Raw genomic sequence first — 288,358 nt, 5'->3', positions numbered from 1 at the left:
ACATTATAATCGTAACGTTACGCCGTCATGCCTGAGTGTTTTGAGCCAGAATACACACATACGAGCAACGGATCTTGTGACGTACATAGTGCGAGACGAGAGATGTAGTTCATTGAGCGATTTTCACATAAAACTAAACGTTACTCTTCTGTTTTATGACAAACTGCGACTTTCTTGACTTTCATAATTACCTTTTAAATTGACAAACATCATATGTGTAGTTCAGGGCACAGTTCAGACGGAATAAAAAGATAAGTTATCTCTCGCCATTGACTTCCATACATATTTTTTCCGAAGTAAGGTCCCATGAGCCAGAAGCGGAGGGGCGGGACTTAGGCTCTCTATAAGCGGACGTGCAGTGCACGGACAGTCTGTGGCGTGCACATAACAGAGACGCGCACATACATAACAGACGCATGATGGATGAGCGCCAAATTCGAACAGCACGGCACCTTCTTCGTTAAAAGCTAACGTATGTAAAATTGGCAATTTCATTGTTACCTATTTAGTGTTTTTGTATGAGAGCTGCTTTCTGTATTGTTTAGTTTTCACATCAGTACACTGTGTAAACCGATCTGTTATACTTACGTTATACTGCAATATGTGCAATTTCAGTCACAAAAAGTTACATTTTGACTGTGCTCTCGGCAGGCGTCATTCACTTTTTATAAGCTGTTTTTGATTGTAGTATACAGCAAACATTTCAAGTCATAACTCTTTATTATTTTATTATTTAGTTGTGTATAAGAGTGGCTTTGTATGTTACTAATTGAAGCTAGTAAGTTGTTAAAAAAATTTCATTTTGTCTTCTTAATGATTAAATTGGACAATTTTCTTCTAGAAAGACAAGGTGTTCAGGTGGAGAAAAAACTTTTTCTTTACCTTGACATGTTTCGACTGCAACCTGCAGTCTTCTTCCACCTGAACACCTTGTCTTTCTAGAAGAAAATTGTCCAAATTCTACAGTATGTTGGTTCTGATCTACTTCCTAAAGGAAATAAGCCTTTCATTTATTTGTTATTGTTTAGTTCAACTTGATGAGTCACAACACAATGTGATGTATTCATTTCTGTGTTCTACAGAACATAAGCTACATACAAATAATTCTGAAGTTATAACTACTACACGACACAGAAAGTGCTTTGAGTTGTTGTTACTCAATAAAAGAGTTAAGTAATTCAGCAGCTGACTTTTTTTAATACTGCAATCACTTTGTAGTGTATTTTCGTTTACTGTTGTGAAATGGAAAATCAATAATCGAGAATCGTTAATAATCGAAAATCGACTGTAATCGAATCGGGACTTCAATAATCGTAATCGAATCGAATCGGGAAATCAGACAGATTAACCACCCCTACCGTTTGGGAAGAGTGAGGATCGACGGCACTCTGCCCCCTGGTCCAAAAAAACCTTGCGGAATTATTGTTCACAATGCGTCATTTTCGGGATGCTCTCTGGAAAGCCGCAAAGAACTCTCCTTATCTTGCTACGCACCACTTGCGTTTCGCAGAAGACTTGTCCCCCGAGGATCGCGTGCAGCGTAATAAACTTTGGCCACTTGTTGAGAGAGCCCGGCAGCAAGGGAAACGCGCTTACTTCGTTGGTCCAAAGGCGTACGTTGATGGCAAAGAACTTCATTTGCAAGACATGGAGGTCGTTGAATGATTTGATTTAGCTGCTAGTTGGTGTTACTAGCGGTATGGTTCTCTCTTTTTGTCATGGTTTTTGACTTAAGCAACAGTTCTCAATTTTCTAAATGCTTACTGAAAAGATAACAGACTGCATCTCTCTCTCTCTCTCTCTCTCTCTCTCTCTCTCTCTCTCTCTCTCTCTCTCTCTCTCTCTCTCTCTCTCTCTCTCTCTCTCTCTCTCTCTCTCTCTCTCTCTCTCTCTCTCTCTCTCTCTCTCTCTCTCTCGTATGACCCCAACCGTTTATTTACAAGTAATTGTTTATTTACAGAATGCCGTGGACTGACTCACTTGTTACATTTTTTTCGTGTTAGGCTATTGTTCTAATGTTTCCTAAATTTTCTGTTTGCTCAATTAACGCACGAGGGTTACGTAACGATGTCAAACGTAAAGCTATTTTTCTGTATGCTAAATCTCTTAGCTCTGATTTTTGTTTTATACAGGAGTCTCATGCAAACTCAAGCGATTTTAAGTTTTGGAAATCACAATGGGGTGATGAGTTGTTTTCTTCATATGGTTCTAATCTTTCAGCAGGAGTCATAACGTTAAAGCACAAGTTTAAGGGCAAAATAATAGAGTCAATTTCTGATCCTGAAGGTCACTTTCTTTTTTTATTAGTTACCTTAAATGATTGTATCTTTGTCCTCGGTAACATTTATGGATTTAACACGGCAAAAAATAATCTTGAAACTGTTTAATTTGATAGAAACACACTTAGACTATTTTAAATCTAAATATTCTAATTTGCTTATTATTTTGGGTGGAGACTTTAACCAAACTATGAACAGCTCTTTAGATAGATCACCACCTAGAATTTTCTAATGGTTCATCAGATCTCTGTAAATTGATTTCCCGTTTTGGTCTGACTGACATTTGGAGGGAAAAACATCCGCATGCTTCACAATTTACCTGGTCTAACAGCTCTGGTTCATTGAGGTCTAGGATTGACTACTGGTTAATATCTGACTCTTTATCTGATTATGTCAATAAGGTTGAAATTTTGCCTTCTCCACTATCCGATCATCAATCTATTATTCTGTCTTTTGATAACCCATCTTACTCAAGAACATATAGTTCATATTGGAAACTAAACTCTGCTTTATTAGAGGATGAGGACACTTGTCAATCTGTAATTTCTAAAATTAATTTATTTTTTAATAAAGCTCAAGCTGAAAACAATTTTAGTTCTAATTGGGAACTATTAAAATACAACATTAGATTATTGTTATTCAAAGTTGGATCTCAAAAAGCCAAGCAATACAAATTAGAGGAACTTAACATTGTTAGAAGAATTGTCTGTCTCTCCTGTATCCCTTTTGAAAATGTATCAGTTGTCCAGAAAATAGAATTGGCTGAACTTCAGAACTCATTAGATAACTTATATATATGTAAAGCAAAGGGTGCTTTTGTTCGTTCAAGAAGGAGATGGATGGAAGAGGGAGAAAGAAATTCCAATTATTTCTTTAGGTTAGAGAAACAGCGTAATCATCTCAATGCTATCAATAGTCTTAACTTAAACGGAGTAGTCTTAAAAGATCATAAAGACATTTCTAAGTATTGTGAAGAATTTTATAAAAATCTTTATCGTTCTAGACACTCACAACAAAATTTTGACTTATTTTTTAATTCTCTTGACTCAGACCGTATTTCCAAAATTGATGATATTGGGAAAAATCTGTGTGAATCTCCTATTCAGTTGAAAGATATTTCTGAGGCAATCGACAAGCTGAAACTTAATAAGTCTCCTGGAAATGATGGTCTGACCACAGAGTTCTATAAGAAATTTTCAAATATTCTTTCTCCATTTCTTCTCCAAGTGTATTTAGAAAGCCTACATAAGGGAACTCTCCCATGTTCTATGACTCAGGGTGTTATAAATTTGATCCCTAAGCCACAAAAGGATCCTTCTCAACTTGAAAATTGGCGACCTATAAGCTTATTAAATAATGATTACAAAATACTAGCCTCGATTTTTGCTAAAAGAATTAAATGTGTTTTAGATAATATAATTGATGACTTTCAGTCGGGTTTCATGAAAGACAGACTTATCTCAAATAATATTAGACTTGTTCTTGATACTTTAGATTATTCGGATCTGATCTCTGATGACGGTTTCTTGCTTTTTCTTGATTTTTATAAAGCTTTTGATTCTGTTGAGTTTCCTTTTATTCTTAAATCTTTGAATATTTTTGGTTTTGGCCCAAACTTTATCAATGCAATTCAAACTTTGTATAATAACGCCAATGCTTCAATTAAATTACAGCAAGGTACTACTAATAGATTTAATATAGATAGAGGCATCCGTCAAGGCTGCCCAATATCACCGTATCTTTTTCTGCTTCCTATGCAATTATTAGCCATCCATATTCAAAATAGTAATCTGAAAGGTATCTCTGTTGCAAACCAATCAATTTTAATAAGCCAATTGGCTGATGACACCACTCTATTTCTAAAAAATAAAGAACAAGTTTCTGTAGCCTTAAATATAATTGATCTCTTTTCATCCGCTTCTGGTTTAATACTTAATATTCACAAATGTGAACTTTTACCTATTAAAGATTCCACTGATGATAAAGTATGTGACATTCCAGTCAAATCCGAAGTGAAATACTTAGGTATAATTATTTGTAAAGATCAAAAAAGAAGATCAATGCTAAATTTTGAACCTCTTATTCTTTCTATTCAACGCAAATTTAATTCTTGGTTACATAGTAGGGAGGTTAAGTGACTTTTGACTTCAAGTCATGATGCAAAGGTCCCCTTTGGTATGGAAGTACCTTAGGGCCATAGAAATAAATTTATCCTAAGACACAAGTAAGATCACATTTTGTATCTTATTTACGCACATTTTTAAAAAATGGCCGCCAACCATACTTGAGAGGCCCATATCTTTGCTTCTGTTATATCTATAATGAAAAAATTGGTATCAATGTGTACATTTTTGGGGTCAAGGAGTCCAAAAAAATAGGTTCCAAGACTAAAAAACAATAATGTTGTCCTTACCATGACAACTGGAGGTGAAGTATGCAATTTTTTTTTATCAAAAAACGCATGCCAAACACAACATGTATGATTTGGATGGGGGAGGTGAAGTAGCCTCTGTGATGCTGGCATAATATGCAGCCCATGAGATCCATTCTCCGGCTTCAAGGTTCTCTTTCACAAGAATGTTTCTGACTCTCTCTAACCACTGGTAGCCTTCTTCAATTACATTGATGAGAGGACGGGAGGCTGGATGAGGATGACTGTTGGTATTCAGGGCAGGAACATACAAGACCTCATCTAGGCCAGGAGCCAGGTCCACTCCTCAGGATGGTTTTTGCTACCTTTTTTTTCACTATTATTTCCTATTATCTTATACCTTGGGCCATCACAAGTTGATAACGATCACCCCCAACTCTGCCCCGTTTGGTCTCAGGGGCCAAAAAACACCCTTTTTGGGAAAAGCTTTTGGCGGAATGATGTAATTGTGAATATTAAGGTACTGCAGCTACATAAATGGCCATATAACCCTACAATTTTGCAGGGTGTATCCTGACACATAGCGGAAACTAGCAGAAAAAGATTCCGGGGATTGCTGCCTTTTTGCTGTCAAATATCACCCTCAACATACCCCAAAAGACAAAAAAAAAAAACATCTGTCCGCCTGACAAACTGTCATCAAAAGTGATAATTTTCAAGCATTTAATATATATATATCACTGCCTCAAATGTACATGAAAAACTTCCCAAGTTTATAAGCTTCAATTTAAGTCCAAGATGACCTTTCTATCTAGAGGATTATAGCTGGTATAACCAAATTTATCCACTGTACCTCAAATCAGAGAAATCAAGCATTACCATTCCATATTGGATTAAGCATATTTTTTGCATATGCACAATGTCTTAAACAAGAGTTGAGACTTGATTTATGTACTGCTATACTATATGAAGTGAATTAAATAAAGTGAAATAAATTAAAAAGTGAGTAATGTTATGCCCCAAGGTCAGAGCTATTCAATTAGCTTCATTCGAGGGCCGGATTATTCAATAGGAATGTTGAGGAGGGCCGGTGGTTAGCTTATTCATTGAAACATTATTTATTACCTATTGGATAATAACAGTATCAATAAATAAGCTAAAGTAAACCTAAAAAAGTATTGTATTTACTTGGAAATGTGGTACCCAACAGTATGCAGATGTATGAGTCTTTCATAAATAACTTATTTACAGCTATGTACAAAAATATGAATTATACAAGATCATAGGTATTGGTAAGAATTATTTTATTTATAATTATTATAGGCTTAAATGAAAATATTCTGACAGTGAGACGTGATAACCACAGGTAAAACCATGCATGGCTGCTCACTCACTACCACTGTATAACAAAATCCCTAAACACAGGTAAAAACTATACACAAAATGAATTGTATATTCCTCTACCCACCTAATTAATCTACTGCAATATAAATGACTATAAGATAGTATTCAGTATAAATATTCCATATTTCTGCCCAAACCATAGTAAATTACAACAGTACATTCATGGTAAATGTTTGTAAAGGTGGTGATTAGGCGATTTAAAGTCTTTTAACTTTGTTCATGGCACAGTGTTTCTGCTGTTTACCTCATCAGTCGTTTTGGGAATGTTGAGGCTGCTTCATCTGATTTAAAACTAGTTAAATCATCAAGTGATTTGTGGTCTGTAACAGAGGTGTGACGAATTGAACAACTTCTCGCTGGATGTCGCAATGCTGTTTAATAATAGTGTCCAGAACTGGGAGTAAACGCAACTCCTTTAAGCCTGCGTTTTGTTATCAACTGGGCGGTGCTGCACAGTTCAAAGTAAACTAAACTGCGAGTTGAACTGAAAGTAAACTGAAAACAGCGCTATTTGTTCTATATTTGTTGTTACTGACTGAGAAACAGCTTCAGATGATTCAGTGACAGAGCGGTACGAACAAATCTGAATCGTTTCAGACCATTATGCAAGCGCATTTGGCCAATTCATGGAAAGGAAATAACTGAACCAAAGATAGAACAAAAGATTTGCACCATTCACAAATGATTGGTATCGCTGGTTCAGTCGACAGAAATACGGGACACACATAATAACTGCTGAAATATTCGGACTGAAAACGTTTCTCAGGTTAGTCGGAGCGCTCATGGTACGCACAGTGCGTATAGACGTACAGCTGCACACGCCACTACGGCCAGGAAAATGTAGCCACACCACCAGGAAAAGAGGCGGAGGGAGGTTGGGGTGCCTTTGGGCCAGATGGAGATGATTGAATTGAATAACCCTGCCCTAGGTGGACTGTGGTCATGGTGCAACATAGGGTACATTCACACAAAATCAATGAACCAAATGGGAGATTTATTGTTCACAAAGTCCTCACAACACAAGGAATAAAGATGACCCTAGTGTGCAGTCTGTTATCAAAAAGCCAACCTTCAATAGAGTAAACGTTAGTAACCTTCTGTACAGGTAAACATTCTTAACAGCCAAATGGCGAAACGTCTCAGTTACATATGGTAACCCTCGTTCCCTGAGGGAGGGAACGGAGACGTACGTCGGAACCGACTGATAGGAATCTCGCGAGAGAGGCCAATCTACTTCGAGTAAAACTAAAATGAGCCAAAACACATTGGCATGCAGTCATTTGCATCAGCTGTTAAGCCTCGCAGCGCAGGTATATAATGAGCAGCAGGTGCGAGGTGAGCTCCTTTTTTTCTGAGGAGCCAAGCCTGGTAAGCTGGCCGCCCCGACGGGCAGCAGCAGATGTGACGATGGGATGTACGTCTCCATTCCCTGCCTCAGGGAACGAGGGTTACCATATGTAATTGAGACGTTCCCTTATCGGTCGGTCACTCTCGACGTATGTCGTGACCGACTGATAGGAATCCCTACCATAGAGCCACAGCTGCTGCACCCCATCCAGTGCCCGGTGTAAGCCTGTACCCTTTCTTGCCTGGATGGACGATAGGAAAGGGCTTACACAGAGCGTATCGGTCACTGTTGTTCCGTGATAACCCATACAGCGAGATTATTGGATAACACTGGGAAACCAAGCCCTTTCTATGGAAGGGGAACGATGCGGAAGCCACTTTCTTCGAGGGAGTTAAGTGAAAAAATACATATGGACTAGCCCAAAGGTTGTACTGCAATATTGGGTAACTTAGCCCAAGGGAAAGACACAGGGCTTCGATTAGGAGCAGCCGTGGAAGCATACACATATGGAATCCCCATAGGGTCACACATATGGAACCCAGCCTAACACCTGATCTCTGAAGGGAGTGGTGGGAACCTTGGGCACATAGCCAGGCCGGGGTCTCAGTACAACATGGTTGTCACCCGGCCCGAACTATAGGCACGATTCGTCGACCGAAAATGCTTGCAGGCCCCCTACCCTCTTGATAGAGGCCAGTGCAATCAGCAGCAAAGTCTTCAAAGAGAGAAGCTTTAAGTCTACTGAGTGCAAAGGCTCAAAGGGAGCATCCTGAAGAGCTTGAAGCACCAGGGAAAGGTCCCAAGGGGGTATGGAGGGGGGTCGAAGATGGTTTATCCGTCTTGCCCCCTAAGGAACCTGACAACCAGGTCGTGCTTTCCAACTGATTTGCCATCTATGTGGCCGCTATAAGCTGAAATAGCGGCAGCATGTACTTTGAGGGTGGAGGGAGACAGCCTTCGCTTCAACTCTTGCTGCAAGAAGGAAAGCACGGACCCTATCGAACATCTTCGGGGGTTCTCTCGGCGAGAAGAAAACCACTCGACGAACAGGTTCCACTTCAAGGCACACATCTCGTGGACGGCGCCCATGCAGAAGTGATGGTGTTAAGTACCTCTGGGGGTAAGCCACCTAGAACCAGAGATGGAGTTTCCAGAGGTCCAGACGCGAGTGCCATAGGGTGCCCGTCTCTGAGTCAGAAGGTCCTCCCTCAGAGAAATGGGCCAGGGAGGGACTGTCACAAGGAGCATAAGTTCAGGGAACCAGGTCCGGGTGAGGCAATAGGGGGCCACCAGAAGGACCTGCTCCTCGTCCTCCCTGATTTTGCACAAGGTCTGTGCAAGTAGGCTCACAGGGGGGAACGCATATTTGAGGAGGCGCCGGGGCCAGCTGTGTGCCAGTGCATCCGTGCTGAGTGTTCCCTCAGTCAGGGAGTAAAACAGCTAGTAGTGGGAGGTCTCTGAGGAAGCAAACAGGTCTGAGCCTCCACCTGAGCCTCCCCGAACTCTCTCGAGATCAGCTGAACTGCCTGGGGGTGGAGTCACCATTCTCCCGGGAACACAGCTCATGATAGCTCGTTGTCCACACCGGGGACATACATGGCTCGAAGTGACCTCGGATGCTTCTGACTCCAGAGGAGGAGATGGTGAGCGAGTTGTGACATGCAACGGGAGCGTAGACCACCTTGTCGGTTGATGTACGCAACGGTTGCAGTGTTGTCCGTACGGACCAGCACATCTCTGCCCTGTAGCGGCCTCTTTAAATGGCTCAGAGCGAGACCTACTGCTAGCAACTCGAGGCAGTTGATGTGCCAATGCAGTTGAGGGCCCGTCCACACCCCTGACACTGCATGCCCATTGTACGTTGCACCCCAGCCGGTGGCAGAGGCGTCTGTGAACACCACAGCATGCCTGGAAACCTGTTCCAAGGGGACTCCTGCCCGCAGGAATGAGGGGTCTGACCACGGGCTGAAGGTCTGGCGGCACGCCGGTGTGATTGTCACCCGGTGAGTGCCGTGATGCCACACCCATCTCGGGACTCATCCATGAATCCAGTGCTGAAGCGACCTCATATGGAGCAGCCCGAGCGGAGTTACGGCTGCTGCCGCTGCCATATGCCCCAAGAGCCTCTGAAAGAATTTCAGTGGGACCGCCGTCCTGCCTTTGAAGGTGTTCAAAGGTGGTTTCTCACAGGTTCGCGTTTAAATTCTGTGTAGAGAGAACGGTGTCGTCTTAGCGGCCCCTAATTTAATAACAAATTATCGTTGCGACGGAAGCGAATCAATCAAAACTAACTTTAGATGGAAAATAACTTTATTAAAGAACCGCTATAAAGCCAAAACAATCTCTGTTACCTTAAATTATACGCTTATCTCTGTAAAGCTGCTTTGAAACAATCTACATTGTTAAAAGCGCTATATAAATGAAGATGACTTGACTTGACTTTCAGCTCCTGGATGTTATCTAAAGCTTCTTTGTAACATGATTTCAATCTTTCAGGATTGTTTCTCAGTTTGAATGATGAAGAGGGATCTAATGTTTTTTCAATCTTTAGGACGGACTGACATAGGAAGCTTAAACTCCAGTCACGGCATTCCATTATGGCTAATCTGAAAAAAGAAATGAAGTTGCTTTAACATCATAAGATAGATAATATGAGCATTAACAAGCATTCGCAAGAGTAATCAAATAATGAAGCTAACTAACTAGCTAGCAACATGTAGGCTATGTGCTTGCTTCAACAAAAATTACGCTAACTAGTCACTAGCTAGTTATGATGAAGCTAAGTAGTTACTAGCGACCTAGTTATAATGAAGCTAACTAGTTACTAGCTAGCTAGTTATTAGTTATCTAATTTTTCTATTTAATGATAAAGTCATACGAACCTCAAAATGTTAACCTGTCACCTCTGACCTTCAACAGCTGTCACAGCTCCTGGTGCAGATGGTGTTGTTGCAGGAACTGATTTGTTATAGGCTACTCCTGACTGGTCGAAATCTCATGCTACTTAGGACAAATGTAATGTACAGAAGTAGCTGCACTGCTTAAATACAAAATTAAAGTTTTTGAAGGAAAAAATTAGTAAAGTCACTCTGATGACAATTTTTATGTGAAATGTGCATATTTACCACCAATTGTCATGGTATGGGGAACATTTTTGTTTTTTTAAACTTGAAACCAATTTTATTGGATTCCTTGACCCCAAAAATGTACACTTTGACACCAAAATTGTCATTATAGCGATAACAGAAGCAAAGATATGGGCTCTAGAGTATTTTCGACGCATTGGCGGCCATTTTTGAAAAAACCTGTTTATTTCTGATACAAAGTGTGATCTCACTTGTGTCTTAGGATAAATTTATTTGTATGACCCTAAGGTACTTCCATACCAAAGGGGACCTTTGCATCATGAATTGAAGTCAAAGGCCTATTTTTTGGGCTTAACCTCCCTACTAACAGCGAGATCTGTCTATATCAGGTAGAGTGTTACTTTCCAAAGCAGATGGGTTATCTCGGGTCATCTATCCTGCAATGGCTCTGGATGTCCCTGTGGAGATTTCTAGAACGCTGGACAAAATGATAGTAAACTTTGTTTGGAAATCTAAAAAACATTTAATCAAAAAGAGTGTTATGATAGCTAATCGGACAATGGGTGGTTTTGACTTAGTGGACTTTTCCACTCTTAATAATTCTTTCAAGGTTAAGTGGATAAAATCTTTCTTGAACAATCCTACATCTTTTTGGAATATTATCCCAAATTATATTTTCAGTTCAGTTGGAGGTTTGCATTTTTTGTTACGCTGCAACTATGACATTTCTAAAACAACTTTAACTCTTTCTAGTTTTCATAAACAGGCTTTAATATGCTGGTCCCTGATATATAAGTATACATTTTCTCCGCATAATTATTTTATTTGGAACAACCAAAATATTAAATATAAAAATAAATCTCTTTTTTTAAACAATTGGTTTGATAAAAATATACTTTTAGTGAGTCAACTTTTAGATGAAAGGGGTGTCTTGCTCTCTTATGAACACTTTATGCGAGAATTCTCTTTTCCAGTCCCCCCAAGAGAATATGCCATTGTTTTTGGGGCAATTCCTGATTGTATAAAACCTTTAGTCAATCCTGGCCCTAAAGGTCCTTTATGCTCTCCACCTATATTTGACAACACTAATTTATTTGTTGATCAAACTCCTTTCAGCAGATTGTCAAACAAGAAAATTCGCTCAATTCTTAACAAGGATCAGATTTCTTTACCTGCTTGTGTAAGCTTTTGGAACAACAAATTTAATAATAATATAGTATGGGAAGATTTCTGGCTCCTTCAGAAAAAGTTATTTTTATCTAATAAAGTTGTTGAAGTATCTTTTAAAATTATTCATAATTGCTATCCAGTTAATTATAATTTTGCTAAATTTAATAATAGTATCTCCCCTTTGTGCACCTTTTGTCATCAGGTTGATGAGACAATTACTCATTTATTTTGGGAATGTATGTATTGCAAAATATTTTGGTTTGACTTTTCAAATTTTGTTAAAAGATATATGTCTGTAAACTTTTGTATAAGCCAAAAAATTGTGTTTTTTGGTGACTCTTTGAAAGTAGACCCTTATCATTTTAAATTTATTCTCAACTTATTACTTTTTCTTGCCAAATTTTATATTCACAAGTGTAAGTTTTCAAAGAAAACTCCTTCCTTTTTCATTTTTAAGAAAGATTTTGATATATATTTGAACTCCTTGAGGAATTCTAAAAACGCTGCTGCTTGTAAGACTCTACGTTGGTGTCATTCATTTAAGCTAGCTTAATATTCTTTATGTTTATGTAATGTAACCCTCTTTTTTCTGTGTATTGTTTATATGTTCATTTATGGTTGTTTTGTATTTGTTATTGCATAATAATAATAAAAAAAATAAAAATAAAAATAAAAAGAAGCGCAATAATTCTGACTAAAATATTAACACTAAATTCTAAATATATTTTGCTAAAATATTTGTTGCATATTTGTTGTTGTTGATGAACAAATGTGCTAAAGAATTTCAAACCTACAAGTGTATTTTTATGATCTCAGTTTTGTTTTATTTTTATTTTTTTATTTTTTAAGTTTAATATCGTGTATTAACAATATCGTGTATTGACTCGTGAGCTAAGGGTATCATCACACCCCTAATCATCACAAATATATTATAGTAAAGAGCACATTACATAATATTCTTATTCAAAAATGTAGTTTAGTAGAGAGTAAAAATTGCTAATATCTTTGATACTCAGTCAGACTAAAGTACGTAGCCACAAAGATACTTAAGTACATTGACTAATTAGCTACATTTACTCAAAAACTTTAGGCTACACCACTGCAAGAGGTTAGGTTCAGCCTAATGGTAAGCTTTATTACATGCCACCTTTTACACTGTAAAATCCAACAGTGATTCTTAGTTAACTTTACTTAATGTCTTAACTTAATTGTAAGAATATAGTAATCTGCACTATTCACATACTATGCTTTGTTTACTAAGAAAACCCAAGTTAAGATTAATTGATTGGTTTGAGTGTGGTTTTTGAGGCAGGGAAAATCTTAATGGACGTTTCACTCATTTCCTCCACTTCTGCAGTTATTTTTCTCTGTTTGCATTCACTCATTTCCCAAAGTCATCTTGAATGTTGAAATTTTAATACAACTGAAAAAATTGAGAGAACATCACATAAGCTGACTTCATAAATTGATGTTGATTTTCCTGAAATGTTTTTAGTCACCATTGCGATTAGTGATCCCTTTGGTTGGGCACTTGGAACTTAATTTATACTATTGTAATTCTCTTCCCATTGATGCAGCGATTGCAACAAGAAATCAGTTATTCGGTTTCAAAGGAAGAGAAGTAATATATGCATATAATATATGTATGTATGCATGTATGTATGTATGCATGCATGTATGTATGTATGTATGAATGAGTGACGTATAACATAACTATATTTCATGTCAATTAATGAACTTTTATCATTTTGTTGCTAACACTTATGTCCTAAACACCCTGTGAAACTTTTAATTGGGTTTATATAATCCTTCTATATTTGTGACAATCTTGCAATTGATCATACTTGAGTCTCACAGACTTCAACAATCAGCCTGCAAAACACATCAAGGGTAACAATTATATTTTATTTAAAGTAAATTATCAAGTACTCTCTACAGTTCTTTTTTAGTTACTAGAACTCTTGTGTAAGTGAACTATACCAACTAAGCATTTGTCAGTACCACATACTATTCCTATTTCACTTTACTTTTTTTTTTTAAGGCAATCGGTTTGCATGCTTTTTTTAAGTAAGTCCAACTAATTAGATTTTACAGTGTAGCAGCAACAGAAATGTTCTCAATGTGAATCCAAAAGATCCGTAGCCTGTCTTGAAACCGTATCAATTACAAATTTTATTTTTGTCCTGACAACTCAGTGTTTCGCATGGTGATGGATATGACAATGGTGACAAATTTGGTTTCAGCAGAAGAGATCTGCTACGCTCCTGCTGCTGACTTGCTACTGCCAATACATACACGACACGCTGCTGTGAGCAAGTAAGACATGCTGCTGCTATACAATATAGCGTACATAAATTACCCGTAGTAGATACAGGTGGAGCTATGGAAGGTGGAGGGTTTCTGAAAGTGCGCTGCACTGCTAAGGCAAATGCTACCAAGTATTTGAAGGTTGAGCATACGAGCTCATTGGCTACTCATTCAGCAGGAACCAATCAGCTGCACCCTATAGAGAATTATACGACTGCAATCAGTTTGAATTAAGGACCTATTAGCCTCCACCATCTTGAGTTTCATGACAGAACTTTGTATTTGTGCCTGACCTGTTTAACTTAAGCAGTGGGCAACTGATTAGAGGTCCGCAAGCCCCGCGGGTCCTGACGGGACCCAACACGCTGAGTCCATTTGGGCCAGGGCCATTTTTTTTTTTTTTTACTCGGGCTCATGTAGCTTCTCTCCTTTCATTGTGCCCGTAATATTTCCTGCAGAGCGCAGGCTACTGTATTAAATATTATATGGATAATATTATAAATAGCTATTATACATCGCCTGCGTAATGCGACACGCGTGCAATGGATTAGCATACAGGTGATAGTTGACCATGCAGAGCATCAGGGAGAAGTTGGAAGCGTGGGGATTTACTAAAAGTGCCCAATGCCTCAGGAAAAGCTGCATTTCGGAAGAGTTTTGATTTGATTACCACAACAAGCAATGAGCCTGAAGTCATGTTTGAGGCCTATTATAAAAGTTCACCTCTTAATAACGTGCGTGCGTGCGTGCGTGTTTTTGCATGTCTGCAGTAGATGTAAAGATGGTATGTATATAAGGCATGTAAATCAGGCCAAAAATATGTAAATAAAATCATGAAACAACATTAGAATTATTCCCCATATGTAATATATATATATAGAGAGAGAGAGAGAGTGTGTGTTTTTGTGAGCACTTGTCATTTCCATCAGCTTACAAGTCAACTCTGTCAGCACATAAAACTTGCAGTTGACAACTGGCAGATAGATAACAAAATTGAATATTGTGCTTGGCAGTTTCACATTGTGACCTTATGCTGATAACAGGTTAAATTGCACGTATTTTCCATGTATAAAGAACGTATATAAAATAATTGGCTACTAAAGAAATTATTTTAATATAAGCCAATGAATGCCCAGAATATACAGATTTCCTTCAAGTATTTTTATTTTCATGAATTTCTTAATTTAAACCTAAAGGGTGCTTCTGTGTGTAGCAGGACCTGTTTTGTCCCTTCACTCAAGAATCGTGGTTTTAGATTATAAAACCATGGTATTTTGGCGCCTTTCAACGTTTAACATTTACATCATCAATTTCATGGTATGGATCTTCAAAAGAATGCCACAGTAGGCTACTGCATGTACACGCATGTCCAAGCATGGTAGTGCCATGGTACACAAAGTGTGTGTATTGTTTTTTGTTGAAAAAAAGAACTTACCTCCTGTACTAGGTGTTCGCGTGCTGCACGTGTAGGCCATCTTCGTCGCAAACGACGGGATATCATTGCAGGTTTGGATTCCATTATAAAGATTCCGTTTCATTCAGTGCTCGTTTTGTTACCCGAATCCTGATCTTGTTGGCGGTTTAAACTGCTCCAAACAATGAGAGCTCTCTGAATTCTTTAAAATGAATGGCAAATACAAAACGAGTCAAGTCAGACCGTTATGATAGGACGTTATGAACTGATCTGATTCAAAAGAGTGATTCAATCACCAGCAGCCATTCGACGTTATCCACCGATAAATTAATAATTATAATTGATTTCAAATCATTAACAACGATGAACGAACAATAAGAATGTATTTAAACTTAACTGTTTCTGTACATTACTGATAATATATGAAGATAAGATAAGATAAGCATGTCACGTGGGCGCAAATGTAATCACGTGCTCATGAGGATTTTACATGTTTTGGTTAGGTAATCTTTGCCTTTGAAAAAAAAAGTTTCACATCAGTGAGTTAGTGACTTATCTGTCTGTCCAATGCCATGGCTTTCGGCTCATTCTCAATGCACACTAAGCATTCAACTGCTTTAAGCCATGATGTTCTTGATGTAGAAGTCCACTTTAATAATATAACAGACCTGACTGGGTATTGAACATGTTTTATTCATTGTCTTGATTTTTTTTATTATAAGGGCATTTCATGCCAGTTATGCAAGTGACATCACAGAGACATTTTTTCTGGACTGCTGTTAAGTGGCATTTCCTTGTTACTAGAGCAGTGCAGTGTACAATGCAGTGATGACCCTCCATGAGAGGAATGTGCTAGTAAGAGATCTTATATTGTACTTACACCTAGCCTGGGAAAACCCAGACAACTTCCGGCAAATTTAGATTTGCTCTGAAAGTAGTCTGGCAAAGAGCTCATTCAAGCCCATTTCTAATCCATCGAAATCGGTGCACCAATCAGAAACGTTGAGGCGGGCTTTACATGATGACGATCGCTCTGATTGGTTTTAGGTCTATCCAATTGCGCCCAGAGGCATTTGAGCGACGTCTGTTAAGCGCACCAATGTTTAAATGCATTATTATATTCAAATTGCAAACACACGAGGACAGTCTCCATGAAAGACCCACTGGCAGATGAACGTGCTACTACATTTATCTCCGAAACGGTAGGAAATTAAATTAGATTTAATAGAGGATTTTAACTGTGACAAGATGATTGACAGGGCAGTTTAAGTGACAGGATGCACGTGACAGATCCATCCGATAAAGATGACAAAGTTAGTATGTCCCAAAGCTTTGCCTACTTTTTTGCTACACATTCAAAAGTAAATACCTTTTCTTCACAAAAAGAGTACATACTTTTATGGCGTAGTGTAACTTAGGCGAATTGGGACGCAGCATATGGCTTTACATGATAACGATCGCTCTGATTGGTTTTAGGTCTATCCAATTGCGCCCAGAGGCATTTGAGCGACGTCCGTTGGTGACGCCCCTTTGGAAATGAGTTATTAATGAAGCTTTGCCAGACCATAACTCAGTTACTACTGAGAATGGTCTGGTTTTAACCAGGCTAACTTACACCACCTACGACTCACAAGTCGACAATGCCCTCGCTGAATGTGATTACATGCTAAATAAATAGATTACTACTTGACAGACTACTTCATCATACATGTTCAAACTAAAATGAAGGAATATTTGAGATGTTGCAAAGTAATTATGAAAGGAAACAATTAAATACAATTATGGTTTGGTGTGAGATGAAAGAGGCCTAATGTTTATTCTGCAGCTTTGTGAATTAGAAGTCAAAAACAAACATTTTATGGAGCTCTGGATTTTTTGAAAATGCTTCAAACAAAGCTTTTTTTTTTTTTTTTTGGATGACCATTTCAACCATTTATAAAAATAAAATAAAAACATTATTACCTAATTTACTGCATTGATTTGTTCTCCAACAGCTCCCATATAGTCCTCTGGGACAAAAGTTTGACTACTGTAGAAAAATTATTCCTTTATTGAATGTTTTAGTGCTCCTGGGATATGTTTTGGAAGGAATTTTCTTTAACCTTTGTAGAAGAAAAACCTTTGGATTTTACAAAGGGAATTATTCAATCCATTCTGAGTCTTACAAAGTGTGTTTGTACACGTATGTGAGAGGAAGAGGGAGAGAAGAGGAGAGGGGAGAGAAGGATGGGCCGACAACCAAAATAAATGGTATAAAATATACAGGAGAAAATGAAGCACCCTCTTTCATTTCCTTCCTGTTGTCTTTGGGGAGAAGGGGAAATAGGCTGCCTCAGTTTCATCTCAGGGTGGCCGGGTTGGCCTGTCAGGTCATCATCATCATGACAAATGCAGGGGAGAAACCAAACAGACAGAGTTAGATCAGTCCACTTTAAGGAAGGCAGGGACACAAGTTGGAACAGACTGTCCACCCATCAGGTTCATGATAGCTTTCTCTGCTGCCATTACTCTCTGTAAGCAGCCTTTCAATCCCACAATCCCTCATCTCATCCATGTTATTTAATGCTGCTGTCCTCATGGGCTGATTTCTTTGTGATTTCAACTACATACATTCTCTTACAGTAAACATGCCATGTTTTACCAATGATGTACAGCAGCAGCAGGGTCAATTTTATAACACACTTTTTTTTTCTTCTTTTTTTTTTATGTACCGGTGATGTACAGTAGCCGGGTCAATTTCGTGACACATATTTTTATAAAAAATCTATTAATTTATTTAACCATTCATAAAACAATGACTTTAATAGACCTCCTCTATGTATGTATGTATTTCAATTCTGTATTTCAATTAAATTAATTTTGAGATTTTTTCTTATTTTTTAAGACTTTACTTTGTTCCAGTTTTGATGATGTACAGCAGTGTCGATTTCGTAACACTTATTTTTAAAATCTAATAATTTATATCAATGACTTTAATAAACCTCTTCTATTGTAAACATTTAATTTATGTATTTAAATTCATTTATATATATATATATATTTTTTTTTAACTTAAAATTTCCAGCTTTTGATGATCATGATGTACAGTAGCAGATCTTTTTTTTTTTTAAACAAAATCTATTCATTTATTTAAACATTCACAAAAACAGTGACTTGAATAGACCTCTATGGTAAACATTTAATTTCTGTATTTAAATTCATTTTGATATTTTTTTTTTAATCAAATGTCACCTCTTTTAACATAGACGCTTATGTCTTTACGAAAGGAGGTTGTGATATTTATTTTAATAGCTGGCTGTTGTTTTTGTATTTCATCTTGTATATGCGAACAGATCATCAAGAACATCATTCCAACAAACGCCTCTCCAATCCAGGCAGCTAATCACTTACGGATTACATTCTGACATTAACCCAGGTCAAAACAAAGCTGTTAAATTATATATATTAAGTGCCCTTTGCACGCTACAATCCGAGATGCCTATACTAGGAGGAAAACAACTGCGCAATCATGTAACAAGTCAGTCAGCAACCAAGATTTTTTTTTTTTCTTGCCTTATTTGTGCATGTGTTTGAATGTGGTCTGGCTATGGCAAAGCCGTTTTAACATTTAATCCTTAAAACCTACTAGGATCTTTTTTCTCATGCTACTATAGTACTTATTTGTTAGATATTAGTATATATCCCATTAAGTACTAGTGCTTATTCTTTAGGTACTAGTACTTTTTTAACAGATACTAGTTATTCATTAAATACTAGTTCTTATTTTTTTAGAGACTGGTACTCATTCATTAGATACTAGTACCTATTAAATATACATTAGAACTTATTCATTAGATTCTAGAGCCTATTAAATTGGTACTGGTACTTATTCATTAGTTGCTAGTCCTTATTATTAGATACTAGTACTTATTCATTAGATACTAGTACCTATTAAACTAGGTGTTATTCAGTAGATACTAGTACTTATTTCTATAGTGACTAGTAACTATTCTTTTGTTACTAGTAACACATTTAAAAAAAATTGCCATTGATTTCTATGGGGATCTGTCATTCAGATATCAACTATTCAGTTCTTACTATGTATTCCAATTGTGACTAGTACGTATGTATTAGATACTAGTAGTTATTAATTAGGTACTTGTACTTATTTTTATAGTACCTATTACTAGATACTAGTACTTGTTCAGTAGATACTAGTACCTATTAAATAGATACTAGTACTTATTCATTAGATATAGGCTTATTCATTAGCTACTAGTACTTATTAAATAGATACTAGTTCCTATTAAATAGATACTAGTACTTATTAATTAGCTACTAGTACTTCAATAGATACTAGTACCTATTTATTAGATACTAGTATTTATTCTAAATGTTACTAGTAAGATTTTTTATTTTACTACTAAGATTTTTAAATTAACTCTACAGTGGTCGTTCTGACTAGTCATGACATAAGACGAGTAAAAAAAAAACAGCTGTGACTAGCAAGATAAGAAATGTTACTAGTTACAATTAAAAAAGATACTAGTGTCTAATAAATAAGTACTAGTACCTAACGAATAACTACTAGTATCTGTTAAATAGGTACTAGTATCGCATACAAAGTAATTGTATACAATAAATAAAAACTAGCATCTAATGAATACTTATTAGTAATATTTAAAATGATACTACTCAATATTGGAATAATTACTAGTCGTAAATTATTAGATGATATCAAAACAGAATAACTGCTAGTATCTATTAATTTGCAGATATCTTCAACCTCAGGAACTAGTAAGAAAATATGAAGAGATACATTCTTTTAACAGATCATTACATAAACATGATTATACTCTCAACCATCCAATCAGAGTTCATATGGTAATACAGGCTAAACTAAGGCTACAGAAGATTGATTTTTCGTAAGTAACTGGCTTTGTTGGTTTATCTAGCTAATTCCTAGCATGAACGCAAGGAAAGATATATGTTTAATATGACATTTATTGTTTTGAATGTACAGTAGGCTATAATAAAGACTTAACTGCCAATAATACAATTCAAACAACAGTTAAGTAGATCCAAAAACTGGTTCATACCCACCAGACAAACAACCACAATACCCAGAGATTGGGATTTTTGGTGAGCATCCATAATTCCTTACAATCAAAAATTTGGAAAATTAATCTGCATCTGAGAATGAGAGTCATGTCAAAATAAATGTATATATATGCACTATATTACATATGCCTATTCATTGTATTTTTTTACTCTAATACCATTAAAAAGGTAGGCTATTATTATATTGTTATTATAAAAACGGCCTTCTGCAATTCAGTCCGTTTACTGTGTCATCTCTCTTTGATATGTTGTTGGTTCATTAATATTTAACATATTATTTGCATACTGATTATTTAAATAGTACTAGTATCTAGGTAACGATATCACAGTTCTATTTTTTCTTAGCAAGTTAGGTATAATTAAATACTAGTCGCTTGGAATAAGAACTAGTACCTAAAAAAGAAGCACTAGTAGCTAATGAATAAGCACTAGTACTTAATGGAATAGATACTAGTATCTAAAAAATAAGTACTAGTAGCATGAAAATAGATTCTAGTAGGTTTTAACGATTAAATGTTAAAACAGCTTGCCATAGTCAGGCTGGGTGAAGGGGCACTCTGCAGGACAGTCTGGGTCTCTGCTACTGCAGCTGCTGCGGTGTGTGTGGACAGATTCAGAGAATGACCTCAGCTAACACACTTCCTCCAGCGCTCCTCAGCATCGTGTGTGTGTGTATGTCAGAACAGTGTCTCACTATTGAACCTGGCAGTTAACACAGAAGGAAAACAGGAAAAGGTTTTGAGCAGTGCAGCAGGAGTTTATGAACACAAACAAACACACAAAGATGCTTTGCAACTGGAGAAACAATTACTTTCAAGCACAGTGTGTGGCTCGTCTCCAGTGTGAGATGTCTTGTTTCATGTTCTAAAGATTTCTGTTGGTCAGATACAAAGCTGAACATAATGACATGGTTGGTCTTGGTTTGACATATACTGCATGAGGCTCTCTCTCTCTCTCTCTCTCTCTCTCTCTCTCTCTCTCTCTCTCTCTCTCTCTCTCTCTCTCTCTCTCCTCTCTCTCTCTCTCTCTCTCTCACCGACCCACCCACCCTGCACAGTCAGTTATTTGTAAAAGGCAGCAGGATGTTAGCAAAAGTGGAGAGGATCAATCACAGAATGATTATTTTCTGCTATGGGGGCTCTCTGCAAAAACCCTTCTCAACAAAAATATAACACACTCAAAATCACAAGTGTCATCATTCTCCCAATTCTTCCCTGAATGACCTTTTTCTGTTAAGCTCTTCACGTTTTGCAAAAGATCTGCTGACTTCTGAAATACCTATTTTTAAAAAACTGATATTCTATAAATCACAACCTGTCTACATTCTGGCTCATCTATTTTTCAGCAATTAGTTCTTGTTTACTGCCATTTAAAGGAAACGGTGGCACCTTCAGGATTCTCCACTACTGCTTTATGACAGACGTTCCAATTCAGTGTCCTAGTGTACATACCTACTGAGCAGTGCATATCTGTATAATGGCATCAACGACTGCATGTTTTTAAAGTAAGTTTGAAAAAGAGTCTAAATATAAAATACACACACGTATACAGTATATCTCATTCTCGACTGTTACTGTAGTAACACTTCATGTAGTACTTTTTAATTTTTGTTTTTCTAATTTATAATGAGTTATTATTTGTTATCTTTTTGTTGTTTTCACAATCAAGTATTCAGATTAAAATTCTGAAAGCAACACAGCATTGAGAAAATTAGAGAAAAAAATGTTGCCATGACTTCATTCAAATTTCTCACCTTGAATAATTACAATCTCCACTGTGAAAAAAACCCCATAAACCTGTAATTATCAGAACACTACCTCATAGTGTCATTTTGCCAATGTCTATTTGTGTTCTGACGAATAACCAATGATTAGACATAATAATTGGGTGGAGCTGTATGAGTCAGCAATACTGCATTCTTGATTCTGAAAAAATATGCATTTATTTATTCCCCTCATGAATACATATTTGCATTTCTTAGATTAATTAATGGTTACCATTGCAATATTTCAGAGAAAATATATATGTATATAAAATAAATAGACAAAGAAATAAATAAAGGAACCTGCATGAATTTCTAATATATGCTGTTTTTAAGGGCTTCTAATATGCTGCTTTTAAGGGCTGAAAAGTCTTGATAGCCATTTTCTCTTTCTTTCTTTCTTTCTTTCTTTCTTTCTTTCTTTTTAATATGCAAAAGTGCAGCGTGAACATTGTGCTACACTCCGTGTTCCGACTGCATTAAAAAAAGTCACACAGGTTTTTGAATGATATGAAGGTGAGTAAAATATCCAGCCTTTTCATTTTAAAAAGGAACTATTCCTTTAAAGGGGTCATTCACCGCTGGCAAAATGGACTTTCAATTAAACTTGACTGCCTATGTGGTAGAAAGGTGGGAAAAAAAACTGAAATTGGTGCCTGACTAGAGAAAACAGAGAATAAGGGCTGTTGTCTTCCCTGTTGCCAAAGAGGTATAGGAAAACTTCAACACCCATTATGCACTGGGCATGTTGCCATCCAAGGCCAATTTCAAGGGCTGTTTACACGTTTTCAACAAACTTTGTATGCGCTTTGGCCGTTCATTTACACGACAACGGCGTTTTGGGTGCCTGAAAACGCAAACTTTTAAAAATAGGTTTCAAAGTGCAAGTGTAAACAACACAAACGCCAATATCTGAAAATGATGACAGCATGCACGCGTATTATCAATCTATAGTGATTCATAGACATGCCTGGCAGCAGAATACAGCATTTTTTGTCGTTTTCGCGGATTCGTGTGAATGGGGATCGTTTTGAAAATGGTGTCGTCTATACGCGGAAAACTCAAAGGAAAAACTTCTCTGTTTTAAGCATGTGATGCGATCTGGGAAAACCCATCACATAGTGAAATTCTACCTATTACCGATACTGATACCATATTAAAGCTGGTTTCAAGTTTCCAAATCTGTTTTTATTTCTTTCATCGTTTGTCGGTAACAAAAGTTATGGTTATCTGAAGTCGGTTGATCGCAATGATTTTCAGGAACGGAATTTTGAGAAAAACAGGTTTAACTAACTGTCAGGACGACGTGGCGCTCTTTTTTTATTGTCTTTTTTTCATATCACATATTTTAGTAATCATCATAGATTAGGTATCATTCAAAAGTTTACAAATTCAACATTCATTGTGAAAACCGTTTTAAAAAAGGGGCGATTGAGAGGGGAACAAGATCTTTTAAGCGAGCTGCTACTTCAGACTCCGTTGTTCGCTTCTGCTCCGCTCCGCATCTCAAGATAACTTTAATGGATAAAAAATGAAAAAAAAATAAATAAATAAATAAACTTGCGTGCCATTGTAGTTTACACAGGACTGGCGGGAAATGCGCATTGATATACCTTTATTCTAGATGTCACATGGTTTATTTTGATAGGTGAACTGCCTTTGTAGTGTTAAGAGAAGGAGAGCTGTGGGCGATTTTCATTTCTCCGCCGTGCGTGTTCTTAAAGAGAAAGATCTTTTCAGCTTGCCACTATAAATCGCTATTTTTCTGAAATAAACTAGTGAATTCTCAATTCTGCCAAGATATATTCAGAGATGATAGACAAGATGTTATAGAATACTAATTTAATGAAAACCCAATTCTGACAACAACAAAAAACTGACATTCAACCTATTTTTAGACCTTAAGGCCCGTACACACCAGGACGAATATCGGCGCGCGTTATTCGCCAGCGTTTTTCAACGCGTTTTTTGTGTTCACACCCAAGCGATTTTCGCTGACGATGAGCCGAGTGAACATGCAAATTCATTCCCTGACATTAGATGGCGCTTAATACCACTCCATAACAGTTCTCTTTTATCAAGATTTTTGTAGTCGCTGTCGCGTTTGTCACAGTTCTTTATGTTCCGACACCAACGAGACCAGCAGCTCTACATTCATCTTGCCTTGCATCTTCCTCGTCTTATTTCTACCCGGCAGTGTTTAGACGCTACTCGGCATATATCTTCTTCGCCGTTACGTATGTGTGCTCGGCAAGACCGTTTTGTGTTTGAGCGCCCCCAAGTTGTGTTTTACTGTAACTTCAGAAGCTCCAGACATTTGAGCAAAAGCGCCAATCTCATTGGTCGGATAGTTTTTGACGCGGCGCGTCAAACCAAAAAAACGAACCCGAGGCGTTTTTTAAAAAATGACGCTTTTACGCGTGGCGTTTTCCGCGTCGGTGTGCACACTCACATTGGCGCCCTTTGTTTAGTTACGAGGCGTTAAACGTCGGCGAATATCGCGCGCGAAATTCGTCCCGGTGTGAACAGGCCTTTAGGCTACTGAAAACGTACCAGCGCGACATCTGGCGGTTTTTCCAGATCGCATCACATATTGTTGTCGTGTAAACGTAGGCTACCCTAAGTCTGCATAGGCTTGAACAGAGTCAAATGCTGCCTTGCCTGAGTAGGAATTGTACATAGAATTGGTATTTAATTGTTCCCAGGTGCAAGAATTTGAATAGTAAATTTTGAATTTAGCGGGAGTGGTTTCCAATGAAGAATCCAGCGCGTTGTAGGGACCCAGACACCAACATAGTATTGGGGGCCAGACCCGGCCCACATCTGGGCCGTGTAAAAACCATGTGTACCAGATGTGGGCCGACACTATGTTGTGGTCTGGGCAGCAGCTAAAGGCTGCAAAGAACTGCAAATATGGAGAGAACAGCGACGGAAAAGCTGAAAAACATCTGCGTTTGACACTTTTGTGTCATCCGGAGGAGTTTTGCTGACAAATAAATGGGAATCCGGTAACACGGAGAAAGGATAAACATTGCTAATTTACATATACTACCAAAATTGTAACAATACAAAGCAGGTTGAAAATTGGCCAAGTTGCACTTTAACAAATATTTAGTTGGATGTTATGCTAACGAATAATAAGGATAAAATATTTCCCAAGTCTACCCAGTTGCTAGAAGGCAAAATAAATAAATAATGTGACCATGATTGCCATAGCCATCTGTTTATTCTGAAGGGCCTGGCTGGCATAATCAGCCTCACAGTGGGAAGTGTGCCCACTTCCCACAAGACACTTCCAAGTGTCTGGTGCAGTGCAGTTACCACGACCAGCCCCCTTAACATTTTATCAGCAGTCATATCTGTTACTGCAATCAGCTCTAGGTTAACACACCTTTGCTGTTCTATATGCTCTCCGAACATTAAAAGAGAAAAGGTGGGGAAAGGAAGATTGTATCACATTCACAGCTTCATGTTCCTGGACTGAGCGAAAAGATCACAGCTGTTATGATTAGTCTCAACCTCAACTCAGAGCATAGCCAACGTAATGGGCTACCCTCCAGCCCAATCATTTGAAGAGCAGATAAAGAAGTTGTGCCGTGTTGAACATGCCAGCTCTACTCTCTCACCTCTCCAACGAGTTAAAACATGCTCTTAAAACATGATTTGATATATTTACATCTGCCCTTGCCATCAGCTGTTAAAATGTAAATTAAAGTGATGTGCATAATACATGCATCCTCAGGCCTCCCATGACCTTGGCATGAACTCCCAATAAAGCCAGCGAGTTAGATCTACTGTTGAAGATTAGGGGAGGCTCAAGTTTTGAAAGCATGCAGCTGCAGCTTTATAGTTTTACTTTTATGCCATCCATGAAAATGATAAATGCTCTACACTTAGGCTACTATTTACAGGTGTTAAAGAGCTACTCACCCTCATGATGTTCCAAACCCATGAGACTTTGGTTAATCTTCAATACACAAATAAAGATATTTTGAATTAAAACCGAGAGGTTTCTTTCCCTCCATTGCAAGTCCAGGTAACAAAAATGTCATAAAGGCATCATAAAATGAATCTATATTCCAAGTTCTGTCTAGAGATATGATTGCTTTATATGATGAACAGATTTGATTTGGGCTTTTACTCATATAAACACACATAAATCAAGCGCATCACTTATGGTAAACACGGAAGCTTGCGCATGACACACTAGAACAATATATAATTTGAATATATATATATATATATATATATATATATATATATATATATATTTAAAAAAAAAAAAATATATATATATATATATATATATATATATATATATATATATATATATATATACAACACGCACAACCTTGAGGCGGATGGGCCACAACAGCAGAAGACCCCACCGGGTACCACTCATCTCCACTACAAATGGAAAAAGAGGCTACAATTTGCACAAGCTCACCAAAATTGGACAGTTGAAGACTGGAAAAATGTTGCCTGGTCTGATGAGTCTCGATTTCTGTTGAGACATTCAGATAGTAGAGTCAGAATTTGGCGTAAACAGAATGAGAACATGGATCCATCATGCCTTGTTACCACTGTGCAGGCTGGTGGTGGTGGTGTAATGGTGTGTGGGATGTTTTCTTGGCACACTTTAGGCCCCTTAGTGCCAATTGGGCATCGTTTAAATGCCACGGCCTACCTGAGCATTGTTTCTGACCACGTCCATCCCTTTATGACCACCATGTACCCATCCTCTGATGGCTACTTTCAGCAGGATAATGCACCATGTCACAAAGCTCGAATCATTTCAAATTGGTTTCTTGAACATGACAATGAGTTCACTGTACTAAAATGGCCCCCACAGTCACCAGATCTCAACCCAATAGAGCATCTTTGGGATGTGGTGGAACGGGAGCTTCGTGCCCTGGATGTGCATCCCACAAATCTCCATCAACTGCAAGATGCTATCCAATCAATATGGGCCAACATTTCTAAAGAATGCTTGCAGCACCTTGTTGAATCAATGCCACGTAGAATTAAGGCAGTTCTGAAGGCGAAAGGGGTCAAACACAGTATTATTATGGTGTTCCTAATAATCCTTTAGGTGAGTGTATTTTATCTCTATTGTATGTTAGCATAAAATTTAACTAGATATTTGTTAAAGGAAAAGTTTCGGCCGAGAAATGGAAATTCTGTCATCATTTACTCATCCTCATGTTGATCCAAACCTGTATGACCTTCTTTTGTTTGCAGAACACAAAAGATGTTTTAAAGAACTGGTTTTGCACAAAGAAACATAAAATGAAAGTCTCTCTCACTCTCTCTCTCTCTCTCTCTCTCTCTCTCTCTCTCTCTCTCTCTCTCTCTCTCACACACACACACTTTTTCTGGAGAGCAGAGCCTGTGATTGCAGAGTATCAGTTCTAATAGAGTCACACATAATAAGGACGAGAAATGTGACCCATCTGCAGCCAAATTGAAGTGGCAATGCACATTTCAAAAGACAATGGTCTAGTATTATTTGCTTTTGCTTTGTTTTGCATCCAGAGCATTGAGTTCGAAGAGAGGTCTCGAAACAATATGTGTCAGGGTTCTGCCCTGACAGCCTTGTCTGTGTTGTCGTGGTTTCATGTTTCTATGTTTGTCTTGTGTTTGAGCACTCTGTCTTGGTCTGTGTTTGCCATGTGCTCCTCATGTCCCGCCTCCTTGTTTCCTGTTACCATGCCCCCTTGTTTAGTCAACTTGTCCTCCTTTCACTAATTGTGCTCACCTGATCCTCATGTGCTCTGGTCCCTTTATATTGTGCCTCTTTCCTTCATGTCTTTGCTGGTTTGTTTTGTGTATGTACTTTGTGGTGTTTTCTGGTTTGTGCTCTTGAACTTATCCTAGTATTTATGCTAATTTTTTTATTCTATTCCCAGTATCAGATTATCCTTGTTGCTATTTTGTTTTGCTTCACTTTAACTATTGTGCTTTATAATCTAGTTTGAGTTCTCTTTTTGTTTTAAAATTTTATTTTTAAATATTTTCTTAAGTTCTTATTTTCCCTGCCAAGTGGTAATCTTGCTTCTCTTTAGCAACTCCAGTTTTTTTTATCTTAGATCTTAGTTTTTTTACTCTTTTCATCAGTTTGCTTTTTATATATTCTCTACTTTTTGTTTCTCTAGTCATTGATCTTATCAGTTATCTTTATTGTTGCTTTATCTTGTCTGTCTTTTCTTGTATGTTCTTCTGTGTGTTCCTGCCCTGTATCCTGAGTTCCCTGGCCACTGATTGTTAACTGCCTAGCAGCCTGACTGGTGCAGCTATCTAACCCCTGTGTCAAGCTTCTGGTACTGTGAGCCTCTACCTGGTGGCAAGACTGGTGCTACATCTGAGATCTACATCAAGCTACATGTTCCTTGTGTTTCCATGTTCCCTCAGAGCTGCCTCTATTGCACTCACATTACCACCATCTTGCTGATGGTCTCAGTGTTCCCCCTGCCTGTCGTCATGCCCTACTGTTTAAACTGTGGTTCACGCTTCACTCTCCCTGCTGTCTCAAGTCTTCAGTCTTGTTAATAACCCTTGTCTGCTCATTTGCATCTGAGTCCTATCTCTTGCAGATCTGTGACAATATGTTAAAAGCATTTTGTTCCTGAAAGGCTATTCCTGGAAAAGCAAAGCTATCCTACAGAGTCTGAATGTTGTAACCTTTAAAGATATGAAGGCTGAGGGGTTATGAACTAATTTGTTGCCATCATATAAATTATCGTAGCTTTGTGACTTCTAATGAACACAATCAATGTGCAGAAAGGGCAGTCGATACGTTATTGGATTTGTTTGTGGTGCTTTTAATACCCTTTAGATGTTTTTTTTTTTCGTTTTTTTTTAGAATCTGCATCAGTTTTTTTTCTGACAATTACAACATTATTTCTCATGACTGCATTTTTGTATCTCACAATTACAACTTCATATCTCACAACTGCAAATGTAGGCCTACATATGAGACTCTTTCTTACAATTTGTATGTACAATTATTTTATTCAATAATACAATTCTTTGAGGAAGCATGCTTTTGTGATGTTCCTTCTTGAGCTTATTGACTACACTATATGATAAAGTAAATAATTCCTAAGAATTATGAACCATTGACAAAATAGAATGATTTCTGAAGGATCATGTAACACTGAAGATTGGAGTAATGACTGATAAAAATTCAGCTTTGCATCACAGAAATAAATTATATTTTAAATTATTTATGAATTTTTTTTCTGTATTTTTGATTAAATACATTAAGCATAAGACACTTCTTTAAAAATCATATCAAAATAGTAATTTTCCAAACATTTGTAAACAAGTTGCAGAATGTCAAAAGTGTAACATCAAAATAATGTAACCCTCACAAGTGTGCCTTTGTATCCCAAAGTTATGGTTTTCTCATGACTTATACTTCATATCTCTCAATTGCTATTATTTTTGACAATTTACAATATTTCTCATAATTGTGACTTTGTATCTCACAACTGCATTTTTCCTCATAATCGCGATTTTATATCTCACAATTGTTACTAGTTTTGACAATTGCAACTTCAGTATCACAATATTTAATTTTTCACAGCTGTTATGTAAAATTATTTTATTCAATAATACCACTTTTTATTGTGTTCCTTCTTGAGCATATAACTTAGATCACAATTTAGATTGGCGTCCAATTCTCACTATTAACTATTAACTACAACTTCCTCAAACTCTTAATTACTGCTTATTAATAGTTAGTAGGGTAGTTGTTAAATTTAGGTTTTGGTTAGGATTAAGGATGTAGAATACGGTCATGCAGAATAAGGCACTAATATGTGCTTTAGAAGTACTAATAAACAGCCAATATCCTAGTAATATGCATGCTAATAAGCAACTATAGTTAATAGACAGAATTGGACCCTAAAAGTATTATCGAAAAAATTTAATTGTTCAGCATCGTATTAAACGTACGCTGTTTTTCAGATTCAATACCAGGCTATTCAGTGCATCAACTTGCATTTTCTTCTAACACATCAGTCTCATCATACATTTTGCCTTTACACAAAGGTGCTCACTCACTGTGATTGAACCGAAGTCATTACATTACCGCGAAGCATTTGGGAAACGCAGACCTCTGCATGGAGCCCAAGAGCCTGTCAATTCAGTTGTATATGCTTATTTTTTATCTCAGTCAGCAGTTTACTGAATAAAGCTGCACCCAACTGTCAGAGTAAAGGACAGTTAAGAGAAGCTCTCAACACAAACTACAATGATAGATATGTTCTTTTTTCATTTGCTGTTTTTTCCCCCCTGGATCAGTCAGGAGGTTTTACCAGTTGAGTTCTGTCACACGAAAAGCTGTGTTTTTCCTTTTCTGTACTGGTCACTGATCAGCTTTAATGAAACCAACTCTATCATCCTGGGACCCAGGAACAGACTTTTGTCCACTGTAGTGGACATTATATTTTAGTGAATTTCTCTGACACCATACATGTCACATGTCACAACCCGAGTGTCCTGTAAAGAGCACATACAGGACTTTTCAGAGAAACCAAATGTTTGGAGGTTTCACCATGAAAACAACTTATCCTTGGTCTTATGTAGCACTCTTATGGAAATATGATAATATATTGTAATTATAATTTAAATCAGGCATTTTGGGAGACACAACAAGTGAATATGGAAATAAATGATACAGCAATATTCCTATGAAATATTAGATATTATTATTACTCCAATTATTAAACTTCTTTTTTCATTAAATGTTGCTCCAAGAACACATTAGTAAAAAAAAGTAAAATGGTGTATCAATTCATTCCGTTATATCTTTCATAACATAGTTGAGAATCATCTTTATACAAATTTTAGTTAAAATAAATTCTGAAACCCCAAAATGTATTGGTGATTGAAAAATAAATCCCATTGTTTTTGCCTATACATATAATTTCATGTCATTTTATTTTTTAAACAACTGAGTCCTGGTGTTCACTACAGAGGACATAACATATGAATAAAATATCATTTTTCAAAGTTTTTTTTTTTTTTGTTACCATTTGTTTCTTATGTTCTAAGAAAAAAACCTAAATTAAATTTGTTTAAAAAAAAATCTGGGTCTCAGAAGGATATGGCAATGTGAAAGGGTGGCATTTACCTGCATGTGGAGTGTATAGTTAGATCTGGAGTAGACTGACAGATCCACACTCCTCATCACCACTCCTTTTCATCTTCCTTGTCAGGTCACCATTTCTCAAAAGGGACTAGTATTTTGAAACCGCTCCCTGTCAACTTAGATGCGAAAAGGAGAAAAGAAATGAAAACACTCAACTGTCTTGCTTTCTGTCAGCCTGCCCAGACAACACTGGCCAAACAATGTGTAAAAAGCCGCCAAATTCCTGGTTTCTGTGCAATGTGTGTGCAGCAGCCGCGGGTACTTGCCCGGATGTGTTTTGAATAAGTCTGAGGAGATGAGAGATCCCAGCAGGAGCTTTGAGCACCACAGCCGCCTTCCCAATTAATGCATCAGCAGCCAGCACATTTGTCCACATTTCCTATCAGCACGTCAATACATTCTTTGCTGTCTTCAAAAAGGACATTTGTGGCTTCCTCAAAGTCTCCAATAACACTGTATGGACAAGTGAAAGCATAGAGTCATTGATATGTTTGATAGGTTCCTCTTGAATGTCTCCATTCATATTTTTTTTAAAGCACAGAACATTCAGTCAATGAGCAGACCATCATAAAACAGTGATTAATCTTTACATACTCGGCTGAATGAGATGAAAAGATAGACTATAACCGAAATGATGAGGCAAAACAGATGCTATTCCATAAAAAAGGACAGACCGGCCCTCAAAAAAGCCAATTTAGGTGAATTTTTATGTCTTTTTAAGGCTTAAACTATATATCTTAAAGACCTGTTCGTTCTCTTGCAATAAAAGCACATTTGGTCTCTTCTCCAAAATGTATGGCATCAAATTATGATCTGAAAAACTCAAATCTTTACGGGTATCTCACATTCTGCATGCACTGACTTTAACAGACCCAGAAGTATTCTCAGTGTACATAAGGTTTGGTACACAGTGAAGGAAAAAAAAGATTGCTTCTGAGTCTATAAGATATTATACCAGCACAAAATATAACTGGCAAGACACTTCCATTGTGGTGACCATGGTAACAACTGATCTGTAGTACATCACTGATGCTGCTAACAGGTACACATCATCAAGGGCTGAATGACACCGGTAATGACTGGTCACAGTGTCTCTTATGACAGAAAGGTGAGATGATCCGACAGTTCTTCTTGTTGGTGTTGTGAAAACCAGCTATTTGTGTTCCAGAAGTCTCTGTTTAGACAGTGATGTAGTTAATGGAATTTCATCTTTATCTATATCTGCTGATTGTTTAACAGGACAGGTAAAAGCAAATGTTGTGTTCCCACTGTCTCATTCAAACATAAATCTGTTAATTAAAACATCATTAGCATGTTTATATTAGAAGAAGTTGTTTTTGGACTTGTATTCTTTATGTGAAAGTATGTACTTTCAGTATTTATATTTATATAAGCCTTGGGTACTTTGAATATAAACTACAGTTTCACTATGGATACTGTACAAGAACTAAACATTCACGAGGGCAAATGCCTAGTAAAGGCTTTAAAGCTTATACCTCTATGAATTATGGATCAAGCTATCAGTCTTGGGACCTCTGGGGCTCCAATAAGGTCCTGCAGTGGGTCTGTGGACAGATATATAAAACATGATTTAAAAAATATAAACCTATTCTATTTAATATTTTAAAAGTCAGTGTGTGATACATTGTGTACTGTTAAGCAGTGTAGAAGTTGTTTGGGGTCTGTAAAGTTTGTCAGTACCAACACTCCCTATACACAGAGTATGCGTGATCGCAAATTCAAAAGCGAAAGTGAAAAGCGAGCAGGCATTCAAAAGTGATTTCAATACATTGCATATTGATAGAGGTTGCCTGCTAATTAAAGGGCATATACACAGAGTATGCATGATTGTGAAAGGTTTGGGTTCCTAAGTGACTGTATTGCTGGTCATAAAGTGTGTTCCTATAGGTGGAGATTTATATATTTTTTATATATTTTTAAATTATTTATAAGATGCCATTTTAATTTGACGAGTTGCTGCTAATATTAGCATTCTGAGAGGCAGAGTTTGAATATAAATTGCAGCAGTGTATAAGTCAAATCATAAACAAGAATGATTATCAATGCATGAATCAAACTTTAAACAGACAATTGAGACGGTTTATATGTGGCAAGATACACTGGCATTAACTACTTTCCCACACTTGACTACAGCATCTCACGGGAGATGGATCACGTGTGCTCCTATGTCTTTACTTCTGTTGGTAGTCGCAGAATTTTATCACAACTCATTTGCATAAAGTGTTCTCAACTGCGTTGCATCACTGAACATGCCCACAATGCAATGCCAAAAGTTGATATTTCTCATGTCGCTGGAAATTACTAACTCTCATTGAAAATTAATGACTTCTATTCTATTTGTCACTGGAAATCCCTGAACGGCCCTTAAGGCCCCAATTTACTTCAGCCAAAATCGACAGGCAAAGTCGAAGAACTGCTGTGACATCATTTTAAATAAAATCAGGCCAAAACTAAGTTCGAGTTGGTTTTGGGAGTTCGAAACAGCTTGCCAAAGTGAACTCTCCGGAAAAGTTTGCTACAGCTGGTAAACACCTGGTAAAAGTGCCTAGCTGCTAGCAGATGCAAACAATATGTGTTCTAAAGTCATTTCAAAATATCAGACATGTCTGATATTCTCCGACTATATAAAATCATAATCTGAAGCTAGCCTGTCCCCAAAAATTGGTGCAAAAGTCATAGGGTATTCCAGCTTTCAGATGTTTAAGAAACTCTGAACCAGACTGCAAATCCAGAGCATAAAATGTGTTTATATTCTGTTTTACATCCATAACCTTGATAGCAACAAATACAAATCGCAAGAGAAATGTCATACAGATTCTTGCCAATCAACTAGAATGAATGTTTCTAATAGCCCATAAATTGGAAATGATAAATAATAAATGCTGTGAAGAAATCTGATTCATCAATGCAAGGACTCAGCTGATCAACATTCTCATTATCAAGTAATTGGTTTCTCTATTAAGCCATGTGACCTTTTGGTCCTTTCATAAAACAAAGTGTGGATGTAATCCTTCAAAAGCTCTGAGCAAGAATCTACATTCAACTTTTACAAACTGGCTCGGAAAAGAAGAGTTTAACCTTTGTATCACGCCATCAGACTGTACGCCTTAAACGATCCCTTCATTCCAGGATGTCGGCTGTCATTTTGTAATAGTTTTAAAGGGTAAAATTAGCAACTGAATTCCAGAAGGACAACAGCAACATTATCCTCTTTAATAGGAGAGCACCAAGTCTCACTAAGATAATTACATCATTATCTGTCTATCAATCACCATTTGGTGTTGGGAAAATTACATAAATCCCAAAGCTCAGGAAATATGAAGTAAATCACCTTCCCTGACTTATTTACCAGCTTGAGCATTTGAATAACACTGAAGCTTGGTGCATGATGAAAAAGCCAGCCTCACTTCATCATGTTTACGGTTCCTATATATGAACTTCTCTGAAGAAAGACATGCACTGTATGAGGCTCTTGATAAAAAGGATCCATTTATTTTCTTTCTTTTTTTTTTTCAATGCTCACCTTTCTCACCTTCACAGCGAAAAAAAAAAAAAAAGGATTTACAGAGTGCAGTAAGCTTTTTTATGTGTGTGTGTGTGTGTGGTTTTAATGGGAATGGAGGTGGAGTACACAGGCTTACCTCATATTTTGAGTGTTTTACTGTAGCATATTTATCTCAAAGTTAATTTACATGAAATATTCAAACATAAAAAAAAATGAAATTTGAAAGAGAAAAGGCCCCATTGCAATAAGCAGATTTACTGACCTCAGTGTCTAAGTTCTGTATACGATTAATGAAAAAAGTTGTTATTGCGCACACAGAAAAATCGTTTTTTTTTTGTACTATTAGGACATGCTATTAATCTTCAAACATATTTAAAAATATATATTAAAATTGAATTTGAAATAGTTTATAAGTTTAGTGAAAAGCACAGATTTAAGGGATGTAAAATGTACTGGTTTTCAACTGACGAGTTATTTTATATATATAATATTTCACATTATGTTTTTTCCTGTATTTTTGATCAAATAAATGCAGCTTTGGTGATATATATTGAGTATATATGTGACCCTGGATCACAAAACCAGTCTTATGTTGCACGGGTATATTTGTGGCAATAGCCAACAAAACATTGTAGGCCTATGGGTCAAAATTATCGATTTTTCTTTTATGCCAAAAATCATTAGGATATTAATTAAAGATCATGTTCCATGAAGATATATTGTAAATTTTCCACCTTAAATATATAAAACATTTATTTTTGTGAATGGATGCAGCACTATCGCCAATAGAAATGGACAACTTTAAAGGCGATTTTCTCAATGTTTCGATTTTTCTGTACCCTCAGATTCCAGATTTTCAAATAGTTGTATCTCGGCCATATATTGTCCGATCCTGACAAACCATACATCAATGGAAAGATTATGTATTCAGCTTTCAGATGATGTATAAATCTCAATTTAAAAAAAATTACACATAAGACTGGTTTTGTGGTCCAGGGTCACATAAATATTTATATATATATATACACATATACTGTATATAGAAAACTATCTTCTGTATATACTGTATAATTGCATATTTAATCATTTTTAGATGGCTCACTGAAAGTTGAGCTTTAATAGTTATATAATAGTTTAATATAATAGTTTAAAGGGGCTATATGCTTTTTTCTGAAATTTAAACTCGCGACTGACACCTGTGGCCAAAAAACGGAACTGCTCTTCCTTTCTGCTCGCTCTCGTACGTGCACACTTCACAAGTCATCCGCTGCAAAGAAGTCAACATTATGTTTACAGAGGTAAGAACAGTCAAATACATATATTGTTTGAGAAACTAAGTTTGTTTGCTGACTAGCGGTGGTGGCAGAGTGATCTGAAACGTTTAACATGAACGCGCTTGACGTCACATCCGCAGACAGCGCACGAAAAATCCGACCCGACAGAAAATAGGAAAAATAGGATACTAGCTTATAGGTGCACCCACTGTGAGCTGACAAGGTGTCAGTATGCTCATCAGGAGATGTTTGAGTCATACATGGTCAAATAAAAAGGCTATTGTTACGTTTATTTTGGGGAAACAGTTGCATATAGCCCCTTTAATATAATAGTTTAATATAATATAATATAATATAATATAATATAATATAATATAATATAATATAATGTAATATAATATAATATAATATAATATAATATAATATAATATAATATAATATAATATAATTATCGGTTTATGGGTATTGGTCATAATTTTAATATCAGTGCATTCAAACAGATTCTCAGGCAATATATGTATTTTTCCTTCAACACTAGTTCCCTTTAGTTTGAGAAAACAGAAGTAGCATGTAACCTTGGACAGCAAGCTCAGTAAAAGGAGAAATAGTGAGTAAAATCACCAGATTCATTTCTTCATTCCCAAAGATGCATCATCATCATTCTAGGTCATATCCTGTGCAGCTCAGACACAACTAACATCATTCAGACAGGAACTGACCAGCAGGTTAAGGACAGCAGCTGGGAGAAGATATTACTGACACGAATTCGGATTGATCCCGAGACCTATCAGGGACAAGCGATACTCATACTCATGACACACACTGTGGGAAAGTGCACCAACACGTACAAACTTTTTTGGCCGTAAAAGGTCAAGTACAGCTATTGACCAAAGAATCTCAAGCACTAAGCCTTGTGAAGCCTTCAGCGGATTGAGGTGAGTGTGACAGACCTGTGAATTGAGAGACACGATGAATGACACCCTTTGTCTTACCTTCATCTTTTCATCTCACCGCTGGGATCCTGTGAGAATAAAGTGTGTCTTTTGCCGTCGACGGTGGCTGTCAAGCACCTCAATTCTGAGAATCAGTCAGCTGCAGGGAAAAAGGAAATAAAGACAACAATGGATCACGAGAAAAAAACGGAAAAGTGCCTATCACTTCGGGAAGAACCGGCAGCTTCCCACTGGTCGTTTTTGTGGAACAAGATCTCCTAGCACGTGAAAGAGATACTCCAAGTGCCGGTGTTGTGCAAAGCCATTTAAATAACAAACAGAGGAGTATTGGCCCTGACTTGGCTCATTGACCAAATCTCAATATGTGCCATGCACATGAATTCATATTTGTGTGCCTCCTCTTGTCAGAGTGTTTTCAACCTTATATCAAAGACTATTCCCAATTTGTTTCTGCAGATCGAGCAATCTGGCACGGCACTGATTGGAATGTTAATAAAAACGCCCCAGAGGGTGACGTTGTGTAATGAATACTGAGCGGCAGCAGGCAGGACACCGGCTAGGTGTCTAGCACACATTGACACGCGCTCGTACACACACAGACAGCCTCAGGAGACTCCTCCGGGACGCAGTCCATCAAACCACCTTACAGACTCCAGAAGGTGCATGCTTCAAATAAATAAGTAAACATCCCGGATACATCATAAAACACACACACCGACAAGCAGGAAGAACGTCAGACTCGCTCAGCTCCACACAAATAGCCCAATTAGCGATCGCATCAGGTCGCTACGGGAGAGGGATCATGAGGAGGGCGAGAGGTGGGCATTGATTATGGGTCCCTGCAGGACTGAGGCCTGGGATCTGAAGTAAATTGAGCCCTGGCCTGATTCCACCTAGCAGCCTCAAACTCTCAAGCACCCGAGGGAGATCAGAGCCTCCCACAGCGAAACTTGGATTGTGAGGAGAAAGGGAGCAGAAAACAGAGATAATGATCCAATTTCTTAAGGACCATCAAAGGAATTCTCTATCTGGTTTTTCCATGGCCTTTGTAATGTGGACGCTCTTTGAGGATACTGAATGTGCTAAAGCTGTAGATGATTAGAAAATTCTTTCCAAATTTCTCTGTTACCTTCTTTACGTTACACATTAATCGGCCGTTCACATAGAACACATTCTTGCATATATAGCCTATATGTAAAAAACGAGATACAGCTTGAAATATAAAAATAGCACCTCCTCTTATATGTGGACAAAAAATGACATTTTATACCTCCCTCTCCCAAGCTTCTTCTGATTGGCTTGACATAGTCATACACATTAAGAAATCTTATTAGAGAAATAAGAGTCATCTGAATGGTGTTGCACACATGAGATGAAGGCTGAATTCATAAGTTTTCTACAAAAAAAAATATATATATATACAGTATGGTGTGGGTCATCCTCAATGTATTTTGCCATGTTGAAATGACCAGGCCTGCAGTGTATCACTAAACGATAGAGAGAATCTACAGGCTCATTGGCTGCCATCTCTGTAGATACACTATGTAGTGTTAATTAGTGATTTAGACAATGGAACACAGTTGTCATCATGCTTTACAGAGACATTGGGTGAATCATTACCTGTACGGCCAAAAAATCAGAAAAGGTCTAAAGAAAGACTTAAGCATAAACATCAGTACAGTCACAGATGTCCATCTAGTGCATGTTTACCTGGAAAAGCTATTGAAAAGCAGTGGTGAAGGACAAAAATGCCACTAAAAGCAGCACAATGCAACTGCCAAAGAAAACAAAATGAGATTTTTTTGAAACAAAAACATCAGATGTTTGCCACCTATTACCTACATAAGGAAACAGAAGTTTTTGCACATGTAATTTGTGGTCAGGTTATAGCAAGTATACAGTCTTCTTTTACATGGTACAAGACCAGAAGAGGTGTGCAATTTGGGTGAAGAATGTGTTCCACCATCGTGGGAGTGTAGAGGTTTTGTGAAGGAGATTCCACACCGTGCTGTGATGTTGCCACCAGGTATCACACTTTTTGTCTGACTGAAGGGAATAAGGAGAATCATACATTTTTGTAGAGTGTTTAGGTAAGAGCGTGTAGAACGGTAGGTGGTTCTACATGCTACCTTCTGAGCCTAAAATATAATGCTGACAACCAAGAGGGACAACCAACCATGGCTTCTCTTAGGCTGATTGAAGACGTGCTGCTGCATTCTGGATCACCTGTAAAGGCTTGATAGTGCTAGCTGGAACGTAAGCTAGTAAAGCATTGCAGTAGTACATAAATCATGCATGTGACTGGATAAGAAAATTTTAAAAGATTTGCACCAAATCAAACTTTGTAGAGCAAATTCATCACTCACTCTATCATCTAGAATATAGTTTCCTAAAACGAGATTTGCAAACCTCTAGAGGTTCATTAGCTTATGAAAAGCTAATAATGAATTAAATCATAAAAATGTAAATGAAATCATTTTAAAATATATCTAAATAAAACACTTACTAAAAAAGATTAAATATTTTGTTTCCCTGCATGACATGTAACCATTAACTAACATCAGAGCTGTGAACATGAAAATGTGTTGTTAAATTATGAAATATTGAATTAAAATCCCAGAGAACTTAAAGTAAATATTTTAAATCAAAGGCGTTTGGCTGACAAAAAGTTTGGGAATCTCTGATCTATCCAAATAAGGCAACATGAACAGGTTGTGTGACAAACAAAACAATGCAAACAACAACAACAACCCAGACTACATTAAATATGGGCTCACTCTTACAGAGGGTAAACCTGAGCAGTGAATTACTGGCTGCCGAAAACAAAAAACCATAAAAATTCAAGCAGCATCAAACACTCAAACACAGACAAGTCTATATCATGATAATACCTTGAGGTTTGCTATTGGATCACTATGTGATGTTTAATATAACAGAGTTGAGAAACACCAGTGTGGAATCACCGGTCTATTTAGTGTACAGTCAGTGTGAAGCAATCCTGCCCTCATGTGGCAATCAAAAACTCAGCCAACCAGCTGGAGAAAAAAAAAAAATTCACCTGAGAGAAGATAACACTATACATATGTGCAATCTAAAAAAAAAGCTGGTAGGAGAGGGAAAGGTAGAAAACAAAATCCTGCAATAACAATGCAATGTTTTCTCTCAGAAGTTAAAAAGCTTCTAACTCCGTTTTATTTGACAGTTTTGCATCTCTTTTCACAGAAGAGCTGGATCTTAACACTTGAATCACTTGCGTCTGATTTGCAAATGAACAAAAGAAAGGCAGAAGCAGAGCCAAAATAATGATTTATTTTAGAAGCAGGAAACATTGATTGAACGCTGGTGGCAAAGAAACCAATACCACAGTGGCTGGCCTACTCATGCTCTGAAATAGATTGTTAGAATCTTTGACATTCTATCTTGTTGTTTTAGTGAGTGGCTCTGAGTGGATCGTGATTCACCAAGCACCAAGGCGAAATGCATTGAAAATGCAATGGAAGGATAATATCAGACGCTTTGCCTTGTTGGCATATCACTTGCCTGAGGAAATGTGTTATTATGCCACTGTCGTCGGTGGGCCAGCACACTACAGGTGGCATTATTGTGGCACAACTCACGAAATTGGAAGTGCCCTCGCTCTGCCGAGAATATGAAACTGTAATTGGAACAAAACAGACTCAAAAAACCATAAACAGCACTGCCTGTGGCACTCCATCTTGTGTGGCGGCCGATAAGAAGGTGCATTTGTCCAAGAGATGAGCCGAGTTGAGAATATCCAGGGAAAGACAGTGACGAACAGCCCTGCTTTGCTTTCCACTCTATTGACTGTGAGTGAAGGTGGTCGACGTTAACCCACCGCCACTCCCAATCCTTATTAATCTCCAACAAGAAGCAGGAAGAATCCTGTGTGCACCAGAAATGAGAAACTGCTACTCTGCTGAACAGAAATGCTATATGGGTCTAATCTATCATGTGGAGTAGTCATGACTCGTATATGCACATTCATTGCACATCCAGTAGCTGAAGATAAACAGACCCTTTGCACTTACAGATATTGGTGCTGATGCAAATGGAACATATGCAGAGAGAAACATTTCCTCCAAAACATTTAGGTTAGATGAGTTACATTGTACTTTGTAAGTTGTAATATCCCATAACTGCCTTTTGGAAATTAAAGTCCCATTTAACTGTTCACAAGCCAGTGAAGATGTTAGCACTGCAGACTCTAGGTCATAAAAGCTATTATAGTCTGCATTCAGAGTACACGAAAATTGGATTTCATACTATTCAGCTAAACAATCACTCCAAGGTGATCCCTTTTCAAGCTGCCATAATTCTGCTCATATAATTCCCTTCGGCACAAGCAAACACCTACTAGCCATAGTTTGTTATGCCATCCCTTAAACTGTAGAGGAAATACTGCCTTCAGGGACAGGGATGAAGCATGCAGCTCATCTCTTAAGCACATTTAACGGCTCGTTACCCCACCGCTCGTTTCAGGCAACACGACACTCCTTGGTCAGGTGCCATTCTCTAATGTGCTGGAAATGAGCCATGAGGCTCAACAGTCCTTAGACAGTGAGTATGGCGTGCTCAAGGGGCCATTTTGTCCGTTCCGAAAGGCACACAGTAGTGCCTTAAACAGGAAAAGAGCCAACACTTATATGGTTGCATTTGCAATTAACAACGCCCTGTTTAGTACTGCTAAAACATGTAAAGATAACATAAAGGGAATTAATTGTACATTAAACATGGGGCAAATGAAATACTAAATTAATAAATTCATTTTTGAGAATTTACTGCATTTCCGATTTACATTGAAAAGGCTTCTGCCAGCCAAGGTTATTTGCCATTAGGATTAAAGAAAAAAATAACTCAAAGAGCGTTCCAGGAAAAGTGAAACCTCTAGTGTAGAGGTACAGAAAGGTTTGGACCAAAGGTACTTGAGGAAAACTAGCTCTGATGGAGGTGAAGAAAAATGGTTTGGGTACATTAAGAAACATTTAATAGCAACGATTTACAATAAAAAAAGACAAATATAACTTTGAAAATCTGGAAAATTCAGGCTTGAAATTTATGAAATATCTGACCTGTAATAAATACCTCAATGAAGCCAACATTGCACTGAGTCAATATAACACAATTCTTTTGACATCTGTCCTCATGTGTACAAGGCAGAAGAACCTATACAGCAGAATCAAGGGGCTGCTGGTCATCATGTGACATCATCATAAGAAACAACCGTTTAGAAAGCTCTGGACCAACTCTGCGGGTTGTAGATGTCACACCCTCTCCGCGACGAATGAGTACATCTGACAGCAGACCAACTTTTTCATGCTCCGATTTGCACCGTGCATATGCCTAAAAATAACAAATATACATAAAAACTCAATCTCAAACATAAAATGATTTACAAAAAATGTGCCATTTGTTCATTTGTTTGCCAATAATGGGTTGGCTCTATGTTGTTAAGACACTTCAGAATTAAAAACAGATTTAACCTGAGCAAGGAGCCGAGGAGACGGGTAGGCACTGAGTATAGCACTGGCCATATCAGGGCTGACACGGTTCAACTGCTGTATTTGTCTCTTCCAAACTTGCAGAAGGCCGTTCCCTGTGCGGTCCACCTTCTGACCCCCTGCCCACTCACTCTCCAAACAAAATGTGAACCCAGTCTTCTCTCGCTCCCGCCTGGGAAGAATAAACATAATCAAAAGTAAGAAATAAACAGCAGTAGCTAAAGATACAGCTGGTTGGAAAGCAATACATTTGGAAACAGTGTCTTCCCACTCACTTGAACGGAGCCTCAGCTACTGCTTTGGTTGACATGGTAATATAGTCAGTGAAGTCCTTCCAGGTAGAGAGGAAGCGAACCTGCACACCAGTTTGCAGCTGCAAGTCTACCAAAGTCTGATAGACAGGTGAGAGAAGAAAGACTGATTTGAAGCAGAGGACCTCAAATACAGCCATGAATTTATTTTGACTGCCAAAGAGGTGGTCTAGCTTACCTCCTCAACCTGCACTCGCGAGACCTCTGGAAGCTGATTGATATCGCCTTTCTTTCTTCGCTTTTTCTGCCCTCCCTGAAGTCCCACATTCTTTTCCTCGCCTAGAACTGCCTCACGGAATTTCTTCTGACATTTTGAACTCTGGGATCTGCAAAAGAGCATTGTTAACGCTAAATTAAGCAATTATAAACATCATTAGTTTGTCAAAATAAATCATAACATGCTACTAATGTAAATTTTTGTTTTATGATTTGTTTATCTTTAAAGTCATTACTGGTTAATTCTTGGGTAAAAAGCACCATAAACATCTTAACATTGAATATTTAAAAAAAAATGTTCCAGGTTAAATACAACTGACACTCTCAGTTCACTCACCTGAAGTACTTCTCTATGTCAATCACGACCAGACTGAGGGTTCTGCCAGGGTTCCTGCTCATAAGTCCTTGGATCCAGGTGGTCAGAGATATGCCGCTTTCGGTCAATACACTGTTGCTTTGCCTCTACGTTAAAAATAGAAAAGCACCACAAAGGAGAGAGAGTGTTTACCATTAATTTCCTAGACTCTGGGGGCCTGCCATAGTCTACTCTGTGCTGCCACAGTTTCACAATGAACTAAAAATATTTTAAAACTTCTCTTAATAACATAAAAGGTATCTAACAGTGTTTTGCGCCAAATGAACTAAAGCTGCCAAACAAACTAAAATCAAAAGCGCAATATGGCTTTGTGCCCTAATCAAATCGCAAAAGACTGTGATTTAATTAAAAAAGTATATAGTCTGTTTGCGCTGTGTTTCAAAGCAAAGTACACACTTGATCCAGTGTTTTCTGCTTCTCAGTACTGTTCAGTTCACAAGGAATGGCCCTGTCCCAAATGGCACCCTAAACACTCACCGTCACTTTGTTGACGTAACACCGATTTGACTGTCGAGTAGAAGTCTGCCGCGGAGCTTGCTTCAGTGCGGGCTTGGCAAAAGTGAGCATTGAGGGAGGATATCGACCACAAAGGGATATCTAAGGGATATCTAATGCTCGCAAGCATGTTTCAAAGTTGCAATGACGTTGCTGCCTGGTTCAGAAACCTCTCGGAGTTTATCAAAAATTTGTGTTCCGAAGATCAACGAAGGTCTTACGGGTTTGGAATGACATGAGGGTGAGTAATTAATGACATAAATTTCCTTTTTGGGTTGAACTAAGCAGAATATTTTGCCATCCAGTGGTTTAAAAGAGAAAGTCAAATGCGTCTTTTACCCCCGTCCGCCTTTAGCCCCGTTGTACCCTACTATTTTAGTACTATTTAACAGTGCATTCGTTTTAAAATATATGGCTATTACTGTCAAAGGAATAATAATATAAAATGATTAGTATTATTACATTCTAATTGTTTGGCTTCCTAAAACACAGGTGTGAATGTAATGTAGACTGAGACACTATATCACAACTAAAAAGTTCAGGTACAAGTCAATTCACAGACTTTATTCTCATGTTCAGTTTGCACACTGAACATGAGTCGGAGACTCATGACTCATCTTCATTTTGAACTCTCCAGATTGTACACCAGATTGATGAATTTAACTTTAAAATGTACACAATTTTCTTCTGGTGGGACATGTCACCGGACCCAAGAGGAAATGAGATTCACCCCCCAGTCTCACAAAATCCTGTGGGAAAAACTATGCTGTCAAAATTCTGGGACACGCATGTCTCAAAGATTAAGAAACTGGACACTTTAAAGACCTTATGGATCATTTTTACATAACTGAGAGATGATCCCGTAATTGTATTCATTACTCTTAATTGCTCTGACTCTTCTCGAAAAGGTCATAACTGCTGGTTTTTCTGCTGCCCTTTCGGCCACAAAGCTCTTTTAATTTCATCTTCAGTTGCCACATCATACAAAAACGGCAAATCCAGCACATCAAATAATTATTCTATGATGGTTAATTAAGTAATCATAAAGGTCCAATAGGAAATCACACCATGCCATTACCGTGCCGCCGAGCATAATGTGCCTACCTTGCAGTAGTTGTTAATCATCGTCACAAAGTCATCCACTGGAACTTGAATTACAGTATGTGAGTCTGGAATGGACATAATCTCACCAGTCTGCAAACAAAACAAATGAACTATAAAACCAAGTGTAAAATTATTTAGATCAGTGGTCCTCAACCTTTTTGACTCCAATGCCCTTTGTTTGAGACACTCAAAATGCTTCCCATCTAAGCTAATATAACTCTGGGTTTCTGGCCCTTCTAATGTGATAAAACAAAATCTCAAAAATATGACGTCAGTTTAATTCTGTTTAACTAAGATTGCCATATGTTAATAAAACTTTTTATATACATTTAAATAACTTTAGAACTTATTGGTGCTCCCCTAGAAGTTTGCCACGGTCCCCTAGTGGGAACCGGCCCCCAGGTTGAGAACCAATGGTTTAGTTGTTCCTAATTTCTGCCCAGATTTGAGATGCCACATAGATGTTTAAGCATCTTCTTTATCTACAAACGTTAGATAAACATCTTATAATGCTATATTCATGTATTTGAAATGTTAAATGTCAGACATTCAGTATCTGTATTTATGACATTCAACAGGATATCCTTGGGTGACATATTGCAGATAAGTGATTATTCAGCAATTACATCATCCAAACAAAAATGTTTGCATTTAATTGTGAATACTCATTTCCCTTATGAGTTTTCAGCCCTGTTTACACCTGGTATTAAGATGAGTTTTGGTCGATCGGATCACATGTAGACGTTTACACCTGGTGTTTTAATCCGTCTCTGTTGTCCACTTTCAACCACCTCTGTCCTGATTTATTTTTAGGGGAGGGTCTATGGCAGGGGTCTCCAACACTTCGCTCGCGAGCTACCAGTGCCTGATTGGGGGTAGCTCGCCAAGGGGCCGTTCACATATCGCGTCTTTTGCGCACTCGAGTACGTTATTTCAAATGTAGGCGCGCGGTAAGCAACTCGCTCATTTTTACCAGGCGCAGCGAGATGAAAAAACCTCAACTTTTCAGAATGCCGCAAGCGGCTAAAACTGTCAATGTTTTAGCTACTAAAACTTTGTCATCGTGGAGAGCGCAGTGCATGGTTGCATAGCAACAACAGACGCTACGGGAAATTGGACCGAATTTTACTAAAAAGGATAAGCTAATGCGCATTGTAAATGTCAGTCATTTATCTTTTTTGACTCATTCTTTTTATAAAAATGATAAAAAAAATTGTCAAAACTTTATTTGAACTTGTACATGTTAGTAGATAACATGTTGCAAGACACTCCTTTAAAATCAGGCCATCATTTTTAATGTTATTATTTTAATGTTTATGTAAACAAAAAGAGCATATTGATGCTAATTTTATTTGTTAATTGCTGGTTTTCGACATAAAACTTGGTGAATTGATTTCATTGTGTAGTATTAGTACTTTTTGAACAGGATTCTGTGATAACCTTGATCATTTTGGTCTCTATAATCATAAAATGGAATTTTCATGTCATTTCATCTCTAGTTATGATCAACTATGATCAACTAAAATCAACTATATTTGTGTTTTTACAGTATAATATGCAAAGTACAATTTTCTATAAAAAATTAATCTCTGATTCTGTTCTTTTCTCTGACATTTAAGAGTGACATAGGCCTACAAAAACTCTTTTAGGTCTAAAACAGTTTGGATAGTTGTTAATATGAGAGTTATGAGACATTAATTAAGAGATTTAAGTATTGTATTACATGAGTAGCTCTCTGCCACTTTCATTTTTAAAAAGTAGCTCTCAAATGAAAACAGGTTGGAGAACCCTGGTCTATGGGCAGGTAAATGTATGGACTTTTTCAGATCTTGTGGACAAAATAAGCTCACGCAATTTACATGTGAACGTAACCGGTGAAAACAGAAAAACACACGGAGATCATCAGCATTCGTTTCTGCTCTAATAGTTGCAAGACCAGCCAAACGCTGCGAGTGCGTGTTAGAAATCAGGAATGGTGAGAGAACATTGTGATTGGTGCGTTTTTCATCTTCAAATCAAACTTGGGTCTTCGGCCGGCAAAATTTAAATCTCGTCTGTCTAGCGCGCTTCCCATAAGCATTCAGTCAGTAGGTGGAGAGTAGGTGGTCTTTTGGGGCTGTTCGAACACATTCGACCACATTACCACACACTACAAAAGCAATCCGGTCAAATGTGTTTTCAACTACCTCTGGATGTGGTCAAAAGTGGACAAGCTCAAAACGTTTTAGACCCCGTTTACATCTGTATTTAGCACCGTCCACTTGTGATCCGATCGACCAAAACGCATCTTAATACCAGGTGTAAACAGGGCCTTAGATTACCTTTGCCATTTTATGACACTAACTTACAGTTATTCTTTAAAAACACTAGAAGAAAACACTGTTAAATGCAATCTTTAAAAAATGTAATACCTGATGAAGTTGCCTGATGCCTGAAACATTGCTAATAAATATTTGTTGATACTTTTTGCAAGTATTGATATATTGTGCGGAATTTCCTTGTTTGTTTTTTTGGTCTTCTCTTCTATACACCTATCTATTACCTGCAGGTGTGCAATGGTAATTGTTAATTGATTAATTTTAATATTCAGCCATAACAGGAAAATAATTGATTTATTATAATTTTCAGCACTGTCTGCACCTCAAAGCCAATGACAAGGAATATGGGTAAAAGTTGCATTTGTATGTAAGAGGGGCTGTCGTGCCTGTGGGCAGGGTGAGCGTCTAGCCCAGGTGACACTACGAGGAAGAGACTGCTTCTCTATGGCACAGTTGCAGCCCATTGCATGCAGGGAAGTCAGGAGAGCACCGCCACCTTCCAGCTGCAGCAGGCCTATGGGGGAGAGACAGCTAATCAATACTAATCCATTCAGCAACTGCAGCTTAATACCTCATGCCAATGCTTTTTAACAACTCGGGTAAAGTACCAAAGCGCACCAAACACTGAAAGAAACTGTGACAGCAGAGATGAGCACTGCCACCTACCTGGGTCGACCGTCACCACCATGTGTTTGATGCACTCCTCTGGCCTCAGGGCTTTCACAGCATCAGTCAGAGCTTTCTTCTCCATTCTCAATCTCTCCTTCTCTTCCTGCTGATGCTCTCGCGTTGCTCGTTTCCTCAGGGCTTCCTGTCTGGCAGCCTCCACTTCTGCTGGGGTTTTCTTGCGTTTGGCCAGGTAAGTGCCATTCTCTGCTTCAGGTGAAGGTTCTTTTCTGAGATATGGTGCAGCGTTGTTTGAGCTACACTGCTTTGTTATATTTCTACAGATCTTGTTATGTTCAACTGGCTGGGCCTCGGGGTTGATATGATGTGCTGGAACATCTAAGAGGTGTGAATATCCATTAGGAGTCACATTGAAAGCTCGAGTCTCCTCTGCAGCGGTGGCTACTGTACCCAGACCACGTTGTTTCTGTTTCAGTCTCACAGCTAAGGGAATGATGGCCTCCTCCTCCTCGCTCTCACTACTGACCATCAACACGTCACTTCTAGCAGCTCCAGTGGAGGCGTGGACCTCTAGAGCTGAAATTGGATCAGCAACAGAAGCCATTTCTGAGTCTGAACTGTCTAAAACCACCAAGTTGACCTGTCTGGATTTTGACTGTGAGAAATCGAACACAGGCAGCTCTTCTGAATCACTGGAGTCGCTGTCGCTTAGGAGGAATCCAGGTCTACTGATGCAGGTCATGCTGAGCTGTTATCCAAAGATCTGCAGTCTGAAGGAAAGTTCAAATTAAAACACATGCAAGTGACGTCTCAACAATACAGATTTTCTGATATAGTTTAGATCTGTATTTGCCCTGCTGATATGTCTACCCTACACAAAATAATTAATAAATAAGTATGTGTGTGTAGTTTTATATTTATTTTATTTGTACTATTACAATATAAAAATATATTTTCTTTTTAGCAACATATTTCATTTGTAACATTTTTTATTTCACAAACTAAAATATTTATATTACTCAGCCAATAACCTTCAAGTTTTCTTATATACAGTATATATATATATATATATATATATATATATATATATATATATATATATATATATATATATATATATATATTAATTAATATTTTTATATGCAGCTGTATTTTATCTCCAAAACGGATTCACAAATGTACAGACAAAAATGACATATATACTGTGAATTGGTCACCAATTTTAACCCATTCTCACACCACAATCATTCTGAAAGTTTTTTTTTTTTTTTCATTTTTGAAATATTTTGTTAAAACAGGGCCACCCAACGTGCGGATTTCGCAATATTCAGTCACAACCACGAACAGAACCTACGCGTGTAACTATACATTCGCATACACGAACAGAAACACTGCAGCAAGTTTCCAACCTAATATAGCAGACCTCAAAAATATCAAGATACAAATGCTCATGTAACTCAGCATCCTCTCACACCCTTCTACTGTAGCAGTAAAAATGCAATATTTACAAACTTTACATTTTTCTCTCTACTCACGCCAGCCAAACTCTCCAGTTCGCAGCTTCGCGGGTTCTTCTGAAGGATCACGGGAGCGCGCCCGTTGCGTCATACTCACGTCATTCAAGATGGCGGCGCTCGCGTCCTTGATGCTACAATCCAGAGCCTGTAAGTAGACTAACAATGTTTCGTTTTTTTCCCCTTTCCGAATTATATCACGTATAATGTAAGTCATGTTTAAATAATAGTTGCTGATGTTGAATAATGTAGCACTTTATCTTTTAGCGTTTTGTAATGACTGTGCGAGTTGGTAGAAGCATGATAAGCCACCATTTCCTTTCCTAACAGCACAGTGAGCATGTCTGAAATGTTGACAGCAGCTTCAACAGAGCATAAACTGACTGATCTTACGTCTTATGTTTTGTTCATAGCAATGCAGAGCGTTAAGGATTAGGTCGATTTAATGCTGAGAACACAACAATTCATGGTTATGACGTGAAGAAAAGTTTCAACATCCATGTTGCAGGTAATGATGATTTCTGCTGATTTTTTTATGTGTCTTTGCAGGCATTCTGTTCAGTCAAACACCCACAGTTGTACTGACGAGATTTGCTTCAAAGAAGTCAGGAGGAAGCAGCAAAAACCTAGGAGGGAAGAGTGCTGGCCGCAGATACGGTTTCAAGAAACAAGATGGTACTTTTTGACTATTGAACTTGATATGATATTAGAAACACAGCGATTTTGTGTGTGGTTTTTACTGTAGCTAGGGTTTGTATAAATGTCTTTTTCTGTCCTCCATTATCTTGCATAATAGCACATGTTTTGTCTTTCCTTTTTTTAAGGGAACTTTGTACATGCAGGCAACATCCTCGCTACACAACGCAAGGGTCTAATGCGCTGGCAACCTGGAGCTCATGTAAAATATCTTCCTATGAATAGCTGTTATATAGCTATAGCTATAGCTATGTCTGATCATGCAAAGTTATCATGTGTAATTTGATTTGTTGTAATTTTATACAATTTATTAATGTCAGTTTCTGTTGACCAAAACAAATGTTTGATATTTCTGTACTTTTTTTATATTTCATTATTTTGTGCATCACAATTGTTTTACTTTTAACATTTTTCTCAAGTACCTAAAATGTACAAGCATACAATGACAGGGCAAAAGCAGCATATACAGTAGCATATTTTATCCATTTTTGAAAATTATTGTTTTTACAATTATTGTTTTGTTTTTATTAGTTTTATTATATTGTGTTTGTTATTTTAACATTTCTTGATACTGTAGGGTCCAAAAGTCTAAGATCACCAGTAAAACTATTTAGCTTTTTTTCTAATTAAATAAAAAGCACAATTTGTTCATTACAAATTATATTATCAGTGTGAACAATTTGATAATGATGTAATTATACATCATAATGCTGCTTTGTTTTAAAATTTCTTAAAATTCTAAAACTTTATTACCATACAATTATGTAAAATTGGAAATAGCCTTCATTTGCCTTATCTGAAATTATTCTCTCATTGTCTGTCCTCACAGGTTGGTATTGGAACCAACAAAACAATTTATGCCCTAGAGGACGGTATTGTCAGATTCACCAAGGAGGTGTACATTCCTCTACCACGAAGTGCCGAAGCCAGGGATGTGATCCCAAAACTTCCCAAGGGTGCCGTTCTGTACAAGACCTTTATCAATGTCATTCCTACAAAACAGGAGAATAAATTTACTCTAGTGGACATGGTATAAAAAAGACTTTCTTCAGCTTCAGTTTGGTCTGAATTTTTTTTTTTGACTGGTAATCCACCCTGGAATATTTTGATACTCTCCACTCAAATGTGTCTGAAAATTAAGATGGATAATATTTAATTTCTTTTTATTTGTACAGTCACTGTATGTTCTACACTAATAAACATGTTTACTTGTTTACACCATGTGACTTTATTATGTTCAATACCCTGCACTTTATATCATAAAATACAAATTAATTTATATTACAATCTAGAAATATTTGTTCTCTTTAATAAAATCAGCATTTGTGGAAAGCCACTGGAAACAATGTTAAATGTTATTGTGAATATAAATGTTATGTTCATAATCTGACATTTCTGAGTGAAGAAAGATATTGTACAATGAAATGAGAAGAAAGTACGACCGGACTTTATTTTATCCAACGTGAATTGATTGAATCATATGGTTGGAAAAAAGGGTTTGAAATTCAAGAATGAAAAACAAGGAATAAGTTATTACATTTTGATAAAAGATTAAAATTATTACTTGGAATGATGTGCACAGATAAATTGTTCACAATAAGACTAGGGTGATGTACTGTGAAAGTAAATACGGCCTGTTTCACATTCAAGTAGACTTTAAAAACACAGAGGACTGTATTAAACTAGATGGGATGGCTCAGTCTTTCAGCAGATCAATATAAAGTTACAAGCACTTGCGGCCTTTAAGTTCTGATTTAATGGAGCATTAAACACTGTCCAGTTGCTGAGGTGTTTTAATCTGCTTTATTGACTCTATCCATTCATGTTTCCTAAAAATCTGGGGCCGTATTCACAAAGCATTTTATCTTACCACTAGGAGTACTCCTAAATCGCACTAAAAGATTTTAGCTAGGAGTTTTCTCTTAAAAGTTATTCACAACGCCTTTCAGACCTACTCTTAGTAAAGAAAAATGACAACTCCTAAACTAAGAGTGAGTCTTCGTTGCTATGGATGACGTCATTACTCATGCACGAGCTTGACTGAAGTGACCACCTTGATTGGCTGATGATTGTAACGCGGGAATGATTCCAAACACCTCCACTACGATGATGAGTGACAGGTGACAGGTCTGAGAATGCGTGCGCTACACAAGTAGTGCGAATGACGGAAGATGATGAATAACTGAATAAATAGCCTAAATGAATAAAGAGTATGGCAAAACAAATAGCCTAGTAGCCTAATGAAACATATGGATTGATGCAATATCTTTGCAACATTATTGAATTAATCTGTCACTATATGCCTCTGCCTACGTTTGCAAAGAGAAGAACATTTTAATTTGATTCACAATGAAACGTTACAATTAGTTTACATGCAATGAGTAGCCTAGTTTTGCTTGTTGTTGGTGGCGTTATTGCATTATGCCTACAATGCAAAATTGTTCCCTCGCGATTGGAAGCTCCTGTAGCCGCCGCGTACGCATTTCAAAACATCGCAACGTGAAATGTCACAAAAAGCGGTTTGTGAATAGGTCTTAGTGAGTTAGGAGTCCTCTCGACTTCTTTTAAGCTGTCCCAGGCTTAGGTGCTACTTTTAGGGCTAAAATGCTTTGTGAATTACTCTTAGTCAAAAAATTTAGGAGTCGTAAAGTTACGAGTGACACGCCCATTATTTTTAGGAGTTGCTCCTAGATTCGCCAGTTAGGAGCTACTTTTAGCCTTAAAATTCTTTGTGAATACGGCCCCTGAACAGCTTTTGCCTTTAAGGATTTAGACTCTCTCTCTCCTCTATAAAACAGACAAGGATATCTTTGTAGCATTTCCCTTTGGGCTCAGGGTGTTGTTCAGGGGCCGTATTCACAAAGAATTTTAAGGCTAAAAGTAGCTCCTACCTGGCGAATTTAGGAGCAACTCCTAAAAATAATGGGCGTGTCACTCGTAACTTTAGGACTCCTAATGTTTTTGACTAAGAGTAATTCATGAAGCATTTTAGCCCTAAAAGTAGCACCTAAGCCTGGGACAGCTTAAAAGAAGTCGAGAGGACTCCTAACTCACTAAGACCTATTCACAAACCGCTTTTTGTGGCATTTCACATTGCGATGTTTTGAAATGCGTATGCGGCGGCTACAGGAGCTTCCAATCGCGAGGGAACAATTTTGCATTGTAGGCATAACTAGGTATGCGATAACGCCACCAACAACAACCAAAACTAGGCTACTCATTGCATGTAAACTAATTGTAACGTTTCATTGTGAATCAAATTAAAATGTTCTTCTCTTTGCAAACGTATAGACAGAGGCATATAGTGACAGATTAATTCAATAATGTTGCAAAGATATTGCATCAATCCATATGTTTCATTAGGCTACTAGGCTATTTGTTTAGCCTTACTCTTTATTCATTTAGGCTATTTATTCAGTTATTCATCATCTTCCGTCCTTCGCACTACTTGTGTAGCGCACGCATTCTCAGACCTGTCACCTGGCTGTCACTCATCATCATAGGGGAGGTGTTTGGAATCATTCCCGCGTTACAATCATCAGCCAATCAAGGTGGTCACTTCAGTCAAGCTCGTGCATTAGTAATGACGTCATCCATAGCAACGAAGACTCAAGGCTTGTTCGACTTCATGCAGCTCTGCGCAGACCGATCGGCGGCTGACTTGAAGCAGTGCATGCCGGTTAGAAATTTTGTCCGACTTGATACAGCGCCGACGCCACGTGACTGTGACGTATGCCATCAAAGTACCGCGAGAGCAATACGAGAGTAGCCGGAGAACTCAGCCAGCGCAGCTTCTCAAGAGCGGCTGCACTGGGCTGCACGAGGGCTGATGACGACACAGCTGTTCCACGATTGGCCGGATTCACCGCATGACAACGATCACGTGTGTTTCGTGTTTATTTCGAACACCTTTAGTTCCTCTAAAGCTCTCAAATCAGTTTATTATAACAGTGAACACTCTTTTCATGTCGTTGTCATGCTATATTGTGTCATGTTTATCAAATTAAAACTGCTTAAAAAACGTAGACTCCACTTCATTGATAGTTGCTTATGTTGAACTTTATTCTTGTTCAAACAGACGCTGTATGAAGCAGTACATAAAGTATTGAATGAAAATGTCTCTGAAACATCTGTGCATTATTAGGCAAATATTGCATTTATTTCACTGCAGCTGTGGTAAAGTATGCAAACACCACGTGAGCGGTCACTACGGGAACCAGAAAGTGTCCGACTTCACGTCTCCGTTTGCAGCTCCTCCCCGCCTGCACGCGGCTACTCTCGCAGATCGGGTGCATCCAGCCGCAGCCGATGTCGAACACACCTTCAGTCTTAGTTTAGGAGTTGTCATTTTTCTTTACTAAGAGTAGGTCTGAAAGGCGTTGTGAATAACTTTTAAGAGAAAACTCCTAGCTAAAATCTTTTAGTGTGATTTAGGAGTACTCCTAGTGGTAAGATAAAATGCTTTGTGAATACGGCCCCAGGTGTATTAGCAGGATTAGGGGAAGTGAAGCCTGAGAGTATCTCAGGTTGGTTGAAGCCAAGGAGAAATAAGGATTTTGGTACTGGGTAGGAATAAGCGCCAAATGAGTTTTTCAACTGTGTTGTTAAACCATGTAGCTTCACTCTCAAACATCAAGTAGTATGAGAGGATTAAACATGGAGTGTGCTGACACTTTCCAAGGACAACCACTCAAGCAGGTGCCACTTCATAAGCTTCAAGTTCAAAAATCTTTTTATGATGCAGATGTATAAAATGTTCAAGGAACCTTCATTGTTTGGGAACTCATTTCTGTACACTGAAGAATAATAAAGAGGCTCAATGCTAATGAAAAACGATGGGGAATTGATTCAGAAAGCAATCAGAGATTGTGAGCAATGCTCAGCATAATAATCTATCTGGCAGATAATTGTTATTCAGCCCTGAACAACAGCCTGCCACAACTATTTCAGCAGGGTTGAGACACAAATTTCATGTCAGAGCAATGTTTAGGATAAACAGTATAATCACATACATCATGAATCATTTTAAAATTCAACTCACAACTTAACATTTAACATCACTAAATCGTTGTCGATATAGAATTTGTAGGAGATGGAAAACGTGGTTCATTCTGACTGCATCTGAAGGTTTTATTGTCATATTTACATAACAATATTCCCTCTTTTCATTGGCATGCTTATCAGGATAAAGCTGTTTAATTGGGATTCATCATGATTTTGTTTCCTAACACAAGAGCCCTCTGGTAAATTTGATTTTAAAAAACCTTCCCGAACACCACCTTCAATGCACAGGTCAACCCAATGAGTCCACAGTGATGCTAAAACAGCTGCAAACAACAGATACAAATACAACATAGTAAAGTGATAGTTCACCCCAAAATCAAAATGATGTGATCTTCCCCTCCCCTTTTTCCATATAAAGAAAGTTAAAGGGATCTAAAGTGGTTTGGCCCCTAGCAATTTTCAAACATCTTCTTTTGTGTTCCCCAAATGAAAGAAAGTCCTACAGGCTTGGAACGTCATGAATTTGGCAATTCTCAATGTAATGTAACATCTAGATCCGGTAAGGTTTGTAGAAAGGTCATTGGAATCCAATCTGATTCTCAATGGCCTTTTTGCTGAAAACTATTAGGTGCTGTTCCATTGTTCACCCCCTGAAAGCTACGACCCGGTATTCAGCCGAGGGAGCCTTGCTACGTCTGTCTGCTTCGCTTTGAAAAGAATGACTGTCAACCCCTGCTCTATGTACTCAGTTGCTTAGCAACCGCTGGTGCGTCTCTGAGAAGAGCCCACTTTTTCCTGTTTTCTGCATTTCCTCGCTCTTGTTTTCCGTACATTTAAACTGGAGTGGAGAATGACGTATGTCCTGAAGGAGAAAAATAACCTTCCTTGCCCGAAGGTTAGACTGTATTTTCAAGGGTTTTGGGAAGAACTTAAGCAAAATTGCAGATGTTCAATTCCAATGGCAAACAGCACCACTGATGCCTTGAAAAAGAATGAATTGTTATCCTTTAATTTTATTAAATATATATATATATATATATATATATATATATATATATATATATATATATATATATATATATATATATATATATATATATATATATATTAATTAGTGTAATAAAGGAGGTGGTGACGCATTTAACCTGGATGAGCGGTTTTAACTGCCTATTCATCAGGTGGGATTATACAGCATGTTAATGAGAACACTGTCCAGTCTTTCCTTTCTGTTTTGTTGCTGTGAGACAAACCAAAAGTCATGCGAATGTTAAAGGGGGGTGGGGTGGATGTGGTGGTGAAACTATGTGTTGAAACGCACAATGCTAATAAGTCACCAAGCACTAAAAGGACAAGTACAAGAGAAATACAAAAGGAGGCCAGAGAGAGAGAGAGAGAGAGAGAGAGAGAGAGAGAGAGAGAGAGAGAGAGAGAGAGAGAGAGAGAGAGAGAGAGAGAGAGAGAGAGAGAGAGAGAGAGAGAGAGAGAGAGAGAGACTAAAAGGCAGAAGGAAAATTAAAGCAGGGTCTTCGTGGACGGACAGAGCATGAAATGGACCCTCTTGCAGTCTCTCTCATGTATGATTCATTATCACTCACATTTATTATGCTCTACCTGGGGAAGAGATAAAATGGCAAATATTGTGCACCTGACTCTCATTTGGATTCTCTGTGTTTTTACAAGCTGCTTCAGTGGTGAGATGTTTTATCTGCCTTGCTCAGTAATGGATATTATTCTTGCTAATTGTTTGCAATCATAGAGCATTACATTACGTGACTTGTGTTTGCTAGTTGTGGATGCATCTAAAATGAACAGTTTGTTTTTGGAATATTTCTTGCTTTCCACTAGAACATTATTGCCCAAAGGGGGCAAAAATTGACCGTGATGGTTTGCGCTGTTACTGGATGCCCATATTTACGTCAGCATGGCTAGAAGCAAAAGGCATCTGTCAAAGAGACGAGAGAGGAGACCTTGCTACAGTGGACAGTGTGAATGTTCAGACCTTCATACAAAATTCATTTCAACTGTAAGATATCACAAGATTTTATATGGTTTTGCAGGCCTGATTTTTCCAACAGAAATATTTAAAAGGGAATCTATAGTACAGTATAGATATATTATTTAGAGATTATAGTCTCAAACATAGAGCATTGCAACTTTTTTAATGGCTGATCTTGAAAATTAATCTAAATTCCAGAGAAGCTCCAGTTGGGGTCTGGTTGAGAAATGGAATGGAACAAGGTCGGTTTGATGATTTAGACACTGAAGACAGTGAGATGAAGGAATGCACCACAATGGCTCTGGCCTCTGGACAATGGACGAATGAACAATGTGATAAGGGAAATTTCATTATCTGTGAGAAAAAGATATCAGGTAAGGTTTTAACCCACTGATACACATCACATTATCCAAATCATCGTCATAAATACTGGGCCAATAATCATCTACACCTTCCCACAACAGTTTTGCACAATCACAGCAACAGTAAAATTTTCATTAGAAAAAAAATTGGTAACACTTTTAAGATCCAGTTCTCACTATTAATTAACTAGTTGCTTATTAGAATGCATATTATTAAGATATTGGCTGTTAATTTGGTACTTAAAAACACATATTAATGCATTATTCTGCATGACCATATTTTACATCCTTAATCTACCTAAACCTACCTTACTAACTATTAATAAGCCGTAATAAGGAGTTTATTAAGGCAGAGGTTGTAGTTAATAGTTAGTTAGTGAGAGTTGGACCCTAATCTAAAGTGTGGTCAAAAAAGTGTTTTGTTCTTATCACTAAAAACCTGTGGTTTAGCGTATTTATAATTACTGAAAACAGCATAATATGGCTGAAGATAACAGATTATTTTTGGAAATAAAATACTTTTAGTATTACTGTATAGTTTGCTTTTAGTTGCGGTAGTCTTTTCTTGTGACGTATAGGCTAATTCACACTGCACAGACAAACGCCAACAAAAGCACTTGTTGGATCAGTGTGTTTCCCGTCGGCATCTGTTGTCGTTGGTTGGGGTTTGTTTTCACCCGACTGAACATAAAATTCTAAATCCAACGGCCAACTTGTTTTTGGTCTTTGTCTGTGAGGTGTGAATTGGCCTTATATCAGAGTGAAATATTTTCTCAAACAAGAAGAAATGTAAGCTGGGACTTTATTTTTTCCATTGGGAATAGATTGGATCGTTGGATCATTGTGTTTGCTATTGATGTGATCTCATGAGAGTGAAAAGTTGTCCCGCACTTGCACCAGTAAACCATCATCATCAGAAAAGAGATGAGATGAGATGTCATTGCAACAGGGAGGGGAAGTCATTTTGATTAAAGAGGACAAAAAAATAAATAATGATGTGCACGGATAAATCATTTATAATAACACTACAATATTCCATACAAAAGCAAGAATTGTCAATTTTGATTTCATGTGGGTGACAAAGCACATGACAATATCAGCAGCATTTGTTTACAGAGTTATTTACAGCTCACGTTCAGTTAATCAAAGCCATGCTGCAAAACCTTTGTCAGAACTCATAACTGACAGCATTGTCATCCATTTTCTCTTTAAAGTGTCTTTGCCATCGCTGGGGAGCTACGTGACAGGTGTGCCACTAATGTCAGGAATATACACAGTGTCCCAGATACAACTGCTACCCTCTCCACCAGACCCAGGACCACACATGGTTGAGGTAAAAAAAAAAAAAAAAAAAAAAGAACAATTAGCTTATTAAATTGTTAATCAAGGACAGTTTAAGCCAATAAATTATGAAGTCAACATTTTTATGCTAATAAAAAATAAGACTGTTAAAGTTAAAGGTGACTTTTTTGCTCACCAAGGCTGCATTTATTTGACCAAAGATACAGTATAAATAGTAATATTGTTTAAAATTGTTTTTCTATTTTAATATATTTTAAAAATACAGTGAAAAAAGCAGCATTTATTTGAAATCTTTTGGAACAGTATATAAGTATTTACTGTCATTTTGATCAATTTAATGCAACCTTGCTGAATAAAAGTGATAATGGGTTTCTTAAAAAAGAACTTACAGCAAAATTTTTGACGTTAGCGTAAATGTAGGCTACAACTGTTCAGTTTTAAAGGGGCTAGAATTCAGAAACCCTTGTTATTAGCGACATCTGTGGCCGTTAAGTGCCGTTAAATGTCCCGAGTCCTTCACATAAAAATCTGTCTACAGGCTTTTATTGACAATAGGAAGTCGGGAAAGGTCTCTTTTTTTATATAAGTTTCATTACACGCTGTTCACACATTGGCAATAAAATTCGCCTAAAGGCACACTGGCAAAACCAGCAATGCAGGTTTGAGAGGTGGCGCCCCGCCGAATCACGACTTGCTTTACGGCACGACGTCACATACATCAACAACATATGAAGCAGCCTCTATGGAGGACACTAGCACGCATTTCAGATGTGAATCATGGCAGAGAAAATGAAGAAAGCGCGGTCGGAAGAGTCAAGGAAAAGAAAACAAGAAACGTATTTACGACAGTAACATTAAATACAAGTATTCCACAGCGACTCTAGGGGTCGCTGTTTGACAAACAGAAGTATGCCTTTAATACATGAACATTCATATTTATAGTCCCTTTAATGTTTTAGGTCACATAAAATGAATTTCCAAAAAAAAAAAAAAAAAAAAAAAAAAAAAAAACAACAACCCAAATGTTCATTTTATGAACCACACATGTTCATTTTAACATTTGGAAGTTAATACACACCTATTTTGAAATGAAAGGTCTGTGTGCACAGATTATGTTGTTCCCAGGTCTTTGGTTCACCCATGAGGGTCGAGTGGTATCTTTGGATTTGGTGATTCAGCCAAGTGATCAGCTGACCTTTGCTAGAGTGCAAATCTTACGACCGTTCTGCAGCCCGAATCATCACCTAGTACCACCAGGTGAGCAAACTAAGCACTAATGAGCAACACTTTGTTACCAGTTTGTAAAATTATCAGTTCAAAGAGGCACATTTTATGAAACATCTTCTCTCCCAGGCTGTAGTTCTCTCATAAACCCTTTCAGCTGCTGTTCACTGATGCCCATGTGTAACACCACTGGTGGCTGTGTCAGTGGGCAGTACTGGTGTCACCTGCTGGAGATCTGTCTGCCCGTCACCAGCCCGTGCAGTCCTTACCACTCCTTTACCGGGGGACATGTATTCCCTCTGCCCCCCCGATACCCTGCGACACCACCCTTCTTCCACTTGATGGCAGACATGTCACTGGCACTGCCAGCAAGCACTGACCTCACACACATCAGTGTAGGTGGCAATTCTTGAGTTGTTCATCATTTTAAAAATTATAATTTTTAATTTCCATTTTCCATTACACTGTACTGAACAGCTGGCCTAGCAACAAGACGAGCACTGCAACATTATAGTAATATTAGGCTGATGAGGTCATACTCATTATCGAACATGCTAGATTCTGTTTGAAATTCTTGTTACCGGATACGCCATGAAGGGTTTCCCAAACGGTGGCTCATGAGTTGATAAAAAGCTAATAAAACATTAAATCAAATGTAAAATATAAAGCAGGGGGTGCACAATTCATTGAAATACAACTGAAATTGCTAAATATTTAGTACAATTATCAAATCAAAGGCTTCAATTCAATTAAATTTGTTTATAGTCTCACTAAATAAGTATATAGTCTGTTGCGTATTTCAGAGTGAAGAGCAACACTGTGTTCATTTACACGTGAGTATCTCATGATCCGGTGATTTCAGCATCCTAATGCAGCGAACTCCACTTCTGCATATGCTGTGAGTTCCTAAATCACAAGTGTTAATCTACATCAGAGAACCGTGAACAATTTTAATCTCAGGGGGTTGTAAATATTTTACTTCTAAGGGGTTCGGCTCAAGTTTCAATATTTTAGGAAATATCTGTCCGCAGTTAACCAATCAGAATCAAGAATTACAGGGAAATATTGTGCAAAACAATTCATTGTAATTAATCAAAGATACCTATTTTGTTGTATTTGTGCAGGTTATAGTACAAGACAAACATATCACTGTCTATCCTGATGACATTCTGGCACTGCAACACACTAGAAGAGCAGGTGAATTTCTACATTGTGTTGCCGGTACCAGCTCGGCCTGGCGCCAGAGTTACCTCTCCATGCATGGGCCTGAGTGGGGGGGCTGGTTAGAGGGGACTCTATCTGCCCAACTGGGACAGGGCCAATGGCTAGATGGACTGGTCTGTGACCTACGGGTGATTTATGAGGACACAATGCCGCACTATGGAGTTTCACCAATACCCAACACCTCACAGAGCAACAATCCAATCAAAGCAGAAAGTCCTGTCACAGGGTTGCAAGTTTTGCATCCAAAGCTTGACAAGGACAACCAAATGCATGTTGCAGTCCATATCCCAACTCTCATTGTCATCCAGATCATTTCAGGTGAAAATGCAACCAGTTCCTGGTCAGACCCTGTGTCTAAGAATGGAGTTCCTTTTGAATCCTCTTGCCCTGCTGCGATGCCTGAGATTGAAGGAGGATGTGTTAGGGCTACTCTTGACACGTGGTTCTCTCATGTGTATGTGGAGCTTTCTAGTCGAGGGGAACATACACTAAACATCATGGCTTCAAACAGCTTGAACTCCCAGACTCTGAGTGTGAGAGTTGTGTCTCATATTCCTGTCACTGGGCTGAGCATCCAGCCTCAGGGCTTCAGCAGGGTTCTAGTGGACATACCACAGGTAGCAATTTCTTATGCGTGTCATTGTGAAAAGTTTGCCAGTAACCTTTTTAAAATTTGATGTGCTAATGGTATTTACATGATATTTGAAGAAAAGGTGTTTAGAATGTCATAACTAGACTTTAACTGATTTAGGGGGCTTACCGTTTCCTTTTCTTTCCCCCCCCCCCTACAGTTGTTTACAGCTTCAGTAGTCACTGGCACATCAGTGAAGTATACTTGGGTTATTGATGACCTGGTTCAGTTTACACACATAGGAGAGTCTTACAGTGTGTTTTTTAAAAAACCAGCAGAATACACACTAAAGGTAAACATGTTAATATTACAAACCCTTTTGTGAAACTGTGCCTAAAGCAACAATGATTTAGGTTTCAGATCCTTTAAGTAAGTGGTTCTAGTTTTGCTAGTTTCAAAAAATAAACAAAGGATTCTTCAAATCAAAATGTTTTACAAAATGTGTTAATATTACAATTAACTGCATGCAGAACTGAAAAATGTGTAAACAAATGCAACATTATTTGTCAAATTATCTACATTGACATTGGCTTGTCTTTATTGTTTGCCTATTTGGTAAATGTCTCTTGAATTACAAGGGGTTCATGCTTACTGCACTCCATTTTAGGTATTGTAATTGCACAATTCATATTTATCTTTGTTTCAAGTGGAAATAGTTCTAATAGGATGCACAGCCTTTGATGTCAACAACAAAAGTTGTGTTAAACGTTCTCCTCTCTTTTAAAAGTATATCAATCTTTTTTTTTTATCCAATTTATGCATGATTATGTGGTTGGTTGCATTTTATTATTTGCATCCAGCAATGTTGTTTTCCTGCAGTCAATGACTGAAACTGTGACCCATTTTGAAGTCACGGTCCACCAATTGATAGTCATTGCTTTAGCTTTTGTTATGAATGCATTCATTTTTCTAATTTCTTCAAATCTTTACTGCTTTCTCTGCTCTAGGTAATGGCAAATAACCCTGTGAGCTCTCAGTTAATTGAGGTGAAGCTCACAGCCGACGTAATGACCCCGTTAGCTGACCTAGCAGTAATTTCCCTGCCAGAGGCCATTGCTGTAAACACCTCAACTGTCTACACAATTCAAGTTAAAGCTGACATCTCTATAGGCGTTACAATCAGGTTAATGCCTCTGAATTATAATTGAGTTAGAATTATGAAATTAAGTTTGACCTCTTCTGAATGTATAATGCTATTATGAAATGATTTATCTCTCCAGATGGGATTTTGGTGATAATGCAGCATCTGTCAGTCACACAGTTTCTGCTCCTTTAGAGATGGATGACAACTATCTTCACCTAAGTGCCAAACATGTCTATCTGCAAGACTCTATCAATCATACATTTTCTTTTCCAGGTACTGTAAATATTTTTAACTGAGCATTGTGCAAGTGCACTTTTAAGTGGTTATGCCTTGGGGGGAAAATATTACATTGTAAATTTCAGGATATACAATTTTTCTTTTTAGGTGACTACACAATGAAAATAAAGGCTTACAACAAATATGACCGAATTGAAAAGACTGTAACCGTTAAAATAAGGACTCCAATATCAAGACTGCTGGTGTCATCATCTCCTACTGTCTGTCAAGTCAACCACACCATCCTCTTTGAGGTCTCACTATGGCCCTCTTCATACGGAATACTTTATTTATGGAATTTTGCCGATGACTCTGATAAAGTGAAGCAGTATTCCAGTGAAGTCAGGCATGTTTTTAAAAGGCCCGGCACATACAACGTCACCATCAGTGCCAACAACTCCTTGACAGTCTTGACTAACTATACAGCAGTGGAGGTAGTTGAGGCTGTATCGGATCTCCAGTTAAATTACAATGGCTCCATTGAACTGAACTGCACCTTTGAAATCAGTGGCAGAGTGTCTGCAGGCACTCATCTAAAATGGACCTTTGAGTTTGGAGATGGTTCGGTACTAAAAGATCTCACTGGAAGCTCAGCCTCTCACATTTACAAGTCTCCTGGAAATTACACCGTTGAGGTTTCTGCTTATAATCATGCAAGTAAAGAACACCGGTTAGTCAATGTGGAAGTCTATCGTTTGCTAATTAGTCAAATTATCCCAACAGGCTGCATTTTTAATCAAGCAGAGACTGGTTTTGAGGCGTTAGTCAAAGGCTTCGTTCCTTTTTTGACTTTTCACTGGGATTTTGGAGATGACACACCATTGTCTGTTGTTAAAGGAGCTACAACTATCACTCATACTTTTCTGACTTCAGGGACTTACACAGTTGGTGTAAATGCTCATAGCCATGTGGATTCGGTCCATTATGAAACCCGCATATGTGTTGAGGCCCAAATAACAGATGTTACTCTGCATTCAGCCAAGACTGCTGTAGCGGTGAGTGAGGAAATATGCTTTGATGTTTTTGTGCTTCCCAAAGTACCAGGTTATCTGTTTTGGTGGTATAGCAACATTTCTAGTGATATGGTTCCAGTCAGAGGCCAATCGCACCATTGCTTTGTTCTTCAAGAGGAGGGTTTGTATGAAATTTCAGTGCAGATACAAAACAAAGTCAGCAACAGAACAGCAAAATCGACCATTTTCGTTCAAAGGCCTGTATCTAATCTATTAATAAAATATGAAGGCAACCATGATGCAATGACTGTGAATCAGTCCTATTACTTTTGGGCTGAGCTTCCTGGTAAAACAGCTTCTTTTCAGTGGAATTTTGGAGATGGCTACAAAAAAGAGGGCCAAAATCAGTCACACATTTTTGGTTTTCCTGGGCGGTTTCGTGTGACGGCCACCGCATCTAATGCGATAAGTTCATGTTTGGTATCCATAGAGATTGAGGTGCAGTCACCTTTGTCATCCTTAATGGTTAATACCAATCAGCCAATTGTGGAGGCTGGAAAAGAGACACTGATAATAGCTCAGACTGATGTTCATGAAAATGTTGTGTTTTACTGGACTGTAGATTCTTCATCACCTCCAAAGCCTGGAATGTCCACGTTTATGTATGTGTTTCCTAAAGCAGGGGTGTTTCGGATTAAAGTTGCTGCACAAAATCTTGTCAGTCGATTAGAAACCATAACGCACATTGAGGTTGTAGAGAGAATACATGGAGTTCGAATTCATTGTCAGGAACTGCGGTCTACAAGATATGTCCTGACAAATCAGACCGTACTATTGACGGCATCAGTGACACGTGGTTCTAACTTGACATATGAGTGGACTGCAAACCAAAGTTGGATTAACAGAACTGCAAGTAATAGCAAACAGTTTCCACTTGTTGCAAACAGCCCTGGTGATATACACATCATCCTGGTGGTATCCAATGCTCTTGGATCAACAGATAGCGAACTTTCACTGAGAGCTGTAGAGCGAGTGTCTGGGTTGAGTATTTCATCACCAATGAATGCTGTAGCTAAAGGAAAGCCAGTGAGGATATCTGTGAGTGTAGCATCTGGAACGGACCTTCACTACTCATGGTTCTTAGACTCTGAGCGCAGTCCTGTAATATCAGATGTGCCTTTTGTTTTGCATGTTTTTAAAGTTATCGGTTTGGTCAAGATCAGAGTATCAGTCTCGAATGTGTTCGGGTCTGATAATGCAACCAAGCAACTAATAATTCAGGAAGACATCTCTAAAGTGGATATTCAGATAAATGGACAATTCAGACCATTTTTTGTAACTTCAAATAGCCATCTGTTATTCCACGGCTCTGCAGGAACAGGTAATGTCCTGCACTGGGAATGGGTTTTAACGTTTCACAACAACACTGTTACTGTTCTTGCTGACAATCAAACTGTTAGCTATTCTTTCGCGGAAGTTGCAGATCACCGGATCTCACTTAACGCTTCAAACGACATTAGCTGGCAAAATGTTTCATACCCTCTTGTGGTTCAGGACGCCATCCAGGGACTTTTACTTACGGCAAGCAGTGATGTTGTTTGTGAGGACGACATGGTTATTTTCTCACCCTCTATCTCCCAAGGAACTGAAGTTTCATTTTCTTTGGAGTTTGTTAATGCAAGTTATTCCGTGGATATTCGGCAGAATTTTACAACCTCTTCTCTTTCAGTTGGAGACCATCTGGTGAGAACAAAAGCAAAAAATAATGTCAGTTACCAAACTGCAACAGTGATTGTGAGAGTCGTGGAAAGAATTAAAGGTCTGCATTTGATCGGATGTTGCTCTGCTGTCCTAGAGGCATCCAAAAACATCAGTTTTCAAGCATCCAGTGACTCACGAGCCAATTACCACTGGACTTTCCTATTAAATGGAGTCCAGTCCTCTCGGGAATTCGGGCAAACTGTTCACTTCACACCTTTTACTAATGGATCCCTGTCTGTTAGAGTGAAAGCTGATAATGGCTTCTGCTCACAGTCCCTGACCAGTACAGCAACAATACAGAAGTATGTGAAGGAAGTGAAGATTTTTACCTCCCATAATGGAGCTTTTATTGATTATCCGATCACTTTTGTAGCCATGACAGATGGAGGCAGCAACCTTAAATTCATCTGGGATTTCAGTGATGCAAGTGATGGAGCCTTGGTTACAGAATCCAATAGACAAGTCCACAAATTTAATGCTACTGGTGAGTTTGTGGTGAAATTAACAGCTTTCAACAACATAAGTGAGATCTCCACTAAAAAGTCAATTAAAGTACAAGAGCTGGAGTGTTCCCAGCCAGTAATCTACATTGTAAAAGAACAATATAAAATATTAAAATCCAGACGGAGTTTCTTTGAAGCACGAGTTGACTTTAACGGTTGCTTAACATACAAAGCATCATATTTCTGGGAGATCTTCAGGGGACAAGTTTGCTCTGGAAAAGACAAGGTGCCCTTAAATGATTCAGTGGATGTTACAACACCACTTCTTTCTCTGCCAAAGCACACTCTAAAAGTGGGAAACTACTGTCTGGCATTTACCGCTAGACTTCAGGGAACTCCTCTAAAGCAGAGCAGGTCCATAAAGCTTACCGTGGTCCATAGTCAACTGGTGCCCGTGATTGAAGGTGGTTCTCACAGGCTCTGGTCAACTCAATATGATCTGATACTGGATGCAATGGAGTCTTTTGATCCAGATTCAGAGGAGAATAATATTGAGTTGTTTCAGTTCCAGTGGAGTTACACTATAGAGGTACAGTAAATTACAAATGCAGTAAATTCTTCATTTACTGCTGGTGAACACTCGATTAATAATGTATTATCTGCTTCCAGAACACAATAGCATTGTCTTCAGCCGTTTCCACCCTTCATTATCAAATTCCAGGAAATGGTAGTATGCTGCTTCTTCCCAGAAGTGCACTTCTGCCAGACAGAGTGTACCACTTTACTCTCAACCTTTACAAAAGTGGAAGACAACCTGTCTCTATATCACAGTCGGTGAATGTTAACTTATTTTACTTCACATTGCTTTGAGCATTTCACTAGGAATATATTTGTCATTAATATTCTGTCATCATTTACTCACCCACATGTCGTGCCAAACCAGCCATCACCAGCACTTTTGATCATTTTCAAAAAAATCCACAGAGCTTCTGCTTTTAGACCAAAAAAAAAAAAAAGTTTTATTCTAGTAATTATCTTTTTATCAACACTTGAATGTGGGTAGGTTTTTGCAACATTTTGATCACTCAGCCATCACTCTAATCACACCAACAAAACACGATGAAGTCTGATGGCATTTGTCGGTGCGGTGTGAATTGGCCTAAAAAGTACAAAAAATACATTAATTTTTCCATATTAATTGAGCGGTTTAATCCTAGTCTTCTGAAGAGACAAGATTGCTTTATATGACAGACCGATTTCATTTAGGCTTTTATTCATGTAGCCTATAAAAATTTATCAACACACTTACATAGTGCACATCAAATATGGTAAACACCAAATCTTTAAAGGAAGCCTGCTCGATTAATATGGATTAATTTTACAATGTCTTTTGAACTGTTTGATGCATCAACGTTTTAGTTGTGTGGACTTTTAGTGAATGGACAAAAATGATGAGAAAAACTATCTTTATTTGCATTTTGAAGATTAATTAAAGTCTTAATGGTGGAATGACCAATAGAATTTTCATTTTTGGGTGAACTATCTCTTTAAGCTATTCAATGAGCTTTTTGGCCATTTAAAAAATAATATGTCACCCATTAATTAAAAATATGTCAACACAGAACAGAAAACTATGTTTGTCAAATATAATTTTTTATTCTTTTAAGGTTAAAGTGTACAATGCTGCGTTGCTGCCAGTGACTGTAAAGTGTGTCTCCTGTAATTCACTGTTGTCATTCCACATGAGTCACAGACGCCATGTTGCCTTGACTGGCCATTGTTCTTCATGTCAAGGCACTGTACAGGTATTCAATTCCTAAAGTACCATAGAATAACTTCATATGCTTTCATAAGTCTTAAACACAACTTAGTAATGTTTTAAAACACTTTAACTACAGTACAGGTGGACTGCAGAGAATCAGAGAGGTGAAGCTTTAACACTGAATGAGGTCACTACCTCGAAAGGAAGTCTCTGGAGAGAAATAGTCATTAAACCAGGGGTGCTAATGGAGGGCCAAGAATACACCTTTACTGTCAACGTGTCTGAGCCAGCCTCTGGGCTTTGGGGGTCGGCAAGCATCACCTTAGTCCCCAACCATCCTCCCTACGGGGGTATTTGCACTCTGTCACCAGACGACTCGCTTCATTTCCTGGAAACTATGGTCTCTTACAGTTGCTCAGGTAGTGTCATTTCTCTTTTGCTCTTATTTCTCACCCAAGTAATGGCTCTGCGGATTGACAAATTCTTTGCTATTTTATTCTCAATGGCAGGGTGGATGGCTGAAGACGGTGACTCAGCTCAGCTGATATTTTCACTGCAGGTGTCACAGTGTGAAGATTTCGGACCATTATGTCCCTTGATTACCCTTTACAGAGGCACTCAGAGTACGTTCGGCTCCCTGGTGCCACTGGGTAGTCCGAATACAGTGGAAAACATATCTGTTGTTCACATGCTGGTGCTGGTAGAGGACAGTATGGGGGCTTCAGTTATTGCAGCGAGGAAGTTAGTCAGACATTGGCAATTATATATTCAGATAAAATTTGACAACACATCACAGCAACAAAATAATACTGGCTATCTTCTGCAGGAACCTGACAGTACTGATGTGTGACCACTGCACAACGGAGTGGTTGAGGAATAAGAGTCAATCAGAGTTTTGGGCCTTGCTTCAACAAGGAAACCCTCAGGACATTATCCAATATTCTATTGCCCTGACCAGCCAACTCAACCAGGTAACTGAGATGGCCCTGCCAAACCAGCTGTCTGCATGTTTATTAAAAGGTGCACTCAGTGTTTTCCTAATTAAAAAACAGATGGATAAAATGGATAATTCATGCACACTTACATGAAATGAAGATCAGCAACATGTTAAAGTCGACCTGAAATCAAAATTGACCCTATTTACTTTGTTAGCGCATATTACTAGTCTTGTGGTGAACAATTAATCCGTGCAAGTTAATACACAGAAAAAAATTGTTTGCCGTGGTAATCATTAATCAAAATCTGAAAAGTTACTTCTAGTCTGGAATGGCATTCCTCCTTTAATGACGTCAGTTTGACGACTTGTGTTGAAAACGCTTAACTCCCCTCAAACCGTTAGTCTGCTATGAGCGAGAGATGGAGAGGAGGAGCGCTAAATTAAAACCCTGCCCTCTATTCAATATTCCGTTTCACTTGGAAATACGTCACAACACTAGAGAAAAGTCGCTTGCAACTTCCTGTTCACGTGGACTTTACTCAGTTTATCTTGTTAATTCACCTTTTGGACACTTTTGCTATGCCTGGCCGCAAATGGCACATTTGTTGTGTGCCATTCATCACCAACTATCACCTTTCAAATTCCAAATTAGTTATTAATGAATTGATGCTGTTATTTGTGGTAGCAAAGCTGATGCATAAATTGAACTTAGAATGATTGTAATTAATTAAAATAAAATCCAGATAAACTAATATAACTATAACTGTTTTATAAAAGTTTGAAGGTTTTACTGACTTTACAGAGAGTCAGACAGATACAAATTGAAATGTAACGTGTCACAATGTCTCAGTTACTGATAATATTAGCTTTGTGTGTTGTTGCATCCACACCACTAGATGTCAGTCCAACACAACTGCCATAAAAATGACTGAGTGCACCTTCAGTTTCTGTGATGGTGTGTTAGGCTATTAGACATGTGTTTTTAAATCAAAATTATCCACTTCCACAGCTATCATCCGTAAGTGCTCAAGAGTTGGAGGACAAGATTCAGATCCGTGGAAATGTGATTCAGGCTCTGGCGTCTCTGCCGGTCTCCTCATTGCAGGATGCGGCTCTGATCAGCTCAGCTTTGGCCCAGTCTACAGTAAGGCTTTCAACTATTAAAGCTTATGGAACGTATAGCATTAATCATAGCTTGACACAAAGCATGTCAGCAACTTTTTGTAGGTCCAACACCGTGACACATGTGGCAAAGGCTCATCACTGAATTGCCTGCTGTGCGTAATGAGGAGTGCTGGGAATACAGAAAGTATTCATGCTGTCTAAGAACAAAGCCTTGTCACAGGTGATGTTACAAATGCAAATGATTTACTAGAAAATGTACTTTCCTGTCTGCAGGTGTTTCCCTCCGAATGGCAGTGCAACGGCTGTCATGCAAAGGTTCTGAAGGTCACGGAGAAGATGATCAAAGTGATAAGAGAACAAACAGGACAGGGTGACATCAACCCCACAGACACTGGCAGGAACATTCTGGCTGTTTTAAGTAAAGCAGAATTTATATTCAGCGTGATAATAGAGGTTCACTGTGAAGTTGTAAATGAACCTTGGCTTAACCATTCTTACATTTTCCCTGCAGGCAGCACACTGACTGCTGATCAGAGGCAGAGGAGCAATTCAGGCCTCAAGCATGTGGATACATCAGAGACAGCTGTATCAGCACTGGAGCAGATTTTAGAGCTCATGCGCTCATTAATGTTGTCGCGGATGAGTGGGGAAGAAGCTCTTTCCCTCGCCGTTCCAAAGATCAGTGTGGTGGGCGTACGGGGTGATCCTACTAAAGACCTTCTGTGCACAGATCCTCTAAGCCACTGCCAGTTTCACATCCCATCAGCACTGAGCTCTCAACTGAAGGAGGAAAAGCAAGAGGTCCTGCAAATCCTTCTGCAAATGGAGGGGGAAGAAACCCCATTCATTCCAGCTGCAGAACCTCCTATTACGACCTCGCTTGCAGCAATGGAGTTCGCTACGCCACAGGGGAAGCCCATTTCGATCGCCAACCTGACACTAGACACTGCGATACAATTTACTTTACACAAAAAAGTGACAGAAGATGAGAGGTTACTATGGAAAAATGTTACTCTGCCGCCCAAGGGAAGTGTAAATTTCACAGTCAAAGCAATGGACACAGATCCTCAGACTGGACTCTATGTTGCCCTAAACTTCAGTCTCATCCCAGGTAGTGTACGCCAGCCAATGCATCTTATAAGACTATAATATAATATAATATAATATAATATAATATAATATAATATAATATAATATAATATAATATAATATAATATAATATAAGGATGCAAAAGTCTGAGACTTAAAAAAAAGGAAATAATACTTAATACATTTATTTAGCAAGGATGCATTGATAAAAACTGACAGTAAGTAGGCTACATTTATAATGTTACAAAGGATTTTTATTTCTAATTAACGCTGTTCTTTTGAACATTATATTCATCAAAGTATTCTGAAAAATCATGGTTTAATACAAAATATTTAGCAGCAGCACAACTGGTTTCAACATTGATAATAATAAGATTTTAGCACTAAAACAGAATATTAAAATGATTTCTAGAGGATCATGCTTTTTACTATAATTTTGATCAAGGAAATGCAGCCTTAGTGAGTATAAGAGACTTCTTTCAAAAACAAAAGTTTTTGAACTGTAGTGTATATTATATTGTATTGTCTTTAATTTATTTTAAGAAATTAATGTAATGGCTAATGGGTCTCAGTATTAGCAAATGAGGAAGAAAAATAACCTCAAGTAAAACGCAAAAGAGGTATATAATATGTTTGCAATATAAAAATGTTTTAGCAGTATAGAATCTAGAAAGCCTGTGCTTTGTATTGTCGAGCAGGAGCTGCTGAGAAAGTCTCTGGACTAGTATGGATCTATGTAGATGACCAACCAGTTCATCCACTGTCTGAACAAACTCATTCCCAAGAGCTCACCCTCTCTCTCTCAACTGAAAGCCCATCACTGGAGCACACCATCTTCCTTACACCACTGTAAGTTCTTCCTGTTTTTTTCACTGAAAATAGGGAATAGGATTATTGTGTTAGTGTAAGCGAAAGTAAATGTGTCTGTAAATTTTACAGCTTGAATGGCTCTGCCAAAGACCTGTTTGTGAGGCTGAACAGTAGCACCAGCAGTGTGGACGTGGACGTGTCCGTCTCAGTGTGTGTGTTCAGCATGCTGTGCCGGTTCTTCAGTGTCGATGAGAAGCGCTGGAGCAGTGATGGCTTGAGTCCTCTGAACGGCAGCAGCCCCCACACTGCTCACTGCCTCACCCATCACCTCACGATGTTTGGAGCCAGCCTCTTCATCCACCCCGAGGCACTTTTACTGCTGCCACCTGTATGCCATTTCTACTTAAAGATAAAACGTCATTTCACCATTAAGCGTGGGGTCAGTAAGATAGCAAGCAAGGATACATTCAATAAATCAAAAGTGGCAAGACTTGTAACTTTTGATGGTCCCTTTTGAACATTCTGTTGACTATAAGTAACTTTGCAACTAAATGTCAACTAATTCTCATTAGTGTACTGGTAGACTGTCTGCTTAATATTTTATAACTCTTTATTGTGATGATCCTCCAACAGACATTCTACTGACTATAAGTAAATTTGCAACTAAATGTCAGCTAATTCTAACCCTAACCCTACCAGTCTACTAATACTCTACTAACACTCTAATGAGAGTTAGTAGACATGTAGGTGCAACGTAACTTATAGTCAACAGAATGTGTTAAAGGGGCTATCAAAATAAAGTGAAAACGACTTTTACATTGTTACAAAAAAAATTATATTTAAAATAAATTCTGTTCTTTTTAAACTTTCTATTTGATCAAAAATTTTGGAAAACATTAATGTATCACGGTTTCCACAGCACAACTGTTTTCAACATTGATAATAATAAGAAATGTTTCACATCATAATTTTTTATCATATTATTTTATTGTCTTTGATCAAATAAATGCAGACTGCTTTCAAAAACATAAGAAAATCTTACAGACTCCAAACTTTTTAACCGCAGTCCATATTATATAGTTATTTTAAATGAATTTGTTTACTGAAATTATTGTAATTGTCAGTGGGTGTCAGTGTTTGCAATAGAAGTGTAGCCTTAAGCAAAACACTAAAAAGTACATTTTACAGTATATTAAAATAGAAAAAAAAGTTATTTTAAATTGTAACAATGTTTCACAATTTTGTTTTTACTGTATTTTTCATCCAATAAATACAGCCTTTCAAAAACATTAAATAGTCTTACCGACCCCACACTTTTAAAGAATGATTAATTTATGTAAAAACTGTAACATAACACATCAGTGATGAACATTATTGGTGTCACCAGTCAGAAGAGCCGGTGAAAAACGTTGTGGCGGGAATAGTTTGTGGAGTCTTGCTGTTAATTCATCTACTGGTTGGTCTTATCGCTCACAAACTGGATCACCTGGAAAGTCTGCGTCTGTGTTGGGTTCCTCTGTGTGGTCAGAAAGGTCGCTACCAGTACCGGGTTCTTGTCAAAACAGGCTGGAAAAGAGGGTCTGGTCAGTAGAACCTTTCATTTACTTGTCTTATTGACCTCATAAAAGTCATCAAACAAGATTTTACCAAGTTATAAAATATCTGAATTCATCAGGTACCACTGCACATGTTGGCATTAGCCTGTATGGTCTGAATAAAAGTGGCTCACGTCACCTTCAAAGTGAAGGAGCTTTCCAGAGGAACAGCTTGGATGACTTCCAGATTGAAACGGATGCCAATCTCGGAGAGATCTGGAAAATACGCATCTGGCATGACAACACAGGTCAGTGGTTGTGAACAGCTTCTTTCTTTCTTCTTAAAATACTCACAAACAAACAACTGCTGTGTTTTCCAGGTCTAGACCCATCCTGGTACTTACAACATGTGATAGTCTGGGACATACAGACAGACAACATGTTCTTCTTCCTGGTAGAAGACTGGCTATCTGTGGAGAACGAGAAGAACTCTGGAAGGGTGGAGAAAGTTATTTTAGCATCTTGTAAGTATACACATGCAGCAAAGCATATTTCATATTTGCATTTCATAACCTTTAATCTTTTTAGGTCCTCAGGAGCTGCAAGAGTTTAGGAGGATCCTACATTCCCAGTTACTTTTTGGCTTTCGAGAGCACCATCTGTGGATTTCATTATGGGAACGGCCGGCCCACAGCCGCTTTAGCCGAGCCCAGAGGGTCACCTGCTGCGCCCTCTTATTACATCTCTATCTGGCAGCTGGGGCAGTGTGGTATGGAGCAGTGGGCAGAAAGGGCAGCAGGTAATAGACTTGACCTTCAAAGGGCATGGATAACAGATTGAGCTCTGATATAGCTTACACTGTAGGTGTAGGTATTACATCTTGCAAAACAAAGCAATTTCTGTTTTTCTCTAAGCTACAGTCTTTGTTATTGATTTTGATGTCAATGGAGAATAATATTCATCACTAAACTCAGACAAATTAATACATTTTCTCTCATTCCTCTCAAAACAAATGGGTTATTCGCGTTTGTTACTGTTACGACTGCAGCGTTCCAGTTTCTACCCAGATGGTGATGAATGGAGAGACCATTTTGGTTGGAATGACAGTTGCAGCTTTGACCTTCCCCCTCCAAACCGTTCTCAGATTTCTGTTCCAAAAAACCCAGAGCAAGGTATATATGCCAGTCTACATACACTGTAATCCCTTGTGAAATCATACTGTTCTGACTTTTAATCTACATACCACGCAAAAGATTTTTGAAATATCTTTTGAAATAAGTGCTCACCAAGGACTTGAGTCCAAGGACAAGTGCATTTATGTGTTCAAAAATGTAGTAAAAACAATAATATTGTGAAATAATATTACAGTTTATTAACAGTTAAAAAACTGGTTTCTATTTGAATATATTTTAAAAATGTAATTTATTCCTGTGATGGCAAAGCTGAATTTTTAGCATCATTGCTCCAGTCTTCAGTGTCACATGATCCTTCAGAAATGATTCTAATATGCTGATTTGGTGCTCAAGAAACATGTATTATCATTATCGCAGTTAAACGCTGTTGTGTTGCTGGAAACCATGATACATATTTTTTTTCATATATGAATAGAAATCTTTTTTAGCATTATAACTGTTTTTACTATCAGTTTTGATCATTTCAATGCATCCTTGCAGAATGAAAGTATTCATTTCTTTTAAAAAGAAATGTCTTACTGACCTCAAACTTTTGAACTGTATACATTTGTGATGATTCTCACTCATTGTGAAATTGGTGATGGATTGTGTTGTAGGTGACATTGGATGTATCTCTGCCTCCCTCTCCTGTGTGTCATACCGTGGAGATGGATGTTTTCCTCAGTCACCCAGATCTCTCCTGCTCATCTTTTCTGTCGTTGCCAACAGGCCCTGACTCTTCCATATATGGACCGTCTCCTTTCACTGTGAGAGAAAATCAATCCCCATGATTAAAAGATATCAGAGAGTCATCAAGCAAATTTCCTAAATGAATTAATTTGCAGCATATTCTCTTTGTATCTCCCTTTAAGAACTCACTTCAGAACAAGAAACTAGATTCAGAGTTTTGGAATACTCCCGATCCTGGGAATGACCGGTACCAAGTCTATTCTACATGAATTCTACATGCAGTATTACATTCCTTTGAAAAGTTAACATAAACATACAGTGTTATTTTAAACATTTCACAGAGTGGATCAGTGGACATCATGTGACAGTATCTTTGGCCTGCCTGAACTGACAGGAACTACTCACCTTTTTAAGAGAAAAAAAGCCTTTCTACATCTACATTTGTCGACTCCAACATCTGACCACGACATTTTAGAACCAACCAAGTCTTCAGGTTTGAAGAAACAACATCACTCTCTTGAAAATGTCTCACGAGAAAAATCCGGGTCTGTCAAACTTCAAAAGGCCAAAAAAAAAGAAGAAGAAGAAAAACATACATACTGTACAATTTGTGCACAAGTCTTCAAGAAAGAAAGACATAGAGATTTGAAACAACATGAGAATGAGTAAATGATCACAGAAGTGTATAATTCTAAGGTGATTTATTCCATTATTTTAGAGGAAGATCTTATGACTATATCTGCAGACCTGGATCCCACAAACACGCTTTCCTCAGGGCCAGAAGCATCTGACAGTGGTCATTTGACACCCAACGAGACCACCCTGTCTGACATGTGAGTTCTGCACTGATCGTTTCACACATTTAGCAGGATACATGGTCACATACACATGTATTTCTGTCTTTTTGTCTTCCAGCCAGGACAGCTTGTGTAGTGAGTGGTCTGATCTGAATATGGATACGCCCACATATGAACCCGTCTTTCACAAGTCCTCCTCCTCACTCTCAGTGCTCAGTGAGGCCAGCACATTTCTCCCTAGCCTCCCACCCGACTCTATAAGCATCGTCTCCAACACACGCATTGGTGAGCCCACACCATACACACTTGTTTTTTTTAACATCAAGAAGTCTTGTATGCTCACCAAGCCTCCATTTATTTGATTATTCTCAAAAATACAGTCAAAACAGTAATATTGTAAAATGTTATTACAATTTAATACATTTTAACATGCAATTGCAAAGCTGAGAATATCAGCATCATTACTGTCTATCATTACTAGTCTTCAGTGTCACAGGATCCTTCAGAAATCATTCTAATGTGCTGATTTGGTGCTCTAGTACATGAAAACAAAACAGCAACAACAAAAAAATTGGTTTAGAAACAATTTTCAGAAACTTTTTTGTAACATTATAAATGTATTTACTGTCACTTTTGATACATCCAATTTAAATACATCCTTGCTTGATTTATACATCAAATATACACAAAATGTTTACGCCTTTATTCAAGATTTACGCATTTCAATTAATAGTAAATTTCCATCCAACTGAATTGAATAATCCTTATATGAATTAAGAATTTTAAAAGAGTAAATAAGAAAAAAGCTTAAAATATGTTGTATAAATCTTAAACGTATTTTCTTTTTCTACATTTATGAATATGAATCACATAAACTAAATAGTCCGATATAATATATCCATAATTCATAATATGAATGATATGTAGGGAATATTCAATTCAATTAGATGGAATTTTACTATTAATTGAAATTGGTAAATCTTGAAAAAAGGCTTAGTACATTGTTTTGTCTGTGTGTGAACCCATGGGCTGTTCTACAGGTGTTGTTCGTGGAGTACCTGGCTTGAATCTTCCATCGTGGGTTCTGCGTGTGCTTCACCTGCTGGTGGCTGTTCTGTTGGGAACATGCCTGGCTCTGGCGGGACTGTATGGGAGCATGTTTTCCAGCACTGTGGTTCTCATGTGGCTGGTTTCTGCCCTGTCAGCTTTCCTCACTACTGCCTTGCTGTTGGAACCATTTGCAGTCAGCTATAAATCTATTTTGCTCAGTGAAAAACTGAAAGATGTGCATTTCTATCAAAACATTATTTATTTTTTAATCAAAACATCCTTACTTGGTTCATGACGTCAGGTGTTTTTCTGCAGATATGTATTCAGGCACTATATCTGGCTGCTGTGGTGAGACCAGTAGACCCAGAGGTGGAGGAGCGTTTGGCTCAGGAGACAGAAGTCAGAAGGACAGAAGAGCATCTGGAGGATAAGGTTCATCCTCCCTGTGGATACGGCTTGCTGCAGGCTAAAGAGGAAGCATGGAAGCTGAGAAAGCTTAGAGCCTTAATGAGGGTGAGCTCAGACAGATTGATGCACTCAGCACTCATTTAGTCCTCTGAGACCTATAACAGCTGGATTTCTCCTGTATTCTGACCCTAATGCATATTAATATTTATTGGTCTGTTGTTTTATGTTGATAATCAGAGCTGCTTAGTCTATAAGTTCTTCCTGTTGGTGGTTCTGATGGTGAACTACCAGGAACATGTGCAGGAGGCTAACAGCAGACTGCTTCAATCAGCTATAAAACACACGCTGATCTCAGCTTCACCAGGGCAGCCGAGTCTCAATGCATTATCAGGGTGAGCCAGACTATATATATTCACCAGTAATCCTCATGTCCAGATGAAACTGACCTGTTTTCTTTTTGAAGTGCCAGAGACCCCAGTGATTTGTGTGTATAAATAGATTTATAGTGTTATGGTTGTAGGGAAGAGGAGAGGCTTGAGTCTAATTGAAAGCAGTATTCATTCCACAAACACACAATCAAAGATAATCCAAATGGGGAAAGCAGATGAAAATAATCCACAGAAAGATAAGAATCCAACTGGGGAACAGGAAACACAACAGTTTTATATCCTGGCCTTACCAGAGGATATAAAAGATTGCACATATACTGTCTTTTTTTAAGTCTTTTTAAATTGAAGTTAAAGTCTTTTTAAAATCGACCCAACTCTGTAAACAAATGACATGGTTGCAGTTTAATTGATTTTTTATTTGTTATTTTTTTGGCCCTGGTGTGTGTGTGTGTGTGTTAATGTACGTAGGAACTTTTTGTGTTATCTTATCATTTATGTTAGTGATGACCTGCCAGGGGACTACAGCTGAAAATTAGCCTTTGGCTAAATCCGATACAATGCATGAAATGGAAACATTTGTGCAAAAAAATTGTACATGGTCCCTTTTCACATAAATAAATAAAATAAACTTAATTAAAGACAACGACCAACAAAAGACAGCTTAAAAACAGGGGCATATACACAACATAACAAGAGATTAACATGGCACAGGTGAGACTCACTTTGAAAACAAATAAGGGAAACTAAGGCTGCATCTGAAAACTTAGGCAGCTGACTTGTTGCCTCACTGCCTTATAGGCAATGACTCTGCAGACAGGAAAGTTTGCACAAAGGCACCTCACGAAACTGATTTCGAATAGACTTCTGAGGAGATTACATCAGAAGTGGAAAACGCTGGTAAAAAAAACCCCATACATTTACACACAAATTGACCAGCAACTGCAACTTTCAGATGCCATCTTTCTTTTTCTAGCTGAACTGTCACAGAATGGAAAGCACAGGATTGTGGTATATCAAAGGCAGCGAAGGATACATATATGCTAAGGATACACAGCGAAGGATACATATATGCTACCTTCAAAAATTGATCAGATGAAGGTATCTCAGGAGACAGGAAGTGAAGCTAACATTGGATTCGGATGTGCCTTGATTGCCTTCCTACCCTGAATTGCGTCCTCTGAAGGCAGCATTTTTACGTTTTCGGATGCAGCCTAAGGAAACCAAGGAGGAAAGGAACAAAGGCAGGAAATAAAAACCAGAAACAGCAAGACAACAATATCAAAATAAAAGTCCTTGAACACACACACACACACACACACACACACAAAATAGAATATATATTATATATACACAGTGTGTGTGTATCTGTGTTGTAGTTTGTCATGAATCAGTGAAAGTCTTTTTATTTCAAGATATATTACTTTCTCAGATGGATGAATGCAGAACAGTGGATAGATGAGAGATTGATTTCACACCTACATGAAAACCCTTCTCTTTCTCTAACTGGCCCTGCAAGACTGCAGAAAATTCATTTTCAAGATGGTAAAGACTCTACTTACTACTGTATATATATATGCATCCTTTTGAGAGTTTGTAAAAAATAAATAGATAAATAAAAAAAAAACTAACTTTTGTAGAATTAGATTTTTATTTTTTTATTTTTACAAAGTCTGCAGTCAAAACATCAGAGATCAGTTCCACTCTGGTCGACTTCCTTTGATTCTGAATGCTCATGTTTCATCACACACGAACCCTGGACACCAGAGCTCCTCAGCACACAGCAACAACACTCCAGCACTTTCATCGGGGTGAGAGATAGTACAACACAGAGAAAGACTATCAGTGTGTAAATAAGCCTGAACAGCTATATGGGAGAATATAGTAACATTATCATGCATTTGATTCCCGTAAATGATCACAATCTCCTCTTTCAAGGCCAAGGACTAAGAGTGCATCATGTGCATTCAGTCAGACAGAGGAAGTAATACTTGGGAACAATAGTGAATCCACACATCAGATCATGTCGGACCTACAGACAGCAAACTGGATGACAACACGGTATGATGTCACTATAGCATAAAATATATTTATTATCTAAGTATTTTTCTGCACACATAATGTAAGTATGGAATTTTTATGCTAACATTAGAATCAGACACTCATCATGCTCATCAGCTCTATGTTTTTTGAGGAACTGTCTTATGTTTTCTGTGACAGGACACAGGCAGTATTGATCGAGTTCACTCAGTATCATAAACAGACGGGCATCTTGGCACCAGTTTCTGTTCTCCTGGATCAAACACACACAGGCAGAATCCTGGCTTTCATCTCTATCCAGCCTTTTCACATCTCTCCATTATCTGGTCCAGACTTACACGTCACATTGACGGTACTGGCTCTCCTTCAAGACTTATTTACAATAGAAACAAATCTTGCAGTTTGAATGGAATCAAGGATTTGTGGTCTTCTCTCTAGATTGTGCTTTTGCTGTTCGGCCTGTGCTTTGTGAGTGCTGAAGTATGGGCCTTGATCATGAAGCCAAGTCAATACCTGAGGCAAGCCTGGTGCTGGTTTCAGCCATTGTTAGCTCTTCTGACAATAGCAGCAGCTGTTCTTCGTCTGTGTTTCCTCTACACAACTGAAGCCTGTGTCTCCAGACATCGCTCCCGGCCCACATTCTTTGTTGACTTTCACAGTGCTGCCATACTGGCCAGGAAATCCAATCAGCTCTCAGCAATCTTATTAACCATCCTGGTTCTAAAGGTAGGCTATTGGTCCTAAAACAAAGGAATGATTTGTCAACATTTTTTCTGGAACTACACTGAACATAATTATAAACGCAACACTTTTGTTTTTGCCCCCATTTTTCATGAGCTGAACTCTAAGATCTAAGACTTTTTCTATGTACACAAAAGGCCAATTTCTCTCAAATATTGTTCACAAATCTGTCTAAATCTGTGTTAGTGAGCACTTCTCCTTTGCTGAGATAACCAGTCAGTATCTGGTGTGACCACCATTTGCCTCACGCAGTGCAACACATCTCCTTTGCATAGAGTTGATCAGGTTGTTGATTGTGGCCTGTAGAATGTTGGTCCACTCCTCTTCAATGGCTGTGCGAAGTTGCTGGATATTGGCAGGACCTGGAACACGCTGTCGTATACGCCGATCCAGAGCATCCCAAACATTCTCAATGGGTGACAGTTTGTGCAGAAATTCTTTGGTTATGCAAACCGATTGTTGCAGCAGCTGTCCGGGTGGCTGGTCTCAGACGATCTTGGAGGTGAAGATGCTGGATGTGGAGGTCCTGGGCTGGTGTGGTAGCACGTGGTCTGCGGTTGTGAGGCCGGTTGGATGTACTGCCAAATTCTTTGAAACGCCTTTGGAGACGGCTTATGGCAGAGAAATGAACATTCAATTTACGGCTTACAGCTCTGGTGGACATTCCTGCAGTCAGCATGCCAATTGGACGCTCCCTCAAAACTTGCGACATCTGTGGCATTGTGCTGTGTGATAAAACTGCACATTTTAGAGTGGCCTTTTATTGTGGCCAGCCTAAAGCACACCTGTGCAATAATCATGCTGTCTAATCAGCATTTTGATATGCCACAACTGTGAGGTGGATGGATTATCTCGGCAAAGGAGAAGTGCTCACTAAAACAGATTTAGACAGATTTGTGAACAATATTTAAGATATATAGGCCTTTTGTGTACATAGAAAAAGTCTTAGATCTTTGAGTTAAGCTGTGGGGGCAAAAACAAAAGTGTTGGGTTTATAATTTTGTTCAGTGTAGATTTGCATTTCCTGAAGGAAATATCAATACATGCTGCAAAATGGCAGTAAAATCTGTTCACTGAATGCATATTATTCATTTATCCATGCATGTTTTTTTTTTTTATATATTCTATATTCAAAATGTCCTAACGGGATCTTCTGGTGAAACCATTGACATTTACAATTGAGTTTTTTATATTCAACCCCAAGCTCACGTTAAGATATGTCTCCATCCAATCAACAACCAATGCATGGAACTAAGGGTTACTTACACTTTATTTCCATAACTAGTAATGAACTTTGCAACTACACGTCACCTAACTTTCATTAATTTGCAGCTACATGTCAACTAACTCTCATTAGATTATTAGTAGACTTAGGGTAAGGATTAGTTGAATAAGTTGGCATGTACTTTCAAGGTTACTTATAGTCAGTCTGTTGAGGAACCATCAAAATAAAGTGTTATAAAAAAATCTACTAAGAATATATATTATTCTAGCAGTCAACGAGTACTCTGACTGGTAGTTGACGTAGTTGCAAAGTTTTTTTTATAGTTAGCAGAATGTCTAAAGTGGACTATCAAAATAAACCAAGTCATTGCCCTACTTTTTTCCATAATTCATTTTACTCAGATAATTGTCACAATACATTTTACTCAGATAATTGTCACAATATGGAAGTATACAGTCTATATCAATGGGAGATTTTCAAACTTTAATCTTGAATATCTTATAACATTTATAAATACAAATATATTTTAGCACACCTACTACGACCTAAGAAATGACCAACAAAGCATGAGTTTGAATGGCGTCTGTAATTTTCGAGTTTAATTAATTGCAGTAATGGGACACTTTGGGTCTTAAAGTTCCTTATATTGTACTAAGTCAAGCTTTAAAATCAGTTTCTCTTGGTCAGTCAAGGTGTCGAACAGGTATTGAGTGGTGTGTTTTTACAGATGGTGGGGATCCTGCGGTTTGTTAGGCGATGGATGGTGATAGGACGAGTTATTCGACAGGTTTTCCCTCAGATTTGTGGCGTGGTGTTTCTGCTGCTCCTCCTGTTGCTTCTGTTCTCTCACACAGGCATCATGGTACAATGTTTTTTTTTCATTTGACTTTCCATTGTATTTTTGCTCTAAATAATTTTTGCACCTGAAAACGAAGCCCACATCTTTCTCTTTCAGCTCTTCTCGGGTACAGTGGAGGGCTTTAGGACCTTAGGGCAGGCGAGTTCCTCTCTACTCTGTTTGTTAAAGGGGCACATGGGGTTACGTCGACTTTGTGAGCATCATCCGGTGGTGGGACCCCTCTATTGCCTGTCTGCCGTAGGCATTGGATTCTGGGTTCTGGGGCGCCTATGTGCAGCTGTATTGATTCGAACCTACCGAATGGTACAGACAGACATTTACCGGCCATCCATGGAGCCGCAGGACTATGAGATGGTACAGTTTCTCATTAAACGACTCAAGCTCTGGATGGGGCTCAGCAAGACCAAAGAGGTACAAATACCTTTTATTATATTACAAATACTTTTTATGTCACAATTCTGACATTTTTTCTCAGATGATATAAAGTCGCAATTGCGAGGTATAAAGTCAGACATGCATGATACAAAGTTGCATTTTAAAAAGTCAGAATTGTGAGATATAAACTTGCAATTCCGAGGAATCTTTTTTTCCTTAGAATTAGACTTTATAACTCGCAATTGCGAGTTTATATCTCACAATTCTGAGAAAAGATGTCTGACTTTATAACACGCAATTGCGACTTTATATCATGCAATTCTGACTTTATAACATGCAATTGCGACCTTATATCTCGCAATTCTGAGAAATAAAGTCAGTTAAAAAAATGTATTCTGTGGTGGAAACAAACTTCCATAGATACTTCTTTCATAACATAACATAAAAATAAAAATTCCATTATTCCATTTTATTTCCTTTGTAGTTTAGACACAAAGTCAAATTTGAGGGAATGGTTCCTCCACCCTCCAGATCCTCCCAGGGCTCTGAAGCCTCCAACTGCTCCGTCCCGCTCAGCCCCATCGGGCCCCGCCAGGCATCCTCTGCCTCCTCTTTGGCCTCCGATTCATCAGTCATTTCAGACAGTTTTGACTTTCACCATTATGTGGACCGCCTGGTGCCATGTGTTGACAGCCTTCTGGCAGGTTTGGACCGCGTCAACCAGCTGACCGAAGAAGTGTATAGCTTTGAGCTCCAACTTCAGCAGATTCAGAGCATAATCTACCAGAGAAGAAAGCAGGCTCAGCAGGTGACCTTTGAGGGACGTGATCCAAACCCTAAGCCGCCAGCATTCCCTCGAAATCCATCTACCTCTGTTTTGGAATGTGACCACACTCCAGGTTCTGTCCAAGGTGTCATTAATACCCTTCCACGACGCCGTGCTACACACTCAGAGTCCTCCCTGATGGGGTCTGCTGCTCAGTCAGGTAACAGAATACTTTCTGCACTGGATGGAGGGATGAACAGTCCAAAAAACCTTAGGAAATTGGGCGTCCCAAGACGCAGAGTCTGGAATTCAGTCACCTGCCATTCTGCTGACACTGCTCAGAGGTTGCCTGCATCTCACAGCACTGTGGCCTTGCCTGCGAGACCCCGGAGTGAAGACGGAGACCGAGAGCGTGCATGTGGCGGTCTGCCGATTAAGAGACAGGCATGGCACACTGAATAAGTGGCTCAATCGTCATGGCTTTAATTTTGCTTTACTATCTACTACTATTATTTACTTTCATTTTTATCTTTTGACACAGTGAATGCACGGTGTGTTAGTCACAATCGCTCTTGACTGGTGCTTTTGCACTGCTTTTCATTTGAAAGTGTTTGTTTCCCTTTGGTTTCACCACGTTCAGGCTCTGTGGAACACGTATCTTGTTGTATATTGAAGAATCTGTTTTATTTTTGTAAATCAAATAACACGGCCATCCTAAAACTGTGGCTTAAACATCAGGATATTTGTGTTTCATTCAAAGAATTTAGTTGAAATTATTAGCAAATTGAATGCATTTTGTGGCATGTTTGAGAAAATAAAACAGACTCTTATAGCGCCTTACACAATTTGCTGAATATGTAAACTTTAATGAATCAAACCTAATTGCATCATTAATTTTTAATCTATTTTAATTAAACCTTCAATATTTTTTTACAGAAATTCAGCCTAATAACAATGCAAAATATTATATTCTTAAACAGTTGCAATGCCTAAAAACCCTTAAAAGGAGATAAAGATATCCCTTATGCAAAGAAAATATATTGTATTACATATGAACAATCAATATATTAAATTATTTAACTTATATTGAAAATATACAGAATAATATTTTGTGTTAATATATTACAATATACTGTAATGTATAATACATAAGGAGTTGACATTTTCATACATTGAAAAATATGTGATGTGACAGTATGTACTTTTATATCCTAATGTATGTAATTTTGTATTCAATAATACACTTCATAATATAAAGATTTGATAAAATGTGGTACTGTGTGTGTGTATAAATATATTTGAATGTACTATATAAAGTATATTCACATTTATATGGGATATGTATGTGCAATGTACACGATAATGAGGAAAATATAATATATATATATATATATATATATATATAAAATATATAAAAATATATATAAAAAAAAATCAGTAAACACTTTTTATCTTATATAACATCACATATGTATACATGTATAAATGTATTATGTAATATATCACAATATTTTTTCCAGTATTTTCTCGTATATTTTTGTTTATAAGGGATAATTGAAAGGAAGTTGAGAAATGGATGCAAAGTCATTTAGAAAGGGATAGTTTACGCAAAAATGGCAATCCCGTCATTCACTCACTTTCCTGTTCCAAACCTGAATGATTTTCCCTCTTTATTTTTCTATGAAAATGTATTTTGAAGAATGTTGGGAACCAAACAGTTTTGGTTACAATTGAACAACCCTAATGCAACCACTAGATGGCACTAACATCAAACTAATATAATAAGGAATGTAAACAGTCTGAAATTAGGACTTGGAAGGCAAAGCCTATAAGATCAGCAGCCAGTTGCAACAAACGGCTAAAGCTAAGAAAACCCTAGTGCTAATACCCGTACAATTATTACGAAAGGGATTTCTCAGCTTAAGGGGTTTATGATGCTAATATGTTCTCACATCAACTTTGAAGCAGAAGAACTTGCCGTGTGCCTTCATTGAAACCTGCAGTACTATTTTTGAATTCAAATACTATAGTTTATCCCAACAGATTTCAGAAGTGTCACGGTCAAGCGTCTAGGAAACGTCTGTTTTAATGTTTCCTGATAATGCATGCAGCTCAATAGTATCTGGTTTACTTGTATTATAAATCAGCCCTGATGACTGAGAGCTTCATGGCGAATGTTGCATCTCTAGCAACCCAACGACAGACGCACTGAGCAGATTTAAGAAAGAGCATCAGGAAGAGAACACTAAATACAAAGTCCCTTTTCTCTCTTTCTCTTTCGTATTATATAAGAGGCATAACCCAGCGCATGCAGGCATGACGTAACCTGACAGTCCGCAGTCTGCCCTTCCTCATGTAAACAGCCTTTGCATCCCTAAAGGCTTGACCCAGTCCCAGGCCCTCCTGCCTCCCACAGCCTGTCTGCCTCTCAACATACCTAGAAGTTCCCCCTCATCACAGCCCCCCATTGCATCCAAACTACTTATTGTCCGGAATATTCCCATTCAGCCATTCATAAACAATCTGAGGGTCAGGAAATGCTCTTACAGTTGAGACAGGGCTGGTTTTATATGTTTTTAAGTTTATACGTTTTATTCAAATTAGACTTGTATTTCTATTCGAGAATGCCGAAAAACATTCTTTTTAGCAATCTAGGTGGCCTCTTTCTTATTTTCATCAAATCTCCCACTGAAAGCCCAACTCTAGAACACATTTTACTCTCTAAATGTGGCACACATGTGCTTGTTAAAATAAATCAGTATTTTTGACCAATAAAAATACAAACAAAGAAATGAATAAAGAAAAAGAAAGCAATAAAGCTCACCAAATTTAGTTTTTTGCTCAAGATATATGATCATAATGCTTTAAAAATAAAAGTCTTTATTATTTTATGTTATTTTCCTTCTAAAGTAACTTGTTTTAAGGATGGTCAATTTACTGGAAAACATGACAAAATGACTGATAAAGTGTTGTTTTTTGCAGTGTAGAGGTAAGTAGAAGATGGAAGGATTTGGAGGCCCTATTTCCCTCTTTCTTTCACTCTCGCTCCCTCAGTGCATGTCCTTACTTGACCCTCGTGAGTGAAGCTGAGGAAATGTGGGGGGAGAGAGAGGGAGGTTCTTACATAATGGGTTTATACGTGTGCAGTTATAAACACGTGTGTGTGTGGGGGGGGGGTGAGAGGGAGAGAGACAGACAGACAGGATGGGGATGTGTCACAGTCAGTTTCTGTGTGTTACAAGCAAGGCAGTGTAAAAGCAGAGGGTCACGATCAGAGATCATGTCTAATTTTAATTGCTAATAGGACATAGAATGTGATCAGTTGTGGGAAGCTTTTTTACTTCTTATACACTTGAAATCTATTAAAATTTTATACAATATAAATAAATAAAAATACTGACTGCACCTTTAAATAATTAAACTTTGAAAGATCTAATTTGCTATAAATACATAAATAGCAGTGTGATATGGCTGTACATCAGCACGGCTAACACAGCATGCTGATACAGACATATTGCACTGCTACTCCTGTGATATTGCTCATTTATACAACAGTTCGACAGCACAAGGGAGTACTTTAAATAAATAAGAAAAAACAACGTAATGTGTCTTTAAAAACCCTCTTTTGTGCAGAACAACTTCCTAATCTGCCATGGATTCAAATCTCAAGTTGGCAGTTAAATAGTTGAGCCCAAGCCTTCGTTACCCATTCTAAAATGTCAAAATTCACAAGTAGGCTAATATCACGATCCTTTCTCAATACTAAGTATGGCATATTATTTATATAAAATATTATTTAACATATTATTTATATAAAAGAATATGTATTGAACAACAATATTTAAATTAACAATAGCCATTATAAAAGACAGTTGGTAATAAACAATGACGTCATTGCGGTGTGGGCGGTCGTACGCGTTGGGTGCGCAAGCCATTTCGCTTGGCTCCGCATCCGAAGATGCACGACTTCGAGCCGAATCTGGCCGAGCATGTACGTCTCACCGCACCGGCACCCAGTTTGTGCATCTTAAATTAGTTGCTTACATTTACAAAATGAGCCTATAGCAGACAAGCCATTTTAATAAAAATAAAGGTCCATATTTTATAAAATGTCCACGAAATTGAATTAAATGTTTAGTGAAATTAGAAAATATGTAAGACATCATTAATCTAGTTGTATAGCCTACATGCATGTTTTTATATCCACATATTTTGTTCTAACGTCACAAGTAATAATCTCAGGTTTACTGGATTTTACGATTCTTTTTGTAGTGTGGTATTGGTGGTGATGTACTAAAAAAAACATTGTCACATGTGGACCTTTCTTCTTCTCACTGTTGATTCCTGATGGTTAAGAGGACAATGAGTCGCCCCCTGTCGTTTCACAGAATAGTACAACGGCGAGCGCGTCAAGTATAAACGCCTCGTACGTTAAAGCTACACTGTGTAATTTTTTAAGTTGATTCTTAGCAAAAAAACATTTTGTTCTTTCAAAATGATGTGCTCATTAATGTGTAATTACTTCTACCAACTAATCAAGTATTCTCGTAAGCGTAGAATCTGCCATTCAGAATACATACGAGCGAGTCGCTTGAATGGTGGCAGCCATGTTGCGCCTCCATCTTGAAAATACATTAGAGGGGGAGATTACTCGCGACTGCAGGCAGATTTGAAATAATACGGCCACCGTAAGAGTTAAAACACCCTCGGAATGGGAGGGGCTAGAAAGTAATATTCAGTTGGTAGTCATAAACAATTTCACCACCAGATGGGAGAAAATCCTACACAGTGTAGCTTTAAGGAGGTGCGCGCGCAGTCTGCTGAGACTCGAAAGTATAAACAAGGCTTAAGGCCATACACAAGGTCTATACAAGGTTCTTTCTGGTTCTCGAATCTGATTGGCCCTGAACACTATTTGACCAAAAAATATCACAGCTGTCTTATAAAGACCTCAGGGAACTGTCAACTTGTGTAAGTTAAACATGACGGTACATGCAAGTCGATGAGATGAATCAATGTAACTCCACAACAACTAACATAACATACATGAATCCACTAACCGTTAGAAACGTCCAGGTGCAGTCTAAAAGATGCAACCTCTTCCTGAGTCTCTCCATAAGGCTGCACTCTACTACTTATTTCTGAAATTTGACTGAAATTCGCGTGTTTTGTTATTGCAGGAGTATCCGAAGCTCGTGTAAAGGATCGGCCGTCTTCTGAAGGGAGGCGGGGAGCAGAAGCTCATTTGCATTTAAAGGGACACACAAACAGCGCGTTTTTGCTCACACCCAAAAAGGGGCAACTTTGACAAGCTATAATAAATGATCTGGGGGGTATTTTGAGCTGAAATTTTAGGGAGACCGTAAATTTGTATTACATCTTGTGAAAAGGGGCATAATATGTCACCTTTAAAGCTACTTCAAAAAACAGTTTTATTTATTTTTTTGTTTTACTAAGATCACCTTTAAATATGAAGATGTGCATGTGAATCAGTATGTACCAGCTTATTTATCAAATGATTGCTGGAATGAGAAAAGTGTGATTAAGGCTTCACTCTTAATTACAGCATTAATGTCTTTGATAACATTTATCTAATAGTTTTCCTCTTTTTAAGAACACCTCAGCACTGTATTGGGTCCCATTTTCTATTGGGTCCCATTTAACTACTATTTACTAACGTTTCAATTAATAATTTGATTCAATACTCTTATTGTGTACATGAATGTTTTTACATTATACTTAAATATATAAAATACTGGCTTATTCATTTCTGTAATTACATCTATAATTACACTGTTGACCTTTCCCTTACACCTTAACCCACCCTTACACCTAACCATACCACCAAACCTGTCCCTAACCCTACCCGTATCCCACCTCAATAACAGCAAAAGTGTTTTGATACTTTTTTTTCTTCTTTTTTTCTTTTTATGTAAGGTCATAGTAGAGGCAGTGGCCTGTTAGGTCAGACATAACAACACTGGCTTAACCAATGGCACAAACTTAAGGATTGACTACCTGATTGTCTGAAAATGTCAGATGAGGAAAGTGATTAAAACTTGTTTGGAAAGTTTAATATTTTTGCAATTCTGTTAATGGTGCAAAAATGTGACTTTCAAGAGAGAGAGAGAGAGAAAGAGAGAAAGAAAGGGGAGAGCAGTCTGTTTTATTGCTTGAAGACTTAGAATGTTTCTGACTTGAGCAAAATTTTTCTTTCAATCTCCATTTAGTCTCATACATAGGAGAAGCAATTGATGTATTATTTTTTCTTATGGGATATTTGACTGCTGCTGAGTGGAAAAATCATGTGGAAGCGGAATACGAGGAAGAGTTAGAAAAACATAAGAGCAACAAAGAGATGGGATGAGAGCCTTTGTGAGGTCACTGCCTCCACAACAGATTCCACCCACAATGGGAATCAAGCTGTGTGTCCAGTCAGCCAGGACTTTTCTCAGTGAGTAACAACTATTAGGCTACTAGTGTTTCAGCCAGCAGCATCCTGTTAAGTTCTTTATTTACAAGTTTTCATGAGGGATATGAGCAAGAAAGAAAAACTTAAAGGGATAGTTCGCCCAAAAATGAAACTTCTGTCACCGTTTACTCACCCACATGTTGTTTTAAACCTGCATGATTTCTTCTGTGGAACATTAAGAGAGAAATCTCTTAGTGTTTTTTGTCCATACAATGGACAAATTATCTTCTTCCATGTTCCACAGAGGAAAGAAAGTCAACCAGGTTTGAAACTACATGACAGTGAGCAAATGATGACAGAAGTTTAATTTACAGATGAACTATCTCTTTAACTGAATCAATCTGAATGACTGTTGATCTGATTATTGTCCTGTCCACATGTTGCTGCTTAAGTATAATGTGAGAGTTAGTTCATAAATGATGACGGTTTGATGATTAAATGGTCCTCTTGTTTAACAAAACAGAAATGATAACATATGATATCAGAAGCAAATGGTAACAGAATTATTTTTAAAAATGCGTGAACTATCTCTTTAAAGGGGACCTATTATGCCCCTTTTTACAAGATGTAAAAATAAGTCTCTGATGTACCCATAGTGTGTATGTGAAGTTTTAGCTCAAAATACGCCACAGATAAATTTTTTTATAATGTTAAAATTGCCACTCTTTGGGGGTGAGCAAAAATGTGTGTCCCTTTAAATGCAAATGAGCTGGTGCTCTTGGCCTCTTTGTCAGAACAATCTCACGGACTGAAAATGTAGCATGTTCAGTTTGAAGTCGGACAATTTGCTGCATAGAACAGGTATAGTTTAGTTGAATTACGGTTATAACTTATGTTGTCATTTTGCTTTTATCGACTATTATTAATACAAGCCTGTTGTAGCGGACCCCAACATAATGATGGCCTAAACTTTACTGATGAGTTTTATGTAGTTTATTGTACTTCACGTTCACAGAAAAGATGGAGGTTCCGTTTCAATCAAGAAAATCACTGTAAAATCTGAATAAAACACAGTAATAGAAGTGCGCATTAAAGTCTTATCTATAAACTCTCTCTCCCGTGCATTATCATCAACATACACAGCGAATTGCACAAAAACACTTTTTACAACTAACAGTAAACTAATATATACAGACTGTATGCCTTATCGGGGGTGCTTAATAAACTGGTAAACTTTATATCTGTAAACTCCTTTGAACTGTAATAAAGTGCGCGCTCTCCCTTTCATTACTGCCGTGACTAGTATCGCTTCGGAGACTGCAAGCTGGATCACGAACAGTTGGTACAGATCCTTCCTCAAGTAACAACTATTTAATGAAACCTGTATTTTGTATTGTCCCTTTGTATTGACCCTCGTTCACAAAGCAGTCTGGTGTAAAATGATTCGCACAGACATAAACGAATTTAGGTATATGGTGGCGCATTCCCTATATAAATAAAACGAATCCACTGCGTCTTCAGCGGCTCTGATGTCTGGACTGTTATGGCTACATGGCGACTGTTATGTTCACTCTTACATCCAACAACAAAACACACAGTTGCTTACGAAACATTCTTGTCGCTACAGCTGCTCTGGCCTGGAGAAAATGGCGGACAGTGTACAACCAAGCGGGAAGGAAGTCGACCGGAAGTTGAAGCCGGCCGCGTGCCACCATCTTGTAGCAGAACTTCACTTGCGTTAGCATTCCATTGACTCCCATTCATTTTGGTGTCACTTTGACAGCGAATAACTTTACATCTGAGGCGCTTGAAGACTCCATTTGTCCATTATTTATTTCTAAAGAAACACGACAATGTATAAAATGCTCCATTACCTTGTAGCTCATGTTATGGCCCCGTAGAAGCAGTTTTTGTAAAAGTAGGCTAACGATTGCGTCATAACCACACGACTCTCTGTCGCACAGTAGAGAGATTACCGTATGGACGGGAGGAGAAGCTCGCAGGCAATCGGGGAGACGTGGAGGCAAAATGACAAAATAATTAATCAGAAAACCTAGCAAAAGTTTCTCCTGCTCCAAGCTCATGGACAGCTCCTACTCACACTCTCCGTCTCTGCAAGTTTCGGAAGGGAATGATTCAGATTTCTCATGCCACAGCCACTAGAAGACAGACGGGTTGCTCACGTCACATCTACGTCGTCAAGCTGTTTGAGTCGGTTTGAGTCTGCGCGTCAGGAACGAAAGTCCTAAAAAAACCCCGCTAAAAATGGGCTTCACTTGTCTCAATTGAGTTCCAATGAGATGGCTCTGTCCACTTCTTATGTCTATGTGTACAACTCACTCAAGACAGGTCTATGCTAATACGGCAGAGTCCGTCAGCGTCACTTTGTACAGAATCTGCAAACGGCTTGTTCTTAGACATTGCTTATGGGGATTAAAAAAGGATTGGGTGGGTTTTTATCATTATAGGGTACTGTAGTTGTGTACACACACTGCCAAACTACATGTATGTAAAAAAAGTGAATTTGCATAATAGGTCCCTTTTAAAGGGATAGTTCACCCAAAAATGAAAATTCTGTCATCATTTACTCTCCCTCAAGTTGTTCCAAACCTGTATGATTTCCTTTCTTCTGCTAAACACAAAAGAAGATATTTTAAAGAAGGTTGGTAATTAAACAGTTGCTGGTCCCCATTGACATCCATAGTATTTTTTTTCCTACTATGGAAGTCAATGGGGTCCATCAGTCGTTTGGTTACCGACTTTCTTCAAAATATCTTCTTTTGTGTTCAGCAGAAGAAAGAAAGTCATACAGGTCTAGAACAACTTGAGGGAGAGTAAATGATGACAGAATTTTCATTTTTGGGTGAACTATTGCTTTAAGAACCCTTCGGTCTAAGTTAAGAGAACCTGAGAATGAGAAAGAAAGATTTCGCTAAGCTGAACATCAAAGCTAAAAAGTAGACAGTGTTAGGAAAAGACTAAATGAGAAACATATTTCAAGACTCTTCTTACAGTACAAACGAGTCAGGACAAAAAGAAAGCTTTATCATGTAGAAAAGTGCACTCAATTCAAGTACGAGCAAAGAAAGAAAGCTTCGCACAAAGAGTTCCCAACAAAACTTGTTTGAAAAGCTGAATAAGCTAGACACACTGACTCACACAACAATGTATTTGATTGTTAATCTGACATCAGTCAGTACAGTTCATAATTCCACTCTCATAGTGATCTGTCATTACTATCCTTCTATACAGTGAGTTGTCAAGACTGTTAAACAGAGAGCATAAAATGAAAGAAGTGAGCAGACTTTAAATGAGTCTATGTAAAAATCGGCATCCGCAGAGACTCGCTATGGCTACTGGCTCTCTGACAACCCCAGTCACAAGCCATAACAGTTGCCAAGCCTTTGTGCTGAGGACAAATAATCAGAATTCCCCTTCAACCAAGGGCAGTTACACTCCCTTCGGTCTTGGCACGCGGTGGACATCACAACCTCGGTCCTCGGAGGGATGAGCTGTCATGAAGTGCTTTAGGAGTGTTCCAGCTTTTGCTGAGTGATATCAAAATAACCAATAAGTCAGACTAAATTCTTGTAAATCGAAAGCCCTGCACCTGCGACCAACTCCAGTACGGCCAGAACAGGAAATACAGGAGCTACTGTATAGGATAATAGCAAAAACAGACCAGGGAGTCCGGGATGTAAATTGAGTCACATATTTATTACATAAATATATAGTAAAATAGACCAGCGACAATTACCATAAAAATATCTTCCTTTAAAATCCTGACCATAAACAAAGAGTTTGAAAATCACACATTGACATTGACAAACACGCTGATTGTCTGGACCTGTCGAAAACAGCCCACCACAAGAAAACCTGACATCACACCACCCAAAAATCTAGGACTGACAGGTGCAGGGGGAAGGTGGGGTGGTGAATGGGTGGTCGGTGTGAGAGGAGATCACAGTAGATATTCAGAGGTTTTGTGTGTATTTGTGTTGAGATATTCTGAGTGACACGTGTCCATTTGGCCCAGAACTTGCATAAGCTTTCCTGCACCTCCATGCTAGGTGGGAATGAATCGTAAAGACTTCCTGAACCTGGTCCAATGAGCTGAAGGTTGAAACATGCTGTGCTAAGACTCTCAGAACTTTATCCGCTGAAATCTGTATTGAGTGCTACTTCACATTTGATACATTTCCTGTACTCCCTTACGTCTTTAGCTGCATGATAACCCCAATAACTGCTCAAGCGATGTGACTAGATTCCTCAAGGCCCTATACAATTACAAGAAAGTGTTGCCCGATAACGCTGCATAGGTTAAACAGACTCCCAGCTCTCTCAGCCAATCATCTGCTACCTGGCCTCTGATTGGTCAGGACGCATGAGTGACTGAGGACTCTACTGTTGTGATGTTTCCCAGTTGAGTTTTTGATCACAGTGAAGCTAGGAAATTCATGAGTCCTAGAATTATTCGCAATAGCCTTGCTGAAGTTACTTTCCCCCCAAAAATCGTTATTTTTCCAGAACCACAAACGCACCATTTGCACAATGTTTCTGTTAACAGTAAACAGTACAATACAAAAGATCTGCATAAACACAGATTTCAATTTGGATTAATTTTTGCAGAAATGACACCTGGTTTGTAGCTTACCAGCAGGCCCACACATAATTATTTATTAAATAATTTGGCTGTTTTCCCCCCACAGAAAATTAGCAAATTCCATATGGGCCTACATATAAAGTACATCATTCAAGAGCAGCTGAACATATGGAAACTGTGGAATGTGGCCAGTGGACCACTGAGACGGAAAACTAGCAAAAGCAATACAAACATGACAGCAAAAACAGACATGCACATGTATGTTAGAGCCCAAAGGGAGTGTTAGTTGGAAAAGATAAAAAGAAAAGACATGGACCCTTTTGTTTGCACCTGGATCACAAACTAATTTAGCAGAATGTCCAAATGTCCAGAAACACTGTACTGGAAATATCACGGCAGAGAGCCTTTTATCAGTAAATCTCATTTATGCGTGCATATTTGAAAATATCCAATGTGCAAGGAGGGTTATGTCCTGTAAGAACCAGCAGTGGAGAACCTCCACTGAAGTTCATGAAGTTCAGGAGGAAATGGGGAGGGTCGACTAAAAAGCACCCTTTGAGGCCTTATAAGCAAACCTGATCAAGCCCGCACTCAAACCACTCAATTTAAAATCTTGCATAAGCATACACATATCCGTTTTATTGCATAATCATTCTTGTGAGGTCATTAAAACGAACTTTCTTATGTTTTACAAGATACATTCCTTGCTGTCAGGCATAACCTATTTAACTATCTCCAAGAAATGACTCAACAAACCATGTTCTCAAAGCAAAAAAAACAAACAAACAAACACCCAAACTGCAAAACTCCAGTGCAAAATGTACTTAGAAAGACATTTGGTTTTATGGGTAAGATATCGGAGAAATCAAGAAGCATATCACTTCAGCCTTCCCTAACCACTTGAAACAATACGCTGGGCCCTGGGGAAAGGTCTGATTGCAGGTCTGATCTGTGTGCACTCAATAAATGGCCATTTTGACACTTGATATTGTCTCTGGAGCCCTCGAGTGAGCTAAATTCACCGCCAAAAGGTTCTCGGAGGCAAATAAAATAAAGAAACAAATAAAAAATTCAATCTTGTATAACTCTGTAGACAGTATGTTTTTTGATTCAGGCCTCAAAGGTGCAAAAATGCAGGAGAACAGAAAGGCAGAGCAGCAAAGCATGAAGCCTCATAATCAAACAACAAGCCTTAAAAATGTATGAGATTTTGTCTACACCAATCAATACCTACGCTAGCTTATGGCAAAGTCAAGTTATAGTCGAAAAAGAAAGAAAATGTCATAGGATAGCAGTAATGGGGATGGATAGGACTTGTGATCCAATTTTGACCACCCAAAACTTAACACGTCAGAATTTCATTTTCTGCACGGGGCCGATCAAACTTCACTGCGGCGCTTCTGAAAGCAGCTTGTAAATAAAAGATATTATAAATGGCTAACAATTTCCTTCAGCGCTGCAGCTGATTGACTTATTTCAGCTTTACATTGTTAAAGCTTATAACAAGGACAGGGAGAACTGAGAGCTCATTCAGTAGTTGCTGCCTGGGCCGCTGAATGCGGAGAGACTTACTCATAAAAGTTTATAATGGAATAGTCCTGAAGTTGACAGGAAAGTGTTAGTGGTTACGTACTCACAAGGTCCGAATTTATATAACATAATATTCTTTTACAGCTCATTCATTCAATGTGCTTGATTGTGGTTTTTGATTTTTTTCTGTATTCTATATACATCTTTAGAAAAGACTAATCACACAGACTACTAGACTGCCTACTTGTAGCCAGGGAATTCTTAGTAATGTTGCAATATTATTTTAACAGCACCATCCAGTCTAATAGTGACTAAAGCGAAGTTGTCCTATAAAGCATTCAGTTCTGTCATGAACTAGAGTGGTTTATGTCTCATCAGGCACAGAGAAGCTGAATGAAATGAACATGTGGAAGCTTTGGCAGCTGGTCAGTGGAGAGCTGAGAGGAAACAGCACTAACATGACAGCAAAACAGATGTGTGTGTAGATCTGTTAATGCCGACTGAACTGCGAGAAAGTGAACCCTTCTGTATAAGACCTCAGCTGTTGGACACATTTTATTTTATGTAAGCCTACATGTCTTGAAAGCAAACCTGAGCATGACTGAACCAAAAGCACCTATTGTGAAACCTGACAAGCGTTGCATAAGAATCCCGAGATACCTTTCTTTGCATAATATTAGCATCACAAATGTTTTTGAGTGATTGGCTAAATACATTATTGTGCAAACATTCCTTTCTGTCTCTGCATATAGTTTTCTCTAATGGCTTGACAGAATCTTCTCTGTACACAATACCAGCAGCCTATTTAATCTGACTAAACAGAAAATGTTCAAACTAAACTGTCATACTCTGAGGCAAAAGGAAACTTGGATGACATCACTACCATTCTAGACTTGAAAAACTATGTGAAACAACCAAAACCCAGAGAAAGATCTGAATGATATAACTCCATGGGAACTTGTTCATAATTGCCATAATGAAATGTACCAGGCACATTTTATAATGTTCTATAAACAGTTTTTTTATAACCTGCCAATATATCTCTCTAAACACATTAGAATAAATTTCCAGTTAGAGTATAATTACATCCTCGCACTCCTTCAGTATGCCAAAAATACCCAAACGTGTGCAATAAAATCAAAAACTCAGAAAAACTAATGAATCGGTTGTACATATGTGAGCAAGAGTTAGAGAGAAAAAATTATAATAGTGGAATAGTTAGCAACAGGGAAATCATTAGTGATTCTATTTAAAGATGGACCTAAAACAAATTATTGACCTCATTTCTCTGTTTGCAATTATCCATTTCTCCACCTGACACCATATGCTTAGCGTCTTCAAAGTTCTTCAAAGAAATATTAGTTGTAAATATTTGCTTCTATACCGCATCAACAGAGCCTTAAAGCGTGTCCAAGGGATCAGCCAGCAATTCTAGCCACATGGTCACTACAAAAAGCAAAGACACACACACTCACCCCCACCAGCAGACACATATTCACAGCACAAAAGCATGCACACAGAAAACACACAATGCATAAGTTCAATCCAACATTGCAGTGTCAGGAGCAAAAAATTATGCTTATTATGTCATAAAACAATTATTTTCCATGTAGTCTTTCATGCATGTGATGAGAAATGTTTTCCCCCGAAAGTGCTGTGATGTTTCACTCCATTAATGTATTGTGTACCTGTAATTTGCTTACATACTTTAAAGGTGCACTTTTATGATTATAAAAACACTTTAAAAATATATATTGAATGTGAGTCACCTCACAGTCTGCCATATTGAGATCACATGACCAGCTACAGTAAATGCTAACCCACCGGTTATCATTCTTAAATACTAGCATGATTTCATCCAAAAAGGACATTAGCGCAAAAGAAATAATAATAAAAAAATGACTCAGTGCACCTTTAAGTCAGACAGGGTTGACTGGGTCTGGTTCCACTGCATGCTTGTGTATCAAAACTATGGTTTGCAGAAATATGAAGGCTCACTGCTTTTTAAAAAAAATTTTTTTTATAGATAGGCAGACATGTATTCTCACCAGGTTTTCATGATCACCTTTTAAGAGCCCCTTTGAAGCAGCCCCAAGACAGAGTGCAGGAAAAATGTGTGTGTATGTGGCAGAGATGAACAATAAAGAGAAGACAACAGGACAAGAACAATGAAAGCACACCTTCAACTCAGAGAGCAAAGAATGATGAGCTAACAAAAGGCATGGCTGGAATTTTTCAACATTTATTAAAAAAAAAAAAAAAAAGTTTGTTATATTCCTTTTTTTTGTCTTTTTTATTTCATTGATACCTGAGAGAATCCTTCAATAGCTTTCCTTTCCAGTCTCATTTAAAACAGCTGTGGTGTGGACATCATCCCCGCTCTCTGCTCACACTCTCATGGCTGGGTGCATTTCGGAAATAAGCACTTGAACTAACATATGGTCACAATCTAATCAAATCAAGATACTCACATTCAACTTCAAAAGAAACAGCAAAACTGAGGGCTTTGACATCACAGTGCTGAGGGCGGCCAATCAAACTCAAATATTTAAATATAGTGCGCTTTTGATGGAGTTTCGCATAAAGCTGAAGTGTGTGATTTCTGCGCCACTACTAGTTTTTTTAACTGCAGGTTTCCAAAACACTCCCCTCTTCTGCTATTGGCTGTGTAAAACTTATAGCCCCACCTCAAACTCACACTATTGGTTGAGTTGTTGCCAGGCTGGTGAAATGTTTTGATAGACCTTCAGAGACAGTGGATGCGTCCCAATTCAAAGGCTGCATCCTTCGAAGGCCGATTGCGTCACCACAGTGCGACAATGGCTGTCCCAATTCAAAGGCTCCTTTAAATGCGGCCTTGAATTGCATCCTTTGTTTCGCAGGCAATGAAGAATACAACAGATGGATCCTTTGCGGCCTCAAGTAGCCCAGAACTCATTGCACGCTGGAGACAACAGGATTTTTAAAAGAGAAATTGCCGGATTACACTTTTTTAAGTATTGGGTTCTACTTACTCAAATAATTGAATGTATCTAATGATACAAATGTAAAAAAAAAAAAAAAAAATTAAAAATAATATACAGATATAGATATATAATATAATATATATATTCAAATGTTGACATAGCTAGATATAAGATGTGTTTTTTTATATAGTTTATCCTCTTTATTATGTACATAAATGGACCAAGGTGAACATATTTAGACAGGTTTTGAACCCTATTTTGTTTTTAGGCAGTTGAATATAACTTTTCAAAAAGTCCAGTAACATTACTGCCGCTCCTCAACGGCATCTGTCACAGTTGCTAGGCGACAAGAACAGTCCTCTGTTCAATTAAACGACGCTCAGCGGCCTTAGAAGAATGCAGCCTTTGAATTGGAATGCATACTTAGTTATTTCTGTGTTAAGTATTTTATATAAATGATATAAAATAAGACCAAGTATTTTAACCAAAAAAATTACACTTCAGCTTTAAGACAGTCAGCTAAAGTGTGAATAAAAAGATCATTTTCATTTTGAACGTATGAAATGTCGTTTTGCTTTCTAACAGGTAGTACCAATCCACCGAACCATGAGAGCATTTGACGCAAACACATACATAGAAACACAAATGCAGTCTCTCGACAGCGGATGACATCATTGGAGATCAGCGGAAAGTTGAACTAGCGCCCTCATATGTTGGTGAGGTTTGACAAAGCAGGTCTCAGGCGACAAACCGAATGAGGCTCATGCTGTTGCGGTGGGTGGGAGTGTTTAGAAAGAGACATGTTCTCTAATCAGGGCTCACTGACACACCCATCATGCCATCAGAGGGTTAAGCATTGCATAGACATTCTTACTTATGGACGTTTTCATCTTTCTTTGAAGATAACACAAAATTTGGTTTAAAAAAAGGGGCGAAAATAAAACTACACCACCACCAAAGTGAAACAAAACCAGTATCTACTATTCTCCTCTGAGGAATCTGATTGGCAGTGGCGCGGTCAGTTAAGTGCTTCTAGGTACCAGAACATACCCATCTACGTCTCTACTGGAAATCTGACCAAGCGAACGTACGTCTTGCTATCCTGTCAGAAAGAGCGGTTTGAGTGCGGGGCAGAGGGTTGCGGAGGCACAGGGTTAGATTGTTAATTTTATGGGGCACTTCTTCTTCATACTTGTATTGAACATGCACATTTGCGAGTGCACAGAAGCACACATACAGATGTGTGAAGCATTTACAAAGCTATGCAAGCAGTTTTCCTTTACAAAAACGGTTGGATCAGCCGGTGTTCTGGCCTCGACATCCAGTATGTGGCGGTTGCATATGGTTAACACATAGTGATTTAATCTTTCAATATCTTTTTGTTTTGTATTTACATCCTTGGTTATGGCCAAAAAACTTGTAAAAGTACAAAAAAGAAAAATGAAACAAAACAAAACACAAGTATTGCACCTTGAAGGGCGGGCAATATACGCTCAGTAAGTTGTATGTGTAACATCATTTTGACAGCACTGTCCACTCTTGCTGGTGACCTGAAGTGAGGTTCTAGTTCCCGGGCTCGGTTCCAGCCCAGTCCTGTCAGCTACATTCAATACCATGAAGCACTCCCTGCAGTCGCAGATGCACACGTCTCCCTTTCCAGCCTTTCAGCCACACCGCATCCCATCCCATTCACTCCCATTCCGGCCCGTCGCATCAGCGCAGGCGACGCCAATGCATGCAACTGATGCAAATCTGAAACAGATGGGCTTTCGAGGCCGAAGGAGGGGGCCGTGTGCTTCCGCGATCACATGAACGCTCAAGCGCACATACACTCCATCGTACAGTTCAACACGTGCACTGGACGCACTTTGACACAAGTGCCACGCAGATAAGCTCTCCTCCCAAGTTCATTTAAACTTTGTGTTTGTGTGAGGTATGAGTAGATTGTGTTTCAGTTTTTTTTTTTCTCAGTTTCTGTTGCATTTCTCATGTTTTTTTTTCTAAGTCTTCTTTCATAAAAAAACAAAACAAAATATAAAAAGAAAATATTCCTGTTTCTTGTTGTAAATTCCTCTTGATAAAAAGACGAAGGACAGATACACAGACAAACAGAGCAGTTGACTTATCATTACTAACTATAGTGAGGTGAAAAAAAGAGGTGAAATTCTCTAGTTTACACTGCACGCATGGTCAAAAAGTGACTAGGGCTGTTGTTTTTCTCTCTTACGTAAAGCAGTTAAGAATCAAAAACAACACACACATTTCAGTTCAAAAACAAAAAGAAAGAAACGAACAGCTCAAGCTCCGAGATTTGAACTCTTTGTTCTGGAGTCATCTTTTTATTTGTTTTCTGGGTTTGTAATTATTTTCCTATATCTTTTTTTTCTACCTTTCTCAAATAAAATTAGAAGGTAAAGCAGCATCAAACCCCTGCGCTCACTCAACCAACCAATCGGAACTGCTGCGGCATCACTCGTATTCCAAGAATTCCATTCCGGCCCTTTACGGAATGCTGACAGTTCCTCTTGTTCTGATTGGCAGCCTTCCTTAGCAACCTCCATAAAGAGTGGCTCCTCATTCTGGCTCTTTCTTTCTGCTGCTCCCCGTTCACATTCATTCGGTGCTGCCATTCTTTGCATGACTTTGGCCACTCCTTTGTCTCACAAAGGAAAGGCCTGTTTCTGTTGGATGTTTGTCTCATGCCACTTCTGGCTTTGAGAATGTGGGGACAATGGTCTGTTCGTGAATGTGTAAGTGCTCCGTCAATCGTTACTGAGAAAGAACGAGACCGGGACATTGCTAGACTTAATACTGACTCTGAGGGTGTGCTTAGGAGCACATGGAGGTGTGGCCTCTGTTTGACAGAGAGGTTGAGGGCGTGTCCTCGGAAAACATGCAACTGAGCTGGAGGAGCGGGAGGGCTGGACCCATCATGCCTTAGTGCAAAAACGTAAAAGGTGTCAGGGGTTGAATCGTCTCTGAAGATTTGGCTCTTTCAAAGCTAAGTGCTCTCATTCAACTGCTAGCTTCGCCGCATCCCCTGCCCCACGCTGAAGAAAACCAGCTGACCCCTCGCTCCATTTTGCAAATTACTGCTTGGTATTGAAAAGGAATCAGCGATAGACCCATTTGGTTGAAGCCTGGCCACCTCGGGTCCTTCATCTGTAGCTCTTTCCATGGCTCCTTTTCGTAGTCATCGGTGTGTACGGTTTAGTTCGCCGACTGCTGAAAACTAGCTTCCGTTGTGACGGAAATCAAAGTGACACTTGGTCCCAACATAAAAAAAAAAAAGCCCATTCAGATAATTTTTTTAACGAGGCTACGATGAGGAATGGCAGGCCCTCCTGTCTACAGTGGTATTTCAACATAACTGAGAAGAAACTGTTTATTTCCTGGCTGTCAGTGTGTGAGAGTACGAGTGTGTGTAGGTGTGTGTAAGTGTGTGTGTGTGTGGCTGAGGGTAGCTGCCCTGTGTCCAGAGGTGAGGTAGAAACCTGTCAGCACAGAGGCAGTCATGGAGCCACAGCCAGCCGAAGGTGTGCCCACATTTGAGGTAAAATTAAAACAACACAAGGAAAAAAACATCGACAACAGCCAGTCCGCCACGGGCCGTCAGGAGCGTGCGCGAGTGTTCGCACAGACCGGGCAACAGTAGCATCTGAGCGGAACACAGATGGGTTGGACTGAACTCTCAAAGCCCTGCATGGGAGTCCAGAACTACAGCACTGCAGTGCATACAGTAAAATGAGGCATTCGAGTTTTGAGGTGTGCATTTTAGTACGTTTGTGTGTGTATGTGTGCTGGGTCTGGGAGTATGGTAATACTGTCTCCCTCCCGACACCTGTAAAACACAAATCAGCGTGGATCGGAGGTGTAGGGGTGCCTGGATTTCCATCTCTGTGTGACTTTCATGGGACAAAGAGAGGCAAAAGGAGCCCACAAATAAGCCCAGAAAATGGCAAGAACAAAAAAAGTCAGTTCTTGAAAAGTCAGTGAGAGGCACCCCTGAGTGAGCACTCAAATGGCGACAGAGAGCATTTGAACGGCCCGTGTCCTACAGAGAAGGGAAGGGCCATATTCTCAAAGGTCCCAAATCATTTTGAGTAGCTTTATTTAAATATAGCACCTGATTTGGTTTAAAAATGTCCTCCCGCTCCATACACAGGCTCAATATCGAAGAGAATCATGAGGTCTATTAGAGAAGCTCCACATTAGCCCAGAGCTTGGCGCAGCTACGGCGTTTGAACACAAGATACCGGTGGTTAATCTCACAAAAATGCTGAGATTTCGATGACTGAAATCAACTGACCACTTCACGAACTGGTGGAGGAATCTACATGCCAGCTGCCATCCAGTCTTAGCAGAGGGCACCTCCAGTGGTGGCGTGACAGTTGTGCAGTCTCTACGTGTACAGATGCATACAAGAATTTGAGTCGCATAGGTACTGCATCTCATAACACACTTATAAGAGTGTGTGTGTGTGTTTGTGTGTATAGATATATATTCTGTCTAAGGTGTTGATAAACCAGTATAAGACATCATGCTGAGACAGAAGGGCCACGCATGGGGAGTTTAGGGGATGAGGGAGGGCTGAGTTTTCTGCCGAAAAGCCAAAAAAAAACCCCCAAAAGTTGTTGAATTAACCCCCTCCCCACATGAAAGCCTTTCTGAAGATGACCCCTGCCAATGCAGCTGCTGCTGGTGAGTTTGGTGCATGGAGGGGGGTGAGACAGGGAGAGAAACACGGGTTATGAAACGTTCCTGATTCTCATGCCGCGGCTTGCCGGGACGTCACACGTCCTGATCCTCGAAGACCTCCAGGAAAAGTGGGGGGAAGAGTTCAGTGGGGCATTCCACCTTCATGTGCAGGAAGCGGCTGGCGTGACAGGCTCCGATCATGCGCAGGTCCGTCACCTTCATCAGCAGCTTGGGCCAGAAATGAGGAATGTTGTGCTTGCGATAGTTGATGTAGTGTTCGAACGCTAGGAGGTACATCTCCTGGCACTTCTCGATCTTCTCCACACACGTCAGGCCTGTTCGATCTGAAGAGACGCAAGGACAATACTCAGTATATGACCAATTTAGCATTTTATCAAAATATTTTATTTAAAAAAAAAACCCCACCTAGTTAGGTTTCATATACTTTTGAATAGTTCTACCACTACAATATTTACCAAATACCATGTTCCAAAAAATAAAACTATTAAAACTATGCTTTTGGTAACTGAAATTAAGCATAAATAAAATAAAAAAATCTAAATATTAGGTATAAGAAACTTTAAAAAAAAGAAAGAAAGAAAGAAAGAAAGAGAACTAAGGCACTAAAATAAATAATAAATAACAAAACAAAAAGCTAATTCAAAAATATTAATACAATATTACAACAGTATACAAATAGTACTACAATAACATTGCTTACTAGTCAACGTTCTTAGGCATGAAATACAAAATCCAGATTTTGATTTTAAGTATCTTAAATTAGCAACACTAAATTTTTATGAGGGAATATTACAATAATCCCATGAAGTACTGTGATTGGCAAAAACATATTAAAAATGACTGATATTTATTGGTTAGAATAAAATTACTATACTATTTTATATATATATATATGAATTAATATTATATACACACACACACATATATATACATATATATATATATATATATATATATATATATATATACACAGACACACACACACACACACATATAGATATATACAGTATATATATGACTGATGAATATTGATTTTGCCAAATATATTTGAAAATTATTTTAAATTTATTGCAAAATAAAACGAAAGGCTGACACCAAATTGTAAAAAAAAAAAAAAAAAAAAAAAAAAAAGTTTTTCTATGGAGAAAATGAATGAGGTTTTTACTTCCACAACCCACCTGTTACAGGTTTGATGAATTCTCTTGAACATGCTTTATCTAAAGGAGAACTGTTAGGGCTCGATCCTTAGCTTTGATCCCTGAGTTCTATTTCGAGCATGTTCTCATACAAGACAGCAAGGTAGCTCACTAGCTTCAGAAAAAGAGACTAACATTGATCTCAAATCCGTTTGGTTGCTTCTTGCTGCTGATCCAGTTTTGAGATTTCTCTCACAAAGAATAATTTAATAATAATATGAGCAGGATTACTGTAATGAATGTGTCCTCTCTCACCTGAGCTCATGAGCAGGACGGCCTGCAGCAGGGCCACCTCTGTGTCATCCAGGGTGAACTGAGCCAGACTCTTGCCCAAGTCGAAGATAGCGTCAGACACAACGCCCAGCCCTCCATTCTTAAGCTGCTCTCGTTTGACAGCCATCTCCCCGCTCAGGGTCAAGGTCTCGCTTTCTGGGTCGTATCGAACTGCAGCTCGTAGGGACATAATCTCCATACAGCAGCCCTTCAGCAGGATGATCTGATCCTCACAAGGCAGCTACAGAAATTAGAAATCATATGATAATACATAATTACATAACCTAATGGTAACCTAAAACCTGCTGTGGCATTGTCCACAGACCTTGAAAAACACTTATTGAATGAATTTCAAATATTGGTATTGAGCCTGTAAATTGATTTTAAAATGAAATCTTGAATTTATTTTCAGTTCACATGAATTTAGATTTTTTTTAAGGATGGAAAACCCCCAAAATATATGCCAGTATAGGTTTCAGTATTGAGACACATGAGAAAATATTTAAATGAATTATAAATAATGAAAATACTGAAAAACTATACTTGCCAACAAAAAATGATGGTGTATTTTAAAGTGGGTGATAAGTTACTAACTGAGCATCAATTTAAATTTATTTGATCTTATTTCATATATTTTATTGAGTTTAATAATAAATATTGTGTGTATAATCTTGCAATGATTGAGCTTTTTCAGTTTTTTTTTTCTTTTCTGACTTATTGTATTCGCACAGCACAGAATGAAGTAGTTATAAATATCAAATAGATATTTTTTTTAGTATAGTGTTAAACAGATTTACTTAAATGCATACATTAATGTGTTAACTTTGACAGCCCTTTGACAACTCGCATCTCTCACCCTTAACCAATAAATTATCGATAAAAAATTAGACACTAGAGATCAGCTTTCTGCAGAAAAAGCAGCCAATTATAATTCTTTTGTTGCACACCCTACCAAAGTAAATGAAAGATAATAATAATAATAACTGAATCGGCTACTGACATGATGACTGACATGACATGAACCACAGACAAGCATAGTAGGCTTTGTCTTCGGTCGTGCGCCTAAACGGTCAAATACATGCTCTTCACAAGTAACATTTACACTGATATATAAAACATTACACATCCTTTACAAAAGCAACAAGGTTGTGGGTCAGAGTTATTTTACAGTCCGTCTAGGTGTGTAATGTATTGTCTGGAAGATATTGTCTCAAAGTCTGGAAAATACAGGAGGCATAACGCTCAAAGTAGAAAATAGACTGAGAGAGGTAGTGGATGACAGGAAATTTACTGTGTAGACAATAATAAATATTCTGCCATAAGGGTGTTGTGTAGTCTACTGTGCAAGAATGTTCACACTTGCGGTTAAAGGAGAGATGGTGAATGTTAAATATGGAGAGAATGCTACATAGCTATGATGACATTCCCACATTCCTGATATATATGTTATTGTTTTATCAGCTGAATAATTTGGCAACAGTTACAAATAACCAGAGATGTCCAAAGCCGATCTTAACGGTCAGTATCGGGGCTGATTTAGCATTTTTTTTAACTGATTGGTAACGGCTATCTTAAGCTCAATCCCTAATTTTACGTCAGCTGTCGCAGAGGTATCGTGCAGTAGGTGGTGGTATGTACCTTCAAATGGATGTGCCAACCGCTAAGAAAAGGACAAGAAGTTATAAAGTGCACGCCTGACGCGTGACGTGAGAGGTGTGTTCTAGCGAATCTAAACATAGAGATTCCAGCTTTCGTGTTTAGCATATTTGATGCACACTTTTGTAACGAATCACTCAAAAGTAATTCATTTATTGTTTATTTTTATCTGCCGTCAGACTATCTGAGACATAACGGATTGCCATGGGTCGTGTCTGACAGACTGGCATTCTGACACCGTGAGCTTCATGCTTTCTAAACTTATCTCCACTTTTTTTGCAAGTATTCTGCTTATTGTACACATAAAATTCACTGAATAACTTTAGTAACTTTAATAAAAATCTCTTTACATTAATTCATACACTGAAGACTATGCAGTGTTTTATTTTTACATTTGATTTATTCGATTTCTGTATAGTAGGCTTTTATTTTAAAAGGGTTACGTTTATTTCGTTTGTATCTTTTTTCTATTGTATTTTTCCTATTGTTTGTCATTCTCACTAAGATCAACTATTGATTGTTGATAGTGAAACTGCTCTGAAAGAACAGATTAAGGGGTTGGGTCAAAGAGTATAGAAGCCCAAGAGGCGAAACTCTGTTGTGTTATGGGTAACAGTCTGTAGATGGCGCTGCGGAGGCGCGTCCGCCATTATGGACTGAAAGCTGCTGAAATCGTTAGCGCCAGTCAATGGCAAAATCCATTTTAGTAGGTGTTTATAGTTCATATGTGCACTTGCTAGATTGCACATCTTTTTTGTACCTTTCCGCCTGTAATAGGACATTCACAGATTGTTTTTGTTCTTCCCATTGAAACGTTCACTGTGTGCACTTTCACTGAAGATGTTGAAAAAACAAGTTGTTAAGATTTTTGTGATATTCTATGTAAAATATTAACTGTCTTTAGAAATGTTCATTTATAATTTTATTTATTTATTTATTTTTCCAAATCATATATATGGTGATGTTCACTAATTTCAAAATCAACATTTGAATAAATATCTTATTACTTATATCTTATTACTGTGTGTCCGCCTATAGCCTATATTATTTCATGAATTTCTGTTAGTCATATAACAAGGAAAATGCATAATAGAACATAAATATTGATAGATTAAAGTTTTGCAGTAATTTTATAATTGTATCTTTGCAAACCGTAAGTGGTAGGCTAATGAAGCCGATTCGGTGGGGGACATATACACTTACTAAAAAGTACTATAGGAATCTTATAGTATTTTGGGACAAAATATTATAGTAATCTTATAGGAATACTAATTATAGTAATTTGGGACATACTACAGAAGTACGATAAGACTACTATATAAATACTATAGCAGCTTTAAAATATTATAGAGGTATTACAGAAAATCACAGAAGTATGTTATGTTCTGTAATACCTCTATAATATCCTAGAGCTGCTATAGTATTTCTATAGTAGTCTTATAGTACTTCTATAGTAATATTTTGTCCCAAAATACTATTTTCTTAAGGGTAATTAGGCCATGCATAACCAACACATAGACGTATATTTTCTGTCATTTAACGTCATTTAACGTCGGTCATCCTCATTAATGTATTTTAAATTGTTTTCATATTTAGATATGACGGCCAGAAAAAAATAAGTTATGTTAAGTTTTTGTTATGTTAAGTTTTTCAGTGCCATTGACTCCCATTATTTTTCGGCGTTTTCCTTCAGTTTTCAGTCCATAATGGCGGCCGCGCCGTCATGTCATGGGGGCAACTGTTGCTATGGAGCGTTCTATTGAGTTTCGCCTCTTGGGCTTCTATACTCTTTGGTTGGGTGTCATTTTTATTTTTTTTTATGACGCACTGACAGGGTCACCTTAAAAGTTTTGCTTAGGGCCCCCAGAAGTCTAGGACCGGCACAGACAAAAACACTTCAAACAGTTGTAAAATAAAAATAAAAACAAAACCTAACAGCACTCTCACCTCTGAAAACATGGGCAGTTTTTTGGCAAAGTCAACAACACGTGTGATGGCTGGGGTGATGATCTTGGTAAACTCGCTGAAGGCCTCCAAATCCACTTTGTCACCATCTGATGTGGGAACCACCGGAGACTGTCCGATGTCCTCCGGCTGCAGACACAGACAGATTCACAGAGGGTTAACTTTTTCCATTGAAGAATAAATGAATGAATATACAGATAGACAGTATGAGATGCATGTGCAGGCTCTGGCTTTGCAGTTATGTAGCCTGATAGCCTTGGAAAACCACAGCGTTTAGTATCCTCAGGGTGGATTAGAGGTCAGCCATGTAAAAACTCTGGACAGAACAGCCAAGTAGCCCTGGCATCTGGATCAACATTCTATGTATGCAGTGAGAGGTGTTTTACATGAGTCAGAATAGAGGTAATTATAAGTACTCAAGAGACAGAGCTGCAATTACAGCATTACATGTTGGCAGTTGTAGATATATTATTGGACTGCATTCAATACCACTGACATGTAAGAATAACAAGTGAATAGATTCTCAGGAATGAAATAAGTGATAGAGAAAGCAAAAAAGGGGTTAAAAAGGGAAGTTACCAAAATAAACAGTATATAATTGTAATTGTATATAATATAATATGTTAGAAATATATATATTTATTTCGAAAACAATATACATATAATACTTTTATTCGCACGGTTGCATTAAATTCATCAAAAGTGACAGTAAAGACATTCATAGTGTAAAAAAAATATTATATTAATCAAAAATCAAAAATAAAAATCATAATGCAAGGGAAAAAATTGTATCATGGTTTCCACAAACATATTAAGTAGCACAACTATTCTCAACAACATTGATAATAATAATGATAAATGTTTGTTAAGCCCCAAATCAGCATTTTAGAATGAATTCTAAAAGATTATGTGAAACTGAAGACTGGAATAATAATGCTGAAAACTCAGCTTTGCACAGGAATCAATTACATTTAAAAACTAATAAAATAGAAAAGAGTTCGTATAATTACTGTTTTACTGTATTTCTGATCAAATAAATGCAGCCTTGCAAATATATAGTAATTATCCAAATGTTAAAAAATACCTAATTAATATTCATGCCATTTTGTGATGCCCATAAAACCTGAACACAAAAATGTAAAAACATGTCCGTGTGGTGGACGCCCCACCCCTTGCGGCACAACAGCGACAGTCCTAAAGACCTCAAACTGTGCAATCACATTGATTTCTTTGTTTCTGATAAAGCAAACAGACCGAAATAAACAAAGACACTGAAATCAAAGACTGCAGAAAAAAAGCGCAGTGCTGGCCTACACACAAACACTATTTTGTTTCATTGTGAGGTTGTGAGAGCAAAAAAGTCTCAGAACACTACAGCTGTGACAGACAAGCTGTTTGAATAATTACTCGTATTAATACTAGAGTTTATTAGCGCTAAAGCTGCTAGGAAGCCTTCATGTGACATACAGATCAGAAACTACAGCACAGACCACACAGAGAGGCTAAGTCTAGAAAGTAAATAAATGCAAAAGAATCTGTTCAGTGATTCAGAATGTGCCTCTGAGGAACTTCTGCTGCCGCTTAAGATTTGTGTGTTTGTGTTTACGCTGTCTCAGATGGACGGGACTGTTTTAACTGTGCCACACTGGTGTATTTGTTTAAGTTTTAACAAGCATGAGCCAAAGTTTGTGTATGTCTCTTCTTCCAGGAGGTGGGGGTAACGCAGGCCCTGGATACGTCCCAAACGCTTGTAAGACCCCAGTGTAAACTATCCCCTCTGCTGGTCCACCCTGGCCTTCTCACTGCTGAGAACTTGGCACTGCGCTTTCTCACTACAGAGATCTTAAGACAGCCCAGTTGGACTACCGACAGGACCGAGTGAGTGTTCCCATGGAGAAAGAGAGTGCAGTTTATCGGGGTCATTCGGGGTCTCGGCCTTGCACTGTTATTGGAGGCATTTCTTGGTAGTAAAGGTTATCCAGGCTGAATTCTTTATGAGCCGTTTTACAGGAGTTCTCAGCCGGCCCGGGGAAGTGGTTTCTCTGTCCCCTGTGGATGATCGTAACAGGGTCTAGTACAAGCCGAATGTTTAGATTGGTGTGCGCCAGGGCTTTGATAGTGCTCTTAACAGCTGGGTGTTCGGTGGGCTGAGAAAACCTACTTTGGTTCTATGATGGAGAGTCTCCAAATCACTCCTTCTCCTAGTAAGACATGTTAAGATACCATGTTTAAGCGAGCCTATTTTAAAGAATGTTTGAAGAACTGTTTTTGTCCATACAATTCAAGTCAATGGCGTCCAAAACATTGTTATGGACACAAAAAACAGAGAGAGAAAATAGTCATAAAGCTTTGGAATGACATGAGCTGAGTAAATGACTCTCTTTTCATTCTCTTTAAGATCGACTTGTCTTTCAGGACAGATAACCCACTAGATGTTTGGTAGGCAGCCCATTACACTTTGAGAAATATTCTGTGTCTCTCACCTAAACTCTTCCTTTCCATTTTATCTTCCTTTATCCTGCCACCTTTCACAGTAGGTAGTATATTGTCTGAGAGAATGAGCGATAAATACCATCTAAAATCTTTCCTTCCTCTTTCCTTCCTTCTTCATAAACGGAGACGCTTTTACAAAGGCCCTTCATGGTTACATTCCAGTTATTCTTGTTTTAGCGCTCGCTGTCGCCTGTCGACTGATATTTGCAGACTGGTATTGTCACTCATTAAATTGATTAGCAAGCAGTGTAAACAAATGCAAATCTGCATTGACAGATACGGACAGATAAGAGATTTGCATGTTCTGGTGTGATTTGGTCAAAGGTTTAATAGACACCGGCGAATCGTTGTCATTTAGAAATGAGATCGTGTGGTTTTGTTTGAATTGAGGTTGCGGCCTTTTAACGATTAATGGTGCAGCTCTAATATTAGTTACAGTTTAAGTTAACAATGACAACCCTGTTATACAAACAAAACTGACCTGACACACAAGGAGCTTGCTTACCAGGAACTTGCGTTTCTGTTTCCAGTGAGAGCCCTGTGCATTGGTGTGGCGGTGAGCTTCTGTCACCATACGGATCAGTTCCCACTCTGAGCTGGTGGGTTCTGGACGATTCTGCAGGGTCTTGACCATCTCCTCCTTCTTCCGCTTCTCACGGTTCTCCTCAATCAAGCGTCGTTTCGCAACCCGTTTGGAGTCGTCCAGAACCACTACACCAAAGAGAAAAATTGGTTAATTCTCCCACTCTCATGATGCATAAAACACTGCACAATGCATTCAAATGTGCAATTAAGTTATGAGTTGCTTTTCCAGTAAATCTTTCATTTTAAGGATGTTCAGTCACTTTTCCTGGAAAACAAAAATGATTTTGCAGTGCAGAATGGCGGTGACAGAACGAGTAAGAGCATCAGGGAGGGATCAAAGTAGAAACAAGAAACATCCATAAAACATTATAGAGTAGAAAGAGAGAGGGAGTGACAGAGGAAGAAGAAATGTGGTCTGGGCTGAACATGTGCTGTACATATGTGAGATGTATAGACATACATAAGGGGAACCCCAGACTGAGCATTTCAGTTTGCATAGGATTAATGTACCTTCGCTGTCAGCATGCATTTGTGTATGGAAGGAGTAGGGCTCCTAGATCCAATACAGTGTGGTCCAAATGTCTGATGCAGAAGTTCAAATGCTTCTGAATTATTTTCCTTATTTAACAAAATTCTATAGAATTTGAATAACTTAGAAAAACTAAGAGATAGAAGAAAACTGCTAATGATCAGTGAAAAGACTGTGTTCAGTGAGTGTTTGCAATCATAGTGATCCTGATGCAAAGCCATGTACTGACTCGTGTTTTTTATTTTATTTGTCTGTGTGTGTCTTTTGCATGTTCAATGATTTTGTATGTTATTTGCATGAGTGTGTGAGAGGTCACTCACGATCCATGGCCATGCCCACGGCGATGCATTTCTTGAAGCGGCACAGCTGACACTGGTTGCGGGTGATTTTGTCGATAATGCAGCAGCCATCGTATTTACAGGAGTAAGAGGGGTGGAGGTTCTTCTGGATGGTGCGCCTGAAGAATCCCTGGGAGTGAGTTGGATAAAGAGATTATTCAGAGGCGGGGAGTCAGACATTTGTGCGTTATCTGTCACATATGGTGCAGGTGGATACAAAGAGGCTTTTTGTTTCGTTTTGCTGAAAAATGATCTAAATATCCTTTTGAGAAGCAAAAATGTGTATGAGAATAAAACATGTTTTCATAGAATAATATATGAACTTAGTTGAAAATATGAAAGAGAACATATGTATCTTGTTTTAAGAAGCTTAATGGTTGCATAGATGAATGCTTAAAATAAGCAAACAAAAACTATTTGCCAATGATATCTTACCAACTCTTATATCTTAACGATTTCTTCAGCAATGTTGTCTTGTTTTCTGTAGGGTTGCCAAAAAGCTAAAATTTCAGTAGTAAATACAAATTAGTCTTAATACCAAATTTTATACAACAGAAAAAAACAAATAAGCTCTTGAACACATTCCCTTATTTTGGGAAACCCTAACAAAAAACAAAAACCAAAACCAAAAAAAATAATAATAATAATAATGAAATAACTGCACAGAGCACGTGCAAGTTGCTGACATCCCTAATCTGATAGATGTTTAGCTAATGTCTTTTTTTGCAGTAAGGGAATATACAAGCTCTAAGAGCTCTTCAAATCAGACTGTTTAGACAGGAGTCACAAAGACTTGTACAGCACAGTTGTCACTCACAATTCTCTCCCTTCACATACAGAGAGACAGTAGTGGATAAAATGGTTGACAGGGTTTTTTTTTTAGGCTAGACAGGTTTGATAGTGATAGGAGTCTAAGTTTCACAAATGACAACAGGGTGTATTGTTGAAAAGATGGGACCAGCTCCACACCATGACTCTACGTGAAGTGACAGTCTAGTCTGTATAATGTGGGGCTGAGGTGTCTGTTAACAGATGTCATTGTGCACAAGTGTTCGCAGAGAAGTCCTACCTTACAGCCCTCACAGGTGATGCAGCGGTAGTGGTAGCCTGTAGCTTTGTCTCCACACACCACGCATGGCTCATCCTTCTCCAGATAGCTGGGGATGTACCCTGCCATACAAAATAAAGAAATAAATATATAAAAACAACTCTTAACTGCTAACTGATATCAACTACCAACAAACAAGCACAAACACCAGCACATCAACACCACAAAGCCCATACTGAGAAACCAGAAGTCAGAAACATTTACCTCAATATATATATACACATACATACATTATAAATACATACATAAAAAGGTTATGACATGTTTGTATATTATTTTGATACTCATCAAAATAAGCTATTTTTAACATTTTGTATAAGTCATACAAGAATCAACTAATTTTTAAGTCGATTTAAAGTACTTTAAGTTGAAACGACTTAAACATTCAAGTTGATTGTACTTAATTTAAGCAAGCAACTTTTTTTTACAGTGTAGTAATCAGTGAAGTAATCTTTTTTTTTTTTTTACAGTGTAGTAATCTTGTCTTAACCAATTGTGTTAGTTTGGGGGTGGGAACTGGAAACTGTTAGGAAAATATTTCAAATTCAGATTTCGTTTGTAGCTGCGTTACTGCAGAAATTACACACTTCAGCCTTATCTGAGTATCTATTTAAGGCCTAGTCTAGTTAACATGATTGATGAAAGGCCTGAAGAGCCCTGAGTGTCACTTGACAGCAATAAAAATCTGCCAGTGTTTCTGGCAGGAATAACAATCTCTTGCCTTATGCTTAGTCAACTGCCAGAGCCTCTCAGCAAATTTTTTGAAGGCTTTCATGAATATGAAACAGGTTATTATTTAAGAAACATGCTATAGCTTACAGTAAAGGGGAAAAGTCAACTGGCCACTATTTCACTAAATACAAAGCTGAAAAATATACACTACCATTCAAAAGATTGGGGTTGTTAAGATTTTTGAAAGAAGTCTCTTTTGCTCACCAAGGCTGCATTTATTTGATCTAAAATACATTAAAACAGTAATATTGTGAAATATTATTACAGTTGAAAAGAACTGCTTTCTACTTATGCTCTAGAAATCAGTCCAAAATGTTGATTTGGTGCTCAAGTATCATTTCTTATTATTATCAATTTTGAAAACAGCTGTGTTGCGCAATACTTTTGTAGAAACCGTGATACTTTTTTCAGGATTCTTTGGGATTTTGAAACATTATAATTTCTTTACACTACAGTAACTTTTGATAAATTAAAAGCATCTTTGCTGAATAAAAGTATTGATAAAAAACAACTGACACCAAACTTCTGAACAGGAGTGTATAAACAGCTGAAAGAAGATGCAAAATAATAATAAAAATAACTAATATCACATGCATTATCAACAGTTTTTTCCAGGTTTTTACAAAGCTGAAGAGCTTTTTTCCCCAGATACACCATTCTTAAAACTAAAATAGGTGAAAAGAGAATGAAAAATTGTAACTTCTTTCATTAACATTTACAAAAATCACCAGCAGGTGGTGCAAAGATGGGGGTAAATAAAAATGCAGACTCATGTAAAATGTAAAAAAGTTTTTTTTAGACTTCTTTTTTAAAAATGTATTCTTTGCACAAAATAAAACACCAGATCATTTTGGAATTGTAAATATGATCACACTGCTCTAGCGTCTTTCTTCCTAAGCACACGTGACAGCACCAGCATTAGAAAACTACAAGGTTAGAGATTGAAGAGGATGTTGGGATAAATCTGGCTTGCTTTATTTGGCTACTGTGGGCACGAGGTGAATATGGCAGGGCCAACTTTATTGAACCTCCTTAACTGAACAGCTACTCCATACACAAACCAATACAAAGCCAATCCTTACACAGCCCATTAGCCTGGGATAAGGATTGCTTTAACATGAGTTATAATGTCCTGAAGGAGTATCACCAGAACATCACATAACAACAAGTCCATTGAGCTGAACTGATGCTGGAGTTGATGCAAGGAGGATCACGGGGCAACTGAAAACCCTTCTCTCCCTCAGGGTTTCTTGAGTGTTTCTCAGAAATGTGGAGTCAGTGATGTATTTTGGGAGGAATGAGGAGAGGAAAAGATACTGCTGCAGCTCTAGGCAAGAGCATCAGTGTCTTATGTGAGACATCTTACCAGACATGCTCTTCACCGAACACTGGCTGTTCTTTCTCTTCCTTTTCGGGCCATCGAGCCACCTGGAAAAAAAAGAGAGAGAGAGAGGGTTGGTATTAGTACATGCCACAAAGTTGGCATATGGGAAGTCTTTGCTCTCATTTGATGGCTGCAATTCCCTGTGGTACCACTTTATATTTTTAACTAGCACACTTTCAGCTCCAAGTGCTCCAACAACATGACAACCCTGTCATTTTGATTTGAGAGTGTGGATCAAAATAAAAGAAGACTGCAGATACAGGCAGCCGTCAGAGCTATGGTGCACGTGTTCCTGACGACTATATGAAGAGACCAAGCACACTCCCCTTCTCTCTTCCCAGAAAATTTATTTTATATGTTATTTAAACATATCTACTAAAATTATAAAACCCCAACACAAAATAATAATAAAAACAAAACAGTAATGTAGCATACATCAACAAAGCAACCGGAAGCTGACGATTCACAATTAAATGTTCTTATATAAAGAGTTTTATTCCCTAATATTACAAAGTTAAAGGTGAAGCCTGCTACAGTAGCCATAGCCCAAACTCTCGCTATAGGTTGAACTGGAAAGAGATTATTGACTCATTGACTCCTTTTGATGTTAAATCAGCCATACAGAAGTCCATATTTGACCTACTGAGTATATTTCTGGCCAAAGAGTTATATATTCCCTACTATTGAACTTCCTATACATTCTCATTGAGTTCTGGTGAGAGTCCTCGATCATGAACTTTCTATAAATTCTCAATGACTCCTTCTTATGTTGCATCAGCCAAGCAGTAGGCCATATCTGACCTATTGAACATATTTTTGGCCAAAGTGTCCTCTTACATTAACTTTCTATACATACTCATTGACTCCTTTTGATGTTTGATCCTTCATTGACATGAAAAAATCTTACAGACTTCACATTTAAATCATTACAAAAATCCCCCCCCCCCCCCAAAAAAGCCTAGTGATAAAGCACCAAGAAAGTCATTTTCAATGAGAGTTGCCTGTATGAGTTTCTTTGTTCTGTTAAACACAAAAGAAGATATTATAAAGAATGCTGGTAATCAAACAGTTGATGGAAGGGAAACAAATTACTATGAAAGTCAATGGCTACCATCAACTGTCTGGTTGCCAACATTCTTTAAAATATCTTCCTATGTGTTCAACAGAACAAAGAAACTCATAAAAGTTTGGAACAACTTGAGGGCGAGTAAGTGATGACAGAATTTTCATTTTTGAGTGAACTCTACCTTTTATTTAAAAAAATAACAATCTTACAATACAACCAATAATGAAACAAAACAAAACAAAACTAAACTAAAACTAAAACTAAACAAGACCAGTTTTGCCACGCCAACAAGAACATTAGGTGATCCAGCAGTAGGAACACCCATTACGACTAAAGAGGCATGTACACTGACAGCACTAAAATGACTGAACATCATTAATTATAAATGAGAGCTGGCGATTTCCAGAGTCATGAGAGACTGAGACAGTCGCTGATGTAACAAAACAGAGCAGGGCAAATGAGCAGTGACGCAATGCGGCGACTACCAATGAGAATGAAGACCGTGATCTGCATGATACAGCTGGACATCATGGCTTAACAATAGACGCTCCGTGACCTCCAGCGACATATAAGTGTAAACGCCACAGTTTCCGGGTACATTGAGTCTGTCAGTGATTAAAGGGATGGAGTGGCTCAGCTCGACGCTGGGAGAAAGAGAGCAGTTATGTAACCAAGTGCCCAAATAATTCAGGCAAATCTGTTAGAATTCGGTGCTAGTCTCTCAACACCCTTTCAACGCCTTTGCCTCTGCTAACGCTAATGCTAGCCTCTATAAATAAACATCAAAAAGAGTTTGATTTCTACAGGGAGATTAGTTTAAAACTCCACATGATACTAATATGAGTTTATACGCACGATCACAGGCTTGATTTAGAGGGGGAAAAGCACCTTTAAATGCACAAATCCGTCAAAGGCAAGACATATGAATTTAAACATTAAAAGCTGTAGGGGTTCAAATCTTTCCCGTTACATAAAAGCTTATATTACCCTTACAAAAATACAGTGGTGGGACAGTATCAGATAATACAGTAATAATATAGAATTTTGATCTATAGCCTACTATACTAGTAAACGAGCAACGCATTCATGTACTATGGTATTTACGTGGTATTGTTTTTAAGGCAGGGGTTTTCACAGATTTTGCCGCCACCGACCTCGAAATATGATCATCCTTCTGTGAGTGTAGAGTACAGTTAGTGTACTGTAAGATGTATAAACCTGAATAAAAACTAAAAAAAACAACAACACAGTAACTCAATCTCATGATTACAGACCAGTCTTTAGAAAACAGAAAACGTTAATGTTAAATTTTGTTTAATTGAATTATATTTATTTATAAATTAATATTATAATAATTTGTATTTATATGCATATTCAGTTGTTTTTTTAAACGTTTTTCTCTGAACTTCTTCAGAGGTTGAACTTGACCTTAGCATCCCCTTAAATTCCCCTGGGGACTCCCGTACCCCAATTCTAAGGCACTTTAAGAATCCCATTGAAACTTTGTGTAAGTGTCTCGAGTTTGCCCTTTTCTCATTTGATAGAATCTTCTAGCAATTACCAAGAGAGCATAAAACAAGGTTCATGTGATGTGCTCCCTCAAGCCATCGTAATGTCACACACACAAACACAAAGAAGGCGATCTTTGTTCAAAGCCATGGGGGAAAGATTAAAAAGGGTTCAAAGTCTAATACTGGCTAGTGTGTTTTTCCCCCCCGCCACACTGTTTTTGTCATTTTCTGTATTGATTCTGCAGCTGTGGAACGTCATTTATGAATGTCATTTAATATATCTGACTGAGGTTCTGTCAGGACACTGAAGCCTCTAGACTTTGTCTCTCTCGTTCTCTCGCTCGCTCTCAGGATGACAGAAATGTCACTATAAAGCCGCGTTGTCTTCATCACAATCGCTCTGATTTGCTGTCATGGATGGTTTTACCAATTCAACTGTCAATCATCTGCTGTCCCCGTGGGAACCTGCTCTTCACAAAGAAGACACAAACGTGCAAACACAAGCACTGCAGATTTCACATTTCAGACAGTCTTTTTTGACACGCCCCAGGTAATCAATACTGAATATCAATTCCATCGTGGCAAATGCAATGTGCAAAGATCCTGTGAGAAGATAAACAGATGGGCAGACTGAGACATAGAGAAAGATGATGCAGGAAGGGCTTTTTCCATTTTGACACTCAATATAAAAAGAAACCTCAGAGGATGCTACCGAGTCAGAAATGGATGGGAGGGGTAAATCAAATAAAAAAATAAATAAATAACAGCTAAGTTGGCACTTGCTCTCCCCAGAAACATCAATTATTCCAGATCCAAATGGAAGAGCTACACAACTTTCCCATTAAAGGGACAGATGACAACCGCTGTAACATCTGAGAGGACAGGCAGCAGTTTGCACAGTAATATCATAATATCAACCAGGAATGAGTGACTATAGTTTTGCGCACAAAGTGACAAACAGCCGGCTCATAATCGGTCTGAACTGATGCTACTAAAATGGTTTCTCATTAAATACTCGGCTGCAGCGGCATACATGATTCAGAAGTATCAGAAATCTGCACGATGCATCACAGAAGACCCCCGAAAAGCAACATTCTCCACACAGAAGAACCTGAGGGTCCTGAAGTAGATTCCCTAGATCAGGAACAGATCGTTAAAGGTTTCCTACACTTTCTACCAATTAATTATCATGTGTTTTTCACAAATTTTCCAGTCACTCATACTATATTAGTAATATTAATAATACTAAAATACTACTAGTCTATAATAATAATAATGATATTAAAAATAATACTAATAATATTACTACTACTACTAAAGTACTACTAATAGTGAAACCAGTATTGCTAATATTACCAATATAACTTATAGTCATATTATATACTATATAGTAATAATAATAATGATGATAAAATTATACTATTGTTATTAGTCATAATACTAATAATAACACTATAACCAGTATAGCTTATAGGATTTAGAATGCATTTACTGAGATTGCACTTGTTGATGAAACATTTTAGATTTTAGCAATACTCGAAAAAAGCATTCAAAATAGAAATGCTATTAAATAAGATATACTTAATTTCCATAATTTTTCCAGATCTAGATATCACAGCTTTCTAAATTCCTTTTCCATGACCGTGGGAACCTTGTTAACACATTACGAGAGCAGCATAGCTTGTGGAGCGATACAGGTAGGAGAAGAGTCTCACCTGATAACGCAGTGGGATTGGAGGATGTGCATGGTGAAGACGAAACGCTCCGCTGTTCTTCAGAATTATAACTCTTCACCACATCAACGGAGCGAGACGTATAAACACAACACAGTCTGACTGGATTCTTTCAGATGCCTCTCTTGCATAAGTGCACTCTCTCTCTCTCTCTCTCTCTCTCTCTCTCTCGCAGTCGTTTGGCAACCCTCCCTTTGCCTGCTGTCTCTCCAACACTGAATTTTCACTGACTGTTCTTTATGAATATTTCTAAGAATCCTTCGTGAGTGATTGTCTCTCCCACTCTTAATCCCTCCCGCGGTCTGTGATTGGGTGTTGTGATCCCTCTCGCGAGCGGTAATCCGGGGTTAGGAGCGAGAGACTGTGAGATTGGGCAAGCGACGTGATAAAGCAGGAGAGATGGAGCCTGAGATATGCCAGCGCCCATAAACATGCCAACTGGTTCTGTCACATCCAGTTATTTTCAACTTTATTTACTCTGAGCATATGTGGCGTATTTATATCCAGCGAGGTTTCATTCATCCTCTACGATGAGGCAAACACAGTGCAAGCAGTGACAGTGGCTTAATTCAGGAGAATAATATAAATAAATAAAATGACGGAAGGAGTCTGGGGGAAAATGAACCATCACACTGCACTACCCAATACCCAGAAGTGAAATGTAAGTCTGAGCGCTCAAAACTCCACACTAAATTTAGAAGCACAGTGGTACACCACTTTTCAAAACTTTGGGGTCAGTAAGTTGTTTTAAATATTAGAGAAATACTACTTTAAAGAAATCTCTTATGGTCATCTAGGCTGCATTTATTTGATCAACAATTAAAAAAGTTAAAAAAGTATTGTAAGACTGTAAAATATTAATACCAATTTAAAAGAACTGGTTTCTATTCCAATATATTTGAAACTGTAATTTATTCCTGTGATGGCAAAGCTGAATTTTCAGCGTCATTACTCCAGTCTTGAGTGTCACATGATCTTATTATTATCAATGCAAAACAGCTGTGGTCCTTAATTAATAATAAAAAAAAAATGTGGAAACTACTTGTTTTCATGATTCTTTAATGAATAGAAAAAGTTGTACTGACCTCAAACTTTTGGTAGTGTACATGTGTTTGTAAAGACACTTCGAAGAAACATTTCAAAGCCATGTCAGATAAAATAAATCCAAATTATGTTCAATTGTGGAATTAATTATTCCCAGAGCTTAAGTGCTGAAATCAAGGCATTGCTTTTTAAGAATGGTTTGTGGCGTGCGGCGTGATTTGAGTGTCAGGAAGCTGAGAGTCTTAGGATCTGTCAGGCCGCTCTGTCAGAAGTGTTGGAGTCACTCCACCTTGCATTTCCTTCCTTCTCATTGTGTGTTTCTCTCTCTCTCTCTCTCTCTCTCTCTCTCTCTCTCTCTCTCTCTCTCTAGCTTTATGAGAGCTTATTTTAGACCGTCTAAATGTGATCTGGCAGCTCCCAGCTAATATCAGAACAAAAGCCACGTGCACTGTCGCAAAGAGCAAAGAAGAAAATAAGCTGAAGGGATACCGCTAAGTGTATGTAAATGTGCATTCACACTTTTTTTGTATTTGTCTGGGGGTAGTGAGTAGAAGAGATAAACAGTCCACCAGCCTGAAGCTCATGTGACTCTAGCTGGAGGGATGGTGGCGCTGTTGTCTAAAGCGGTTCCTTCAATGTGTTCAGGTTAGCATTTGTATTTGTGCCACACTGCACTTGAATCTCTCAGTAGATGGGAACTACAGGGTTACTAATATGAAGTTTAATAATAAAAAATTAAAATAGGAGAAGACATCCACCTGTAGATGGTGATATGGCAGGTTTATTCAATGATTGCTAAATATGCAAAAATCCAATTAAATCTTCTTTGGCCCCAAACAGTTCCACTATTAAAGTATTACAGTTCCAGTTCAAGTATTAAAGGATTAGTTCACTTCAGAATTAAAATTTTCTGAAATTTACTCACCCCCACGTCATCCAAGATATTCATGTCTTTCTTCAGTCGAAAAGAAATTAAGTTGTTTGAGGAAAACATTCCAGGATTTTTCTCCATATAGTGGACCTTTTTGTGGTTTGCAGGGGTTAAAGTGAAAAAAATTCCTGAGCCTGAACTTTTTTTTGGGGGGGGGGGGGGGGGGGGGCAGACGGACTAGACGCACCATTTATTTTCAAGTATTACAGCTGTATCTTAATGGCATCTTTTTATGAATGAAAGCCACTATCACTAATATTATAGCTACTGATATCTCGATGAAAATGATTTCCCCCAAAATTTTAAACGTTAGGCTTCAAAAAAATTTAAACTTTTAAGTGAACTTAAGACAATCGTCATTAGACCCATAATACATGTCATATTTATCTGTATCATAAAGAAATTGAATAAGGTTATAAAACAGTCCGCACTGCATAAATTATAAATTAAATATAGATTAATCCTTATCAAAGCTACAAGCGTTCTTTAGTCAAGAGCAGTGCGTAATTTTCTCTGCTCCCTCTGTTCTTTAGGTCAACTTTACTGACAGACAGAATTAATGGCTCCTGTCACTTTAAAGGAGACATATCATGCTTTTAAATTGTTCCTTTTTACATATAAATCATACATTTGTAGTCTATATAAAGCGGAACTGCAATGCTTGGGTCTGAATTCCTCATTATTATAGCTCCACAGGCCCCTTTTCTACCCTTTTTCTGAGGTGCGTCTCAATCAACCCGTTTTGGTGCGGTCTCTTTAAATACAACTGAGACACTTCATACCCCGCCCCTTTACAGGTTGCAGAGGTTCAACTCCACCCCGTTCAGCCATTTTTGTAGTTTGATAGCAGAGATACGATTATCTAGCGGCACAGAAACTTTTTACTCACACGTTATTAACAAAATGTCAACAACGGAAGACTTGTTCATCCAGCCTTACATGTTCGAGCCAGAGTCAGAGCCGGAGCGAGATGAAAATGAAGACGACGAATCTGCAGAACAACGTCTTCATATGGATGTATCGCAATGGTGTGTACTGTATTTACACATGAAACTTTGGTCTTCCGACCTTTTACCACCGTGTCGATTTATTTTGATTAATATGTGCGAGGGAGAGAGAGCAAGACAGCGTCTAGTTTGGAGACGGTGATGTCTTGTTTACACGTTCGTCTGGCTCTGAAGAGAGAGAGAGCGCGCGCGCGACCGGGTCTCTCTCTCTGCTCGTTCTTTCAGTTAAACATGCGTCCTGACACAAGCGCGGCAGTTCATCTACATTAGACGGTGTAATGAAGCGTGTGGGTTACTACATCCAACAAACGAACATTTTAACTTACCCTCTCGTAACTTGTGCATCCTTTAGCTTGGACTACAAAATTGCAGTGAGAAATAGAAATGGCGGATTGCTCGAAGTGTTGGGCCGGGAGTCAATATCCTTATTTGGCAGTTCCGCTGCAAATACTGTGACGTATTAGTTCACAAAACGTCATAGATAACAGAAAAATCGGAACAGGTTGAAAAATATGACCAAAACAGAATATAAAGATATCAACGAAGCACCTGAAGAGAATAATTTCATATTTTCTGTACTTCTAAACACTCCAAATATACAACAAAATGCATTTAAGGGCTAAAAAAGTGGATTTAGCATGATATGTCCCCTTTAAGATCGGCTGCTGTTGACAGGATCTCACATCTCATTCTCTCTACCATTTACTTCCATTTAAGAATTTACTTAACTCATTTAAGACTGTTCTTGTGAGGATACTCGACAAAGAGGACATTCTGGCATAAATGTGTGTGTTATTGTTCGTTCAAGCGCGAAAGAGAACTCGATACTGGCGCGCATCTTTCTGTGCGTCGTACGTGTCAGGACATAGCTGCTACACTAAAAGCGCGTTCTCTTTTGTCTTGTCGCGCAGGAATGGTTAAAGCATTTGCGTGAATAAGAGCGTGATCATAACCCTAGCTAAAGGATGTCAGAAAGAAAAAAAGAACGGATGGATGCTTCGTTAAATATTTTAAAACGTTAAAGCTGGACAAAAATGAATCGCATGCGTTGACGTTGACAGCACTTTTCATACATTGCTGACAGAAAATACTGCGGTTTGAAGTGGACTCGTTTTCATGGTAGGCCTACACACAGAATGTTTTTTTTATTAAGCTACACAGAATGTTCTACATTTAATATTTATCTAACAGTCTGAAGTTACCCATTATCCTGACCTGAGCTAATTTCCTGAATCAACCAACTCACATCTCCTTTCTTTCTTTTCATCCATAATGACATTAACCTGTTGTTGTTTCTCGCGTTTCATCACTAACTGTGTCGCAATCTATTTTTTTATAGTCTATGGTCGCAACCGCTATACCTGCGCATTAGAACTTTCAGTGAACTATTTTACAGGCTCGGTCCTGCTCCTCTGTGGCAATGACGGCGTGCGGTTAAAAATCACAACAAACGAATTTGAAAGTGGGGGGACATGCCCCCCGTCCGCATAGGAAATTATACCCGTGGCCGTGGGTAAGACATCATCCCCGGGCTTTATGAACTTGCGCTCCATGCTTTCACCGACGACGCTAACGTATGGATCTCAATCACACTGTGTGTTGCCAGGACCCGCCCTGCTCTGATTCTGATAGGCTTGTAACGTTAGTTAGAGCAGCGATCCTCTCATATGATTGGTAGGTGAAATCAATTGACTCGAAAATATTAAACCGCATGCAAGTTCCCAATTTTTTTTCCCCTCACGGCCGCACGCCGGAGATCCGGCATGGTGCCGGAATACTTTAAGCCCTGGGTTTGTGGTTAAAAAGTATATAAATGTTTATTTATTTTTTTAGAAAATGTCAGATTGTTTTGCTAGATAAGACCCTTAATCCTCGGCTGGGATTGTGTAGAGCCCTTTGAAGCTGCATTGAAACTGCAATTTGGTCCGTTGAAGTCCACTATATGGAGAAAAATCCTGGAATGTTTTCCTCAAACAACTTAATTTCTTTTCGACTGAAGAAAGAAAGACACGAATATCTTGCATGACGTGGGGGTGAGAAAATTAAAATTTTGTAAGCCCCCCTGTATATATTAATATCAATAATTAAGATCAATAATTGTATCCCTTAAAACTCATATTTGATCACCAAAATTGCATATTTAAATGTTATTCCCTTTGAAAAAAAAATAAAAAATCTTCATGCCTTAAAATAGATTGAATGTAACTCTATACCCTTGCTTAATTTAGTATATGAATATATACTATGAATATGCAAATTAGCCCCACCTCAACTCACTCACACCAGCTCTGAGATCCACTCGGTCAACTTTACAGTAGTAAAAGCTACACAATGGCAAGAGGAAATACTGGTTTAATTTATCCATATATGTTTGAACCAGAAACGGATTCAGAAGAAGAGTGAATTATACAGGTGCATATACAAGTCGATGTATCAGAATAGATTACGTCGGACACGTAATTAATATGATTAGCCTTTTGCTTGACTACGATATCAAACAGTTAATAATGTGTTGCTAATGTTAGACAAACCATGTTCGCGGTTGCCATCTCAGAGTCAGACAGCTGCCTTCTAACAATCAGCATCCTTAGAAATGCGTTGAACATCATCGCACGTCAGAAAAGCATATAGCTCATCATAACTTCGTAATACACATTTACATAATTCACCCGCTATATTGCTAAATGCACATGATTTTTCATATCAACAGAAAAATATACCGGGATAACCCGCCTTCTCTTGAGACTCCCAGCGATTTCAAACCTCATTTTTGAGACTGTCTTTGGTTCACTGCAGTTTTAAGGAGAAAACACTCAGCAATGGTGCCGACTTATGAATTTGCACATGGTTTGTCTTAAAGCATATTAAAAACACCACATAGACATATAAACAACATTAACAACTTGATTTTGAAACTTTAAAGCCTGTTCACACCAAGTACAATAACTATAAGCTTAACAATAAAGATACCGTTTTAAAAATCATATATCAAATATAAAAGAATAAAGTCCACACCACAACTATAACAATTGTCACAGATAAACAATATCATTGGAATCACTTTCAGAATGAATTTTTCCTGCTGATGAATGATAAAAACATTGACAGCAAATCAGAATCCATTCTGCTTTAAAGAGCTCGAGCATTTAAAGTGGCAGAAGACAAATAAATAATTAGATAAAATGTAAGCAGTTTATTTCACTTGTATCTTGAGTAGGTGTATTTAACAGTAGCAAGCTTTCAAGTAAGAAATTATGTGACACATAAGGTGGTTTTCTGCTGCTTGCAAACAAAATCTTTTGAGGAGATAGTGGATTTCCATTCATTTGTTGTCCTGATTCCACACGCTATGTGCGAATACACTGCAGGCTCACTCACATCCAAGGTAAATCGCAACACTATCATCCCTTACATGCGTTTTATTTAACTAAACTCATGGGCATGTCACCTCCTGAGCAAGTGCGCACCCGAGTCCGTGTTGCTTTCACATTAACGCGATCCGCGGCACAGTTCGAGTGCAACCGAACTCAGACCACCTCCTCCAGGTAGTCTCGGGTTCGGCACCCCAGTGCGCACCCGGGTCCGCATGACAGCCATTTTTCATGCAAACCGTGCCCTGTTCCGAACCAAACTGCCAGTGTGAAAGCACCCTTAGTTGTCAGTTTCTCTCACTCTGCCATCACAGCTGCAACTCATTCTAATTAGTGTTAGACACACCTGACTCCCATTTGGCATTGATTTTCTCCACTACTTATGCTTCTCTCTTTCTTTGCTTCTCTTTCAGTGTGAAAAGCACCGTTTATTTCATTTGTATCTTTATTCTATTGTATTTATTTGAGCTATTGCTTGTAATTAGATTATTTGGTCGTATTTTATTTTGGACTGTTTACTTGTCTTTAATAATGCTTTTAATTCATATGGGTTAGGCTAGTAGTTTTAGCTGTGGTATCAAAATTGGAATAGAGAATTGTAATTTTTGGTTTCATGGCCGGTAAAAAATATTTATGGCTGGTAAATTTTCTTAAGTCACTGGCCTTGGGCAGGTTTGGCAAAAAGTTAGTTTTAGGCCCTGCACGGATCTAATACACAGACACGCATCTGATTTTCTCCAAAAATTTTACATTCACTAAAGACATAACTGACTGTGTTTATGTAAACCTTGTATGTATTTGAAGGCTAAAGATCAGTAAGATACAAAAGAGAACTTATTTTAGTAGTCACACGCTGTTTGACAGGCTTTTAATGTGCACGCGTTTCGGTTGTACGCACTCAGAAAAGCTTTTGTCAGAACAGCTTGCAAATAAAAAGCTTAACTGGCAATTTGAAATGTTCTGGTGATTTCTAAATTTCTAAAAGCTAAGACTAAAATATATTTTCAAAAAATATGCTCCTGAAATAAAAACTAAATTGACCCTAAAATTTTTTTTATTGTAAAACGATAAAAAATACAAATTTGTAAAAGCAAACCCATTATTAAAGGCACAATATGTAACTTTTTTGCTTTAAAAATAGCAAAAATCACTATATCTATGTTATATATATTTTTTAGTTGTGTACTTGTACATTATCCCGACTGTTTCCAACAACTTTCAAACCAGGAGAAATTTGTAATTTAATTCGAAGACACGTCCCATTTCTTTATTTCCGTTTTGTCGCCGTCAATGGCGTCATATCCGCGTTGTCCCTGGTTTTCGCTTGTGCTGCCATAGCAACCAGAGCTATAAACCAGAGCCCTCTGATAGAAACCAAAGCGACAGACGTGGACAAATGTGTAGTTCGCAATGTCTATTTGCACGCTGTTGTTGTTTCGTTCAAACATTATGGACCATGGCAAGCAGACTTTGGATAAAAAAAAGGAGAACTAAAACGAGACCTCCGAGACTTCGACCGCTCCTACATGTACTTTATTAAACAGGTGAGCACATTTACATAAAACTAATCAATGTTATATAGTTCAACAATGATAAAATGTCAGAATATGATCTGTATGTTATTCTAATGTTGATCTAGCTTACTGCTAATCTCATACAGACAAACTAACACATACATTTCAACACACTCAAATGCAGTTTGGTGTGATAGTGTAATGTTAGACCAAGTGAAACAGTGCTGCGTTACCTCACAAGTTTAATTTGTCTAATAAACTGACCTGTGAGTAGTAATTCTGCATGTAGTTCGGTAGAATGAATTGTCTGTATTCCTTTTATATCCGCGGGACTCGCGTCGCGTGTGGAGCTGATAGCTGTTTCTTAGCAATCCCGAACTGCTTTGTATCACAGTCATGATAAAAGCATCGATGTATTCAGTCATCCATAAACATTATTAGATCGGTCGGCTTGACGTTGACGTCAAGATCCATAATTCTTCGCAAATGTTGCGTTATCAATCTACGCCTTTGTTATTGTAAATAGGTTAGCGACCCCTAGTGGCGAAAAATTCCATGCTGTCCGTTTAAATCTGCGTAAACAGGGCAAAGGCTTGAGTGCTCCTCACACTGCAGGCACCCTGTCTGTCTGATTAAGGTGGATTACATATTTTTGTATGGCAAACAGCAGAAAATTCTGTCAATTGAGTTTATGCAAATCTAGGAGCTTTTAAAAGTAAACGATGAAGAAGAACATGATGTCAGCCGGAATAGAGTAAAACAATATACGAACATTCAGTTCTTCTGACCACTGTGGAACACTGACTGAAACAGGCATGTGGAGTTTGTATAAACACAAAAGAGCAATGAGAACATGCCTGGTTCTTCTCCATACATCTCAAATTTAAAATCATCCCAGACGGTTGTGAAACGCCCTGATACACTTAATTTAACACAACCTAAACAATATGGATGAAGATAGTTCAGAATAAAACTTGGCTGTATTATTGCCAACAAACATCAAATATAACCTAAATAAAGTGATTCTGTTTGGAACATGCTCTAATTAGTAATACGAGTTTACATGATATAAAGTTAAGAAATTGACATTGGCTCAACCAATGGAGTGAGCTTGGGGAGGAGCTAGAGGAGTGTTTGAGGCCAGTTCTCACTCACTTTTTTGCGATTTGCTGCTAATGGTGCAGAAATTACACAATTAACATTTAAAATATAGAGTAAACAAGAAAAGAAACAGCTGAACCACTACGGACATAAGGTTTGGGAAGGTGATTAGGAGGCTGTTAGCAGAGGTGGCAAGGAAGCAGGAGAGCAAGTAATGAAAGTTGGAGAAATCAGCTCTATTAAGATGAACAGAGCCATGTGAATGCTGTGCTCCGTGATCAGCTAATCTACTTACAGATGGCCTCGGTGTGATTAAACTGAAGGGCCCTCGTTTAATCGCTTATTGAGTGAACATACTGGGAATCTGACCCCACATTCCTGGGGTCCTGCATATTATATGCGCTCACACACACACACACACACACACACACACACACACACACACACACACACGGGTCTGCAGCTAACGTCCTGTTGGAGTAATGATGTATGGCCTTGTAAAGAAGCTCCTGTGTTCCTGACGATACTTCTGTGTAATTAAATGCGAGAACTAATGATTGCGTTGAAAACGCTTGAGGAGGCTGTAACTTTTTCACCTGCTCTCAAGCCTCATAGATTTAATGACGATTAATCTTGAATAACATTTATAGGCTAATTAGAGGAAATTCATTAAGCTGGATGTAAACGCATAAAAAGTAAACTTCAATTATCAAGTTAGCCTTTAATAACACTAAAATTGTACATTGTTACTATTTTTTGTTTTTGAAAGAAGCATCTTATGCTAATCAAGCCTGCATTTATTTGATCAAAAATATAGAAAAACTGTAATATTGTAAAATATTATTACAATTTAAAATAATGGTTTTCTACTTTAATATACTTCAAAATATTATTTATTTCTGTGACACAAAGCTGAATTTTCATCAGAAATGACAAAAGAAATGAATGAAATTCATATATATGAAAAATGTTTATTTCGAACTATTAAAAAAAAGAAAACCAAATTAAATATACAAACGAGTAAAAATATCAGTGTTATTTTGGTTATAGCATTTATTAATTAGCCTTTATTTTTGTATTTTCAATTTTCATTTTTAGTTACAGTAATTTAGTTGTTTCTGTCATTTTTTTTTGTTCATTTTTAGTTTTAGTAAGTTTAGTACTTCAATGCAACATTTCTAAATTGGGTTTTAAGTTTTTTCAATTTTAAGATTTAGATTTATATCTAATTCATATTAGTTTGGTGGTACTATAACAGAAAAAGCTATTAGTCAACCTCACTAATCATCGACCTCTCTAATTAGCCAATTAGTTGACCATTGTGACAGTAACAACACACCTCTGCTCAACAAATCATTAGGTATCTGTGGTCAGCGAACTGGAAAAGCAACAAGAGATCTGCTAAATATAGAAATCGCCCAAGGACAGATTACACATTAGACATCCACACACATACACTGAGAAGGAAGACTTGATTTGTTTTGCTAACTGGCAGAAACATTGCTGTTGGCTCTAAAGCTAACACTTTTTTAGAACGTGAGGGGGTAGTCTGTGCCGTCCTGCTGAACCAAAAGCCTACACGGCAGCGTGTGTGTGTGAATGTTTGCGTGTAAGGTTTGAGTGTGTGCTGACTTTGGACAGTAACGGGCATTCTCTAAGGCTTTAGTTAACTTTCCTGCCGGCTCCAGGCCTTATATAAAATGTGTGTGCAGAGTAGATATTGAGGTAAAGGCTATTCTCTTAGCGCCTGCCTTTAGACTCAAAAGCAGAGCCAGCACCAAACTCACTGTGAGATGTACACACACAAATGGAGCCAGTTACCAGGAAAACTGAATTATGTAGGAGAGTGTGTGCATTGACCAGAAAATTTGAGTTTCCCGAAGCGTCAATACGTGAAACAAAATTCGATAACCACACACAAGAGAAGCAAAGAGCATGGGTAACTTTACATTCCAGACATACAGACTCGTATGCCGGGTTCAGTATGCCGATTTTGGCACAAATCTGTTTGACGCAGGGTGTCGTGGTGAATCGTAAACGACAATGGGCGTCGGGAAGCAAGAATCAATCGTTTTATCTCATATAGCGTGTCATAGTGGAAGACAAACGATGCCAAGTCTGCGACGCTTCATGAAGTCAGTCGCTAGCTCCGCCTTCTCGATGCAACTTCTCGATGTTTACATGCAACCAAATAATCCGCCAATCAAATTGATGCCTCAGTCGGACTGAAAAGCCTTCATGTAAACACCTTAATCGATCCGACTGAGCTCGATCCGAATGAAATTTCGATCCGACTGAGCTCGATCCGAATGAAATTTCGATCCGATTGAGCTCGATCCGAATGAAATTTCGATCCGATTGAAAGGGGTGGTTTATTCCTTTTCTAATCCGATCGAGAGAACATGTAAACACTTGATTGGATTGAAAACCAAAACTGAAAGGAATGCGCATGTGCAATGACATTAAAATAGCGTAATGACATATTAAGCGCTGAACGAGCTGTTTGTCCTGTTGAATAAAGTTTCATTTAAAATGAGTGTCCCATCTTTCTAAAATTCCCCTTTCAGTCAGCGTCAACGTCCCACCAGTCCTTGTTTCAGACTCATCCACAGACGACTGGTTTTGGGTGCGGGGAGGAGCATTTTTTCTAGTGGTCGACCGATATATCGGCTGATATTTGGCACTTTTAAAATATCGGCATCGGCCAATAAGTTTTTCTGATTGGCCGATGTGTTGGAAGCGGGACTTTTATTTTGACAGCGCTCCGGACTTTTATTTTAACGAGCGGCACTGAGAACACCAGCGCCAGAAGAGAACGGCAGAGCTTGATCACACAGCGCTCACTCACCATTCTCCGTCTTCATTAGTTTACGATCTCTGTCAGTCATATCTAATACTTTGTTAGACAGAACTGGTAAACAAAGAAAGTAAATGGTATGCGAAAAAGTAAAGTGTTGCTTTTATATTATTTGTTACAGAAAAGGCAAACAATTAGGCTAAAATACTTACTCATTTACTGTCAACATTCAGCAAATGCGCATATACATCATTTAAACAAATCTCTGAATATCTAATAAACATTTAATTTCACAAACCTTGCAGATTTAATGGAATCCAGCTGTGATATCTTGTGAAGTGTGCATTTGTAGCCTGATAAACGTGTTACTGCGAGTGACGGTCATTAGTGTGAAGTGAGTGAATAAACAGAAGATCAGCTTCACAGGAGACGCGATCGAAAAACTTGAAATCCTTCATTTTAAAATATGCTGTGCTATATCCAGTTGCCCACTGTGTCCTATTCATATCGTTTTCACTGTGTGCTGTGTATGTAATATTAGCGTTACCTTGTCTTTATTTAAAAAAATATGATTACCAGTGCGCACAATATTACCAGATTACTGAGTGCAATGTTACAGTGTTTACTTCCTTTTTATTCACATATTCATATATTTTTAAACAATTACTTTGTGAAAAATACTGTAAAAGGATTGCAGATTCAAGAAGTTGCCATCTAAAGTATAAGCATGCTTATTTTAAAGATTTGTTTTCTAATTTATTTAAAATTTATCAAATATTGATTAAAATAATTATAAAGTATATAATAAAAATATCGGCTTTATATCGGCCATCGGCCATCCTGCTCTCTAAGATATCGGCATCGGCCATCAAAAAACCAATATTGGTTTTTACTACGTAATAAATATAAGCAGCACAACGGTTAATATTCTCATTGTCTCCGAATTATGATCAGAAATGGATAAATATTAAGTGTGCTGTTTAAAACAAATAAAGAACCAATGTAGGAGAATGGTTATTATGCGTAAACAGCGAGAAACTCTGTATGTCTGTGCAGATGTCAAAAAATCTATTCCGATTTTAAGCTTGTGACATATAAACGCGCACATTAACCCAATCACGTTTAGCGTTCATGTAAACACTACGTTCGGATTCATCAATCGGAATGAATTCAGTCCGACTGAAACAAAAGTTGCGCATGTAAACATAGCCAGTGACTATCGTAACAAACAAAAATATTGTATAGTCTGAACCTGGCATTATGACAAACACCATAGCTTGATTAATAACTCTGCAATCTGTTATGAGATCAGTTCTTAAGAGGCTCACCGTTTCTCTTCTCCCTCTGATTGGTTTGGGTCTTGCTCCTTGGGCATGTGTTCCATTCACCTTATTTCCATCCAGCGGCCAATCATGTGAGACTGAGGCGGGCCCCACCCTCGAATGCACGCCTGTCATTCGCGGGTTGTGATGAGTCAGACAGTCATCGGACGGCTTTGGAGCGAAGCTCGCAAACCAAGCCCGCCTCACTCTCCAGCCCAGATGCCCAGTGATAATACAGCAATATATAATGAGGTCTGCGAAAAAAAGACAGAATCAAAGTTAGCATGTGCGCAAATCAATCCAGAGCACCGTAAAAACAAACTTAAGGAGATCTGTGAACAAGAATGGACAAATTATATTTCAATGATTTTACTCACAAAACGTTAGCATTTTATTGTGAGCGAAGGCAACGTTTCTCAAGGTAAAGCAAGTGTTTTCTCAGGGGCAAGCAAACAGAAAGTTCTTGTGGAAAGCAAAATTTTTGCATGATAACGCAAAACCTCTGAAAGCTTCTCTGGGGAACTCACATGGAAAACACTGAAATATAATTGTTCTTACTCATATTGTTCCCATCCCCATGTATCCTTAGGTGCTTTGTACAAACTAACATGTACAAGCAATGGTAAGGTTTTATTTGTGGTTTAGATTAGATTAGATTTTTTGCTTCTATTGTATTCTTTTATTGTATATTGTATTCAACCCTCCTCTTCTTTTAGTTGTCTGTCCCATGTGACATGCTTCCCATGAGCTTTCAAGAGTATAACCGGCTCACTGGAGAAAAAACAAGCACTCTTTCCAGGAAACAACTCCGATTAGGTAAGCCTAAAGCCCAAAACCCAGGAGGTCACGTGCAACACTAGGCTGCTGCTCTTTCACTTCTTTGGCAGACACAATGTGTCTCAAAACCTGTGTAAATCGCAAGGCCTCGACTAATCTGGATTAGGAGGAGGGATACTGAGAAAATGATCCACAGGCCACGAGATTGTGATGAGCTTCTCAAAGTGTGGTACGCAGGCTCCCTCTAGTGGTACGCAAAGGAATCAATGAATTTCGCACGTACGATCAAACCGGTGTGATCAGTCTTGGCTGGTCCCTGGAGTGTACGATCACACCGATGTGAGTAGAACGGTCAGTGCATCACGTGATCAACTGCTAAATTCAAAATGTACTTTCGCAGTTGACTGCTGCCGCTGAGCCAGAGACGGATGCGCTCCGCGCTGTCATATATTCAGTGTTTTCAACCACATAATGTTTATTTTAGGTTTCAGACATTTAAATTCATATAAGTACTTAAAAAAAAACAATACATTTAGAGTTTGTAAAATACACACTGCTGTCTATAACAATAATAATTTATTATTGCCGGCAATAATAATCCTTTCCATTATAATTAGACGACACGTTTTAATCAAATCAGATACACATTGTGTAAGTAACTTTAAAGTTTACTCTATTCTTCTCCCAGTTCACCGGCCACTTACTTTCATGTATTTCGAGAGAAGTGGATGAATTCACGTGTTGTACCGTAAATCCAACAGATCCGATTCTCTGAACTGCGTCTGCGGCACAAACCAACATGGCGGCGCCCATTGAGCATACAGCTCAACTAATGAGATCGAGACATAAAAAAACACTTCCACTTGCACATATTTGACGATCGGAATATCAGATATTTCATGCTATAGCTAACAAATGTGTGAGTATTTTGAATAAAAAAGGAAATAAAAGCAGATCACCAGTCATTCAGCGCTATTGTGGCTGCGGTGCATCACCATGGAAACAATAAAGCAAACTCAGCAGCAAAGCCTTTGCAGCGCAAAAAGTGTTTTGCCCTTTAACAAAGCACTTTACAAGCTTAATTTACCCATTGTGTGCCTTATAAAAAGAAAACTGAACATTTAGCCCACTTTTTGAAAATAAAGAGATCGACATCAGTCATCTGAAATCGCCATTCAGTCTAAAATGATTTTTTGCCCATATCGCCCAGGCCAAAGTCTTTCTACAAGTAAAGTTGTCTGGCCTTCTCTACAAAGTCTTCAGTGAAAACTGATATATCGAGGCAAATTCACAAAGCGTTCTGCTGACAGATGTGCATGTGTAAGTGTATATCAATGTTTCTTTGGTATCTATTATGCTCACAGTTACTAAGCGAACTCCCCAAACACAAACCGACGTGGTACATGCCGTTCAGGCCCTCTGAATCGCTCTATGAATGGGTGGCTCTGGACCAGAGAGGGGAAATAGATCGTTTTCTTCTGTGTGAAAAGAAAAGGATCTGGTGGCTTAAGCTCAAAGCTTGAGAAAGCATGATCACAGAGCCGAGAGGTGTGGGACTCCATGATACTGATACGGTGCTGATACGCTTACATACCGCCGCAACCGACTAGCCTATATTCTGACTGCAGAAGTGCTTGGCGATTCAAGCGCATGGCTAGTGTGTGATGCAACCCTTTGACAATGAAGCCAAGAGGACATTTGTTCTGCATTAGTTAATGCTCAGCTGGCCTATTATCTTTCATCGAGCTAGCCTGTTCGCATATTCACCAGCCTAACACCGTGTCCTAACCAGACACGATGCGATAAGATTCCAGCGACAAATAATTTGTCCGTCCACACTAGACGCGACGCGACGGCGAGATGCGTCAAAATCAATTAAAACCCACAGCAAATCAGAACAGCGTGTGGGTGGAGTCTCGCGGCAAGTGCACAGCACCAGAGAGTAATCTTGACGGCACTCGCAAGAAAATAGATAAGTAGGCTACATAATCAAATTCACAAATATTACACTATTTAAACATTATTAAAAATACATAGGCTACTGAGTTACTAAAACAATCTTTGTCAAAGAATACACTTGTTTGTTCACAGATTGAACGTTCTTGTTTCCATTTGTTTAATTTCAAGATCTGAGGTGAATTATCCATTGTTGCTTTTACAGCTACAAAGCTGGGAGCACTTAATGATTTCAAAGTCACTCTGCATGCTTTGAACATTAAATAAAGCACATAAACATTACCTGAGATTATCATTGCCACACTTTGTGTTTGTTGTTTCAGCCGCAATGTCGCAGAAAAATAGAAACTGTTTCTAAAATAAAATCGTTGCGTGTCGCCGTCACGGCTGGTTAGGACAAAAACTCTGATTAACATGGAAAATATACCTTTTATCGCACATTGCGTTGCGTGTAGTTAGGACACGGTGTAACGGGCCTTTTCATCAGCCCGTCCAGATGATGTGTGTGTTCACCTCTATTGTGCATAGAGCTAAATGTGTGTGTAAATGTTTCTAAGCTGCTTATTACCAAAACAACAGTGACGCTCAGTGGGATTTCTCCAACTAATCACAAAAAATTTGTCTCCAATGGTTAACACAAAGAATTCAAGAGGATTATGAGTTATGAGAGAGAGGCTGCTCATACGGTACTTTTAATGATGACTCGTGATTGGTGGATGGCTCTTGAAGGGATTAGTTCACCCAAAATTAAAAAGTTCTTCTTCTTTTTTTTTACCCTCATTTCATTTCAAACCTATATTACTTTTTTTCATGTGTGGAGCAGACAATTAGATGTTTTGAAGAATGTTCAAGCTGCTCTCTTCTATACAATAAAAATGAATGGGGACTGTGGCTGTCGAGCTCTAAAAAGGCATAAAAACATTAAAGTAGTCCTTAATGCACTATTTTTTCTAGTCTTCAAAAGACATACAATCACTTTGTGTGAGGAACAAAGCAAAATTTAAGTTTTTATTCAACTAATTTGTTTGGAAATTTTTATGCAGGTTGTGGGAGAAAAACATTCTGGATTTATACTGCAATAAAATCCCCAACTAGCCCCTGTAAATGTTGAAAATACCTTGCATCCCCATAAGAGACAATTATCATCCAAATATAGGGCTTTTGAAAAAGAGTAGCTTGGACATTTTGTTAATGTCCTTTTAGTAATGGTTATTCAAGATACATGAGTAAATGATATTTGAATCTTAGGTCAACTATATTGCCCTTCAAGTCCCACATTTCATTTCCATCACAAGGCTAAAACGTACACACAGACATTCTCGTCTCTGCTGTTGGAGGTCCACCTCTCCCTCCTGTTCAGTCAAGGTCAAAGTCATAAAGCCCCATACAATCAAACATACGGGATCTATAAATGTAGCTTTACAAGCCAGAGTTCCTGTTAAACATGCAACTAGCTGAGAACAGAGGTGGGAGGGACACCAGGATAAACAGAAAGAGAGGAAGAACACAGCAGATTAAGTTTAATTCAGCATAGGGCCATAAACAGGGAAAAAAGGAGAGGTGGTGTTTGTTAATGATGACTTTGTTTGTTTTAGTGTGTGTGTGTGTGTGCGTGCGTGCGTGCGTGCGTGCGTGCGTGCGTGCGTGCGTGCGTGCGTGCGTGCGTGCGTGTGTGTGTGTTTGTGTGTCGTAAAAAGTGCAAAGGAAGCCAAAAATGCACAAAGGCCACATAAATTTTAAAGTGGAGCATTGCAGGTATCTTTGACACTGCACCTGTGTACGTAAGACAAATGTGTGCAAGAGTGTATATGTTGTGTGTGTGAAGGAGCAATGCTTGACATATATGTTGACACAGTGCATACATTGGATATAAAAACTGCAGCAGGTGCAGCTGAGTAAGGTTTTCGGACTCATTTTTCTTGCTGTAAGTTTGTCGCTGTGTTCTGCATTCTCAAACGCTGCACTAAAACTTTTTAATTGGCAAGAAGAAAGTGGACTCCGTTTCTCCCTCTTCCTCTGTTTTCCTACTTTCTTCTTGCCCTTAATTGAATGCTTTAAAATGCTGGTTTCAAAGCAGCATGAAAAAGAATAATTAGTTAGTATGTTGCAGACTGAAACGATCTCTACTAATTAACCAATCTCTATCTCTTCTTACCCTGAAGAGGTCAAATATTTTTACAACATACAAATGCACAATTAAATTACACATAAGTTAAAAAAAAAAGAGAGAAAAAAAAAAGGTTTGTTAAAAGAAATGCATTCTTATCTGTTGGGGTTTGACAGGTTGGTCAGTGTACTTATGAACAGCTAGTGACAGAGCACTGATGATCCAGGAGATAAAGATTGCGGACTGTGATCTGATATGATCTCAGTGAAGGCCATGGGTTGCAAATGCCATTACACTATTCAGAGATCACCATAATGAATGTTTCACTAGGAAGACAACGCAAGAAGAGATCCTTATATACCAAATCAACTCACCGTCTTCGAAAAATAACATTTTCTGTCAGAGGGATTGAAAAATTCTACTTTGGTTGATTGCAAATTTCAGCCTAACTAAAAGATCTAATGCTCCAATCAATAGCACATTCGTGTGAAGATAAAAATGAGGCAACACAATCCTTGTGATTGTCGCAAAGGCATTGAGACCAATAAAGATAAACTTACACTTTTATTTCACTGAGGTCAATTATTTCACTGAGGTAAAAAAAAAAAAAAAAAAAAAACTCACCAAAGCCCCTTTTTGCTTTCATTTGGTGCTTGGTGAGTGTTAATTTTGGACCCTGTCTCACTCACCCTCCTTCCCAGCGTTTGCTGTATACATTAGGTGGAGTGGGCTGATAAAGTTTCCTGATGGATGGCTGGTTAAACTGCCTCCGTAAGTCACCACACGCCTGATTACTGACTCAGGGTAGTTGACCTTTTTGTAGTTGTTACTGTTACGTGTCAGGTTTACAAAGAGCAGATGAGAAATGGTTTAGAAATGGACAAAAAGAGAGAGGATGAAAGAAAAGAGAAAAGTGGTCAACTAGTATTGATCTTTCAGTGGGCAAGGTGGATATATGAAATGAAACAGACGAAATTGAAATACACACCAAATTGTAAAAAAATTACATATAAAAATTATAATAAAATGTTTTAATATATATTATTGCTTTCTTAAGGATAATGTAACACTGAAGACTGTAGTAATAGCAGCAGAAAAGGGAGCATTACAGAGAAAACACAAAAATAATAATAATAATTTTATACTATATTTATTTTTTTAGGATTGTACATTGTTTACTTATAATATGGGTGAATTTTAAGTGTATAAAAATAATAATAATGATATATATATACAGTGGGGAGAACATGTATTTGATACACTGCCAATTTTGCAGGTTTTCCCACTTACAAAGCATGTAGAAGTCTGTAATTTTTATCATAGGTACTCTTCAACTGTGAGTGACGGAATCTAAAACAAAAATCCAGAAAATCACTTTGTATGATTTTTAAGTAATTAATTTGCATTTTATTGCATGACATAAGTATTTGATACATCAGAAAAGCAGAACTTAATATTTGGTACAGAAACCTTTATTTGCAATTACAGAGATCATACGTTTCCTGTAGTTCTTGACCAGGTTTGCACACACTGCAGGAGGGATTTTGGCCCATTCCTCCATACAGACCTTCTCCAGATTCTTCAGCTCCCTCCAAAGATTTTCTATCGGGTTCAGGTCTGGAGACTGGCTAGGCCACTCCAGGACCTTGAGATGCTTCTTACAGAGCCACTCCTTGGTTGCCCTGGCTGTGTGTTTTGGGTCATTGTCATGCTGGAAGACCCAGCCACGACCCATCTTCAGTGCTCTTACTGAGGGAAGGAGGTTGTTGGCCATCTCGCAATTCATGGCCCCATCTATCCTCCCCTCAATACAGTGCAGTCGTCCTGTCCCCTTTGCAGAAAAGCATCCCCAAAGAATGATGTTTCCACCTCCATGCTTCACAGTTGGGATGGTGTTCTTGGGGTTGTACTCATCCTTCTTCTTCCTCCAAACACGGCGAGTGGAGTTTAGACCAAAAAGCTCTATTTTTGTCTCATCAGACCACATGACCCAATCCTCCTCTGGATCATCCAGATGGTCATTGGCAAACTTCAGACGGGCCTGGACATGCACTGGCTTGAGCAGGGGGACCTTGCGTGCACTGCAGGATTTTAATCCATGACGGCGTAGTGTGTTACTTATGGTTTTCTTTGAGACTGGTCCCAGCTCTCTTCAGGTCATTGACCAGGTCCTGCCGTGTAGTTCTGGGCTGATCCCACACCTTCCTCATGATCAATGATGCCCCACGAGGTGAGATCTTGCATGGTGCTCCAGACCGAGGGAGATTGACCGTCATCTTGAACTTCTTCCATTTTCTAATAATTGCGCCAACAGTTGTTGCCTTCTCACCAAGCTGCTTGCCTATTGTCCTGTAGCCCATCCCAGCCTTGTGCAGGTCTACAATTTTATCCCTGATGTCCTTACACAGCTCTCTGGTCTTGGCCATTGTGGAGAGGTTGGAGTCTGTTTGATTGAGTGTGTGGACAGGTGTCTTTTATACAGGTAACAAGTTCAAACAGGTGCAGTTAATACAGGTAATGAGTGGAGAACAGGAGGGCATCTTAAAGAAAAACTAACAGGTCTGTGAGAGCCGGAATTCTTACTGGTTGGTAGGTGATCAAATACTTATGTCATGCAATAAAATGCAAATGAATTATTTAAAAATTGTGATTTTCTGGATTTTTGTACAGACCTCTACATGCTTTGTAAGTAGGAAAACCTGCAAAATAGGCAGTGTATCAAATACTTGTTCTCCCCACTGTATATATATATATATATATATATATATATATATTATGACATTACATTAATACTTAAAATTCACACAAAATTTATGTAAACAGAACAAATTTATTTTACTTGACAATAATCTTGGGGGGGCAGGGGGGGGGGCGCTTCTTTTGGCAGACGTAGCCCTTTCTATATAACACTTTGCTTTTACAACATTAATCACCTCAGACTTTTATTGCATTTGAGTACTCACCATCTTATCTGAGGAGAAATTTTGCTTGTGTCTGTTTAGCATCTCCACCAGTTCAAGAATAAGGAAAATTAATGGGGTGGATCTGCTCAAATACAAGATTGAGAGTTCGCAGTGAGACTATGGTTATCTTAAGGCCAGTCTGCCCATGAAAAAGCTGGATTCAGAGTACAGACTGGTCTGACAAAGTCACTTCCCTAAGGCACAAACGGATGTTTAGGGGGAAACAAAAAGGGGAAAGGAAGGGCATTGTGGGAAACTGAACACCCACCACCACCCCCCAACACACACAAACACTCCCCTTCAAAGAGCACATGGCCTCCTCCCTCATTCCACTCCACCAAGCCTTTGGCAAAGACAGGTCAAGATGCTGCCAAGAATGTGATTGTATTTGAAAAACAAATTAGAGGCTTTTCCCCTCTATCTCGCCATTTCTAAGGTGGATCAATCAAAAAACAAAACTTTGACATTCACAAAAGGTGGTTAAAAGGAAGATTCAACGAGTTGCGCTCTCTGTGGATTTGCCGGCTTTTGTGCATGGCTAAATCATGCTCTATTAATCTTTCACAAGGCCAGTCAGTCAGGCATAACAAAAACCTGAGATTTACTTTAAGACAAATGCTTCAGCATTTACTTTTCATTACAGCACACCAAAAGGAATTGCTTGAGTCTAGCAACTTATCAAGTGATCTCACTGCAGTCAGATGCGTGCTCAAAGTCAGGGAGGAGGCTGTGAACTTCCCCTCAGATCGTGGCAGATGGCGCACTGCTCTTTCTCTGACGCAACATAAAGCTCTGCATCTAATGACATACTTTTTTAGGGCTGTCAAAGTTAAACACATGCGATTAATTCAATGTTTAAAAACGTATTCAATTTGACACAATAACTGCTTCAATCTGTGTGATTTCTAAAACATTGGAACATTCAGAGCGATTGGAGCCACATCAAGTGTCTCACACATACAATGTCATTAGTGGATCAATTGTTGATCGGTAAATGGGAAAAAGATGTTTATCAAAAGTAAATCCATTTGCAGTTAATATGGTGAAATTTAAAGAATTGTGATATAGGACATTATTTACTCGCCCTCAAGTTTTTCCAAACCTGTATGTCATACACAAAAGGTGAATTTCTGAATTTCAAATACTCCGGCCACTTTTCTCAATATAATGAAATTGAATGAGGACTCAAATGAGGCCCCAAAATTACAACAACAACAAGAAAAACCACCATAAAAGTGATTATCAATTATTATTGCATACATTAGGGCCAGATTTACTATAGCTTGCGCCAGGGCAAACTCTATTTTGGTGTTAAAAAACTACTGTCATGATTTACTAAAGACTCAAATTTATCCTGAAATTTATGGGAGGAGAGTATTTAAATGAATCATGCAAGGTTTGCGTTAATCAATTTACTGGTATTTGCATCATTATTAACCGCCCCAAAAAAGCATGCCTTAACCCATTTTACGCCTATTTTAATAGATCCCAACGCACCTGATTATCATCGGCTCTGCATATTTGTGACCCTACACGAATGTGCGCTGCTCTTGATAGATTGCGCTGGTCATTATGGAAATGATCTGACTGCGTCTGTGTTCTTTAATGTGCACATTCTCAGTAAATCACCCGCAGAAATGCTCACTCCCATCTGTGCTTTTATGAGATTGCTGTCTCACACTTATTTGCCCAGCTTAGTAAATCCGGCCCTATGTCATTATTCATTGAAAATCTTGATAACTATCTTTGGCATGTTCAATATTAGTAATATCCAAAACATAAATTTGAATCATCCAATGAATTGGTTGATCCAGTTCACAAAACTGATCTGAATGATTCATTCACAAAATCAAGTTCTCAGGGAATCAATGATCTGGTCACAGCAGTTTAAAAAAAGTCAAAAAGTACATAAATCATTTGGATTATTCTATGGTGCTTTTATGCTTTTAATAGATAAATAAAATAATGACATGAAGGGGAGTACATTTTTGGGTAAACTATCCCTTTAGATTAAATGAAGAGACTCAATCTTCATACATGCCAGTTTAATAACAAAGTGTTAGGTTTATTTCATTATGGAAATATTAAAGATTTGCCTTTCCTTTTGATTTTTTCTGTGCATTTACTGTAGATAACAAAATGCTATCGTTTTGTGTAAGTGGGATGAGTGATGAGTATCATACAAATTGACTTATCTAATAATTACATATAGTCCTGTTAATTTTAGTGCATTACGATAAACAATTATGACACTGTGATATTTGAACCAACTGACAGCCCTGCTAAGTATACACATAATTAGCATGCCTTTAAGAGGGAGAAACACCTAGAGAGAGAAATGGATCACAGCCAGATATCAGAGAGGTGGGTGAGGTCAAAGGTCAGCACTGTGTTTGGACAGGAGCCCAGTTATAGATCTACCTTTCCTCTACACAAACCTTACCTGTTTGTGTGTAGTGTGTGCACGTCACGATGGTCTGTGCCCAGGGCAGCGGTACAGAGCTGAGATATCACATGATAAAACTGCCGTCCGTAGAGCGTGAGATATCAGAACAAACTAGCAAACTTCCGAGCAAACACAGCAGACGAGGTTTGGCACTCAATCAGGTAAACAGGTACAGTATTTTTATGAATGGAGTGGAAGTCAGGTCGAGTAGAAACAAAGGGAATTCCGATGCGTGCGTGCGTGCGTGTGTGTGTGTGTGTGTGTATATTGGCAGAGGCTGGGACAACCCTGTGGCTCAGTGACACCCGGTAGGTTATGCTGGGAATTAAAGCAGATTGAGAGGTGTGGTATTTTGGCCCTGGGATCTGTACACTCTCTGCTAGTACATTCACCGCTCTCGGTCATCTCAGCTGCATGCATTGCCTTCACTCCTCTATCACCAGCACTCTATTTCTTTCCCTCACAGTTACTCAGAATCTGGACACATCCACAATAGCAGAGCAGGAAAAACCAGACATGAAAGCAGGTCTTACTGACTTCAAAACTGCTGAGGGCTGTTTTTGTAAAGGAACCATTCACCCCAAAGTTTTGTCAGCGCTCACTCATCCCCATGTTGTTTCAACCTCTTATTACTTTCTTTCCACCATAAAAAGAAACAGAAAAAAAAGACAATGTTTAATGTTTGACGAGCTCTTTTCTGTAGAATGATGTACACTGCCCATCTGATACATAAAAGTAAATGTATCATAAAAGTTACTCATACAACTCATTTGGATTCAGAAGACCTGAAATGTGGAGCACAATTACTTTGTGTGAGGAAAATACCTTAAATCTTTCCCTCTGGTGTAGTTTGCGATTCTCACCTGAAGTTAAGTTTTTCAAATTTTCTGTGACAGTTTTTTTTGTTTCATTTAACAACATTTGAGAGCTACAGTAGAGGGGAAGATTTACACTGAATATCAGATATATTATGTAGCATACAAGAAAACAAAGTGTGGCTTAGTAGTATAAAGTAGCATCAAGTATGCCATCAATTTTTTTTTATTAAAAGCATAGATCACCCATGAATAAAATTATGTCATCCTTTACTCAACCTCATGTCTCTCCAACAGAAGAAAGAATGTCACTCAGGTTTGAAACAACATCAGGGAAAAAAATGATGACAGAATTTTTATTTCTGTGTGAGCCCTTTAAAGTTCCCTGTCTTTAAAATTCCCTGATATTTCCAAGTTTTCCCATGACTCCACTTTCAATATGCACGTAAAAATGACATCACATACGGCAACATCAGACACACTTTCGAGTTGCATTAAGTTTTGCAAGATGTAACTAGGTTAAAGGGGATCTGAGGAATTCCTCGCCTGTCGCTTTGAAAGAAAACTGATGTGTTTATTGCCGGCAGCGGCATTTGTGTCCTGTAAGTTCTCATAAAATACAGAACAACATGTCCAGTTGCTTCTATGCACACACACACACTCCGTAAAGCCAAGCATCAGCACAGCACAAATAAAACACACCAGCTGCCAACCAAATGCATAAACACTAAGGCAAATAAAACCAGTGAAATAAATAAGGCCACAGTTATAAAGAGAAAAAAATAGTACCATAAACGTTTGTACTGTAAAAAAAAAAACACACTGTAGATCAGCCTGCAGATTGTAGCGTGAGCGCCCTTGTAAAGGCTTAATTCGGCCCCATCCAGTGGGTTGCAGGCGACCCGCCCCTTAAAGCAGCCACACGCTACTCTCCTCCTGCCTCACGCCCCAAATCACCTCGCTCTCCCCACCTACACCAACCCACCTGTCACCTCCACCCATCACCTCCTCATCTCAGTCACCTCCGTAATGAGCTATAAATGTCGGGCGTTGCGGCATACGGAGGGCCGAGGGAGCTCACACACACCCCTGAGACTAAAGGTGCTGGCGGCTGGGCCGGGTGGGTTAGCGGGGGCCCTATCCCGGATGTTGTGCAGCCTTGAAAGTCGAGAAGGTGGCGGCGCTCACCAGGATGATGGCGCCTGTGGGAGAGGGGTGATTTTTTTGGCCTGGTGCCGGGACCTATCCTCCCACGCCTGTGTGGTCCTGGATTTTATTAGCACCCCTAGTATACATACATATTGTAACTTCAAAATCCATAATACACATATGTAGGAGCTGTGTGGAAATTCCCGCAACGTTGCCTTAACCATGCACATGCTCAACGCATTCCACATCTCCAGGCAATAACCTCTCAGCCAAACAAAAATCAGGGCACAGTCACACATGTTGTAGTACAAGTTCACCATTTGAGTTCATCTTGTTTATGAAGAGAGAAAAATGGTGGAAGAATTCAATGGATTAAACTTCTAAGAGGCTTAAATGTCAAAGATGCCGGAGTTAGACGGCAAGGATGCCTATGAAACACAAATTCACAATTCCTCAGAGCAAACTAGTCCCAGTCCAAAAAGGGCTAAAGAATGACGCAACAGGCTCAGGTATGTGAAGCAGATAATGCAGTGAAATAAAGAGGCAAATACATGCAGGAGGGAGGCCAGGAGAAGGAGGGTTTGTGGCAAATTGCCCCAAGGTATAAAATGAAACAGTTACGTAATCATTTTTTTTCCTTCTTTCCTCACGTTTCCTGCATTCACTTCAAGTCCTTTCAAAGAGCCAAGGACTTCATTCAGGAGAGAAGGAGTGAGATGAAAAACTAGGTGTCCAACAGCTTTTAGCAGTAAATTTATCATTTTCCCTGTATACCTCCAAGTCTATGTGCAGAGTGTCTGTATATGTCTGTGTATCTTAATCGGGTTGTTTGTGCATATATGTTTGCTTTTTGGAAATGTGTAGCTATGCGGCCTCTGTCTGTATTTAATAAATGTGCATGTATAAGTCTCTGAGGATCACTCTGTCTATTTATTTTTAGGTAAACACTGTGCTTCCTCTGCTTGTGGATTGTGGGTAATGGGGTTCTACCTCCTTCTTTCTCAGACTCAGGGCTTGCTGCATATATTATACATCGCATCCTTACCAAACCCACAGCGCTGTAGGTGTGGCCCCTGAGGGCCCCATTGAACACCACAACCTAAAGTACAAATGACCCCTTTTTTATACGATAATACTGCGTTTCTTACTCTTTTATGGTGCGGTGGCATACAGAGGAAATGGACTTCAATTCCCAGAGCACTTGCGGTGAGACTGCTCGCACATGCTCCGTACATTTGGCAGCCTGGGCTTCGCGTGTAGTCGTAATGAGAAGCGCCGGCCCCCGGCACTTTATCAACAGGACAGCAGTTCAACGTGGCCCACTAACAGAGCATGAGACGGGTCAAACCCTCCTTCACACTGATGCCTCGGGAGAGTCAGGAAACATTATGGAGCATAAACATTGATCATAACCGCACGCGGGGGAGGACCGGAGAAATGAGGGAGAGAGAAAACCAGAGGAAAAGGATGAAAGGAGGATGAGGCCTCCTCTTTAGTCCTTTCTTTCCTTAACAGCTGAATCGGTCGGCCCGTATCTTTGCAAACAACATGTGGCACCAAACTACTCTCTCCTGGTTCATTCAAAAGAACCGCTCAAAAGTTTTGTTCTTAAACCAAACTCATTAAATGGGAAGAATATCAGTGAATAATCACTGTTTAAATCTGTTTCTCACACATAATACTGTATACAACACTTTCATGGTACTTTTGGTGCTTTATTTTTAAGACCTTTTCACATTTCTGGGGATCTCAGAAGTGGAAATAGTCATAGGAGACAACAACAAATATCATTTTTGTATTCCCCGTTTGCTCCAATATCAAAAGAAAAAATCCATGACAGCATTTCCATGACTTTCTCTCAAAAGAGGGAAAACATATTGAGCGATTGATAATAGCAGTCAGAGAGAATGATGTGAAATTTGTCATCCCTCCCCTCTATCGTTTTATTAGAAACACCCTGGCAGCAGTGTTAATTTGTGATATAACAAAGAATAGCGTTATAAAAGTATATTCATTTTTTTAAAAAAGAAGGAAATATTATAAACTTTACTAGATTTGCGATGCTGATAACTAAGGAAACTTGCCATCACTGTCTGAGAAAAGGGTCCATTGGCTCTGCCACTGGTAATAAGTGACATTACTAATCTACAGTAGTGATTCTCAACTCCAGACCAGGACACCCACAGCATCACCCACAATCACATTCTGAATGTCTCCATTGAACCACTGATCTACAGAGCAGGAGACTGAGTGATAGATGTGATTTGTCCATGAACCTGATCAATACTGTCTGTGTGGCCACTGGCTGATCAGCGTGTGACAAAACAGGAACAGCCTCTCATTAGGAGCTACAATGTAGATGTCAGCTGACAACATCACACATCAGCCTTCACTAGTTAATTCTGAAGCCATTCTAAAACATGACAAAAGAATAAATATGACCTACCTCTTGGTTTTTGTTAGCTTTTTATTGATCAACATTTTGAATGTCATGTCATGTACTTTCATGCGATGAACAATTTCATATTTTTTGCTGCTCATTTTCTAAAAAAAAAAATCTAGAAGTGGCTCATACTGTCTAGTTCTTTGTAAACATTAACACTAGGGGCCCTATCTTGCACCCAGCGCAATTGACTTTGTACACCGACGCATGTATCATTCCTATTTTGCACCCGCGCAAAGCGCGCTTTTCCCTCCACAGAAGCACGTCGCTAAACTAGGGAATGAACTTGCGCTCCCTGGGCGGTTCAGCGCAAAAAAGGAGGCGTGTTCCAGCGCAAACGTTCCTTCATGCTATTTTGCAGGTTTAGAAAACAATTGCGCCACTAACCAGGAAAAAATAGTTTAAAGTCAGTGACGCGTTGCGCATGTTATTCATATGCTATTTTAAGGGCGCATGCTTGGCCATAATCAATGTAGCGTGTGCGCAACGCGAATGCACTTTGATTCTCTCATCTACACAGAAGCAGCAGTTTTAATTTTTTGCAAATCATACATTATTACGATATTACGATAGATAGATAGATATTACGATAGATATTTAGATAGATAGATGATTAATAGATGATAGATAGATAGATAGATAGATAGATAGATAGATAGATAGATAGATAGATAGATAGATAGATAGATAGATAGATAGATAGATAGATAGATAGATAGATAGATAGATAGATAGATAGATAGATAGAGAGAGAGAGAGAGAGAGAGAGAGAGAGAGAGAGAGAGAGAGAGAGAGAGAGAGAGAGAGAGATAGACAATTTATTATAAAAGCATACATCTAGCTTACACATTTACCCAAATTATCATACGCCTTTTTAAACGAAGTTAATTTGGGTGGGTTTCTCCATCCCCAACGTCCCTGACGAGAGCGTTGCTCTCCTTGGCTGTGAACCGCTCCTGGCGCGCGCCTGGCAAATCCGCCGTTACAATAGGAATCCGCTTTAGAACAAGCGTGTCTGCTCTTAAAGGGAATGTGAGATGACGCTCTGATTGGTTTATTTCACGTTACGCCCAAACCACACCTATGAATAATGAAGCTCTTCAGACCAACACATTTTAGATTTGCGCCTGGCACAAGAGTCATTGATCCCGCCGGGAAAATAGCAACAATGCCACCCGCCCACAAAGTTACTTGCGCTTTGGTTTTGACACTTGCGTTTCAGATCGTTAAAATAGGGCCCCATAACTGCCATGGTGGTCATTTTGACCGTTTTGAATTTTATATCTGCAATAACTTTGTTGAAAAAATAAATAAAATCCTGCTGGTACCTGACTTTTCCTAAAAGTGTCTGTATTTTCATTTAAAATGTTTTTCATATAAATTAAATGTGTGTGTGTGTGTGTGTGTGTGTGTGTGTGTGTGTGTGTGTGTGTGTGTGTGTGTGTGTGTGTGTGTGTGTGTGTGTTTGTGTAAGGCGCGGGCGCGATCAAACAGTGTAAACATGAAAACATAGGCTACTCCGTCATTTTGTTCAGGACATCTACAGATATTATTATTTATAGATGTATAATTAAACTTGTTTAAATGTACGGTTTGGTGTTGTTTTGTTTTTAAAAGATATCCTAATACAATAAATGCATTAATCTCTCAATTGGGTATTTATCATTAAAGATATAGAGTTTGGAATCGCTTGCGGCAGTTCTAGTAGTTATGGAATTCTGGCACTTCTAGTGTTAAGGAGCTCTCCACTTCATGTCTTGTATGTTTTTTAGGGTTTTTTTTGTTGCTAGAGGGAGATGAGTGTCGGCATTTTATCAATGTTGTCTCTTCTGAACTTCTTGGGTGGACCCTCATACCTGGAATCTTCCTCAAAAGGGGACAGTCCATAGTGTGCCATCAAGGGATGTTTCTAAGCCTTGGTCGGCTCTCGTCTGAAGGGAATGACCATTGACACCTTAGGATTGTGAGATGAGGATGCCACCGGAGGTCTCATTGGGCAGCTCTGGTGTCCACCACAGTGCTGAGGATCGATGACTGTTGACCCGAAGTCATGCCAATGTGTCTAATCTCCTTTCATTTTTTCCCCAGATGGACCCTCACAAGCTGCATCATCCACGGTGTATTCAAGGGGCTTCATTACAGGACATTTCTTACAAATTTCTTGTCAAAGCAAGATAACCAAAGCAATGTCCAATATGGAACATTTCTGACTGCAATGAGACTGAATTGAATAATCAATCAGTGGTGTACTAGTTTATAGGAAAAAATAAAACCACAAACTTAAAAAAAATATTTTGCTTTTTAAATGAATGAAACAAATTCACTCAAATACATTTTGTTTGGTTGGGCGATATTTATGGACTAAAGTGATGACGATTATGATCTTTTTTTTTGTCTTTTTTGCTTTGAATGCCAAAACCACCATATTTGAATTATATTAATAATCTAATTTAGAAAAATTGATTTAAATTTCAACTTTATTTGACTGATCTCCTATTGGGTGGGCAAGTGGCCCTTGGTGTCACTAAGGGTTCTTCATCAGAATGTGTCCACTCCATCATGGCCATATGGAATTTGAGAGAGTCTTTGAGAGAACAGATAACCCTCTAGGAAAAAAAAATCTACTACACTAACAACAGAGGTAGAATACACACACACACACACACACACGGCTAGCAGTTGCTAGCTGATATAAGCACAGACTACATATGATCTTTACACTAAGGTATCCAGGCCGAACGCAGGTAGAGGAGAAACGACTGAAGTGAGGTACTGTATGAGTCTGGCAGATAATGACACAGAAGGTGATGATAACTAATGCAGATAGCGTTCAATTTCTCAACTCTTTCTCCCCTGTGAAACAGATATTATTGGATTTACTGTAGGAATCAGATTAAAGACCCAGGTATCCACATTCCGCTCCATCTCGCACACAGTTGATCGTGAAAACCAGTGGACCTTTCCAAGCACTCAAATCACTCGCACATGCGCTGTTGTCCACGTGGACAGTATACTTTCACCTTAAAGAGGTCCAATTATTTATTTTTACATTTTATAAATTCACACACACATTCTAACATCCAACAAGGAATGCTGTAGAGATGTACTGCACTTGAGCAAATGGTTTTCAGTTTCCAGACATCAAATACATTCTCTTTTTTTCTTCTGTGGGGAGTGCTGCAGTGTGTTCCGGGCATGATTAAAACACCGCTGGCAAAAGTCGTGTCTAAAGATGACGAGCATGAAACCGACACTTTGGGTTGCGGGAGAAAGACGCCACTGTTCTGTGCATTAGAGGTGGAGAAAGTGAGAGAAAGAGAGCGAGAGGGAAACAGGTTACAGTGTTACACAGCTACAGTGGCACTCGTGCTCTGACATACATACTGATTCAATAACGCTCAGGTTTCCTCACAGAGCTGTCATCTGTAATCTCCTGTAACGCTATACAGTAGCTGATCTTTGAACGCGAGATTGTTTTACTGAATTCGGCTCAATGAACTTTATAAGCATCAACTTTAAACATAACTAACAAATTAATGAATGAAAAAAAGAAGAAGAAAAAAAACCCGGAATCATTTATTAGTCAGGATTCATTCATGCTACATCATGATTCACTTCCTTCCTTCAAACTCTATTAAATAAGTGCATTTATTTTTTCACACCTTACTGCTGCAGCTTACAGTCACAGCTCAGATGCCACAGGATTAGGAAAGTGGAAAAGAGTGGAACAAAGAAGGTTAGAGATAAAGAAAGAGACTGGAAGGTATAGAGGAAAGAGGTGCTGGAAGATTGCATTACTTAAAGGGCTTTGTGCTACAAAAAAGCCTCAATTAACCAACATCAAAATAAGCACCTGTGGCACAACACCTGCGAGTGAGAGCAGTGATGATATCTCACGCTTAAATGCTCTGTGGTGAGAGCAAACTTGACTTTCACACGGCAGAGGCAGTTGTGCGATAAAATCTGTTAACACTGCAAAAAAGCCTTATATCTAAACAAGATCATTTTTTGAAAAGCAAAATTGCATAAGATACTAAGATTGGTTTAAATCTGGGGTAGGGAAAGAAATTGTATACGAGTCAAAAAGGGGTAATTAAATGCAACAAATCATGTACAAAATGTTTTATCTGTTATTGGAAAACGTAACATTTTATCAAACTTTGATAATTGCCTTATCATTTAAAGGAGTCATGAACTGCATTTTTTATTATTATTATTTTATAATGTTCTCTGATGTCTACTTATAATGTTATCAAGGTTTTTACATCATAAACATCCTAGTTAAGAAGTAACAAGCTATTTTTTTAATCTAGTTTTTGACTCTCTTTCGAACACTCATTAAAGCTTTGAAAGCAAACGGCCACTTCTTTGATTGGGTAATTTCATATGATTGAATAATTTGATAAAAAGTTTATAATGTAAATTACATCACCATTATGAGAATCAAAATAATCATTCCAATTGAATTTCAGCATAATTATAAAACATGCAGGACTGCAGGAGATGTTCTGAATACTTTTTGCTTAGTTTATTATACTTACTTTATGGAATGCAGTTTATTTCTTGATGATAAAAAAAAAATACATTTTTCTCAGAGTTTGACATTGTCTCTTATAACAACAATATTTTATTTAGAATAGACCCATGAAAATGCACATCCTGTTAATAGTGAAAAACACTTTTTAAAACTGTTGTTATATTATTACCCCTTGGCAGATTTTGACTCGTAGTATTTAGATTATAGATTTTGTCTTAAAATAATAAGTAACTTTTTGCCATTGAGGTACAAAAATAAATTGACTAAATTTGATACTGTATGTATACACTACCAATCAAACTTTGGGGTCAGTAAGATTTTTTTTTAAAAGAAATCAATACTTTTATTTGCATTAAATTGATCAAAATGACAATTAAGACTTTTATAATGTTAAAAAATACATATTTCAATACTTTCTATTCATCAAAGAAACCTTGAGAAAATGCATCACGAATTCCACAAAATACTGAGCAGCACAACTTTTTCAACATAGATAATAAATGTTTCTTGAGCACCAAAATCAGCACATTAGAATGATCTCTGAAGGATCATGTGACACTGAATACTGGAGTAATTCAGCTTTGCCATCACAGAAATACATTTAAAATACATTAACAGAAAACGGTTTCTTCAAATTGTAATAATATTTCACAACATCAGCCTGTTTACTGTATTATTGATCAAATAAACAGTTTTGGAGAAACTTTCAAAAACAAAGAAAATCGTACTAACCCTAAACGTTTGAATACTAGTGTATATTCTCTGAAAACAGTCTGGAAAAAAGTCTGAATATCTCACATAACAATGCTTCTCCAGTAAATTTGACTGAAATTGGTGCAGGAAAAGTGCTGGAGATGTAGAAAGATAAATCAACCTTCTTTATTGTGTAAATATTCAAGGTTAAACCAAATCATTTCCCAAAAAAGCCATCGTCTTTTCAGGTCCAATATTACAGCTGAGGGGGAAAGAGAGAAAGAGAGAGGGAGTAAGTAGAGAAAGAGATTGAAATATTGGAAGAGAAACAAAAAATGTTAAAGAATGGAGGGTAAAAGGAGGGCCTGTGCACCTGAGACACACGGCGAGGGACGCTGAGGGAGTCTGATTAAGTGGTGCGGCTGAATGGCTTCCATTCTTCCTCAGCACTCTCTATGACTCTGGTTTCACAGGAGGAATGCTGCTTATAGAGTCAGAAAGGCGCACACACACACACAGCAAAAAGGCAGTGGCTCTCTGTCAAGAGCATATCATTCATGGGAGTTAGCCCTCTCGCAGACAAACAGTCACGGCTGGGAGATTCCGTGAGGCCTTTGGGCCTCGTTCCATCGTGCTTTAGTAAACGTCATGCTGCCATGCTGCCTTCTCTCAACACGCCATCATTTGAACAGATGAGGTAAATATTGTGCCTCCTCCACCTAAATCACTCCAGCAGCGACCAGCGATCACCCCCCAATCCCCACATGACCGGCGCAGTACCTCAGCCCCGCCTATAGGGGCCCAAACACAAGCAAACCACCTATACATTAAATCATTTCACTAAGGGGAAGAGCAGCAGATTAAAGCTTTGTCAAACCATCAACGTCTCCCTTAAGCCCAATTTATCGAACTCATGCCGTAGCTACGTCGTAGGCTGTGTGTAGTGCACGTACCCTTCGGCGTACCCTGACGTGCACCTCTCCAAAAATGTAACAACGCATCAAACCTACACGGACGCAAACGCTGTGATTGGTCTGCTAGAACCCCTCCCTCGGGTTTCACATGCTCCCTCAGCATGTGTAATTGCGCGTCAACGCGACGCAGAGGTATAAATGAAAACCAACGAGTAGTCTATAGCGTAGAGGCTCCGGCGTAGGTCCGTCGAAGAAGTATAAATCAGCCTTTAGACTACCTTCATGTCATGTCAGTACTTGGTCAAGCTAGGATCTGAAGAGATCATCTTGTTCAGATACACTTTTACAGGGTGATCATGGGTGAGCAATAGAACAGATAAACAATATCTACATATTGCCAGACTAAAAAAAAAGATTTGCCACAATTTTGCCATCTGAGATAAATATTGAGGATATCTTTTCTTTTTATAAGACAATAATTATGTGATACTTACTGAAACTTCAAAACCTTCCGACAAAACATGGCTTTTTTTTATTTAAGTTTTTCATTCATAATTATTGACAAAATTATTTCTGCGGCCCCAAAGAGGATCTCTGGAAAGAATTTTTTATTTTTATTTCACAGTTTTACAGTCAATTTTAGCATAAGGATATAGGAAACATGGAATAGATTTTTTACTGATTATATCACTAAAATATTTTTTTTTTATTAAATTATAAAAAAAAATAAACTAACCAGTAAAGACATTACTATAATTATATTAATAATAATGTTGTACCGTAATTATTTTAAAATAATAATATTTTACAGAATAACAGTAAACAAACTATTAATATTATTATTTTATTCAAAATGCCTATCCCTTCAACATACACTCCTAAATCCCCAGATTTCCTTAATGAGGCAAAACATTGCCAACATTAGCATTTCTTGGAATTCAGCCTTGTTAATGTTGCACAGGCTTATTTTGCAAGACTGCCACCATTCTTGGCTTTTACCCAATTTGGGTCATATCAAATAATCTGACTAGAAACAATCGTAAAGGGGAGGTGGGAGGGGGGGAATGAAAGCAGGATAAAAGGGAGAGTTCAACCAAAAATGAAAAGTCTGTGGTTCACTCACACTCATTCTGATTTGTTTTTGTTAATCTTCAGTTGAAATGTTGGTTTCCTTTTCTGTGATGAGATGAGAGAGGTGAGGAGCTGACACAATATGTGTCATAATCCCTCACATAGATTAAAAAGAGAACATTTTCCATCTCTTCCTCAAACGTTCCTTCTCTCACCTCTGCTACACACCAGCTGTTTAGACTAATGAGCATTTCATCAATGAATGAATTATTGCTCATAACACAATTAATGGGCAATTTTATTTGAATTTAGAAATAAACCGCAGCTGTTCTCTTTTTACTCAGAAGCTCAGAACAGAGATGTTTTTCTTTGAATATGAGAAGGAACAAAGAACGTCAGAGACAAGGTTTAGAAGACAAATTTATAATGTGGAAGCAGATTTATAATGTGGACGCAGACCGAACTGGGGCTTCTTGAGGAAATATTATTGCAAAAAAAGTGCAAACCACACTTTCGATTTACACACTGAACGTTTATATTTATATTTCAGGGATGCAAGAAAGTAGAAAGATTAACAAAAACAATATCGAGCATTTAATTCAGTAAGCACAACCTCTTCCTTGGATCTTCTATTATTTCCACAAACAATATATATATTTTTTTCATATTTGTTTGCATAAAAGCTCAAGGATAAACTAAGAAGTCTTTTTACATCCATTAATGGTTATTCAAAAGAGAATATGAAGAAGCAGCAAAGACTTATGCATGTGCACACAGTCCTACACAACTCATTGTAGGAAATAGTGACGTACAGAAGTTTTTTTTACATCTAAAGGTAATCTGTGGATTTACCCATCAGTCAGAACATTCCACTATATTATTTTCAACAGTGATTGATGTTAACCTGCAGAATGATCATCGGTGACCAGTTTCTATGGTAACAGTCATTTACAGCATGAATTAACCAACGAATACTTAAATCTTGATAAATACACATCAATAGAAACATAAAAAAAACAATATGTTTCAACACATGACCACTGTTCTATCATTTATATCTATTAGCGCCCGTAATCCGTCCTGGTCTGTCCCCCAAACTGAGGGTGCAGGTGAACATGTTAAAATCAGCCCATAAACAGGAACTGATGGCTTTGGACCGTCTCATGTCAAAGCAACTCTTCGCATGTTGTGTTTATAATGCGCCATTAGAATAGCCCATGAATGCTAATGGTGGTGACCTTGACATGACAACCAGATAAACAGGTTAAACAGGTGCTAATAAATTATGCATAAATGAACATACCTCAACAGAGCAAAGGCACACATGCTATTTTACTCTCACTCTCTCAATCAGTTTAGGGCCAGATTTACTAACAGCTTGCGCCTGCGCAAACCCTCTTTTGGCGTTAAAAAACTACAGTCAGGATTTACTAAAGACACGTAGTGAAAAATTAGCGCTGAAAAGGTGTGGACAGGGTTATTTTTTGCGGCTGACCTTATTGCAAATGCATTTGTAGGAGTTTCCCTTTCAGACGCAAAATGTATGGGAGGAGAGTAAATGAATCACACAAGGTGATTTACTAAGGTTTGAGCTAGTAAATTTACTGGTATCTGCACCATTATTTACAGCCCCAAAAAAGCTTGACATAAACCAGGCGCTAATTTGTGCTTCTCTTGGTAGATTGCATTGGTCATTATGGAAATGATCCGGCTACGTCTGTGTTCTTTAATTTCCGTGTCGTCAGTAGATCACCCGCAGAACTTTCCACTCCCATCGGGCCTTTTTTGGGATTGTTCTCACACGCTAATTTGCCCTGTTTAGTAAATATGACCCTACTTCTGTGTTCAGTATAAGTTTAGCATGTTTACTTTACTATGAATTTATTATTGAAATGAATATTATAATAATGTTTAAAGAAAATAAAAAAATTAAAACAATGTGATAGTTATGAAGATACAGATATGATTAAAATCTTACTTTGTGTATCGATTCTTTATTATACAGAAACACTCAAACATTAATTACATTTAGCTAATGTTTTGAATGTCCTTTTGTGGAAATAAATAAAACACACTTTAGCTTCAAACAACTTCAGCTTCAAGCCTTTAGAATTTAGAAGCTATTTTGTCTAGATACTTAAAAAAAAAATAGCATTAAAAACTAAAATCAGCCAATACTGGCTGATGTGTGTCCAATGTTTTTTTAATGAAACTGTAATACTGCCCATAACAAGATAAAAAAAACCATTGCAAGTATTGATCAAAATCTTCATAAAAAAAATCAAAGAAAGAGCTCCCTTTAAAGTCAACATGAAATTTCCAAGTGAAAAAGGAAAGTTAAAGGTGAAAAAGAATTTTAAATGAAAAAAAGGTGCAAAGTTAAACTTTATGCATATAATTGCAATTTGAAAAAGTGATCATTAATAAAATACTATTCCATACATTTGGGAAATACATTTGAAAACATTCAATAAATCATTGATAAATCATTCAGAGTCAGACCAGGAACATGCATTAAAAAAGTAAGTAGCTGATTTCCATTTCATGTTGACTAAGTAAAAAAAACATGCTACAAAAGGGAGTCGATACACAGACCTTGTGTGTATAAGAATGTGTTCATGGGGTCTGCACTGCTTCAGCGCAGCAATAAAAGGATCATACGCATTGAATAAAACATCTGTGCTCCACGGCGGGGCACTAAGTTCCCTGTGAGCAGCCTCGGCTTTGATGCCCCACGCTGCTACATGCATCTTACAATTTGTGGTGGTTACACTTGCCTTTTCATGTCTCACCACATCCTGCTTTTTATCTCAGCTCCTGCCTGCTCTAACAGGTATCTTCATGACGCTAAACACTGACACATTACTGGGGAAATGTGATAAACTGGCAGTACAAAACTACAATGTCAGTGATTGCCAGAAAGTAACATCCATCAACAATAAATCATCTGTAATCCTGAAGTTTCATTCAGGGCTAGGCTACATCTGCAAACAAAACCCCGCTCGTGTTCGCATTAAACTAAACTAACAAAGGATTTGTTTGGGGATGGTCCCCTCAGTTGAAATCTCATTCCAGCGGTAGGGGTCAGATCATCGCAGGGGTGTGCCAACAAAACAGTGCAGATCCGCCAAGGCATGGACTCTACAAGACCCCTGAAGGTGTCCTGTGGTATCTGGCACAAAGACGTTTGCAGCAGATCCTTCAAGTCCTGTAGGTTGCGAGATGGAGCCGCCGTGGATCTAAACTTGTTGGTCCAGCACATCCCACAGATGCTCAATTGGATTAAGATCTGGGGAATTTGGAGGCCAGGACAACACCTCGTACTCTTCATAATGTTCCACAAACCATTCCTGAACTAAGTGTGCAGTGTGGCAGGGTGCATTATCCTGCTTAAAGAGGCCACTTCCTAGCGGACACCATTGTCATGAAGGGGTGTACCTAGTCTGCAATAATGTTTGGGTTGGTGGCACGCGTCAAATTTAAGTTCACGTGAATGGCCAGACTGAGGGTTTCCCAGCAAAACATTGCCCAGTGTATCACACTCCCTCCACTGGCTTGTCGTCGTCCCACAGTGCATTCCAGTGCCCACCAGTGCCCAGGTAAACGCTGCACACATACACGGCTGTCCATATGAAGTAAAAGAAAAAGGGACTCATCGGACCAGGCGACCTTTTTCCACTGCTCCAAGGTCCAGTTCCGATGCTTGCGTGCCCATTGTAGGTGCTTTTGACGGTGGACAGGGGTCATCATAGGCACTCTATTTGATCTGTGGCTTCGCAGTCCCATATGCAGCATCTCTTGTGACACATTCCTCCCATGACTATCATTAAATTTTGTGTGACCTGTGCACAGTAGAGCTTCTGTTGGATCAGAACAGACGGGACAACCTTCAGTGCCAAGCTCTCACCACTGCTGACAGGGAGCAACCCACAAGCCTTACCATTTCAGAGATGCTCTGACCCAGTCGGCTTGCCATAACAATTTGGCCCTTGTCAAATTCGCTCATCTTTATTTCTGCCCATTTCTCCTGCATCTAACACATTGATTATGAGAACTGATTGTTTGGCTACCATCTAATCTACCTAGACCTTATGTGGCCTTATTAGGAGATGATCAACGATATTCAAGTCACTGGTCATGATGTTTTGGCTCATCAGTCTATATAGAGATGCCTTTCAGAAGATTTGAGTCAGTACGATTTTTCAAATGTTTTTGAAAGAAATCTCAGTAACACTTAGCTAACATAAACTAACAATGAACAATAATTCTACAGCATTTATTAGTCAGCGTTAATTTCAACATTTACAAAATGTTCTAATTTTTTAAACTAAAAGTTGTGTTTGTTTGAATTATATTTTTATTACTAACCTTGACAAAGATCTTTACATGTTGTGAAAAATATATTGCTCACTGTTAGTAAATGTTAAATAATACAATTACTAATGTTAACAAATGAGACCTTATTGTAAGTGTTACCGAAATCTCTTATGGCCACCAAGGCTACATTTATTTGATAGAAAACAATAAAAACAGAAATATTACAAAATAATATTACAATTTAAAATATATTTTTCAATTTTAATATCTTCTAAGATGTAATTTATTCCTGTGATGGCAAAGCTGAATTTTCAGCTTCATTACTCCAGTCTCCATTGTCACATGATCCTTCACAAATCATTCTAACATGCTTATTTTGTGTTCAAGAAAAAAAAAAAAAAAAAAAAAGAAGAAGAAGAAAAAAAAGTATTATCTATGCTGAAAGCGGTTGTTCTGCTTAATAATTTTGTGGAAATCGCAAATAACTTTTTCAGGATTCTTTGATGAATAAAACAATTCAAAAGAACAGCATTTATCTGAAAAAAAAAAATTGACAACAACGAAAAAGTCTTTATTGCAACTTTTGATACATTTAATGCATCATTTAATTGATGAATGAAAGTATTTATTTCTTTAAAAAAAAAACAACATACTGACCCATTTTGGCTTGACTGCTCTGCCCAAACTAGCATTTAATTCCACATCCCTCCCACACATAGAAAACTGTTTCAGAAACATGTTTACACCAATTAAACAAACTCAAATTCGGGTCCACAACAAAAGCATAGTGTAAAAAAAAAACATCATACTCTGTGGTAACTCTGAAAACCTGCGCTCTAAAAGCTGGATTTAATTGCTTGTGTAAACAAAATAAATGACTATAATAAAACAATAAACTTGCCAACATAAAGATAAACACCACATAATTAGCACAAGGCCTGAGAAATCCTGAATTTATTTACTATTGTATCTTGCCACAAAGCACACATTACTAGGCAATACACTGGTAACTGCAATAAATAATAGCATCACTCAGAAGTAATCTTTTTTTTTTTTTTTTCATTGAGTAATCATTATGTATAATTGCCATATGGCACATTTCAGTACACCACAGAGACTTACGAAAATGAAAAGTAATAAAATTATTATCATCATCTCTCCCTGTGGTACAGAGATGGTATAGATCTCCATCTAATGAACACAGTGTTTTCTATACTATTCAGTTTTTCTTTAATTAGAACTGGATTTTCACTTCACAGGACAACCTTTGCAGCTGGATATTGTTAACATGTTTGCTAGTTTCTTGATTAATCATAGAATCATTAAACATCTAATGTCACTGATTATTTTGTAAACAGAGTGTCTTCATTGTTAGGGATTAATTTCACTAAACATGCACTGCGTAATAGTTCTGGGAAACTGCAGCTGTTCTTACTGTGAGCAATAATATCTGTAGTGTAGTTACAGAGACATTAAGAGAAACAGTTCACAAAAAAATGAATCAATAAAATCAATAGTCATGTCATTCCAAACCTATGACTTTCTGTCTTCCATGGATCATAAAATATAAAGTGGGATAATTCACCCAAAAATTTAAATTCAAAAGAAGTTTTTTGTTTAGTCCATACCTACAGTACATGTTTGGCAACCAACATTCTTCAACATATCCTCTTTTGTGTTACAAAAAAGAAAGGTTCAGAACGATGTGAGGGTGAGTAGTGTTATGACAGAATGTTCATTTTTAAACTCTTTTATTTAATATCTGTTAATCTACTGAAGGGCTATGTTTAGAATCCACATAAGAAACAAGTCTAATCATGTCTGATGTGGTGGTGATGATCACTTTTTTCACTTTTGGGTGAAGTTTGGGGTCGGTAAGACTCTCACCAAGGCTGCATTTTTTTTTTATAAAAAATATAGTATCACTGTATTATTACAATTTAAAATAGCAGTTTTCTATTTTAGTATATTTTAAAAATGCCATTTATTCCTGGGGAAACAAAACAGATTTTTTTGGCAGCCATTACTCAATGTCACTGTGAGTCATGTGATAATTTATTCTGTTTTGGAATTCAATTAATATTTCTTATTATTATCAATGTTGAAAACAGTTGTGATGTTTAACTCTTTCCTCGCCAGCATAAAAAAGAAAAAAAGGTGCCAGCCACCGCCAGCATTTTGATCATTTTCACACTATTTTCATTGCCCCCAGAATATTTTGTTGAATGAATATCTGAACATGCAATATACATCAAAAGAATAAACAGACCCTTATTGCTTATTGCATTCCTTTTATCAACACTTGAATGTGGGTAAGTTTAATTAAAAAAAGCAACATTTTGAGCAAAAAGCTGAGAAAATCGTTTTTGTCAAAGACTACGTCCGGATCGGATTCAAAACAATGATCAAAACATAGATGGAGTAGATCGAGTCCATCAACACCCCTAAAGCTTGCACAGCATAACTCTTCCTGGGTTGACATTTCATTCGGTAACGTTAGGCAGTTTTGATTTATATGCTGTTTAATGTTGATGATCGCGTTATTTTACATATGCCTCTGCTTATATCGCTTGTTTCTGCCTCTTCTTCACATGTGTTTAGATCAGGAGATTCAGTACTCTTTCACAAGATGCCCAATAGCACCCCCTACCATATAACAGTGAAAACACGGAAAGCTGGAAATTTCAGTCAATGGTGGAGAATCGTTGTCTCTTAAATGACAGAAATTTCCGTCAATGTTGGGGAAAGAGTTCATATGTTTGTGGAAAACACAATTTCTTTCAAAAGAAAATCAGACCCCAAAATTTTGAGTGGTAGTGCATATTACTAGAAGAACCTGATAAAAATCTTGTGTTTGGCTCATTTGGCATGATTTTAGTGAATCAAATTATCTGTGCTGTCCTCTTAACCTTCAGTAACACAGAATACAATTCAGTAAACCTTACAAACTGCCTAAGCTTCTGTAATGGTGATTGAGGCAGTGAAACTCTATAGATGTATGGAGAGCATTTTAACAGACATCAAACACACACACACACACACACACACACACACACACACACACACACGCGCACACACACACACAAACAAAACCACCTGTTTCAGCTGCATGAGGTCTCCACATATGACCCTGCTCCGTGTCTCCATGCGAGGGCTAATCACATTGTGCCATATATGTAATTATGTACCTCATTAAGCAAATCCCAAGAGTCATTAGGGATTAACTAATATCCATACGGTTTGCCTCACAGTTACACGCATATCTGCGTTATTAATTTAGCCCCCTACCCATCTCCACTCCAGGCATGGCCTCCCAGAGGTGAGGTCAGCGACCTTATGAGAGGAACACAGAGGCATATTTTCACTTAATTGGGTATTGTGGATTTAATTAAATCGCATTGAGAGGGAAATTTCAAGGTGGCACTGAGCCTGCGGACTCAACCTGAACAGCCAGACAGGACGGCCGCTCACGCTTCGTGCTCTGCCAAGGATGTGCTTATCACTCTCCCTCTATCTATAGCTTCTTTATCTTCTTTATAGCCTTATACCATCCTTAAAGCACTCTCACTCGCCTTCTTTGTTTATCTTCGTCTCAGCCGCACGCACACACACACACACACACAATGCTGATGAGCTCACAGTATGTGTATATACTGAAAGAGTGCCTATATGATGAGACTAGATGGCAAAAACGACAGGTAAAATAAAAGCTAAGTTAACATACCACAGTCATGCCCTGTGCCTAAGCCCTACATAAACATATAAATGGAAGTGCAATTAGAAGAACTGCAAATCTAATTAACCCATGATATATTGATTATTAAAAATAAATAAATCAAATATCAATGTGCTAAGAAAAGCAACCAAATGAAAATAATAAAACCGTTCTTTTTTGTGGCAGATGAGAGACTTGATTAGTTTTTCTAGAATTCTTTTTAATTGCTGCTCTGTGTACACATGTATATACAATTACATATTTTTGTTATAAAAATAAATGTGTTTATTTGCAAGTTATTTAATTATAATATTTAAAATGACATTAATTAAAAAAAAAACATTTTTTTTTTTAAAATTGTAATTAAACATGCTTTCCTTTTTTACAGAATTTATAAGTCATACATATATTTAGCAATAAATATTTTTTTTATGTTTTTGAAAGAAGTCTCCTATACTCACCCAAGCTGCATTTATTTGATCAATGATAATAAGAAAAAAATAATTATTATAATTATTAATGTTGAAAAAGATTGTGCTTCATAATATTTTAGTGGAAACCATGATCCATTTTTTTCAGAATTCTCTGATGAATAGAGTTTAAAAGAACAGCATTTATTTGAATCAGAAATCTTGTTTAATATTATAAATGTTTGTGCAGTCAGTTTTAATCCATTTAATACACTTTTGCTTAAAGCTGCAGTCCGTAGTTTTTCCTCTTTGTCGCCATCTCTGTTCGCAATTGCAGTTATACGCGGAATTATCAACTTTACGTGTGTTGTGCCTCGGCACGGCACAGCACAGATGAATCCAATATTTTGAGGAGAATGTGCAGCTGTCAGTCACTGTGCGGTGTGGATACTGACATTCGGAATCACAGATTCTACTTTTTGGAAGTATGACCAACATAAGAATTTTCACCGGAAAATGTAATCTGAAAGAGTAAAGTAACATCCACTTTTGTTCTGAACAACTAAGGGGAAAAAAACATTGCAGTGAATCGCGCTGATTAAATCTAGCGATCGCTTATCATATCACGTCAAACTGTGCAAATTATACTTTGTTCTCAAATTGTAAATGTTAACAACATCAACATTGATGCCCTTCCTATATTTATCCTTGTTTTCGCATGGGCCCGGTTGCAGTATCTTTTTTTTTTTCTGTAGCCACTCCGAAGTCCGAAGTCTTTTCCATTTTATTCCAACGGGTGAATCTCCAGTTGTCACTGGTGATTGGTCATTTGAACCTTTCTGGATCTGCCATCAAATTGATAAGTTTAATTATATTAAGTTGAAGACAACAAATTTACTGTTTAATGTTATTTTTTTGTATTATTTTTCATAATGTATTTTGTTAAGTCAGAGTATGTTTGTACATGTGTGCTGATGAGAGATCTGGGATGAGCTATATTTTGCTTAGAGGTATGTGTGCAATGCAACGTTCACTGAGCAGAGATATTCCACTAATGATGATACGATCAGTTGGTATGTTCTTTACAAGGAAAGGCATGTTTCAACTGATGCAAATGTACCACAATTGTATACACTGAGAAATAGTTTCTTAACATGGAAAGTGGATTGTACCATGTGTAAGCATGAGGTATACGTTCCATTTTTAGACATAAACAACATGTTTTTCTACCTTACAAGGAAGATGTAAGTCCCAGAGTGGTGTATATAAGCTCAATCTTATTGTACCACCTCAGAGAAACAGGCATGACAGGGTGAGAGGAAGGAGAAACATAGAGACATGAGGAAATAGAAAAATGGTGAACAGAGAAATCTGGAATGAAGACCTCTTCACCTATAGCCTTATTCTGCTATGCCTGTTTCTCTCTGTCTGACACATGTATAAAATAATAAAATAGAAATCTCTTGGCAAAAGTAACTGGTGTAGCTTCCGTGATTCTACCATAACGGGGGAAAGCATGATTTTCAAATCTACAATTTGGCGTCACGAACAGGACTGCTATTCAGACAATTGTCTCAATCACTTCAGGCAACTTCTTTTCTTTCTAAAATAGTTCTAAGTCTGCCTGGTGATTAGAGACATTGACTGAAACTGTGTAAAAGAACTGGTGTTATTTAAAGTACCAACATAAGAATTTTCACCGGAAAATGTCCTCTGAACAAGTAAGTAACATCCAATTTAGTTCTGACCAACTAAGGGAAAAAAAGCATTGCAGTATTAAATCGCTGCAATTAAGTCTAACGATCGCTTATCATATCACGTCACACCGTGCAAATTATACTTTGTTCTCAAATTGTTAATGTTAACAACATCAGCATTGCGTGACTACATTTAATGCCCTTCCGATATTTGTCCTTGTTTTCGCATGGGCCCGGTTGCAGTATCTTTTTTTCTCCCAAGTTCGAAGTCTTCCGCGTTTTACAACAGGTGAATCTCCAGTTGTTACTCCACCACCAACATCCTCACACGCAATATAGCCTACGAGCCGAGACACCTTCTTTATGTGTACAGATGTGACAAATGACGCAAAGACATGCTCGAATTTCCAGGCAAGCAGATAGTTTTGAACACTGGCTGGTTATGTACTTGGCCCGGGTTGGCCACGCCCAGGAAATAACAGCTGATAAACGACACGTCACAGCTGTCAGATGACGCTTCTGAGGAAGACTGCAGGTTGCAGTCGAAACATGTCAAGGTAAAGAAAAAGTTTTTTTCTCCACCTGAACGTTTTGTCTTTCTAGAAGAAAACTATCCTATTTTGGTTATGTACTTGCTCAAAAAAAAATTTGGGATATTTTTTAACCCAAAAAAAGCTACGGACTGCAGCTTTAAGTTTGAACGATGCTGGGGTAAAAGTAGATCTTTTTTTAGAAAGAAGACCATTTAGTCAAATATTGGGAGAATTAGCAGTAAGGCGATTTAGCAATTAGCTTGATCATGACTGGGAGGTGGTTGGAATTAGGGCCGAACGATAAATCGAATTTTCATCGTCATCGCGATATGAACTCGCGCGACGAACACATCGCAACAGACAGCCTGACACGATGAATAACACCTGGTTCAGATTACAAGATTTTTGTGTCTGTTACGATAGTCACGGTGTCAGATTACTCGATTTTGACTCCTAAAATCTTGTCGTGTCATGGACAAGAAACATGTCAGACTACACGTTGCTTTCCGACCAGTCATCGCGTGCCGTCACACGCACACATTCACTCGCAAACATTCACTTGCACACACACACACACACACACACTGTCCCTCGCTCGCTCGCTCGCTCACACACACACACACACACACACACACACACACACACACACACACTGTCCCTCGCTCACTCACTCGCGCTAAATAGTAATCCAGGCAGGTAATAAACGTTTGACCTATCACGCAAATAACCTATTAAAGCACTAAGACATGGGAACAGTATATTCTATTTTACAATGTCTATTAAAAAAAAAAAAAAAAAAATCAGGAATTGTTGTTAGCTATAGCTAACATTCACATTTGAATATTTATCGCAAGTCATATCGTCATCGCAATATTAAACAATGTTATCGCACATCGCAGCTTTTCCTCATATCGTGCAGCCCTAGTTGGAATATAGCGAGACTGCAAAAAGGGCAGAGTAAACTCTAACATATGTCCAACACACAGAAGAATCGTTTCAGAAGAAAACGAGGATAGTGTGATAAGCGGTGATTTACAGCCGTTTAAAGTGCTGGGTCTGCGCTCTGAGGTAGTGCAGTATGGGAAAACCCTAAAACATTTGAACACCCTGAGGATTGAACCCTTAGAAGAAGGGTATCAATGGAATTATATAGGAGCTAAAATCGTGTGCATTCTGATTTTGACAATGAAGCTGTTCAATATTTGAGGAGATTGATCTGAGTTAAATTTAAAGAAAAAAGAAAAAACAAAGAAATTAATCTGAGATAAACTATTACAAAAAAAAGAAAAAAATGAAATTGATCTGAGTTAAACTAAAGTTAAAAAAGAAAGACAACTGAAAATATAAGGGTTAACTTTGTTTTTAACGTTCCTCGAGTGAGAAGGGAGAGTGAAGCAGCCCCTTCCTTTGGAATCTATACCTTCCTCTAGACACACACACACACACACACACACACACACACACACACACACACACAGACATAGAGAGATATAAATAGAAAGCCTGTTGCTTCTCTAGTAAACACAGAGAGTGGTAAAATAACCGAAATTAATTGTATAGCAAAACAATATCTTCGGGTATTTGAAGTCAGAGTATCTGACTAAGTCAGAGTAGCGAGTAGAATGAAATTATAAAAGTTATGAAAATGCAGAATTTCTGAGGCATTCTGGACTTTCTCTCAGAGTCTTTCTCTCATTCAAAGTCAGTTAGATTCTGCTATTTGAGTCTGTGTCATAAGTAATAACAAGCTATTTACAGTAAAGCACAGTGTCTCAGTTGGAAATTATAGACAGATTTTAAAAGAAATGATACACGCAATTGGGAGTTAAATGTTTCAAGAAATATTAATATACCTTAAATGATAGAAGTGACCATTTTTATTTGTTTATCCCATGACCAGTAACTTCTTTGTCTCATCTTTGTCTTCACCATGTACAGGGCTGATGGTTCTGGTTATTGATGTAACAGAATATTACACTTAAAGGACAGTTGTAATAACTAAATTCACTGAGTATAAACTCAGCATTGCTATGTTGATTTTTTAACAATGTCTAATGGATTTTGGTGATTAAATACCACTGACATTAATTTGTCTCCATGTTTACACTATTAGGCATTCCAAATGGCTCTGATGGCTCTTGAATGCACTTTCCTGAACTCCAGAAAATACCTGTTAAAAATGTCCTAATGGGAAGGAGCGGTTACCAGTGTGCATGAGGTAATTCCTCAAAGACGGGTAAAGATCCTCTTTTGGCCAAGTGGAGGGCAACCTAAGGGCGTTTTCACACCTGAAAGTCCGCACCAAGGTCCGAACCAAAGTTCATGTTTTGATATATTGTATGCATTCGATTAGTTTTGGTTTGGTTTCACATTGCAATTATACGAGCGCACTAAAGAACTTTACATGACGTAATTGCGTCCTGTCGTTATCATCTATGTGGGCTGCATCTTGACATTGATTGGTTTGTAAACGGACGTGCGTCTGACGTCAGCGTGTTGTCAATTTGGCGGGTAACTTTGACAAGAATGAATGAACAGATGCATTTCGTTGCCACTATACTTTTATTATTACGGCATTACTCCCTGCAGCACCAACTGTACTCAAGGCTTGTTCAAATTCACAAAATGAACGGCCTCATTGTGCGAACATTTTATCGTCTCTGGCAGGACGCAGGAAAAATATGTGTGTGTGCGTGTGTGCATGTGTGTGTGCGAATCAGCTGGAAGAAACGCTGTGGGCAGGACTGACAGATCTGATTCTGCACATAAATATTCTTCTTCATTTGTTTAGGCTACGCGGGAACCACCGGAACTTCCTGTAAATGGTCTGAAAGTCCGAACCATATAGAAAATGCTTTCACACTAGAAACGCACCAAACCTTTGTTCAGTTTGATCCGGACTGAGATTACCTCTTTTCGTCGGACCAATTTTCGTCTGTTTGGTCCGGACCGTGGCCCCGGGGAGGTTTCACACCTGTAATTTTGATTCGGACCAAACTGAAAAGTCCGAAAATCCGGACCAAACAAGGTAGGTGTGAAAGGGCCCTAAGGGAGGGGGACACCACCACTGGGCACCTACCCTGAAGGGAGGTGTGTTTATGTGAGATGGGTATGGTTGAGCGGATGTTTGTTAGGCCAACAGCATCATTGAGGGTTACAGCAGTCTGCCCAAAAATGTGAGCAGACATTTTTCCATGCCTCCAGGCTCTCCATGCCTGTTCACCAGAAACCGCATTCCTTGGATGACTTGTATTTCATTGTGACAAGTGTCTTAACTTGATGTAACTATAACAGGGAACACCCTGAGGAAAGGAGATTATTCAGAGGAAAGGAGTATTAAAGAACTAGCTGAGACCATGAGGGTGATTGTCATTAATTCTGTGGAGACCATAACAAAACTTATTAATTTATTTTAGAAACATGATGTTGGTTGCCTTATGGACAAAATTGTCTAAAAGTTTTAGATCCTGAATCCGTGATGGCTGTGTGATATTGAATTACTATGTCCAGCATAGTTTTCACTTTTGCAGATCATTAGACATGTCAGTGAATAATTCCAAGACATGGTGGAGTCTAAAGATGAAGATCACTTTTGCTAATTCAAAAGAAGTCTGGATAACAGGGGATAAATGAATTCACCATTTAAACTAAAGATAACTTTAGAAATGCTCCTTTGATGACAAATGGATAGAACCGAGAAAAGGACATACAGAGTGAAATAGGAGATTTTATACACTACTTACAAAACAACCTCACAAACAATGAACAACCGCTTACTGATTTACAACCCCAAGGGATAGGATCATTTAACATCAACGTTTGTTTTAGTTTGTTGTTTTGGCCAGTAACTGGAGGAGTTAAGTACTTAACGAGTTCAGGCACTGGTCGAAGAAATTATTAGTTTTTCTTTTCTTAGATGATTGGTGTTCATTTTATTAATGCTTACACATAGACATTAAATGACACATAGTACGCGGGAACATAACATGGGTTGGGGTTATTTGTTTTGTTATGTTATGCTTTGTTCTCTTGTTTCTATTCTTCTGTCCTTTATGTCTATTTTTTGGTCTGCTATTTCTCCTCACTGTCAATTTCAATAGGGCCGCAACCTGGGAATAATGGTGTGGAACTGACTGTCGTAGTTCCAGTGTAGGGACTGAAGACTAAAAATTTACTGTTTAATGTTATTTTAATTGATACTTCAGTTGGTATGTTCTTTACAAGGAAAGGAATGTTTCAACTGATGCAAATGTACCACAAATGTATACACTGAGAAATAGGCGAGATACTACAGGTGAATAGGGTAAAATATTTAACTAGCAGATATCACCATGAAACTTTCCCAGTTGATTACCTACATTAGAAAAAAATGTATTACAAGTTTTCTGTAATTTAATGTTTAAATATGCAAATGATGCATTATCTAATTAAATATTTGCATATACAGTATTTTGAAAAAACAACTGAGTATTGGAAAATCTGAGTATTAGATAAAGCCAGGTTCAAAATTCTTTTTTCATTGTGTTCACATATTAGATGGGAAAAATCTATTGGACAAATCTTTGTTATTCTGTAAATCAGAATATACTGTCAATAACCTTAAAAAACAAAAATCGCCACGTTTTTTTTTTAAATAAAATGTTATATAAATCAGGCTAGGAATAATATATTCACAAATCCCTCAGAAAATGTCTTCATAATATTACTAGGTACAAGACTGGAAAGTTTGGTGTATATAGGTGCTACTGAAGTGGAGATTTCGGACTTGGAGTATGAGAGAAAAGTCATTTTGAGAAAACAGGCTTTAAAGATTTATATCAGCCAATGAGATTGCGCATTTAGAGTTAAATCCTTTTACCCTTTTACTTTCACGATTGGTTGCTGATAAAAAGGAAATGACCATATTTGGATCCAATAGCATTGTACAGGAGAGAGAGAGCTTTCTAACGGTGTATGTGATGACAGGGTGCAGGCAGCGATCGCGGAGCAGCGGGATGATTTAGAACGCCAACTTTTGTTGAATTTATGAGAAATCTACGGACGCAAACAGACAAATTGTAGTAAAATAAAGAACTAAATGTATATTTCGGAATTTTTTTCACCACAAGTCTGAAAGAAGACATGTTATTGAAGACATGTTATTAAACTGACAGCCATCTGACACCAATATTAAAGAACAAGAAGAAACTCTCTACATCTCAAAGCGTGTCAATCGTTCATGTGGCTCTGCTCACATTTCGATGATTAACCAGCTGTTGTACTTTTTCCCATTTCCTTCATAAAAAAAGAAAATAGCATTATGAAATCTAGTATAGATATCACCTTCTGAGCCACAGAGTCAACCCCATTAAATCAATTTCCCCTAATCTGAGTAAAGCTGGCCCGGAGCAGGAAATACTTACTACAGCACAGGCCCGGGAGAAAGAACCATTGTGCTGTGATGCAAAGCCTGCGCTGAAGAGGATCTGATTAGCAAAGTGCTGCTCCTTTGGGAGCTCCGCCAGCTTCGCTCTGCCGTGTTCTGCCCAGACAAACACCACTCCATCTGGCAGCAGACACACTGCTCGCGGGCCACACCAGGGGAAGAGACCAGGGCAGCAGCACCTTACTGCAAGACTGAGGAGCCAGAATATATAGCCACTCTCACTTACACAAGAAAACACACAGGTGTGCCAGTGAGAGTGCATGGGCAAAAAGTGAAAGACCACTGGTAAATAGTTAAATAGATCACGGGTAATAACACTTTACAATAGGGTTCCATTTGTTTACATACTGAAGAGTAACGATAATAGTTAACATGAACTAACAATGAAAAATAATTCTAAAGTACCTAATAATCTAAGTTATTACACGGCTCTGTGGAATACTTGATTCTGATTGGTCAATTGAGCCATCCAGCGGTATGTTATTCCCCGATAACTACCGGTAAGAACTGATAACACAGGCTCGTCTGGGTAACTAAAGTTGGCGCTTTATGCTTGCTAGGAAAGTTTTTTCCTTGTAGAAGTTTTGCGTTTGGTGAGCTAATAAAATATTAAAACTCAAATCAACATATTTTGTTTGCAGTCTCAAATTAACCCCCTGGGGTCAGCGGTCGCACCGGCGATACCAGCTCGCTTTTTTTTTATCAGTGCAAAAGAGACTCAAAATACTCTGTTGATTTTGATCTTAGATATAAGTGTACATCATTCAATCCTGTTAAAGGAATACTCCACCGTCTTTTCATATTAAACTATGTTATTCCCTTAACTAAGACGAGTTGATACATACCTCTCTCGTCTCAGTGCGTGCACTCAATCGCTCTGGCGCGCGGCGAAACTTTGTTCACTCAGTTCATTCAATACGGGCCAAGCAGAGAAGCTACCAAACACCTCCACGGTTTCCCTATTTAAACACAGTTACTCGCGTAGTGTAACTCGACCTAGGACGGTGACACAAAACAAAACGTTGCGCTTTTCTAAGCGTGTAAAATGGATAACTATATTGTATGGCGGAATACCATAGCAAGTGCTTATGAGCACTTCGACTTGGCGGAGTAATATCTTCACTCGTGAAAAATCCTCTCACCGGCCCCCGCTCCCTCTGGTGAAGATATTACTCCGCCAAGACGAAGTGCTTACAAGCCCTTGCTATGGTATTCCGCCATACAATATAGTTATCCATTTTACACGCTTAGAAAAGCGCAACGTTTTGTTTTGTGTCACCGTCCTAGGTCGAGTTACACTACGCGAGTAACTGTGTTTAAATAGGGAAACCGTGGAGGTGTTTGGTAGCTTCTCTGCTTGGCCCGTATTGAATGAACTGAGTGAACAAAGTTTCGCCGCGCGCCAGAGCGATTGAGTGCACGCACTGAGACGAGAGAGGTATGTATCAACTCATCTTAGTTAAGGGAATAACATAGTTTAATATGAAAAGACGGTGGAGTATTCCTTTAAGTGTCTATTTTTTTTGTGTATACTCACAATAAAAACAAAGTGTTGTGCTTTTCGCCAAATAAAGAAAAATAAACATGATGCGAGTTCTGCCTTCTCTCTGTCAATGAAGTCCATTCTGAAACGCGTCCGAAGATGAACTACCTCAGCGAATACTCAGTCACACAGGCACGAGAGATATGTCTTTATAAAGCTTCTTTTAAATAAAATAATTTATATAAAAAACAAATATTCTCTGTTTATGTAATCTGTATGAAAAGAGAGAGATGTCAGTCGTTCTCATTATCGTTCTCGCAGCTCATTATCTGCTAATGTGAACACGGCCACGGAGAGCGCATGCTATTCAAAAGCAAATGATCTGAGGCAATCCATGCAAACATGTCAACGCCCACGTCAGCTCGATAAAATACATCAAGTTTAAACAGATTAATGTACTTTACGTCGTCTTGCTTCGCTGTGAGGAATAATCCTGGGAAATTTAGTTTCATTTCGAGGAGCAACGGATCCATCTGAGGATTGTGAATAGTAAGTTCTTTATTCTCAAGTGCTTTGTTATAATCGCGATATGGAATAGTGTCTGTAAATCGCAAAAAGACTGTTTAAATATGAATCGCGTGTCTGTGTGTGAATGAATGAACGGCACAGCTGTATTAAACAACAGCGCGCATCTGTGCCGTTCATTCACAATTGCACTTACATTAGTAAACACGTTATTTTTACATGAACACATCTACTAGTTTAGCTTTGACCAACCTATATTGCTATACTGAGATGAGTAAAAATCGACGTGCTGAAATAAAATGTCTTTGTATAAGCAACGAATTAAACTGCAAATTAACATGTATATGCTAATATATCATAAAAAACAATATGTTACAGACAAAATATGAATGTTTAGACAAGATTTTGTTGATTAGTTTTGGATAGATTATAAAGTTTTTACTTTAAAAAAGACTACTGCTACATCAAATAAGATTTTGTTCACCAATTTCTGCTCATATGTTAAATATATAGTATGGGATGTTTTGTCAAAAATAAAGTAGGTATATTTAATTATCAACTAAGATGTTATTATAGTGTTTGTTGCAATATTCAAACTAATAAATCCTTAACTTTGAAATACGTATGATAAAATGTATACTTTTTACAAAGAAAGATTACACTTGAAATATTATTACAATTGTAATTGTTGTTGTAATTGTAATCTTTTTAATAAAATAGCAAAAAAAAAAAATTACAAGGTAAATCTAAACAAAACTAAATCTAAATCGGTCAATATAAGCCTTCTCATTAAATAATTTTATTGTGTTTTATTAGTGACAAATTTGGGGAGAGGATACATATTCCAAAACTTTCTGAAAATACAGTATGAGAATTAACTGCACAATTACTAGAAATGTTTACCTTGGATATTATACAGTTTGCATGCATACAAAATCTGGAAAAAGACAACTGTGTATATATATATATATATATATATATATATATATATATATATATATATATATATATATATATATATATATATATATATATATATATACATACATATACATATATATATATATATATATACAGTACCAGTCAAAAGTTTGGAAACATTACTATTTTTAATGTTTTTGAAAGAAGTCTCTTATGCTCATCAAGCCTACAGTTAAAAAAAAAAAGAAAAAAGAAACAAACAACAGTAATATTATGAAATATTATTACAATTTAAAATAATGGTTCTCTTTTTTAATATACTTTAAAATGTAAGTTATTTTTGTGATGCAAAGCTGAATTTTCATCAGCAAGTACTCCAGTCTTTGGTGTCTTATGATCCTTCAGAAATCATTCTAATATGCTGATTTATGATCAATGTTGGAAACAGTTGTGCTGCTTAATATTTTTTTTATAACCTGAGATACTTTTTTCAGGATTATTTGATGAATAAAAAGTTAAAAAGAACTGTATTTATTTAGAATAGAAATCTTTTGTAACAATATACACTACCGTTCAAAAGTTTGGGAACAATATATTTTTTTTTTAAGAAATTAGTACTTTAATTCAACAAGGATGCGTTAAATTGATAAAAGGTTATGATAACGATTTATATTGTTAGAAATGTTTTTATTTTGAATAAATGCTGTTTTTATGAATAAATGCTGTTAACGTTTTACTCAATGAATCCTGAAAAAAGTATTCCAAAAAAATATATTAAACAGCACAACTGTTTCCATCATTGATAATAACTGAGTATCAAATCATCATATTAGAATGATTTCTGAAGGATCATAAGACACCAAAGACTGGAGTACTTGCTGATGAAAATTCAGCTTTGCATCACAAAAATAAATTACATTTTAAAATATATTAAAAAAGAAAACAATTATTTTAAATTGTAATAATATTTCATAATATTACTTTTTTTTTAACTGCAGGCTTGATGAGCATAAGAGACTTCTTTCAAAAACATTAAAAATAGTAATGTTTCCAAACTTTTGACTGGTACTGCGTATATATATATATATATATATATATATATATATATATATATATATATATACACACACACACAGTGGGGAGAACAAGTATTTGATACACTGCCGATTTTGCAATTTTTCCCACTTACAAAGCATGTAGAAATAATCCATTCCATTATGTTTATAGAATATGTTTATAAGCAACTGAAAAAAGCACAAATGTCACGGCATGTCAAAACATCTCAAGGACCCAAAAAACACCTTAGACCCCAGAGGGTTAATATCTCTTATCCCCATAATTATTTATGTGGTGAAATACCATGTAATAAGTGGAATGACTGTAAAGTATACCTTAATGTCCATCTAGTTTGAATTTGCCACTTGCTATCTTCTCCGCAGAAACTTTGTGTTTACAGAGCTAATAAAATATTTAGTCTCAGATCAATATTTCATGTCTAACTTTAACTTATGTGGAAAGTAGCCGTGTAATAAGCGGGAGAATGTACATCCAGCCAGTTGTTATCGCAGAATAGAACCCGACAGGGTGATCAGGGTTTTTTCTGCGATAACAATGTACATTATCCCTTAAAGGGATAGTTCACTTTGAAATTAATTTTTGATATGTTTTAGCTTACCTCAAGGGCATCCAAGATGTAGGTGTCTTTGTTTCCGCAGTAGTTTCAATTTTGATATTTTTAGGTCAAACCGTTCTTGTCTGTCAGTCATATAATGCAGGTCGATGGTCACTGTATCAAAACACAAGCACAGAGTCCAAATTAAAACAATTCCCCATCGTCCAAATTAAACAATTCCCCATCGTAAGTACACATTGACGGCCTAAGACACGAAACGAGCGGTTTGTGTGAGAAAACGAACAGTATTTATATCGTTGTTATCTCTTGAAAACAGCACACGTCTAAATGATCTGACGGCGCGGGCGGGTATAGATATATACATAGATGTCGCCTTGGCTACTGCAGTTCATTGGAACGAAACCGTAGCCAAGCGACATCTACTGTATATATCTATACCCGCCCGTGAGCGGGTATAGATGTATACACTAGATGTCGCCTTTGCTACTGCAGTTCATTGGAACGAAACCGTAGCCAAGGCGACATCTATGTATACATCTATACCCGCCCGCGCCGTCAGATCATTTGGACGTGTGCTGTTTTCAAGAGATAACAACAATATAAATACTGTTCGTTTTCTCACACAAACCGCTCGTTTCGTGTCTTGGGCCGTCAATGTGTACTTACGATGGGGAATTGTTTAATTTGGACGATGGGGAATTGTTTTAATTTGGACTCTGTGCTTGTGTTTTGATACAGTGACCATCGACCTGCATTATATGACTGACAGACAAGAACGGTTTGACCTAAAAATATACAAATTGAAACTACTGCGGAAAAAAAGACACCTACATCTTGGATGCCCTTGAGGTAAGCTAAAACATACCAAAATTTATTTTCAAAGTGAACTATCCCTTTAATAATGTTAATCTCAGCATTTGCTAATGCATTATTAGTCCAAAGATGTATCCAAAGATGTATCTGTTCATATTTAATGGACATGAGCTAACATGAACTAACAATGAACAATTTTATTAATTAACATTAACAAAGATTAATAAATAAATATATTGTTAATTTTTAGTTCATGTTAGTTAATGCATAATGCATAAAGTTAGTTGATAGTTAATGAACCTTATTGTTTAAGTGTTACCACTTAAATATATATATGATCTAAAATAAAAATGTATTTATTATACTGGAAAACAAGAAAAAATACTGAAGAAAATTTTGTTTTGCAGTGTGAGCAAGACAACTGTAAAGGTGTGACAATAACCATTTTTTTAAAAACAAGATGTCGCTCTCTTACACCCCTCAAAGTCAATGGAAGTTGATACGTAAGCAATAAAAAGGAGTTATCAGCACAGTATCCGTTACACACTGGTAATTGGAGCAGCACGCACCTTCTTGTTTCTAATTTCAGTGCACAGATACACATTTAATGCACTAGTTAAAAAAAAGCGTTCATTGAAAAAAATTTGCACACCCCCTAGACACTCCCATTAAAACTTTCACATGTGCACAGAGGGGAAGTCCCTTCTTTCCTGCGGCATAGTGGTTTCATATCCTGCTTTGTTGCCACAGCAACAGAAGGTTCACTTTTGTTTTAGCTTTTGATCTTTGACCGAGATAGCGTGTAGCACCAGAACATTTCTGAGAAACCCCAACTGTCCAAAGGCAAGTACTGAGTCAGAGACCTTTTCCTCTTTCAAAAGAACATGGTCTCGGATACCTAGGACAGTTCAAAACGTCCCTTGTCTATTAACTCTGTAAAGCCAGACATATGACATAATTGTTTCATAAAAAAAGAGCAGCTTGTTGAAACTTAAGACAAAATATGAAAACTAAAAAAAAAAATATATATATATATATATATTTCTTTATATTAGAGTCTTTATTTATTTATTTTTTTAACTACATTTTAGTCTAGTCTTTTCTTTTCTTTTTTTTTTGCGATATTCCATTGCTATAGGCTGAGTTATTAATTAATGACATTGGTGTCGTCTCATCTTAGTCATGGAAAAAAGTCATCAACGAAAATTTTTCTTTCTTTTTTTTTTTTAAGTATTAACGATCAATCAGAGGTCCGAAGGCATGTAAAAGATTATGTGTAACCGCATGGCTGATTTGCTCTTCTGATCCTGCAGCCGATGAGATTGCTTGCTCAACATTTAAATAGTCTGGTTCAGTGTTTGCTAAAGACTAGTCCTGCAGCAGGTTATCAGAGATCCTTTGAAACCCTCCACCTCCCCCAGCTCCACCTGCCCAGATCTGCTATGAGATTTATGTATGTCTATTCATGCAGTAGCAGCTTATATGCTCACAGCCTGGTGGCAGTGAATCTATTGGCAGTAGCATCAATAATCAACAGCAGCATAGCAGATCGAGTCTGCCAAGACCAAATAAATTAACACTGCCATATTTATTAACATACTAAAACTATTTTGAAAGTTGTCATGATTTAAAATACCTGCACAGACACTATATATACCTTATATAATATACAGTAAATAGACACGTACGAGGAAGGATCGCACAGGTCTCATCAAGTCTTCTTCAACCAACTCAAAACTATGTGACCTAAAAATTCTTGTCACTCCACTTGCATCACAACACCATCTATAAGGTCTAGACACTATTAAACAACCACTCATCTAGTTATACTATACGCCACACATTCTATGGTTAAATCCATTTATGTTTTGTTTAATTAAGCAAGAAGATGATATTACCTTGGGATATGATCCAGCTTAGCAAACAGTAAGAATTAACATTTCAACTCAGGAAGGAACTTATAACTCAGGAAGGAATTCAGGGTCCATAGCTCCCGAGACCCGTCTGGTAACATGTTTGTGGGGTTGAACAACTCTTATGGCGATGTTTACATTAAATGAGCATTTGCAAAACTAATAGCACATGAAGCAGAGTGAAATGAAAGCATTTTTTGAGTGAGAATCTAGCCGCCGCTGTTCTTAAGGCCATGTAAGGAAATGGAGGCAGGGTAAGACACCACTGACTGGCTTAATTGTCTTCCTGCTGTTGGTATTTCATCTGGGTTAAAGTTGAAAGCTATCATGAACTGGTTGGAATTTCAGCTTTGCTCTTATCCGACGACCCTAATCCCTCCCAACAGGAACTGCATCCGTACGGTTGGGGTGAGGTGGAAACACCTGTACAGGTGACACTGATAATGGTCATAATCAGCAAAAGGCATTTGAGAAAGAAATGGGAGAGAGTAGGATAGGGACCAATGGCCAAACAGTGGTGGAAAATGTCAAATGAGATAATACAGTTTATACTACATTAGATAGTGAATAAAAAAAGTCAACAATGAAAATATATTTACAAGGTGGCTAATCCAAACAAGTTAGTGTATATTAGGGGTTGCACAGACTAGTCGACTTTAATGCCCTGCCATGACACTTTAAGCTTGACGCCGACTAGTCGCTGATCGTGGCCTATAGATGGCGCAACAGGATAAGAAATATTAAAAAATATAAATAAAAATTTTATATAAAAGTCCACTGTTTCCAACAGTTAAAATGACAAAATAAATGCATGCTCCGAGAGCGCTCCACAAAACATGTTTGATTATACCATCTGGATGCTTAATTGATCAGGTTGCTTGTTTTAAACAGCTTATTGTACTTGTGAGTTAATCGCCGTTCTAAACTAGTGTGCTGCTGCATTGTAGTGCACACACACATAAAGACAGTAGCTCATACATCACACACATAAAGATAGTAGCTCACACATCACGTACAGATCGCGCGCACACAGAAACATTCAGTAGTGCAGAAATGTATTGTCAACACTGGTCTGTGATTTATCAACTGAAAAGTTCTAGCATATATTTCTTAGTAACTAAAACCCACAGCTTCACTATTTTTTTTTCTTCTAAATACTATTTTAAAAATGTAAAAGGATATAATTTCATATATAATATTTTTACATTATAATATTATTTTTACAGTTTTCTGTATGTGTCGCCTTTTAAATGAGACCACTATTGCTAAAATGACAAAAATGCTTGTATTCCAAAGGCTACATGAACTAGGTTTGGATACATAATGTGGGGGAGGGGGATAAGTTAACAGGTTATATCTTTTGTTTTTAACTTTGTAAAATTTTATAATACGCCTATTAGTTATGCGGTTACTATAAATTATATTTAAACAGATTTTTTTTTTTTTTTTATGTATTAGTTCAATATCTAGTGAAAACACATAATTCAATCAATATCTCTATCATTAGCCTGAACATTTTGGTCATACTGCCTACCCCTTGGGGATAGGATGCTATCATGGAGTATCAGTGTGAGAGATTCATAATCAAACTAATTAGCTGATTAAACAACATAGTAATGCGTTTCAGAGAGGCAGGAGGTTCTGTGTGCTAATCCGCCTCCTTATCTTTCCTAACATCACCACTAACAGAGAGGATGTAGCAAAACAAACACACTTGCATTTTCCTTTTAAATAATGCAAATGTTTGTCTCACTACACATCTGGCACAATTAACAACACTTAACAACATTAAAAATGTCAATTCAATCCACCATATCCTCTTGAACTATAATGTATCAAAATGTAAATAGGCCGATTAGAATATTGTCACATGTAATTGTGATGTTATTCAACATTGCTGGCACTGTGCTACTACATGAATTTAACAAAAATTTGGTAAAGCCTCTTGGATTATTTTTAACAGATGTCACAAACTACAAAATGAACCTGTCAGGGGGGGAAACAGTAAGTCATTCTGCTTCAAAACGTAGAACACGCCAAATTATTCCCATCTGTGGATTAATATCTTCTGATGTTCAGCCATTCGTATTAGTCTTCTTTATGCGTTTGGGTGAAAATACCCAAGTTGTGTTTGGGAGAGGTCGATATTTCTCAGTATTCTGAATAAGAGCTCAACATTTATGGTGACTACCTTTACCATGTCAGGCTTCATCAGTTATTTAGCTCTAAATAGAAGCGGAATATCTGGATATTTACAATGTGCATTTAAATGTGTCAATCTGGGAATATAAAAGGAAAAATGTAACAACATCATCATAGCTCAACAATAAAGATGACACAGGGATGGATTAAGAGTTTCGGCCAGTTGACAGATGTGTGGTGTTCAATAAATCTTACATTTGTTGACCTTATATACATGGTTTTATACCTTGCGTACTTAAAAATGTGCTTATCTGTGATGTACTGCAGTGCACATTATCAAAGTAACGTTGTTAGATGGCTGACATAGATTTGAGAGCAATGTGACTTCATCAGTAATGTTTTGCATCATATCTCCTCACTGTCCAACAAGCATGTTTATAATTTTATATCTTATATTTATATAAATCTACATTACAGCTATATTTCCAATTACAGACAAGCAAATGGGCCAATCCCGATACCTGTTGCCGATTGTTTTTTTCTTTCTCTTTTCTGCATTTTAATCATGATCCCAAAAAAACTGCTACACAAGCACGTAATAGAACATGAGTAGTTTTTTTTTTTTTTTTCAAGATTTAGAGCAAAAATATCATGGTCTGACTTGAGCTTTGTGAAATTATGCAACATAAAACATACCTGCACGTAACAGCAGATAGACTGAATGAAACTGTAAATTCACTCTCTGTCAGTAGGTGGCACTTATGGAATAACAGCAATATAGCCTTTTTTTTGTTTTTTGTTACAGCGGTACAGAAAGGTATGGAAGCTTGTTTCCGCCACTGAATAAAACATTTTAAAAGATAATTGCGACTTTTTATCTCACAATTGCGAGTTTACATCTCGCAATTCTGACTTTATTTCTCAGAATTGCGAGATATAAAGTCAGAATTGTGTGAAATAAAGTCAGAATTCTGAGATATAAAGTCAGAATTGCGAGATATAAAGTCAGAATTGCAAGATATAAAGTCGCAATTGCGTCTTATAAAGTCAGAATTCTGACTTTTTCGACTTTATATCACGCAATTCTGACTTTAGATCTCAGAATTCTGACTTTATATCACGCAATTCTGACTTTATAACACATAATTGCAAGTTTATATCTCGCAATTCTGACATCTTTTCTCAGAATTGTGAGATATAAAGTCCAATTCTAAGGGGAAAAAAAGACGGACTTTTTTTTTTTACCTTAGAATAGTTTATATCTCACAATTCTGACTTTATAACACGCAATTGCGACTTTATATCATGCAATTCTGACTTTATATCTCCCAATTGCGTGATATAAAGTCAGAATTCTGAGATATAAAGTCAGAATTGCGTGATATAAAGTCGCAATTGCGAGAAAAAAAGTCAGAATTCTGACCTTATAACACGCAATTGTGACTTTATTTCACGCAATTCTGACTTTATATCTCGCAATTCTGACTTTAAAACACGCAATTGCGACTTTATATCTCGCAATTCTGAGAAATAAAGTCAGAATTGCGAGATGTAAACTCGCAATTGTGAGATAAAAAGTCGCAATTATCTTTTATTTTTTTTATTTTGTGGCGGAAACAAGCTTCCATAGAAAGGAGCGCTGTGCTTATAAACACTACTTTAATAGGCAATATACGGAGGTAAGAGGAAAAGGAAATGCCATTGAAACATTTCTGAAAACAGTCAGTTCCCTTCAGAGATACATTCATATAAACCCCCGACCCCAATAAAGGGCTATAGACTAACATTTGAGAGCATTAGCACCGGTGCCACTAAGTTCTGGTGGGAACCAGCATCTGATCTGGAGGCTAAGAGGTGGGGGGACAGTAAAGCACTGCGTTTGAGTTGCGATGCAGATAAAATTAACTTATATTTTAACAACAACGACAACAACAACAAATGTATAGGGAGAAATGTTTTTTTGTTAGTTTTTTTTGGTCATCATTAAAAAAAAAAGATTAAATCCATGCTGAATGTTGGTGATATGTGAACTTAAAAGCCTTCTCTATCTTGTTTGTTCATGGCACAATGCTTCTCCTGGTTTCTACATCAGCGCAGATCTGATATCTATGGTTTATAAGAGAGAATTCTGCGCTGAATTTGAATGCTTCACTAGATCTCACTAGATCTTGCAACAATGTTATTAATACTGCGGTGAATTCAAACACCTTCTCTCTGGATCTCCGAGCACTGTGTGGTAACAGTGTTATGTGTTTTACAAGGTTTGCCATTTTATGTTTTTCATATGCAATACATATGTCTTTTACGGAGCAATAGAAATTAGCAGGTCTTACCAGTGCGACCGGCAAGAAAAAAGGTAGCAAAATGTGACCATTTGGTCACAGTCTGGAGACCTGCCATTGAATATTGAATATTTTTCTTTCAAAATGTTGAGTATAGCGAACAGTGAGCTTGCTGTGCCTGTATAGTATTTTCTCTGCTGGCACATCTGTTCTCTCCTCTTTCCGTCCATCTTCAGTGTGTCACGTCTCTGGTCTGTGTTAACGCCATGTTTACAGACTTCGTAATATTTGACATTTTAGGAAATTGTTGCAATGAAGTTTGTGCGGAACAGAGATAAAGCCTAAATAAAAAAAAATAAAAATAAACAGCCAGTCGTGTGTTTGGAGCAAAAATCAGCCGATTACGATTTATATCCAGTCGACCGTGCATCTTAAATGCATTGCTAAATCTATTTTATCTTTTTGTTTTTCTGCGGTAGGGCACCTGAAAATGAAAGAACTGAGCAAACGCTGACCTGTACAATTGAGCCCTGATTCCTGAAGAATTATATTGTTTTGCAGATATTGTTTTCATGATTCATACTTCGGAAATTCAAAATGACCATAGAAATCCTTACAAATACAGAGCACCTCAAGCTGTTAAAAGAGCAGGTTTTTTGAATTTGTGGAAAACATAGGCAGCAACAGTTTAATTAACAAGATTGAGCAGATGAACACAAAAAACAGACTGTCGTGAACCTCCCTGTCTGTGTGCGTCCCATGCTGTGAGCTCCCCAGGAAGTCTCCACATCCATGTCTAATCCACTTTTAAACTAAACAGAGAGGAAGTCCCTCTCTCTCTCTCTCTCTCTCTCTCACACACACACACACAGACACACACAAACCTACAGGCTATGGAAATTCAAACACACTGTACATCATAAATGCAAACTTATTTAAGGTTGGTTACGCACATATGAATCACATTGTACACGCTCACCCAAAGGGCAAAAACCACACTTTCAAGCAGGCAACTGCTTTCATGTATATGAAAAATAATGTATGTTCCCCTTGGAGGTGGACTAGTGACTTTCCTTTTCATAATGAAGCTTATTAGACACCTGGAGAGGGGCACAAGAGCTATTCACACTGAAACTACCCTGGGCGGTAACATTTGAGCCTTTTAAATTAACCATATGACATTTAAAATATGGATCTGGGGATTTATAATGACAAGGCCAGTTAAAATTTAGAGCAAGCAATTCATATCAGCACAACAACGTGGATAGCAAACCAGCGTGAAATCTCGGCTTTCCATGACACAAATAGCTCAGGGCTGACAGAGTTGCCATGATCATGAGCAAACAGGCAGACCTACATTTTAGAAATCTGGTTTTACATTTGAAAACAAACTTGTGTCACCCATGGAAAGCCACACTCAACATTCAGCGACCATATGGAGAGTACTTTCTCGATCTGGCAAGCTCTAATTTGATTGGCTGACTTCATGCAAGATCTATACGTTTTTTTCCACATGGAAACAAAATCATGTTTACAAGGAAGAGACTGATACAGCAAACATTGGTAACACTTTAGTTTAGGTCCAATTCTCACTATTAAAAAGTTGCTTATTTGCATGCATATTAGTAGGATATTGGCTGCTTATTAGTACTTATAAAGCACATATTAATGCCCTTATTCTGCATGGCCATATTCTACATCCCTTAATCCTACCCAACACCTAAACTGAACAACTACCTTACTAACTATTAATAAGCAGTAATTAGGAGTTTATTGGGGCAAAAGTTGTAGCTAATAGTAAATTAATAGTGAGAATTGGACCCAAATCTATAGTGTGAACATAATTATTTTATTTCAAATAACAAAAATGTTAAATTGTAGTTAACTATAATAACCATTAGGAGATCAAATCTTTGAAAGTTGAAAGTTGAAAGTATGAGGTGCATGAGCACTGCAGAGCTGTACATAGGATTACATCTGTCAAAATAATCTACTTATTACTTTTGGACAGGCATAAATCGTATTATATTTTCTACTATTTTCTCCAGTGTTTTCCGTTCAGATACTCTCACCCCTAAACATCACTTAAAACTAAACAAATTGTGGGTGGTCATTTTTTATGTTACTCAGATGATCACTTCTTGTCTAAGTGAGCTTTTTTTTTTTTGTTTTTTTCAGAATAAGTTGCAACAAGGATATATACCTTTTGTTGTTTAGTCAAAGATCCGGCTACGTGAGACTAGACTGTCCTAAAACTCTCAAATAAACATTTGTTAATGCTACAATGTAGGAGGGAAGTGTCAAGCAACGGGACACTTACTTTCCCCCTTGCTCTATTTACCTAATGTCCCAAATTAACAGGCTGTAGGAAAACCTGAGCAGCTTTGCAGTGAAGGAAAGCAAAAGAAACCGAGGTATGGGGGTGAGATTCAGTCTGTGTGTTCTGTACAGACGGTCTATGGATCATTTTTTTCTTCCAGGAAACCATTCATTGATGCAGGTGTGGCATATTGCAGAGGTTAGAAAAATCAATGATGTGTGTAGAAGGTCTGCGCACACAAATCTGTGTCAAAAGCCAGAAACACTCTTGCACGTGTATGCTCTTGCACTCTTGCACTGCTGCTTACTTTCGAGAAACGAGGGCCCCAGGACAGTACGTACTGTACTTTTCTTTCTGAACGCCTTGTATTTTTTACATTTTACCAACTGTATCGGGGGATGGTACAAAAGTTTGGCCTGCCACTATAAGGGCTCTTGAACAAGCCAGTGATTCTTTACTAAATTATGCAATTAATTATAATTTGATAATCTGATATCTGGTCAAAATTCAGTTAACACATCTGATTATTTTGGTAGAATTGACAATTATTTTCATACTTCTTAATTATTATTTAATTTTTTTATTACTAAGCTCAAGACAAAAAAACTCATTTGGTGGATTATATGGACACATACACATGGAATACATACATACATACATACATACATACATACATACATACATACATACATACATACATACATACATACATGGAATACATACATACATACATACACACATGGAATACATACATACATACATACACACATGGAATACACACATACACACATACACACATACACACATACACACATACATACATACATACATACATACATACATACATACATACATACATACATATATATATAAGGCTTTGGTGGACACACAGAACTTACTGATTTACTGACTCCGCTTTGTTTTCACTGTGTCCAAACTAGGCAATTTGTGAGATCTATATCCAATCTTAAGACCACTCTCATTTTGAAAGGAGGCAACTCAAGGAAAGAGACGGGGAGTCACGGAAAAGCAATATCCCACACAGATCTCACTGCTTACTTCACTTCCCCTCAGCGTGCTTGAAGTTCATCAGGCCTCGGTGGCGTCGCAGCAGGTGCAATTTATGAGGTGTTAAGAACGTTAGACTGTAACTGAAAAAATATATATATACAGTAAACTCTAGCTCCCCCAATTCCCCTCTAACCCCAAAGCGTGAAGCCCTATAACACAGGTACAGGGCCTCTTACTCATTGAGAGTCCGCCAAAGAAAATGCATATCACATTTGGCTCTGGTTTCTTTTCTGCAACACCAATTTCAGAATTTCAAACAAAATAGAAAGAGAACACCACCACAGCTGTTCAGAAACATGTGTCATGTTTTGGATACTGATGCCCCAAACAGACTTTTCTAACTAGTTTAACCAGCAAGTTCCCTTTTCAACCAGTGTCACCACTTCTGGGAAAGAGTTAGGGTTAGCCCACTTGCTAGACTATTAATACCAAAACAGCATAAACCAACAAGGTAAATCATTCTGGCCTAAGCTAGTGTTTTATGTACTGGAAACTTCACGGCTACCCATTAATTTTGCATCTGTATGTTACCCTGCTTTTCTAAATGTGTGCCTTGTTTTCGACAGTGATTTTTCAATTTAACCAAAACAGTGCACTTGGATTGTTTGGTTTTACCCTAAAAACTGGGGCATGTAGCATGAACCAGTGTATGTGAGCAGTCAACAAACCCCTTAGTGTAGACTGGATTGTTAGTAGCCTGTAAAATCAAACTTAGTATATATGATTTATATGCTGTATGCCTAACTTGCATACACACAAGTAAATACATATGCACTACGAATCATAAGTTTGGGGTCAGTAATATTCTGTATGTTTTTGAAAGACATCTCTTATGTTCACCAAGGCTGCATTTATTTGATCAAAACTGGAGTAAAATTGTACTAGTGTAATATAAAATATAAATATAAATATAAATATATATATATATATATATATATATATATATATATATATATATATATATATATATATATATATATATATATATACATATATTACAATTTAAAATAACTATTTTATAGAGATGCATTAGGCTATATCAGGCTATATCATGGTTATAGCGTTATTGCCATAGACTGTATGGTTATAGCTGTTATGGATCACGATTACTCTTTGGCGAGTATTGAAGTGCCAACAAAACGAAAGTGTCCATATTCGGATACACGCAGACTGTGTGACAAACGGAGGAAGAAAACCCGGATAAATATCGGCCAGGCGTTTTCGAGATGGAGAGAGCTGCGCCACAATCTTGGACTTGACAGAGACTCTGCTCTCGCGAGTGTATTGATAGACAGGTAAGCAAATAATTTTTTTTTTTTATTGTACAAGTAACGTAATAGTTACAGTAAATATGATTTTAATAGATATGAATTAATGACAAATAGCTGTAAGTTGTAACGGGATAATATAACATTACATTTCATGTTCCTTGCAGTTCATTAATTATGATGACATAAAATAATACGATCAGACATACAGGTAATACAAAAACGAATAAATTACCTCATCCGTGATCATGATTCATTAATTCCATTTAGATACATCGCTAGATGGTGAAAACGCATTAAAAACGACATCTCCCATCGTCACCTCCTTCATTGCGTCATCAAGCTTCGCCTTTGTTATTGTTGGAAACTGCGCCCTCTTGTGGTAAAAAATTGTTACATATTGGAGCTTTAATGTTATCGTTATCAGCTCGATAAGAAAATTTAGCAGATATATTAAAGCAGATAAATAATGGATTATTTGCTTCAGCTGAGACCCTTCAGAAGCATATGATGGTTTTGAATTGTTTGAAATATGATTGGAATCACTTTAGAAAAAAGAAAATTCCATGTTCAACGTGCTGCGCAAGTCTGTCATATAGGCTACATTAAATTATAATGAGAACATTATAATTGTGTGTTTGGGACATGGCTTTTAATGGTGAGGATTTTTTTTTTTTTTTTGTAATAAGGCTCTCAAAAATTATTTAAAAATTTAGATTTAGGTTTATCAGCCAATATACCGATTATCAGCTTTCAAATATAAAGAATTATCGGTTATCAGTATCAGACAAAATGTCCATATCGGTGCATCCCTAAGATTTTAAAATGTAATGGCAAAGCTGATTGTAATGGCAGCCATTACTGCTTTGTTCAGTTTCATATACTTCAGAAATCATTCTAACATGCTGATTTGATGCTCAAGAAACATTCATTATTATTATCAATGTTGAAAATAGTTGTGCTGCTTAACAATTTTGTGGAAACTGATATATTTTGTTACGGTGCTCTCTCCAACATCTGTGGAACAGCAAACAGCTGGTATTATCTAGTCAACTTTTTCTTTTTTTCTAAAGCCCTGGGACTAGTGCCAGGATTACACTGCAATTATACTTCATCTACAGCAGCTGCCTGTGGGACAGTAGAGAGACAGCAAGAAAGAGGAGTTCTGTTTTCATTTGTGACATAGCTAAGCTTCAGTAGAGGACGATCTAGCTGCAAACAGGTGTAGAAAACACCTCCTATTCTAAATTATACCGTAGCTATTTTTCAACATGAGAACCCATTACAGGACATCTGTCATACTGGGATAACCTGCTGAAAAATGCATATCACATACTCTACATGAATACAAATCAAAGTTGGCAAGTGCGCTCAAAGGGTGTTGAATTCAATTTGGAGGTATTATAAACTCTTGTTGCTGGGAAGGGGCACATTTTTCAGCCAGATGTACAGTAGGCTGGAATTCAGAGAATGTGCGTCTCCTATTTCCTTCTTAAGAATGGCTAGACTAGATGCCATTTTTTACCAAGGCATTTTGAACACCAAGCCTCCACTCCCACAACTGTCATAAAAAAAATGATCACAAGAATACATTTTTCCCGAAGCCATCGCATTGACCCTATTTGGTAGCCAAGCTGAGCCAAGGAAGTCTCACAGAAGTAGACTATATGTTACTCAGGGACACAATCTGCATGAAACATTTTGTGTCATTCTGAATCAGAACCACATTTCGAGATTAATGTGTGATTTATGTTCATAATGGCACAGATTTTCATCAGCCATTACCCATTGATCCCTCAGAAATCATTTTATTATAAGGAATTAGTGATAATTGTCTTTTTTTATAATTATCACAATTGGAATGGTTGTGCTGCTTAATTTTTTCTTGATGAATATTTTGTAGTTTTTGTAGACTTTGCACTATTTTGATGAATAGAAAAGTTAAAAAGGCTTATCTGATTTTTTTTACATTATAAATGTCTTTACTGTCACGCATGTACAACTTAATGTATCCTTGCTGAATTAAGGTATTACTTTCCTTCAAAAAAATCTCCTTTTTGACTGACCCCAAACTTTTGAAAGGTAGTGTACATTCAAAATATTAAGACATAAAAAAACGTTCAGATAATAAAATATAACCTATTTATAATATTGTGCATGTATTTAACAATATACATGAGAACAATATAACTTTCATATGAGTTTTAGCAAAGTAACAGATATGAAGGTACATGGAATGAATTTTGTTTTATCAAAAACAACAAAACCCAAAGCAATCAATAGTGGCCAATAGCAACTCATGTCTCTTTTTGATGGAGCATGTCACATAGTGCATATTCAGCTACTGAACAAGAGGGAAGGCCACAGAACCTACCAGTGTCCTGTTGTGCTTTGTTTCTGGTTAATAATTTCCCCAAGCCTGGGACCACTGGAACTGCAGGCTGTCGTCCTGCAAGAAATCAAAAGAGGTTTGTTGAGAGGGGTTCAAATGCAGTATATGGAAACCAAACAGGAAAGGCCACACAGCAGAAAGCCTAACAAAGAAAAGCAACCGCCCTAGGCTTCTCCTCTTCTTCCCCACTACTTCGTCTTGATGGAAAGCTAATCTCCCTCATCCCTATACCATCCCCACAGCGAATAGGCTGTTTACAGGAAAAACACAGAAAACTGTTAGCCAAGCACTGCTGCACCCATTTCTAAAAATGGGTTGGTACATCTTCTTCTACTGTCATCTTGTTGAATTCCAGTGGCTGCAACAGGTATTAACATGTACATTCCTGAAATGTCTCAAATCAGCGGAGCATTGTCATCACAAAATTATAAGGCAAGGGTAAGAACTTGAAGTTAAAAAATTGCTCTCAAAAACACACATTCCTTTTTTTTTTTCTTTTTTTTTGTGACTAGCACTGCTAGGCGGCAGGTCTAAACCTCTGGGGTTAATCTTGTTATCTAATCTGATTTCAACAAGACCGTTTTGAAGGGAGGGGGTGATGTCGTAATGTTTCAATTTAAAAGAGGATGGATGAACTCGGATGTCACGCGGACTAAAGACAAAAAGGGAAAATCTGGGCTTGGGGAGTATGTAAATAGCATTGGAGGCGCAGGACTTGAAGACAGGTTTTTGACATGCCAAATTTGTGCCTGATTAGCTCAGGTCAGAGATCAGACCATCTGTTTGCTCAAAGGAGTTACTGCAAACTCCCACACTTGAAGAGCAAGTGCAGTATGACTGAAAACACTTTACAACTAATACAGTAATATTTTTACTTTACTAAAAACATACTTTAAAAGCAGCTTTGCAGATAGCAGAAGTAGGCTACTGAAAAGCTCCAGGCATAGTTATTACAAACTTGCACTTATTAGACAGCACTTAGCTAAATAAATAAATAAACAAACAAACAAACAAACAAACAAACAAACACATGCACACATACATATATACATACACACAAATATGTATTTTTAGATGTTACAATAATCAGCTATTTTTTAGCAGTTTCTTTACAATTCTTCACATTCTTCATGCAAGTTCTTCACATTCTTTGTACCTGTTATTATTATTATTATTTAAAATAAATAAATAATAACGGGGTTTGATCTATTTAAATAGAATATATAATCTAAATGTACATAAACACTTTACTTAAGTAAGTGCATATTAATAGTAATAAATATACTTTTGAACAGAACATTAAATAAGCAATAAAAGTTTAAGCTAAATAGCATTTATAATATAGTAAATATATTTAATAAATTTTTATTATTGTAGCATTATGATTTCTAGCTAACTAACAGATATGGACACCGAATTACGTCCTTTAGGTAATGTAATGAACTGAACTTGCATAACATTATTTGAAAGCCTAGAATAAAACTGAAACCAGTCAAAAATTAAGTGTTTGTCCAAAATAAAAATTAGTTTCCGCCGAAAGTGGCCCATTGTAACTTATGACTCAATTTATATAATTATAAGCATTGCCTATAAAACATAAATGTAAATAAATAATATAAATTACATATTAATAGTAATAAATATAATAACTCTGAAATATACAAATTATTACAACATAGTGTACATTTCCATTTTTTAGGTTTATATGACATCATGGCCAATCCACTGCATTGCCCAGTCCCAATAAGTCATACAATTATTAAAATGTATCTATATTAAGAGAAGAGAAGTGAGAGAAGTGTGGTACTTTGTCTATTCAGCAGTGTAGTCTAGATGCCAGATTCAGAGAAAGTTTAGCTTCCTTTGGGAAGAATAGGAGGGAAAACGTAGGGGCTCTTTCTTTAAAAAGCTTCGTCTCAAATTGCCAATAGAGACCTTGTTTTAATTACAGCCCTGGCATGGATGCTCACTAGATATAGATAACAGATCTAAAGCCACCAAGTTGAAAGCCAACAGTATGAGCTCTCTGATCGCTGAAATAAATCCTCATGCTGTCTCCATCAGGGAGTAGGGTGTATTTATCTGACATCCAAATTCATCCTATCCTGCCATGTCCAGGTACGAGATATGAGACAGTCCACTGTGCCTTCATGTTTGTTTGTTTTTTGTAGTTTTATGTGGGCAGTTCACATTGAAGGAAGGAAGGAAGGAAGGAAGGAAGGAAGGAAGGAAGGAAGGAAGGAAGGAAGGAAGGAAGGAAGGAAGGAAGGAAGGAAGGAAGGAAGGAAGGAAGGAAGGAAGGAAGGAAGGAAGGAAGGAAGGAAGGAAGGAAGGAAGGAAGGAAGGAAGGAAGGAAGGAAGGAAGGAAGGAAGGAAGGAAGGAAGGAAGGAAGGAAGGAAGGATTATGGAAAATTCAGTCAATGGCTGGGAAAAAGTGAATTGAGAGACTACATGGAGAATATTGAAATTTTCTAAATTCATGTCATGCTACTGAATGATTTAAGTGAACTGCTAAAAAAAAACTAGAAGGCAATTAAAAATTAACTTGGGACAAAGTGGCTAAGAGAAATTGCAAAAATGTAAATATAATGGAAAATATAGTTTGTGAAATTTCATAATGTCTATGTCTGCTGTAAATGTGCATGTTTAAAGATTTCTCATACTGTGTTTAATTACATAGGCAGGCTGTTCTATTTTGGGCCTGTTGTTCTCTACATGTCCTGCCTTGCTTTCTGCCTGTACATGTTTTCTTCAGAACTTACAAGAATCCAAAAGTCTGATTTCTTTCATTTTGGGGACAATGAACAGCTATAAATATCAACAACACATAAAGCAAAGCAATGTTACAGATTTGCATGAAGCAGTTCTAAATTTGAATCACACACATAAAACAAAAGCAGCACAACTACAACGAGTAGACACTATCTGATGTTCTCTGCAGTTGATTATATGAACCATACTAACCTCACACACAACGAATGTGCTGAGCTTCATAATGAATGTGCACAGCAACATCAAACGTTTCCTAAATCCTGGCTGCAGATCCTCTACCACACTCAGCAGCTTTCACATAAACACACTGAGACAAGCAGCAAACATTCCCAACTGGCAGCCAATCAGAGGCTTGTGTTTGAATGAAGCCTGCTTTTACAGTGAGGAGTTGTAAAGTGCTCTATATAAAACACAGTCTGTCTGTCCCTCTCCAAGTGATTTAGTTGCTTTTTATTTTGATTTGCGCTTGTGATTACATGCCGCTACACCTCCACGTGTAACAAGCCTTGCGCACACGCCCCTATGAACTTTATCACACATATGCCACATAAAAAAAAAAAAAACATGAAAGCACACATGGTGTAATTATTTGTGTAATTATTTACATCTAATCAGAGGCAGGTTCTGGGACACCAAATCTCTTTCCCAGAAAGCTTAAAGTGGTCAAAGAAGATAAAATGATGTGACTTTTAATATGACTTTTGGTCATTGTACTAAAAGCATCCTTTAAGTTTAAGTTTTAGAACTCAAAATTTCTTGTTAGTCCAAAAACTGCTTTTATTGAAACCAAGTTGTCTCAGTACGACAGTGTGTGACAAAAGACTGCCTCTGCAGAAGTCCGTTAGAATAAAATCAATGTTTACAATTTATTATGTCAGGTAAATGTAGCAGGTCAATTTCATAATCAGTTCAAAGATGATAGATACAAAACATCAAATGATCTGGAATAAAGAGAGAAGATTCAATACCCTCACATTATTAAATACATGACGCAAAGTTTGCTTACACTTCGCATCACAGGCTGATCTGGGTTACAGAATCGTCCTGATCCTCTAGTTACATTTCATTATATAGACAGAAACTTCTTTCACATGGAAACATCTGTTAACAATGGGAATTTACATTCAGAGTTGACACCTTTTGGGAGTAGGAGACCATTTGCCTAGAGACCCACCCTCCTCTGTGTGCCAGTTATCTATAAACTCTTAAAAACCTCATTACCTTTTGTTTTACGTCTTTGGGTATTAGACATTTGTACCAGTCACACTGAGACATTTCAAATGATACCAAACGTGTTATACTGTATGATAATCATTAAACCATAAAGATTCTTGGGTGAATTTTGGTGATCTCAGCATGAGAGATGGGGGAAGAGGGGAAGAAATGTAGATTAGGATTGCTTAGGTGAGACTTGCGTCTCGAATGATGGTCCTAGTTTCACAAGAGAGAGTTCAAATGTTAATTTCCAGAAAGGTCCCTGTCCTCTCAGGGAGTGGTCGTTCCTCAACCAGTTCTTCCAGTTTCTCCAGCTTACAGTGGCGCTGAGCCAAAGACGGACGCGCTCAGCACTTGTCATATATCACAACTATTCAGTGTTTTTAACCACATAATGTTTATTTTAGGTTTCAGACATTTAAATAAATATAATTTATAGCAAAACAATACATTTATAGTTTGTAAAATACACAATGGTGTCTATGGAAGCAGCAATAACAATCCATTCAAATATATTTGCCGATGTTTTATTTATATCAGATACACAGTGTAAGTAACTATAAAGTTTACTCTATTCTTTTCCCAGTTCACCGGCAACTTACTTTCATGTATTTCGGGAGAAACTGATGAATTCACGTGCTGTAATAAATCCAACAGACAGGAATCTCTGAATTGCGGCCCAAACAAACATGGCGGCGCCCATTTCACGTTACAGATCGAGATCATTTATAAAAGGTTTTTAAACGACAAAAACTCACTTATTTGAGAATCGGAATAGAAAATAGTTGATGACATGGTGAGCAATTTGTTAATATTTAGAAATAAAAGCGTTACATCTGTCATACATCGCTATTTTGGCTGTGGTGATTGAGCATGACGCGTCACCATGGAAACATGGGGGGGGGGATTGTGATGTCTTTCAGCCATCGCGATGGACGATGGCATTGTCTATCGGCCCAACTTTAATTCATAAACACAAGTCCATCTATCGATTTGATTAAGTGTACAGCCCTAATTTCAATTCATTCATCCAAATGTTGCCAAATTCTGTGACATTCCCCGTTATACAGTACATTACATTTTTATGATTGGATTCTGCAATTCCGTCTGCGTTTTCTGCATGGCGGAAATGAAAGGGCCCTACAGACGGAAGACCATTGGACGTCGTCTCTTCTCTCATGAACCACAAGTCTGTGGGAACAAGAGTTCAAGCATGAGTTTAACCTTTAGAACATAGTGTTCAGTCATCTGTCAGTGAGCTGTGAGAACGAAGGCATGTGAGAAATGATGACATGAAGAGTAGGGAAAACCAAACCCTGAGATGGGGGGGGGGCTTTGAAAGCTTGTTTTGGTCCTACAAGTGACTGTTTGAAGCTCTCATGTTCATTTCATCATAAGAAACAAAAAATCACATACAAAATAAGACAGAACAAAGCAAAGAGTGTTAGTCTGTTCTCTAATGAGCTGATCTTGTGCATGTATTGCACAAGTATTGTTTGATTAATAATGCGCTTTGAGGATCATCCCAGAGTTTTGATCTAAACTGTGTGGGCTGCTTCTCTGCGGGAGACGCGTCAGAACCCGATCCAACTGGAACGTAACGAATGTGCTACCTCCAGTGAGAGGTGTAAGATAAAGAGCGAAAAAGCAAAAGCAAGAGAGATAGAGGGCAACAAGCTTCTCTTGTTCTGGTTCAGGACCTTGTACTTTCCTCTTTGGGACGATCCCAAACTCTCACAGCCAGGGGCCTTAAGCTCTTCAGATCATTCAAACACAAACAAGGACGCTCCTCAGGGACACCAGCACACGGCACACATCCTTTAGACGGCTCTTTTAAATATCTGTGGTTTGTTTGGTCTGGAGGATGGATGCGAGAGTGCATGATGGGAGTGAAAGAAGGGCCTGAGCATGTTGGCAAAAGAGAAGCTGTAAGGGAGCTGTACTTTTATGAGGTCATTTCGAATAGAATTTATCATACTGCGTATGCGTTCATAGCATTACACTGAGGACAGTTTAATGATTAATACTGCTAGTATAAGAGGTTGTTATCTGGAGGGTTTACAGCGGTCTGAAGTCATGGCATTACCAGGGGAAAGGGAAGGACACGTATGGGTCCATCTCCCCTGCTGTATTTTGCCCTGTGATATTTCCATCCGCCCACTCCCCTCTCCGCCTATGGTACATTCCACATCATAATGACCTTCCACCCTGACACCAGCAGCCACTAAGCCCTCCATGCTGCCTCTGTCTAAAGGACAAATATACACACATGCAAATAAACACGCAAATAACACCTTTGTAATCCCCTACACAAACAGTCACAAATGCAGGGGCAAAAGTAATGCGCCATCTCTAGAAAGCGATGTGCATGTGTAGATATACACACACTAGGATTGTTGTGATACCAACATGTAGTTGATCATGAAAATTAACAATTATAAAGTAAAATATGAATACAGTTAAAATCCAAAAATATTTCATACTAACAAATTATGCAATATTTAAAAACGCAACAAAAACTTTTAATATCAACATAAATATTAACAAATTAAATAATTGAAATATAAATATAACAAATGACAGCAATTAATAAGTTAGTTAAATAAAGTTAAAAAATGCTATCAATACGCCAGCAAAACAGTTATTAAAGGGGTCATATAATGTCATTTTTGTACAAGCTAATTTGATTCTTTAGGGTCTAAATTAAAAGTCTGTAATATACTTTAATTAAAAATTCTCATTAGTATTGTAAGAAAACACAAATTTTACCTGGTCAAAAACAGCTCTGTTTTCAGCATGCCGTTTGAGTGCATGTGTCTTTAAATGATAATGAGCTTTGCTCACCCCGCCCCTCTGTTCTGTGCGTACACCGTTTGTAACACAATTGAACACAATAACCATAACGCGTTGTTTATTATAAACATGGGATTATGAATTAGACCCCGAGTGTAAAAATAGCCGCATTCATCGTGAAGCATGCAGCAAGCGATTTGCAAAGATTAATATAAAGATTAATATAAAGATTAATAAAACGTTACACTCACTTCAGTTCTTCTGGAGGTGCAGCAGGAACACGAATAGTTGGTACAGATCCTTTTTTCAGGAGCAGCTTCTTAGCAAAACCAGCTTTATACTGACCCTCGTTTATAAAGCAGTCTGGTGAAATGATTTGCGCAAACATGAAAGCATTGATGTTGATCGCTCAGCTGTACGGATTTAGGAACATCAAAATGACTGCTGTGTTCGTTATTACCATTACACCGAAGAACACCACAATCGCTTAGACGCCATTCTACACAGTGCTCCAGCTATCAGGAATGAACGCACCGGTTGGCGGGGACTATGATTGACAGCTCGCTCGCTCACGAGGGCGGGTCTGTGTTGAAACGCTGCTGTCAATCAACCATCGTGGGAGGGGCGTCGATTTTGTGACGTCACAAAATCGAACAGCTTGATTCAGGAGAGGGGGAAACATATAAGAAGATAAAAAAAAACACTGGATGGATTTTTATCATTTTATGATGGTTGTGTACAGGCACTGCCAACACACATTTCAGTACAATCAACTTGTAAAAGTGCATGTACCATTATATGACCCCTAATATATAAACAATCTAAATAAATAAACATTTACATATTACTATATCAACTAATTAAATTAAACAATATATAGTTTAATACCACAGCAAAAATGCTAAATATTAATATAAATACTGTATTAATTATTTAAATTATTCAAAAATTAATATTAACAAATATAAAAAAATTATAAAAAATATACGTGTGTGTGTGTGCGCGCGAGTGTTAATTTTTCACTGAATGTCTATTAGATACAATGCATTCGACCAAATCAACAAAAATATTGACCAAATTAAAGTGCATTTGACATCCCTAATGCACAAACATGAAATAACAAATGAATCATGAGCTATTTATCCCATAGAAGCTCAAGTTTAGTCATTGTAAAGTCCCTTTGTGTGGCTTGCATATGCAATTTCATGTGTGTATAAAAACTCGGTCATGGTGTCATTACAAGGGCATGGCTCAGGCCCAAGTCAAAGAGCTGATTCAGCCGAGGAACAAATGCATAATGAGCAGCAATCAAAGAGGAGGCAAGAGAATGGGCAGAGTATGAGCAAAATAGCATAACAGACAGAGATAGTGTGCATGTTTGTGTGAAGGAAGAGACAAGGCCATGTTGAGTAGCAAGCCACAGCTGGGCAGCTCTAGGCCGCGCGTAGGTTAGCTCAGGGTTAGGGGCTAGGCGGGGGGGAGGACAATGCAGCCAGGCTTGTCAAAAGTCTAATTTATGGCCGGTCGTCCAGCGAGCAGCAATGTGGCTTACAGTTCTCTCGCACGGGGGATGGGAGAGAGACTGAGACGGACATGCCGTTTATGTGTAAATGTGGCGATTGTGCTCATAACTGAGAGAAGAGAGAGTGAGAGACTGAGAGGAAGAGAGAATTTGGGGGTTGTGTGGTTGGACCAGTTTTGAGTGTCTCTGCAGTGCTGGCACGAGATAAAACTACTTGTATGTAACTATAGCTAGAAATTGAAAAAAAAAATAATAATTTAAATACACAAAGGCAAAGCAGTGAAGAGCATAAATAAAATATTACTCACTGTTTGGAAGTACCCTTCCCCCAGCCCTTCATCAAGGTCATTACTAAAGAGTTATTGACAGGAAAACTGACTGGCTGATTGGAATAGTAAATCCTTGTTTAGCTTTTCCAAATGAATGTACAAGAAACAGACAAAGCTGCTAATTAATCCAGTTACAATGTCTGCTTTAAATACACCTTTGTGTGTAGAGACGAAGTGTGCTTAAATCTGAGCTGTGGTCAAAAATAAGACTAGTCTTGCTGCGATAGTTGGTGTCCAGTCACACACCTATTACATCACTTGCCCACTGAGACACCCAAATCGAGTTAGAGAACAGTCACTACAATTAAAAACTTGTTAGTGACTGAAAGAACAAGATTGTGAGTTCAAGTGTCTGAAATGGCTCATGACCATAGGTGATTGGTAAACTGACTACTTTTCATTACAATATGCTAATTTTTAAGCTCCACTGAAATCAACTACAAGTTTTTGTGGCACATGGGGTTGTTGCCAATACACATGCTCAGGTTTCATGTCAGTTTGGATGCTGTGGGACGCTGCAGCAGATTCTAGGAAATGAGGCAGCTCAACATTTGTAACGACATTGGGACTGTACCAAATCTTAGTGAGCTGTCTCGTTGCCTAGTGCCTATAAGAGCATCTGTCCTCTACACCGGCATCGTAACTGAAACAGAGCCTCATAAGTGTCCAATTTGGAAAGTTCTCATAGTCTCAACTCAAATAGCACTTTGCACTACTTACACAGAACTTATCATTCTGCAATTGCCTTCCTTGGGAAGGATACATACAATGCAATCTCACAATTTTATGCAAACAAGTCTCTTTGAAGGCGGCAGAATTAAAGTAGCAAACTTTTGGAACAACCTTTGCTTTGGGAGTGCACCTATGATGATGTCTCCAGAGGTTTTGGATCAGACCCTTATTGTCTGAGCTCTTTCTCCTAAAGGGCCACTTTCCTGCAGAGTTTAGCACAAAGACACCAGCCTGGAAGTCTCTAGCATCCTCAAGACCTTTAGCTGGTTCATGTGTGTTTAATTAGGGTTGGAGCTAAACTCGGTTTCTGGAGTAGGATTAGACATCCCGGTCTTATGCCCGGTACACATTATCTGATTTTGGGCTGTCCCCGATGAAAGATGACCAATCTTGACGATTTCTGTGGTTGTGGCTCCTAAACGGTGGTCCTACGTCATACAGTGAGAAAGGTTCAAAGATGGCCTTTGTCACAGTCTTGCGACCAAAGATAGCCTGCAGTTATTATCTGACTGTGTCAGAAATGTAGCATGATCATCTCAGTTTGTTTGTGCTAAGACCTACATCTATTGACTAGCCAATAAAAATGAAACATAAAATGGCGTATTGATCAACATGACATGGCACGAAAACTACTTGCAAAAATTGGCATGCCAAGTTGGCCTCTTTTCCCTAGCCATGACAGCATCCACATTCTCCTCTTTCGCTTCCTCAACTTTTTTCAGCGCACATAAAAACCACAAAGTGCGATTCATCTTGCTCTACCACATGCTGATGACGTTTTATTCTTCTATGATTCAATAGGTGTCATTATCTTACAGTCTACATACATGTTATGGGTGACACGGTACATGGAAAAACATCTGAACCATTCGGTTCGCTTGTCTCGGTTCAGAGCGTGTGTGCGTCGCATGGTTCGACGCATGCGCAATGTAGCCTCATGCCCGTATGTGACCTCAGACAGTGTGTTTCCTTTTCGCGCGAAAAAAGAGGTGTGTGGATATACATATAGACAGCAAAAGTGGGGTATGGAGTGCTGCAGGTCACGTCACATGTAGAAATGGCAAGTGGGAGAGATAAGGCACTGTTTTCTTTTCATGGCCGGAGTTGGAGGATGCGCCAGCGTCGTATAAGTCCGGTGTGTGGGAACATTTTGGATTTCATGTTACCTATGATGACAACGAAAATAAAACAATAGATAGATCTGCGACTGTTTTGCAAGTATTGTGTAAAATGCATTCAATATGCTAATGGAAACACTTCTAATATGAAGTGTTGAGATCTGAGAGGTGATAATCTGAGAGGAGATCACGTCAATGTGTTGGTAGACAGCGTAAGCAGTAGGGATGGGCATTCGATTAAATGTTCTTAGTCGATCGTCGGGAGAATTAACGATCGACTATCGATTAATCATTAATATTTTTATATTGAAATTAAAAATGCAATGAAAATACAAAAATACAGTTTGTTTGTCCTCGATGAGATCTTTATTACAAGAAGATCAACTTGTGGCAGTGAAACTGCACGTTCGGTAACGTTAGACTTGAAGATGCCCTGCGGTGCTCTAAAACAGCGGAACAGCGAGCCGGCGTTCTTAAACAGAGACCCATGGCCACTTCATCCGTTTTCTGTGATCGGATAACTATCCGATCGTGAAAAGACCAAATGTAAATGCCCTCCGAAACGCATTCGAGGCGGATTTAAACCCGATCGCTCAAACCACTTCAGGAGGAGATCTGAGACGCATTCCAGACGAAACTGGACAAGAGTAAATGCATCTGGTTGTTGAAACTACATATGTAAATTTGACATCCCAAAAATGCTAAGAAATAAACATGTGAGAGCGTTTTATAGGCCTAGGCAATATGTCATGTTATAGCCAGATATGACGGCGTTACTGGAACACGCATCACCACAGATGAGCATCTATTCAAGCCAACGTGCAAACTATCGCAAATCAAAGTGAAAGTCATTCATCAACACACAATCATCTTCATTAAAAGTAAAGAACCGAAATGATCTTACCAGGGCTGTTGCCGCAATATTGTTGCAGTCTTTGATTTAGAAATATTCGCTGATGATCAATAAAATGCAGCTCATATCAGTTGCTTTCGGACGTGCAACAATTTAAATATGTAGCGCGGGAATTCAAGATCGGATTTATATCCGTTTTGCAAAAACACATTTATATGACCGGGTGTAAATGGAATCGTTTTGATAAATCAGATAGCTATCCGATCTGAGAAAACGCATGAAGTTCCCATAGAACTTCTGCACCAGTCCACTGATTTCTGTTGAGAAAGATAAGCATGTTGACATGATCTGGGATCAGATGCGACCGCAACCTGGTGACAGCCAGTCAGCCGCTGAAAACACCCGCTCTGAGGGGACTGACGTTGCCGGGATGCACAGCACAGGTACCTCCGCGCTAAAATCAATTCCATTGCTTCAAGACTCACACTACGCAACGCAACCTGCATTCGATTAATCGATAACAAATAAACGTGATCGACGAAATTCTTAACGATCGATTATCGATCGTCGATTAATTATGCCCATCCCTAGTAAGCAGGAGAGAGCCAGTTAGGAAACAACTTCTACTGTCCACAGCATTTAAGCGACCTCTCAGTGATAAGTCGGACAGGGCAATAGCCATAACTAAAGCATTGGGGATGATTATAGCAAAAGATATGCAACCGTACAGCGTGATTGGGTGTGAAGGATTTGGTCAGCTGATGAAAGTACTCGTACCTCGCTGTCCAAGGTACATCTGTGCCAAGTGAACGTGTTTTCTCAACGACAGGGGACATAGGCACTGCAAGTACAGTAGGTCTCGGATATTCTTGCAGAAGAATATGAAAATGAAGTGAACAGAGGATTGTTGTTTTTAAACAGTGCAGTGTGTTTGATTTTTATGCAACATTTTATATTGATAGCCAGCATTTTTGTTTTTAATATTTAAATATATACAGTGGCACTTTAAGTTTAGATAAGAACTCCAGTCATATGTTTCCAAATACTGCACAATACTGCACTGAAGAAAAATGTAACCTCACTCTCAGGGAATAGAAGCATTGTTGATACTGTTTTTGTGTTGAGCTGGTTGAACTTATGCTTCACTATATGATTATGGTCTTTGCTATTGTTATAGCCTCATTATAGGCAATTATGTTTAACGTATTTTGACTTATTTAAAAGACAGAGCTTTAGGAGATCCACTCTTTTTTGTTTAAAAAGATACAATTTTTGTAAGTGCCACACTGAAGTTGGCAGTTTGATAAACGCTTTGTGTGCTAAAAAGGCACATAAGTTCCTGTAGAGATAGCAATACACATTCTCCTTTTTTTGCAAAATAAATGAAAAGCATGTCATCAATGTTTTCTCTCTTGCTGTATCAAAATCTCACTTAGCTTTCCTCAAAGATGGTCCCAATAATGTGCTTAAAGTCAAGTCAAATTCAGTTTGTGCATGATTACATGATTTAACATATTGTGGATAATTAAGCTATATATCATATGCTGAAGTAAATTTCTGGAGTGTTAAAGATTAAAAGAAAAAATAAAGACAAGAACCGTACAGAACCGAAAACCGTGACCCTAAAACCGTGATTCGAATCGAACCGTGGGTTTTGTGAACCGTGCCACCCCTAATACATGTCGTACCCAAGTTTGTTAGATTCATGTCGTACAGTGTGATTTGTAATGATCTTATAGGATTGCCAAAATCGCACAGCTGTAGCAGACATTACTTGGTCAAAAGAAAGGAACTCAGGGACAGAAAGTTTTGATGACTGACAGCTGCATTATCTACTCAGGTTGCCATGCTATTTTTTTAATGAGGCTAGTCACTACCAGGGGACGCTTTAAGTCTGTCCTCCCTGTCCAAACATTTTAACCTATGTCAACAGGGACGCCTACAGTCCCTCAAGCGACCAGTCTTCCTCACACCCCTCACTCAAGCCGCTGCGTCAAGCCCAATCATCTTCCTACCACAGTGATGAGGACAAGCAATGCTGCAAACAACCCAACTCACATCAGAGAACGTGACAACACCAGCGATTTCCTCAGTAGATGTCCCTGGCCCTGTATCATCTTCTTGATAGCTGTTCCAGCCTGCCTTGTGTCGAAAGAAAAGGAAAAAAACACTCACATCCATCGCTGTCACCCTGAATGCATTAGCTCTGCTTCACTATGCCAACCTATTAGATGGTACGCTTTCATGACTCGCCTCTGGGAAGCATCACAGCACCCAATAAAAATCCATGCTCATTCACACATCCATACCAACTAACAAGGTCAATCAAAGTCATGTGACCATCACCATATGAACTGGAACTTCAAAATCCGCTAACCAGTACACACATAAGGCAGAAAAGGAAAAGATGATCGACAAAGGAAGGAAGGTGAGTTAGGACAGATAAACCAAACTCTATAGAGGGATTACTTTGACGGGCCAAGGCAGTCGATGAAAGGGGCCAGCAGAGTGAGCACAAAAAATGGAGAAGATAAGCCTAGTAAAGAATTAACAGTGCCAATTCCAGTTTCTTGGAGGCATGTTACTGACATGATTCTGCCTCTGCCACATTACAGATGACTTTTTTGTTTCTTTGTTTCTTTTTTTTTAACATTGGTTTAACTTCATACAGGATTCAAGTTGATAAGTAGTGGTATTAGAAAACTAAAAGCCACAAAAGACAATGCAAACATTGATTTCATAGTCAATCCTTAGGGTTCAAGAAAACAAACGAACACTCTTTTGCACATGTGCACTAGTTTTGACTAGTTGGGAGTTCAATAGAACCCCCCTTGGATCGACGGAGTATCAATTGACTGTTCCATGGAAAAGAAAGACACATATACGCACAGCACTATAGCATACTTGTTTTCTGTGAGTGCAAGTGTATAGGTTCAGTCATGGCGACATGGTTTAGTGCTGAATGGCATTCAGATCCCATGGCTTGTATTCCACGGTTGGAGTATGATAGCCCAAAAAAAGTTTAAAGGGTTCACAGAAAATTTCAATTCTATCATTATTATTACTCACTCTCATGGCAAACTTAAACCTTAAAACGTTTATTTGATCAAAAATACAGTAAAAACAGTAATATTGTGAAATAGTATTACAATTATCTTTGAAATACAAATATTTCTATTGAAATATATTGTAAAATGTAGGGATGAAGCAAAAGTGCATTCGGAAATGGCATTTCCGTTTTTTGGCCGAAAGAGAAAAATGAGAAAATATGAGCCGAAAATATCAGCGTTCAGGTATCACTCTCGCACTAGCCGTTATCACTGCGTCGTGTATGTGACGCTCCGCTCAATATTTTGTTAAAATATCAAAGTTTCCTCAAATAATATAAATAGCCCTACTGTGCTGCAACATGGTGTGGAATAGCCATGCTGGGCAACACTGGAAAAATGACGTAACCCTCTCGCATTGACGCACACCGCGACGCACTGGTCTCGTATCTCTCACGGAGGAGCGGAAGCATAAGAGGAGGAGCGACGACAGTGGAGATCGAGAGAGGCCAGGCCTGGACTATTTTATTCAATGTTTTGTTTTATTATGTGTGGTGGCAGTCGACCGTGAGGGACTACCCTCTTTACTTTCATTTTTGTTTATTTATGTTATTAAAATATGTTTCGCTGGTTCCCGCCTCCTTCCCATTACATCTAACCTTGTTACAATATTGATAATCAATATTGATATATTTTCTGTCAAATTTTTGGCCAAGTGCATCCAGAATTTTCGGTTTCGGCCCAGAATTTTCATTTTGGTAATTTATTCATGTGAAGGCAAAACTGAATTTTCAGTAGCCATTACAGAGTCTTCAATGTCACATGATGCTCCAGAAATCATTGTTATATGCTGATTTGGTGCTCAAATAGCCAAAAACAAATAATCAAATCCTTATTGTTAAAAACTGGAATACATCTTTTTCAAGAATCTTTGATGAATAGAAAATTCTAAAGAACATTTATTTGAAATCAAATTGCATGATGTGACTGACACTGATACATTTATGCATCCATTTTATATAAAAGTATTATTTTTACCCAAAAAAACTAACTTTTGATTGTTTTCAAAAGTTTATTTTATTATTATTTATTTATTTTTTGTGCATTTCCTCTATTTAACATTTAAGGATCAAAGTTAATCTTTAAAAACACTAATAATTTAAAAACAGTTAAATGTAATCTTTAGCTAATCTCTAACTGAATATCCATTTTTCATACTGTACATCATAATGTTGTGATGCATCACTGGTAGCATTTAAAAATACTTTAGTTTTTAGCATTTTTTTAGGGTAAAAGGGACTAAATAGGGTATCATTTTAATATAGACCATAGGAAAGATTTTAAATATTAATGCATCCCTTCTTCATTTTCTGTCGTTTTATCACAGAAAGCTATCATTTCACTTCAGAAAACGCACAAGTCATCTTGGACTTCTCTTATGAGGCTTCTTTTTTTCTTTTTTCTTTTTTATTTGCCTCTGCGGGGTTTGACAGTCAATGGTCAGAATAATATGTTGGTGGGAAACAGATGCTTGAAGATTCTCCTTTGTGTTCTAAACAGAATTTTGAATTCTGAGTGAAATATTCCTTTAAGACACTGTACTGGCCTTTAGACAGATCACACTGAACTTCTGAATGAAGACCATTAATCCATCCAGTTTGACATTTTAGATGCTTCTTTATTTAACTTGTTCTCGGGATGTGTTCAGTGATGTGGCACAAATCTTCCATTTGCAATGTTTATTGGAGCTGAACTGCTGACAGCATCCTTGTTGGCATGTACGATGTTCTCCTCTTCACAAAAAATGTGTTACTATCTTGCAACATGTCTGCGAAAATTGTTCATTTAGACTCATATAAAACCAGGTGGCACCAGATTTTCTTCCATGCCAAAGTTCTCACCTAAATACCTCACAGAATGCATTCCATTCTATATCCAGACAGAAACACAACAAAGTGAGCAGAAAGAGAGGGTGACGAATAAGTACTGAGAGAAAAAGCACACATTTATTCCCCGTCACACCATATTCCTTTCAAAACGTACAGTCCAAACCAAACCCATAAACCCGACATGACACCCAACTGGCTAAACTGTGGCCCACCAAGAGATTGTTTTAAACACACTGACAGTACATCCTGACTCTACTGACAGGCTCCTTGCACCTCCATAAATTTATCTGTAAGAGTGTGTACGTCTATGTGAGTGTGACAGTGCATCACACTATACTTGTTACATGCCTGTTCTCTGCAGCTCCATGTGACAACTCCGTCACATGCCGTAAAGCAGCACACAGTGAGAATGTGCGAAAGACACCTAGAGCGTGAGTGACAGAGAGAGGGTGACAAAAATAAGAGAAGCACACGCTATCCAAGCTGTGATACCAAAACCAAATAAAAATAAAAACAGCTCTGTTCTCACCTCATTAACATTCGCTTACTAGAATGCAGAAGGTCCTTTAGGTCTCGCTCAGCCTATAGAAAGAAACACTGTGTTCTGCAAAGCTGTCACTTTCAAAGATGTATTTTCTCTCTGTGTGTTCTCTAAAGGCTCAGTTCCACAAATGGCCGATTTGCAACATGATAAATGTCCCCATTAAGATGGCACATTATAATAGCATGTATCCTTCCTAAGGCACGAGTTGAGGAGCATTAATTTTACAATATTACTACAATATTACTCAAGTACTATGACTAAATAAGTAGTTACGAATGCACAAATATTAATATTCTAGCCAATTACAATAAGCGGTTAAGTATTCTCATGTTATGCCTCAGTAAAATGGCCAATATTGCAGTTCTATAGTATGTTGTCTAAAGGAATACTAAAGAAAAAAAAAGTAATTTTAAATGAAGAGAATGTAGGCATTAGATCATTATAATGTGACAAAAAATGGATATTCATTTTGAGATTGCCTAAAGACAGGCTAAAGACAAAAAAGAAGGAAAACCTTATTGTATTTTATTTTACAGAACAAAAGTAAAATTACAACACTAACATTTATTTTTGTCTTAATTACTTTGCTTTAAAACGTTAAACCATTGTGTTTTGTTAAACCACAGGGAGACCTTAACGCTTCTTTTTTGTAACCAACAGATTTATAAACCATTCTCATTACAAATTTGGGAAGATGTTGCTTTCACAATTGCAATTATAAGCGACTCAAACACACTCACACACACACAGAGCAGCATTTTCAAATGAATCTAAACAGCTATGCTTTACTCAGACTATATATTTATATAACTACATCACAACTGTTGCGATTTGATGATCCCACTAAGCAATCTCACATTCTCACAACCATGCATTGTCAAAATTCATTAAAAATTTACCAGGCAACTGGTAAAGCAGTTTCAACACCGATTTTTACTCACATTTTGCATATTTGGCCATTGCGCGATTTCAGTCATCAGACAGTAACCAATCATACTTCTAACACATTACCTCCAAGACTGATCCATCCCCTAGAACAGTATGGAGAGAGTGAGTATGTGAATGACACAAAAAACACAGATAAGGGCTTAAAGCATGTTGATGACATTGACACACCCACATGTGTGTATACACAGATCTGGCTTCAGTCATAGTGTGTACACTGTGTACTATATGTTCAAGTAAAGACGTCGTGATGCCAGGCTCTGCCCGCATCGCTCAAGCTGTTTGCTGCCCCAGTAACACCGAGTGGCGGTCTGTGTGCCATCACACATCAGTGAGGAGCCTTTGTCCAGAGCAGAATCAACACCAGTGAGTGTACAAGGAAAAAAAAAAACAGTGAGGGTCTGTACGGAACACAGTCACAAAACGGTCTTTGTTTTTATGCAAGAGGTTAAAGCCACTTCAGTGAGATGTGTGACAAAAAAAAAGAGGGTGCGAGGGAGCAAAGAAAAGCTAACATATGAGTTATGAGGGCCATAAGACTGTAAAAGTGTTGCTTTACAGATCCCCTGAGCCAATAACTAGCTGGATCTCTCTGAACTCACCAGGGGGAACGGAGCAAGTCCTAAATGTTGACCATGTTGGACTTCACACATTGCCTGTGGTTGTGGGTCAATGACATTACATAAAAACATAAAATGCAATTGATACATTTATGCAAAGACTTCTATAGACATCTTCTATGATGATCATATGAATTCAAATTCATTTTAAAGTGTCTCTTTATGCTATTTTAAAGGGTCCTACTTTTGTTTTGAAGGTCTCCTATAATAGGTTTACATGCATCCAAAGGTTAAAAAAAAATACAATACAATTTTCTCATAATATACATTGCACATCACCTCATTTATCAAAGAGTCTGAAAATGGTTTGTTCGATCATTAAGTCTCTTTATACCCCTCTTTTCCACGGGCATATACTCTGCTCTGATTGGTCAGATGGCCAGTCTGTTGTGATTGGTCTACCACTTACAGCGCGTTGGAAATGAAATCTGAATTTCAGCTACAGAGGATTTTCAGAACTTGATACACAGTGATACGAACGATGGCGTTGTTTTTTCTGAATTAGTTCTAGCCCAAGTTCTCATCCTTTTAAAGTGAGAGAGGGTCAAAGCAGATGTTGTTCATGGGCAGCCAATAAAGACCGTAGGCTGGAATTATGCAAATGTGTTAAATAGGTTTGTAACAGGAAGTGAGACTGGAATTGTTGACAACTCGTTTTTGCAGTTCAGAATCTATTCTTTCTTTTAGGAGACAATAACTTTATTTGTTGTGCACTTTGAAACGTAGAAGTTGCAAGCAATCAGGCTGTTATTATTTAAGATTATTATTTGTAAGAACCTTAACAGTTAAAAGATCGTATTAAAGTTTCTTCTATTTACAAGAAAAATAAATGACAGTAACGTCTTACAATATTCAGATGACTGAATGGGTGTGCTAATTCATTATTATATAATATAACTTAGTGATTTTAACCTGTCATTCTGCTTTTTTATTATGTCAAAGTGTATAACATTTATGTTTTAAACCTTTTTGGCACACAATGTAGATACAATCATAACTACTCTTATACAATCATAGATACAATAAATAAAATAATTGTTTTGAAAGTACAATACAATATATATTTCTACACAAAAATTCACATTAAAAGAACATTTGTTACTGTCTTAGAAATAAAAATTTACAAAACTTGTTTAGAGCTTATACATTTTTGGGGAAAAAAAGGTCATGCATATCATAGTCAAGGTACAAAAAACATGCAGAAAGAAGAGGAGGAAAAAAACAGGGAATGATAAACATGCTTTATCTTGAAAATATATTTAGTAATGTGGTTACACCGTCATCCAATTAAAAAAAACAATTATTAACATTTCTCCCAAAAAAAATTGAGAAGTTGTCCAAAAACCCTATAAAATCAGCATGAATATAAAGTGTACTTTTCTAAGAACCTGGTACATGTTTTTGAAACTAGATTTATCTTGCAATAGGGTCGGTGTTCAAGATTCCCTCTCTTGCCCTAGCCGTTAACCTCAACAGAAGGGGGAAATCTCCTTACTGGGGCAGGTAGGGCCACGATAACCCAGCAGGGACTCTGTGCACCTTTTCACTTCCCCTCTTCATTAACCTCAACCTAGAGGCCTACCAGCCCAGTCTGACCGACTTAAACTGAACTCCCTTGGGTCCAGCATACACTGTGAGAGAGAAAAAAAGAGGTGGAGACTGGAATTGAGGGCTAAAAAAAAAGGCAAAAGAGAGAGATCAAAAGTTCAGAACATGGCAAAGGATTTTGGTAATGACATGGGATAGTATCAGTGAGAATTACCTGACCCGTCCCCGGCTGAACCAGACCGGTCGCCATCTTGAGCAAAAGATACCTCCTATAGAATGGTGTCTAAATGTCACAAACAAAAGCCAGCTTGTCTGGCAGTAAAGCAAGACAGAATGAGTACAGTAAAAGGCTTTCAACTTAATAAAAGAGTCTTATCAAATCACAGACAGCCGAGACTAAATGTGCCGTGTGCACATTTAACAGTTACTCACCAGTTGGCTGTTACCATGATAAGGAACTTCAACATAATAAATGGGCTGAATAGAAAGAAAGGAAGTCTGCCCACCCTTTCGCAAGTGTAATGCTGTCCCAGGTGACCTACCAAGCAAGTTTACCACACCAGAAAAGCCTTATGGAGCTGGATGTGTAATGCCAACGTCAAAATGTATTAGTTTACAAATCCTCAACACAAGTAAAAGTGATTGAGGTCATTACATAGCATTGTGCAAGGAACCACACGAAAATTCATCTTTATTAATCGATAATGTAATTTGTTTGAAAAGGAATAAAGCTGTTGGTGATTTACTGCAACTAATGTTCTTTTTTTTTCAGCAAGAAACTGCAGTTAATTGTAGGCTATGTATAGGTAAAAAATTTAGGGGGGGGAAAATGTAGGTACTGTAAAGGCAAGTTTTCCCAATGAGCCTATGTTGATATTAACATGATGTGACACCAATCATGCACCTCAATATGACAAGGTATTACCTAAACAAACTTTGAGGCCCTTATGTCCTGCAAAGTCAAGATCACGTCCAAAGCAAGAAATACTATAATAATCAGAGAAAGCCTTTGTTGTTTGAAGCGCTATCAGTCATAAGTTCTGCCATGTGGAGTCTCATTGCTGTATACATCACATCTCATTAAAGGCCTCCCTCAGGCTCTCTACTGTGTGGTCACTGGTCACTATTAAGTTCTGTATCGCCCAGGCACCGTGACTGCATCTGTCAATTCTTTGTTATGAACTGAGTAGTTACAGCTATGTAGGACTGCATTGTTCTTCTGGCCCTGAAATCTGTTGTACAAGCACTTTACCAAGCCTCTTCAAGTTCTGCTTTTAATGTCTCTAGTGTCGCTTTTGGCTTTTCAGTGTTCACGAAACAGCTATTGAGATTCGGTAGCAGTTGCTTAGAACCAAATCTTTCCACTGTATATCTTGGTATTTGGTCAATGCAAATGAGCTCACCAACTGGCATTCATCATTTTGACTCTCTTAGTTTGTAAAACGAATTTGTTTTTAATTTTGAGTGTTAAATTAAATCATAGTATTCATAGCAAGTAACATCAGCAACCTGATTTTATTTGACCATTAAATTTACCAGTCAATGAGAAGAGACATTAAAGAGGCACTTAAGGATACCAGAGCTCAAGTGTTCTTCAAAAGGAGAAAAAAAATACATTACCGAATGCCATTTAAAAGTCTGAAATAAAAATTTGCAGGATGCACAGAGCCCCTGTAGGATGGGCTATCGAATGACCCACATACAACCTACCAAGCATAAAAAGTGTGCTGGTAAGTAAAAAATAGCAGTGACCAATTTATGGTGATAGTAATTCATCACATCAAAGCAATTCCATCTGAAATGCATTTGGGCTGGAGGGGGAAACTGATGCAATGGTTCACGGGGTGCTGAGAGAGCAGAAAGCCAGGTCAAAATATAAAAACAGCTCTGTCTGAAATCACTGTGATTTACAATAAAATGCATAAATACAAAGTCCTAAAATTTACACTGGGTCACTGACCAAACTGCAATGAGAAGTTCATGTCACAAAGCACTGAAACATATCACCAGAGGAAAATAATAAAATCCGTCGAATTCATGTGTCGCGTTCCTGTTAAGACTAAAGTAGTAAAGTATCTGCATAATGCATGGCATAATGCTATGAATGCTTATGCATTGGTAAAATTGGTGCTTATGTGTCTTGTCTGACTGATGCCCAGTCTTCAATGGAGTCTGGAGACCTTCTTTCTACCCTCAGTATGTACACACGAATCCAATCTGGCCCTTGGGCAAAGGTTCAATCAAATACTTCTTAAACTTACGTGGAGAATTTACTTGAGGCCATAAAAGCCATGTGCAACTCACAGACAACATGTTTCCCTGTGGGTATAGCACATATGTGAGCCTCCCTCTCTGCCTACTTTTCTTGCAATGTTGCTTGCTCATTTCTACATTTCTGCCATTTTTTGCCAGGAGAAAACTTTAATATTAAAAATTTAACTTAGACTTCCGGTTTGGGTAAGCATGTGAAAGGAGCGTTGTCTCAGGCTCCCTGCAGCAATAACTTTTAAAACTTACTTTTCCTCAAAACCCCAACCAACGTAGAGTGGAAGATTTAACATTAGAACCTTGAACACCTTAGAAAAATGTCAAAAGCATCAAAAGCGTCTAAAAAGACTGAAGCAGACGTCTCTTCCACGGACAGCAGCACAACGCTAGCTAGCATAGCTAACATGCTAGAAGACCACAGAGCTAGTATTGCTGCCGACTTTAAAGCAACATTTGCTGCTCTGGAATTGAGACTCGACAAAATGCAGACAACGATAACAGAACATGGTCAACGAATGGACTCATTGGAATCCCACGCTGAATTGCAAGCCCAACGAATTCAAGCACTGGAGGAGAGGTGTGTCTCATTAGCAGATCACAACGCTAAACTAACAGCGAAGACTATCGATCTTGAGAGCCGCAGCCGCAGAAACAATATAAGAATAATCGGCCTCCCAGAAACAATCGAGGGACCCAGGCCTACGAGCTTTTTCGCCGAGCTCTTGGCTGAAGTACTGGGCGACCAGATCCTTCAGTCTCCCCCTGAACTGGACCGAGCACATAGAACGCTGGCCGCTAAACCACAACACGGCTCACGGCCCAGACCGGTTATACTTCGCCTTCATCGCTACCAGACCAAGGAGCTGATCATTCGGGAGGCCCGTAAGAGACGTGGAAAACTTCAGTACCAAGGGACACCAATCCAGATCTTTGAGGACTACACACCAGAAGTCGCCGGGGAACGAGCCAAATATCGAGCGGTGATGGCCGACCTTTACAACCTCGGTCTTCGGCCAGCGCTTTTCTTCCCAGCCCGTTTACAAATCACTCTAGAGAGTGGAGCGAAGAAGAGATTCTCATCTCCCGAGGAAGCCACCACTTTCGCGGCCAAATTTCAACAGGCCCCGAGGCCCGACTAGTTTGTCTGCTATTTTACCCGCGGCTAATGTGGACCATGCTAACCTAGCTGGCTTCATTACAGGAAGAGCTGTTTTTGTATTGGTAAGTCTTAAGATTAAGACGGGAACCTCCTGAGCTTTAGCGCCCATCACTTTTACAAGGTCGATATACTAAGTTGTTTATTTCAATGAAATTTAAGAACTGGTTGGACTCTGTGGGGCTTAAGCTTGATGTTTGACGTTACCATTCAACTGCTATGCTGGGTTAGCCCAGTAACGTTATCTAACGTTAATTCAGCGGGTTCAGAAGCTGGCGATGTGTATAACTCAGTTTTATTCTAATTTTAAGTGAGAGGAAGTAATAACTTGTATTATTTTATTTTATTTTATATTTAAGTTAGAAGGTTGTCAAGCCAATATAGGGCTATAAATGATGATTATGATGGAAGAGGTAGGCTACTTAACCTACAGCTCAATCGATGTTTAAGTGATTGAGATCCTGTATTTTATTTGAACTCTACATTTACCCTTGCCTAGTTTTATTATTGTTCATTTTTTATTTTTATTGTTTATTCTTATTATCAAAAACTGAAGTTGTGTATTACACTCAACCCAATTCTATTTTGAAGTTAAAGAAAATAATAGCTTGTGTTATTTTATTTTATTTTCAAGTTAGAAGGTTGTCAAGCTAATATATGGCTATAAATGATCAATAAGATGGAAAAGGTATACATTTGCAGTTTACTCGATCCTTAATCCTAAGTGATTAATACCCTGTATTTAATTTTTATAAGTCTACATTTATCTGTATTATTATTTATTTATTACTATTATTTTCAGCCATATCTTATTATTAAATTTTTGTTTTCTATCATTCGATTACTTCTGAATCAGTTTTTGGTATTCAGTCTATCTTTATTTACTCATGTTATATAACCGTTATGAAAAATTTGTTTAAGGTTCGAGTTCATTACTTTAGGGGTCCCAACTGGCTCTGTAAAGCTGCAGGAGCTGGGACAAATTAAGAAAAAGAAGAAAGACAACGCAGAAAGGGAAGTATGACTACTTGGGTTTAGTTTTGATGAATGGAACAGGGAAGAAGAGATGGGGAGGGAAGTATTTACTTGACTTTGTTTATTTTGTGTTCTGTGCTTTATGTGTATTCATCTTACATTGGGCTGTTTCTGTACAGAAGATCCTATTTGCTGCTTGCTGCTTGCTCCTTGAGACTGATCTGACAATCTTACCACGGGATGCTGAATCATGGCTAGTGTAACCAAGGGGGGTGCCGCTGGCGGACGGGCTGTGAGGATTAGCTCGCTAAACACTGGTGGGCTAAATGCTGCAATCAAACGCACAAAAGTTATGACACATATCAAAAACCTAAATGCAGACATAATGTTTCTTCAGGAGACGCATTTATGCAACTCTGACCATAGGAAATTAAATAGACCTTGGATTGACCAAACTTTTCACTCACAATTCAATGTAAAATCAAGAGGCACAGCTATATTAATCTGGAAAAATGTCCATTTCACCTCAGATAAAATAATGACGGACTCAAACGGTCGCTATGTTATTGTTACCGGCACGTTATATGAAAAGCAGGTAATCCTGGTATCCGTCTATGCTCCCAATTGGGACGACCATAACTTTGTCAGCTCATTGTTTGCTATCATTCCAAATTTAGATTCTCACCTTCTGATAATGGGAGGAGACATGAATTGTGTGATTGATGCAACATTGGACAGGTCTAGTTTACGATCAACCTCAGTCATGAAAATGTCCGAGGCTTTTTCCTCATTTATGAGTCATTATGGATTAGTGGACCCATGGCGATTTTCACATCCTTCTGTCAGACAATATTCGTTTTTCTCTCATGCACATCGCTCATTCTCGCGCATAAAATAAAAAGCTTATTCCAGCCATCGTTGCGACTCAATACCTACCCATAACAGTGTCGGATCATGCTACGATAGTCTTGGACCTTCATTTTAGTATGAAGCCGAAGGGATTCAGACACTGGAGACTAGACCCTCTCTTGCTGGCAGATTCCAACTTTTGCAAACATATTTCTGAATCGATCGCTTTTTTCTGTGAAACTAATAAGAATGATGAAACCTCCCCGTCCATATTGTGGGACACTCTCAAAGCTTACATAAGGGGTAAAATTATCTCCTTCACGTCACATATGAATAAAATGCGTAGATCTCGGCAGAAGGAGCTGGAGAAAGCTATTGTAGATATAGATAACATATTATCGTCCGCAAATTCACCAGATTTATTTAAAGAAAGAATAAGACTCCAAACTGAACTTGATCTCCTTCTTACTTCTGAGGCTGAACAGCTTCTTCTTCGCTCTCGGGGGTTGGTATACGAACTTGGGGACAAAGCTGGCCGTCTTTTGGCTCATCAGCTGAAGGCAAAAGCAGCATCAAATCAAATTATTCAGATAACTGATGAGTCAGGCTCGATAACCTCTAATCCGGACAGAATAAATGACACTTTTAGATCATTCTTTTCCCAACTATATACATCAGAGTCTCTCACAGATGAAAACCAATTAAATAACTTTTTTGAAAAATTGGACTTACCTAAAGTGTCACCCGAGGACAATCTAAGACTAGACGCTGCTCTCACTCTCTCCGAAATTAAAGAAGCGTTACATTCAATGAACAATGGCAAATCCCCAGGCCCCGACGGATACCCGGTCGAGTTCTATAAAAAATTCTCCGATCAGTTAGCTCCACTATTACTTGAAATGTTTAACTACTCATTTAATCGTGGCACCCTGCCGCCCACTCTTATGCAAGCTTCCATCTCTCTAATTTATAAGAAGGGTAAGGACCCATTGAGTTGCGCTTCTTATCGACCAATATCACTCCTCCCGGTAGATGTTAAAATACTTGCAAAAATCTTGGCCCGAAGATTAGAATCTGTCGTGCCCAAGATTATTTCAGAGGACCAGACGGGATTCATAGGGAGAAGACACTCGTACTCCAACATAAGAAGGCTTCTCGGCGTCATCCTTTCTCCATCTTCTTCTAATGTCCCAGAGGTAATAATATCTCTTGATGCCGAGAAGGCCTTCGACAGGGTGGAGTGGGCCTACCTCCTCTTTTCCCTAAAACAGTTTGGTTTTAATACTAACTTAATTTCATGGATCAGATTACTCTACTCATCTCCCTGCGCCTCAGTGTGCACAAATAACCAACGTTCTACTCCATTCCCACTTTTTCGGGGAACACGACAGGGTTGCCCACTATCCCCGTTATTATTTGCGCTAGCGATTGAACCATTATCAGCTGCTCTAAAAATGGAGGAGGGACTTGGGGGGATTGAAAGGTGGGGCATAAAACATCAAGTTTCGTTATATGCAGATGATCTGCTTCTTTATGTAAGTAACCCTTCGGCAAGCATCCCACGTATCCTGACTTTGTTGAATTCTTTTGGTCGTCTGTCGGGATACAAGTTAAATATCTCTAAAAGCGAATACTTTCCAATCAACCAGTTAGCTGTAGCCATATCACCATCCACTATACCCTTTAAAATAGCCAACACAGGATTTAAATATCTTGGCATTACTGTTACACAATCCTTGCAAACAATGCGAGAGAAAAATCTTACTTCATTAACAACGACGGTTAAGTCCGATCTACAAAGATGGAATTTCCTTCCATTGTCCTTGGCCGGTAGGATACAAATTATAAAAATGAATGTTTTACCAAGATATTTGTACGTCTTTCAGTGTCTCCCCATCTTCCTTCCCAAATCCTTTTTTATAACTATAAACAATATTATCTCATCATTTATCTGGGCCGGTAAACGTCCAAGGGCAAGCCGTACACTGCTTTGTAGGCATAGATCGGCTGGGGGACTGGGGCTACCCAATCTAATTGGCTACTATTGGGCAGCCAACATGCATAAGATAATATCTTGGTTTGCTTCTCCTCAACCCAGTTGGTGCCAGAGTGAGTCAGCCTCCTGCTCCTCGTCGCTGTTAGCTTTAACATGTAACACCTTGCCCTTCTCCCCGTCAAGCTTCACCTCTAATCCAGTTGTAGTTGGAACCCTAAAAATTTGGACACAAATAAGACGCCACTTCGGATGGCTCACCCCCCCTCTAGCAACTCCTATTTGCAACAATCACCTGTTCATTCCAGCAAAGACGGACTCACGATTCTCAGTTTTAGAAAATAAAGGGCTGCGTAGCCTGGGAGACTTATACGTTGATGGTGTTTTTGCGAGCTTCAACCAATTAATTTCTACCTTTAATGTACATAAATCAGACTTTTTTCGTTACTTTCAGTTGCGAAACTTTGCTAAAACACACGCCACGTCATTCCCACAGATACCAACACCCAGCGGGATCGACCTGGCTCTTAAGGCTAAAACCCTGTCAAAGGGCCATATTTCCTTTTGTTATAATTTATTGTCCACAAACAGTGAATCTATTTTACATAAGATCAAGATTAACTGGGAGTCAGAACTCCAATTGAACTTCTCTAACAAGTTTTGGGAGGGGGCCATGGGGGTTATTAACTCGTCATCCAGCTGCGCTAGACTGTCACTAATACAATTTAAAGTTTTTCACAGATTACACTATAGCAAGGACAAGCTGTCAAAACTCTATCCAGACAAATTTGATGAGAATTGTAGTAGATGCTCGCAGGCCCCATGTAACCTTACCCACATGTTTTGGGCATGTCCCAAGTTGTCTGAATTCTGGCGACTATTCTTTAAAACAATTTCAGATATATTAGGTATAAATTTAACTCCAACACCACATATCGCTATTTTTGGTAAGCCCCCAGACGACCTCCGTACCACAATCACTCAAAATAACGTAATTGCCTTCACCTCTCTTATTGCTCGCAAGAGAATTTTGTTATCGTGGAAGTCTCCTCAACCACCTTTAATTAAAGTCTGGCTACGTGATATTTTAGGCCTTTTGAAACTGGAGAAAATCAAATTCTCCCTTCGGGGGTCAACTAGAAAGTTCTATACTCAGTGGAGACCACTACTTGACTATCTAGATCAGCTGCCAGCTCGGGAATTCTCTTTGTAGAGTCCCACTGTATGGTTATACATGTACAACTCCTACTATTTTGGTCCGCCAGCGGCAAATAGCCCCTCCCCTTTTTGACTTGTTCACTACATTGTAACAGAAAAATTGCTTAGATGTCAGAGGAGTAAGCGGCAATTTTTCAATATTTATTTTGTACAGTTCATGAGTAGCACTGGCAACTTACATTGATATTTTAAATTATTACTGTGTAAACCAGGTGTAAATGTATGTATGAGTACACAAAGGTTTTTATTTATTTTTATTTTTTTATTTATTTATTTATTTATTTATTTTTATTATTATTATTTTTGTATTTTTTTTTTCTCCTTTAAATGTATAATTGGATTATGGGAGGGGGGTGTTGTTCTGTTTAAAAAAGAAAAAGAAAGGCATTGTATTGCTATATGCACTTTGTTTGTTTCTTGCATTTGATAAATAAAGGTCATAAAAAAAAAATTAACTTAGCTAACACTTGGTCCCAGCTACAAAGCTGTATGCTGCACTAGGCTGTTCTCCGCTTTGACCATTGTAGGACTGCATTGTTCTTCTGGCCCTGAAATCTTTTGTACAAGCACTCTACCAAGCCCCTTCAAGTTCTGCTTTTAATGTCTCTAGCGTCGATTTTTGCTTTTCAAGCTAAACAAGTTAACGAAAAGCTACATAGCCTGTATGGCTATGGGAATTCTCAACTCTCAGCCTTGTACTAAAATGAACCAAAAAAAAAAAGACAGCTTACTTGGATTAAGGCGCATTGCCTTGATGGCCAGAAGATACGTCACATCGGTTTACTCCTTTAATACGGAGACGCCGTTAAGCGCTGCATATTTCAAAGAGTGCCTGAATAAACAAAGCAATTCAATACATTCAAACCAAAATAGTCTGTGCCATTAGTCCAAGCAGCCTCACAAAGGCTAGTGCTGAAGGACAGAGCGAGAGAAAAAGATGAGAAAGAGGCAGATAATCAGATGGGGGAAAAGGTCATGGAGAGGTAGAGGATTAAAAGTGAAGAAGAGGCCACAGGGAAGAGGAGGAAAAGTTGGATCCAGAAAAGCAGCCCTCCACACGACATCTGTATAACAAATTTTTCCACTTGGGTTTGCCTTTTCTCCATCCGCTCTTCTATGCTTGAAGGTAGAGAGACAGTAAATGTGTGTTTGTGTCTGGATGTGGGAGGAAAGGACATATGAAGCCCAGAAGCGAGAGTAACCCCGCACCTTGGGTCTGCGCCAAATAGCCTCTGTCATATTCCTTTCATATATCTTTCATATATTGTGCCCGGTTGAGGACAATGTACCTCATGTGGAGGTACAATAAGAAAAAAATATTGCATAAATGTAAGTTGCTAAAGACTTACAACTACCAGAGAGAGCATGGGCTTAATGGTTTGAACAACTGTTGTAGTCTTTATTTATTGTTTTATTATTTATTTATTGACTTGTTAGCAACTTACTTTATGTAAAAAAAAAACAAAAACAAAAAAACTTCAACTTTATGAAATAAACACTGTAATTTTCAGATTCACTGTAATTGACGTTCCATAACAAAATGTAAAATTTAGGCTTGCAAGATAGTTTGAAAAATAAATATTAATTTAAGTGTTTTGCTCTGCACTGTAAAAAATGATCATTATTTGGTAAAAGACGGTAAAAATGCTATGGTACAAACCTGTTAATTGGTTAACAGTAAGTTCCCTTATATACGGTGAAAAACTGTAATAAATATAATGGGACATTTTTAGTAAAATACTGTTAAATTTAGAGTTTTTGTAAGAGAAAAAGAACAAGTCATCTTTACAGTGAAAAAAAAACAAATGTAAATTGACCTCCCCAGAATGTCCTGAGTGGCACTTCACATTTGATGGTTTTCATTATGTAGATTAGGGTTTTATGTTACATCTTATGTTGTTAAATTAATGTTTATCACATTATATAAGCATCATGATTGTTATTATGATAGTGTTTTGTATCTGTGTGTAAGACACTGTATTAGCATTCACTTCAGCTTCTACATATGGTTTTCTCATTACAACCATTTTTTTAAACAATGTGGTGTTTGTCAGTATATTCTAAAGGTACAAAACAGATTATACTTCAGTAGGTTGGTATACTAACATTAAGGGCCCTATTTTAACGATCTGAAACGCAAGTATCAAACGCGAAACGCAAGTAACTTTGTGGGCGGATCTTGGGCGCTGTTGCTATTATACCAGCGGGGTAAATGACTCTTGCGCCCGACGCAAATCTAAAATGGGTTGAAACACGCCTCCTCTTTTCGCTGAACTGCCCCCGGGAGCGCAAATTCATTCCCTAATTTACAGACGTGCGTCTGTGGAGGGAAAAGTCCGCTGTGCTCGGGTGCAAAATAGGAATGATACATGCGTCGGTGTACAAAGTCAATTGCGCTGGGTGCAAGATATCATTAATGAAATATACTGTACATTTTTGCTGTCAATTTCATTTAAATTTGTAAAATCAAAAAAAGTTTGCACCATACTTTGTACAGTAAAGTTCCAGTAACCACTGTTGCAATTTCTTTTTATCATAAATGTCACCTTTTTTAAAGTGTATGATTTAGTGAAGTTGCTCATGAGTTTTGGAGGTCGCTGATCCGCACTATCCTGGCTCTCCACCTTACAGACGGGGTCTATGTCCACATGTGGGGTGACGGCCTGAAAGCAGTGGGGCCCAGGGAACAAAGACAAGCTGATTTAACATTTTTGAGTTTAAGCCAACATTCCTACGGGGAGAGAGAGAGTAATGAGCAAAAAAAAAAAAAAAAAAAAAAAAACTAGACAGAAGAAAAGAGATAAGAGATAAAAGAAAAAGAGGGCGGAATAAGACAGCGTATGCATGTAGGTACTGTATGTATGAATATATGTATCAAAGATAGACAAAAGGTGGGTCTGGATTTAATGAAGAGCAACACTGATGCTGGAAATCAGAGTAAAGTATGTAAAAGGAGTCACAATCTCTCGCAGAGTAAGAACGACTAAAAGAAAGTATTAAAACAAGACTAACTGAATTACAAAGCAGTTAAATGCATCTTAGAATAAGAAGAATGTGTTGTAGAGAAGAATGTGCATTTTTGTGGAAACCGTCACTGCTACTTTTGTTTAATTGAATGCCTTCATTTAATGACAACTGGAGCATCTCTATTTTACGCAGTACAGTTTTGTATAAGGATTCTACCACAAGTGATTCATAAAGAGGTTCTTGAAGTTGCTCTCAGTGCTCTCATTCAAAAAGAATTAAGGATAATATGCTACTGAGAACATGCTCAGAAAACCATTTACGTCTTTCTCTCTTTGCATGGGTAGGTCGTACTCATGGATCTGCTTCAGCAGCCCTGTATCAGGCTCTTACAAGAGCTTAGAAGAAACTGAATACTAGTCTAACAAGAACGTAATAGTTCCCATGCTCTGAGTAGCTCTCTTGGCTGACAGTTTGACACGAGTTTGCATATTCAGCATGGCGGGGAACACTCCACAATCCTAACCTTGCAGAAATGTTCTGGGCCTGTAAACCTGACATTCAAGTGTAGAAATAAACTACTCTGTGAGATGCACACTGCACAAGGCCTCAGCCTTCTCTTCCCAACATATTCAATAAAAGAGCAGAACTGCATTAGCGACACAGACCGAATACGCTTCATGCAAGTCTGATCAGATCCACCCTTCAACGCCAGCGGCTTATTAAAATGTATGACTTAAATTTACATGCGGACCATATATTTACATACATACATTTGTGCGCACACACACACCCAGAAGTGGCTTGAAGGATATAAGACGGATGTATTTGTTTTAAAAGGCTATTACATTGGAGACAGGGATAGCTGCAGGTTGTAATGGGTGTGCCAAAAGATACACAATGATACAACAAAAAAATCTAACCCCTAACCCTAACCAACACCCTAACATGCAGCTTTCGTGACAAATTGTCCGTTAACATGCAAACATACAAAAAAGTTCACAAAAAAGACCTTTCGGCAAGCCCCTACCTTTTCATTGTTCGTCTTGGACCCTATTTGCTATGAAAACAATAAAAACTGTGAGACTGTGAAATATTATTACAACTTAAAATAACTGTTTTATATTTTAAAATAACTGAAAAAGTAATTTAGTCCTGTGATGGCAAAGCTTTAAATAATTGGATGCATTAGTGAAATTTCAACCAATACATTTCAGTCTAGAAACTCAAACTGAACAATCCCAACCCTCTACGGACACACTGAAGCTCAAATCGCCTTTGGTTACAAAAGTTTTGTTTTACTCGCCAGACTTTTTACATGGAATAAAAGAACAATGCAAATGAAAAAAAAACATTAGGTAGATTAGGTATAGAGATTGAATAAAGTAAAATAACACTGGACAAATTAAATATAGATGAATTCTTATTAAAGTTACAAAAGTTATTCAGTCAAGAGCATTGAGTGATTTTTTGCAAGTGTGAGAGAAAGCGAGAGAGGGCGCTCTCAGCCAAGCGTCGGACAGTGTGTAAAGCTCAGCAGGCCATGAAATTATTTCTGCGCTAAACTTATTTTTGCCTTTAACTCAATCACAGGTGAGTGAAATCGTACAATTTACTAGCAATTGGCGGTAACACTTTCCAATAAGGTTTAAAATTGGGTTGCATATTTACCGCATTGTAGAGGGTTGAATTAATTTCTTTATAAACTGAACAGTTTGTTCTAAATGTATGGCATTATGGATATTTTCAACGCTATCTCACGACCAATTCGTACCAATTCGTACAAAGTGAGTAAAATGTGGCTGATTCGTACAAATTCATACGACCTCAATCGTATGAATTTGTACGATTTGTCTAAACCCCAGTAATGGTTAGGTTTAGGGGCGGGGTCAGGGGTAGGTCATTCGTACGAATTCATACAAATTTGCCAACGCGTAAAATATGTACGATTCAGCAAAGATTTTACAAATTAGTATGAGTGAGGTCATATGAATTTGAACGAATTAGCCACCTCGTAAAATTCGGATATTTTAAATATTAAAACATTTTTATATAAATATTTAATGCATTTATGCTGTAAACAATTATCCACTGCTTGCTTGCATTCTTCTGACAGTGTGAATATGATTCCAGTTGATCAAATTACAATATTAATCTTTAATGACAGTTAAAACTCTTTGGCAATGCTTTTGGTAGAACTCTTGTGAGATGAGGCTTTGTGGTACAGAATAGCTGGTGTGTGTGTGTGTGTGTGTGTGTGTGTGTGTGTGTGTGTGTGTGTGTGTGTGTGTGTAACTACTACTTGATTACAAAGTCAGTGAAAATGAATGTGTTTATAGGACCCAAGGTTTATTGAAAAAGAGTACGGTGAGTAGAAAGAGGATAGTATAGGATGATGATAAAAGCAAAAGATAAGAGAACATGAGAGAACAGGTGTCAGAGGTGAGGGGATGTGGTCATGATGAATTACAGAGGGATGAAAGGAAGTGGGGCAGAGCCCTTAAATCAGCAGAAATAGACATACTGTAAGTCCCTGCTGTAGATTTGCATGTGTAAGTGGCAAACTTCACATTATTAGAACATACACATTATAGTCATTATTTAGTGACAGTAATGGTATTCTAGTAACATTTGAAAGCGAAAAAAGCAGAACTGAAAACAACAAGGGAGGACAGAAAAGAAGATAAAGATGACATCCTTAGATCTACACTATAGACAGAGTTATTAAACGAATGCCCACAGGTTTAATAAGCTCAATTGACAGCTTTTGTAGCAAAATGTCCAATAGAAAATAAAATAATTTCAATTCATTCTTCAGTTTTAAAAAAAGGTTTCAGTAATAAACAATAAATACTCCTTTAGAGCAAGAGTTCAGGCAAGAGTAAATAAATGTATGCATCTGTATGCTCTTCGTATGCTCTTCTTCCTCCTTAGCCCTTTTTCTTTATTATAAAAAAAACACGTCTTTCATAACAATGGAGGAAAGGAGTTAATCGCATTCTAATTGCCTTTGAGACAGCAGAATCAACACTATAAGCGCATGATGAATGAGTGAGGTCAAAGTCTTTACGTTCACTATGTGTGGCTACACCAAAATATACATCCAGACCTCAGACTTTCACACACATATGGTGGAGGAACGCCAAAATATTCCTGATTTAAGTCAGTGAAGTGCATTTAAGGAAAACAGACTATACATTGTGACTGCCGGGGCTGTTTGGCCAAGAAAAGTAATTGTAGAGTTAATCTCTTTCTTCATTTTGACAAATTCATGGAAACTGTTTTTAAATCAAGCAAAAGGACATATTCAAGGAAGAGTTAGTCTGTGTGCCTAATGGCCATTTATATGGCTAGATATACAGATCAGATGTTTGGTCTGTAAATGAGAGAAAAACCGCAGTCTCAGATAAAACAATGATTGGCCATTTATTATAAATGTGGTCAGTCTTTGACTGAGATATATATATTATATCTTTAATATAATGTATTATATATCATTAATATATATATATATATATATATATATATATATATATATATATATATATATATATATATATATATATATATATATATATATTAATCCTATGTACATGGTCTGAAGCCAAATCTGGGGAAATAGTATCAAGTGGATACTACTTAAATGGTTACTAACCTGTTAAAATATAATTATAAAGCACATTAAATGTAAAAATGTGTGGAAAAAAATAAATAAAATGTTTTAGTTAACAGTGCATTAACTAATGTTTACAGATACAACTTTTGATCTTAAAAATTTACAAATAAATATGAGATCAACATTATCTAAGGTTAATAAATGTTGTATTGTTCATTGTTAATTCATGTTAGCTAATGTAGTTAACTAATGTTAACTAATGAAAGTGTTAGCAAATATAAATATATATATAAAAGTTTGAGTCTTTTGTTTACCAAGAATGCATTTTTTGCTTAATAATAAAGCAAAAACAATTCTAGCAAAATAGTTTTACAGGTTAAAATAACTGTTTTCTATAGTAATATTTTTATTCCCGATGACAATGCTGGATTTTTAAGCAGCCATTTTTCAGTCTTCAGTTTCACATGATGCTTCAGAAATCATTTTAATATGCTTGTTTGGTGCTCAAAAACATTCTTATTATTATCAATTATTAACATGTTTCTGTAAACCGGGAAACATTTTTTCAGAACTCTTTGATGAAAGCTCAAAAGAACAGCATTTATTTGAAACAGAAATATTTTGTAGCATTATCAATGTCTTTACTAATACATTATTAATTTGCTTGCTAAATAAAAGTCTTAAAGTCCCCCTGCAGTCAATAATTTAACACCCTTAAAACTCATCTTTTATTTACATATTTAAATGTTTTTTCCTGTGAAAATAATTGTTTCATTTGCTTTATTTAGTAAACGCGTAACCATGAATATGCAAATTAGACCCCCACCTCCACTCAATCACAACGAACCCTGAACGAACTGATTCACTTGGTCAACTGTACTAAGCGCATATATAAATATATATAGTATTTAGCGCATCTAGTTAACTGTGTTAAAAAAACACACAGAGCATAATAGGAATGATAGGACAATCCCCGCACTTTGACAGGATTAATTACATATCTGTGACAGTAGAAACTAGGAAGTAGGGACAGTTTCAAACCTTGTTTTTGGTACACTGCCATTTTAAGGGGAAAATACTCAGCAATGGTATTGCTGACTGACAAATTTGCACATGGTTTGTCTTAAAGTTTATTTAAAACACAACATAGACATATAAACAACATTAAAAACTTGATTTTCACTACAGGGGGGTCTTCAAAATAAACTTTTGAACGGTAGTATGTGTATATAATGAGATATCATTTCAATACTTCAACCTTGATATATTCAAATTTCAAACTGCTGACTGATAGAGAGTAAACACCTGAAAAAGATCTGTTGAATAATAACAGGTTGCTCTTGATCAATGTCTGGCAGTGTTCCAGTATGGTGTAGATTTCACCACTGTATCAAACTGCACAACAAACACACACCTCTATGCAAACTCAATCCACTGCTGTCATTACCGCTCAAGAAATGGCAAAGCTCCGCCCCTTTTCCTCATATGCACACTGAGTGCAAAAGCAACTGTCCTATGGTCTTTCTAAAAAGCAAATTAAACAGAAGATCATTTACAGCTACTAAAACAGAACATAAACAGTGCTGGGGTGTATCGATATGAAAGTAGTGAAGCTACTTTTTTTTTTTTTTAATATATTTAAAAAGTAGCTTCAACATAGTTTTAAACTTCTTGTTAGTAGTTTGTAGTGTGCTACAACAAACTACTTTTCCAAAAAAAAATGTTTGACTGTAGTTGAAATGCATTAAAATTATGAGTAGCCTGACAAGCAACAGCTTGCCCAACAATGAACATGATGCTTTGAAAGCGGCCGGCAAAAAAGCTAGAGAGGGAGTAAGCACTGTCTCACTCTTTATTAAATCAAATTTCTACTCAGCAAGTCTGCCTGCGGTGGTGTTTTATTGAATTCTATTGAATCAAAATCAAGAGAGCAATGCGATGAGATGAATGCAGAGATATGGCTTATTGAATGTGCACAATTTCATCAGGAAAGTTATAACAGAAACAATTTTTTAAAAGTTCCTATGGCGAGTCATATCACAGCCTAATGGGTAGTGCACAAGCTCCAATGCTGCCTGGAAGCTGTCTTTTTCTTCCATTCTGCCCATCTCCATTAACCCAGAGTGTAATGCACACATGCAGTCTTTCAGCTGCAGTCTGGCAATATTGGACAGATTGAAATTAATATGATTTTCAAAATGTCACATTGTACTCATTATAGAAATTACCGGTTGATGAGAAATAAATAATTTAAACAGATTATGGAGCTGTTCTATATTTCAATATGCTGCCTGAATTCAGTCTTTCATTCATTCTAATTCTCATCATTGGACATAACGCAGTCACACTGGAAGAACCCTGTAAGGAGTTAAATGAGAACGCAAGGCCATTTAACCTGCTAATGGATGCTCATTCTGTTCTGCAAGGACAAGCCTTTTTAATCAATATTGCATCCTGGTAGGGGTGGACGATAAACCGGGAGACACGCTTAACCGGTAGAAATTTGTCGAGATTTTGGACTATTGTCTCTATCACAGTTACTCGCTCACATGACTTTGTCGTGCTGCACTGTCATAAGTTACTCATAACAGCTTATTTCATATCACAAAACAAGTGATTTTAAACCGTTGAAGCACAATAAGCAGCAAAATAGTTGAAGCACAATAAGCAGCAAAATAAACTCATTCCAGTAAATGTGCACGCTCTCTGAGAGACATATATACTCAGACAGCGCACAGAAACAGAGTTCATTTTGCCGTATTATTGGGCTTGAATGGTCAAATGTACACACTTATGTGTCAAAATGCCCGTCTTTGCAAGTATCCGATTCCACAGTCATTTATGTCTTAAGTGAACATAGAGTACAGGGCTCGACATTAAGCCTTTTCATGTGCTTGTCCTTTGGACAAGTAAATTTGTCATTCACTGGTCCGTGTAAAAAAGTTGCTTGTCCGGAATTTTGTGTGTGTGTGTGTGTGTGTGTGTGTGTGTGTGTGTGTGTGTGTGTGTGTGTGTGTGTGTGTGTGTGTGTGTGTGTGTGTGTGTGTGTGTGTGTGAGAGAGAATATAATTTATTCTGAGAAATATTCTCATCTGTGTTCAATCAGCTCTGATATATTTAAATCTGCATATTGTCATATCTGCACCTTTAAAGAGCATTTCCCCCCTAATCTTATTAAATGCATGCTTCATCTTTCGGTGTACATTTTTTTAATTTGATCAATAAATTAAATTAGAATAGCCTAATAAGATAATATAGGGCTGTTGTTACCCTAGGTAGGGCTGATCAAATTAAATCTGACTTAAATAATGTTATGAGATTGTTTTAAATATTTTTGAATATACAAATAAGAAACGTTGGAAAGAATGATACTTTTAAACATGAAAGTAAACCGCCAGTAGGAGGCGGCAGGCGACCGTCTTAATGAGTGAGTCATTGAGTCATTCATTCGAATGATTCGTTCAAATAACTGATTCATTCAAGGATGAGACAGATGTTTATGAATGGGTCATTGAATCTTTGACTCAGCCAATTCGTTCAAAACGTTGAATCATTCAGTAATGAAACACGGTTAAGTGTTGCTGTGAGATGCGTTACGGTTCTGCTGTGATCTTTGTTTGGAACTATTTTTGCGGCTGAAACAGAACAAAAACAGTCAATATTGTGTCTAAAATGTAAGTGACTTAATTTGAACTGTTTATTGAACTGTTGTATGAAAGCAATGTCACATGTTCAGTCGTGATGGTATTCAGGAAAACGGCACTCGTCCTGTGAGGTTGCTAAACTGTATCATATGTTAAAAATATTAAAACTCCACATTTTGAATTTTATTGGCAGTATGTTGTTAACTGAGTTTCTTTGTGTGTGCTGCGCTCATTTGTTTAGATTTAATTGAAAAATTATAATTAAACTTATTATAAAAACATTAATTGTATAACTATAAATATTTTTAAAATGTAAATAAATATTTAAATATTATTGTATTTTTATATAATAATGTAAAAAGAAAAAACAGAGAGATTCCCTACATGAATTGCTCTAAATTCCATAGCCAGACTTCACATTACCAGGATCACCAAGAACCACACCGCTTAGGTAAATATCATGCTGTAAGTGTACCACACCACCCAATAGACTTCACCAGTGCTGTCCAACCACAGGCAAATGAGTGTTTGAGTATATCCTGTCAGCAGTGCCTACCACGCTTGCTGGTGTCAAATATCTTTGCAGCATCTGATATCTGTGCTTTGTTGGCACAAATGTGTGACAACGTGTATGATCTGAGATTCAAGCTACTGTATATTCCAAGCAAATCGAATGGTTAAATATCTTTCCTGACATATAGAACAACAATAATCACTGCTGTGTGGCAGTAAACAAATTTAAGATCATTATCAAGACAACTGATAGACCCAACGGGCCAAATGAGGAGGAACTTAATTACTCATTGTGCATTATCATCATACGATAATGGAACATGAGAGGATTAACCGAGAATTTCAATTAAAGTCATTTTCTCTTACCAACAACTGGTCTTTCTGTGCCTTTCCGTGCAGCCTGAAGCAAAGCTCAGGATGCTCCCGGAGGTGTCACAGTATATATGAACAACTTCCTTTTCACATGAAAAAAAAAAAAAAAAAAAAACATCCCCAGCGGAACAGAATAGAATGCCAGGAGGACTCCACGGGAGCTCCTGCCATGACAACATCATCACCACGGCAGCTGCTCTGCTCCACGTCCAACCCTTCCAGAGCAAGACAGCAAAGAAGGAATGTTTACACACAGCGGAATGAAACTACAGATATACTCAACAGGGTGTTGGTTGCAGCACTCTAGAATATTTTCACTGATTCTAAAACACACAAGACACACAACATTGATAGTGAATGATCTTTTGAACATACAACTGCAAATAATAATATTGTTGTCATAAGTGTTGTCAAACTAAAAAAAAATGAAAGTATAAAAAACTTCAGTACATTGTAGAGCTGCACGATTCTGGATAAATTTGAATCACATTTTATTGTTTCAAATAGAGATCACGATTCTGAACAGACAAGTTAATAAAATAACATGTAAATTAGTAGAGTTTCTGACCAAATATTAATTGCTGCAGTCTATTTAAAAATGTTTAATTCATTAGAATTAATTGGTTTGAATGAATGAGTCAATGACTCACTCATAAATACTTCACTTGTTTCATTGCTGGACGAATCAGTGTTTTTGAACGAATCTCTTGAATGAATGATTCAATGACAAATACATTTTTTAACAGTCATTTGTCGCCAACAGGTGGCGTAACAATGTAATCAATACAATCGTTATTTGATCGCGACCGGAGACATATCACCGTGTTCATTTCCGAACTATAAACTTCTATCCCAGTTAGACATGTGCCGGTATTCGGTAATGCGATAAATCGCGGTAATGAATATGCACGATACTGTTATCGCGGGCACTTCAAAATACCATGAAAAATAATAGATCAGAATTTATATTTATAGAACACGCATAAGCTTATTTTCCATCAACCGCTTAAAGGTGCATTAAGCAACTTTTCATGTTAAAAATACCCGTTTTCTAACCCATACATGCTTAAACAATTGCCTGATGGGCTGAATGAGCCCTTCTCTGATCACTGAGATTGTCTCTATAATCCTGTAAAGTAGGGGTGTGCGATATGACGATTTTTGATCGTGGGCGATTAAAATGTCTCCACGATCTGCTTTTGAAGAAATATCGTAGAATCGTGCATTAGCCTATATCTGTTCTGGCGCCTCTGTCCCAACATACTGAACAACGCGACGTATATTCACATAAAATGTTAACGCAGCGGAACGGGACACTGCAGTTCACAAAAGTTCATAATTTGCATGTGCTTTAATGCCTTGTCGGTTAAACATTTAATTCGCGTGCTGATGCGCTGCTCTAACATGTGTGTTCCTCAGCGCGTACATGTGAAGCTCACGCACTAAAAGCCTGTCTACCAGCGCCTGGATACTGGACTAAGTTATCTTTCGAGTCTTATTGTGCTTATACTGTCAAATACACACAAGGTTTACATAAAGTCGTTTATGTCTAAAGTGAAAGCAAACTTGAGAAAATTGAGAGAAAATCTGCTTGTCTAATGCGTGTATATTAGACGCGTCGCGCGCAACTCTTAAAGAGACAGTAGCAATAGTAAACACGCTGCCGCTTGTCCTTAAAGGGATATCCTTTAATGTTAATAAAACAACAAAATGCAAAGAGAAAATCACTCATTGCTCTTGACTGATAACTTTAATAGTAGCTTTAATAAGTATCAATGTTTAATTTATACAGTGAAGTCTGTTTTGTTTTACTTTCATATTTGTTCATTTAATTACTTTCTTCAATGCTGCTGTTAAATACACCTACTGTAGCTGAAAATATAAAGCACTGTTTAGCCTATTTAATTTGTATATTAAGTTGTGTATGTGTAATGTGTATCTGTGATCTTAATATTTAATAACAAAGAAAATAATGACAAATATTTTTATCTTTGCCCCTGTCTGCCATTTTTTTTAATTTATTTTTTATTTTGTTACCTAAGGTTTTGTTTTTAGAATATGGACATTAGATTGGCTGTAATGCTAAGTCACAAAATAGTAAAACCAACATAAAAAGAATCGTGATAAAATCGTTAATCGTGATTTTCCTGAAAAAAATCGTGATATGATATTTTTGCCATATCGCCCACCCCTACTGTAAAGTAAAATAAATAAGAGGGATTCGGGCCGGAATTTTAGACTGGGCGTGACGTCATGCGCGTTCACGCACGCTCACATAGCTATGCCTGGCAGGTTTGTGTATTCGCCGGCATTCTCCGTAGAAGATGGATTGTAAGAGACCTGCTTATAGTTCATTTCAAACACCAACGCAAACTCCACGTAAGATAAAAAAAAGAAAACTTTTGTCCGTGAGCGTGCACACTTCTGGTTGCAGTTTCGCCTTGCCGCCAGAGGGGGCATAGTTCTGCAAAAACTCAGAGACTTGCTTAATGCACCTTTAAACAAACACTGTGTGTATGGTGCGCGAAACACGTGCGCGTGCGAAGCATGGCGGAAGGAGGAACGCTGCCGACGATTTATCCATAGACAGTAAAATAAAGGATTTATCCCCCTTCTAAAAGCAGGGCTGCCAAATCTACGCATTTAGCGTGAGACTCACGCAATTTACACTTTTCACACACTCTCGCGCCACACAATTTCTCAGGCAGAGAAAAATCACGGAGCAAAGAGGACACTGACACCCGACAGACTAGACAGAGCAGGCTACTTATGATATGAAAAAAATTCTCAGCTCTCAGGTTCTGTCCATTTTATTATGAAATTCAGACAATAAATACCGTTTTGGCGCTTGTAAATGTGACGCGACCGATCGATGTAGCGCCTCAGTTCAAGCAAACCGATCATCTGTTACTTTTTATTTAAAGATACAGTACAACTTACCGAAAGGTATTTATGCCTCATAAATAATATCGATCAATCAGTGTTTTTCAGCCACGGAAAGAGGTCAATAAAACTGCAGATGAACAATTATGTCACAGAACGTTACATTTACCTCAGGAAAGCCATTTAATGAAAAAAAAATAGAGAGGAGTATTTTGCAAAATACGTGCACTATATTACATTTGTATTATATTTTTACTTGTGTCATAATTGTTATTATAATGAAAACCAAATTATATTTAATTTAATTTGTTAACTTTTAACCTTTAATAATACCAGCTGACAGGGCTCTCTGTATGTTTACAGCATTATGTGAGATATAGCCTATTTTTTCTTGAGAAAAATTAACATGTAGGCTTATCTACTGTAGCCTACCTAATATTTATCCAATATTGAAGTCAATATTGAATCAAGATTGAAATCAAATCCCAAGAATTGAATTGAAATCGTGAAAATTGTGTAAAATCCTTAGTTACCAAATGTTTTGACAATCACAATTACACCTATTGTGATGCAAGTTGTTGTTTTTTCTACATCCCCTCCCAATCCATCCGTTTCTCTTGAGCAATTAAAATATCGTGATAATACCGTATACCGTGATAAAAGCTCAATCAATTAATCGCAGCATGAAAATTTGATACCGGCACATGCCTAATCCCAGTACTTTTCTGTGATCATTTGAATTATTGCAAGACAGAAATAACAATACTGGGTGGTTGAAACAAGACTAACAAGACTATTTGTGAAGCCTGGCTATACACGACAACTGCTCTCTCTGGCTCAGATTTGAATGTTCCGATGTGATTTGGTCAAAGGTTTGACAGACACAGGCGAATCAGTCATTTAGGAATGAGATCGTGAGGGTGTTTGTATCGAGATCGCCGTCTTTTAACGATTAATCTCAAGTACATAGTACATCAAAAAACATCATATGAAACCACATTATTTATTACATTTTTAATTACATTTATTACAATCACTATGGTTAAGCAGCAAGTCTGCTAAGGTCTAAAATACCGATATGAAAACAGATCAAGAGCCACACCATCATGATTCATCACACCTCAGTTCCTCTCTCAGTAAACCAAACCGTGTTAATTCCTATGCTGACACATTAAACCACAATGAAAAATAAATGTTGAGAATGAACCATGGAGCATGACGTATTCTTGGTGTGCTGTCCAATAATAACCCATTGCTATTGCAGGTATTATAGCAGTTCCTCAACAATTACCTAATGCATTTCAAGAAACCACAGAACAGGGTGATATACAGCCAGGATAAATCACTGATTCAACTCAGCCTACAAACATATTAAAATTAGAGACATTTCAATTCTCACAGCTACAGGCACTTTCTCTTATTTCCATCTACTGCCATTAAATAGTGACATCAAATTATCTTGAATATGACTATCATTTCCTAATTAAACTGACTGATGTCTTCTTGTCCTGGCCCACCTCCCCTTTGTCCCACAGTGCTCATGTTCCTGCTCCAGGCCTCCTCACACAGCAACTAATGAGCCCTCTAAATCAGCAAATGGACTCTCAGAAAGGAGCTCTCATTAAAATCTGAAAGAAAAAATTAAATGAAAGTGGCACAAAATGCTACGCATATGTGAGGCTTTCAACATTTAATTGAGGACATTTTAAATGTCAGAAAGTTCTACGCTTGGCCTTTGTGCTGATATGAAACAGTTTTAAAGTGAGTACTTAAATGCCCATTATGTAAAATTAAGTTCTCACATTGTGTCAAGAATTCAAGTGATGCTGAATGGTGGAAATATGAAGGTGCTTCACAGCGGACAGAAACGCAGCCAAGATCCCACTGTTCCAGGACAGAGCAGTTGATCACAATCCATGAAAGTATTGTGTAGTGTTTGGCAACCCCACTGCTGACTTAAGCGATTCAAAGAACACACGTTTCTGCTCAGCTTCCCAAGTTCTGATAAACGAGGTAATTTTAAGAAATAAAACAGCTGTGGAGATTAAGGCTGTGCCTGGGCGATATAGCTAATGAAATTATATATCAATATTTTTCAGCCTTTCGCCAACATTCAGTATACACTACCATTTTCAAGGCTTAGGGGATCAAAATGAACAGGAAAGACAAAAAATATTAAGCAGCACATCTGTTTTTAACACTGATAATAATAATAAGAAAAATAAATTTTCTTGAGCATCAAATCAGCATATTAGAATGATTTCTAATAGGATCATGTGATACTGATGACTGGAGTAATGATTCTGAAATTTCAACTTTGCCACAGAAATAAATTACATTACCATAGAAAACACTTATTGTATTTGTGAACTGTAATAATATTTCACAATATTACAATTAATAATGTATTTTTGATTAAATAAATGCACCCTTGTTTAAGCCTAAGAGAAAATCTGACCAAAAATCTTACCAACCCTGAACTTTTGCATGGTAGTATATTGACATTTATATCTTTGATATATAGCAAATATAGCAAATATTTAGTTAAAATACAGTTAATATCTAGTCAAAATTACCAAGTAGGTTTCCAGCTTTTACTAAAGCAAAATAATTTTTATTTATATGCACCAATATAATGCATATATAAGATATATAGAAATACACAGCAATTTTACCTTCATATATATATATTTACTAAAACATTCAATAAAACACAATTTGAACACTTCCGAGTAATAACGCAAACAATTTATTGTAAAAGTTCTACGTTTTAAATCAAAGCACTGAAACTTCCAGTTTGAACCAATTAACAGAAATGAGACTAATCTACGAACCCGAATGTCCTTTTGACTGCTTAAATAAACTGTCAATTAAATGTGTCTTAACTCATAGACAGAGTAACTCATACTCACAATATCATTATATCAAAGCAAAACCATCACTAATTTTTGAAATATCATCCACCCCTGGTGTTTACATTCATAAACTACACTTATCCTTTACAAAACCTCCTGGGGATTTGTGCAAATTCTTTATGTGACAATCCCTATGCTTATTCCACAGTTTGAGAGAGCACAACCCACTTTCCTTAGCAAGCCCAGACTGAAGAGATGGCCAGAGGGAGCTTGTGTGAGCTCAGGCTGTGATGTTTCTGAGGACAGCTGCAGGGCTTCTGTCTGATGTTGGACAGAGAACAATCTGTACTAAGTGAAAGCGACTCCTCACTTGGTTGAGTACTAACTGAAATATGATTTGGTGCACTATCAAGCCCCCACCTAGAATAAACCTCTGTGGGAAATGAATTGACATGGCCATTTGGATACCTAAGGAACATTAACAGCAGGAAAGGAGACTTGTGGACATTCATTACATTTGTGTTTAAAAATACACATGCTACTGATATCACGGCTACTGTATATATGCTGAAATTTTTTTTTAAAAAGTGCAAGCTACAACTTGAAAACAATTAAACCGATAAGGTGGCGTCCCATTAGCTGACCCAAAACAACTCAAATTTGTACCAAAGCTTCTCAATATTTTGGAACTTTTTCAATCTTTCACACTTAAAGAACGGAAGAGAGGTGACAGACTCAACGACTGTCAGACATTTCTCTACAATTCCCTGTTAGGAATTGACTGAATTAATGTGTGTATTTCTCCCTTCAGGACTTGAAGAAATATTTATGCACTGCTTCAGTGTAAAATTCAATCAACAAATACTAAATTCTGCCTCTGCTTGCTTATTTTATTAGTCATTTAAGATAACGTGGCTTTGAGTTAGCTCAGCAAAATTTCGTACTTGGTGAAATCCCATCATTTAAGTAAGGAATCTACACGTTTGGAAGTTTTGCTTTAGGGCAGAAAAGTTCCCCATGCAAATTCCGCTCGTGTTCAAGTTGGCGGCGCTGTGCTTTATACATCTCTACTACACTGTCAATGAACTTTCTTTCTTTCTTTCTTTCTTTTTGCTGAAAAATTGCAATTGCTAACCTTAAGAATCGTCTTGTGGGACACCATAATTCAAAAGACACATAGGCTAGAGAGAAAAAAAATACACCTAATACAAGTAAAATCAAACCAACATTTTTACGCTTACTAAACAATCCCACAGAAAACTGAAACAGAACATTCTGAGGTGTTGTTTCATCCCATCAATAATATCAGAATCACAGCAATGCTATCATTCTCCATCTGAGCTCCATTAGATGGGATCACAAGGTCATAGACCCCTATAAGAAGTGCTCTCCCAAGTTTCTTACCTTTGCCTGAAAGTTCATGTCTTCCAGAGATTCAAAATCCCAGACAAACATCTACACCAGAATGAAGAAGACGCATCTTGACAGCTTAAGCTAGTCTAATTTCAAAAGAGGCAGAATGAATCATACACATCCGATGGGAGAATTGGTTCTCGCAACAGGGAAAAGAGATAGCCTAGTACAGCAAATTAGCTATGTTCACAAGACAGTGAGGCAAGTCATTGGGTCAAAGTTGACCAATCACAGGCTTCATGTGATCAGCTTATACCTCTAAAAAGATTAAGGACATAATCTGGCTAAGCGAGGTTACACCTAAAGCCATGCCTAGTCAAAAGAGCTGCAGTAAATAAAGAACAGAGAGGGCCATGTTCAAATCATGTCTGCACTTATGAATGCCCAACATTACAACTGCAATTCGATATGAAAGGCTGAATTATTTTATACACGTTTGCCCACAAAATTTCACCATATTTCGCTAATGTGACCGCATCTTAACTTGACGGCAAAGGTGAAAATGAGCATGGACACTGAAATGTCTATTAATATTCACCTTCCCCTTCTTTGAGAAGGACATGAAAAAAATGGATGGAGAGGCATTTGCACTATGCTTAAGAGGTTTTATTACCATTTTGACACCACTGTAAAACTTTCAGATCAGAACGACGGGAGGTTTGACTTATGTTTGAATTGCATTTACAGTTAATGGTGCATACACTGGGCCAGTCAGGTACAAATGAGCTCAGATTTGCCACATAAAATCTACAAATACATCATCTGTGTATTCAGATTATTTTTCATTTCTAGCCGCTGTTTAAAGCGGTGGTTCTGAAAACAGGCCACATGCTATTCACTTTAAAAAAATAAAATTAAAAAAATCAAGCAAAAGGAAAAAATGTGTATAAGCCTATACACATATTCTGAGCCACGGAATTGTGGTAAAAAGGACCCAATGAAATCAGTTTTATTTTTCCCAAATTTCGTGTTTTCCGTTTACTTATTTCTAGATTAGGTTTTAAAGGTTAAATAAAATTTTATATTTTTTAAATGCAGTCACAACTACTGTTATACACTAAGTCGGACTACAGGAGTAATAAATAAGGGCTTTCGCACCTGAGGAACCTTTTCATAGTTTCTAGAACTAAAGGTGTAAGTGGGTTCGCACCGCAGGAACTGGGAACGATTTTAGTTCTAGGAACGCCTTTTAGGGGAACTAAATTAGCTCCTACTTCAGAGCAGGGTCTAACCCAGCACAATAGGAACAACCAGTGACGTAAGAGTACACTGATTGGGCAAACGCACACGGAATACCAGCACCTGGCAATCTTTTAAAAAGCTGTGTACACACACAGATTATAGCCTACATATTTACTCCACAAACTAACTCTACGAACATGGAAAACAGTGATAGAACCTTTATGCTAACGCAACTTTGAGGGGACCAATTGAAACATGATGTATTTCTGCTTAGCTAGCAATATTGGACATAAACCACATGGCAAACGCTAATACTTTTTCATCTACTGTCTACTTTCTTTGTATAACATTTATATCTAATAACGCATTAGATAGGACTGGTAAACAGGTCATAAATTAATGAAGATGGAGAATGGAAGCGATGTGTGCCATACTCAGCACCGCCAAAATAAATGTCCGCTACGGCGTCAAAATAAAAGTAACAACAAGAAGTGCGGCTTACGTCACTTCAGAGTTCCTGCTGGCGGTGCGAATGCAACCAGGAAAATGGCCCTTGGGGAACTTTTAGTTCTCGGGCAAACACTTTGGCTAGTTTCTAGAACTAAGTTCCTAGAACTACCTGGTGTGAAAGCCCCTAATGTCATCACCTATACCACTATAAATGTGGGTTTAAAAGCCTGAATGAAACCAACAAAAAAAATGCTTTAAAATGAATGCATCTTCCTGTGAGCCAGTGCATTTTTGACAAGCGTTTCCCTGCAAAATTGATGGGAATAGACATTGTCCCTTGTACATTTCCAGCAGATTTCATCAGTTCCCATTAAGAAAGGTTACAATTTCAGAAGACCAAATCTGATGGCATTTAAACCTGCTGATGTTCTTGTCTGGCAAGGCAGAAAAGGTCATCCCTGGCGACCGATTAAGACAGAGGCTGGATGACAGACGCCACATGCACGGATGAGAGACGAATAACATTAAGCAAGACCACCCGTACGACAAAGAGCGACGCTGAAACAGAAGACCCGAGCTGAAACGATATCTTGTGAACTTTCACTTTTTGATCTTGTCACTGAATATCAAGTGTTACTGTATATCTCTGAGAGCACATGCTGTGACGTGGTGTCAATGTACAATGAATCGATAAAGGTGTATAGAGAATGACGGTAAAGATCTGCAGCTTGTTAAGGAAGGTCATTTGCATCTCAATGGTCCTATAGCAGACAGTCTGAAAGAACGACGGGAGCACGGGGGGACGAAGCGCATCTTTGCATTTAGTTCTTAGTTACCTACTGTATGTGGCAAGGTGAAGGGGGGAGCTCTCAATTACTATCAGTTGAGAAGGGACGGCTGTGTATCAAGTTAAACTATGTAGGTCACTTGAATGCGTCCTGGATCCCCCCACAATGACACAAGACACCTTTATTGGAACCCCATCTATGTGTTTTTTTTTCTTTACCGCAAAGCGCTACAGTGAAGTTTCCATTAAAAAAGCAAAAGGCTCTAACACATTAGTCAGTTGACGTCTGGCACAAGTTCTCCTACACCCTATCCAATAACCTTAGCATATGAATAATGAAGTTCCTTCTGTGTTGAAACCACATAAGCTATATGGATGAGAGTTTTACTGAAGACAGCAGCAATTGTACAATCCAAAATCTGATTTGCCAAAGGGGTTCAGTCGACTCTAAAGGAAATCAAGGAGTTGAGGAGATCCTAAAAGATGCATATGTTTCAATAATTAGGACCAGCAAGCAAAACAACTACTAATTTATGAAATTGTTACTGCATAACAAGTCTTCTGCTTCAACCTCAGAGTCCTCCCCTAGCTAGGTAGTAGATCAGTTTTGCCACAACGTCTGCTACAAATCATGAAAGACGCAGAGGGTTAGGGTTAGGTAATGACACAGATTTTCCTATATAGTTGATTCAATTCAATTCAGTTTTAATGTTTATTTTTCTTAAACATTACATTAAAGACAATTATACAGGACGAATTGGTATCTCTGAAGTATTCATTAAAAGAACTGGTTCATAAGAGTCAACCGTCTCAGGAATTTGGCTACGCTGGTCTCCAGCATGCTTTTGATTCACTAAAAAGAACCGGTTCATAATAATCATTTGTGCAATAATCTGCACTGGTCAAATTGTATGTTTTCTTTTTCTCAAAGAACTCAAGAAATATTTTTGTTGTAAACAAACTCATATCAGTGTTATTTCTGTATTATCATTACAGCATTTATTAATATTACAAATGAGCTTTTATAATAATTTTATTATGTCTTAAATCATTTTATTTTGTAGTTTATATTAGTTTGGGAAGGTGGTTCAATTTTTATTTAGCTTTTTTTTTTCTTAAGTTTAAGTTATTTTAGTACTTAAACTTAGTTGCAATTTGCAAATGCAACATTTCTAAAAAAAAATTAAAACCAAAAAATTATTTTTAATAGTTTTAGTTGACAATATTAACTCACAGGAACAAAAAAGAAAATTTCTGCTGTGATTCAGAATTATGATTCAGCCGTGATACAGCGGTGAAGAAACAGTGAAAGCACAAAACAATTCAGACTGTAGCACATCACACATCCGCTGAAACAGTGTCTTACTTGCCTGCCCACATTGCCCCGGCCACTGGTGGTGTATGGACATTCATCCAATTTCCATGTTAATCCCAACTAAGCCTTCTTCACTGTGTCCAGCGAGGGATAAATAAAATGCATTAGATATTGGCCAAAAAAAAAAAAAAAAAAAAAAACAGGCTTAACTGTGGAAATAAAGCCATCCGAGCCATTTCTCTAACCTGAGCCCTGACTCACACTCCAGAGGAACGGCTTAAAGCCAATGCTGCATTATATGAAGAGGCAACAGGAGAGGGTTTACATACAGCCTATTCTCTGTGTGATACTGTGTGGTCTTAAGAGTAAGGAATAGCCAGTGAAAGCAGAATACCCTGTCTATGGAAAATCAGCTTTCCTTAGAGATTTTTTGCCTTTATTGAAAGCAAGGCACCAGTAATTTGCTAGCAAGGCAGTAAAACTTCTACTTTCCCTCTACCAGAACAAAAGAGAGCAAAAGAGTGAAAAACTGTTTTAGAGTGCTGAAGAGCACTCTCTTTAATGCTGTTGTAGTGACAGAACAGACATTTGGAGACCTGTGAATGAAAAACAGCAGTGATGTGATAAAGCCATTCCATGTAGGCTAAATGGGAGGGGTTTTTTCTACAGTATTTCTGCAGAAACACACTGGTTAGCCCCACTGACTCTGAAATCTCAATAAATAAATAAATAAAAATCCTGCTTCGCATAATTGAATATTAAACATCTACACAATATCTAAAAACATTTGGTTACACTTTATTATTGTGTTCGTGGTACAGTGTAATTGTACATTTAATTAATAAATAATAATAATAATTAACTAAATGTATTTACTATAGGGTTATAGTTAGAGTTAGAGCTGCACGATTCTGGAATAAATTGAGTAATCACGTTTTTGTTTTTTGCTTTTGAAATGGAGATCATGATTTTCCCACGATTCTGAAAAAACAAGTCCTAATAAAATAACATGTAAATTACAAGAAGTTCTGACAAAAAATGAATTGCTGCAATCTAAAACATTTAATTAATTAGAATGAATTGGTTTTTTTTTAATTGTTTGTTTGAATGATTCAATGACTCCCTCTTGAAAGATATTTTTGAACGAATCTAGAACTAATGATTCAATGACAAATACATTTTTAGCAGTCACTTGCACAATTTACGGTAATTACAATAGTAACTGCATCTAACGTGTAACAAGAAAGAAAGAAAGAAAGAAAGAAAGAAAGAAAGAAAGAAAGAAAGAAAGAAAGAAAGAAAGAAAGAAAGAAAGAAAGAAAGAAAGAAAGAAAGAAAGAAAGAAAGAAAGAAAGAAAGAAAGAAAGAAAGAAAGAAAGAAAGAAAGAAAGAAAGAAAGAAAGAAAGAAAGAAAGAAAGAAAGAAAGAATTTTGTCAATTCCCAAATTGACAACATCTACATTTTCTCTTGTTCGAGAAGCCGTTTCACTAGGATATATCGCAACTTCAGTTTCATGTCAACTTTTAAGCAAAACTTACTGAAATTCCTGCACCCAAATGTTCATTTAAAATTCAAATGTCACAAGCAAGAGATGAGACTACAGACAGACTCTCAATACATTTTGATGTCAAATAAAAGCTGAAATAAAAGAATTGTAATAGCAGTGAAAACAGCTTTAAAACTACCCGATGATAAAAAGAAGCTCTCTTTCCCTCTGACAGATTTACACAGACTGTCAATAAAATGCAGAATCACAAGCTGCACACAAATGTGCATAAATATGTGCTCTATTTGGAAGCTGACACAGATGGACATCCTGTAATATATTATTGACAAATGAGCACAAAAACTGGCAGCCACTTTATGACTGTTGTGGAAAATGTGTCTGCTGGACTGGAGCACCACATGTAAAGTCCCACGGCTAACTATAACTGATGGGTTCCAACACAAATATAGGTCACACAGAGAAAAAACAATGCAAAAGCATTTAATAAAAAGCAACTGGCCATATAACAGTGCATAGTTAGGACAGAAAAATAAATAGACTTATCAGAGGAATTATTATCAAAATGTTTCACATATATTTTGTTGTTGAAGTCAAAGGTCAATCAAACAACTCAAATTTATCTGCCGTTTGGTAGAAGCTAGCCAAAATAGCCAGACAACACAAAAAAGTACAAAGAAAAAAAGGTACAAGAAAATATGACCTCAAATTACATTAAATAAAGGGGTGGTATAATGCCCCTTTTTACAAGATGTAAAATAAGTCTCTGATGTACCCAGAGTGTGTGTGTGAAGTTTTAGCTCAAAATACCCACAGATCATTCGTGTGTGTGTGTGTGTGTGTGTGTGTGTGTGTGTGTGTGTGTGTGTGTGTGTGTGTGTGTGTGTGTGTGTGTGTGTGTGTGTGTGTGTGTGTGTTAGCAGCTCCAATTACCTCATGCAGACATGCACTAAACTGTCAGAAACTGTTATGCCTTTTATGTTTAAACTGGAGTCGGACAATGATGGAGAGACTCCAGAAGAAGTGACAACATGTAGAGCAACAGGACGTTTCTGAATGGATATGTGATGAATTTATGTAGCTTATGTGGAGTTAAATATCTTCATGTCATTGATTAGCATATTCTGTCATAATAATCTATAAATCGCTTGTGTGGGAACTGCTGTAAGATGCCTACAGAGTGACATGATATTGCATTTGTGTTGCGTAATGTATTCCATGTGAAAACACGGATGTGATGCTTGAGCTTGAACTCACAAATGTGCTCGACTACAACAACTCTTCCTCTTCTCAACATGGACTGTGTGTTCCCGGGGGCTGGGTTTATGTAAATTTTAGGGTTGGTGATATCACTAACCCGGGAGGAAGATTGTGTAGTCCCTACCAGCCGTTTGTTGTAGTCCTTAAAAAACGATTTCTTTAAAAGCAAATATCTCCCTTTGCTTTGAACTTTGAGCATTGTAACTTTGCAGATGTTTATGCTCAAACAGCAACATTACACACTAACTAAAGTTAGAAAAGTTAAATCATAATCAACCATCCCTTTAAATAACCCATTGCACTTGCAACATTAATAAATGTAGTTTGTGTCAACCACATTTGAATTACTGGCTGCTTTTGAAGATTTTGAACACATCTTCTTAATATTCAGCTTTGAAAAGTAATATCAGTGAACACTTTATTTTCAGTTTCGGTTAAACTTTAATTTTGGTTTTAGAGTTTCAGTAAACATTTCTTTTCAGTCCATCACTATATAACATGTAACACGTAACAGTTAACAGTTCGGACGTATGCACGAACAGCTGGTAAATTTACTTGCTAAAATTTATTTAATTTACTAAAATTTACTTTATTTTTCCTTTTTTAAAATAAAACCATGTATTATGTATTATATGTCGCCACATTGCTCCACCGGCAGACGACATGACTGCAGCAGGGCAGCTACTGTAGCTGTCTCTTCGATTCTTTGTTGTCGGTCACTAGCGACAATACTCATTAGGGCTGTCAAAATTGCTCAAAAATGACCTTCGAATATTCCCTAAAAAAACACATAGCTTATATTCGAACTATTCAAACATCTGGTTGCGCATTTTGTCAATGACGCGCATTACGTCAATAACAGGACAAATTAATACAAAGAGACATAACTACTTGAGTTGTATAGGTAGTTTTTTTAAGTTTAAACATATTTGACAACGTATTACCTACACGAAAACAAGTAAATCAACTAATGGCCAAGACCGCAGACCTCACTCACTCTCGCTCGCTCACTCGCATGCACTCTTTCTCTCTCTCGCCCTCACCCTCAGCACCAACCGCGAATAGAGCGTCTGGCGCGAGTGTAAAGACGCGTTTACGCGCGTCTGGAGGTCTTGCGGCGCGAATGAGGCGTCACGCGCTCTGTGCATAACAGTTTAAATGAACAACAACAATAAGCAAATGTTGAGTGCTGATCAAGAGTTTTGTGCAAGCAATTTAAGGTCGCGACTCTAATATAGCAGGCTTCATTCAGTGATTTAAACAAATATTATTAACATTAATTGAAGTTTTACAGTATATATAACCGACATTGAACGCTCCGAGCGAGCTGTGCTGTGGTAAACATGGAACTTTTCCTTGACATGAAACGGTAAATAATCAAACCAGTGGAAGCCTGCAGTGCATGAAACTGCTGTATCTAACCTTATTCATGCAATATCTATTCAGTCAGTACAGTAGCCTACACTTTAGTAATGTTTCTGTTTAACGTTAAATAAAATGACCCCTCAGGCAGCGCGCCCACTCGCAAAGCAGACAGCCGCGCCTCTGCTACCGCGGGCGTTTATCCACATTCGAATATTAATTTTCACCTTCGAAATTCTGTTTTTTAAAACTATTCGAATATATATTCGAATTTAGAATATTCGTTGACAGCCCTATGGCAGTTGTAGTGTCGTAGTGTCACACTTATTTCAGATGCCTTTTGAAAAGACTTCAATTATTCAACCCGCCAAAGTGGCTAGTTGGAGTGACTGTGTTACCCGCCACGAGCAAAATCCACCCGCATTTGGCGGGTTGGCGGGTGCTAATGTCAAGCCCTGCTAATATCCATTGGCCAACAACGCATTGACAAAGTTGAACGATTTACTTTTTGGGCAGTATGATCACGAGTGAAGGAGATGCTGAAAACAAATCACTTGCTGGATCGGGAAGGCTCTCTGGGTCAACCAGCGCCTTTTGTCCATCTGGCGGTCAAATACCAGCAGTCTACGAGCCAAGATTTGCCTTTTAAATGCCATCGTCACCCCGACAGCCATATACGCCTCTGAGATTGATGCAAAGAAAGATGGCTACAAATTCTGTGAATATCGTACAGAGATTGAATAACCAACGAAGAAGTATACCGCCGCACCTTGAGTCGAGCGCTAAGTGGACCTGGTTGTGGAACAACGGTTCCAATTTGCTGGACATCTGCTCCTTCTCCCACAAACCTGAATTCCAAAAGCGGCGATGATGTGGACGCCTGGTCAAGACCAGAATAGGATGCCAAAACAGAAGCCTGGCCGTCCGAAAAAGACTTGGCGCGTTCATCAAAGACCTGGACACTGGGAATATCATTGGACGATCGCGCTTACGCTGGTGGTCGCTTGTTTCCCAATGAAGGAACTAAATCTAAATCAAACAGACCTTCTAATCACAACACAACTCCTTTTCTCTTAGTAATGTTCACCTTTTTGTTAAATTTATATTAAGTTTATTTCTGATTGATTGAACAGCCTCAAGACAAAATAAAAAAGCAATAGAAAAAGCTTTCACGCACAGAGAAAAAAAAAAATGTAGAGATCGATCTGCTAGGGTGAAAGCCAAAATGGGGCCCAGTCTGCATGCCAAGTCAAACAGCTCTCCCATCTCTACTCGGTATAGCAGCCAGAGAGCGAGGCAGCTAACATTTGACACCTTTTTCATTTTCAGATAAAGTATTGCTTCTCAAAGGCATGACCTATTTTTCTCCTTTGCTTTTACCACTAGTTTAAGTCAGATGAGCAAGGCTCTGGCTTTCAGGCAGACATACCAAGCTGCAGATGTTTGCTCTAGAAACGTGTAAGGAAATTATGACAGCTATAAATGGGTGGCTCTTACCTTCTATGCTATCAGGTCATTATGGGATGACTATATGCTGCTTTTTACATTTTTTTTTTTTTTTGTAGCCTGATTTCATCTGATGTGATACTGCAGCCACAATTTTGGCTTACGGTGTCTTTTGATGTCAACTTCTGAAATCGTTCATGGTCTGATGGTCACAAGGAGGCAATGACCTAAAGCTCCGGGCCGTTATTAAAGACATGCCTTGCATCAACAAAATTCATGATATAGTCCACGGCTCCACTTATGTTATTAAACACAGGTCTGAGATTAAACTGGGTCAAGGATGGCCGATCTGCAGGTGACGTTACACCACATACCTCAGCCAGATGGACACGGCCATACCTACTGCACATTTAGAAACACATACCTAATGCACATACTTTTTTTAGAAACACACTAAGATATAAATTAAGACTGTAACCCACCATGAGATCGTGTGGACAGACATCAATCAAATCAAATAATATTCTTGGTTAGTATTTAGACTGTACTTAGTACCAAGATGGGCACTTTATAAACAAAACTGGACAATCTTTGCAACATGTACAGCTAACTAGAATACATAAACTGGCACAATATTTTTGGATTCAGACACTTTAACATTAAGGTTCAAAATGATTTATTGGCACAGTAAAAAACTACATTGCCAAAGCATACAGTATTGTAAGCAATATTGGCTAAAATAAATAACTATATAAATACTATAGGTTATATAATGGTTGCATAATTTGACTGTGTAGATATTGCACAAGTGCATCATTTGAACTGCACCACTTGAAAAAAGATGGCCAAACGTAACGCCATTCAAACCTAAAAGTACAATGTGAAAAGAGACCTATTAGGGAAGAGAGAAGCGTGGAATTATACTCAGTTCAAGCCAAGCAACAGATTCAAGTGTGGAAACAGCTTGAATAAAAATGTTTATGGCAGTGGTGTCTTACGGGTGGGTCAGCTCACAGAACTACTTGGCTGCTCTCTACACAGCTGCTTCAGGTTTCACTGGTTCAGGGTCATTCAGCGAGGGGTCTCCACGCCATGCCATCTCCCTCCTCTACTTCCCATGAATCAAAGCCTACTATAACACAACCACTGGCCTTGTCCAAATCAATGCCATACCAGTGTTCAGGCTTCTTTAACTCAATCTCTAAATACTCACCACTCTCTAACTATTTACTCTAGAATAATCGAATTTGAACTTGAACTTGAATAACTTTACTAAAAAGAATTTAGAATGATCGCATAATAAATATTGAATAAATATGAATATAGACTTTATCATGAACAATAGAGACTTAATATTGTTTTATATACACAGGGTTTTGAGTCAGTAAGATTTTTTAAACACTTTCCCCCTCCTTAAAAGCCCAAACTTAACATCAATGCATGCAACATGACTGTTGTAAAATGCAGTCTACTGTGGGATGTGCTTAATATTCAATATTTACTTGATATTAAAAATAGTAATGAAATGAGCAGCTTTGGTGAACACAAGATATTTCTTTAACATTCAAAAGAATTTTTAAATATTTTTAATGTAGCATAGTATAGCACAGGCAGTTGCTAACATATTTGGTTATTTGGATGCAAAACACACACCTGAACTAGCCAGTCCCGTTGAAGATGACTAAAGTTAGAAAATGAAGACTGCATGACATTAACTCCACACAAGAGTGGTGGTGATGACAGCTCACTTTGTCCCACAAAACAGTGGGCAGGGAACTCTCCTTAACGAAATCCTGATCCAGAAAAACTCATTCCCTACAGTATCTGTTGAAGTTAATGAGGCTTGACCATCGGCAGCTTTCCAGAGATGAAACATATAGGCCTACTGAATGTTGCAAAGTGAGGTTATACCCTACAGCATCATTATTACACCCTGCAATACACCTTACTATAGAATTCATACCAAGAGCCAGCACAAGAGATGCACACAAAACAGTCTCTACATTTTTAGCAAAAACAATTTTTATTTTTGAAAAAAAAAACAGACAGATAGAGGATTAGTCAGAAATGACAGACAGAAAGACAGACAGACAAACCAGAAAAGGCAGAGAGACAGAAAAGAAAGAAAACTAGTCAGAAAAGACAGACAGGTGAACAGAAGAGTTGAGGTTTTCACGAATATTCAATCCGCAATAATTATTCAAAAAATAAAAATAAAAATACTACTCACATATATAACTAGCCTAAATGCATTGGGTTGCGCTGTGTAGTGTTTAAACAAGATTGTATTTAATCACAGAATGTCGTCTTCTGCGTCTAGGAGCTGCAAAGTTTGGAATTACTTTGAACAAAATGAAATTAAAAATTAATCAACATGTTGTGTGCAAACATTAGCCACTTTTCCACAAACGGGCCAGTAGCCTATGAGCAAGGGCTACAGTAACAATGTGCCGGGTGGGGCCAATAGCCTCGAACCTCAAGCACCAAGCCCAAAATCAGGTTGTATTTCCACTCTCGGGTCAGTAGCCCTGCAACACTACCCTAAACACACCTCCATAGAATGACGTCACATAACTCTACCGTTTAATTAAACTGGTATTTAACATTTCACATAAATAGAAAACACATACCTATTCAGTTGCACTTTTTGTTAGTGGCCATATATGCCTAACAAAAAATATTCTATTAAAGTGTGTCCACCAAAGCGTTTTAGCCAGCTAAACAAAAAAAGCCAGGTGCTCTTCTGAAAACGCCCAGCTGGGGGGGCGTTTGAGAGCGCTTCGCAAGAGACACTTTGGTTGCTATCAGCAATATTAACGTCTCCATTTTTGTTCAAGTAGGATGGTTGGTCGGTGTAGTATTTGTCCCACCCCTCCTCCATTATAATTGGACGGCTGGGTAAAAGGGCCAGTGACAAGTGCAGTGGTTTACCCAAAGTTAAATGGCTTTCAACTCTCAGTGACACAATAAATAAATAAATAAATAAATAAATAGACACGCACCCATACAAACTTCTATTCGAAGCACAAGAAGTCCCCTGGGGTGTCTATTTGAAGCTGCTTTCTCAAGCCTCTCGTCTCCACTGCGGACAGCAAGCCAAATACATTTAACCGAAGTAGTTAAATTAATCTGGGTAAGCAAACTCGTGAAATATTATTATGGTACAGTGTTATCAGTTTGGCTAAAAGAACACAAAATATATAATGTATGCTTGTTGTGTATATTGCCTAATCATAACCTTGTTCAGAAATAGTGACAAAAACTTAATGATTAAAAAATAGCATCTCTCTCGTTAACCAATTAAATAATGTCCTGTTAAATAAACGAATAATTGAATATTAATTTTTTTATGAGCCCAAATATTCAAATACAATAAGTTTAAATAAACTATCCATATGTTTGCTTGGTCAAACCAAAGAGGAAACCATTGGGGGAAAAGCAACAGGTGTTCAAGGGAGATCGTAATCTGGACAAGTTGATAAATGATAGTGAACTCAAGGCAATAGCAACAGCAGCAGAAACAACCAAAAGAGCAGTTGTAATGTTGATTTTCCTGTTCCCTTTATGCAGGCTCCATGAATCCTCTGTCGGTGTATGTAATCTGAAGATGTGATCTCCTTCTCTACCAGTCTTCATTATGAAATGAAATCTCACCTCAGTTCTCAACCCTTGTTCCTTTTCTCACAGAATATCACACATATTCTGCAGGTGCAGTAAGCTGCCACGATCAATCCTCAGCCCGCTGCTGGAGCCTGCATCCAGTTAGTTTTACATCAGGCCTGGCTAGAATAAGTTGCTCCAAACCATAGAAAAATGATACTGCAAGGGGTGTGCGATATCATCTACAATAATATAGTAATTGTTTTAATGATGTGAAATCTGACATTATCGAGTATGTCCCTCACTTTGCAAACACCGAACAAAAACTCGGCAAGAGAGTTAACCCTTTTCGGTTTGGGTTAGACTACTGAACGTGTGCAGCATTTAGAGTGCACGCTCTCAACTGCGTGATTTACTCTATTTAAATGCAGCAACAAACACCCCCGTATTAATTGTCTGTTAAGGCTATTTATCATATGATATAGATAAGCAATCACACAAAGAGTGCCATTTTCCCCCCAAAATATCAGCACAATTGCAAATGCGATATTGATTTTACTTTAATAGTTTAATAAACAAGAAGTTAATATTAAGTGACTTAGATTTTAGACACAATATTGCAATTTCTCAAAACATATTTTATGATCTGCAGGGGGGAAAAAGGGTCATATAGATTTAAAACAACATGGTGAATGAAGAATTTACATTTTGGGGTTAACTATTTCTTAAAGGAAATGTCATTCTATCATGTTGAAGATTAATTTCAAGAGATAATCCACTGGAAAACACCACTTTTTCACCACCATTATATGACACATCTATCTTTGAAAACTCATTCACAAACCTCTCTTGAGATAAAAAAAAAAAAAACAATTCTTTGAAGGGGTCATAGACTGGATTATTTTATTATTTTATAATGTTTCCTGGGGTGCCCTTAAAATGTTAGTATGATTTTACCATCAAAAATTTATAAATAAATAAAATAAAAGGCATTTTTCCTAGGCTGATTTTAGCCTCTGATTTGAACGCTCTGTTTTAAGGGGCGTGTCTGTTGTGAGACTGTAAACGCCCACTGCTGTGATTGGCTGACATGTTTGCATATGAAATAGCTAGTATTACATGTGGAACTCTCTCTAAAACTTTTACTACGTTTTTACTATAACAGCTATCGAGATTAAGGAATCGTGAAAAGTATTGATCATAATGATCTATTCCCATCACATGAAAGGTTGCAGTGATGAGCATTGAGCAGATGACAGACAGTATGTTGATCGCGTATGAAAAGATCTTATCATTTCAATGCAATTTCGGCACTCTCACGAATGCTTTCACCAGAGGTCTTTAATACAAAAATACTGAGGAGGACTTTTACTTTCTGAACCTGGACTTTACAACTCTGGCTTTCACCAAATAACAATGCAAAGACGATGTAAATACAGTAAGAGCTTCGTTGTACTGTACATTGTAACAGTGTCATGATTTTGTGATGATTGATTTCAACGAGTTTTGGCAAGTGTCCAGATAAACTTGCGTTGTGTGATTGACAGCTTGGGCAACTGGAAAAAGGGAGCGTTCTTTGATCGCTTTCTTTATATAATTTAATCACAGTTTAAATAAGATTATTTTCATCCTACTAAGAGAAACAACGTGAAGTTGATTGTTTAGTCACTGGCTTGATTTACTGATGCATAAACAGTATTGAACGATATTTTGAGAGATAATCTGTCTGAACTTGAATAATTACATCAGAAATCACTGATCACAGATCAGGCATTAGAATAAACATGACTACTTACATGTTTGTGGCGTTGCTGGCAGATCCATATCGTAAAAGTCTGTTTGCAAAGCCTGCGCCAAAATTTACCAAATAATCCACAGTGAAATACACTGAATACAAACAAATAATGCACTGCTGAGACATTCACATTGTTGTGAAAAAAAAACTCCACTATCCTAGCATTAGAATTGTTTGGAAGGTAATGGTATTATTGATCCTGTATCGATCATTTCTCGTTCACTCGCGCTCCAGTGTGGTAGTGGCGTCACAAGTCTCCACTTTTTAGATCCTGTCGTTTGCTGGCCTTGGTTTCAATAAAATCAGTTTTTGGAATAACATGAAAGTTTAGAATTTTGAAACTCACAGGGTATTTTTATAGTATAACGAACTCTTAACTGTCAAAGGATCAAGGAACATTTGAATTCTCAGTCTATGACTACTTTGAGAGATGTCAGAAATGTGACCATAAACAAGAGTTGCATCCAACTGTGACAATGTGCTGTAAATTAAAGGAAGACATATTGGCTTGCAGCAAGAGAGCTGTCAGTTTTTATACAGCTGAACCAGACACACATACAATAATAAAAAATAAAAATAAACTACAATCACCATTCATATTTTTCTGTAAACACTTACAAGCTATACAAGCAGCAAACAGCATGGGCTGACATGCAAGTTCACAATAGCCCAAAAAAATATCACAGGCCGGTTTTTCAGGATTAAAATAAATGACAGCAACTACTCTCTGGGTTTTTATATGGCATTTAGTGGTACAAATAGGCATCTGGTGTAACTGATGGCCCAAATATCAAAGGCATAATAAAAGGTAAATGATCATGAGGTGTGGCACAACATCGCTGCCAAACCCTCAGCTCCTGGAAACGGTTCAGATGAATTTCTCAAGCATGAATGTTTATATAAGAAAAGACCTCCTAAAAGTAGAATTCCTTCCTCACATTAACAGTTTCATAGTAAAATCAGATTCAAGATCATTTCAATGACCCAGACCTCCCAGACAAAATGATGCCAAGGTCATCTGCAAAAATGCCTCACTTTTATAATACATTACAATACAAAATAATATAATAGAAGCACAAAAAGATGCAGATCTGCAATTCACGCAGTGCAAACAAAACATTACCTAACTTTACTTTCGATATTGAGGACGGTGGCACTCCCATAACTCCCAGGATTTTGATTTTCTGCCAACTCACTTGTCATCCATTTTAGTCTATCTATAGAAGTTATACATTACCTAAGATGACTCAAAATGGAAGTGGTGATGAATGCATTTTTCTGCTGTTGAATCATGCCTTTTATCAATACATCTGACTTGCGTTTTTCAGAAGAATTCTCTTTTGTGCACAAATCTGACTCGTTGTGCACCTCCCATTGACAGAATAGTTCAACACATATCTCATACCATTGCAAGACTACAATTAAGCAGATCTGCAGGAATGAGGAATGACTTACAGTTCGGTCGTGCTAAAGTCAATGGGTTTTCTGAATACGCTTTTGGTTAAATGCCTGAAATAAGGTCTGTGGTTACACAAGCTCAATATATTTTCACGTTTTATTCGATGACATAAAATACATCAGTACTCCCCCACTTATGATTTTAAGCTTTTATGTGTCTTGAAAAAGGTGGTTGATAACAAATGGCTAAATGAGACTACAGAGGTTGTCAGGGACATTAAATGTCATCACATCAAACTGGAAAACTCATCTACTCACCAGTCTACTTCTATAGTCGTGTTGTGTTTATACCCACTCTCTTGCAAACTATTCTAAATCAAACTTTTCAACTTGAAGATTGAGAGAAGCCATGTGACCATGGTGAAGTATATTTATATCCTACTTTTATCCGTTTACTTCAGGCGATTGCATTTAGGCTTCAGGCAAATATTAACTATATGAACAAACTTTGTAAAAATCATAAACCTTTCTTGATCACAGAGCTTAATTTCTGCAATAATCCAAAACTCAATGGAAATATCCTGTTGGCTTTTTGTCGAGGGAACCAGGGTGATGCCAACTTACAAGCTGGCCAGCTAAATTACATCAATCCTGCAGCACTCTATAAGACATAATAATGATATAATAAAAATTGTTACTTTTTATACTACAGAGGAGCATAGAAATGTTTGTTGTTCTCACACCTAACATAATAAATCTAAAACCATGCTATCTACACACAGTGGGAGGAATTAAAGCTCCAATATGTAGGGATTTTGTAATAAAATTTCCAAAAATAACTTGCACAGTGTGATATATTTCCTCCAGTTGTGTACTTACAATATCTCAAAAGTCTCCAAAGATTTTTTATTTCAGAGAAATTCCGATTTTAAATAACTGGCCGTCCCGGAAAAGAAATGTCGCGCCTCAGTGACGCAATGTCCGCTCTCTCTATCCTTCTTTTTTTTTTTTTTTTTTTTACAACTTTATTGAGGTTTTTTTCTTATCACAATAAACAATAAAGACATCTGACAAAGAATAAAAAAAGGAATAAAATAAAAAATATGACCCACATCACCGGAATATCGCATGGTAAAATGCGGAAGTGGTGGTTAAAGCGTTATAGCCATAGACTGTATGGTTATAGCTGTTATGGATCACGAACTCTTTGGCGAGTATTGAAGTGCCAACAAAACGAAAGCGTCCATATTCGGATACACGCGGAGTCACGGACTGTGTGACAAACGGAGGAATAAAACCCGGATATATATCACTGCGGATATCGGCAGGCGTTTTCGAGAATGGAGAGAGCTGCGCGTCTGGACTTGTCAGAGACTCTCTCGCGAGTGTATTGAGACAGGTAAGACATGCAACTGTCAATAATAGCACTTATAAACAAAGTTATATTGCTCTTTGTACTTTGGTAAGGCTTTTTATCACGTGTGGTGACCGAGATTATGGCAGTACAATTACAATCGGAGATGATGTTAAAAAAAATATTTAGTCATTACTTGCAAATGTTCGTTCAAATTTACTTTTAGATATTGGTTTGAACACGTTAAACAACACGGCATTAACCATAAAAAAACGTAAAACTGCACAACATTAACCAAACAAATCATTTGACAAATAGCTGTATGTTGTAACGGGATAGCCTAATATAGCATAACATTTCACGTCCCTTGCAGTTCATTAATTATGATGACATAAAATAATACGATAAGACATACAGGTAATACAAAAACGAATAAATTACCTCATCCGTGATCATGATTCATTAATTCCATTTAGATACATCGCTAGATGGTGAAAACGCATTATAAACCACATCTCCCATCGTCACCTCCTTCATAGCGTCATCAAGCTTCGCCTTTGTTATTGTTGGAAACTGCGCCCTCTTGTGGTCAAATACCAAAGTCACATACTGGAGCTTTAAGCTAGAGGTAACCATTTTTTTCTGTACTGTGGAGGTACAATCTATTAACACATTCAGCTCTCGACAGCTACAAAAGGTCTAGCACCTGTTACACACTTTGTTGTTAACAAACCGATAAAAGATTCATTCCCAACATCCAATGTTATTCTATATAGTTTAATTCCATGCTGGGCTGAGAGTACCTCCAGTCAGTGAATTGAACGTATTCTTTGCACCATTTACAACGCAAAAAATAAACCAGCACATTTCCGAGCCAAAAGAGCAACAGGGAGGAAGCCACTAAGACCAGATTAAAAGGCTGTCTGAGATTTAGGGCTGTTAATTAGTGTGAAGTGTGGCTTTTTTTTTTAAACGCCTCTCGAGACTCTGTTCTTATAAAGGCTAGTATATACTTTCGTCTTGCTCGCGTGCCGCCCTTTGCGGTCGTGTATGTGTGAGGCGAGGGGACGATTTTTGTAATAAGGCCAGATCTCAGCATGGAAACCACATGAACAAACCAATAACAGAAACTAAAGACAAAAAAGATCAAATACAGTCAGGAGTTGGCCTGAAAGAAAAGGACAGTGAAAGACAGAGATAGCTTTTTGTGTATAACAAACTGACGGAGTGTGTGCGCGTGTATCTGTGTGCAATGCATGCAGGTCCATGATGATTGTGTGGGCTACGTTATCTCAAAGGGGCCAGAACAGCGGTGGGTGACGTTCACGGGTGATTATACAGAGTGGCGATAAATTCATGTTTCATAGGACAGTGGTTGTGCTTATCAGAACTGAAGCCGAACTGCCCTCCGCAAACGTTTTAGACCAAAGTCAAAGTTCAGTTTTGGCATTTGCCACCATGCATCTGCTGAGAACGCAGTCAAAGAAAGAGGTTAGCACGGTTAGCGCAGTCATGAATTATGTAACAGCTGACACACAGCAAAGCCAAGGCTATGTTACAGCTAAAAACATGTAATTATCTTTAAAAAGAAAAAGCAGGAAGTTGTACAGGACCCCTTTTAATGCTCCAACACATAAAAGGAATGCTGTGCTAAACATAATTGAGCTCATTTGAGATGCTTTCTCTGTGTGTGAAAACCCCATTTATACAGACCAGGCATGTGATAAGCTTAAGAGAAAAAAATAAGGATTATTATTATGATTTTTATTAAAAATATATATTTTGTTGAATTGAGTATTTGATCATAATAATATATTATATTATAATAAAATATATGTTATAATAACAGTATTAATTTGTAATAAAAACAATAATTTATAATAAAAGTATTAATTAAAAGTGTTAATTTGTATTTGTTCTTATAAATTATTATTAATAACAATAATAGGCTAATTAAGAAATATCTTTATTATTTTACAGAAAAACAGAAAAATTGCAATACTAATATTTACGGTTGTCCTCATTTCTTTGCTTTCAAACGTTAAACCACTGAGCTTTCATTTTGGTGGAAAACTGCAGGGAGACACTTCGCTTTGTTGACAACAACAGATCTATAAACAATTTTCATTACAAATTTGGAAAGATGCTTGGTGCACGTTGCGTTCCCAAATGCAAATTCTAAGTGACTCAAACAAACACACAGTGCTTGCAGACTAGTATTTACTGTGAATTGAAACTGTAAATGAAACTTTACTCTGTATCATGCAGATCGTTATATGTATATATGATCGCACTAAGCCATCTCACATTCTCACAACGACGCATTTGCAAAATTCATTTAAAAAAAAAGTTACCGGGCAACTGGTAACGTGGTTTCAGCGCATATTCTTACTCGAATTTGGTACATGCTATGGGTGACCCGTAGATGGCGCTGTCAGGAGCAATCAGTGCATGACATAAATGTATTAGAAAACATAACATTTAGTAATTGTTTAAGGCCATTTTACAATTCTGAATACGGAAAAATAACATCCCTGATAGACATATGAGTCTCCTTTTGAATATTTAGATTTAAACGCTAGCTTTTAGGGTATGTTTACTAGGGTATGGTTAAAAACGTAGGCTATGCGTTGTTTTGGCCATCCATTTACACGAAAATGGCGTTTTGGGGGCCTGAAAATGGGATTCAAGGTGCAAGGTTTTGAAAACTAGGGCCTATGCCTTTACCGTCTCCATGTAAACAACAAAAACGTGAATTTGTGAAAACGGTGATGACATGCATGTTTTTGCATGTTCACGCATGCATATTACATGTTCGCTGTTTCAGCGGTCTCTGTCCACTTGTTTGGCCCACACTAGGGATCAGATGGCAACGTTCACACTTATTCAAATGAACCGCACTTACAGAGCAATCGCACCAGGGTTTGCTTTAATTGACCCAAACATGCCAACACACCTTTATAATGTAGTGCATGAATCGTCTTTTACATACATTTTTGAAGCTTGAATGTCCAAGTCCTGACTCAATTTTATTAAATTGAAAAGAGTGGCAAGGAAAAAGAATGTCATGGGTTTAGAATAAAATGAGGGTGAATAAACACAGAATTTTCATTTTTGGGTGAATCATTCCTTTAAAGTGATAAAAGAACATCATATTTTGAGGTTATACCATGTTACCACTATATTATAATTTAAATGATTCTATAAAGAGGCAGGGTATTGTCTTTAAAAGCAGATGCCATTTACAGTAAACTGCTGCAATCTAAGGTACAACATTTTGCATCTTTTTACAAAAATAATAAAATCCTGAGCGATAACGTTGGTTGATGTTTTACAAAGTGGACTTATCAGCTTTCTAGTGTGTGTGTTTTAGATTAAAAATGCATGACACATACAGCACGCTGTGATAAACTATAGGTCACAGCCTTAACACGTGCATTCTGCTACTTACACTAGAAATTATTTTACACAAGAGTGAACAAACACAAATGACGGTGTTCTGGTTTTCAGCTTTGTATAGGCTACTTCAATGCGCAAATGTCTTACATAATCAAATCAAAGCCAACTGAAAAAAACTGTGAAAATCAGCCAACTGAGGTGTAAAACTGAATGAGGCTGGGTGTGATGTGGCAGCAATAAACAAATCAAATAATCGGGACATCTGAAATATGACACAAAGGATTGAAAACCCTTCAAGAATTTCCAAGTGCCTGGTGGGTTTATAGAAGTGGCCACAACCTAACCATTCTCATACTTCAAACCCATCATTGTTAGACTGTCAAACCTCAAAACCATTTAAAGTACCCAGCATGCTTTTTGAGTGTCTGCTTTAGCATCATATTGACTGGGATTTCAACTTCAGCTGCAAAGCCTTAACTCAATGTCACTGCTCAATGTTGACCTATATAGCAAGGGGCCATGGTATGGAGGGCTGCTAGGAGAGGGGCCAGGGGAGTTCACTTCCTCCCCATTAAAAACTCATCAGGGCCCGACACAACAAGCCAAGCTACCGTTGGACAATGATTGCAACTCATCCTTGACTGGCTTTATAGCTCAAATCTAGCAAGATGTGCTCACATATATCACATATACATATTTGTCGACAGTATCCATCAGGTAATTCAGCATTTAGATGAACTTCTCTTTAGAAACATTACAGAATATCAAAACAGGTGGTTGCTCACTCACACATGCTTAAAAGTCCTTAAAAGTCCACTTGAAAGTAAATTGCATGTTCCCTGACACAATTCAAGAAGCAATTAGGCTACTTAGTTATTAAAAACAGGTCACATTGGTATGAATCACTTTGAACGTAATTAAATTTCACTTTAAAGAATGTGCTTAAGTTAATTGCAATTTTCACTTGTAAAATTATATCCAAGCTCATTCTATTTAAATTAGAAATAATTAAGGTAGCCTACTGTTGAAGCTGCATATTGCATAATCAGTTTACTCTGTAAACAGTTCACACAAACTTTTCAAACAGTGAGCAAACTAATGAAATGTTCATCTCTTTACCAACTGACCTGTTGGTACTGTACCTTCTGGCCACGTTATCCGCTGAATAAATTGGAAAAGAGCACCTGAAGTGAACCCATCAGCCCAACACATGCAAGCTTCAGTGTGTGTGTGTGTGTGTGTGTGTGTGTAGCAGGCACATACTGTACTGTACCAGTAGAAACGGGGCTACAATATGCCTGTTAGTACAGTATGTGCCTGAAACTAGGCCCTACATACAGAAAGACACTCTCCTCGCCGGCAACCTGTGCAATGTCAGCCGTTTGAATGCAAAAGACCGCGTGCACTAAAGCCTGTGGTGTCTTACACTGAGGAGCCATGGGAATGAATCATTTAGCTTTAGGACCGCTGACCTGTCAAACCATGCAGCTAGCGTACACTGGAATTAGCTTGCTAGGGCAGAGGAACGCGAAGGAATGTTACATAGGCGCGAGAGCAGTAAATAAACACGCACAGCGCGCGACTCACCGTGTGAATGTTTGGCGGGTTTCAGGGAGATCGTGGGGTTCCTGCGAGTCGGCGTCGCAGATAAGTGAAAACGTCCTGCTTCGTGTATCCAGTGCAAGTGTGGAGACACTAGTGCACACAGTGAACCGATACCACCGCAGCGTGTCTTCAAACTAATGTGTCCTCTTCCTAAAGTCCTCGGTTTGCTCTTTAGGACGTGCACTGAGCTCTTGGTGGTGGGTTTTCCCCTTAGTTTGAAGGGGGGAGAAAAGTCCTCTGCCTTGCCCGTGCTGCCACGACAGGGATTTGAAATGAAGAGAAATACTACGAACGCTCCTCCCTCCTCCCCAGTCCCACTCATGTACAGTACCACAGGGAGCGTATAAAACAATTTAATAAAACGATCTACCGCTCTCTACAGGACTAACACTGTAAAATACTTAGATGACTGCACTGAGTGCACTCTTTCAAACTGTTGTCATGTGAGGCGAATGACAGCGCGGGAGGCATCCGTCAATATCCCGCCGCATCATTGAAGATCCTCACCGCCTCTGCCCTTCTGACTTAAAGGTGCACGCAGACTTTTTGCTAATTAAAAGGTTTTAAACATAGAGAAATGAACAGCAGTTTTGAGAAATTTAAAGTAATGTATTCACATGAGAGTTTACACTCATCAGTCTTCTAGAAAAAGCTGTTTTATTTTATATGCAGTGGCAGTCACCCCCTCAGGACATCACATGATCATATGCATGATCTGTAAAGCTGCAGTTTCCTCTTGATCTCTAACCGTTTCTCCTCCTAATCTCTTCCATATCGCTTTAAAATATAGCATTCTGTGCAGAATTCAAATGGGCCCGATACGTTTTCTGACTGGCTCTGTGCTTTTGTGTTTCTGGGCCGGAGCATATAAGTGAGAGAAGTGTAAGTTTTGAAAGCTTATATCTTCTAAATGTGAATTTTGTCATTGTTTTGGAGCACACTACCTTAAAGGCTAAAATACTAAAAGCCAAAAAACTTCCATTTTGATTTCATGGGGACTTTAATAATATTTTTACTTTATATAGCACTTAGTCGATGCCACAAAGTCACCATGAAATCAAAAATGGACTATTCCTTTTTTCTTTTTTTTAAGGAAAACTGCAGTTTATTTAAAAGAGTCTATCCCTGCACGTCACTATTTTTTATTTTATTTTTTAAATCATGAAGCCTAGTATTAGTCCAGGATAAAGGTATAGATCAGTAGGTGTGCAATGCACTGGTCCAAACTAGTGTGTTTAATTTTAAGATAATAAATTAAAATAACATAATAACAAATGCAGTTTGCAACATCAAGCAGCAGCATAACGGACTGTTTTGTACAGTTAAAATAAATGGAAGTGGCTGACACAGTTTAAAAGTTAAAAATTACCTTTACATTAAAAATAATCTGTAAGGTGGATAAAATATCAAAATTAAACATCCAAAGAAGCAGTTCCTGATGGCTTAATGAAACAAACAAGCCACAATAATGTGCAGGTCTTGACACAGACTGAAGGAAAATGTTATGGCATCAACTGCCAAGTACGAACACACACACTCTCTTCCGCATCACAGCCACTGCAGGGCAGGGGACGCAAGTAAACAGGTGAAATGGAACAAAACTAGGTAAACAAGCAATATAATGTTTCGATATAATGCAGTACCAGTTAGTGAACAAACTTCATGCATCCAAGGTGACAGGTGTCATTATAGAGTGTAAAACTTCTGGTGCTAATGTGATGAATAATAAGACTAATCTAACCTTCAAATGGATTGTTCACCCAAAAATTAAAATTGTCATCATCTAACCCTCATGTCATTCCTTAAATCCCATAGTGAGTTGTGACAAGATATGTGCTTTCAAATCTGTACATGCTGCCTATGGATAAATATGCTGAATTCCTTTAATTGAATTGCATTCTTATACGTACAGTATATGACTGATTAAATCTAAAACAGAATGAGTCATTTGAGCATAAGTGAAGGACAACTGGACTAATTAAACATGAATATTCATAAGCTGGAATAACCTCTGAATCAAACAAACCCTGAGCAAACAGCACATCTTCAGGAATGCAACAGCCATTAATCTAGAAAACAGTGAATTAAATGACATATGAATTAAAGACTCATCTTTGCCCAGTGAGGGTGTGCATAAATAACAAAGGAACCTGTAATTTTTAATTTGGATGTTGATATTTGATATGTTGATGAACAGTTAAAAAAAAGGTATTTTTTGCCCTAAAAAGAACAAGGGAACAGGGGAACAGGGCAGCACATTCAGCCAAAAGGAGATGACTCAAAGTTAACAATACAAGTCTATCTCATCTGCTAACAATCTCAAGTATCATCACTTACCTGTTTATGCATTGTTTTCCAACCATATCTGCAAATAAACCTGTTTGAGTTACCTCAGTTCTGGTCATTAAGTCCAAGCCTGAGTGAGACAGAAGGTCAGACCAACAAGATGAGCACAGCAGGATTTTCCAATCATTCCCCCAAAGATCTTTTCCTCCCCCTTTCACGAGATGACCATCCCCTGGAATACTACGTGGAGGAGTTCCTCGAGCTTTGCCACCTGATGTCCTGGAGCGACGGCACCTGTCCATCTGTTTTTACTGTCAGTGGGAGCTACCACCTGCACGGTACTCCTCCCTCGTCTTTCCTCGCTCCTCATGCCCGCCACAAACCCAGAACTAGTGCCAATGCCCACCAAGGACCACAAGCCCGAGTCCACCACAACCCAGAGCCTGCCGAGTCTGTCCAGGTGTGTGAGCTGGCCTTAATGTCCATCCTGGAGCTCGAGCCAGAACCAATGTTCGTCCCGGAGCCCGAACCTGCTCTCGCAACGAGCATGAACTGCAAGCTGGAGCCCACTGCAGACCCAGAGTGGAGTGTGCCTCTTTCAGGGCCTGTTTTGTGCGTACGTAACGGTTATAAATGAGGCTCCAGGTGTGGCCTGTATTGAAGTTCATCCCTGAGGGAGTGCTGGTGGAGTCTGACATCGTCGAGCAGAGTTCCACTCTTCCTCATGTCCCTGAAGTTTGTACCTCATGGGAACTCCTTGATAACCTGATCCCCTCTTACATTCAAGCCTTCCCGTCCAGTCCCGTCCAGTCCCAAGTTGGCTACTCAGTCATCAGCTCCGCCTTAGTGTGTGGATCTTTCTGTCTCCAAACCCCAAACTCCACCTCGGCCCTTCAACCCATCAGCTCCACCTTGGCTCAACACTCCCTTAGCTCCACGTGATCCGTCATCCCTCAGGCTTCGTCAGGCCACCTCGTCCCTCCGGATCCAACTTGGTCAGGAGCTATCGTGTTTTTTGTTTTTTTTTACATTTTCAACTTTCTTTATTGTGTAATGTTGCTGTTTGAGCATGAAAAACGTCTGCAAAGTTACAAAGCATACAATCCTTAGTTAGAGTTAGAGTTAGAGTTATTCTCTAAGCATGAACTCCCTGAAACACCTCAATTGTAGTCTTGAGTTTTCTTCAGGGAATGTACAGTACACGTCTCAATATCCCTCATTTAAATAATTTCTGTCCAAGGCATATGGGTGATTCTATAATTGCAGGTACATTTGGTGTCAAGTCATTTTTTTTCTGCTTTTTTCAAATGATTATATTTTTAATTATTTTAATTATTTAAAAAAAACTTTTATAGGACATAACAATATAATATTTTCTGTGTCGTATATAGCTGAAAATCTTGATTTCTTGTTGTCAGAATTATTCAGTGTATTTTTTTTCATCATGTATCATTGTGTAATCAAAATATTTGATTTTACTTTTCTTTTGGTAATATTTTATTAATAAGAGCCCTAAATAGTAATTTTCCTAATTCTACAACATTAAATTGTTCAAAAATAACTTATCTTATAAAAATGTGTGTCCATAAATATTGCATCAATTTTGTTACCGTACCATACTTTGACTTCAAATTAGTAGAATTATCTCCCACAAATATGTAGGATACAGGAAATTATGTCACTTTTCCTCAATGATAAGATCTGAAGCACTGAAAGGTAAGTTGTGAAGGTGTGATCGCTCTGAGAAAATATTTTAATCTAAAAAGATTCTTACACCAAGTTATTTTGTAAAACGTCAAAACTGTTACCACAATATCAAAAGGAAAACAGAAATTATTACTGATCACACTGTGGATTTTTTAAAAGTCTTTTAATCATGATTTCATAAGTGCCATGTGCTCTTAGCATTTATGCTAGGAAGTGGAGAGTTTGAAATGTTCAAATCTGTTACTGTAAAACTCTGTTACTCTGTTACCATTGCCTAATTTGTCTGTAAAGCTAGCAAACAATACTAAAAAGATTATTATTTTTTTTTTCATGTATCTCCAATTGTATAGAATCAATCATACGGGGAAAAAAAATTAAAAAAAGGGTGAAGCCTGATTGAGTTGCGCTAATAGTGTTGAAACTCATGGTTATGACATTTCTGACCCAAGCTTGAAGTGGTTTACCAATCAGACCACACTGGTCCAGCCGACCAATCAGAGCACATTGCGCTTTTCGAAGGAGAGGTATCGTAGTGACTGGAACTAAACCGAGCGTCGCTGACAGACAAAGAGAAATGTTGCAGCAATGTAAAATATGTTTTAAAATGTTTTTTGAACATTCAAGCATGAAAACATATTCTAGTAGACCTCAAAAACAAAATGAAGACTTCGAAAAAGGGCATAATATGGCCTCTTTAAAGTTTGTGAGGATTTAAACAAAGTTCTCTTAGATATCCAAGTTAATAGTGTTTGAAATCCCAGTGTATCAAATAAATATATACATTTGTGCTTGAGATGTTATTGAGACTGGGCCTACCACATCTAATGATTCAAGCTGCTAAGAATGTCTCATCCAAAATGCTGCTCTTCCACACACCCGTGAGGACAACATATATGAAATCCTTCTGATCTCAGTGGGGTGCTAAAACATAGATAACATATAAAGTTACCAATGATAGGAAGTTGAGTGTCAACATATGATGAAGGATTGTCAATGCATATTTTGTGCAGTGTTCTTGAAGACCCACCGCAAACGCAAAGCATCATGCACAGTGCTATGTTTCTGTCATCAGATCGTCATCATAATTGATGTTCAAAATATTTTGAACACACTGCAGGAATAGTGTCCAGAACAGATCTTTAATAAGTCTAATGAGTGCCGAGTTTTTCTGTGATGTGTATGAACCTTCAGGCTGAATCCTTTTAAAGTCTGGCTCTCTAATAGACTACAATTTTGCCTTGAGGCAAGTATGAAAAATGCATCAGTTTTTAATTTTTATTTGGTTTGTTTTTACTGAATAGTTTGTCATTTAGATTTTAAATCAGTTGAAAAACAAAGAAAAATATCAATGCATAAAATAGTTTGGGTTGAGGTGGTGAAAGAATGCAATGATTGCAGTGTAATTTATAAAATGATACTAATTTAGGGAAATTCATGCTGGTCTAAACTTTCTTTTCAGGGTACAGGCAACTTGAAACTGCCCCAGAGGGTCAAATAAAGGTATGATGGAATCAATGCTGCAAAGAACTCTTTCTTTCTCATCAAATCCTGGTCTCCCACAGTATGATCCTGCATAAAACTCTTTAATGGCGCATGTTAATACTTAACACAAATGCCTACATCTTGTAAAGTACAATCCAATTACTGCCTCAAAACCAACTCTGAGACTAGTAAAACTGCTTTCAAATGGATTAGAAACCAAAAACGGTAAACTTAAAAATCCAGGCTCTTTTGGTTAAGGGGGAAACTTTAAGATTCTACGATAACTTCTTGTGGGATTTGAAAGCCAATTATGTTATGTAAACAGCAGTAAGATTTTAAACAAAGAGATTTTGGTAAATGTGACTGAATTTACAAAATATCTGCAGGGTTCATTCTTTGTCTTATCAATTTCAGTGTCAAACTCTTGTGGAAATAAGGCTGTCAATGGGAAGGAATACCAGTTTTTTTACCAGTACCAGAATCTTGATCTTTTTTGCGCAGCGAGAGTCCCTTGGGGTTCGTACTTTGAATCCTGGGTGGAGTAAGAAAGGAAGTTGATTTAGTACAACAGTGCAGAATGTTCTTATGTTCCTGTCTTTCTTTAAGCCAGCAAGCTAGAAACAAACCATGTGCTTGTACACGATCCCAATGTTTACAGCACACAGGCTAATTTGTGAGTAACATATTCCCAAAGCTTTTTTTGTTTATTAATTAAAAGATGTCCCATGGACTGACAAAGCCACCGTTGTCATAGTGCTGGTACTAATATAATCCTACAGAGCAACTGAAGATGGAATCAAAGAAAGTAAACGGACGCTTTGATAGGATGTTTATGTCACTAAAGTACATCCCTGCACAAAACACTAAGCAAAAAGTAGCTTGCCTCCTGTGTTTATGGTGCTACAGCTAATTATATACCTCGTGTTCCTGTAACCTGTCCACTTTGCATTCATTCAGAAGTAAGTAAATAAATAAGAGTTAATCTAGCAAATGGAGAAAGGAAAGCCCAGGAAGCATGCATTATGGCAGAAATCTGATAAAACCCTAGTGCTTTGGCTAGTTGCTCTTGAATAATTGCAGGACTTCACTGAAGCTGGATCCATTTATGGCATTAATATGTAAATCTGCTATTGAGAGGAATCTTTTTAGATATAGAAAGACGTGTTCTCCTCATAATCATTCTTTCAGCAGTGACCCTCAAATCTATATCTCTCTAAAGCAAAAAGATCATTTTAAATTGATTGAAATGCCTCATTCTGCCACTGTGAGTGGAGGGGTAAATAATCTATTCCAGACTGAATGATAATACAATATTTGCAGGAACAGTCGTCATGGAAAACTTCGGTTAAGGTCAAGTTGAAGGCTACTTAACCCTTGACTGACTAAGGTTTTAAGCTTAGAACCTTTCCTCTCTTCTTTCCTACGTAAGCATCCAGAACTTTAGGCTACAACCAGTTTAAGTGCATACTGTGTCCATAGAACTTTCTTACTCACTTGGCCCATATCTGTCTTCTGCTTATCATGTACACTACTGTTCAAAAGTTTCAATAATGTCAGTAAGACTTTTTTTTAACCCTTAAATGCATGAATGTTTCACCAATCATTATTACATATTCGGGTCTTTAGCGACACGGATCTATATCTAACACGGATGGATCTCTACCTGTTGCGATAATAAAAAAAATTAGAGTAACAATTAGAGAAGAATAAAATAAAGCATATTTTGTTACCTTTTGGAGTTTCTGGGTTCAGTTTGAGCAGATGTTTTATACAATCATCACTAGCTCATTTCCCAGTACATTCAGCATCTGGCTCATATTCACGATCTCACACATATTCTCAAAACTGTCCTTTTTAACATCTAAATGTATTGATCGCTGACTGCTCCTTCACCAGATCCACCATCAAAGGACACTAATATTTGATTGTGTTCATTACTTGTAAATAGCTGAGACATTTCAAGTTTTACTGATGATTATTTTGTTTTATGCCTGCGGTAATTATGAGTGAAACATCACTTAATCATTGTGTATCAGACATTGCCACCTTTAAAGGTGAATTGCACTTAATGGGGAAACAGCCATTCTTTTATAATTGTATTATTTCTTTATTGTTATATTGTTTATAATGAATTGATTGAGGAATACTAAGAAGGATGTCTAACTTTAAAAAATGAATGAGGAGGAGGGTAGTGAATGACGTACCGGGTCACTAAAGACCCAAGATATGCATTTGAAATAATACTTTTATTCAGAAAAGATGCATTAAATGGATCAAAGTGACAGTAAAGACATTCACAATGTTACATTTCAAATAAATTCTGTTCTTTTGAACTATTAAAGTCCACATGAAATCAAAATTGACCATATTTACTTTGTTTGCCTAAATTGATCGTTTTGTGGTGAACAATTCATCCATGCAAGTCATTTCACACAAAAACAATTTTTGGCTTCGTAATCTTTAATCAAAATCTGAAAATGCCCCTCCCCTCTGCTTTGGAGGACCTTCCCTGATGACGTATGTTTGACGGCTTGGTTTGGGAAACGCTTAACCACTCCCCTCAAACCGTTAGTCTGCTATGAGCGAGAGATGGAGAGGAGGAGCGCTAGAGTAAAACCCTGCCCTCTGTTCAATATTCCGTTTCACTGGGAAATACGTCACAACACTGGAGAAAAGTCGTTTGCAACTTCTGGTTCACGCAGACTTTAATCAAAGAATCATGGGAAAATGTTTTCAAATGTTTTACACTGATAATGCTAATAAATGTTTCTTGAGCACCAAATCTAAATCAGCCTATTAGAATGGTTTCTGAAGAATCATGTGACACTGAAGGACACTGTGACACTGTGGATTAATGGCTGCTAAAAATTCAGATTTGCTAGTACAGGAATAAATTAAATATATTAAAATAATATTCTTCCACAATATTACTGATTTAATTGTATATTTTTTAACAAATAAATGCAGCCTTGGTAAGTATAAGAGACTTTCAAAAACAACCCCAAAGTTTTGAACAGTAGTGTATATTAAAAGCAGAATTTGAAATAGTTTAAGATGTGCTGCATTGTACTGATTGTACTTTATTTTATTTTATTTTTTGAATATATATTTTTGTAATGTTTCTTTTTGTTAATTTCAATAAATGTTTTTAACTTTGTTTTTTTCCTGATTTTAAAATTGTTTTTACTTGTCTCCTAAAACACTTTGAATGAGATAAATATAATATTATATATGAGATAAATATAATATATAGTTATATATAGATACAAATAATATTATAATAGTGAATATAAATAAACTTGCTTTGCCTTGCCTGATAAGTGGCTAATAAAACCAAATTTTCTGGTGGACTGGTGCGCCCCTCAACTCTGAGAAGTTCAATTGTAACTGGCAAATTTGATCCAGCTCTTGCCAAGACTGACCTTTGACCTTAGTGTTTTTGTCACCATGAACAAACCATGTGATAGGAAATGCTCCATGAACACCAATTATAATGGTTTAAACCACAAACACTCATCTCTTTGCCCTCACTTATCCTATATGGAGATAAAAGAGGGGGTGAGCATGTATATATTAAAGGGATATTAATATATATATATATATATATATATATATATATATATATATATATATATATATATATATATATATATATATATATATATATATATATATATATATATATATATATCCCTCAGTTTAAATTGTCATTTTTAGTTGGCTGTTATTCTTCTGTTGCAGTATTCTGCTGTGCTCCTGTTTGTTTTTATATATATATATATATATATATATATATATATATATATATATATATATATATATATATATATATATACACACACACATACAGAGAGAAACCAAACAGCTAAACAATGAAAAGGTGAATCAAACAAATCAAGCAATGAGTATCCATGAAAACATGCTGAGAAAACATGGAAATACAGGAAACTATAAGGGCCTGTTTACACCTGGTCACCATTAGTCTCACTACTTTTAATGAAGATGACAGTGTTGAGCATCTGTGACTTACTTTCGGTTTCATTTGCGGCAGATGACAGATTTTTCCTTTATTTAGTAAGGAATAATTTAAGGCATGTGCCATGAGGCAGCAGCACAAGATGGTGACACTGTCAGATTACATTACCAAGGTTTAAATTGATACCAATGACTCTCTTCAGTAAATATACTCATCTGCTCATCTGATTTCAATCTCTCCTCAGCTGTATTGTTAGCGATCTTGCATTCCTGGACTCTGTCCCAAATACACATCTCATTCAACTCTCCATTTCCACTGATAGGATAACAGCCTGTGAGCGTCAAATTCATTTTTATCTATGCTAATTTTATGACTCTTGAAGTCCATAAAAGTTCCACAGGTTTGGCCAGAAACATGTGATTCACAGTCCGGAGGCTGATTTTATTACATCTATGAACTCATCAGACAAGATGAACCTTAATTACGTCTAAAATTGCTCAAATTCAAAAACAGCGGGTCAGCTGATACAACCAGAGGGTGTTTTATGTAGTCATAAGACTCGACAAAATTATGAGCATGACATTCCAGCAGAGCTTGTTGCCCTCTTCTGGAGCTTGTTGAATAATATGCAAGCAATTTGAAAAAAATTTTTGGCAAACGAATGATACAACTGTCAATCTGTAATATTTTTAAATGAGATATGAATAAAGACACTGGCTTTAATCCAAGATTATGCTCATTAAAAAAGTTCCTGCCCTAGTCTCTTTAAGGACACAGGGCTTTGCTTGAATTTCTAAAGAATCTCTCCATGGCTAAATTCAAACAAAACCACGAGGACAGTTAAATGTTACTGTTTTAAGTGAGTGAATGATGCATTCTAGCATGAAAATCATGTGGTCCATTGGGCAGTTGCATGATTTTCTCCTGCAAGCAAACATGCTTTGATTTGTCATACAGCATCTGTGAAGGTTTCAGTAGTTTAGTAGGCCTAGTCCTCAGCTGGCCTACATGGAATCTGCATATTCAGAATCGCAACATCCATCAATCAAAAATCTGTACTACTCATCATCTGCCCTTTTCATGTTCAGCTCGATTTAGCACATTTCACCATGTTTAAAGGCAGTCCTCAGAATTCCATAGATTTCCCCCAAAAAAATAACATCGAAAATGTGATAAAAATCTAGTCTTCAGTCACATTTCCGAGCAGGCAAAATGACAAAAGTGAATAGAACAATTAGTGCAATTGTCAGGGCTGGCATTGTGAGTTTTTATCCTGCAACGTTTTTTTATTTTATTTTATTAATTGTATCAATTCAATTTAATTTTGCAATATTACATTTAATTTTGCAATTGCGACTTTTTGCCTCATAATTGCGATTTTGTAAGTACAATTGTCTCATGATTTTTACTTTATATTTCACAACTGTATCTTATACATACAACTTTCTTTCTAATAATTTCAATTGATTTATATCTCACAGATGTGACATTACATATCACAATGTGACTGTTATGGTTTGTGTTTGTTTTTGATCTGGGGTGCGTTTCCCAAAAGCATCGTTAGCCAACTATGTTTGCAAGTTCCGTCGTTACCAGCATAGTTCAACGAGTCGGTGTTTCCCGAAACCATCTTTCTAACGAACATTCGCAAACAGCATCGCAAAGTTGTGTAGTTGGAACGACAGTTCTCAACATGTGGTTAGAAGCATAGTTTCTGGTTTGCAGGGCCGGCCTGAGGCATACGCGAACTAAGCGGCTGCTCGGGGCCCCCTGGCCACCAGGGGGCCCCCAATCGAGTTTTTTTTTTTTCTTGACAAACGTACTTGGTTACTTACGTAACCTCGGTTCCCTTAGAGATAAGGGAACGAGTACTGCGTTGCAAACGCTGTGGGAAAACTCCTTTTCTCGAGAATATTAAAGCCTTTATTTTAAAACGCATTGCATGCAGCACAGGCGAGAGCATCAGGCTCGCGCGAGCGAGCTGATAGGCTGTGCTGTGGGCAACTGCACGAACCAATGGCGGATCAGCAGAGGCGCGCGAACCAATCAGGTCGCTTGGCACACTGCCAGTGTCAAGCGCGCGAAACTGCACGTGATCAAAGCATATAAATATAGATAATAATCCGCCATTTGACAGGTATAATCGACTGAAGCGAAAAACACCTGACATAAGAGAAATAGCACGGCAAGGCAACGCAGTACTCGTTCCCTTATCTCTAAGGGAACCGAGGTTACGTAAGTAACCAAGTACGTTCCCTTACGAGAACGTTCTCTCGTACTGCGTTGCAAACGCTGTGGGAACGCTATTTAAAACGCCGTGCTATTAATCTTTTGGCCGCTCTGACTCTCCAGAAGTTCCGGGAAGTTACAGAATAGCCAGGATAAACGAGACCGAACATCGGGCCCAGAGATTATCCAATAATTAAGATCTGGGCCAAGGGCCAGATTAGCTTAATCATAATTCATAAAGACAGCTTGTGTGTCCAATTCCAAAACTAGTCTGGGTCCACAGAGCCAGGGTCTAGACAGAAAGAACTCGTGCCTGCAGGGCAGGAACATCTAGGTTATAGAACCTCACAAATGTGGACGGAACGGACCAGCCAGCCGCCGCACAAATGTCCTCAATAGGAACACCACTCGACCAAGCCCACCAAGAGGCGACACCTCTCGTGGAGTGAGCTCTAACACCTATGGGACAAGAGAGGCCCAGTGAGGTGTAAGCCAGAGCAATGGCGTCAACTATCCATCTGGACAGCGTGAGCTTAGTCACAGGAAGGCCCTTGGTTCGGCCCCCGAAAACAAACGAAGAGCTGTTCAGACTGTCTGAAAGAGGCCGAACGCTCCAGATAAATTCTCAAAGCTCTGACGGGGCAAAGCGTGAGAGAATCACTGTCCTCTTCAGAGGAGGGAAGAGCTGACAGAGAAATAACCTGGGCTCTGAACGGAGTTGAGAGCACCTTAGGCACATATCCATGTCTTGGCCTAAGAGTGACCTTGGAGTCATTAGGGCCAAACTCCAGACAGGAAGCGCTAGTAGAAAGCGCCTGCAAGTCCCCTACTCTTTTAACCCTCTGGGGTCTGGGCTGTTTTTGGGGCCCTTGAGATGTTCTGACATGCCCTGACATTTGTGCTTTTTTCAGCTGCTTATAAACATATTAATGGCAAAGGTGTAAATTCACTCTATAAAGCACAAACAGGGCTACCATAATATGTGAGCCACGTGTATGTACATGTTTTCATTTTTGAGAGAATAATGTTTATGCATGGTTATTAAAAAAACTAAAAACTAAAATTTCTGAAATAAGGCCACAAAACACATAGTAAATATGTGTCAATACGACTTTTGACTAATGGATATCCTCGCCTTGAGTTTTTTCTTAAAAATTATGTGAAAATAGTCTTGCTTTATCGTTCACATAAAACCATACATTGATATAAATTGATGTAAAAAAAATTGATAAAAATTGATGCCAATATGCGAGGGGGCGTGAACGAGGAGTGGTTTACATCTTAGAATACAGTGTCCCACCCACTCTGCATAATGACTCTGCATAATTAGCCATTCATTCAGGTGTGACACTGACTGAGCCACAATGCAAGGACAAAAGATATATTTAGAAGAAGACTTATATTGACCATTTAAGATTTTGCTTACATCTATCTTGTAAATATGTTTTGCTATTTTATTAAAAAGGTTACAATTACAACAATAATTACAATTTCAACAATATTTCAAGTGTACTCTTTCTTTGTAAAAAAAAAATGATTATAGGCCTACATTTTATCTATGTATTCATTACTTTCATATTTCGCCTGACTGTAACGTTGTTTTCATGAAATATTAGGGCATATTGTTAATTTGCAGTTTAATACGTTGCTTATACAAATAGCCTTCATTTTATTTCAACATATTTCAGTCGATTTTTACTCATCTCAGTATAGCAATACAGTTTGCTGAAACATCATCATTCATTCACACACGCGATTTAAATTTAAACTGTCTTTGCCAGCTGTGGTAAACAGCGCGCATTTCTGCCGTTCATTCATTCATAAACAGAAACCCACGTGAAGAAATTCACGTGAGAAGGAAAAAACTTACTAGTATTCCTCAGCTCGCTCCTCGATATACCCGCACTTCTGAGGGACATTTTCCATTATTATTATTATTCCTCACAGCGCTGCAAGACGGTGTGAACAAGTAATGGTCTGAATAAACTTGTGTGTTTTCTCGAGCTGATATGGGGGCGTTCACAGGATTGCGCGGATTGCCTCAGCCATTTGCGTTTGAATAGCGTGCGCTCTCCGTGGGCGGAGTCACATTACATCTGAATCAGCTGTAATTAGCTCGACTGGAATCGCTCTCTTTTAATACAGATTTCACAAGATGAGAATATTTGTTTTTTATATAAATTACTTCATTTAAAAGGAGAGAATTCAAGCTTCATGCCTGTGCGTCTGTATGTCTGTTTGACTGAGTATTCGCTGAGTTATTGTTCATTTTCGGACGCGTTTCAGAATGGACTTTACTGGCAGAGAGAAGGCAGAACTCGCTTCGTGTTTATTTTTCTTTATTTGGCAAAAAGCACAACACTTTGTTTTTATTGTGAGTATACACAAAAATAATACACATTTAACAGAATCGATTGATGTATGAAACTTGTTTTGTAAAATCAAAGTCAAAAGAGTATTTCGGGTCTCAATTCAACTCATAAGGAAAAAAGCGAGCAGATCACGCCGGCGTGATTGCCGACCTCTGAGGGTTAACTGACGCCAGTGCTAGAAGCAGGGCGGTTTTCAGAGAGAGGGGCTTGAGATCAGCTGACTGAAGTGGTTCAAAGGGAGGTCCCCTAAGAGCCCGCAGGACCAGAGAAAGGTCCCAGGCCGGTACAGACGGTGGCCGAGGCGGGTTAAGCCTTCTGGCGCCCTTAAGGAAACGAACTATAAGGTCGTTTTTACCTAAGGAGGCTCCGGCTTCCAATACGTGAAAAGCAGCAATGGCTGCCACGTACACTTTGAGAGTGGAGGGGGAGCGACCCGCATCCAACATCTCTTGCAGAAAAGAAAGCACTTTTGGCACTTCACAAGTGTGTGGGTCGAGGTTCCGAGCTAAACACCAGCTGGAGAACGCTGACCATTTAAGGTGATAGAGGCGTCTAGTAGACGGAGCTCTAGCCTCCATAACAGTGTTCAGGACACCCTCTGGGAGATCCTGGGGTACCCGTTGAGTGGCCATACATGTAAGGCCCACAAGTCGGGACGGGGATGCCAGATTGTCCTGTTGGCCTGAGCCAGGAGGTCGCACCTCAGTGGAATTGGCCACGGGTCTGTTACAGACAGTTGCATCAACTCTGGGAACCAAATCTGGGTCCGCCAGAGAGGAGCCACCAAGAGAACCGCGCTTTTGGTGTTCCTGATCCGTTCGATGACCTGAGGGAGCATCGAGACCGGAGGAAACGCATAGAGAGGAAGGTTGGGCCAGTCGTGGGCCAACGCATCCCTGTTCTTTGAAAAGAAGATTGGGCAGTGACAGTTGTCTTCTGAGGCGAAAAGATGTACTTCTGCCTTCCCGAAGACCTCCCATAGCAGGAGAACTGTCTGAGGGTGGAGAGACCATTCCTCTGGGGGAACTGTGCCCCGAGAGAGCATGTCTACTCCTGTGTTCAACGTGCTTGGCACGTGAGCTGCCCTGAGCGAGCGCAGGTTGGTGTGAGCCCAAAGCAGGAGCTGCGTGGCTATGGCAAACAGGTTGCGGGACCTGAGGCCACCCTGGCGATTTATGTAAGAGACCACCGACATATTGTCCGTCCGGACCAGCACGTGGTGTCCAGCCAGGTGAGGGAGGAAGGTTTTTAGGGCTAGAAAAACTGCTCTCATTTCGAGGCAGTTGATGTGTAGGCGTTTCTCCGAGCTCGACCAGAGGCCGGAGGCAGGCCTGCCCTCGTACAGAGCTCCCCAACCCGAGTTGGAAGCGTCTGTTGAAATCACCCTCCTCTCTGAGACCACCCCCATGCTTACGCCCTGCCGGTACCAGCTGGCGTCTTTCCAAGGGGCCAGGGCTTGAACACAGCGCTGGTCCACCTTGATAATCAAGTGGCCTGAGTGCCAGGCGTGGGGTGGCACCAGAGGTGCTAGCCACAGCTGAAGAGGACGCATACGCAGTAGGCCGAGTTGGAGTACTGATGATGCAGAGGCCATGAGGCCAAGGATCCTCTGAAACGTTCTGAGGGGTACATAAGAGCCCTCTGTGAACGATGTCGCGAGCTGCTGAATTGTTAGAGCACGGGCCGGTGTGGGCCATGCTCTCATAATTACGGAGTCGAAAACTGTTCCCAGGAACGTGATACGTTGGCTGGGCAACAGAATACTCTTGGCAAAATTGACCTTGAGCCCTAGACATTCCAGATGTCTGAGGAGCCAGGCTCTGTGAGTATGTGACTCCGCCTCTGACTGAGTCAATATGAGCCAGTCGTCGAGGTAGTTCAGGATGCGCATGCCCCGCTGTCTCAGTGGGGAGAGAGCTGCATCCATGCACTTCGTGAATGTACGAGATGCCAGTGCCAGTCCAAATGGTAGGACTGTGTACTGGTATGTCTGCCCCTCGAAGGCGAATCTCAAGAATGGCCTGTGGTGGGGGTTCACTTGAATGTGAAAGTAAGCGTCTTTTAGATCTATTGAGAAAAACCAGTCGCCTGGGCGAATCTGCGCCAGGATGTGTCTGGTCGTGAGCATTCTGAACGGCCGTGACATGAGAGCCTTGTTCAGATGTCTGAGATCTAAAATGGGTCTCAGGCCGCCGTCTTTCTTTGGAACAAGAAAGTAACGGCTGTAAAAACCTGACTCGCTCTGAGAAGGGGGGATCTTCTCGATGGCCCCTTTGGCCAGCAGACTTAACACTTCGGTGCGAAGGACATGACTCAGTGTGCTCCTTACCGTGGTTTGTATAACCGCGTGAAAATGCGGTGGTCTGCGGGCGAACTGAAGCGAGTAACCGCGCTTTATGATGTTCATCACCCATTCTGAAACTCCGGGGATAGCTTGCCAAGCTAGAGCCCGCAGAGCCAGAGGCATTATCATATCTGGAACGCCCGGAGTTGGGGGTTCGAACTGACATGTATGTGAGGGGGAAATTTTGCTCGATTTGTGCTTTTTGTGGGTCGCTGTTAAAACAGCGTTTGTGTGCAGGGGTGCGTGACAGGTGACGGGCCCATGTACTGCATTTAAAACTGCTCCAACCGCCTGAACTGAAGAGGGGGCTGAGAGTAGCACTCGAGCGATCTTCGGGGCTGGTCCGGCCGCGGCGGGACAATGACCCCTCTTTATGCCGGTTAGGACGGCTTCTTGGGCTCGTGATCGAGCGTGAGCTTCGGCCGCGGGCCCTGGCGCTTAGGGAACGGGAACCGCTTTGCATGCTTCAGGCGCTGGCTGGTCTCAGCCACTGGGCGGGGCTGGAGGACCTCTGAAGCTACCCTCTCAGGTCGCGGCGTGCTCTTGGGGCGCCGTTGGACCGAACTGGAGCGTTTGGGTAGAAAATGCTTCATAGCGCTGGAAGCTTTTTGAGCCTCAGTGAAGCGTTCTGCGAAGCCGCTGACAGATGGGCCGAAGAGACCAGATGCTGTGACTGGAGAATCGAGGAAGGCGGTCCTGTCTGCGTCCCTGATTTCCGTCAAGTCAGCCACAGGTGGCGCTCTAAAACAACCAGGCTGGCCATATTGCGGCCCAGGGCTTGAGCGGTGGTTTTTGTGGCCCGTAGCGCCAAATCAGTCGCACTTCTGAGGTCCTTAAAAGTGTCTGGGTCAGGGCCTGACTCGTCCATAGAGCGGAGGAGCTTTGCCTGAAACACTTGGAGGGTCGCCATAGCGTGAAGAGCAGAGGCGGCTTGACCGGCGGCAGCATAAGCGCGGCTGGCAATGGCCGAAGTAGTTCTGCACGGCTTGGATGGGTGCACAGTTTTAGACCTCCAACTTCCTGCAGTGGGAGGGCATAAGTGTGCAGCGACCGCTTCCTCCAGTGGGGGGAGACACACGTAACCTTTTTCTTCAGCGCCGTCAACAGTGGAGAGCGTTGAAGAAGCCGATGAGCGCGTTCGCGCTGAAAAGGGCGCGCGCCAGCTTTTAGTGAGCTCCTCGTGGACCTCGGGCAGAAATGGAGCGGCGCGCTGACGAGGGGCCTGTTGGCGCCCCGGCAGGTACCACTCGTCGAGGCGGCTTCTGGCGGGCTCGGCTGGGGAAAGCCAGTCGAGTCCCAGCTCGTCGACAGCGCGAGACATGACACGGAAGAGTTCGGCGTCGATGTTCGCTCGGGTGTCAGAAGGATCTAACTGAGAGGGGGGGGCGGGGTCCGCGGAGCCCGACCAATCCTCACTCTCAGATGCCGCCACAGAAACTGCGTCATCCATTTCTTCAACAGATCCGCCAAAAGAGACGAGTCCCGCCGCTTCAGACGAGGGGCGTTGGTCGCTCTGAGAGAACAGAACTGGAGAAGAGGGCGTGGGCGAAGCACGTGGAGAAAGGCCCGGCGTGCATTCGCTAAACTCACCGCGTTCAGGACGCCTCTGATCGCGCCGCTTCTTCCTACGGGGCTCGCGAGGCGCCGAAGATGGAAGACGGGCGGGACCACTCACCGACGAAGCGAGCGCGAGTCTCGAGCGGAGAGTAGAAACAGGCATCCCGTCGCAGAGAAGGCAGCCGCCTTTAGTGAGCGCTGACTCGGCGTGCTCAGGGCCGAGGCAGGCCGCACACTGTGTGTGTCTGTCAGACACATGCAGGGGAACCCCGCAGGATTCACAAATAGAGAGCGGCATTTGAAACAACGCCGCGCGCTGTGAAAACAGCGGTTTAGCTCTTTTAGAAAGCGAGAGATAGAGAAAAAGGATACTCGTCGGATGCCACAGGGAAACGCTCAGCTGGCAGATGCCGGGATGCGAAGCTGTTCCGCTGGACGGCTGTTCGACGACGAGAGGCTTCTATCCGGAGAAGATCAGCGACGAGGTGAGTCGAGAGCTGAAGGAGATTAAATCTGTCAAATGGCGGATTATTATCTATATTTATATGCTTTGATCACGTGCAGTTTCGCGCGCTTGACACTGGCAGTGTGCCAAGCGACCTGATTGGTTCGCGCGCCTCTGCTGATCCGCCATTGGTTCGTGCAGTTGCCCACAGCACAGCCTATCAGCTCGCTCGCGCGAGCCTGATGCTCTCACCTGTGCTGCATGCAATGCGTTTTAAAATAAAGGCTTAAATATTCTCGAGAAAAGGAGTTTTCCCACAGCGTTTGCAACGCAGTACGAGAGAACGTTCTCGTAAGGGAACTAAAAGACGTAAATTACATTTGTATGTATTCTAAATAAAAGACACAGGTTGTACTGAATGTCAGCTTGCTTATTTTGCTCAATATAAGGATTTATTAAGTCCACATGTCATACAAACTAGAAACTATGCTTCTAACCACAGGTTGAGAGCTGTTGTTCCAACCACACAACTTTGCTATGCTGTTTGTGAATGTTCGTTAGAACGATGGTTTCGGGAAACACTGACTTGTTGAACTATGCTGATAACGACGGAAATTGTGAACATAGTTGACTAACGCACCCCTGTTCATGTCTGTTTCTAGGTTGGTTTTCAGTCTGTTAATTGGTTCAGTTCTCTCCCTGTTTGTCACTATGCTTTCTAAGTGATTATTAGTTCTGTTCAGTTGTGTCTTGTTAATTAGCTCCTCAGTTGCTGTCTATTTTAGCCCTGTATTTCTGTCAGTTCCTTGTCAGTTCTGTGCTGCGTCAAGTTTGTTGTTCTGTTCATGTTCCTGAGATTCTGTTTTGTGAAGTTGAGTTTGTTTGTTTTTTGAACAAATAAAACTTTTTGAGGGTGAGCAAAAACGCCTCGTTTTGTGTCTGTCCCTTTAAATGCAAATGCATACTTTTATGCTCAAACACCATGTAAATGTTTTGCATAATAGGTCCCCTTTAATCTTGACGCTGAATAGTTACTGATGGTGGCCTATAGATGACACAATAGGATAAGAAATCTTTGAAGTCCACTTTTAAGCTCCCTTTCCAACAGTTAAAATGACGAATAAATGCATACTCCGAGAGCGCTCCACAAGATATTTTTTATTATCTGGATGCTTAAAATTGATCGGGTGAAAGTATGTTTTGAACTGCTAATTGTACATGCAAGTCAATCGCCGTTCTGAACTAGTGTGCTGCTACATTGTAGTGCACACACACACATACACACACACAGACAGTAGCTCACACATCACGTGCAGATCGCGCGCACACAGAAACATTCAGTAGTGCAGAAATGTATTATCAACACTGTTCTGTGATTATCAACTGAAAAGTTTTTGCATATATTTCTTAGTAACTAAAACCCACAGCAGAGAGACGCTGCCAGGTAGAGTTAATTCACACGCAATCACTCTCTCACTTATGCATTCATATAAATGTAATCTTTACTGTGCTACTTTATCTGTATCTGATCTGTGAGAAATATAACGACCCAAAGACAAAAGAACTGATAAAAAATAAGCTGTTATGTAGGAGCAATAGCCTTGTGGGCAGCGCTATCATATTCCATAGCTGTGGACAAGGCAACCTGCATTTGAGTCTCAGCTCGAGGTTCAGGCTTATTTGTTCATTAATGACGTCATCAGCGACTTATGGAAGCTTGTTTCCACCACAAAATAAAACATTTGAAAAGATAATTGCGACTTTTTATCTCACAGTTTTACATCTCGCAATTCTGACTTTATTTCTCGGAATTGCCAGATATAAACTCACAATTGCGAGTTATAAAGTCAGAATTTCGTTATATAAAGTTGCAATTGAGTGTTATAAAGTCAGAACTGCAAGATATAAACTCAAAATTGTGTGTTATAAAGTCAGAATTGTGAGAGATTGCTCAATTCTGTTTATATCTGGCAATTCTGACTTTTTTCTCACATTTGCAAGTTTATATAATTGTGCGATATAAACTCGCAATTGCTCGTTATAAAGTCAAATTCTGAGGAAAACAGAATTTATATATATTCCATAAGTTTATATCTCACAATTCTGACTTTATAACATACAATTGCTACTTTATATCATGCAATTCTGAGATAAAAGGTCAGAATTGTGAGATGTAAACTCAGTTGTGAGGAAAAAAGTCAGAACTGTGAGCTAAAAACTCGCTATTAGCTTTTTTAATTTTTATTCTGTGACGTAAACAAGCTCCCATAGCGATTAGTCGACGTCGTATCGACTTTAATCACATGTCGACTGAAGTCTGAAAAATCTTAAGTCGTTAGACCCTCTACTCACAATATGAATATCACAAATATGACTTTGTTTCTGCCAATTGTTACTATGTTTCGTAATGTGGCTTTATTTCTTATTTTTAGGTGGAAATTGGCTTTCATAGGAAATGTGGGTACTGACAAGAGAAAACTATCATCAGCCAAGCTCCTAATCCAGGCTGGTCGTTTCTTCAAGTGCACCCCGTCATTCTTCTGTATGCAGCTAAAAATACACCCTTTCATCCCATTCCAGATTTGGGCTTGCTCTCAGTCTATCTATTCTCAGTGCCAATTTGTGGGCATCCATATGTCACGTCGGTGGGAACCCAGAGTCGTGATGTGGTTAGTGTTGGTCTTGTGGGCAAATGGCACTCTATGTGCCGGGTCTGAGGCTGGGCTGGGTTTTACTTTTCACAGTTTTCAGTGAGAGAATGTGAGAAACAGCATGTGCCCAGAGCAAAAACAAGGTCATCTAACATCATCTTTTAGCATTGGCAAGAAAACATTACTGTTTAGAGCCAGATAAGTGCCAATGCATCCATCTTTAAGGTTGATTCATACGGTTGCAGCCCATGGTTTTGCTAACTGGCTTTATCTATGTATGTTATCAGGATGTTCATGCTCTCGTTCTTATCTGGGCATGACCCTGCATCTGTGTGCATTTATCAGGGTGCACATGTTTGCACATACAGGCAGAAAAAGTTCTGAAAAAGGTTTTAAAGTTCAGATGTGTTGTAGCTCTACATGCAACTGTCAAATATCCCACAGTCCTCAGACACCCTCACTAATTTACTAGCATTCCTTCCAAGAATAATTTACTCTGTGTGCACAAACTGTCACATAACATTGGCTAGACATGAGCTAAGTTCAGTGCTGTTGGAGTTGCAGCTAGAAAACCACATTAAAATGTAACAAGCTAGTACGCCTCAAAGAGGATTTGGATATACTCAACACTGCTGCGAATGGTACTAAATATACCGCTATGTGACACAAGGGCCATAAATACTCCTGAGGAATAGTTATAGCACCAGCTCAGGAAAGATTGAAAAAGGTCCATGAGAGGACATGTTGCTGTTAGCTCTTGCATAGCCTTGTAAAACATTTAAATGTCCTTACTGGGCAGCTCTCCAAATTGTATAAAGGCCAAGACTGATTTACTTTTAGTCTTTCCAAGCCAATTGATCAATGAAACAAGTGACTGAAGAGAGCAGAGGTCAATGGGAGAAAGGAGTGAAAACAATAGGTCTCCCTCAAAAAAAAAAAAAAAAAGAACACTAAAAACATTAAAATAATGCCTTAGAAAAAAGGATGGGGATATATGACATATTGTAGAATGTTGTTGTGTGTGTATTTAAGCAATATGACATGAGCAAGAGTGACAGTGTAGATGATTGAAAATGTAAAACTTCCATTTTACAAATATTGTCACTTTGTCTATTGTTGTTCCGCCAACGGAAATAGTTTCAGACAAAACCATGGCAAAACGAATTGTTGCACATCCCTGACCAATACACAATATTCCTGAATGAATCCGTGTTTTTGAACGAATCAGTTAAAACAATGAATTGATGAATCTCTCATAAAGACAGTTACTTGTCACCTGCATGTATGTGTCTACTGTGTCTACTATATTTCTTTTTCATCATTAAGGCCAACAGAAGATGGTTTATCCTTGTAAAGCCTGCACATATGAAATAATACAGTGGACAAAATGATATGAACAATAAATTATAACAACAAATGTTTTTACGTTGCTTTTACTAATCAAAATAAGTTAAGCAATTTTCAACTTTTCTATAATAAAGTTATAAAAGATTCAAGTATTTTTTTAGTCAGTTTAATGTAATTTAAATTTAAATGACTTACACTCACCTAAAGGATTATTAGGAACACCTGTTCAATTTCTCATAAATGCAATTATCTAATCAACCAATCACATGGCAGTTGCTTCAATGCATTTAGGGGTGTGGTCCTGGTCAAGAAAATCTCCTTAACTCCAAACTGAATGTCAGAATGGGAAAGAAAGGTGATTTAAGCAATTTTGAGCGTGGCATGGTTGTTGGTGCCAGACGGGCCGAGTATTTCACAATCTGCTTAGTTACTGGGATTTTCACGCACAACCATTTCTAGGGTTTACAAAGAATGGTGTGAAAAGGGAAAAACATCCAGTATGCGGCAGTCCTGGGCGAAAATGCCTTGTTGATGCTAGAGGTCAGAGGAGAATGGGCCGACTGATTCAAGCTGATAGAAGAGCAACTTTGACTGAAATAACCACTCGTTACAACTGAAGTAGGCAGCAAAGCATTTGTGAAGCCACAACACGCACAACCTTGAGGCGGATGGGCCACAACAGCAGAAGACCCCACCGGGTACCACTCATCTCCACTACAAATAGGAAAAAGAGGCTACAATTTGCACAAGCTCACCAAAATTGGACAGTTGAAGACTGGAAAAATGTTGCCTGGTCTAATGAGTCTCGATTTCTGTTGAGACATTCAGATGGTAGAGTCAGAATTTGCCGTAAACAGAATGAGAACATGGATCCATCATGCCTTGTTACCACTGTGCAGGCTGGTGGTGGTGGTGTAATGGTGTGGGGGATGTTTTCTTGGCACACTTTAGGCCCCTTAGTGCCAATTGGGCATCGTTTAAATGCCACGGCCTACCTGAACATTGTTTCTGACCATGTCCATCCCTTTATGACCACCATACCCATCCTCTGATGGCTACTTCCAGCAGGATAATGCACTATGTCACAAAGCTCGAATCATTTCAAAATGGTTTCTTGAACATGACAATGAGTTCACTGTACTAAAATGGCCCCCACAGTCACCAGATCTCAACCCAATAGAGCATCTTTGGGATGTGGTGGAACGGGAGCTTCGTGCCCTGGATGTGCATCCCACAAATCTCCATCAACTGCAAGATGCTATCCTATCAATATGGGCCAACATTTCTAAAGAATGCTTTCAGCACCTTGTTGAATCAATGCCACGTAGAATTAAGGCAGTTCTGAAGGCGAAAGGGGGTCAAACACAGTATTAGTATGGTGTTCCTAATAATCCTTTAGGTGAGTGTATATAGCCAAGTTCATTGTATTTAAAAAATTAAGGCAGCAACTTTTTCTTCTTTTTTTAAACAGTGTGATCTGATTTTTTTTTTTTATGGAATATGGATTTCACATGTAACAGATGTGGGCCGGATCTGGGCCAACATGTTGCTGTGTGGATATTCTTATAGCTAAATGAAATTCTTTTAGCTTGTAATGTCAATTAGTGAGATCTTTATAACAGTATAGCAGACTATTTAATGTAAAATGCATATAAAAATAAGTTGTATATCAGTATATCCCCCAATAATGTCTTAGTAAGATTATATTTAAATGCTTAGTTTTGTGATCAAAGCTGTGTAGTTTTTGTGGAGACAAAATGTGGTGCAATACAATGATGATTGACAGAAGTAATAAAACATTCCTCAAAAGCCTGATTTTTCTCAAAATTATCTATGGATAATCAAGTAAACCTTGAAAAAGTTTATTCAGTCCACTTAATGTTTATTTTGAAATATGACGAAAAATAAAACATTTATTCTTGCATTTATTTGATAAAAATATGAATTTTTACAGTAAAAAGACCTGTCCCTGAAGGTGGACATTTTTACAATTGTACTAAAAGGCCTTTCACATGCTAAAATAGTAAACTGTCAATCAGACGACAGAAGGCATGCAGAAGCAAAGTTTTGATCACATTGATAATTCAGAGGTCTTAGAAATCTGCGTATCAAATATAGCCTATAATACGGGCTTTATAGGGATAAAATGTAAACTTATTGATGATTCATGATTTCTGTGTGAAAACACTCACAGGTTTAACTCCCAAATGCATTTACACACTGTTAGTGAATGAGAACCATTATGTTGATCCTCTATAAGGAACTTCCTGTACTGTAAGTGCTGTGAGGTCTTGGCAGAAAAGCCAGGCGCCTACAGATGTCCTTAATATGCACTGAGAAACTGGAGCCAGACCTGTGTTTGGAGATGCTCTTACCAGGAGGTAATGGCTTTAAGTAAGACTATACTTTAGGATAATAAGGTTTTTCACAGTACCTAAGAGGGACACGTTTCCTGAAAGCTATGCACATTATAGCACAATTATAAATGAAATATAAAAAATTCTAATTTAATACAAACCTAAATATTTTAAGACTAAATCCAAAACAAGGTTTTCTGTTTTTCAAACTTTCAAAAATGACTCACAAAAATGTTCACGTTCTACCTGTGGTATCTTGTTAATTATTTTTATTTTTTATTTACACAGCCCTTAGTTTCTCTCTTTGTCTCCCAAGACTACTTCTTACTATAGTATATTGAACTTCTACATGACTGCGGTTCGTACAATAAAAACATTGGTTTGCCATGCCATACTCCATTTATCTGATATCTGACTTGTGATGTACAGTAGCCTGAATCATAATCATACCGCTTGGAGACACTTAATATTCAACAATATTATCGATTTGACTGCACTGACACTATTGGATGATAACTGAACTGAGCTGGACGATGACATCATTGTTTCCTGCAGAACAGCTTTATAGATGAAATTAATTTAATAATTGATGATCTTTAAGGAACTGAATCAACACTGAACTGACTTCAGCTGAACAATGATACTATTTTCTTTTAGAGCTGCTGTACAGCAGAATATAGTTACTTGTTATTTTTTATTTTGTAAATAAAAAGGGGTTTTTTTGTCCAGTTTTTTTTTGTGCATTTTTACCAAAAAAAGGACATACAGTGTTCAGATACTTCTTTGGTGAAATTTTTTACTTGAAAAGTGTTTTTGTGTTTTTCTTTCATATAAATGGGACTTTACATATTTATATATATTTCAAGAATATTCACTAAGTGTTTCTGCCAGGTTTGTACAATAAATGATTTTTCCAACATCTTTTTTTTGTAGCTTTTGTAGCTCAGCCCCCCCACTGTCCTTCACTGCAATTGTCTTTCTGAACATCTCTTTAAAAACAAATTGTGAGGACCAGAGGAAAAATGCATTACCATAATGCATCAATAGCACTTTCCTCAAAGGCTCATTTATTTCTCGTCTCATTATACGCTTAAGGCTTCTCTGAAAATCGTAACTGAGCCATGCTTTTCTTACAGTAGGTTGTCATTTGGAGGTTATCCCAGTCATCCCTCCGACACCCATTGAGCCCTGGGACAGAATGGGCAGTGTGATGCCAGGCGGTCGTGGGGCGTCTGAGGGGTAACGGCCCTGCAGTGACACCTGAGACGTCAGTCCTCAGCCGCACACACTGGCTCTCCTCCAGCTGGATGTCCCTCCATTCTCCTATAACAAATCAATCCACGGGCCCACTACAGATAGCAGAGCGCTCCATTACGCACACTTTACAGCTCATAGATCAGGGTTTGAATTACTGCTCTAAAAACGGCACATATGCTTCAGAGTTGGTACTTTTTCTGTTATGACACTGAATTCTATTGGCTTTTTAAGTGTCTCAGTACTGCAGGAGAAATATTCATTTTTTTAATTACACAGCTCTCTGAAATGGTCAAATGTGTTGTGAGATTATTTCTATAATGATTGTTAAAATGTATGTTTTGCCTATGTTTTTTCTCCTCAATTTAGATTTTTTTAAATTAATATTTAATATCCTTTTTTTAGCATTAAGCTTGTGAAAAAGAAACACTTTAAAAAGTGTACTTATTGAAAATACTTTAAATTAATATAGGCTACTTGAATGTAATTTATATATGAAATGTATATATAAAATATATTTTTTAATGTTTTAATTATGAATATGACAAAAGATTATAAAAGCATAATGATTTAAAATGTGCTTTTAATTTGACATTAAAGTACACTTTAGAAAAGTCTAAGTGTGCTAAGAAACATAGGCTGCGTCCAAAATCGCATACTCTCATTAGTAGGTACTTATTTTGAATAAGTACTTTGTAACCACTATAACAGTTTGTTCTCTATAGTAAGAATGTGTGCAGTAGTATGAATGTAATCTGGACGTACTACATTGACAATACAGTCATTGTCATGTGAGCTACCAGCGTCAGTTATGTTGCTTCACTGCCATTCAAAAATCCTCTCTCGTGGCCTCATGGGATAGTAAAGTGTCCATCATATGCACTTCAGAATGTGCATGAAGAAGTAAGTCATTCGCCTACTATAGTAGGGAATGCAGTTTCAGATGTAGCCTTTGTCATGAAAGTGTACACTTAAGTGGCCTTTTATTTCATCAATATTATATTAATATCAATATTAATATCTGCAAGCAGAGTTATTTTTAAAGGAACACTCCACCGTTTTTTGAAATAGGGCTTATTCACTTTCTTTCCTACATTTAGATAGGTGGGCAAAATGCATTTTTGTCTCAGTGCATGCATTGTTTTAGTTTGACAGGGTCGGCGCTAGCTTAGCTTAGCATAATGAATGGAATCCTTTGTTGCCAGCTAGCATGTCCTGAGTAAAAGTGATATAAAAAATATAAAAAAAAACACCTAATTACTTCTTGTGGCCTGTGTATTCACAACGAGTACAAATAGCGATGCAGATTAACACTAGGCGATTTCCTAGGCAGATATTGACTTATATATTAAGGACTATATTAGGGGGAAGCACAGGCAAAGCACTGCTTGGGCGTGATATCTCTGTGCCTAAGTAGCAGTGCTTTGCCTGTGCTTCCCCCTAATATAGTCCCAAGTCAATATCGTAGGAAATCACCTAGTGTTAATCTGCATCGCTATTTGTACTTGTTGTGAATACGCAGGCCACAAGAAGTAATTAGGTGGTTTTTTTTTTATATTTATATATCACTTTTACTCAGGACATGCTAGCTGGCAACAAAGGATTCCATTCAATATGCTAAGCTAAGCTAGCACCGACCCAGTCAAACTAAAACAATGCATGCACTGAGACAAAAATGCCTTTGCCCACCTATCTAAATGTAGTGAAGAAGGTGAATAAGCCCTATTTAAAAAAACGGTGGAGTGTTCCTTTAAATATCATTCACTCATTCAGTTCAGTTAAGCACATTTAATTTCACAAAGGTATGTGACAAAACAGAACTTTTAAAAGGAACCACATTCATTGCCTGATTAGAAATCTTTTAGCTTTGTATGTCATCTTAACAATGCAAATATGACAGTTATTGTAATTTAAATGATGTCACTGTCACGGTTGCTGTGGTAATGAAGCACACGCGTGGGAATTATAAAAACAGTCTTTAATATCACTCTTAGGAAATAACAGGAGAATCAGTTAGCAGCACAACCACTTTATTCAAAGACGACACCGAAGAATGAACACAGGGAACACTGGGCTTAAATAACAAGGAGAACTAATTAGATGATTAACAGAACAGGTAAATGTAATCATGAATCAGACACACTGCGAAACTGGGTCAGATGACAAGCACAGGGAAAATAGAACCCAAAATAATGAAATCTGAATCAAAACAGAGCATACATGTTACAGTCACACATCATATTATATAACAAAGCTATAAATATAATCAAATAAA

General features: G+C 38.0%; 4 protein-coding genes across 8 annotated transcripts; 2 read left to right on the top strand and 2 right to left on the bottom strand.

Moving 5' to 3' along the window:
* Window positions 1–42,136: 42,136 nt before the first annotated feature.
* eme1 (essential meiotic structure-specific endonuclease 1) lies at window positions 42,137–50,000 on the bottom strand. Of its 5 annotated transcripts, none has more exons than XM_081393215.1 (9): window positions 49,653–50,000; window positions 48,157–48,887; window positions 47,877–48,004; window positions 45,173–45,262; window positions 43,535–43,659; window positions 43,160–43,307; window positions 42,946–43,061; window positions 42,653–42,842; window positions 42,137–42,512 (listed from the first exon to the last, which is right to left on the bottom strand). In XM_081393215.1, exons 2-9 carry the CDS (start codon window positions 48,857–48,859, stop codon window positions 42,336–42,338), a joined length of 1,677 nt encoding a protein of 558 aa, XP_081249341.1. In that variant the 5' UTR covers window positions 48,860–48,887; window positions 49,653–50,000; the 3' UTR covers window positions 42,137–42,335. The 5 variants fall into 5 exon arrangements, with proteins under 5 accessions (XP_081249341.1, XP_081249340.1, XP_081249344.1 ...); XM_081393214.1 differs by having other exon boundaries at window positions 49,635–49,706; XM_081393218.1 differs by having other exon boundaries at window positions 48,157–48,880; window positions 49,653–49,706.
* mrpl27 (mitochondrial ribosomal protein L27) lies at window positions 49,438–51,543 on the top strand. The gene is made up of 4 exons (XM_081393219.1): window positions 49,438–49,781; window positions 50,181–50,306; window positions 50,456–50,529; window positions 51,157–51,543. The coding sequence occupies exons 1-4, from the start codon at window positions 49,613–49,615 to the stop codon at window positions 51,361–51,363; spliced, it is 576 nt and encodes a 191-aa protein (XP_081249345.1). The 5' UTR covers window positions 49,438–49,612; the 3' UTR covers window positions 51,364–51,543.
* Window positions 51,544–56,181: 4,638 nt separating this feature from the next.
* pkd1b (polycystic kidney disease 1b) lies at window positions 56,182–85,458 on the top strand (the record flags this gene model as incomplete). Its single annotated transcript, XM_081392735.1, has 40 exons — window positions 56,182–56,226; window positions 57,194–57,354; window positions 57,526–57,701; window positions 58,904–59,022; window positions 60,101–60,248; window positions 60,345–60,610; window positions 61,340–62,056; window positions 62,231–62,362; window positions 63,018–63,193; window positions 63,291–63,427; window positions 63,539–67,176; window positions 67,257–67,421; window positions 68,255–68,392; window positions 68,486–69,090; window positions 69,176–69,320; window positions 70,296–70,430; window positions 70,685–71,522; window positions 72,199–72,349; window positions 72,440–72,698; window positions 73,698–73,893; window positions 73,986–74,153; window positions 74,226–74,369; window positions 74,434–74,644; window positions 74,894–75,017; window positions 75,635–75,784; window positions 75,890–75,954; window positions 76,049–76,200; window positions 76,426–76,540; window positions 76,623–76,789; window positions 77,545–77,747; window positions 77,870–78,067; window positions 78,200–78,354; window positions 79,781–79,893; window positions 80,021–80,159; window positions 80,287–80,409; window positions 80,569–80,740; window positions 80,827–81,114; window positions 83,082–83,216; window positions 83,310–83,624; window positions 84,073–85,458. 40 exons carry the CDS (start codon window positions 56,182–56,184, stop codon window positions 84,814–84,816), a joined length of 12,228 nt encoding a protein of 4,075 aa, XP_081248861.1. The 3' UTR covers window positions 84,817–85,458.
* Window positions 85,459–102,168: 16,710 nt separating this feature from the next.
* thrab (thyroid hormone receptor alpha b) lies at window positions 102,169–260,402 on the bottom strand. The gene is made up of 10 exons (XM_081393434.1): window positions 260,059–260,402; window positions 190,954–191,028; window positions 134,247–134,494; window positions 116,826–116,887; window positions 114,689–114,789; window positions 113,602–113,749; window positions 112,673–112,878; window positions 109,657–109,803; window positions 106,036–106,294; window positions 102,169–104,907 (listed from the first exon to the last, which is right to left on the bottom strand). The coding sequence occupies exons 3-10, from the start codon at window positions 134,300–134,302 to the stop codon at window positions 104,657–104,659; spliced, it is 1,230 nt and encodes a 409-aa protein (XP_081249560.1). The 5' UTR covers window positions 134,303–134,494; window positions 190,954–191,028; window positions 260,059–260,402; the 3' UTR covers window positions 102,169–104,656.
* Between the last annotated feature and the right edge of the window lie 27,956 nt (window positions 260,403–288,358).

Source organism: Scardinius erythrophthalmus (assembly GCF_964197995.2).
Source record: "Scardinius erythrophthalmus genome assembly, chromosome: 18".
NCBI lineage: Eukaryota > Metazoa > Chordata > Actinopteri > Cypriniformes > Leuciscidae > Scardinius > Scardinius erythrophthalmus.
The sequence above is the reverse complement of the archived record's forward strand: the minus strand, read 5'-3'. Positions and strand labels throughout refer to the sequence as shown.

Excerpts from the sequence above, each read along its gene's own strand:
- eme1 (XM_081393215.1), bottom strand. The coding sequence starts at position 48,859 with ATGACCTGCATCAGTAGACCTGGATTCCTCCTAAGCGACAGCGACTCC. Across the intron at positions 45,263-47,876 it reads GACGCTCACCCTGCCCACAG|ACTGGTGAGATTATGTCCAT; the intron begins GCACGACAGCCC and ends TTTTGTTTGCAG. Across the intron at positions 42,513-42,652 it reads CTCCTCGGCTCCTTGCTCAG|GCATATGCACGGTGCAAATC; the intron begins GTTAAATCTGTT and ends TGTTATTTTTAG.
- mrpl27 (XM_081393219.1), top strand. The coding sequence starts at position 49,613 with ATGCAATATTTACAAACTTTACATTTTTCTCTCTACTCACGCCAGCCA. Across the intron at positions 50,307-50,455 it reads CGGTTTCAAGAAACAAGATG|GGAACTTTGTACATGCAGGC; the intron begins GTACTTTTTGAC and ends CCTTTTTTTAAG. Across the intron at positions 50,530-51,156 it reads GCTGGCAACCTGGAGCTCAT|GTTGGTATTGGAACCAACAA; the intron begins GTAAAATATCTT and ends CTGTCCTCACAG.
- thrab (XM_081393434.1), bottom strand. The coding sequence starts at position 134,302 with ATGGAACACATGCCCAAGGAGCAAGACCCAAACCAATCAGAGGGAGAA. Across the intron at positions 113,750-114,688 it reads TCACCTGTGAGGGCTGTAAG|GGATTCTTCAGGCGCACCAT; the intron begins GTAGGACTTCTC and ends ACTCACTCCCAG. Across the intron at positions 106,295-109,656 it reads AACTGCCCATGTTTTCAGAG|CTGCCTTGTGAGGATCAGAT; the intron begins GTGAGAGTGCTG and ends TAATTTCTGTAG.